This window comes from Pseudopodoces humilis, chromosome 12, assembly GCF_049639895.1.
Source record: "Pseudopodoces humilis isolate 2021_Gansu_Grassland_sample_001 chromosome 12, ASM4963989v1, whole genome shotgun sequence".
NCBI lineage: Eukaryota > Metazoa > Chordata > Aves > Passeriformes > Paridae > Pseudopodoces > Pseudopodoces humilis.
Window position 1 is genome coordinate 11251442 of NC_142211.1, and position 288358 is coordinate 11539799.

The 288358-nt window shown below is 43.7% G+C and overlaps 1 protein-coding gene, 3 long non-coding RNA genes and 1 pseudogene across 10 annotated transcripts; 4 read left to right on the forward strand and 1 right to left on the reverse strand.

Moving 5' to 3' along the window:
* Nucleotides 1-28778: 28778 nt before the first annotated feature.
* LOC148183369 (spindlin-Z-like) lies at nucleotides 28779-191127 on the reverse strand. Of its 7 annotated transcripts, XM_088061541.1 has the most exons (7): nucleotides 190344-191124; nucleotides 91106-91206; nucleotides 72760-72985; nucleotides 57823-57871; nucleotides 35801-36054; nucleotides 34561-34794; nucleotides 28779-32442 (listed from the first exon to the last, which is right to left on the reverse strand). In XM_088061541.1, exons 3-7 carry the CDS (start codon nucleotides 72809-72811, stop codon nucleotides 32243-32245), a joined length of 789 nt encoding a protein of 262 aa, XP_087917667.1. In that variant the 5' UTR covers nucleotides 72812-72985; nucleotides 91106-91206; nucleotides 190344-191124; the 3' UTR covers nucleotides 28779-32242. The 7 variants fall into 7 exon arrangements, with proteins under 7 accessions (XP_087917667.1, XP_087917671.1, XP_087917669.1 ...); XM_088061545.1 differs by lacking the exon at nucleotides 91106-91206 and having other exon boundaries at nucleotides 72722-72985; nucleotides 190344-191127; XM_088061543.1 differs by lacking the exon at nucleotides 91106-91206 and having other exon boundaries at nucleotides 190768-191124.
* Nucleotides 89972-96424, forward strand: LOC148183370 (uncharacterized). Its single transcript, XR_015773615.1, has 3 exons — nucleotides 89972-90273; nucleotides 92864-94594; nucleotides 95713-96424. It is a non-coding gene; the product is annotated as an uncharacterized LOC148183370 (long non-coding RNA).
* LOC148183371 (uncharacterized) lies at nucleotides 141386-142664 on the forward strand (annotated as a pseudogene).
* On the forward strand, nucleotides 191024-196913 carry LOC148183372 (uncharacterized). Its single transcript, XR_015773614.1, has 3 exons — nucleotides 191024-191163; nucleotides 193418-193600; nucleotides 195616-196913. It is a non-coding gene; the product is annotated as an uncharacterized LOC148183372 (long non-coding RNA).
* Nucleotides 196914-221444: 24531 nt separating this feature from the next.
* LOC148183373 (uncharacterized) lies at nucleotides 221445-224417 on the forward strand. Its single transcript, XR_015773612.1, has 2 exons — nucleotides 221445-222178; nucleotides 223876-224417. It is a non-coding gene; the product is annotated as an uncharacterized LOC148183373 (long non-coding RNA).
* The last annotated feature ends 63941 nt before the right edge of the window (nucleotides 224418-288358 follow it).

Genomic DNA, 288358 nt, shown 5'->3' on the forward strand with positions numbered 1-288358 from the left:
AGGGTTTCTTTCAAAGATCTTAGATCCAGTCAGTCGAGGTTGGCCTACGTGTTTACAAGCAATTGTAGCAGTAGCTCTGTTAGTAGGAGAAGCAAAGAAAATAACTTTTGGGGCTCCTCTGGTAGTCTACACTCCCCATGATGTGATAAACATATTGCAACAAAAAGCAGAGAAGTGGCTGACTGATTCCAGGCTCCTGAAATATGAAGCCATCTTAATCAGTTCACCCGGTTTAGAATTAAAAACTACTTCTGCACAAAATCCTGCTCAGTTTTTATTCGGTGAACCTTTAGAGAAATTAGTTCATAACTGTTCTGAGATCGTGGAGCTGCAGACCAGAATAAGACCGGACTTAGAGGATCAGGAGTTAGAAGGGGGAGAGAAGTGGTTTGTAGATGGATCCTCGAGAATTATTGAGGGAAAAAGAAAATCGGGATATGCGATAATAAATGGTGCATCTGGGGAAGTTGTGGAATCTGGACCTTTGAAAGCAAGTTGGTCTGCACAAGCTTGCGAGCTCTATGCTCTCCTAAGAGCCCTCCGGAGGTTGAAAGGAAGGAGAGGGACCATATACACAGACTCACGGTATGCTTTCGGTGTGGTACACACTTTTGGAAAAATTTGGGAAAAGAGGGGTCTAATAAATACCAAAGGAAAAGATCTAATTCATGGGGAAATAATCAGACAGATTCTAGAGGCAGTCCGGGGACCAAGAGAAATATCAATTGTCCATGTAAAAGGACACCAGACAGGGTTGCAGTTTCAAACCCGAGGTAACAACTTAGCCGATAAAGAGGCAAAACGAGCAGCCCTGCTTACCGTAAGTATTCCCGAGGTGACTCCGGAGGAATCACCGGAAATTCCCATGCTCCCTTCAGAGAAAGAGATTGAAGAATTCAAAAAAATAGGGGGAGTCATGAAACAGGGAAAATGGTGGTTACCTGATGGGAGGGAGCTGATCCCGAGGGGAGTGGCAAGGAGAGTGTTACAAAGACTACACAAACAGACCCATTGGGGAAACTCGGGCGCTGGCAGATCAGTTCCTGAAATTTTTCGGATGCAAGGGGATTTTTGAAATTGCCAAACAAGAGGTACAGGGGTGTGTGGTTTGCCAAAAAGTAAATAAATCCAACTCCAAACAAACTGTTTGGGGAGGGCGGCCTCTCTCATACAGACCATTTGAGAGGATCCAGGTGGACTTCACCGAATTACCAAAAATCGGGAGATATAAATTCTTATTAGTAATAGTTGATAAACTTACGCATTGGGTAGAAGCCTTTCCCAGGGCAAGGGCTACGGCCCAAACAGTATCAAAAATTTTATTAGAAGAAATCATCCCTAGGTATGGGATAGTAGACTGTATTGATTCGGATCAAGGAACTCATTTCACTTCAAAAATTATAAAACAAACTTCAGAAGCTCTGGGTATCAGATGGCAATACCACACTCCCTGGCATCCTCAGAGTTCAGGGCAAGTGGAAAGAATGAATCAGACACTTAAATCCCAATTGTCTAAACTCATGATAGAGACAAAAATGTCATGGATTAAGTGCCTCCCTCTTGCTTTACTAAATATAAGAACAATGCCCCATTCTGAAACGGGTCTGTCCCCTTTTGAAATGTTGTACGGAATGCCATACAAACATGGAATGCCGGTGGGACACCCCCAAGTGGAGGATGTACAAATACAACCATATCTCATTGCTATCAACAAAAATTTACAGGAACTACGAAAACGAGGACTGATTCCCCAAAGCACCACTCTGGGATTCGCAATACACCAGATACAGCCTGGGGATAAAGTCCTCGTCAAAGCGTGGAAGGAGCTTCCCCTCAACCCCCATTGGGAAGGACCTTTCCTGGTTCTCCTGACCACAGACACAGCTGTCCGGACCGCAGAAAAAGGTTAGACGCACTCATCTCGGGTAAAAAAAGTAAAGGAATACGACACCTCCAAGTGGAAAGTCACCACCCCTCCGGGAGAACTAAAGATCAGACTACAGCGTAACCACAAATGAACAGTAACGATCAGATAAGTTGTATTCACCCTGAGTGTAATTGTTTTCCGTTTATACATTTTAAGTGCGCCTATTGTAACCAGATTTGGGTAACCCACTGTTTGGGAGGGTACAAACCTAAAGGATTGTGCACAAAGTGTCTAGAAAAGGAACAGGATTTGACTAGCCGTCTCTTAATACTTGCCACCAGGGCGGGGTTGTTGGAACTCGACTCTCCTGAGTGGTTCCTACTTTTTCAAAAGGGGATAAGAGGGAAACTAGACTCCAAGGCAGAGGCTTTGGAAATCGAGTGCCGAAAGACAGTAAAAGTACCGTGCAGGACAGACACGATTAAGTCGTCTCGGTGGGCTACCTTTAAAAGAAGATACGCCATAAGAACTACAAGGGCCCCTGAAGAATATCCTTGCTGCCGGGAAGATGGTAATCCCCGCCGTATATTTTTATACGGGCGAAGGGCAAGGCAGAGGGATACACCGGTGGGGAATCCTGATGTTCCTGAATCTAGCCATGTGCTTGACCAAGGGAATGAGCCCCGAGGTGCCTCTGGGGGATCCTCCCCTAGAGAAGTGTGAGCGGTGCCAGACCGCCACAAATGCCGGACGAATAATCGACTGTCCTCCAGAACAACAAAGGGGGTTTTGTATATCCAATGGCACTCAGTATAATCTATGTGAACTAAAGGGGGAGGTCTGGTGTTATCACCCAGCGGCGAGTCTTAAGGACGGGCAGTCTAAAACTCCTATGAAAAGAAAGACTGAAACTTCCCATTTCAGGTATAGGAGAGAAGTGGGAATGATTCCCCCAATTCCAATCTGCAGTCAATGTAACAAAACTGTCTGGATAGGGGGGAAAAGACAATCCACCTTTTTGGCATATTATGCGGTTAACCCTTTATGTTACAATAAAGCGAATTTGAAAATGTGTACCATGGGAAGGAAAGTATATTGAGAAGGTAGAAATTTAAAACATGAAGAAAAAACTTTTTTTAATAATGAACCGATAATCCTTGATTTGTTAAAAAGTAGTGATGACCGGGTATGTTTGCAATTCAACCAAGTATTCTGCTTCTCCAGGGATGAGGAAGGGGTGGACCCTGAAAACAAAATAAAACAACTAACCCTAGAGTTAAAGAGGCGAGAAGCGGAAGCTCGGAAAAAGAGGCTAGAACAGGAGAGGCTTAACTCTCTTAGTGAGCATTATGAGCAATTAGAGAAACAATACAGCAATTGGGGGTTGCCAAACCCCAACCAGAATCTTTTCATAGATCTAATGCAAGAAATAGCCACAGAATTAGGTCTATCTAACTGTTGGATCTGTGGCGGGTTAAAATCAGCTGAAAGATGGCCTTGGAAGGGAGAGGGACTAACCCCAGAGCAACTTCTAAAATGGGAAGGCTCTAAAATATCAAAAACAAAACAAAGACCAGAGGGATGGGTTATAGACCAAAGAATAATCGGTACTGTCTGCATTAGCAGAGAAGGAAAAGAATTCACTGATTTAGTAGGCTATACCCCGTGTGTAAGCACACTCACGGTGAATTCGGAAAGCAAAACTAAAACCTGGCAACCTGAACCACCCGCGGGCTATTGGAGTCGCTCCCGGGGGAATAACTGTGAATGGATGGAAATAATTGGACTTTGCTGGTACAAAAACTCTGGGGCCAATCCCTTCCATGAGCTAATAGGATTGAAAGAATATTGGGATGATCCGGCAAAGTTGAACAAGGGTTGGGAAGCTCCTGATGGTATATATTGGATATGTGGAAAAAAGGCATACAGCGAGCTACCCAGAAAATGGAAAGGATCCTGCACACTTGGAATAATTCGGCCCTTTTTCTTTACTCTACCTAAAACAGAGAGTAAATCATTGGGAGCCCCTCTCTTTGAGACATTAAACAGACAAAGGAGGGAATTAAAACGGGAACTACCAATGGCGGGAGGCAACCAGAAGTGGAACGAGGAAGAATGGCCTGCCGAAAGGATCATTCAATATTACGGGCCCGCTACTTCGGCAAACGATAGCAGCTGGGGTTACAGAACCCCCATTTATCTCCTCAACAGACTTATCAGATTGCAAGCGGTGGTAGAGATAGTTTCCAACCACACTTCAGAAGCCCTAGAACTCCTAGCCAAACAACATTCACAAATGAGAGCTTTTGTGTACCAAAACAGACTAGCTCTCGATTATTTGCTAGCCGAGGAAGGAGGAGTGTGTGGCAGATACAACGAATCCGAGTGTTGTATGGAAATAGACGATTACGGAGAAACAATAAAAGGATTGGCTGCTGAAATTAAAAAAGTAGCTCATGTGCCAGTCCAAAAATGGAATTCAATCCTACAAGCCTCCTGGTGGGACCAGATATTCAGGCAAGGGGCTTGGTGGAAGAAGCTAGTATTTTTCATCACTTGTTCAGTTGCCGGAATCATTTTCCTTCCCTGCTTAATTCCTTGCTTCATCAGACTAATTCACTCTGTTGTGCAAGGAATGCAGATTGCCACACTTCCAATCGATCCTGAGAAAGCACAAGGGAGACCTACTCCTCTCTCTAAACTAATGAAATTAGAGGAGGAAAAAGAAAACGAAAACGTGATTAAAGCCTTAAAGAATTTTGAAAATAAATATAACCTGGCACAAACATATAGTGAGAATTCGTTAACGGACTGGGAAGAAAATGAATGTGAGTAAAAAAATTATAGTCCTCCCCTGCAGAATTGGATGAAATAACACGAATTTTTAATGTAATGGATTATTAGGCGGGAGACTGTGAGAAATGAACTTGTAAAAATTCGTAGAAATCTAAATAAATGTATATAACAATAATGATATAAAATATAAAGTACAGTATGGCACACAAGCCCTTCCCAGATCTAGCCACGAATTCCCACTCAAAGGATAACGATCCTAGCCGGCGCCCATCAACGAAAAAGAATAGACAGGACAAAGCTCATCAAGCTGACAGGGACAGGCTCGGTGCCCATCAACGGGAAAGAATAGACAGGACACGAAACATCAAGCCATCAAGGAGAGGCTCCGACGAGATACTCATCACCAGACCTGAACACCCCGCCTTGCAGGCTACCGTTAGGGGAAGCCATCAGGTAGACAAAAGGAAAAAGTCCAGCCGAGATATCCATCAGCTCCAACCCGGATCCAACCATCCCATCCAGATGGCCTGAACCACAATGAAATCAAGAAACACCCAGAACTTCTTTACATATGAGGAGACTCTGTCCGGACGTCCATTTGACTCTATTCTCCAACGCCAGGAAATCAATTCATACAACAATCAAAGACCGTTGGTGAATGGTGCCTGCCTGGAATTTAGCCTCAAGGCTAAAAATCCCTATAAAAACCCCGGACAGTCTACCCTCCTTCGTGGATTTGGGAACACCTATACCTTTGGGTATAGACCCCTATCCACCCAGCGCTGCGCTGTTTGTTTTATTGTGGTTTTTCCTCATTGTTTATTTTTTATAGAAATTGTTTTATAATAAATTGTTTTTATTTAACCCAAATCTGCCTTTGCATTTATAACAGAAGTAAATTAATTGTATGCACACCCCATGCTGTCCGAAATGTGCTAAATCAAAAAGCTGAAAAATGGTTAACAGACTCCAGGATGTTAAAATAGGAAGCAATCTTAATTGACAATAATGATTTGACAATAGAAACAAGCAGGAGTCTCAATCCGGCCCAATTTCTGTATGGGGAGCCAAAAGATGATTTGGCACATAATTGTCTGGAAATCATACAATGCCAAACTAAAGTTCGGGAAGATTTAGCAGAACAAGCCCTTTTGGAGGGAAAAAATTGAGGAGTTCAAGATTGTTCCTTCCATGTCTTTACCAGTACCCATTCTCCTGGATGAATATTATGAATTTTGAACTCCAAAGGGGTGGTTTTACCTAGGAAATTCTTTTAAGCTTAAGACTTGTTAGCAAGAAAAAAAGTACATACATAGCTAAAAAGTATTTAACATATAATATTCATCTGCGAAAGCCAATATCACAATACAAATTTATAACATCTTCCAGCTGAGATGTCCAAACCTCTGGGGCCTCAGAGACCTTGACTCATGTTCAGCTCTCTTGACGGCTGTTTCTGTGGTCAGCAACACCTGGAAAGGTCCACGCCACTTAGCTACCAGTGGTGCTTCTTTCCACTCCTTAACTAGGACTCAGACTCTTGGTTTTCACTTGTCTAAAGGCAGGGTCTGTGCCAGCTGACTTTCCTGTTGAATAAATTTCACAAGAGACAGTATCCAGGCCACAAATTGTTCTAAATATTCATCACTTAACTCTACTCTTGCCCCAGGCCGAGAATTACAAGGATAAGGAATTCTAAAAATCAGTTCAAAGGGAGATAGTTGAATATCTCTCTTGGGTATGGCCCTTACTCTTGCTAAAGCTAGTGTCAAGAGCCGCACCCATGGCATATCAGTTTCCATCACCAGCTTCAGAAGATGCTTCTTTATTTCCCTATTAATCTTTTCAACTCGACCTGATCTTGTTCTAAAAAAAGACTTTAATAACTGACCCTGTAGTTGCGGAAACACCTGGGAACACTTCTGGCTACTCATAACTGACATACTATTACTAAAAGATATTTAAATCTCTTCACCCGGGGCATCTCAGTAAAATCTACTTGGTATCTCTGGAAGGGACGTACAGCCCAAGGCATTCCCCCCCTGGCAAGTTTCTTTGTAACTTTTTTATTTGTCTTAGCACAAATCAAACAACCATTAACAGCTCATTTTGCCAGAGCAAAAAGACCCACAGCAGCATACATTTTGAGGAAGGCTTCTGTCATCCCTCGGGAGCCTCGGCACCTCCCACTTCTCTCATGAAGCTGCTTAAACAACTGCAAGGCCAGAACTCTTGGCATCCACCACTTGCCATTCCCTGCAAACTAACCGCCTCCCTTTCCCTCTGCCCCACTCTCCACAACTATCTCAAGGTCTTCTAGTGGAAAAGACAACCTTTCTGGCAAGGGGGCAGCCACTGGGAGCAAGGGAAGTATCTCAGAAACTTCCGGCAACAATGCGGCTTTTCGCTTCTCCATCAGCTAGTCTGCTTCTCTTTGCCTCTTCCGAGCACCCTGCCTGGTGCCTTCTAATGTGCATCACTGCTACCTCTTTTGGCAAATTCACCACTTCCAATAGGCGGGAGATTAAATTCTCATGAGCCAACGTCTTTCTTTTGCAGGTTAATAAACCTCTTTCTTCTCACAGTTTCTCAAATGCATGTACTACCTCATATGCATATTTAGAATCAGTAAAAGCATTTACTTGCTTTTCTCGGTATAATTCACAGGCTCTCACAAGCACATACAGCTCGGCTGTCTGAGTTGACCAGGTGGGTGGTAACCTCCCCCCTTCCTTTAATTGTTTTCCATTCACGACAGAGTATCTTGTAAATCGTCTTCCTTCTGTCACCCTTGAAGACTCATCAATAAACACGTTTTCCCCCTCAGGCCATGGGATGTCTCGCAAATCATTCCTTGCCCTAGTTTGTAGATCTATTACTTGAATACAATCGTGGAATTTGCCTTGGCTCCCCTTCTCAAGGCCATTCAAACAGGAGGCTGGGTTAAAACCTTCCCTGCTTTTAAATTCTAAATCCTCCTGTTCTAATAAACAAGACTCATATTGCAACAACCGAGAGCTGGTCATCCACTTAGAGGCTCTCTCAGTTAACAAAGCTTTAATCTGGTGTGAAACTTTAATAATCAGATAACCCTCCCTTGTCAGCTTTTTGGCCTCAGCCACCATCAGAGCTGTGGCTGCACAGTTCCGCAGACAATGGGGCCAGCCTCTGGACACCGGGTCTAACATTTTTGAAAAAATAGGCAACAGGTCTCTGTGTTCCCCCATGCTCCTGAACCAAAATTCCTTTTGCATGACCCTGTGTAACATCTACATATAATTCAAATTTCTTTTCTGTATCTGGAAGAGCTAGGACTGGGGCCTTAACCAATTTGTCTTTTAATTTTTTTAAAGCTTTGCTCTCCTTCTGGTGCCCATATCACAACATTAGGACTGTCTTGTGTTAAAAGCCATATAAAGGTCTGGCCACAACAGAAAAGTCTTCTATCCACACTTGGCAGTATCCCACCAACCCTAAAAACTGCCGTAATTCCCTTTTTGTTTGGGGTAATGGTACTTGTAGAATTCTTTGTATTCTTTCTGGATCAGTACACCGTAACCCTCCAGTTAAAATATGCCCCAAATATTTGACCTATTTCTCTACCAACTGTGCTTTCTTTTCAGACACTCTAAGTCCTTTTTTAGCAAGAAAATTAAGCAGTTTCACAGTAGCTCTTTCAACCATCTCCTCCTGTTCCCCTGATAACAGTAAATCATCTACATACTGCAACAACTTAACCTCTGAGCATGGAGCAAACTCTCCTAACATTTTTCTTTTGTGAAGTTTGCCCAAACAAAACAGGTGACTTTGTATAAACATGATCTAGTTCAGCAGCAAGTAATGCCACTGCTTCAAACCAATTACATTACATTTCTTTATTTTTTAGTAACTAACCACTCTCCATCTCAATTTTTGTATCAAGTCCATCTTAGGCATAGGGAGGTGACTAACAAATTAACTTCCATTAAGGAAACTCTAATGTTTATAACATTTTATAACCTTTAACATTTAAAACTTTTATTAAGGAAAGAAACAAAATACTTTTGTTATAAATGCAATGGCAAAATAGGGTTAATACAAAAAGCGATTTATTATAAAACAATTTTAATCACAAACAATGAGAGAAAAAAACCACAATAAATCAGCGCAGCGCTGGGTGGACAGGGAGACGTCTATACCTGGAGGTACAGATTTACCCAAATCCACGAAGGAGGGTAGACTGTCTGGGGTTTTTATAGGGATTTTGTGTCCTGAGGCCAAAACTCTGAGCAGTTACTGTTCAACAAAGAGTTTAGATGGCTGGTTGAATGAATTTCCTGGAACCGTGGAACTGAATCAATAGACGACTGGGCAGAGTCCGCTCGCATGTGAAAGGTTCTGAGTGCTTCTTGATTGTATCTTCGGTTGGGCTCTCAGGGTGAAGTGTCCAAGTCCGGTGCAGAGTCGACGGATATCTCGGCTGGGCTTCCACTTATTGTCCGGCCTGATTGCATCTTCAGTCGGGGTTTGCAGGAAGGGGTGCCCCTGTGCGGTGTGGAGTCGATGGGCATCTCGGCCTGGCTCCTTTCTTTGTTTAGCTTAATTGTTCGTGTCCTGCTCTTTCTTTCAGGCTGATGAACGTCGCCAAGGGTCGTTACCGCCTGAATGGGTAGTTACTGCTGGGTTTGGGGAAATTCTTCGGCCACACTATAATTTTTACATTGTTACAAATCTAGTTATATACTTATTTATTCTTTCACGAATTTTTATCCAAGGTTACATTTATCACACTTTCCTTTAAAGTTTTCCCATAACTTCCACAGAGGAAGTGCATGACAAATACCCAGGCCTTCCATAGGACACTATTTTTACAAGGTTGCAGTTACAGAATTTGCTTTAGGTCCACAACAAGCTACATACTTGTGGGCATGTTCTCCACAAGTTGCAGCATTGGCTTCATAACTGAAATTTGCCAATTCTGGCTTTTTACAACAAAACATACAAAAAACAGAGGGGTGTGGTCCCCTCTAAACTGGAGCCATTCTGCACAAAACTTCATGTAGACAAATTAATTAAATCTCCAAATTAATTTACTACAATTTTTACAATTCTTTCAGAGAAAGATGTGTTCAAACTTCTGAGCCTACAGAAGAAACCACAATTCTCACAACTCCTTTGAACGATCAAAAAAATTCTTTAGACAGTTTTCCCCCTCGGGGATAAAAATTAAGGTGAATCGAGAGGTCTTTGTTTTAACTAAGACACACACCTCTCCTCGATCCAGATGTGAAAAACGAAGTTCACTCCTGTAAGTTTTAAAAAGTTTAATAAAGACAATAAGAGACATAAAATAAAGCAAAGAGTTAAAACGGCCGGGTGCCTTGGCGCGCTGCCAAGAGCACACCTGGTATCCTATGGATACCCCTTTTATCCCATCCTTGCTGTGAGGGGTTAATGCATATTCAAGCATGTCCCCTCCCTGGTTCCGCCTTCTTAGATCATGCTTCTGCACAGTCTCAGTTTCTGCTTATCATCATTATTCTTGCTGGTCAGCATTCTTTTGGGGTCTGGTTTCCTTATCTCTGCAGATGGTCAGTTGTTGATAAGAGTCTGGGCCCCTCATCCTTCTTCTGAGGGCAGCTGAGCTTATCTTTCCCCCCTGCCCACGTCCTGGTGCCGGGTTTTTTTTCTTCTTTTTTTATAACAGTTTGCTCTCCCTTTCCTGCTGCTGATAACAGCCTGTTTTCCACAGCTTGATCCTCCCATTGTCTTGCCTTGTCCGGATGAAACATATCTTTATTATTCAGAATTCCTACCTAAGCCTATAACTTACTAAGAGAGAAAAGAATATAGTGAAAGCATATAATATATATTTATCAGAATAATTGTGAAAAGCCAATATTTACAACATGAATTCACAACAACCCCTCCTTTTATTTTTTTTATAAATCATTTGGCTTGAGCAATAATTCTTGTTTCCTAGCTTCTAGCACTCGTTCATTTTTCTCACAAATCAATTTAGCTTCTTCTAGCGGATCTTTCACATTATTTTGTTTTCTTAATACCATGATTTTTTGTGCCGTTCCAGATGTAGCCAATCTTGGGTCTGTAGGCATTGCTACTATTTGCATGCCCTGCACCACTTTGGTGATTAGTTGGATGAAACAGGGGATTAGACAAGGAAGGAATATTAAACCAGCTGTAGCACATAGGAGGAAGAAACCTAGCTTCTTCCACCATTCTGTCCCCAACAGGTTATTCCACCAATTAGTGGTCATCATTGACTCCCATTTTTGGACTGGCACATGGGCTATTTTTCTGATGTTCTTGGCGATATCTAGAACGGCATTTCCATTGTCATCAATTTGCAAACAACAATCTGATGTATTAAATTTCCCGCAAACACCCCCCTCTTCAGCCAATAGATAGTCCAAAGCCAGTCTATTCTGATATATTGCAGCTCTGGCTTGGCGTTGCTGACTGACTATTAATTCCATAGCCCCAGCTGTTTCATTGGTTATGATTTCTACTACAGCTTGGAGTCTTATAATGCGATTTAGCATGTAAATTGGGGTTCGATATCCCCAACTTCCATCTTGTGCCCAAGTAGCTGGCCCATATGTTTCTAGTATGCGTTCAGGGGGCCATTCCTCATCTCCCCATTTTTGAGGTCCTCCAAACAATTCCCTTTTATTTCTTTTTAGGTCCTCATAAACCGGCACTCCCAATTGATCTCCATCTGGTCCTGGCAAAAGGAAGAATCCTGGTTGAATGATTCCCAGAGTACAACTCCCTTTCCATTGTGAAGGGAGCTTTGGGTATGCCCTTTTCCCACATATCCAAAATAAGCCATCCGGTGCCTTCCAATAGTCATTTTTCTGTTGATTTATATTTTCCCAAAATTTAGATATTTCTGGGATTCCAGAGTAAGGATTTTTCCCTTTACCATTACATCTGAAGAGTCTGGTTCGATTATCATACACACAATTCTTTTCTTTTACTTTTCCTTGGGTCCAATATAAAGTTGGTTCCTCTGGGATCCACCATGTAGAAGTTCCATTGCTAACCTTATACCTTTTACAGGGAGTTTTCCCTATTTCTTTAATAAATTCCTTACCAGTTCGCCATAAACATTCTTTCCCTATCACTGTTGAACTTAGAATCCATCCTTCTGGTCGAGTCCCCCCTCTTATATTGGTCCGGTTCCACTTAAGGAGTTCCACCGGGCCTATGCTACTACCTTTCCATGGCCACTCCTCCATCATCAAGGCTCCTCCACAGACCCAGCAGTTCGTTATGTTAAGTTCTTTACTTATCCTCTCCCCTAAATCCACAAACAGGTTTTTCCCTAGTCTTGAGATATCTATTTCCCCTTTTAATTGCTGTTTGAGCCTTGCATACAGGTCCTGACGTGAGGTTAAGTTAGGTTTAGGTTTCTGTGTTGGTTTTATCTTTTTTCTTATCACTTGCTCTTTTATCAAATCTTGGGTCTTTCCCTTGACCGCCCCCGTGAAGCAAATCCATTTTTCCCCTTTTGGGCAAGTGCTTCCCAATCTAGTACCACTGACTCCTAAGTTTTCTGTGATCCAATATTTTTCTCCTTTATGTATACAGGTACTTAACTTGGATGGGTTATAGCAGTGACTATTGATATTGGTGTGGGTAATAAGAAAGAAACCCCGGTGTTTTTCCATGTAAAGTTTTCGATAGCATTTGTAACATGGCTTTGCTGGTGTCCCAAATGGGAAAAGGATAAGTGACAGAAGAAGGAATAATAGGGGTCCAGTATGGCTTACACCCCCACCCATCCTGCCTATGAGGTTGCAGCTCACAGCAGGTGTTTTATATTCTTCTTGGTGGCGAGTTATAGAGGCCAATCTGGTCTTGCCCCCTATTTCCTTGTCACTTCCTCTTTTGTAATTTCCAAGCAAATCTCTTCTGACACCTTTTAACAGTAGTATCCCACCGTTCTTCAGGTATTTCCCATTCAACAGGCACCAGTAATTCCCATCCACAGAACAGAGTTATTATTTCAGTTGCCTGCAATTCTGTTTGGATAGAGAATCTATTATGTGCTCGACACTCCCTACAACAAGAACGCCGATTGTGTGAGCTGCAATACCAATTTTTCCCACAACTTAAACACTTATATTTAACCCAGCTAGCATGTCCCGTATTGGGATGATTTATACAAGGTATATGGTGTGGCACTGATGGAAGTTGTGATTCTCCCCCTTCTTTATACAGATCACAGGCCAAAGCAAAAATATGAGGATTTCCTGACCGAAAACAGCCCCGATCCTCCTGTTTGGAGAGGGAGTATTCCTCCCCAAGGTGGATATCGAAGGTGTCTCAGAACTTGTCCAGGCAGGACTTGAAACCACTGATACAGGTTTGGTCTCACTTCCCAATTAGGCGTGATTCTTTGCTCATCCCTTGGATCCTGTGGATTGTCCCAGTTCATTACCACCCAGCCCCCGCTTTAGAGTCAATTTGGTATCACCCGGTTCAGAAGTTATAATCCACTCCTCAGGTCTTTTCACAGGTCCCTTGATTCTACTGGCGTGGATCCAGCCTCGCTCCCTGGTCCGGATTGCGGCCTCCGTTGTCAGCAGTACCTGAAAAGGACCTTCCCATTGAGGAGTCAAAGATTGTTCCTTCCATGTCTTTACCAGTACCTATTCTCCTGGATGAATATTATGAATTTTGAACTCCAAAAGGGTGGTTTGAGGGATCATTCCTTTTAGCCTTAGGTTTTCAAGTGTTTTAGCAATTGTGGTGACATATTTTCTGACACTTATTTCCCCTACTTCATAAGTGGCAGTTTCATGTCGGGTGGTAAGGAAGGGTAGTCCAAACATCATTTCATAGGGTGACACTCCCAGGTCTGACCTGGGTTGTGTTCGAACCCTTAATAGAGCCAGAGGTAAACATTTTACCCAGGACATCTGGGTTTCAATCATTAATTTTGTTAAGGTCTTCTTTAAAGTTTGATTCATTCTTTCCACCCGGCCTGAACTTTGTGGGTGCCAGGGGGTATGCAATTCCCATTTTATTCCCAAGGTTTGGGTTATTTGCTGTAAGACTTTAGATGTAAAATGTGTTCCTCTATCTGAGTCTATTTTATTAATCATTCCATACCTGGGAATAATCTGTTCCAAAAGAGTTTTACACACCACATAAGCTGTGGTCCTGGCAGCGGGAATAGCTTCCACCCAGTGAGTTAAGTGGTCTACTATTGCCAATAGGAACTTCCATTTTTGGACTTGGGGAAGTTCAGTGAAATCCACTTGAATACTTTGGAATGGCTGTAAGGCTAATTCACGGCCACCTAATGGTGTTTTTCTCATTATTTTTCTATTTACCTTTTGGCAAGTTATGCAGTTTTCAGTTATTTGTTTTGCTACCCCAAAAATTCCAATGCATCCAAAATCCCTTAGAAAGTGATCACACAAAGCCTGAGTACCCCAATGAGTTTTCTGATGCATATCTTCTAATATTTTTCTGGTGAGTGGCTTATTAAGTAACTGTCTCCCGTCAGGGAGTTTCCACTTTCCAGACTGATCCCGTTCTCCCCCTATCTTAAGCAATTCTTTTTCTTCTTTCTCACTAAATTTAGGGATTTCCAATTCTTCCCTGTCTGGGGTTAAAATTAACATTACTCGTTTGTCCCCATTTTCTGCCGCCTCTTTAGCCTCCTGATCTGCCAAGTTATTCCCTCTTATTTCAGGTGTCATTCCCTTTTGGTGTCCTTTGATATGTACTACAGCTATCTCCTCAGGCAGTTTTAATGCTTCTAAAACTTCTAAAATAAGTCCCTCATGTACTAGTCCCTTCCCTTTTGAGTTTAGTAACCCCCTTTCCTCCCAAATTTTCCCAAAGGTATGAATTACTCCAAAGGCATACTTTGAGTCAGTATAAATGGTCCCCTTTTTATGTGCTAAATGCTCCAGTGCTCTTTTTAGAGCATATAATTCACAAGATTGAGCAGACCAGTTTGAAGGTAGACTTCCTTTTTCGATGGTCTGCATATTTTCTCCATCAACTACAGCGTATCCCGACATTCTTTTTCCTTGCAAGCATCTGGATGAACCATCAACATATATTTTTTTTCCCTCCAAAAGGGCTTGTTCTGCTAAATCTTCCCGAACTTTAGTTTGGCATTGTATGATTTCCAGACAATTATGTGCCAAATCATCTTTTGTCTCCCCATACAGAAATTGGGCTGGATTGAGACTCCTGCTTGTTTCTATTGTCAAAACATTATTGTCAATTAAGATTGCTTCATATTTTAACATCCTGGAGTCTGTTAACCATTTTTCAGCTTTTTGATTTAGCACATTTCGGACAGCATGGGGTGTGCATACAATTAATTTACTTCCAAAGGTGAGCTTACGGCTTTCCTCCACCAAAATAGCAGTAGCTGCTATTGCCTGAATACATACTGGCCAGCCATGGCTCACTGGGTCAAATAATTTGGATAAAAAGGCTATTGGTTTCTTCACCCCCCCCCATTCTTGAACTAAAACCCCGTGAGCTACTCCGTTTTCCACATTAACGTATAAATGAAAGGGTTTTTCTAAGGAGGGTAGGCTTAGGGCTGGTACTGAGGCTAGTTTCAATTTCAATTGTTCTAATTTATCATCATCATCTTTAGTCCATCTTATATTGTCTCCCCCTGTCAATTTCTCATACAAAAATTTTACTGCTTGTGTGTATCCTTCAATCCACAATCTACAATATCCTAACAGTCCTAGCAGTTTCCTAACCTCTTTCTTTGAAGAGGGAGGAGGAAGGGATAGGATCCCTGCAATTCTTTCAGGATTTAATTTCCTGCTACCTTTGCTTATCAGGTGACCAAGATATTTTACCTCTGATTCCACAAACTGTAACTTTCCTTTTGATACTCTGAGTCCCTTTTCCCCAAGAAAGTTCAGAAGTTTTATAGTAGCTTCTCTAACTTCAGCTTCTATTTCTCCTGATATTAGGAGATCATCCACATATTGGATAATTTGTATTCCTACGGGAGTGGGGAAAGTTTGTAGTATCTCTTCTAAGGCTTGCCCGAATAGATTTGGGGACTCTGTGAATCCTTGTGGTAATTTTGTCCATCTTAATTGTTGCTTTCTCCCAGTATTTGGATCTTCCCATTCAAAGGCAAAAATATCTCGGCTTTCTTCTGCCAGTGGGCAGGCCCAGAAAGCATCTTTAAGATCCACCACACTGAACCACTGATGTTGAGGTGGGACTTTACTTAAAAGAGTATAAGGATTAGGAACCACAGGGTAACGGGCTCGTGTCCTTTTATTTACCTCCCTTAAATCTTGCACTAATCTGTAATTTCCATCAGGTTTCTTTACTGGGAGTATAGGGGTGTTATGAGGAGATTTACAAGGTTCCAATGTCCCATCCTTTATCAATTCTTCTATTACTGGCTTTAAGCCTTCTCTCCCCTCCAAAGAAATAGGATACTGACGTACACGTATGGGACGTTCTTCCCTTTCAATAGTGACCCTTATGGGGTCAATATTCAATCCACCCCTATTTCCTTTCCCAGCCCAAACTTCTTTGTTAATTTTCTCTTCATCTTTTTGACCAAGTTTTAACACTTTGGCTGTCATTTTCCCTTCTACTGGGATAACCCCAATTCCTAATTGTATCTGTAAATCCCTTCCCAATAAGTTGCTGCCAGCCCCAGGAACTAGTAAAACATCTCCTATTCCTATTTTTGTTTCTCCTTCTATGACCACATTTTTAATGACAGGAACTTTAAACCCTTCCCCTTTTGCCCCTGTTACTTTTACAGTATCATTACTTATATCACATCCCTTTGGAATATTAACAACACAAGTCCTTTCTGCCCCAGTATCAACTATAAATTCCAATGTCTCCTCTTGGGGGCCCACTTTTAAAGTTATCAAAGGCTCCAGATGGTATTTGTCCCCCAAAAAATAGAGCCAGTGACTCCCCTATTCTTCCTCTGGGGGTGTCTCTTGAAATATCTTTAGATCCCTCCTTAAGTGAGGGCATTCTCGTTTAAAATGCCCTTCCTTTTTGCAATAAAAACAGGTATTCCTGGGTTGTCCCGGGAATTTTGATTGTGCTGGATTTTTATTTCTTCCCTTCTCCCCACTTCTAGCCCCTGAGTGTTTAGGAGGAATTCCTGAGGGTTTTTGATTCAGATCTTTCTGGAAAGTGTTTTCCCTCATAGTAGCTATCATGATTTTTGCTTCCACTTTAGCTTTTTCTTCATCTCTCCGTACATAAACCCTTTGAGCTTCTCTTAATAAGTCATTTAAGGGTTTGTCGTGCCAGTCTTCCAATTTTTCTAGTTTCTTTCTAATATCTGGCCATGCCCAGGTGACAAAATTGACCCTTAGCAGGGCTTGTCCTGCTAGGGACTCAGGGTCTATTCCAGAGTATTGTTTCATATTTTTTCGGAGCCTTTCCAGCCATTCAGTTGGGGTTTCCTCTTTTCCCTGTTGTCCCTCAAAGGCTTTTCTAACATTTTGCCCTCGGGGCGCCCCCTCCTTTATCCCTTTGATTATCAAATTATGATAATCATTCATACTTCCCCTCCCAACTTCATCATTCTGGTTCCAATTAGGAGGTGCAGTTGGCAATTTCTGTTCTCCCGGTGGGCCTTGTTGGTTTTCTCTTTCCCATATTTTTATCCCAGCAGTTCTAATCATATCTCTTTCCTCTTGGGAAAATATTATTTTCATTATTGATTGCATTTTCTTCCCAAGTGAAAATATTGGGCCCTAGGAATTGATCTAATTGTTCAGCTGTACCTATAGGGTCTTCTAATAGCCCTTTAATCTCCTTTTTGAAATTCCTAACTTCTGTAGAAGTTAAAGGAGCATTCACAAATCCCATTCCCCCCTGGACCCCTCCCATAGGTACTTCTCGTAATGGGAATAAATTGATTTCTTGGTTCCACTCTCCCTGTCTATCTGTTTTTACACCCCCCTTCCCTTGTTTTGTATTAGTGTTGGTAACACAGAGGTTATCAGGCTGCTTTTGAGCTTTAATTGCTCCCCTTGTGTTCTGATATGGTGCCCCTTCATTAAGAAGAGATGTTATCTGGGCAGCAGGCGCTGAACTCTCCAAAGGAAAAGAGGCAGAAACAGAGTTCGGTAGGGAAGCTGGGATCCCTAGTGCAGAAGGAGTGAGGGCGGGGCCTGGCAGTGAAGCCAGGGCCGCCTGTGCAGAGCTGCTGGGGTCCGGCATTGAAGCCGGAGCTGCTGCAGCCGGAGTGCTGATGTCCGGCAGTGAAGCCGGGGCCGGCAGGGCGGGTGGAGCAGAAGCCAGAGTCAGGACACCCAGCGCTCTCCCCGGTTCGAAGGGGGGGGCAGGAATTCCCGGGATGGGTGGAATTCCCAGCATCAGCGGGGGTGGGGGGATTCCCAGCGCCATTGGAGGCGGAGGAATTCCCGGAGGCTGGGGAACCCCTGCGGCTGGCTGCAGCGGGAGGGCTCCCTGTGCCAGCGGTGGAGGTAAAGCATCCAGGGGGTCCCATTTTTTTTTATTTTCTGTTTGCTCAACCTCTGGAGTTTTAGATACTTTAAAAACTCTGGCTCCCAGAGGTTCTGTGTTTCCTAACCAGCAAGAGGCATATTCTCTTTCTTCTGGATTGTATGGCTCTTTTGAATTCACAAATATATTTAGAGCCTGGCAGATCCAAGCCTCCGAGGACCCGTATTTTGGCCAGTAAACATGATCAGGTCTAATTTCCTTTTTTACCCACTCCTTCATGCAGAATTGGATCATTTTTACTTTGTCTTTCCCCTTTGTATCGGGATCTGTATCCCAATTTGCTAGTTTGACCCCGAGGGGACTATCTTGAGGTATATCCTCTGGTATTTTATTAATTCTTTTTTCTCTTAAGGACAGCTTACTGGTTCTCTGTCCCATTTTTCCGAGTGTTCTCTGTTTCACCCTACTCCTTTAAGTACCACTATTTAGAACACCAATTGTACTATTTTAGAATACCAATTCCACTCCTTTAAAACACCAGTTCACTTCTTTAAAATACAACACCACCAACAAAACCAACAAACCCCAAATCCCTCTCTCAGTGTTCTTGTTACTGTCCACCTTTCCCCCCCCTCAAAATACAGTTATACACGATCTCTCATTCACACATGCATTCTCATTTCTTTAATAGACTTTCCACACTCACTTTCACTCACACCAAGACAATACAATAATAAGGTACCTTCAATGTTGTTGGCCAACCCCCCCAGATTTTCTTGGGTACTATACCCCACACTTCCCGTGGTTTGCACCCTCAACCTGGCAATATTCCCGGGGATTTATTAATTTTTATCCCCTTTTTGTCCCGTCTCCTAGTACACTGAACTTAGGAGAACTCCCGATTCCTTCCTTTCCAGGGGTCCAACCCCTCCCTGAGACCCCAGTCCCAGTAACCCCGGGGGGATTCTTTCACTCCTTTTTCATTCGCTTCGTCCAATTCCCGGCCTATTTTCTCGCGAAAGATAGGAACCGCGGTAGTATGGACTCCGCTCTCGCTCCGCAGGTCTGGGGTAACCAGCTTGCGTCTCATTCACACACATTCATCCCCCCCGTTCAGTACTTACTAATTCCTGTTCAGGTCCTGAAAGATTATGGGGTTTTGAAGGAGCGCTTTATTACTTTGATTTTTTTTTTTTTTTTTATTTTTCTTTGCTTTACTTGTCTCTCTCTTGTCCTTCGGGTGTTGCCCTGCTACCACCGATGACACCAGAAGAGCCAAAGCGGATTACCAAAGCTGGCAGGGAGGCGCCTTCCCCCGCCTGGAATCTCCTGGTTTCCCCGGGGCGAGGTGCTTCATCCGAGACGAGCCCCCAATTCCTGTGAAAAACGAAGTTCACTCCTGTAAGTTTTAAAAAGTTTAATAAAGACAATAAGAGACATAAAATAAAGCAAAGAGTTAAAACGGCCGGGTGCCTTGGCGCACTGCCAAGAGCACACCTGGTATCCTATGGATACCCCTTTTATCCCATCCTTGCTGTGAGGGGTTAATGCATATTCAAGCATGTCCCCTCCCTGGTTCCGCCTTCTTAGATCATGCTTCTGCACAGTCTCAGTTTCTGCTTGTCATCATTATTCTTGCTGGTCAGCATTCTTTTGGGGTCTGGTTTCCTTATCTCTGCAGATGGTCAGTTGTTGATAAGAGTCTGGGCCCCTCATCCTTCTTCTGAGGGCAGCTGAGCTTATCTTTCCCCCCTGCCCACGTCCTGGTGCCGGTTTTTTTTTTTTTTTATAACAGTTTGCTCTCCCTTTCCTGCTGCTGATAACAGCCTGTTTTCCACAGCTTGATCCTCCCATTGTCTTGCCTTGTCCGGATGAAACATATCTTTATTATTCAGAATTCCTACCTAAGCCTATAACTTACTAAGAGAGAAAAGAATATAGTGAAAGCATATAATATATATTTATCAGAATAATTGTGAAAAGCCAATATTTACAACATGAATTCACAACACAGACTCATTTTAAAAGTTGACAACGGCTTTAGGTTGGTGGATATAATGAGAGCTTTTGACACTCTTAACAATCTATTTCTCTTATCTTCTGGACTTTCTCGGCAGTCCAGCTGTTTTTGGCTTTTTTTGCAGACATTGCCGTTTTCAGTGTCCTACACCCTGAAGACAGCACACTGATCCTTTCCCAACCGCTGTTTGGCTTGGGTCTCCCCTGCTGGGGAGAGAAAGCCTCTGCCACTTCCTTGTGGCCGATCGCATCCCCTCTGTCCCGGGGGACCCCTTGGACCTTGCGTTTTTTTCCCTCTTTGGCCTGAAAAAGGCCATCACCTTCACCTTTCCTCCTTGTGCTCACTCTATTTACCACACACTGAATACCAGAGCCAGTCCCTGTCTTGCCACATTGTCCAAACAGCTCGTCCCTGCTCCAGTGCTCCCGGCGGGCACGGCTGGCAGCACCACAGGCAGCCAGGGCGTCCTGCAGCCTCAAAGGGCCGGCAGATGCTGCTGCCCCAGCCCGGGGCCGGTGGGGTCAGGCACTGCCCAGTGCTGAGTCCCAGCAGCCTCACAGGCCCCCCAGTCTGTGCTCCTGGTCCCGCACCTCCACTCCTGGTCCCTGCTTCAACCATATCTCTCCACACTCTCCATTAACCAATTCTGTTCCAGCACACCAACACAATCCATCCATCCCCTGCTGCCAAAGACTCTTTCTTGACTCCCCTTATTGCCCCCCCACCCCGGGCGTGGATTCTTGAGATCCCTTCTAGTTCCAGGCGGTGATATGATATGCTCTTCCCTTCCCCCTACACCACTGTTATTCTCAGGTGGAGCTGTAGGAACAGCATTTCCCTGATCCCTTTGCTCTGGAAGGTGAGGATACAGGGACCTGCAGCTGGCCTTAGGTCAGCTGGTAACACCGGAGGGCAAGACGGGGGAAGGTGCTGAAAAACATTTTCATCTTCACTGTTGTCTTCTTCCCCCCCCCCCCAACCTTTTTCCTCTTCTCCTTTTTTTTTTCTTAACACATAGATTTCTCTTGTTGTTTGTTTAAACCATATCAATCCACATTCCCTTTCAATCCATCTTTTCCCATTCTCCTCTAGATACCTTCACAGAACTCAACACAAATGAATTCTGCTTTCTAAGGTGGCCATATAAGTCCATTTGGCAACTTATACTCTGGCCGTTCATAACAATATTTTACCATCATCTCCATAGTTACCTCTGTGTGAATGCATAATCTGTCCCAAGATCTCAGCATTCTCCCCAAGGGACTCTCCAGGCCTATTATGGGATCGTCATCCCTTTTGCCAAGACCCCTTCCCGGCTGTACCCTTGCAACCCTCCATGGGTGCTCTGTTTAGCCTGTGCTACCCGCCATGGGTGCCCTCCCAGGCTTGCCTGTGCTACCCTCCCTGGGTGCCCTCCCAGGCTTCCTCCCCGAAGATCCCATTTTACTCACCGGTAAGATTTTCAGTGGTCTTTCCCTGTGGACTCTTCACGGACCCCCCTGGTCCGCCACTTGTCTGTCTCCTGGACAGTCTCGGGAACCCAATCGATCGCCCGGTGCCGGCAGCCACCAAGGGGAGCTGATCACCGAAACTGGGTGAGGCACGCCTTTAGCTCCGCTCACTGCCCGCCGCCCCGGACGGTGGAAATATCCCGGACCGAGCCCCCAAAAATTGTCAGGAAAATTAATCCACAAACACCATAGGTTTATGTCCAAAAAGGAGACAGAGGAGTCCTTTTACTTTATTCGAATAAAGGGAGAGGCCATGGGGCATTCCCCTGGGGTCTCTCAAATTTTTGGAGGGCGCAGCCTCCTTTTTATCCTAATTCCCGGCCGCTTGTCCCTTCCCTCTTTCCCCATAGGCTGAGGTACTTGAGAGGTACAGGCTTCCCGGAATGCGTGATACCTGGGATACCTTCTCCCCCCCCCACGCATAATCCCTTCTTAATTCTTAACTTTTGTGGAATTGATGGTGCTCTTTCAGTGCCTCTTTGATCTTTTAGTGGAATCCATCCCATTGTTTTTGTTGTCTCTCACTGATAGCTGCATCTTATCAGCAGACTCACAACTTGTTTGTAAAGACAAACCCATCATTCCTCTCAAGAAGAATTTTGGACGTTAGGGTTATGTCTTGTCTGTACAAAGCAAGATAACCTCCAGGGAACAGATGATGGGGCCCAGGCTGCTATCAACGCTGACTGCCTGTAGAAGAAGGAACCACAGCCCAAATAAAAAGATGATAAAAAGAAATTAAACCTCTGCGATGCATGCTCTAAAAAGGTGGACTAAAGGTGTGGCCATGCAAAATACTTCTTGGAAAAGTTTGAATATGCATTAAACCCCTACAGCAGAATGGGATAAAAGGAGTGTTCCAAAGATACCAGGTGTGCCCTTGGCAGAGAGCCAAGCACCCGGCTGTTTTAACCCTTTGCTTTATGATCTTGGTCTCTTATTGTCTTTTGTTTATATTAAGCCTTTTAAAATTTATTAGATGAGTGAACCTCGTTTTTCACAGGATCTTTCCTTTTATTTCTTTTTACTTAGGGAATTTTGTCCCTTAAGTTGCTAGGAAACAGTAATGACGGGGTGCTTAAGAGAGACAAAAGAAGTGCCCAAGCTTAGGGGAGGAGGCCATCTGGCTGCACTTCCCGGTCTTGCTTCTGCTATGGGGTGAGCCTCTGCTTGTGAGAACAGCAACTAAACTGGGACCTTATTAACACCTACCTCACTAAAAGAGGGACTTTTCGCTATCTGCTTGGGTGCCTGGGACCCTGAGCCCGCTTCAGCCTGCCCTTCTGGGAGCTGGGCTGCTGCTGCCCCGCCCCTGCCGCTTCTTTGGCACTGCTCCGAGCTTTCGCTACACTGTAGCCCTGCACCCCCTGCCTGCCGAGATGTTCTGCAGTTCCACCTACAGCCGCGGAGCTTCTGATACATCTCGTCCACTACCCTGGGATATTTTGCTCATTCCTGCCTTTCCAGCTTTCTGCTTCTGAGACTCCTGCTGGGGCACTGGGATCGACTGCCCTAGGGAGTTTGTGAAGCAAGCCTCTCTTCTATCCCTTCCCATCTTGGTCAAGCCGCCATTACCAGGTGCTCCCCGATCTCACTCTGGAGCACCTCCTCCAGTCACGGTGGAATCCTCACACCTGCCCTGCCCACTGGGAGCCACCAGCGCCCCTGCTGGCCGTGACCATCACTACACCAAAGGGGAAAGTGCCTGCAGCCAAGAAGGCTGATACTTGGGTTTCTGGTTTTATTTGTTGTAAATGCCATAGGTATTGTTGTTTGTTTGCCTTGTTATACATACTAGTAAAGAACTGTTATTCCTATCCTCATACCTTTGCCTGAAAACCCTTTAATTTCAAAATTATAGTAATTCAGAAGGAAGTGTGTTACATTTTCTATTCCAAGGGAGGTTCTTGCATTCCTTAGCAGACACCTGTCTTTCAAACCAAGACAAAAACACACTAAAGAAATAAAAAAGGTTGCTCAAACTGAGGTGCATACATGTCAGTATCCATTACAAGAGTCAGCTTTGAACAGGGTAGTCTGGTGTATGGACCTGAGTAACAGTGCAACACCAAAAAGCATGGAGATGTTCAAAAAAAGGATTTGTATTTAATGGAGTGACTTTCACAAGTAAACTTAAGGATTATTTGGGGAAAAAGGCACCAAAATATATAGGTATTTAAATTGTCAGAGTATGAAAGCCATTTACATTTTTTGCTCAACTGAAGTTATGTAAATTGTGACAATGATTAAGAGGGATGTGCAACAGAAGGCAGTAATTAACATTCAAGTGGAATAGTTAAGTGTTATGTATATACCAGCCTATTGATGCCAGTGGGACCTCAGCTACATTGTTGCACATATACTGTTGCAGCTGGGTCCTGGGGGCTGGTACGACCCCCAGTGTCTGCCAGCAACAAGCCCAGATAGTCAGGCTGTCCCAGGGGACAGAGCCACCATCTGGAGTTCTGCAGGCAGTCTCGAGCCAGGGGTAACCCTTGGAGCATGGACAAAGGCTTTGGGGTTATCAGCTCTTTTAGCAGCGATTTCTGCTCTGTGATCAGCTCTGTTCAGCCCAGCCAGCTCTGTTAAGGTGTTACCCCAGCCGACGCAGATAAGAGACAGGAAGACCATATAGGATTCCGTAAGGAGTCTTTAATGCAGGCTTCAGTGAAGGGGGGCAGTGATGGTCTAACCCCGAACTGGGTAAAAGCTGGGGGTTTTATAGGGAAGGGGAGAATAAGGAAGGGGACCAATAGTTAACAGGGAGATAACATAGGTTCCTGAAACAGGAAGAGGTCCACAGCTAAGTCACAGTGACTAGTGTGATAGATTGGCATTTAAGAAAACAAAGAGAAACACCTAAGGAAGTTAAAACCGCTGGAGGCTGATGGGAGTTTTTTCTCCTAGCCAACAGCTGGCCATTTCTAAGAATTGACAGCAGTTTTATCCATTGAAAAGTGAGATCAACCTGTGAACACCACCTTAAGACCTAAGCCTGGGAATTTCTTGGTCTCTTTGTTTCCTGGCTGTGAAAGGTAACTGAGCTTTAGCTGGCTTCCCATCCCCTGCCCGGGCCATGCGGCCCGGGCGGGGGCTGGGCTGAGCCTGACACAGCTCCTGGCTGGGAGATGGGGTCTGCGGGGCTTGCCCCAGGCTCTGGCCAGGCCAGGCCAGTCCTTGGCTCGGCTGCAGTTTTTTTTGCCGTGACTGAATTCACCAGAGACTGCCGAGTAAAGAAAGAAAAAAGCTCTTGACCTGTGGCGGGCTGAGACAGTGACCACACTCTCCAGAGCAGCCATGAAGAATCTTCTATTGCAGACAGCTCCAGCCGCTGTTCCGGCAGAGATCACAGAACCATCTACAAAGCCTGGGCAAGATTTTAACCCTTTCATTACTCAGATGAGACTTGCAGATTAATCCTTTTTTTCCAGAGAAAGAAAAAGAGAGTAATCAACATGTAAAGAGACTTTATAAACTATTAGAGACAGTAAAGAAAATAATTAAACTTCAGAAGAGGTAGAGAATAAGGAGATGCTTTATAACCTGAAATATTTTTCTGTTAAAGCTATGGAGGTGGACAATAGTGTTCTGGAAAAACTCCTTTAATTCATGACAGAGTATATTGGGAGGAATAGAGTAGTTCAAAGTGTGGATTTTGAGCAAAAGGTAGAGTAATTGTGATACAGTGAGGTGCTGGAACAGAGGGGAGAGAAGTAATAGTTGAAGATTTGGGGCCATTGTAAAAGCAAAGAGAAAACTTCTGTTTCCAGAGAAGCTCACAAAGACATGAAGAGAACTTTTTGCCTTTGAATAACTCATCCTTAAAAATGACATCCCTAGACTCATTGACCCATACACACCTCAGAGTGATGTGAAATGGGAGGAGTGAACTGATGACAGGACTTCCGGGCAGCTGGCATCAGAAAAATAGAAAGCTATAAAAGAAATAGCTTTCTTGTGAGAAACTCCATAGATTAGCAGATGAAGACTTCTGTTTCTCTACAAAGGCTGTTGAAAAGACTCTAGCAGGAATTGGGACTGTTTTAAACACCAAAGTTCCAAAGTTTTTTGTCTCTATATTGTCATGTGAACAAGGGAATGGTTGGGTAGTGGGGGATAAAGGAGTTTTCTGGAAGTTTATTCTGATTTTCTTATTCTTGTAGTTTTGTTAATAAACTTTCTTTATTCCTTTTAAGTTTTAAGCCTGTTTTGCTCTTGTTCTAGTCCATATCTCACAGCAAAAAATAAGTAAGTTTTCTAGCAATTTTTTAGTTACTGCTTTAAAACCACGACAACTAGGCAGTTTTATCTTATCTTAGGGGATTGATCTCCAGGGAGGATGCCTGTCGGAGGACTGTGCCTTCTCCACAATATACTGCTGCTATACTCCAAATCTGGAAGAGGAACTGAGGAATTCAGAGCAGTAAACTAGTAAAATGAGAAGAGTAAATCCTGAAAAGAATGCTTAGAAACTTGATAACTTTTCCCAGTCTGTCAATCCTAAAAATCAGAGAATGGTTGAGTCTGGAACCTAGTCCACACCTTCTTCCCCCATCCCCAGCAGGGTCATCTGGAGCCAATTGCTCAGGAGCCTATCCAGACAGTTCTTCAAGGAGGGAGACTCCATAATCTCTCTGGGCAAAATATTGCAGCGCTCAGTCACCTTCACAATAAAATAAAAGAGTTTTCTGATGTTGAGATGGAAACTCCTATGTTTTAGCTTGTGTTCATTGGCTTCCAACCTGTCACTAGGCACTACTGAGAAGAGCATGTTTCTTCTTCATTCCTTCCCATCAGGGATTTGTATGCATTTATTAGAACCTCTCTTTGTCTTCTCCAGGCTAAACACTCTCAGCTCTGTCAGTGTGACCACCTACACCTGACCCCTGGTAATATGGTTAACATAACTAATGCCATTAGGCAAATAGCCATTCCCTGTGACTGAACTGGACACATATCAGTCCCATTTTCCCTCATCACGCCTTGAAGGTCCTGTGCACTAGGCAGACTTCTCCCCTTTCCTATCAGTCTCCAGGTTCCCAGGTGCCAGGCTACTGTCCTCCTTACCAGCCCTGAAGGTCCCAGGCACCTGGCCAATCAGGTGCTTGTGACCCCGATACAGAACAGGGAAGCTTAGCAGCACACATAGCACTGCCTATAAAATCAAGCAGTTAAAAGTCTTAAGTGGGACTTGGACTGAAACAGCTGCTGGACAGCAAAACCTGTGATCCTCCAGTGGTTAAGGATGCCTCCAACATCATCTGCTTCTACTGAGGATTTAGTGATTCAATTTTTTTTACGTCTTTCAAGCCTAGATTATGATTGTTATATTGATATGGGAAGTCATGTATTAAGATTTGACATGGCATGAAGAGGATCCAGGTGATTAGAAGCCATAAGCTACGCTATGCCTTGAAATTCTGTGCTATGCTACTTATAAAATTATGCTACACTGATTCTGCTTATTAAAACACCTGTTCTACTCTGATCATACCATTCTATGCTGATCATAAAAGTCTGGTAAAAAATAAAACTTTCATTGTAACTACAACTTAGTTTCATCATTATTCTGCCAAGGATTTCCAAAAGAACCTGTCTGTCCCCATTAAAGCCAGGTGACAGCCTTTCCTCATGAGAGAGATGCTCCAATCCTTTAATCATCTTTGTGATTCTTCACTGGTCTCTCTCCATAATGTCCATGACTCTCGTTCTGGAGGGCCCGGAACTGGACATGGTATTTTAGATGCAGCCTCACCAGTGCTGAATAAAGGGGAAGGATCACCTTCCTTGACTTTCTGGCAACATCAGCCCAATGCAGCACAGGATGCTGTTAGCCTTCTTTGCCACAAGGACACATTGCTAGTTCATGTTTAGCTTGGTGTCCACTAGGACACTACAAACATACAGTCCTTTACTGCAAAGCTACTTTCCAGTTGGTGAGCCCCCATCATGTACTGGCACATGGGGTTGATTTTTCCCAGGTGTGGGACTTAGCACTTTCCCTTGTTGAAATTCATGAAGTTCCTGACCATTTCTCCAGCCTGTCAAGGTACCTCTCGATAGCAGCACAACCCTCTGGTGTATCATTCATTCCTACCAGTTTTGCATCATCTATGCATTTGCTGAGGGTACACTCCCACTGTCCAGCGGTGTCAGCAACTTGGTGTCAAAAATATATTTTGGGCTATTCCTATAAGATTTTTTCCCCCTATAATCAGATTTCAGTATTCAAAGTCAAGCTTGGTAATTTACCTTAAACAACATAAAATAATTAAGTGTTCATTGATTAGTATGAAATACTTAATGTGCCTCAAGGAAATTTACAGCACTGTGTTATTATTCTCTTCACTGCTCATAATGTCTAGTTTTGGATAAATTCTGCTTTTTTTTTTTTAAATTTAGTGAGTAAAATAAAATTCCAATTTTAGTTAAGCCTGTCGCCCTAAAAACTAAAGCCTTCTGATAATGTTTTCATAGTTTTAGTTACTTTCCCATGAAAGTTCTATAAACATAACTTGTTTATCACATTCCTTCTAAGAAACGTCTTTTGATGGATGTTTCACATAACCAGTGTGCTTGGGAAGGTGGTAACTGAATTATCCAATCCCTGGTCATTGTCGAGAATCTATAAATACTGGAGTCAGAGAATAAAGGTGGGTTCTTTCCTGTTCTAACACTGAGAGGTGTTCGCGTGAATAATTTTGTGTCCTTTAGCGACATTAAGCCCGTTAATTCAAAGCAGTCAAATCTATCAGCTAAACACTAACAAACACTTATACTGTTCCCTGCTGCTGAAATAATGCTTACAACGTGAGCTAGTGTGTTCCGGAAATAAGACGCTTCCTCACAGACTTGCATAAACCCCTGAGGAGGAATTTTTCTTTTTTTGGTGAAATACAATTTAAGCATTATGCTTTACTTCAGTGAAATTCCATCTTGCTGACATTCATACTTACATGGGAAAAGAAAAATTTACTTAGCAAGCAAACATTTCATAGGGGGAAGTATTATACCAGCACACATGGCCCAACTAAGCCTTTTAAAATTAAAATACTGAAGAAATTGCTTCTTTGCAGTCTGAAGTCACATCACTACATTTTGCTCATGAGAATAAAATTTAAAGTCATGAGTTGCACATAAAGGATTTATTTTAAATGCTTTAAGGATAGAGTTACATCATAATTATAAAAATTACTTACAGAATTAAGTAACAGATTTAAAGTGTTCATACTTCTAAATGCAAAGAAAATAAAAAAAATGAAACCAAGCTCTAAAGATGAAATCACTACCTAATTTTAAAATGTGAACACGAAGACCTTTGAACTATACACATACCAAGAACCATCCAAATTGCACTAATGATATAAAATACAAAATGCACAACATTTTCAAGGAACCAGAAACTGTTTTTTACCATAATTATTTTTCCCTGAAACAACTGTAATTTATTCTATTTGAAGATAAATCCTCCATTTTAAAGAATTAAAGAAGATGTATACCTATTGTAAGAAATAGGATTTCCCCCAAAGTATTTTAGTCTTTATGTAGTCCCACTTAGTTTAGGGTTTGGCATTCAAAAGAAAAAAATTAATTGTCTACTTATCAATTATTATTTTACTTATTCTTGAACAGAATACATGGTCCCTTCAAATGCTGTATGACACATACAACTGGAAAATTACCTTTCCTTGGAACTATGTTTGCCTCACTAGTGCATTTAATCCTATTAACAACCATTCAAACAGCACAATAAGGAAATTCACAAAAAAGTGAACACAAAATAAAAACAGAACAAACCCCAAACCTAAACATTAATACATGCAACTTCCGTTTGTTACATTGAATGTTCTTACCTTCTAAGCATGCAAAAAAGGATGGGCTGCATTTAAGGTGGTTTTCTTTTCCTTTTAAAAAGTTTTCCATGGCAGCTCAACATCATGCACACACAATATACAGCAATACTACAGCAGGTAAATGAGAGGCCAATAACTTTTATACAAAGATCCATGTCTTGTGTCATCACAAGACCTATGATACATTTGGAAAGTTATGTTGAACCCCTACAACAAGGGACCAACATGTAGTTACTAGGGTAATGCAAGCACTGCATGCAGATCTGAAACATGAGCCTAAAATAAGCCCAAAACAGATCGCAGGGAATGGAATAAGTCTCACATCTCAAAAAGGTGGTTTAAGCTATTAAAAAAACCAACCACAAAACCAAAAAAAAACCCTCCACACAAACCTTAAGAAAAAAAAGATGAAAATGAAAACATGCAACAGACAATGGGGACATCTAAAAACAACCATAAAATTTGACAGTATATACTGTATAGATTATATTCTAATTAGCAAAATATGTGGTATATTAGAGTGGCTTACATAAAACCCCACAAATGCAAGCCAAATGCTAAAAATGTTCCAGTAGAGCTAAACCTCAAATATTTCAAAACAAACCTTGTTGTTACATCCTTAGATGTACAGCCCAAAATTCATTGTACTAAGTTATTAGTGTATTTTGTGTGTAATCAATACACTCATTCATGTGCCACAAATATCACCTTGGGCTCATGGAGCCAGGCTCAGCTTTGAGATTTACATGCAGGACTCTTAAGAGTCAATAGAAAGCACATAACAGATCTGCAGGATGAAAGCACTGTGTTGCAAATCTGCTCATTTTGTTCAAAACACAATGAAAATTTACTGACTCAGATACTTGGTGCTTAAAGACTGGATTGAGAAGTTGTGAACTGAAAGACAAAAGCCTGCCTTTGGTTGCCCATGATGAAATACAGGACATAATGTGATATAGTAGCAAGGGACAAAGAATTGATACCATATTTATACAGTATTACCATTTAACAGCATAATGAGGCACAAGCCTTAAGGCTAAAGCATGAAATCAGGAAAAAAAAAAATTAACAGAAAAAGACTTAAGCCACTGAGTCTTTGATATTAAGAATACCCACAATAGAGGTCAGACCCCTGATCTCTGATTAGCAGGATCTCTCCTGCATCCTTCCACTATCATCATAAGGTTGGATATCTATGTATTTCTTCTTTCCATCAAAAGTGTTGACTGTATTCACATTCTTCACATACTGTATTTCTGTGAAGCAGTGGTTTGAAGCTTTTAAAAGTTGCTATTCTTAAAAAAAACCCAAATACCTTAACCTTGATTTACAGCTATCTTACAAGTTTAAAACTGTGAAAGGATTCTGCTGTAGTGGGCTGTTATTTACATCCACAATCTAATGCAGATGACTGAACCACTGAGACAGCCTATAGCTCCCATTAGATAGTACACCACTGGCATGCAAAACTCTAGTGTTCATAGAATGAAATTCATGTTAATGGCATACCTCAAAGCAAGTACACCACAAAAGGCAACAACAGGTTTAAACTGTAGATTTGTTTGGACACTCCTTATGTGGAAAAGCCAAAAATAGAATACATTGAAATGATGCCTTCTTGAGCCAAAATGGTTAAAAACAATAGCAAACCCCAACACAAAACAAAGGAATACAACAGACTGAGGAGAAGGCAACAAATGCTTCTCCTTCTCTAAAGGAGGTCCTCAGTGTAAAAGCACCCCTCTCCCATAAACTTGTATTTACCATGTAAAAGATTAACTAATACTAGATTTCTAAGTCCACACACAAACATCCAGGTTGCTAGGTTCTGATATTAAATGAGAGACTACTGATTGCCAATGTGTAGTCCAAAGTCTGCTTAAGTAGCATTATATACTGTTAAACTTGTGGCACCCAAGCACTTGTATTCTGCTACGAAATGTGTATAACAAAACAGAGCACAACATTTAGGATTAAAGGCAGCTTTGTTGTGTGTATTTTACTGGTTCCTACAACTTGTAAGCACAGGCTCTTAACCTTCATTTTCTAATTAACTGGATATACAGATTAAATATATTTTTATAGTTTAAAGCCTTTTCACTGAAAGGTGCATAAGTCAAACACTTGATATCCAACTGCCCTGTGACTAGTAAAAACACACAAGTATTTCCATGTACTGCAAGTTCTTAAAAAATTTAATTTGAAACAAAGAGTAGAAACACAGTAAATTTGTTACTTGGGTTAGACACTCTTTACTGCTGCACACTGTTTAAACCTTTCAGAAAAGTCACCTCTGTCCCAACCCAGAAAACAAGGACTGCCAGTAGCCAAGAAATTAAATTTAATGTTGAAAAAGAAGGCATATGGAAAATAGCAAACTACACTTGCATGTGGCAGTTGAACAGGTGATGCAAGGTTAAAGAAAAATTTAATCTAAGAAAAGATCTAGATTACAATACTAGATTGACTTCACACAGCTTGAATTTGCAACTGTTCTTTGCTTTTAACTCCCTACCACCCAAACATATTGATTTCCTTCAAGAAAAGGAGCTCTCTTACACAAGATGTGTCATGTTCACATAAATTTGTATTATTCAGAACAAAACAGATTTGCTGGCAGAGATTGTGGGTTCGCAGGGACATTTAAGCTTTCATTCAACTGAAAAACAGTCAAGTCTGTGTCTACAAATTTTACATTTAATAGTTCCACAAATTTGGCAGAAGATCATGATGATGTCTAGGATGTCTTCACCAAATCATAGACATAAATATGGAAATCATCATCAAACTTGATGAAATAGACAGATGGTTTGGCTTCAACTTGATGAATGACCATGCCAGTCCGTTTTGAGCCATCTTCTTTGGCATATTCCACTTGTTTGCCTACCAGGCTGTCTACAACTTCACCTGGTTCTCGTTCTGCAGGAGGTGAATCATCTGTAATATGAAAATACAATATACTTTGGTAGACATTTATGGATTTTTTCCAATATACAAAACTGCAGACTTCTTTATAAGTTAAGAAACAGTCACAAGTTCAAAATGCAAAGTATGTCTAAAACAAGTTGTTTAGACAAGCACCTATTGCCATGATTATAGAGTAGTCAGAGATTTTATTAAGTAATACCATCTATGTCGCCCTGAAAACTCAGCTTCTGAGCTTGCTAACAGTTTTCTAAGGACTTTCCCAGGAGAGTAACTGTAAACATAGATATGTGTACATTCTTTCTGTTACACGTCTTGTGATGGGCATCTCTCATGGCCAGTGCAGTGAGAAAGTGTTATCCTGACCATCCAATCCCTAGCTGTGGTCAGAAGCCTATAAATCCTGGGAGGAAAAATAAACTCTTCTTCTTTTCACCACACCTCGACCTGTGTCCGTGTGATCTATTCATCTTCAGCGGCAACAATCTTCACTTTTATGAATTAAAAATTAGCACTTGGATTGGTTAGAAATGTAAATTTTTTGACATGAAAGCTTACACATCAATTACAAAAAATGTTTGTAGATAATTGAATTTGAGTCCCCAGCAGAACAAGGCACTGAGTATATTTAACAGAAAGGCAGGTGTACTAGAACTCACTATCCAAAATGTCAATGCAAATATGTAATTGCAACAAAACCACATCTTCCAAGCTAAGTGTAACCTCCTTAATCAATAATGTTGTAAAAAGGAGCTTTCAACTTTAGACTAGAATGGATACTGTTGAGAAGTTTAATCTTATTATTTGCTTTTCTAGCAAAATCTACCCAGAAGTATCCTTAAAGACACAATTCACATTGTCTGTAAAGGACCAAAATTCAGGGAAGGTAGCTCATAGTTTGAAGTGTCTTAGAAACAGAGATAAGGAATCATAGAATATCCTGAGCTGGAAGGGACCCACAATAGATAGGAAAAAAGAACACATTAAAAACTTAATTCTTAAATATGAAAAGCGTTAGTCTTTTAACTTATTTTTCTAAGAAAGAAGAAAGCAAAGCAGAATTTAAAAAGTAATTGCAAGGTATTTCAGGGTGCCAACTCTGGAAGAGATTGCTTTGGTTTTTTACGATGAAAGTCAGTTTTTCCATTAACATTTGTGGTTCTCTCTCAGGCCACAGATAAGTTGCTTTTTGTTAGGCTGGGAAAAAATCTAAAATCATAGGATTACTACAGAGGTTATGCAAATAAGTGACACTTGTTTACTCAGCCAGTGTTAAATCTGAAGGAAGACAGTCTCAGAAACTCAATGAATTAATTTTAAATAATATTTATGTAGTGAACTGCATAATTACTTTTTTACTATCAAATTAATGATTTACTTTAAATCCAGAATTACATTTCTGTCAGAGAAGCACTTTTGAGACACAAGACAGAAGGGAGAGTACAATATTATTAACAAACGTTTTTCTTTTTTTTATATTAGCTAAAATCTCTTGAACAACACTGATTCTGCAAAAAATATTTATAGGAAAAAAGCCAATAACTTTCACTTTTAAAAAGGGAAGAAAAAATATTCCTCCTAACCTATTGATTTCTTTTCCTCTTTATATGTTTAAATATGTGAGAGAAAATGAGTTTTCAAAAGATTAGTGCTTCTTTCCTCCAATAAACTATTCAAAAGCTTTACAAACTGATGATGCTTACCCAAACTAAATTAACCTATTTTAGTTAGCCCCAAAACATTCTTTTTATAACAATTGCTCCAAAAATACAACTCCTTGATTTGTGACATTTTTATAAGAAAATAACAATGGAAATATTCTAGTTCATCTGTGTGAAAAACATCTAAGTGTAATCTCTTCATAACAGTATGTATATCTTTATCAGAATTAGGAATTATAACAGAAAAGGATTTTCCAGTATTTATTGCATATTTCACCACTGACTCAAGGAAAGTATTTCAGAAATTGTTTAATACAGATGTATATTCAGTTGTGCTGTAACCTTTGCTGGTTTTGATACTTAACAAGATAGTTGTTTGTCAACTCTTTTCCATACATAACCCATTAGTTGTATAATAATACAGAGAGATTCCATTTTTCAGAAAAAAATAAGTAACCAGTCTACTTACTGGAATCGGGCATAATGCGAAGGTCACCTTCTTTATAGTCATCTAAGAGTTGGTACATATACAACACAGGATCTTTCTCATAGGTAATATAAAACCATGTGTTCATAATAGGAGCTCGAGCCAAGACCATCCCCCTCCATTCATCTTTTGAGCCATCCTCTGTCTCAAACATATGTTCCACAGCTTTGCCAATCATTGTGTCTGCCAGGTGGGCATCACTAATTCGAGATGAAGCTGAAATGGTAGCAGTTCATAAGTACGTCCATTCAAAAAGTACAGAAATAAATCTTTACAAAAAAGAATCTTTATCCAAATTCATGAATAAATTAATTTGAAAGCAAATTCACATAAAAAACAAATAATGCCCATTTCAGAGAGTTAAAGACCAAAGAACAGCAGAACTTAAGGAATTATTTTAACATGTTAGCACTCTTTATTGACATTTTCCATCATTGTACCCCACCAATCAAACTATCATAATGCAAGGTAAAGGGAGACCAATATAAGCCACAGCAAGGAATAGCATCTGTGTTTTAAATATTTATACTGAAAGGGGGAGGAGGGGAGGAAGACAGGCTAAATCACAGAGCAGCTCTATCAAGTTGTTAATGAAAGTGTTAGGTTTGGTTCTCCCTAACCCCATTCTAGAAACTGCTACTGATTTTTTTGCCGTCAGGAAACCCAAAAATTGATTCCATTCAGTAAAAAACATTATTAGGTCAAACTTTGAACTTTAAAGTTTGGAAACACCCGCAGATTAACAATTTTGTGCTAATTATAAAAAACAATAAAGCCTTGTTACTAGTTAAGTTACTAGCTATTAAGTTATGTCACTTAGAAAATGCTTTTTTCCCCCCACTTGTATTAATACCTAGTGAAAGCACATGAAAAAAAACCCAAAAAACAACCAAACACGTAATTAATGTCAAACACACACAAGACAGCAAAACCAGGACATTTCTCAGCTGTCTCAGAGTTTAAATTTTAATAGAAATATTGATACTACATGTACATAAGCTTGTTAGGGATAAGACTCTCAAAAAGAAAACCCACAAAATTTTTCACATACCATTTAAAGAAAAAAGACAGAACTAATCTCTTTGCTATCATAAAAACTTTGTGAACTAAAAAAAATAAAAATTGAACAGAGCATTTAGATTATCTGCCATGTACTGAAAAGTAATTTAATAAAATTTAAATGTTCTGACAACATATGCACATATAGGAAAAAACCTCTTACCAACTCTGTCTGGAAGGACTTCAAGTGCTGAAACTCTTTCGTCTTTGTGCAGTTCTAGTCCATACACACAATCAAATCCATCATACTTTATAAGATAGAGGGAGGGATTTACAGGAACTTGATCAAGAACTGTGCCCTTCCATTGTGTTACAGGTCCACTCCCTTCTCTCCAGCCATGCTGTATTCTGCAGCCTACAATGTTTCTTCGTGGCTGAGAAATAGGTTTGCTTGGTCCAACATTGTTTCTATGCTTTCTGTACACAGACATAAACATAACATTAAACAAGTACATACTCAAAATTCCACTCTGGACAAGAGCTGCATGCTTTAACAAGGCAATATATTATTATTATATCTTAATATAAGATAAATTAATTTATACAGCTTAGTGCTCCTTATTCAAAATATGGTATAAAGGATACTACATTGCCCTAGAAAAAGAAAAAAACCCACACTGATAAGTAGTGGAATACTTACAATATTTTGTATAAGGTTCCTTTCATAATAGTAGTTTCTAAAATTAGTTTGCTTAAGCCAAAATAACTATTGTAAACATTGCTACACAGAACATCAAAAGTAAAATTTGCTTGTTAAAACCCTAAATGAGCTCCGAAAGAGCAATTTCACCTAATAGTATATACTTTTGCTACCTTGTTGCTCTTCACAGAATGGTAAACATAATTCCTTCACCCCAGTAGGAAGAATTCAGTGGAAACATTAGTGGTGGTTGATTAAAATTCTTCAGAGCATTTGTTTTCCCTAACTTATCACCTGAAGGAAATTTCACTTCCCTCTGCACATACAGGTATCTTTGACTTCAAATGTTTTTAAAGACACATGGTAGCAACAACATTTTTCTAACATTCCTTTTTAGTACAACACAAGAAAAATTATATGCAAAGCTCACAGTAAGAGAAGTGACACTCTTTAAAGCAGATAATAGATTAAATATACTTTTTACCCTTCCTCATTTTTGTAATCTAACTTGCACGAGAAGATTACTTCTGCTGAGTGCCAGTTGCTCTGATAAACAGGCATTGTAAGCTATTTGGCAGTTTCAACCCACTAAAACAGTGTTACACAAGTTTTATTCTATTGAGTTAAATAAACCCAAACAGTAACTTGACATTTGTGAATACAACATATGAAGAAACATGAACATTACAACATTACATTGGTATTTGTCCTGGTTTAGGGCAAAATTTGGGAGAAAACCTCCAGTGGGGCTCCCCCCGGGAAGCAAACCCACGTGGCCCTTTTTTTCCCACCCCCCAACCGGTTCGGGAAGAGATTTCTCTGAGAGAAGTGGAAAAAACCTGTTTATTTCACAGGCACAGCACTACCCAGCACAAAAATGAACGATATCAAATTACAAAACCTCTTGCCCTTCAGAAGAGATGACAAACTTCAGAGGGTCTCTTTCCTGTAGGTGTTCGCTCTGTTATCAGTCCCTCTGGCGCTGGAAAATGCCGCTGCCCAGGCTGGGCTCCCGGTAGTCCACGGGTGCAAGCTCCCGGTGCTCCCCCGAGTCCCCAGTCCAGAGCAGGTTCGATTCGTTTCAAAAAAGGGAAAGAAAACAGTCCAGGAAGACCTCTCTGCTCCGGCTAGTTGGAAAGCCAAGGCGATCTGTGTCTTGTTGTCTGTCTGTGCTGTAGTCAAAACTCCCGATGCGGGGGGGAGCAAGTACAGTCTCTGATAACAGACTCGGTGCTTCTTTTCCACTCACTTTTACTCTGAGATGGAATTTTAAGAATACAAAACCTGTGTCTGGGTTAGGTGGACGAATGGGGATACAATTTAACATCATAATCAACCCAGGACAATCATAATCAACCCAGGATAAAATGTATATTATCATCTTTATTTTAGCATGTTATAGTATGCATATTCATTCCTAGACTGATACTTAGTGGGTTGCCTGATTAAAATTCTCACGAATGTTAGCTAATTCCAAAATAAATTTTTGGATTAATTACTTGTTATAGTACTCTTCATTTAAATGGCAATATACACATTAGAAGCATGCTTAAACGCAACATCTAAAAAAAAAGAAAAATCAGTTGCAAAAAACAACATCCATCCTTAGATTAGTGACAGTGACCAAAGAAAAATGTCTCTAGGAACAATGGAAGCTCAAAGAACAGTCTATGTATGATAGAGATCCAAATGACACAAATAGCAATCTTATCAATGAAGTCTCATAATGAGTCTTAAAAACCAATAAAAACAGTATATAAAATTACTAATGCTGAAGATGTAATCATAATAATTAAAAACAAGAGGTATAATTCCTTCAACAGCTTGTCCCATCTCAAGACTTTCATTCTCCATGAAAGTCTTAGCAGAGTTCCACAGTATCTTCTGTCAAATTTAACTTCTGTGATGATTTACCCTGATTAAGGAGGTCAGTCTGCATTCACAATATTATCTTGTCAAAGTTAGCAGTATTACAGAAATGGTAATCTCTTCTGGTTAACAGGAACTCCTCTGCAGAGTTGGTTCTAATTTTCCACAGAAACTTGAACATATGTTCAAATACTCATTCTTGCTCAAGTCTTACTTTAAAAAAAAATATAATAGTCTCTGAAAAATTTTATTCTGAATAAATGCAATGACAGATCTGGTTCATGGGCACAATGAAAATTACTTTATTTTGCATGAAATTAATCTATTTCATTTAAATGAATTGCAATCCCATTTTAAGGCACCCTCACAGAATAAAACCAACTGCTACTGAAGCTAAAAAGTTAAAGTTGAAAAAGGCAAAATAATACTGTTCATGTTTAACCACACAGTTAATTTCACTTTCTGCTTATAAATCATAACATTTAAATTTGCACAATTAAGTGAAAAGCTTCAGTCACTTAAAAAAATATGACAAAAAAAAGCTACACAGTACAGTTCAATTTGTTCACTACCTTTTAAAACACCTTAGAGAGAGCAAAAAGCATCATAAATGCACTTACAAATGAAGGAGGAGTTAGGTATACTTGCAGTTCAAGTTTCCCTTTGTTTGAAGGCTGGTACTACTAGACAGGCACTCATTGTCATTTGTATTGCTATTTGTTATAGGAGAAAATATGATTTTCAAACAAATAAATTGCCAAAGAATAACTATTTTTGCTTGCTACTGAACATGTCATAAGAAAGAAAACAGATTTCTAACTGCCTACAAACAACAATCATAGAATGATCAGCCTTTAAAGACCATTTAGATCCAATTCTTCTACCCCCTTCTATGGACATCTTTCATTAAATCAGGTTGCTCAAAGCCCCATCCAAACTGACCATGAACACTTTTCAATGATGGGGAATCCACAGCTTCTCTGGGCAACCTGTTCCAGTGCCTCACAACCCTCATCATAGGAAATTTCTTCCTTATGTCAAATCTAAACCTACCCTCTTTTCAGTTTAAAACCATTGCCCTTAGTCCAGTCAATACAGACCCTGGTAAAAAGTCCCTTTGTCTTTTCATATAAGACCCTTTTATATATTGAAAGCAGCAATAAGGTCTCCCCAGAGCCTTCTCTTCTCCAGGCTGAACAACCCCAACTCTCTCAGCTTGTCATCACAGGAGAGGTGTTCCAGTCCTCTGATTTCATTTTCATGGCCCTCCTCTGGACCTACTTCAACAAGTATATATCTTTCTTGTACTGGGGACCTCAGAGCTGGATGCAGTACTCCAGATGGGGTCTCATTAGAGCAGAAGGGCAGAATCACCTCTCCTGACCTGCTGGCCACACTTCTTTGATTCAGCCCAGGATACAATTCGCTTTCTGGGCTGCAAGCTCACATTGCCAGCTCATATTCAATTTTTCATCCAACAGTACCCCCAAGTCCTTCTCTGCAGGGCTGCTCTCAATCCATTCATCCCTCAGTCTGTATTGATACTGGGGATTGCCCTGACCCAGGTGCAGGACCTTGTACTTGGTTTTGTTGAACTTTATGAGGCTCACATGGACTGAGCCTTTCAAGGTCCCTCTGGATGGCATCCCTTCCCACAAGTGAATAAACTGTTCTGCTCAGCTTGGTATCATCTGTAAACTTGTTTCAGGTGCACTCAATCCCACTGTCTATCATAGACTTGTTTGAGTTGGAAGGAGACCTTGAAGATCATCTAGTTCCAACCCCCCTGCCACAGGCAGCGACACCTTCAACTAGACCATGTTGTACATAGCCCCATCCAACCTGGCCTTGAACACCTCCAGGGATGGGGCATCCACAACTTATCTGGAAAAACTGTTCCGGTTCCTCACCACCCTCTCAGTAAAGAATTTATCCCTAATATCTAATCTAAACCTACTCTCAGTTTAACCCATTCCCTCTTGTCCTGTCACTGCATGCTCTTGTAAATAGTCCAGTATGGACACTTAAGGGACACCACTCATTACTGGTATCTACTTGGACATTGAGCTGTTGACTTTGAATGCATCCATTAGCCAATTCCTTATCCATCTAACAGTCCATATATCAAACCCATGTCTCCAATTTAGAGGCAAGTATAAGTCCACAATAGATAACATCAGTTGCTCTTCCCTTGCCCACTGATGCAGTCACCCCATCATAGAAGGCCATTAGATTAGTCAGGCATGATTTGCCCTTGCTGAAGCCATGTTGGCTGTCTCTAATCATGTCTCTGCTTTCCATATGTTTAAATATGTCTTCCAAGCAGATAATTCTCATGATCTTACTAGGCATAGAGGTAAGACTGACTGGTCAGTAGTTACCAGGGAACTCTATGCAACCCTTTTCAAAAATAGGTGTGTAATAACTGTGACCAGTATACTTCCATATAAGATAATAGTCAACTTTCTCAAACATCTTTTTATATCAGTAGTATGTTGTTTCTGTGATAAGCACAGGAACGCATAAGTATGTAAATTTTGAGATGGTATAATGAGAAAATCCAAAATGTTTCCCTTCTGTTTTATTATAATTAACCTTAAAATTTCACAAAGTTTTGTTCCTAAAGACTGAAATAACATTTCAAAGCCCTAGACATTGAAAATTTAAGTCATCATACATACATAAAACACACAGAGCTATGGATGCTAAATATGAGCAAAAGCAGGGAGCACAGTGCCTGTGGAAAAGCAGGCCGCATAACTTTCTCAGTCTCGCCTGAGAAAGTGGCCTGGAAAATCATAAGGAGGAATTAAAACAATCCTCAGAGATAGAAGACAGCCTTGCAGGTGTTGTTTGTCAGTTTCTTGTTTTCTTGCAAGAGAAGGTCGAGGGGTGGTGTACCCCACTGACCAATGATGGTAATGTGTTAGTTCACTAACCAATAAGAGTTTTACCTTTCTGTACTGTGGTGGTGCATATTTCTGGGAGTTACCTAGTTTCTTTGTGGACCTTCTAGGCAGCTGTGACGTGTTTTTCCCCTCCCCTCCCTGTCCCTGAAATGTTATCCCATTGGTTGGTGTTATATGTCTCCCCGCCCCTCTCCCGAGGTTTGAAAAAGTCCAGGAAGGAGAAACCCAGTCTCTTCTCCCCTGGAAGCCAGCCAGAATAAACATCCTCCGTTACCCCGGAGGGAGAAACAGCACTTTTTGGTCTTTTCTTGGTCGTGAAGAATCTCCCTGACCCCTCCATCGACAGAGCTAGCCTGGATTACTTCGGGGGGCTAAGGGAAGATTGCTTCACTGTACTTTCGTGCATCAGTCTATAAAAGAAGATCTGAGGTAATAAACCTCGCTCTCCTGATCAACTCCCAAGAGAGTCTGTGTCATGCTTTTCGCCGTTCCCAATAGAGCGACACAGAGCCAGGAAAAGCAAATAAAGCCAAGTCCTGAAAACAATTCCTGGTACTTCAGTTATACACTCATTGTAAAAGGCCTTTCAATTCCACTAAGTTTTAGATCCTCTTATTTCAAAGAAATTATAGAATCATTGAGGTTGGAAAAGACCTTTAAGATCATTGAGTTCACCTGCAAACCTAACACTGCCAAGTCTACCACTAAACCACATCCCTAAGTAACACATCTACACATCTTTTCAATACCTCCAAGGATGCTGACTCCAGCACTTCCTTGGGCATTCTGTTCCAGTGCTTGAAAACCCCTTCACTGAAGATATTTTTTCCTAATATCCATTTTAAATCTCCTCTGGCTCAACTATTGATTGTTATTTTGGAGAAAAGACCAACACCCACATCACTACAACCTCTTTTCAGGTAGCTGTAGAGAGCTATAAGATCCCTCTGAGCCTCCTTTTCTCCAGGCTAAACACCCCCATTTGCCTCAGCTGCTCCTCATAAGACTTGTGCTCTAGACACTTCCCCAGCTTTTTTTGCCCTTCCCTGGACACACTCCAACACTTCAATGTGTTTTTTGTAGAGGTGCCCAAAACTGAAAATAGTGCTCGAGGTGCGGCCTTACCAGTGCAGAGTACAAGGGAACAATCACTTCCCTAGTCCTGTTGGCCACACTATTGCTGATATAAGCCAGGATGCCATTGGCTTTCTTGGCCACCTGGGCACACACTGGCTCATGTTCAGCTGGCTGTCAACCAACACTCCCACATTTTTTTCTGCCAGGCATTTTTTCACTCTTCCCCTAACCTGTAGCATTGCATGGAGTTTGTTGGAACCTAAGTGCAGGACCTAACACTCAGCCTTGTTGAACCTCAAACAATTGGCCACAACCCATTGATCCAATCTGTCCAGATTCCACTGTAGAGTCTTTCTACCATCCAGCAGATCAACACTCCCAGCCAACTTGGTGAAACCTGCAAACTTGGTGAGCATACACTTGATGCTCTCATCCAGATCATTGATAAAGATATTAAACTGGACTGGACCCAATACTGAGCCCTGTGGATCATGCCAAATTTATTTTTTCCCTTTTTTCTTTTATATATTTTCTATATTATTTATATGTATATTTATAGTTCTGTAGCCTATCATAGTATTTGTATCTAGCATTTTACCTACTCTATTAGACAGAAAGACAAAATAAATTCCCCAGCTGCTCCAAGCTGGGGGTCCAAGGTTAGATTGTCTGGGAAGCCAAGGTTGAAACTAGCTCTCTGAGACACATTTTCATAAACAAAGTTTAGTTCCTATCGAAAAGAGGGGGAATTCAAAGGGAAGTTGAACCGGGGGAGAATTACCTCACCACTTATGTCTGTAATTGTGGATTTTTGTCATATACGGGTATGATTGTTTGGCATTTAAGAAAAAAAAGTAGAAAACACGGAAGTGAAGGCTTTGAGAGAGGCTGCTGGGAGTTTCTTCTCTGCTTGAGACCTGGCCAATAGCTGGCCATTTCTGAGAACTGACAGTATTGTTCACCACTGAAAAAGTGAGATCAACTCTGTGAATACCACCTTTTAAACGTAAGCCCGAGAACTTCTAGCTCTCTTTGTTTCTGGCTTTGAAAAGTAACAGAACTCCGGCTGGCTCCCGTCCCCCCCAGGCCCATGTGGCCCGACGGGGGCTGGGCTCGGCCTCCCATGACTCCCGGGCGGGGGATAGAGCCTGCAGGGATTTCCCCCAGTCCTAGGCTAGGGCCGGGCTCTGCTGTGGCCCTCCGGGGAAGCCTTCCGGGTCCTATTCCAATGGGGTGGCTGAAGCCTTTCCCAGGGGGTGCCTGGTCCTAGGCTGGGCTGGGCCATGGCTGATGACATCTTGCCGGTATGCTCACCCCCACTGCTCGCACAGACGGCCCCAGGCCGAAAAAGCGTTGGGGAGCTGAAATCCGACACCATGAATACCTGCCGCAGCTTGAGCCAGATTTTAACCCTTTCACTACCCAGATGAGACCTGCAGATTTAATCCTTTTTCCAGAGAGAGGAAAGTGAGAGTGATCAACATGTAAAGAGACAACATAAACCATCAAAGTCAGTAAAAGAAAGAATCAAGCCTCAGATGGGAAGAGAATGAAGAGATGCTTTAATAAACTGAAATATTCTTTTGGTAAGGCCATAGAAATGGACAATAATCTTCTGAAAAACTCCTTTAATTCATGAAAGAGTATTTGAGGAGAATGAAGTATTTCAAAGTGTAGATCTGAGCAAAGGTATCCACTGATGAAGATGAGCAGATGGTAGAGTAGTTGTGATCCCATGAAATACTGGAACAGAAAGAGAGAAGTGAGAGTTGATGAAGACCCTCGGCCCTCAGGGAGAAAAAGAGAAAACCTCTGTTCCTAGAGATGATCACAGAGACAGATGAAGAGAACCTTTGCCTTTGAATAACTCATCCTTAAAATAATACCCCTTGAGTTCGTGGCCCATGAACACACCTCAGAGTGGTGTGAAAATGGGAGGAGGGCATGATGGTAGAGGTTTTTTCCGGGCGACTGCCATCATGGGAATGAAAAGCCATGAGAAAATTCTTTTCTTGTGGAGAACTCCATAGGATGACAAAAGAAAACTCCTTTCTCTACAAAGACTGATGATAAGACTATTGTATAGTTGGTACTGTTTTAACCACCAAGTTTTGTCTCTGTTGTCAGTTAGACAAGGGAATGGTTGGGTGGTGAATAAGAAGGGTTTCTAGAGGTTTTATTATGGTTTCTTATTCTTGTAGTTTTGTTAATAAACTTTATTCCTTTTAAGTTTTAAGCCTGTTTTGCCCTTCTCCTAATCCATATCTCACAGCAAGAATGAGTAAGTTTTCTGGTGATTTTTAGCTAGTGCTTTTAAACCACCACATTATTTGTTGCATTGGCTGAGAAATGCGAATTAGCTAATCTAAACTACTACAATGGTAATTTGCTAAACATATAAAAATTGTATACACATTATGCTACATGTGCATCTTTGGCATTTTCCACCTGGTGAATTGTGCATCTGAGGATCCTTATCAAGGTAACCCTTTTTTATCACCTGTGTCTGGGTCATGATCTTAGGACCAGCGAAAAGGCATCAGGGAACTCCACTAGTGACCGACCACCAAGTGGATTTAATGCCATTCACCACCACTCTTTGGGCCTGGCCGTTCAACTGGTTTTCCACTTAGTGAAGAGCAAACCTGTCCAAGTCATAACAAGCTGATTTCTCCAGGAGAATGCTGTGGGAAAGTGTCAAAAGCTTTACTGAAGTTCAGGTAAACAACATCCACAGCCTTTCCCTTGTCTGCTAAGTGGGTAACCTTGTCATAGAAGGAGATAAGGTCAGTCAAACAGGACCTGCCTTTCATAAACCCAAGCTGACTGGATGTGATCAACTGGTTGTCCTGTATGTGCTGCATGATGGTACTCAAGATCATCTGTTCCATAGCATTCCCAAGGATCTAGGTCAGACTGACAGTTCTGTAGTTCCCTGGATCCTTGTTCCAGCCCTTCTTGTAGATGGACATTCCATTTGCGAACTGTCATGGGGTGGCTTTACCTTTAAGATAGCTTTGGGAGCTAAGGAAGTTGAAACTGCTGGTGGCTGATGGGAGTCTTTCCTCCTGACCAATTATCAGTAATTTCTAAGAATTGACAGCAGTTTTGACCATTAAAAAGTGAATTCAACCTGTGAACACCCCCTTAAGATGTACAGTCAGGGCTCTCTTGTCCTCTTTTGTTTCTGGCTTTTGAGAAGGTAACAAGGCTCTATCGTGGCCTCCTCCTTCCCCACCCCCCCCCCTCTTCCAGGCCGGACAAGGCCGGAGAAGACGAAGGGGGGGGGAGGAAAAGAAAGCAGAGCCGGCCAGCCTGGTTTAGTTTTCAGTTTCTGCTGCTGGACTGAAACCTGACACCATGAACTCTTGCAGCTTTTCTAAAGCTTTTAATTCTTTTACTACCTGGATAAAACGTACAGATGACTCCTTTTTCTCAGAGAGACAGAGAAAGAAAGAGACAATCAACATAAAGAAGACATCATTAAAACCACCAAAAACAGTGAGAAAAAAGTTAAGTTTTAGATGGGGGAGAGAATAAGGAGATGCTTTATAAGCTGAAAATATCTTTCTGTTAAAGCTATGGAAATGGACAATAGTAGTTTAAAAAGACTCCTTTAATTCATGACAAAGTATATTGGGAGGAATGGAGTGTTCAAAGTGTGAATTTTGAGCAAAAGAAAGAGTAATTGTGATACAGTGAGTTGCTGGAACAAAGTTGAACTAAGATTTGAAGCCTTGGGGGCAATGAGAAAACTGTTTTCCAGGGAAGCTCACAGAGACAGATGAAGAAGACTTTTGCCTTTGAATAACTCATCCTTAAAATGCCATCCCTAGACTCATGGCCCATACACACCTCAGAGTGATGTGAAATGGGAGGAGAAAATCTGATGACAGATTCCGGGCAGCTGGCATCAGGGCAATGGAAAACTATAACAGAAATAATTTTCTTGTGAGAAACTCCATAGATTAGCAGAAGGAGACTTCTGTTTCTCTACAAAGACTGATGAATAGACTGTAGCAAGAATTGGGACTGTTTTTTAACCACCAAAGTTCTAAAGTTTTTTTGTCTCTATGTTGTCACGTGTACAAAGGAATGGTCAAGTAGTGAGAGATAAAAGGGTTTTCTGGAAGTTTATTCTAGTATTTTTATTCTTGTAGTTTTGTTAATAAACTGTCTTTATTTCTTTTAAGTTTTAAGCCTGTTTTGCTCTTGTTCTAATCCATATCTCACAGCAAGAAATAAGTAAGTTTTTTTAGTTACTGGTTTAAAACCACGACACGAACTTCCAGTCAACTGAGACCTCTCCAGTATGGGGAATAAAACAGAGAGTACAATAGAACTGATAAAGGAGCCAATAGATCCAGATGCTGAGACTGACTTATTCCCTCCTGACCCTCATGATAACTGGGTGCAATGAAAGAAAATGGTTCTTAAGGAGGGGGATTTCAATACTGCAGCGAAAATAGTCGTGCCAGTTGTTTTGCAGCGCTGGGGGAAACAACCCGCGGTGAGAACCCCTCACTTATTTGGAAATTAAGGAACTATGTCACATGGCTACAGAACACAGGCTTGGGTATCTCTATTTTGCTAATCTTTTACAGTCCACATTGTCAATTCATCTTATGACCCCCTCATGGTTTAAAGGGACTGGTGAACTTATTAGTAAGCCAAACTCAGTATGCCATTTTTGATGCTCAGTGGAAAAAGGTGGGAGGCAAGTTCCAAAGCTCCCAGTATTTGCCCTCGGTGCTGCAAAGGGAGGCATTATGCTAATCTGTGTTGTTCCAAGTATGATTTTGAAGGGCGTCCGATATTGGGAAACCGGAGCTGAAGCGCAGGGCAGCACCACACGCAGACACAAATGATTCAGCCAATGCCCCAAAAAGGACCACAATAAGCCTCAGCCCAGCTGCCACAAGCAGCCTTTCCCAGACCACAGATGATTTACAACCTGCCACACCAGGGAGTGCTGGACTGGACCTGGCAACCTCCATCACAGTAACATTACTTGATTGATCTGTTCATTTGCTTCCCACAGGAGTTTTCAGACCAGCAGGGCAGCATATGCATGGATTGCTTTTAGTTTGGTGTCCTGGGGTGGCTTTATGATGCTTGTATCCCCAATCATCTGTTCTGTTTATGCTGGATATTAAGTTCTGCATCTTTAAGACTGGTTTCAAGAGCAAAGGGGGTGTGTTAGGGAGGATGAAACAGGGAAACCTTATGAATATGATTGTTTGACAAAAGATTCTGAAGGTATAAAGCCTAGAATCGAAATAGAAATGAAAGCTTACTTTGAGTCATAAGATGCTGAGTACTAGTTACTATATAACCAAAGAACAATAGCCTAGCCAGCTGAAGGAGAATCCCTGATGATGAAACGATGTCCTTCTGCAGATAGAAAGTCCAAAGGGCAAGAAGCAAGGGAAGAATTTGTAAAGCTTTTAGAGTTTGAAATGCAACACTGTATGTTAATGTAGTAGTTCTTATAGGCTGTATGTAAAATCTTTAGTGGGTGTATCTCGTAGTGATTAGTTACTGGGAATTAGAATATTCACTATAGAAAGACATGTATTGTAACAGGAACTTCTCTCTCTTAGTTTTCCCCTGCTCTTACCCCGCTCTTGTTTTCCCTGCTCTCTTGCCTCTTGTTTTTCCCTCTCTCCCTCTCTTACTCTTACCCTCTTGGTTTTTCCCCCTCTTACCCCTCTTTTGTCCTCCCCCTCTCCTAAGCCTCCCTAGTTCTCCCCGCTCTCCCTCTGTTGCTCTTGTTTCTTCCCTCCCCATCTTTAACCTCTCCTCTCGTATTCTCCCTGCACTCCCTCCCCTCCCCCCGACCACGTGGATGCCGAGGCTGGCGGCGGACACGGGTCTCTCCCTCTCTTTACCCATGTAATGAACTGCTTATACCTGAACAGCTTGACTCTGGAGAAGTCTCTCACCGCGAGCGAGTGTTTTGTACATCAATAGGGGGGAAAGAAGAAGTGTGCAGTTTGTTTTCAGAAACCGCATTCACTCCCCACATGCTTCTCCAGACTGTGTTGTCTGCAGCATGGACAAACAGCGGGACAGAGCTCTCCTTTGCTTTTAGTTAGTTTTTAGCTAGCTGAGGCAGAGAAGTTCCCTAGACTGTTTTTTCTTTTTCCTGGGATCTCTTCAAACCTGCTCTGGACTGAAAACCCAGACAAACCCCAGGAGCTCATGCCTGTGGCCCACCGGGGCCTGGGTCTCAACACTTTCCAGCACCGGAGGGACTGATAAGAGACTGAGCGAGCCAAGCTACACCTCATGGCAAGGACTTTCTAGATTTGCCATCTCTTCGAACAGCGAGAGGTTTTATTGTTTAATATTATTAAATTTCTGTTAAATAAACAGTTTTTTCCACTTTTCTCCAAGGAAATATTTTTCCTGAACCAGTTGGGGGAGGGGCCGCTTAAATTTGCTTTCTGTAGGGACCCCATTTGGAGGTTTTCTCCCAGATTTGCCCTAAACCAGGACAGTCAGTCATCCACCTCTTTGATGAGACTGTTTGCTCTCCCTGGGGTTATAGACTCTGACTGAGATAATGATCATGGCTTGGACACCTCAACCACCTTGCGCCATGCCCCAGGGAACTCAAATAGCTCAATTGATTTTACTTCCCCAAACCATGTGTGTACCTTTCACAGATGTATTGTGAACAGGAAGATTTGGGTCCACTGGAACACCCCAAGTATGATGGGTACAACCTATATTAGAACAACACCCCACATGCCAGTGTACCCTTGGTTGCCCTGAGAATCAGGCCGTTCGATATTGTTTTCATAATTTATAGCCACTTTCCCAGGAAAGTAACTATAAACATAGGTGTTTATACATTCCATTAAAGATATGCCTTTTGATGGACATCTCTCATGGCCAATGTGGTTGGGAAGGTGGTAACCTGACGATACAATCCCTGGTCATTGTCGAAAACCTATAAATACTGAAAGAACAAATAAACCGGCTTCTTCTTTCATCACACTTCGAGCTGTGTCTGTGTGAATCATTTCTTGTCCAGTGACATGCCTTGACATTAAAAGGACAAAAGATAACACTTGTTGGTCTAATAGACACAGGGGCTGACGTTACAGTTATCTCTCAAGCTAAATGGCCCCCACAATGGTCCCTTGTTGAAGTGCCCCAGGCACATTCTGGCATTGGGAGAAGCAGCCATAGCTATTAAAGCTGCCACTTGATACAGATCAAAGGTCCGGAGGGATACCTCGCCTCAGTCAAACAGTTTATATTACCGGTGCCAATGGTACTATGGGAAGGGATGTTCTCTCTCAATGGGGTTTTAGGATTCAATCAGATTTTTAATGGGGGCCATTGAAGCATGTGACACTTTAAAGGTAACCTGGAAAACAGAAAAAACAGTTTGGGTGGATCAGTGGCCCCTACCTTTGCAAAAACTTCGTGTATTAAATTAATGAAGTTGGTCCAACAACAACTCTGGAAAGGGCATGTTGTCTCTTCTACCAGTCCTTGGAATTCTCCTTTGTTTGTTATCAAAAAACAAACTGGCAAGTGAGATTTGCTCCAAGACCTCAGTAAAATTAATTCTGTAATGGAGGAAATGGGAGCCCTGCAACCTGGACTCACCTCTCCTACCATGATCCCTTGAAATCGGCATTTGACAGTCATTGATTTAAAGGATTGCTTTTTCTACATTCCTTTGCATTCTGATGACTCTCCCAAGTTTGCCTTTTCAGTTCCAAGCACAAACATGCAGGCACTCTTACAGCAATATCACGGGATTGTTTTACCTCAGGGCATGAAAAACTCCTATTTGCCAGTGTTATGTTGCCAAAATCCTCAGTCCAGTTCGTCAACAAATGCCTAATATTCTTTTGTACCATTATATGGATGATATTCTAATAGCAGCTGAACAACAAGAAGTCATGGAGAAAGCCTTAGCCCTTGTCACTAACGTGGTAAATTAGGCAGGGCTTTGCATAGCTCCTGAAAAGGTACAGAGACGCCCTCCCTGGAGGTATTTGGAGTGGCACATTGGAGTCCATTCAATTTCTCCTCAAGCTCTGCAAATTCAGACAAACATTTGTATCTTACATGATGTGCAAAATCGTTTGGGAACAATCAACTGGGTGCCTCCTTGTTATAGACTTCAAATGCAGAGCTAAATCCTTTGTTTGAAACTGCTAAAAGGAGACTCAGACATTTTATCACCCAAACAACTTACTTTACAAGCTCAGCAGGTACTGCAATGCGTAACTGATGCCTTAGTAAACATACAATCTGCACACTGGGCACCTGAGCTGCCCTTCTTTTTAATAATTTTGTGTCCAGCAAAACAGCCTCAAGCTTTGATATTTCAGGGGGATTCCAAGGCACCAGATCCTTTGCTTATCATTGAATGGATTTTTTTTTTATTTTTTTTTTACTACTCACAGTCAATTCATGAAAGCATTCAAGGCCTAAAAGAAGGTGTAAATAAACTGCAAGTAAATGACAGACATAACTGACTAGGTCGACTTTTGGGGGACTGGGGACTTGGTGGATGGATAAGAAATTTAGTCAAAATAGGCCTATATGTATTAGGCATTATATTATGTATTGTTATAGTTATTCCCTGTATTTTACAGTGTGTGCAAAAATTAATAGACAAGTCATGTAAAAGTGTATTTCTAGTTGAACAGGGAGGGGGAAGTATGGGGAATAAAACAGAGTACAATAGAACTGATAAAGGAGCCTAATATCTTAAGCCTGATCAAGCAGAAATCGTGGGACAGACAGACACAAATAACTACTCCCTGGGCAATAAGTGACTAAGAAACATGTTGTGAAACTTTGTTATAAGATAATGTTACCATGTGATGTCATGAAAAAGGTGTAGCCAATGGGAGACTGTTACCAAAAATAGAACCCTATATAGGTGCCATACAAATAAAGCCCTATATAAATGCCTTGTATACTCAATAAAATTTGCTTCTGATCTCAACTCAGATGTCTCTGTCTCTCAATTGCTGATACCCCAGTTAACTGGGACTGATGGTAAATGATTGAAAGTGGCTTAATGAGTACTTTCACCAGCTCCCTCAGTACCCTTGGATGGATCCCGTCCTTCTCCATAGACTAGTGCATGTCTAAGAGGTGTAGCAGGTCGCTGACCATTTCCCCTTTGATTATGGGGCCCTCCTGCTCCTCTCTGTCTTCCAGGTCAGTGGGCTGGGTACCCTGAAAACAACTGCTTTTGTGATTAAAGACTGAGGCAAAGAAGACATTCAGTATCTTGGCCTTTTCCTCATCTTTTGTCATTATGTTTCCCTCCATTTCCAATAAAGGATGGAGATTCTCCTTAGCCCTCCTTTTGTTGATAATGTGTTTATAGAAACAGTTTTTATTGTCTTTTACAGCAATAGTCAGATTAAGTTCTAGTTGCACTTCGGCCCTTCTAATTTTCTCCCTGTACAACCTCTCAGCATCCTTGTAGTCCTCCTGAATTGATTGCCTCTTCTTCCAAAGGTCATAAGCTCTCTTTTTCCCCCTGAATTCAAGCCAAAGCTCTCTGTTCAGCCAGGCTGGTCTTCTTCCCTGTCAGCTTATCTTTCAGCACACTGGGATGGCCTGAGCCTTTAAGATTTCCTTCTTTAAGAATGTTCAGCCTTCCTGGACTCCTTTGCCCTTCAGGACTGCCTCTCAAGGGACTCTTTCAACCAGGCCCCTAAACAGGCTGAAGTGTGCCCTCCACAAGTCCAAGGTGGCAGTTCTGCTGACTCCCCTCCTTACTTCTGCTACACCAAGCAGGAGCTTGACACCATTGTCCCCCATTATTCATGTCATGAATAAAATCTCTCAAGAAATCCACCCCAGTTAAAATACTGTGTTTAGTTATGTACAGTTAATATTCTTATCCCCTTTGTAAACCTTGTACCCCTTGTTTACTCCGATGGTTATTAGTAATGTTAATTACTTACCAGTTTCTGAAGTGTTTTAAAGGTTCTTATGAGACATTCCTGTACCCTTTCCCTTACTTGCTACTATGTAACAAAGCTGCTCCCATGGGGGTTGGGTCACACTAACAAAAGCAACCCATTAGAAAGGTATGCCACAGAAGGAAGCAACTCCCATGGACTAGAACAAAGCAGTCCCATGGAAGCTGTGCCACACTAGAACAAAGTCCCATGAAGCTGTGCAACCGAGTAATATACAAACTAAGGCATGCAAGACACCAAAACAACGAGCTAACAGAGAAATAAAAGGACAAGGAAACATATTCTAGCAAGCTATGATGAAAGATCATCTCCCTGCATCACCTAAGCCTGCTTAGAAGCCATCTTCCTGCATCACCATGATCTAAAGAGGACTGGAAAGAACTGACCCCCCCCCTAGACAACAAGTCAGAAAACAGGCCTCCTGGCTACTCTCATGAGGATGGAAGCCCCAGCTCTGCAGTGTGTGCTGCAAAGCTGAATTGTGCCTCCTCCTTGGAGCTGCCAGTGTGGGAACAGCCGTGGTGCAAGTAACCCCTCGGGCCCCCCTGCCCCAAGAGCTGAATCCTAATAAAGGCATCAAACAGGAGTCTTGTCTCCTGACCAATTTCTTTCAGTTTAAGTCACCATATTCTGCCAAGCAGAGACAGGATAGAAAATCTTCCCTATCATATGTCCTGTCTGCCTGACAGCCCTACCTCAGGGAAGTTAGGGGGCAATTCCAGTAGTCTCTCTTTCATTCTCCCTGATACTCCTTAACGACCTACTCAACATATCCTAGAGCTCTGTTGCTAAGTGGAGGAGTTCTTCTACCTGGGTGCACCTCCCCCAGTTGTGCTCACTTCTGCTGTCCAGAACTGGCATAAGAGTAGGATATGTCCTGCATCCCCACACTTGGGTAGTAGCATATTCCCACCAGAGTTCTGTCTGGAAAGCTGTGTCATTCATTGTGGGTGCAGAGTTTAGAGTGTTCATAGTCTTCCACCAGCTGGATACCATTGGTCCCTGGTTGTGTTGGCAGAGCTACAGTACCTTTTTTGCATGCCCTTCCCTGCAAACTGCCCTGTTGGCATGCCTTGGTCACTAGCACACCCTAGGGGCTTCTTTCATACAGAAGTGGGGGGATTGACCACCATTGCTCCTGGCCCCACTCAGGTCTTGTCAGCAGCTGTAGCACAAGTGTGGCCTCCTGGCGGCTCTTGTGACTCCCCCAGGTTCAGGAATCTCCCCTATGCTCTGGATTGTGGTGGCACCGGAGGTGCTCATCTCAGGGACTAAGTATTTGTCTTGAAGACACTAAGCTGATAAGTAAAGTCTTGTTACGAGAAAAAGTTTTATTAGCAGAACCAGATCATGGAAAGTTCAAAGAAATTTAGAAAGGAGTAGAAATGAAGCAGAATAGCAATGGTTAGTACAATTTCTATATTTCATGGAACCATGTAGAAAAATTATTAAAAATAATGTCTGAATTAGAATTTTGATATTATTACAGACTGTCACTAATGGGGGATCATGTGATCAGAGATTTGTAATAAACTATTTTTCCTTAATATTCAGACTGTGAGGCACATTACTTAAAGACAGAAGTTTTAAAGTACTTTCAGTACTCCTTCAAAAGCCATCATTCAGTTATGAAATTAATTTTCTTAGGATTATAGGTGTGTTGGGCATAACCTGTGGCAAGGTTTTGGTAATGGACACACATTCACATACAGACATGACAACACCTGCAGGAGTAGCCTCTATGAGAAAAAGTCAGGCTACCCTGTGCCAGACACAGCTGGTTCCAGATGGTTTGGGAATGGTCCCACTGATGGCTAAAGTGGAGACAACCAGCAAAGTTTATGGTGCCTTTGTGAAAACATATTTAGCAAAGAGAAAAAAAAAGCACCACTGGACAGGCAGAGAAGGAGAGGAAGAAAAGGACCCATGCTGGAACAGTTGGGTATTTAATGAAGGAACTGTAGCCCATAGAGAACCCACAGAGAACCCATGCCAGAGCAGAGTTTAACTGACAGGACTGTCTCCCCTAGAAGAGAACATGCTGAAGCAGACTTTCCTGACAGGAACTGTGACCTGTAGAGAACCTATGCCAGAGCAGGAGGAAATTAAGTACAAGAGGAAAGGAATGGCAGAGAGCAACAATTATGTACAGACTGCAAACTTCCCTCCTTCATTTCCCCTGCACCCTGGAGGTGGTGCTGAGTCTGGAGTGAAGGAATGAATTGAAACATGGGAAAGGAGGAAAAAAGGTGTTGTTTTAATGTTTGTCTTCCTGTTTGTTACTACCTGAATCTATTTAAATTTGCAATAAATTAATTTTCCAAAAGTCAAGTCTGTTTTGCCTGTGATAGTGCCTGGTAAGTGTAGCAGGGCATTTCCCCCACCACAAGACCTTATCTGTTGCTTGTTAGCTGGTGAAATAACTCAGGGCATCTTGCCCCTCACATGAGCTTCACATGAGCTTTGGTGAAATAACTCAATCAGGACAGCTTGTCTTGTAGCGAGTTATTTCAGTGCCATGGCAGTAAGGCTTTCAGCTGACAATAAACATCTTGATGTGGAAGCGAGATGTGGAAAGATAAGCTGGAATTTCTGACTGACAGAGACTTCACTTTATAAACTATAAAAGCTACACAAAACTTTCACAAAGCAGAAATCTTCTGCACACTCCTTGGAAATGTGTGTGGCTTCCTTCCCAAAGTTGGGACACCTGCTTTGTGGTTACTCTCCCAGGAGTTGAGGGAAGGGAACCTGTGTACACTATTGTCATTTTGGTGGCAATTTATGTTGACTCCTAATCTGTACTATTTCTTTGCTAGTTTTAATATAGGTACCTTAATGTTGTGCACTGATTTATGTAATCTACTAGTAGTTCCTTTTGTTTTATACTGTGCAATAAGTAACTGTTTAAGGCCTTTTGTTTGTTACTTCCTGTTTATTCAATAAATAACTCATTTTATAATAGACCTGATCTGCCATTCTTAGAGCTTGCAGACCAGAGCGATTTTAGTTGCAGGACAGCTAAATTTAGGCTGCTGCCGAAAAATCTGAGGCTAAAGCAGGGCTTGTCTGAAGCTCCCATTTGATCGGTAACAGTAAGTAATCTTCCTGTCTTTATCTTAACTCGTGAACTTCCTCATTCTATTTTCTCCCCCTGCCTCACTGAGGAAGGGGAGTAAGCAGGTGGGTGGGAGTTTGGCTCATAGTCAGGTATAATCCACCACAAGTTAGTTTAAACTGTGATCAAAAATTCACAAGGGATAAGTATAGTGAGAGTTAAGTGGCAGATAGAACCTCCACCTCAAAGTCCTTGAACCGCCAACTATGAGAAACTGGTAAGACGCTATACTCACACTGTGCACTATTTCTTTATGCACCAAGGGTGGAAAGGATAAGAGCCAAGGGACTATTGACTGATCTGACATAAATAGAGTCAACTTTTTATTCACAAAGATCATCACTACCCACTGACACTGACAGAACATTCAGAAGTGTGGGAAATGGAAAAATAGAAACTTCCACAGATGCTGAAGGGTTCGATCTGCAGTCTTGGAAAGAGCTCGGGTTAATGTAATGATAAAGGCACACAAACATTAGGTAGAAAAATCATAAACTTATGTTCCTATAGTTATAAGTAAGAATATGCCTAGAGTAGGTAAGAAATTATATTAGGTAAAATAGTTTGAGGTTTAAACTGTAATAGTGTGTTATAGAGTAGGTTAGAGATCCAGAAACTGTAATAAAGGGGTGTGTATGAGTATGTGACCTGTCAGCTTAGTGGCTAAGACACAGATGCAGTGCAGCAAAATTAAGCAAAGATGATAGGTTAATAAGTGAAAACAAGTTTTGTGTCAACTGTCTATTGGACCAAAAGGTTATATATTGCTGTGTGAAGAAGAAACCCGTGTCTACCTTGAGCTATGGCTGACTTGTTGCTCCTCTAAATCTCACACCTTCAGACTGACATCTTATCTGGCTACTTGAGTAATAAATCATCTCAAGGCAAGGTGGTCCCATCCCTCATTTTTCATCTTGACAAGAAGAACTTCCCTTTTGTAGCTGACCATGGGACCCCCTTCTAAAAAAGATTGATGGTTTACTAACATTTTAGTTAAGAAGAATTTAGAAGACTAATCCATACAGCTCATTTTATCCCTTCCTCAGTTACTGGACTATGTCCTGTTCTATCCTGTTGGATCTTCCCTCCCCTATGAACTTATGAACTGAGTTTAGAATCTACCCTATGACCTTCAAGTTCTAGTTACTTGTTCCTCTTTTAATGAGGAATGTAAAAGTCATCATAACTAAATCAATGACAAAGTATGCATTATTAATTCATGGTCTGCTGTAACAGCTCATAGTAGTAACAGCATACATTTTTAAACAGTTATTCATAACTCACTTGTTTACTATAAACATGTCTACAGTGCTGCTTACTGTTAATTTTAAAAATATAAGCAATGAATATCAAATAAAAACAACTCTATACTAGTGTCTGTCATTTGCAGAGAAGTCATTGAGCAGCACACAAAGTCATCTTGGTTTGGTACAAAATAAAACCTTTACCAAACAATTCTTAAACAATTAAACTAGGCTAAATCAATACAAAACTCAGTTGGGCACTTAAGTTAAATGCCTCAAAATCACGTGACTTAGGATCATGACTCAATATGCCACATAAAAGCCTTTATGCTAAAAAATATACAACCTATTTAGGTATTTAAATAAGTGTATATCAAAACAACAATAAAGACAAATCTATCCACCCTCAAGTACAAAAGGCAACCCACCTCTGATAGTCTTCCCATCATACACTCCTTTTTCTGAGCGGTTGAAAAAGAACAAGAGAAATTAAATTTTAACTCTACCTGTCTCTAGACAAATAAATGTTTATCTCTGCCTTGTAAGGAGATAGACAAGATTGAATAGTGAAGAGTTGGTAGAAGGAATTAAGAGCAGTTTTTTATCAGGTGTTGTGTCTGGGAAATAGTTAATGCTAATTCAAATGTTAATCATGGAAGATATTTCTGCCAGACAAATTGTTTTGGATTGATGCCTGTTGTATATAAGCATTATAGGACTTCATACTCAAAATATAACTAATAGCATTTTAATAAATTTCACCTTTTTCCAGCTTATTTTAGAGTTCACCCACCAGAGATGCAGCCAGATACAACATCTAGCTGTTAGAAATGAAGGTAAATTTTGTCTAAGCTACTACCTATATCTTCTCACATTTACTCATAGTAGCATTTAGCTACTACTATCTCAAATTCTAGTAGTGAATAATAAATGTGGTGAATGTATAGAATAAGCAAGTAGCCTTCACACAAATAGTAGCCATACTACAGTGTATTGATTATTTTTTAAAAAAGGTAAAAAAATCCTTTCCAAAACCAAAACTGTAATGAATCCTAGAGTACATATGCCAAATTTCTGGCTTTCAATCTCTTGTTTCTGAATTATAAGTTACAGAACTTTATTGACAGAATAATTTCTCTCAGAATAAGATTCAAAATGATGTTTAGAACTGTACCAATGGTGCATTCTTTCCCATTGTCCTCCCAAAAGAATTAGTCGGATTCTACACATATACACTGTTTGAATACTGCTCCACATTTTTTTTCCAAATGATTGGGACAATACAGATACATTTTTAGACTGGTACTGCCAATTACTGAGAACTACACTTGTGGAAGTGTTAGGAACTTACTTGTGGGAAGTTCTTTTCTTCATCATGTTCGCAGAGACTCCTGCATGACCTAAAATATAAATGATGAAATTATTGAACAATAAAATGTGTTTCTACACAATATCGAAAAAGTATCATAGAAAAGTTCTCCTTTTCAAGTAAAAAAAGCTTAAACACATCATGATGTGATTTTTCAATGAGTTTCTACAATGGAAGAAGGCTGAGGAGACAGGCAAGGACTATGTACTCATGAAGCTAAATGAAGAATTAGGGAGTTACTGATGACAACTGTTACAAAAAGCTGAACTTAACACAAAGGAGACTGAAGGTAGTCTTTGTTATAAATAAATGGCTACAACAGTTAAGGGATTAAAATGGCTGTGTATCTGCCCTTGAGTTGATAATATCAACAAATACATATATTCCTGCGTTAGTGAGGCTGGAATGGGTGGGTGCATGCATGGCTCAGCTAAACTCATTATAAAAACTTAGCATAGACCAAAAAACAAGTATAAAAACTACATTGCAATTGCTATACTCTGCTAAATGTAACTTGTACTTGCCCTGTGATTTAAGTAAATTGCTGTATCGTTCTTCTAAATCAAAGTTCCATGTAATGTCAAATAAATAAATTAATGTATTGGGTTTGCATGGCCTGGTTTTCGCAGTGGGTGGGGACTACAGAGGTGGCTTCCATGAGAAGCTGCTAGAAGCTTCCCCCCATGTCTGACAGAGACAATGCCAGCCAGCTCCAGGATGTATTTGTTGCTGGCTAAGGCTGAACCAATCAGAAATGGTAGTAACGCCTCCATGATAACATATTTAAGAAGGAAAAAGAAAATTATTTTGCAGATATAATTGCAGTGAGAGAAGAGTGAGAATGTGTGAGACGAACAACTCTGCTGACACCCAGGTCAGTGCAGAAGGAGGGGCAGGAGGTGCTTGCTCCAGATGCCGGAGCTGAGATTTCCCTGCAGCCCATAGTGCAGACCATGGTGAAACAGGATGTCCCCCTGCAGCCCATGAAGGACCCTGGGGGTTCAGAGATCCACCTGCAGCCTATGGAGGAGACTCACACCAGAGTAGGCAAATGCCTGAAAGAAGGCTGTGAATCTGTTGGAAACCTGTGCTGAAGCAGGGTCCTGGAAGGGACCTGCCGACCCATAGAGAGGAGTCCATGCTAGAGCAAGTTTCCTGGTAGTACTTGTGACCCCATAGGGGACCCATTCTGGAGCAGCCTGTTCCCAAAGGATTGCACCCCAAGGAAGGGACCCATGATGAAGCAGTTCATGAAGAACTGCAGCCCATGGGAAGTACTACCACTGGAGAAGTGTGTGGAGAATTGTCTCCTATGGGCGGGACCACATGCTGGCACAGGTAAAGGACTCCTCTGTCTGAACAATGGCAGAAGCAACCTGTGATGAACTGACTGTAACCCTCCTTCCTCGTCTGTCTGCACCACTAGCAGGGAGGAGATAGAGCTCAGGAAGGAGGGAGGGATAGGGGGAAGGTGTTTTTAAGATGTATTTTACTTCTCACAGTTCTACTGTGATTTTATTGGCAATAAATTCAATTAATATCACTAAGTTGAGTCTGTTTTGCCCATGATGGTAATCAGTGAGTGAACTCTCCTGATCCTTTACCCATGAGCCTTTCACTATATTTTCTCTCTCATGTCCAGATGCGGAAGAGAGTGACAGAGCATCTTTGGTGGGTACCTGGCATCCAGCCAGGGTCAACCCATCACACTTCAAAAAAATAACATTGGCATTAAAGCATTAAACCCTCTACACATGGAATAGCTAAAATAACACAGTCGGAGAGTGTTGGATACATGCATGTTATCAATAAAAAAACCCCTCATATACCTGTAGAAATGTTCAGAATTTCATCTGTGGACATTTAAATTCACACCTACAGAGAACTACTTAATTGAGGTTTCTCTACAGATCCAAACAAATTCTTAAACATTATGTGCATGTTCTAAGCATAGCTTTGGCATATGTATTTGGAAAATTAATTTTTATAATAGCAAGACTGTCACACAAGAGTTAAGCACTGAAAGTGCAATTGACCTTAACAGTTTTCATAAATATTTTAATATTTGGATTTTCCTATGGAGAAATAAAAGGACATATATCACGTGACAGAAGTGGCAGAATTAAAATAATACTACATACATTTTGTTTCCAATACTCAAGTTTGTACTGAATTCCTGGAAAGATGTGTCTCCAGTTTTAACAACAGCTGGAATTTGAAGTTTTCAAAAATTAAGCCCTCCATGCAAATAGCTTCAGTAAAGATGATATTTGCACTAAAGACCAAGTAAATAGAACTTCCCTTGAACATGTTTATAAGAACTAACAGCTAGAAATTAAAAGATATCTCAAAAAGTATGAATATAAACCCAAAATACTTTTGAGACTTGACTGAACCAACTGAACAAGCATTTTCACCCTGCCATTAGCCACCCCTTACTTATATGAGGAAACAAGTTTAAAAACACACTTATTAAAAAAAAAAAAATCTGTTCTCACAAAGTAAAAACCCACAAACACACAGATTTAATGTTTTCAGTTACTGGCTGATGAGAAAAAAGTAAGATTTAACTAAATCAGCTCAAGTAGTTAAAACACTATAATTTAAAACACATATTTAGCAGGATGGTTTAGCACAAAACTTGTTTTCTGTCCTCTGCTCAGAGACTCTGAATCTTACTATACAATGCAACACATTTAGCCTCTTGTCCCAGTTTAGGGCAAATTTGGGAGAAAAAACTCCAAATGGAGAGTTTCCTTGGAGAGAAGTGGAAAAAGCTGTTCATTAAACAGAAATTGAATAATATTAAATAATAAAACCTCTTGCTGTTCGATGGGATAGCAAATCCCGAAAGAAAAGTCCTTTTCATGTGGTGTAGCTCGGCTCGCTCAGGTTCTTATCAGTCCCTCTGGCGCTGGATAGTGCCGAGGCCCAGGCCCCGGTGGGCCACCAGGCGTGAGCTCCCGGGGTTTGGCTGGGTGTTTTTCAGTCCAAAGCAGGTTTGCAAAGATCCAGGAAAAAAAGAAAAAAAAGGTCCAGGGAACTTCTCTGCCTCAGCTAGCTAAAACTAACTAAAAGTCAAAGAGAAGCTCTCTCCAGCTGTCTGTCCGTTCTGCAGACACCACAGTCCAGGATCAGGATGCGGGGGAGTGATGTTTTCTTTCAACACAAACTGCGTGCTTCTTCTTCCCCCCCCTTCCCTCTCTTAATATATAACATAAACCAGACAATTAGGGATACCAGTATCATAAAGTCACCCCAGGACACCTTCCAAAACAAAAGTAGCCCTAAAGATACATAGAAGGAAGTTCTATTACATAAGCTGCGAAAAATACAAAGGAGAAGCTATGCAGTCTACTCAGAATGAGTGTTTGCCCTGTTCAGTAACTGTTCACCTTAGGCACCTCTTATTCTTGATAAAACTCAAGTTCTACAGCCAGATGACTTTTTTTCTCTCAAATTCACTTACGTGCAAAATTTCTTGACTATTCATACACAGTCTTCATGAATGAAATTACATGTACCAAACTAAAAAATATTTACAACACTGAACTGAGAGTTTGAGAGTAGACTACCCTATTTTGCTGTCAGATAAAAATGAGCTTGACAGGTCCTGACTGATTTCAAGAACTTGTTTGTTTGTATACCTAGCTCTAGAGAAAAACTAAGCAAACTGAGTACTGCTCAGTTTCTTGTGTTGGTAGCTTAAGGTAGTGCCCAGTTTAATAAAAAGTTATGGCATTTAGATAAAGAATGTGAATATAGCCTACTTAAAAGAAGAGATGGTAACAAGGTACATGAAGAACTGAGCACAAGAAAAACATGAACCTGTTAGAGTGAACCCAGAGGAAGGCCACAAAAGCAATGTCCAAATGCCTCTTAAACATTGACAGACTTGGGGCATCGACTGCCTCTCTAGGAAGCCTGTTCCAGAGTTTGACCACCCTCTTGGTAAAGAAATACTTCCTAATGTCAAGTCTTAACCTCCCCTGATGCATCTTTGAACCATTCCCACATGTCCTGTCACTGGATAAGAGAGAGAAGAGCTCATCACCTCCCTTTCCAGTTCCCCTACTCAGGAAGCTGTAGAGATCAATGAGATCACAGTTTAGCCTTTTTTCTTCCAAGCTAGATAAGCCCAAAGTCTTTTGCCATTCCTCATAGGACATTCCTTCCAGTCATGTCAACAGCATTGTTGCCCTCCTCTGGGGGGCAATTCAAGGACCTTCACATCCTTTTTTAATTGGGGGGCCAAGAACTGCACACAGTACTCAAGGTAAGGCTGCACCAATGCTAAATACCGAGAGATAAGCCCCTGCTTCCAGGCTGCAGCAGACTGTACTTGGAGGACTGCACCCCGTGCAAGAGTGACCCATGCTGCAGCAGTTTTGGGAGAACTGTTTGCCCATGGGGGGAATTCACATTGCAGTAGTTTTGGGAGGACTGCTGCTTGTGAGATTGAAACCACATTGGAGAAGTTCACAGAGAACCATCTCCTGTGGGAAAGACCCCACAGTGTAGCAAGGGAAGGACTTCTGTCCCTGAGCAGTGGAAGATCTCAGGTGACAAACTGACCAAAACCCCCATGCTCTGTCTCCCAGCACTGTCGATGGGAAGGAGGGAGAAGTTGGGGAAAAAAAAAAGTGCTTTTAAGGGCTTATTTTACTTCTCATTATCCTCCTCTGACTTTGTTAGTAATAAATTCACTTTGTACTTCTAAGTTGAGCCTGTTTTACCCTTGGAATGTTTTCTCCTGGTCCTTAATTCATGAACCATTCATTAATTTTTTTTTTTCTTTCTTCTGCCCAGCTGTAGCAGGGGAGGGTGAGTGAGTGACTATTGTGGGTGCCTGGGGTTTGGCCAGTATCAAACCACGACAAGTGGTAAAGCACATTAGAACAAATTTCTAATTTCACAAATTTCTAATTTATTATTTCACAATAGAAATGTGTTTCTGCTTTTGTTTTTCCTACAGGAATAGAAATACTAAACTTCTGGTGTTTTAGGATATCTTTCATTCTGTATATTTTACTTTTTCCCCCCAGGTATTAAAGGGAGAAAAAAACTCTCACAGCAAAAGGTAGACATAAACCTTATCTTACACTAAGGCAACAAATCAGCTGTGCAGAAGACTTAAAATTCCAAACAGCTTGTACAGTTTCTTTACAAAAATATTTATTTGTTAATGCATGATGTTGTAAGTATTACTGTCTTAATGGCTTAAAACATTTGAGAGCAAATAAAAATATTTTTAATACATTAATGTTTAACATATATAATAAAATCATAGAATGATTTGGGTTGGAAGGGACCTTTAATATCATCTAGTTCCAACCCCCCTGCCATGGGCAGACACCTTCACGTCCAGTGTGGCCCTGAACACTTCCAGGGATGGGGCATCCACAACTTCTCTGGGCAACCTGCTCTGGTGTCTCATCGCCCTCTCAGTAAAGAATTACTTCTTAATATCCAATCTAAACCTACCATCTTTCAGTTTAAATCCATTCCTTCTTGTCCTATCACTCCATGCCCTTGTGAAAAGTCCCTCTCTGGCTTGCTTGTAGGCCCCCTTTAGGTACTGGAAGGCTGCTATAAGGTCTCCCTTAAGTCTTGTCTTCTTCATGTTGTACAACCCCAACTCTCAGCCTGTCATCCTAGGAGAGGTTCCATCCCTCTGATCCCCTTTGTGGCCCTCCTCTGGAGTCGCTCTAGTTGATCCATGTCCTTCTTATGTTCAGGGTCTAAGATCTGAAAGTAGTACTCCAGGTAGGGTCTCACCAGAATGGAGTAGAGGGGGCTAATCACCTCCATCAACTTACTGGCTACAGTTCTTTTGATGCAGCCTAGAATACAATTTACTTTCTGGGCTGCAAGCACACACTGATGGCTCATATCAAGCTCCTTATCCATTAACACCTCCATGTCCTTCTCCTCAGGGCTGCCCTCAATCCATTTTCCATGTAGCAAGTATTTGTGCTTGGGATTGCCCTGACCCAGGTGCAGAACCTTGCACTTGGCCTTGCTGAACTTCACAGAGACCCACATCTCAAACCTGTCAAGGTCCCTCTAGATAGCATCCCTTCACTCCAGTGTCGACCACACCACACAGCTTGATGTTGTTGGCAAACTTGCTAAGGGTGAACTCAATCCCACTGTCCATGTCACTGAAAAAGATGGTAAACAGTGCTGGTCCCAATACCGACCCCTGAAGAACACCACTTGTCATGAATCTCCACTTGGACATTGAGCTGTTGACCACAAGTCTGAGAGGGACCATCCAGCCAATACCTTATCCACTGACTGGTCCACCCATCAAATCCATGTCTCTCCAATTTAGAGACCAGATGCCAAATGCTTTGTACAAATCCAGGTAGGTGATGTCAGTCACTCTTACCTCATCCACCACCTCTGTAATCCTGTCATCAAAGGCCACCAAATGCATCAGGCACAATTAGCTGATGATGTTGATAGTCACCTTTAGTAGAGAATGCCAAACATAACAAGCAAAGCAGAAACTTTGCTTACACAAATCATCCTGAAATGTCTAGAACCACCTAAATGGCTTCTGACAGAAGCATAATTGGCATTATTCATTCATTGTCAAGTGTCCAATTCAAAGGAAGACATTTAAAAATTTGCCAACAATTTCAAGGGCAATTGTGGTTTGACCTTGGCTAAATGTCAGATGGTCACCAAAGCCGTTTTCTCACTTCCCTCCTCAGTTGGACAGGGGAGAGAAAATACAATGAAAGGTTCATAAGGTGAGATAAAGACAGGGAGAGTTTATTCACCGATTGCCATCACAGGCAAAAAAGACTCAACTTAGGGATATTGAGTTTATTACCAACCATATCAGAGAAAGATAATGAGAAGTAAAACCAAATCTTAGAAACATTTTCCCCCCACTCTGCCCTCCTTCCCAGGCTTAACTTTATTCCTGATTATCTACCTCCATCCCCTCAGCAGTGCAGGGAAACAGGGAATGTGGGTTAGAGTCAGTTCATCACACATCGTTTCTGCTGCTGCTTCCCCCTCAGGGAGAAGAGTCCTTCCCCTTCTTCAGTGTGGGGTCCCTCCCACAGGAGCCAGTCCTCCACAAACTTCTCCAACATGAGTCCCTCCCACAGGTTATAGTTTTTCATGAACTGCTCCAGCATGGATCCCTTCCATGGGGTGCAGTCCTTCAGGAAGAGGCTGCTCCAGCATGGGCTTCCCACAGGTTCACAGCCTTCTTTTAGGCATCTGCCTGCTCCAGAGTGGCTCTCCTCCACAGGCTGCAGGTGGATCTCTTCACCCCCTGGGGCCTCAATGGGCTCCAGGGGGATAGTGACAACACTATAAGCTTCACCATAGGATGCAGAGGAATCTCAGCTCTGGCACCTGGAATACATCCTCCCCCTCCTTCTGCATTGACCTGGGTGTCTGCAGAGTTGTTCCTTTCTCATATTCTCCTCTCTGGCCACAATTAGTTCTGTGCAATAACTTTTTTTTTCCTTTCTTAAATATATTGCTCCAGATGTGTTGCTACCATTGCTGATTGGCTCAGCATTGGCCAGTGGTGGGTCTGTCTTGGAGCCGCCTGGCATTGCTTCTGCTAGACATAAGGTGAAGCTTCCAGCAGCATCTCACAGAAGCCACCCCTGTAGCTCCCTGCTACCAAAACCTTGCCACGCAAACCCAGTACAGCAATACATTCAGATAAATATTTAAAGTCAAAAATTAGTGTATCAGGTATTTTGGGGTAAAGTTTGGTCTGGTCTCAAGAAATAATGTGACTTCAAAAATGTTAACAGTAATTAGAAAACAATAATGGAGAGTTATCAGATTCTATATACCATGAATGTCATTGAATGTATTTAAGTTCATATCCTTTACCTTGTCCTGACTATGGAATGACAAGTGCTACTGTTTCAACTTGCACATTCCATGAAATTCCATGTTTTAGACATCATTCAAAATAAACAGTGTTGATATAATTTGCCATAAATATAAAACCAGAAGTTAATACTGAATATCAGCAAAAAAAATCAAAACAACAACAACAAAAAAAAACCAAAAAAAAAAATAACCAAAACCCTGTCGTGGTTTTAAAACAGTAACTAAAAAATTACTAGAAAACTTGCTTATTTCTTGCTGTGAGATATGAATTAGAACAAGAGCAAAACAGGCTTAAAATTTAAAAGGAATAAAGAAAGTTTATTAACAAAAACTACAAGAATAAGAAACCAGAATAAAACTTCCAGAAACCCTTTTTTCCCCCAACTATCCAACCATTCCCGTGTTCACATGACAACATACATACAAAAAAAAACACAACTTCAGTGGTTAAAACAGTCCCAATTTTTGAAATAGTCCTTTCATCAGTCTTTTTAGAGAAAAAGAAGTCCTCTTCTGCTAATCTATGGAGTTTTTTTCACAAGAAAACCATTTTCTTCATGGCTTTCTATTTCTCTGATGCCAGCTGCCCGGAAATTCTGCCATCAGTTCTCTCCTCCCATTTCACATCACTCTGAAGTGTGTTATGGGTCAATGAGTGTAGGGATGTCATTTTTAAGGATGAGTTATTCAAAGGCAAAAGATCTCTTCATCTGTTTTGGTGACCCTCTCTGGAAACAGAAGTTTTCTCGTTGCATCTTAAAGGCCACAAATCTTCAACTATTACCTCTCTTTTTCTGTTCCAGCATCTCATAGGATTACAACTACTTCACCATTTGCTTAAAATCCACACTTTGAAATACTCCATTCCTCCCAATATACTCTGTCATTAATTAAAGGAGTTTTTTTCAGAACACTATTGTCCATCTCCATAGCTTTAACAGAAAAATATTTCAGCTTATTAAAGCATCTCCTTATTTCTCTTCCCCCTCTGAAGCTTAATTCCTTTCTTCACTGTCTTTGATAGTTTATGGTGTCTCTTTACATGTTGATCACTCTCTCTCTTTTCCCCTCTCACTGGAAAAAAAAATTAATCTGCAAGTCTCATCTGGGTAGTAAAAGAGTTAAAGTCTTGCTCAAGCTGCAGGTGTTCATGGTGTCAGGTTTCAGTTCAGCGGCAGAAACTGCAGCCGAGCCGGGGAACCGGCTTGGCTCCGGCCTGGGCGCACTCCCCTGTGGGTACGGAGGAGCCCGCTGGGCCCGAGATCCTGGCTCTTCCCTGGAGATAAGATACGTCTCTGTAAGAGAGACACAATGTATCGCTCCCAGGGGTCTTTGAGTTAGTTATGCTAAACTGTTGTGTTTCATTGGTGTTCCCCCCTGCCGTCCCACCCCGATACAGGTATCTCGGGCTTCCCCCTGCCCTTCTCCTCTCCGATAAATACCCCGGGTTTTCCCCTGTTCGAGAGATTCTCTGTTGCCGGCACCCTTCGCCAAAGCTCTGCCTAAATAAAGGTTTGTGCCTTGGTGGAACGCTGGACCAGCTTTCTCGTCCCTGCTTCCTGTGTTGCCTGCCCGCCGCCACCGCTGAGCTGAGCTGAAATCACTCTACTGTTGCTGAGCTGAGCTGGAATCACTCGACTGCTCGAAGCTGCTCACGCGCTTCGGCCCAGCCCTTCTCAGGGCTGTGTCTCTAGAGAAGTCGCGGTGTTCCTGGCTTTCCGTCGCCTCGGCACTCCCCCCCCCCTCACTCCGCGCCCTTGTCCTGCCTGTGGGGGGGAAGAGGCTGAGCCAGAGCCTGTTACCTCTTCAGAAGCCAGAAACCAAAAAGAGCAAGAAATTCCCAGACTTACATCTTAAGGTGGTGTTCACAGGTTGATCTCACTTTTCAATGGTCAAAACCACTGTCAGTTCTCAGAAATGGCTAGTTATTGGCCAGGAGAAAAAACTCCCATCAGCCTCCAGCAGTTTCAACTTCCCTAGCTCTCAAAGCTAATCTTAAAGGTGTAGAACTTAATATATAACATAAACCAGGCGATTTGGGATACCAGTATCATAAAGTCACCCCAGGACAAACCCCAAAAAAACCCAAAAGACAAACACACAAAGTGATTTGATTTGTTTTACGCTTCTCTATAATAAGCATCAGAGAGTCAAACTTGGATAGATCTGAGGAAGAAGAAAATATATATGGCTCAATCTCTCATGACTAAAAACCTAAGTATTTCCAATAATAAAAAGTCAATAACAAAAGAATTAAGCATTTAATTGCCAATTGGCTTTTGCTTTTCAAGCCTGGATTAATTCCGCCTAATGTATCCTTAAAATACTGTTAAATTCAGTAGGAAAACTAGGAGCCATGTTTCTGAATGCTTCTACCTTACAGAGAAATAAAAAGGGTGAGACAACACTGAAATAAAATAAACATTCTTTGACGGTATGGACTGTAAAAGAAGTACACACATTTCAACTGAGGCATGTAGAAGGAGAGAAAAAGGAAGAGGGATAGTAGAAAGCTACTAGCAAAGTTTTTAATTGTCATATCAGATGGTTCCTTCCATTCAGTCTATCACAATTAGATGGACTCTTCAAAACACACCACAGCTGCTTATTTCTCAGAATATCCCATCTTTATGACAGGCAGCAAAAGCTGGACATTTTAAAATTATATTTCAGTATCTGCTGTGGAAACACCATACAGACACATGAGAATTAATCTTGACACCTTTCAGAATTACTTTGAGGGACCTGAAAATTTCAGAGATGTGTTTATTCACACCTAATATTGCCTGCCCAATGTCAACTCTAAGAGTTTGGGAAACTGGACCAGAAGTGGTAAAATTAATTCCTGACTCCCCCAAAATATTTTGTTGTATCTTAAAGTAGTTGAATCTGGGAGTGGGATCTCTTCATAATTCCCAAGGAGAGTACTGGTAACAGTTAGGAAGGACTGTAAAGGACCATGTATTACATTTGTACAGCATAAAACAAGTGATCACTAGGCTCAAAAAGTTGAAATATAAATGTAAACACAAGATGTCATGGTTTAGAAATGATGTTCCCCAATTTAGTGTTCTCACCAAAAACACCCCAGACCATGTGCCACTGGCTCACTTCCCTCCCCCCCCCCATGGCAAGGATGGAGAAAATGGGAGGCACAAAACAGTAAAGATTACGGCTTGAGATAAGAACAATTTACTGTAACCTGCAATGAAATAAGAAAAACTAACAGCAATGACAATACTAATAAGCAGGACACCAGGGTAATCACAACTTACCTCAGAGTCAATTAAACTGGATTATGTTAATAAAAAAAAAATCAGGATTCACCTATATTGAGGAGAAACATGCTCTAATTAGAAGCACAAGCACAATGCCAAGCACTAAGGAACTGATTGATCTACTGAAACTATATCCTGGGAGGCTGCTCTATATTTTAATAAAATTACTGAGACTGAAGACACATGCTTTACTGTTGAGAAAAAATAAGAAACAAATTTGGCTTTCCTTTTATGGATGCTAAATGCAAGCAGCAAGCAGGGAGCCTAGTGTCTGTGGAAAAGCAAGTCACATAACTTTTTCAGACTAGCTTGAGAAAGTGGCCTGGGAAATCATAAGGAGGAATCAAAATAATCCTTAGAGATAGAAGACAGCCTTGCAGGTGTTGTTTGTCAGTTTCTTGTTTTTTTGCAAAAGAAGGTTGAGGAGTGGTGTACCCCACTGACCAATGATGGTGATGTGTTAATTCACTGATCAATAAGGGTTTTACCTTTCCAGACCTTCACGTATCTGTCTATAAAAGAAGATCTGGGGTAATAAACCTTGCTCTCCTGTTCAACTCACAAGAGAGTCTGTGTCATTACTACCTCATCGTTCCCAATATAGTGTGACATCCTTTGTTTCTCAGTTTTGGGTGTTATCCTCTATTTCTTAAGATGGAACTATTAATTCTGTTTTCCAGTAGAGGTAAACTTTAAAAACCTGGATACTTCATTCAAATACGTTTTTCTCCTCTTTAAACCTACTTTACAGCGAATAAAAGCCTTTTGTTTTGGTAAGATCTGTTTAGTGAGAGATGCCTCTGATCGAGTAGCAAATGAGACCATATGCAATACGGATTTTATTTTACAATAAATGTGAGGTAGAGAGATAGAAAGAAATAGAAAAGAGTAAAGGGTGGAGAGGGAGAGAGATACATCAAGCAGAAGACAGTCACCACAAATGAATACAGCGGCATCCCATTGGTCCTTCTTCACCCCAAGCTTCTCAGTGGTGGGGGTCCTGGAGTCATTCTTCTGAGGGTACCACCTTTAAACAGTCCAAGTTCCAAGTATCACAAAGTGGTCACAGATGCCGTTCCCATAACTTGGGGTGATATGTATGTGTATGAGTAGTTGCTCCCTTTTCCACAGTGGGAATTATTGTCCGGATGCATTAACCAGGATGTGTTAACCAGATCTTGCCTCACCAGGCCTGGAATTAGTGTCTTCCTGTTGCAAATTCCTCCCTTCTGTGCCTATCTCAAGTTCCCGCTGTGGTGGCTTATCTTATGTCAAGTTCCTTCTGTGGCCTTGTATCGTGGTTTAGGAATGGTGCTCCCCAATTCAGTGCCCCCACTGACTCTCCAAACCACACACTGTTTTTTCTTGCTCCCCTGTTTTCACCTCCTCCTCCCCACTGTGGATGGCTGGAGAGTTGGAGGCACAAAAGGCAAAGTTCACGGGTTGAGATAAGAAGAATTTACTGGAAAGAGCAATAAGAAAATTAACAGTAACAGAAACAATATTAATAACAGAGTGTACAAGAAAATAAATTATTCACATGGAAAAATTCCACAATAACAGACAATACTGGAAGGCTCCCTCTGACATATTTTTTCTTCTGGAAGGAGCCCCTTCTCCCTGTAAATGAGCCCTTTCCCCTGACCCCAGCAATGACATGAGGTGATATAGAATAACCTCCAGACCCGAGTCATGCCCCCTCCTGGCTACTGAAAAAAATTAACTCTGTCCTGGCTGGAACCAGGACACCTTGACAGTGTTTGAGACAGGCAACTGTGCTCCTTGCACCTTTGTAGGCAGACAGGCAGGACAGAGGAAAACTAGCTTTCTTAAAGAAGCTACCACTTCTAAGTCTTTACTAGTGATTTGGATTTCTAATTCCAGCTTCTTGTTACTTGACCTAGTTGTGCATCTGATAGCTTTTTTCCTCCCAGTTGTTTTTTTTTTAAATTTATTTTAATAAAATACAACAAACTCACTATAACTTTATATCACATTGCAAGGTCTTTCATCAAGAAAAGAGCAAGACAGCCCCTGTCTCGTTCTGACTCACAAGAAGCAGCATTTCAGCAGCATTGGAGCCACTCTGCATGATTTTCAAGCCACTGAGGGGGATGTGGGTCTGCAACTACCAGGAAGTTTCTTCCAGTGTTTCGGCAGCATTGGAGTCTTTTGAACAAAAATATTTTTTTCCAGATTTTCTTTTTCTCTGCTCCTGTTTGGGGGTGGGGTGGTAGTTCTGGAACCACAGAGGCTTGGTTGCTGTGTTGTTTTGCTTTAATTTCTCTTTTGGCTGCCTCATCTGGAGAAAAGGGCTTCTCTGCCATCTTATCTTTGTCTTCTGGGCCACATGGGCTGCCATGGCAGCTGCCATCTTTGGAAAAGGGAACTTCTCAACTGTCTTGTCTTTGTCTTCTAGGCCACTAGGCTGTCCAGGTGGTGGCCATATTGTTTTCTTTGTTCTCGAGGAGAGGGCCATGTAGCTCAGCACCTTTATATCTAATGGCTATTGCTGTTTTCTTGGCTATTGATGCTTTTTTTTAGTAAACTTATTTCTTCACTTATCTCTTCATATTTGTCTCTCCTTATTGTTGAAAGGGGAGTGGTTACAACTAGGGGGAGATAACATTTCTAAGTCTGCACCCCATAAAATTGTCTTAAACTAAGACAGGTTGGTTTTGCAGTCTCCTAATAATGACTACCTGGTACACTTTCCTAATCTACACCTGAAATTAGGAAACATGCAGCAAATAATTCCATCACCACCTATGTTTGTCTTTCCCTTGCAGCATGAGAAAGAGAGAAGGCCTTGAAAATGTGTAAGCACTGTTCAGCAGTAACATGAGTGTGTCATAAACACTGTTTTCATCACAAATCCAAAACATAGCACCATGCCAGCTACTACAAAGAAATTTAACTCAATCCCAGTCAAAACCAGTACAACTTCTGAAACAGAGAAATTAAGATTTAGGAATCAAGCATCAAGAAATGCTTTGACTAAAAGAGGGGGGCTGACAAAACCGTATGAAATGCTTACTGCTCCCACAAGAGCAGGAAGAGAGCAAGACTACAAGATAAGATAAAGAGCTAGAATGTGCAAACAGGGTGCAAGGACAGAGGCACCACAGGATAAGGGGATTCTTTAGAGCCCTAAGCTGGGAAAAATGGTATCAAACCCTGAAAGATGGTCAAAGGACTAAAAGGAGCATGCTCAAGGAGACAAGGTGAAAAGTTCAACTGAGAGGAAAATTGCTGACTTCATCCCAAATACACCCAGACAACCACCAGTGACCAACAAGGAGTAGTGTGCAGTCACAAAGAGGCGTGGAGCTAATTTTAATATGAAGCGGGGACAGGCAGGGTTAGGAAATGAATATGTATTAGGCATATTGTGTAACCCTAGTTTGTAGAGAATAAAAAGAGGGGGTAAGTCTCTAAGGTGTGCATGTTTTTGGAGGAACTATCTCCCATGCACCTCAGTGCTGAATAAATACATACCTACTCTTATAACTACTCTGTGGGTTATAGAGTTTTCTTTCTGCATATCACTTCATAAGTGTAATTCTGTACATCTTAATTTTATGTATATCCTTTCAATTCCACAGTTCCAATAATTCTTATCTTAAAAAAACCCCAACAACCATCAACCCGACCAATCAAAACCAAACAGTAACAGTTTCATAAAGCCATGAGTACATAAGAAAAATTTATAAGGATACTCTTACCCACTAAAAAACAATCCTCAAATTCAGTGGCACCTCACCTGCATCAGCTCTGGACCGCTGACCTGGTGATTTTCCAAATGGGGTCTTCATTCATCTGTGTTTAAGTGAGCAGCAAAGCTGCTAGACTAGGGTGAAAATCCAGTTCTTCCCAACTCCCCAAATATCTTCTTATTCTTGTAATACAACAGCTACTTATTAATGTACCATCCAATCATCAATTTGTTCTTCCTCAAATATAGGAGAAGCACTTTCAGTTATATCACTCTGAAAAACAAATCAGAAAATATAGTCTGATTTGAGACTTGGTTAAAATAAACAATGAAGTGAAACAAAATATTTTTTCTTTCATGTTCAATTACAAGTCTCTTCATATTCTGTTATTCTGGATGCATTCAGTAAACAGAGGATAGTTAGGTAAGAAGACAGCCAAATATTAAGGCTCATACTTTTCCTCATATTCTCAGTGCAAGTTCTGCATCAGATCAATCATCCACAGATACTCATTGAAAAGACTTAATAAAAAACCCCAATACCCCACCAGTTAGTATAGGAAAGAATGCCTAGTACTTTAAAAACCCTGCCTGAAAGCATAACAAACTGTACTACATTCACCCAACATAAAGCAAAATCCAACTACTTCCATTTGTTTGAAAATAAAACAAAATGCTTCACACTCACATATCAGAATTCCTTCTCTACAGATACATTTAAAAATGTAGGTAAAAATCTTAACACATAAAAGGTAAAACCCCCCACAGAGCCTATCGCAATATGTAAACTACAAATTTGTGAAGTCGTTAGTTTATAGAAGATTTGCAAAATTCATTGCTGATTCACTACACCTAAATTCAGATTCCTGAAACATTTAGTAATCACATTTCTCTAGATTAGGGAGATTTGGGAGTGCAATGCTTTAAAGTATTTTCCAAGATTTAAATTAGATACCTGTTATCACCTAAAATTTTGAAGCATTACAGATCAATTATTTCAGACTAATGTTTCTGGACAGCAAACATTTCTTCTAATTAATCCATTTATTTCAATGTTGCACACAGCTAAAACAGCAGGTCAGCTCATCCTTTTAGCCTGGTTTCCTTAAGAAATGTGATTGCTGTAATCATATCCTCTACAATTTGTCAATCATCAGTGGCCTTATCCCTTTCCCTTTTTTCCTTCCCAACAGCAGCTTTGGAACCTGCTGTTAATTTTGACAAAAGGGTAAAAACCAGAGGAATGCCTCTAAACCAGCAGTGGAAAAAAGTGTACCTTATGTTTGTGCCTTACTGAACAACTGAATATACAAGCATATGCTTTGAGGTATAGTACAAGTACTCTGCTCAAACTTTCATTTCCATCTACTAACACTGCCACTTTTTCCATGAATCACATTTGCTAACTACTAAGAATATTAGAACAATGCAGAGGAATATTCCTAGAAATAAAAAGTAGTAGAGAGACAAACAAAATTAAACACTAGTTTCTGGTATTTCTAGTTTAAACAACTATTTGGCAATTTGTAGGTTTTTGAAAGATCTGTGCTATATTTGGAAGAACTAACTTTTTAGACATTCAGTCTGAAAGTGTGGGAGCTCTCAGGACCTCTGGCCAAAGAATCAATGTGATTTCGCAGAAAGCCATTTATTGTTTACATTATACAGTTATTTATCCATTCTAAAACTACTGTTCACTTGAACATGCATCTTTTCATTGGTGCCCCTATCTTGTCCACATGCTCTGCACACACTCCTCAGGGCACAGGATTGGTTACAGTCCAGGTGTTCAACCACCCTCTGTTTTCTGTCTCTTGTGGTCTTGTTTTCTTGCTTTTCAGCCTCTTCTTTCTTATTTTTAGAACACCATATGTCTCACCAACCTTGAGAAATTCCAGAGGGTCTGATAAAAAACTCTACAGACAGTTTGGCTGGTGCACACTATGGCCCAAGCTATTCAGATGCATTGCTACAGAAAGCAATAAGAATTTGTGAAAATAAATTTAAATATCCATTTAGAGAAACTTAGCTTTTCCATATTTCACCTCTTTCTGAAATCTAGCCATTATATACACAGTAATGGTGTACAGTACCAGAGGAACAATAGTCAAGGTTTAAAACTCATTTGAAGAAACAATAGGAAGCAATTAGCTTGCAAATTATTTGTTCAGAAATGTACAGAAACAAGAAGTACTGGTATACAAACCGTGCATGGGTGTGTGCATACATATTTAAAACATATATATTTTATATTTCTATATAAAATAAAAATTGCTAATTAGATTTAATCTAAAATTATATATTGATGTAACTAGATTATTTAACTGAAGATTGAAATAATCTGAAATGTGTATAAACCATCCCTTGTTGGGTGTCTATACAAGTGGCTGTTGTAGACAATGGAGCTATAAATGCTGTACCATTACTGTTAAAAGGAAAAAAAAAGTGTTATTTAAAGTTCACCTGATTTTCTTTCCCTTTTTAATATCAGAATATCTAGAAAAACAATGCACTATATACAGATATTTTCAGTAAAAGCTAGTATAATAAAATACATTCTAATACCACCAATACAGCTAATACACCTTAAAAAGTGAAGCAAAACAGATCAGATTAAATTTGGATAAATACAGGTTTTAATCTTCAGTACCTGCATATACTCAATGAATTCTAGGATCAGATTACAATATTTTATAATGAACCTGGAACTGAATGAAAATACTTTTAATCTTTTTGTGAACTTTTCTCTTTCAACTTTGTTTCAACAACATCAAACAGAAGAGAAAGCACGTTGCAGTTTATTTTTAATAACAATTTCAGCATAAGCAAATGGATAAATTAGATGAGGATTTTACCATATTATAGAGCAGAAAAAAGTTTTCTAAGAAGGTCTAGAGAAATGAACTCCCTATTATAGCATAAAACTATGAGTCAATATAATTTAGGAGTTCTAAAAAATTTTAAAAATACATTGGAAGAAGAGTTATTAAGAGCAATATTCAGTTGAGTAATAATCCAAATATTTCCTACTCCTTAGGCAACACTCCAAATGTTTGGAACTATATAGGTAGCTTTACAAAGGATTTTAATCTTTCAGAAGCTTTCTGAGCCAATTGTTTGAACAAGTTTTGTCTAAACCACCTTTCAGCACATCTTTAGCTTAGCAACACTGAATTTAGGCATAGTATTTCAGGTGAAACATGAGGTTCGTGAAATTGAAGCATTAGTGCAGTTTAATGAGAGCAGAAACACTGCATTTAAAGTTCCTTGAAAAAAAAAAAGACAGAGACAGAAATCCTGAAAGTACCATTTCTGATGTTTCCTGCCATACTTGTTCTTCCCCTTGAATTAGCAAGATTAGAAAGGTTAGTGAGACAAGCAGTATAGTTTGCTCTCTCTTTCCTCTGGATTGTTCTCATGATGTACATTGTTAAAGCACTATGTCTCTCTCAATTCAATTTAGCATTTAAGGGGTCTTATTTTTGCAATAGATATTTTGAAATAATCACAGAGTGCATACTTAACTCAGCATTAAAGGCAGAAGTAAGAACTTCTTTAGAGTTTATATTATAAAATAATCTAACTGAGGTTCTTGTTAATAGATCCCTTGGGGCAGATTAGAGGGACACTGAATAACTGATGTATATATATGAGTTTTCCACCTGAGCCTTATCGAGAGGGAGGACATTGGCATGATAAAAAGCATTATCCCACCACATAACATCTGCTTCTTATGGGCCTTTTCCCTTATCTGGCTTAAACCCCAGCTTGTTAACAACATTAGTCACAGGTTATCCAGTACACAATCACAGAGCTCAACAAGTTTATCTAAACAAAGGTCAGTTTGTAGTGGTCATCCTCCAGTGGTAAATGTACACCCCCTCTGCACCTGGGCTGTTTTTTGTAGATCAGAGGCTTTACCACCATATACCCAAAAACTCTCGTCCTTCCCTTTGGTTGGGGGGTGCAAACCTGCCCTCAGCAAAGCACCCTGCTGCTTTTGCAAATGGTGGATTGAGTCATTAACCTTTACCATTTCAGTCTCTCACATGATGGTAGTTATAGAGTTGAGTGTGTATCGGTAAGTGTACTGGGTTTTTATGGCCACGTTTTGGTAGCTCCTGGCAGGGACCTGCAGACCCATGGAGGGAGGAGCCCACACTGGCACAGATTTCCTGGTAGGACTTGTGACCCTGTGGGGGATCCACACCAAAGATGTGCCTGAATGACTGCACCCTGTGGAAGAGTGACCCACATTGCAGCAATTTGGGAAGGACTGATGCCTGTGGGATGGACCCACACTGGAAAAGTTCACGGAGAACTGTTTCCTATGGGAGAGACCCCACACTGGAGCAAGAGAAGGACTCCTCTCCCTGAGCAGCAGCAGAAACAACTTGTGATGAACTGAGTATAATCTTCATTCCCTGTCTCCCTGTGCTGCTTGGGGGGAGGAGGTAGAGCTTGGGAAGCAGGGAGGGGTGTGGGGAAGGTGTTTTTAAGGTCTTATTTTACTTCTCATTGTCTTGCTCTGATTTTGTTAGTTATAAATTTAATTAATACCTTAAATTTGAGTCTGTTTTGCATGTGACAGTATTTGGTGAGCAATCTCCCCCAGACCTTTTCTCAACCAATGAATCCTTTTGTTATATTTTGTGTCTCCTGTCTGGTTATAGAGGGGAGTGATAGAGTGGCTTTTGTGGGTGTCTGGCATCCAGCCAGGGTCAACCCACTACAGTAAGAATCAGGGAGAAGGCAAACAAGGCAGATATCTTGGTGGGAGTGTTACAGACCATCCAACTAGGATGAAGAGGCAGATGAAATATTCTATAAGCAGCTGGGGGAAATCTTGTGATTGCTGGACCTTATTCTCATGGGAGACTTCAACTTACCAGATGTCAACTGGAAATACAACAGAGCAGAGAGGAAACAGTCCAGGAGGTTTTTGGAGTGCATGGAAGAGAACTTCCTGACAGAGCTGGTGAATGAGACAACCAGGGAAGACGCCCTGCTGGACCTGCTGTTTGTAAATAGAGAAGGACTGCTCAGAGTGAAAGTCAGAGGCTGTCTTGGGCAAAGCAACCAAGAAAGTATAGTTTTCAATTTTCAGAGAAATAAGGAAAGAGGTCAGCCTAACTGCCACCTTAGACTTCTGGAGGGCAGACTTTGGCCTATTTAGGAGACTGGTTGAGAGAGTTCCTTGGGAGACAGTCCTGAAGGGCAAAACAATCCAGGAAGGCTGGATGTGCTTTAAGAAGGAAATCTTAAAGGAGCAGAAGCAGGCCGTTCCCATGCTGAAAGATGAGCCAGCACAGAAGACAACTGGTATGGCAGAACAGAGAGCTTTGTCTCTGGCCACTGTTGCTAAAGGACACTAAATTATTCACACAAACGCCTCTCAGTGTTAGAACAGGAAAGAACAAACTTTATTCTCTAACTCCAGTATTTATAGATTCTCGACAATGACCAAGGATTGTATAATTAAGTTACCACCTTCCCAAGCACACTGGTCATGCGAAACGTCTATCAAAAGACGTTTCTTAGAAGGAATGTGATAAACAACTTATGTTTATAGAACTTTCATGGGAAAGTAACTAAAACTATGAAAACATTATCAGAAGGCTTTAAGTTTCAGGGCGACAGGCCACTGCTGTAAAAGACAACAAAAAGTGTTTCTACAAATACATCAGCAACAAAAGCAGGGACAAGGAGAATCACCATCCTTCTTTGAATGTGGGGGGAAACATAGTAACAAAGGATGAGGAAAAGGCCAAGATACTGAATGTCTTCTTTGCCTCAATCTTTAGTAAGACCAGTTGTCCTCAGGGTACCCAGCTTCCTGAGCTGGAAGACAGAGCATAATAAAGGGGAGCAGAATAAAGGCCCCATAATCCAGGAGGGAATGGTCAGAGACCTGCAGTGCCACTTAGACCTCTACAAGTTGATAGGGGTAGATGGAATTCACCCAAGGGTACTGAGGGAGCTGGCTGAAGTGCTTACCAAGCCACTTTCAATCATTTACCATCAGTCCTGGTCAACCAGGGAGGTCCCAGGTGACTGGAAATTAGCAAATGTGACACCTATCTATAAGAAGGGTCGAAAGGGGGATCTGGTGAACAACAGGCCTGTCAGCCTGACCTCAGTGCCAGGGAAGGGCATGGAGCAGATCATCTTGAGTGCTGTCATGTGACACATACAGGACAAACAGGGGATCAGGCCCAGCCAGCATGGGTTTATGAAAGGCAGGACCTGCTTGACAAACTTGATCTCCTTCTATGACAAAGTGACCTGCTTAGTAGATGTCAGAAAAGCTGTAGATATTGTCTACCTAGACTTCAGTAAAGCCTTTGCCACCATTTCCCACAACATTCTCCTGGAGAAATTTGCTTCCCATGGCTTGGACAGGTGAACTCTTCACTGGGTAAAAAACTGGGTGGATGGCCGGGCCCAGAGAGTGGTGGTGAATGGAGTTACAACAGGCTGGCAGTCAGTCATGACTGGTATTCCCCAATGCTCAATATTGGGGACAGTTCTGTTTAACATGTTCACTGACGACCTGGATGAGGGGATCAAGTGCACCCTAAGCAAGTTCACAGATGACACAAAGTTGGGCAAGAGTGTTGATTTGCTGGTGAATAGGAAGACTGTTCAGAGGGATCTGGCTTTTGCTCATACACTTGCTGATGTTTTTTTAAGCGATCCCAAACACTCTTTTTAGTAACAATTGGCTAGATCGATGAGCTGAGGCTGACCATATGGAGTTCAATAAGGTGAAGTGCCGAGTCCTGCACTTGGGTCATGACAACCCAATGTAGTGCTACAGGCTTGGGGAAGAGTGTCTGGAAAGCTGTCCAGCAGAAAAGGATGTGGGATTGTTGGTTGACAGCTGGCTGAACATGACCCAGCAGTGTGCCAAGGTGGCCAAGAAGGCAAATGACATCCTGACTTGTATCGAAAATCGAGAGGCCAGCAGGACTAGGAAAGTGATTGTTCCCTTGTAGTTGGCACTGGTGGGGCCACACCCCGATTACTGTATTCAGTTCTGAACCCCTCACTTCAAAAAGGTCACTGAGCTGCTGAAGCATGTCCAGAGAAGAGCAACAAAGCTGGTGAAGTGTCTGGAGCACATCTTGGTCTTGAGGGGAAGCCATAAGAGGAACAGCCGAGATCACTTGGTCTGTTCAGCCTGGAGAAGAGGAGACTGAGGGGAGACCTTATTGCAGTCTACAACTTCCTCATGAGGAGAAGAGGAAGGGCAGACACTGATCTCTTCTCTCTGGTGACCAGTGACAATACCCAGTGGAATGGCCTCAAGTGGTGTCAGGGGAGGTTTAGGTTGGATATTAGAAAAAGGTTCTTCATCCAGAGGGTGGTTGAACACTGGAAAAAGCTCCCCAGGGAAGTGGTCACAGTACCAAGCCAGCTAGATTTCAAGAAGCTTTTGGACAATACTCTCAGGCACATGGTGTGACTCTTTGGGATGGTCCTGTGCAGGGCCAAGTATTGGACTCGATGATTCTTGTGGGTCCCTTCCAACTCAGCATATTCTGTGATTCTGTTGTTTAGCCTGGAGAAAAGGAAGCTCAGGGGAAACCTTATTGCTCTCTACAACTACCCGAAAGGTGGTGGTATGAGGTGGATGTTGGTCTCTTCCAGGTAACAAGTGACAAGAGGAAATTGCCTCAAGTTGCACCAGGGGAAGTTTAGATTAGTTATGAGAAAAAAACCCAAAACACTGAAAGGGTTGTCAAGCATTGGAATAGGCTGCCCAGGGAGTGTTTGAGTCGCCATCCCTGAAAGTGTTGAAAAAAACATGTGGATATGGCACTTGAGGACATGGTTTAATGGTGAACATGGTGCTAGTGCTAGGTTGGAGGTTGGACTTGTGGTATTAGAGGTCTTTTCCAACCTTAATGATTCTATGATTCTAAAGAAAAAAAACCAAATACAGAATTATTACATTTGACACTGTGATCCTGGACTAATGGTCTAAATTATAGGAATATCACACTATATCCAATTCAAGGACCCAGAGTTTGGAGATATTTCACTATCACTTGCATCTTCAAAAGCTTTGTATTACTGGGAGAGAGATCAGTTTTGAAGTTAACTCTATGCACCCTACAATGAAGGGTAATCTTTGTCTCAAATATTCACAGAAGTATACGAGGTATTCTTAGAATAAATAAAATCCACATATGAAAACAACCATAAAATGTGAAATTTCCTAAAGGTTTAAAAGCTCAAGAACACTAGTGCCATACCACTGAAATTGACTATCTAAGTTCAGCTGTTTGGAAATTAATCACTGAAGGGGGTAATTTTTTCCCAGATATCAATGTAATACATAGCATAAATACATTTGTGCTAAAGTTATAATCTTGTCTGATAAGAATCCTAGCATATTTCCAGAAAACCTTCCCTGACATTATAGTGATATGCAGCAAGGCCAACATGAATATGCGTCTGCAAGGAGCATATTTCCAAGAAACCTCCATTCAATAAGATTGCAACTCATGAATATTTGTCTGCAAGAAGCGTATTTCCAAGAAACCTGACCAGATTACAACATATACACCCAAAACAGCATAAATATTTGTCTGCAAGAAGTGTATTCCAAGAGACTCGCAAAAAACCTGAAAACATATAAAAAGCACCCTGGGACAGTTGCAGTTTGTGAAGCATAGTGAAGCGGTGCTAATAAGCCCCTCCCTGCCTCACCCAACGCTGTTCGCCTGGTACAGCGTCGAACTGAATTTTGCTTGTGGCTTTTCACGATTGTATTTTTTTAATAAATTCTTTTTATTAATCAAATTGGCTACTCATTTATAACAGATTGGTGACCCCGACGTGATGCAACTTTGGGTTTTGTGACTCTCCCTCTCCAATCGGGGGGCGCCCCGCTATTTAAGCTGTCTGATGGTGTGGGAGACCAACAACCCTGTTGCACTCGAATATTGAATTAAAGTAAAAGCCATGAGCAAAAGAGAAAAACGAGCTAGGTGCTCCCAGGGGCCCACAGAGGATCCAAAGAGGGGCCCTCGGATCCACAGTATATTCTACTTGTAATTCTACGTGCATAGAGACCCATGCGGGAAATTGACCGTAAGTACTGCTGGTTGAGTAGGTGTGACTGAGTGTATGAATGAGACGTGACATAGTCATGGAGCAAAAGTGGACCCCAGACGAGCCGCAGTTCCTACATCCCGTGAGGGGTTAGGTCGGTGAAAGGGGGAAGCGATTTTTGAAGAGGCTTATTGCGTACATAAAATCCGAACTTTGGGAGGAGTTGGGACATTGGTCACGGAGGGGTTAAAAAGGAAAGATACGCTCCCAGGAACTCAGGAGGCAGGTAAGCCCTTTTTAGCCTAGGACCAGGGGGTCCAGGGGAGAGAGAAAGAGAGAAAATAAAAAAAAGGGAGCATATTACCAATCAGAAACTGCATGGGACGGTCCCCACTGGCAGAAGAGATTGGTAAAAACAGAAGCAGAACTGACCAAGTACAGTGAGTCCCAGCTAATTAAAAATCAGTACGTATGACTGAATAAGACCTGGACACTGAGGGGAGAAGTAATTAAGAAATCAAACTGAAACATTTAGTAAAATAAGGTAGAGAAAAAGTAAAACCCAGACAAGAGTCTGGGAAGCTGTTCCCTGAGGGTAGAACATTAGCAAAGTATTTAGAGAATGTCAGAAGAAAAATGAGATTAGCTCGAGAGATTACAGAAAAGCCTGCAGATGTATTCAGGAGTAGACTCTAATTCTCCAATACGATAAGCATTGTTAAAAACACTATTTGTAACAAAATCATAGGGAAACATATGAAAGAAACTCGAAAAGTTAGAAAATTGGCAAGAGAGGATTACAAAAACTGTTGAGAGAAGCTCAGAAAGTTTATGTGAAGAGTGTGGAGAGATGTAGTTGAAGCGACGAGGTGCGGAGGTGCGGGACAGGGAGCACCAGCTGGAGTCCTGTGGGGCTGCCGAGACTCAGCGCCGGTCAGGGGCAGCAGTGGCCGCCGGCCCCGCGAGGCTGCAGGACGCCCCGGCTGCCTGTGGTGCTGCCGGCCGTGCCTAACGGAAGCGCCGGAGGTGGGAGGAGCTGCTTGGACAATGTGGCAAGACAGAGATTGAATCTGGTATACAATGTGTGGTAAATAGAGTGAGCACAAAGAGGAAAGGTGAAGGTAGTGGCAGAATTCTTCTGGCCCAAGAGGGAAAAACCGCAGGGCCCAAGGGGTCCCCCGGGACAGAGGAGACGGGGTCAGGCACAAGGAAGTGGCAAAGGTGTTCTCTCCCCAACAGGGGAGACCCGAGACAGTGTGCTGTCTGCGGGGCAGAGACACTGAAAATGGCAATGTCTGCCAAAATGACTCTCAAGAAGAGGAATCCAGAAAATAGAAATAGATTGTTAAAGGTGTCAAAAACTCTCATTGTACCAGAGACCCACCAACCTGGAGCCTTTCTTAACTTTTAAAGTGGGTCTGGATCGAGAGGAGGTGTCCTAGGAAAAAACAAGGACCTCTTGATCCACCTTAATTTTTATCCCTGAGGGAGAAAAATTGTCAAAATAATTTTTTTGATTGTTCAAAAGAGTTGTGAAAATTGTAGTTTCTTCTGTAAGCTTAGAAGTTTGAACACATCTTTCTCTGAGAAAATTGTAGAAAATGTAGTAAAAGAATTTGGGGATTTAATTCATTTGTCTACATAAGATTTTGTGCAGAGCTGAAAGGCTCCTGTTTGGAGGGGACCACACCTCCCTGTCTTTTTGTGTGTTTTGTTGTAAAAAGCCAGAATTAGCAATGTCTAATCCTGAAGCTGATTTTGCAACTGCTGCCTTGTAAAGATGGTGGTGTCCCTATGCAAAATATTTATCATGCATCTTCCTCTGTGGAGGCTATAAGAAAACCTTGAGAAATATTTTATTATCTTTCCTTGATTAATTTGTTAATCACCTCCCTAACCCTAGGGTGGGCTCGATGCAAAAACGGGAGAACACAGAGTCCCCATTATCTGCAGAGCTGTGCAGTCACAGTTCTGATGGTGGCTGAGACCGAGGACTGGCAAGAGCCTTCCTCACAATGTATGATGCTGTGAATCTTTTTACTCTGGCAAAGTAAGCTATTGATGACTGGTTAATTTGTGATAAACCAGTAATAGAATTACAAAACACTTGCCAAGGAAAAAGCCTTGAGCTGTATGTCCCTTACAGAGATGCAAGGTGGATATTACTGAAATGCCCTGAGTGGCAAAATTAAAATTTTTCTAGTAATAGTATATCAGTTAACAGAGTGGCCAGAAGCATTTCCAGGCATTTCAGCAACTACAAGACCAGTTATTAAAGCATTTTTAAAACAAATAATTCCAAGATATAAGATTGTGGAAACAATAGATTCAGGAGAACTCATTTTACAAGAAAAATTCTTAAAGGAGTTGTTATAAATCTGTATTGTGATATTGGCTTTTGCAAGTATTAGGATGAATATTATATGTTAAATATTTTTTGGCTATGTATGTACTTTTTCTCTTGCTAACAAGTTTTAAGCTTAAAGGAATTTCGTGGTACAAAGCAAGGAAACCCCAGAAGGCAAAGACAGTGGGGCCCAAGCTGTTATCAGCAGAAGGACAATGGAGACCAGGCTGTTATCAGCAGCCAGGACCAGGCCGTTGGCAGCGGAAGGACATGAAGCCCAGCTGTCACCAGTGGCAGGACGAGGGGCCCAGACTGTTATCAGCACTGACCCCTTGCAAAGAAAGGAAATAAAATTCAAATAAAATGATGATCAGCAAAAATAAAAACCATACAAAGCATGCTCTGAAGAGGCGGGTTCAGGGCGTAACCATGCAAAATGCTTCTTAGAAAAGTTTGAATATGCATTAAACCCTCACAGCAGGAGGAGATAAAAAGGGTGTTCCTGGCAACGCGCCAGGGCACCCGGCCATTTTAACCCTTTACTTTATTTCCTTTGTCTCCTAATTGTCTTTTTGTTTATATTAAACTTTTTTTTATAATTTATTAAGAAAAGTGAATCTCATTTTTCACAGAGTTATGACTGTTTTAAGGATAGAATGGAACCTCCACACCCCCTGGCACCCCCAAAGTTCAGGCTAAGTTGAAAGAATGAATGAGAAATGAGAAAACACCTTCTTAAAGCTAGTGATAAAAAGTAAGATACCATCAGTATGGCTCTTGCCACAAGCTTTGGCAAGAATAAAAGCCAAACCCAGAGGAGATACTTATCTCCCTTTGAAGTGATGTTTAGAATTACTTATCCTTGTAATTCTCAGCCTAGTTGGGGGGGAAGGGAGTAAAGATAAGTGATGCATATTTGAAACAATATGTGGCTTGGATACTGTCTCTTGTGAGATCTCTTCAACAGAAAACTCAGCCTGGCACAGACCCTGCCTTTGGACTTTGCTGTTCACAAAATCCAATAAGAAATTGAGTACTGGTAAAAAGTGGAATGAAGAAAACCCCTAAATGGGAAAGGCCATATTTATCTCTTTTAACTACAGAAACAGCTGTGTAGACTGCTGAAAAAAGACACATGCCTCTCAAGTTAAAAGACCAATACAACCTCCACCTGAACCTATATGAAAAATTGCTTCCACCCCAAGAGACCTCCAGTAAAAACTCCAGAGACAAACTTGATAAAGTTGGCTTATCATGACAACTGGTTAAATATCTTTTAAGATATTCCAGAAAAGTAATTTGTCAATCTCCTAACTGTAATTGTGAACCTTGAGTGTGTTTTTGCTGTCTTAAATGTGAAAATTTGTGGTATAGACATTGTACATGGGCTAAGAAACCAAGGAACCTCCTCTGTTGTGAATGTGTGGAACAGAAAGAAAGCAGACCAAGCAAACACTTGAGAGTGCAGTTCAGATGAGGCATCTTTTACTAGAAAGTGAAAAATAGTAAGGATTTTTTCATTTCGAGATAAACAATTTTTCTCAACAACTGGTAAAAATTGAAAAAATAGAGTGTGATTTAAACAATTGGGTACATGAATATTTTTATATTAAAGCTAAAACTTGAGACAAGGTTAAAACCTGGTGAGAAAAGCAACAACAGAAAAAGTAAAAGCACATGATAAATTACAAGAGGGCAAGGTCAGATTGATCTCTATTCTTGCTACCGAGAAGATGCATTACCCAGCTGCTGGTAGCAACCCAGTAGGTTGGAGAGGTATAGGAATAAATCATACTGGACCTCTTAAATAGTAGATACTAATGTGCTTCATACCTCTACAAGCTAATGGAGACTGTTCGAAATGCTACCAGCTTGTACATATTGGCTGCCACACCAAATATGCATTTGCAGCTGCCACTCAAGTGAATTCTCTATGTTATGACCAATATAAATTAGCTTCATGTGACATGGCTAGATGATCAATTTGAGTAGCCTGAAATCTTTCACCAGGAGGAACGCAGCTGGGTTTGCCTTGTCCCAAGAGAAAAAAATATATGTGCTTTTCTAAAAAAGTGATGTGGGGCCTTACAAACAAAATTGAGAGTGTAAAACGAACTTCAAAACCAATTAGTAAACACAATTGTGAGTTATAAATGCATTGCTAGAAAAGGGGAAATCAAGATATTTTAAAAGAGTAAGTAAAACCCCATGCAAAAGAGTATGTTCCACAAATTCAAGCACTACCTGGTCGTGGCTGCAAAGCCCAAATGAATATTGGAGCATGCAAAACAATACTAATTGTACCTTTAATGAAATAGAGAAATTATTTTAGTGTAAAGAGAATGATGCTAACCCTTTTAAAAGAACAGAAGCATTAAAAGGGTTCCGGGAAAACCCACAAGATATTAAAGGATTAGAAACCCCCAGATGGAATGTTTTAAATTTGTAAAGAAAGAGCATATAGTCCGTTGCCCTAAAATTCAAAAAGCAGCTGTACCATAAAAATTATTCAACCTAAATTCTTTCTCTTACCGAAAAAAGGAAGAAACACCTCCGAGAAACCTTTGAATGAGCAGCTAGAAGTACGCTCAAAAGGAAAGTCTCATCGGGAAAACCCAAAATAAAAAAATGATAAGTGGCCCCCAGAACAGATAAGTTTATAAACCTGCTACTTGAACACAAAAAAGCAGTTGGAGATATAAAACTCCCATTTATATGTTTAAATTAATATCTAGACAAATGTCTCAAACCCAAGCAGCAGTGCACCAAAATCACATGACATTAAATTATTTGTAAATATTACGTTCAATAATGAGGCTATTATTTCTGCCTTGTCTCATACCATGTTCTGTTGTCCAAAGCAGGCAAATAGCAGCAATGCCCATTGATCCTGAGTGAACTACAATGAAAACTGGTCAATCCAAGAGGAGATCCAAAATATCTAAAATAATGAAATTGAATAAAAAAAATAGAAAGAGCAGAGCTGCTGAAGCTCTGGCCAGATTTGAAGCTCATACACAATTAATATTAATTTTAGCAGATAACATGAAGAAGCATGAGAAAAGTATTTTACAAGTAACATTAAGCTACTAAGCAGTCAAAATATAACTCAGGATACAATAGGCACTTGCACTGATATATAATTGAGCATCCAAATAAAAGGAATCAAATATTAGAATAACCAATCTTATGATAATTTATTAATTTTATACACTGATTAGCAGTATAAAAAGTAGTTGTTAAGTCCTGTAGATACTGATTATGAAATTAAAGAATAAGTGAACTGTATCAAAATCTGTCCTAAAAAGCACAAATTAATGAATTAATAAAGAAAGGGGGGGACTGTAATACATAGCATAAATGAATTTGTGCTAAAGTTATAATCTTGTCTGATAAGAAACGTAGCATATTTCCAGAAAACCTTCTCTGACATTATAATGATATGCAGCAAGGCCAACATGAATATGCGTCTGCAAGGAACATATTTCCAAGAAACCTCCATCCGATAAGATTGTAACTCATTAATATTTGTCTGCAAGAAGTGTATTTCCAAGAGACCCCCCAAAAACCTGAAAACATATAAAAAGCACCCTGGGACAGTCACAATTTGTGAAGCATAGTGAAGCGGTGTTAATAAGCCCCTCCCTGCCTCACCCGACACTGTTCGCCTGGTACAGCGTCGAACTGAATTTTGCTTGTGGCTTTTCACGATTGTATTTTTTTAATAAATTCTTTTTATTAATCAAATTGACTACTCATTTATAACATCAAGAACTACTTTTTTTCATATCTAGAATTGAACCTCTACTTCTTGGAAGTATGCAAAGAAGGAACTTTTTCAGCCACTTATAAATCCTACTGTAATCAAAAGATTATTCCAGATATTCTAGTAGCCTACAAATTATGGCCATGACACTTAATCTCCATCTGACTGGCTTAATATTTTGTTAGCCTTAAGAATACAGTGGAAATTCCATACCCAACATGTATGTGGGATTTTGTCCTTAAAGAGTGGCAGCCTCCATAAGTAGCATATGACATGCAATTCCAAGGGATGACTACAAACAGCACTGCATTTACAAGTATCAGACTTCAATCAGTGGGTCACTAGTAAAAACACAGAGAATAAACAGTAAACTGTTGTACTGGGTTTTGGGAGGGGGGTACTGCAGGGATGGTTTTTGTAAGAAGATACCAGAAGCTGCTCATATGTCTGACAGAAGGGGAAAAATTGCTGCACAGCAACAGCTGAAAGAGAGTGAGAATATATGAGAGAAACAGCCCTGCAGAGACCAAGGTCAGTGAAGAAGGAGGGGGAGGAAGACTTCTGGGTGCTAGAGCAGATATATCCTCCATGTATACACAACTGTTTACAGCAAAAGAAAAAGAACTATACCAGTAATTCAGGTGGGCATTTTATCTTATAAATCTAAAAGGTGAAACACATTTTATAATCACCAAGAACTTTATCTAGTATAGCTGAAAGCAAGTTAAAATATTAGTAACAAATATGACACATAAGCTTTTACATACATTAAACAATTGAGAATTTCAAGGTATACAGATTGAATAGAAACACCAATATTTGTAGAAAACACAAACAAGTTTACCTATTTTATATTTAAGCTAGTAAATTAGACTGTCAGTTATAGATAGCCAGAAAGAAAATCCATTCCTATTCCAAGTACACATTGATTTTTGAATAAGAAAGGAAGATAGACACCATTTCCCTTCTATGGGGAGGCAACCATATAATATCCTTCTTTCAGATCTTCTTACCACTTATTGCTTAGTTGAAATAGCATATATGTAAGCATATGGCTACTAACTACACATTACTCTCTTCCCTGTTCTCTGCAGCTGAAGTTTTCAGAGAAGAATTTGTTCCTTTAGTATTTTCTCATTTCCAATAGTACTTTTCTTCAAGTTTGAGACATGACTTTTTTCCTCTACCTAGAGGGCAACCTGCAACAACAAGAACTACTGGTATTAAAAATGCTTCAGATATTTTCAATACCCTTCCAGAGGCAGAATGTTCTAGCTGCAAAGAATACACTGAACATCTGCACAGATTTTCCAGAAACTAAGCATCTGCCTCTCATGCTGTTGTTGTTTTATAGGACCTAAACATTTAAAAACTATTCTCTGGTTTCTCTACAAGCATAGCTATTTCTATAAGACCTTTAGAAGCAACACAAGCAGCTAACATCTCTAACAATGCATTGCTTTTTTCTTTTTGGAAAAATGAAAAATTATTGTAATTCAGCTTTGTGCATGATAGTTGCACCTCCTAAAGTAATCAGTCATAAGGTTTAATCTTGCCTGTCTTCTAAAACAAGTTAACTTTTCCTCCTATTATTGTCCAAGTTGAAAAGGCCCCTGGACCATTTGTTTTAATACCTTGTGGATTCATATTCAAGAACTAAAACTTGTTGTTTCTATCACATGTAAGATCTGTCCATCTGATGAACTTGATTCAAATTCCATAACCAATGCAAATACTGTCTGAGTTTTCCTATTAATCCAGTATAATTTTTAAGGAGGAAAAGATAACACTGGGATTTAATGCAATGTTGTTTCTGTGAGAGGTGTTAGAGGGATGGGTTTTTGTGGAGGAAGGCCAGTCCTCCAAAAGGCTTCCTCCTTGGATATCTGTCCCCTAAGATAAGACAAAACTACTTAGTCATGGTGACTAAGCTGTAGACCCCTTCCTGCTTTGGGACGCCCATGTTATCTCCTTGTAAACTATTGGTCATTTTACCCCGGTCTTAAACCATTGGTCCTTTTCCCAATTCTCCCCTTTCATATAAAAACCCCAGCTTTTACCCAGTTCAGTGGATGTGACCGTCACTAGCCCTCTTTGCTGAAGCCTGCCAATAAAGGACTCTGGAATTCTACACGGCCTCCCGTCTCTCGTCCATGCTCCGGCTGGGGTAACCCATGAGCGAACTGAGCTGAGCTGATCACTACAGAGCTGAAATCACATCTAAAAGAGCTAATCACTCGAAGCCTCAGAGGGAGCTCATAGGAGTTACCCCCAGCTGGAAACTGCCTGAAGACCCCTGGACAGCCTTTCCTCACGGGATCCCTATCCGGGATAGTCTGAGGCAGCAGCTGGGGGTTGGACAGACCCCCGGACCAGCCACCAACAGGTTTTTTTCTGTATTTATAAAGTTATGGACTAACTCAGTACATGTGTCTCCTGCAGTGACATAAAAAAAGGTGAACAAGATTTGGTAGAAAAGAAACCTTTCCTTTCTATTACTTTAATTGCCCAGGACATCAGCAATTAAGTTACAACTTCACTGACAAGTTGGTGAATTTTATTTCTTCCACTGGGAGCCTTAACAATTAATTCTGCTACGATGCAGATAGTCCAATCCCCTAATGAAGTATGCTAACCATAGCCCTCAGAAGCAAGAAGAATTTATCACACTGTTCAATTCTCTTCACACATTTTAAGAAAAATATTATTCTAGCTTCTTTAGGAGAATAACAGGAGATGTTACTCAGCAGTAAACATTATCCATACAATCCCACATCATTATTTTAAATGGTTATTCAAAACTATGCTTTAACTAAACTCTCAAGCATATTTGAGTTTTTTCCAGCATTTTATTTTACTAACATTTCTGGGAAAAAAGTTACTAACTCATAAAAAAAGAAAGCAACAGTTTGCATAAAAATGTCCATATTGTCAATCTACAGGTTTTCCAATTATTCCTGAACTATTCTGTTATAGATACATATTACATTGTTGGCTTTTTGCAAATATTAAAATTAATGTTATGTGTATAAGAATGAGAAATTTTGTTGTATTAATATAGTTTCCTTTATTTCTGTTATTGACGAAACTTAGAAATAGTAGTATAATACATATATGTTAGGCTATGGCATAGTATTAAAATAAAAACTGCTTTTGTTTGTATAACCCAAAGACCGAAAAATAAAAATAGCTAGAGAACCCCTGCATTCGTAAACTACCTTATCCAGATGAAGACTGCCTGACCAGAGTTCCGGGGGAGGAATTTATTGCATTTCTGTTATCAGGGAATGTAAATCTCGATGGCTCCAAGAAGATTGATCTATTGGGAAAGAGGCAAGAGAAAACTAAACAGAAGAACACCAAAGATCCTAAAAAGAATGTATGAATATGTATGAGAATTTATGAATATGTTGTAGGGTTCTGTTTTTAAGAGACAATCCTTTGTTAGTAAGGTGTCCTCACTTGGCTGAATGCAGACACCTGGTTGTATCTGTATACTTTACTTTATCTCCTAATTGTCTTTTTATTAAACTTTTAAATTCTATAAAAATATGTGAATCTTGTTTTTCACAATTCTATATGCTGAAGGCATCAAAGAAAGATGTAAAATGCATTCCCCCTCTCTGTAATATGTATAATGAAATAGCACCATAAATAAGTAGGCCTGGAAAAGTCCTCAAAATTAACATCTACTTTAAATGGTTTTCTTGACAGAAGGATAAGCTCATTATAGTTGTCACATTCTGTTTTCTGTTTATTATATTTCTGTACTTTCCAATTATTTTTGAAAAAGTATGCAGCCCAAAATGCTTTCAAATATTGTAAGCATACTTATATTTTATCTTTCAAATCACTAATTGTCACAGTATTGGCATAATGCAGCTGGCCTGGACTGGACAAAGTAAATCTGACCATAACACAAATCCAATTCAGCTACCCTAGTTCATGTCTGAACATGTCCCTGGATAAGTTATAAGGGATCTTTGGCCAGCCCCATTCAAGCTGAGAAGAAAGCACACGACTGGCCAGGAAGCTGGGCAGGGACAGAGATCTCAGCCAATGGCTGTCTAGCCCAGGAAATTTGAATTGGGCATTTAAGTGAGTTCTGAATAATAAACAAGGCTGTTTGTCTCATGGACACCTGGATCATGAGTTGTGGATTTTTGTCTCTCCACCCACGACCGGCATGTTACAAGTGGCGACCCCACGTGTGAAGACACAGACTTTCCTGAGTAGAATGGAGGGGAAGACAGGGACAGAACTTAAAAAGCCTGTTCAAAACAGCAAAAAGGTGGGAGATACAGTGAAAAGCTGGGAAAAACCAGGCAGGAAGAGCCTGATGTTGTGAATTCATATTGTAAATTTTGGCTTTTCGCAAGTATTATGATAAGTGTTATATGCAATATGCTTTTTGCTATATTCTTCTCTCAGCAAGTTATAGGCTTAGAAAGAAATTCTGAATGGTAGGAATATGTTTCATCTGGACAAGGCAAGATAACTCCAACAGGCAAGACAATGGGAGGACCAAGCTGTTTTCAGCGGAAGGACAGTGGACACCAGGCTGTTATCAGCAGCAGGACATGGAGACCAAGCTGTTATCAGCAGCCAGGACCAGACCGTTGGCAGCAGAAAGATATGAAGCCCAGCTGCCCTCAGCCGAAGGGTGAGGGGCCCGGACTATTATCAACACTGACCATTTGCAGAAGAAAGGAAACCAAACTCAAAAATAATGATGATCAGCAAAAATAAAAACCATACAGAGCATGCTCTAAGAAGGCGGAACAGGGAGGGGACATGCTAAATACTTCTTGAAAAAGTTTGAATATGCATTAAACCCTCACAGCAGAATGGGATAAAAAGGGTGTTCCCAAGATACCAGGTGTGCTCTTGGCAGCATGCCAAGACACCTGGCCGTAACTCTTTGCTTTATTTTATGTCTTTTATTGTGTTTATTTAACCTTTTTAAAATTTTACAGGAGTGAACTTCGTTTTTCACACTGAGATACAGCAAAAAGCTGGGAAAGACAGAGGTGAGAAGAGTCCAAAACTACAGAGAAAAGCTGAAGAGGCAAAAAAGCCATCCAAAAAATTACGGGGATGGGAGCTGTCTACGGTGAAAAATCACTAAAAATCCGGATTATTTTCTGCTATTATCCCTACAAATAGAAGAAAATACTCATCAGAGCCATGGGAGGCTGGATATCAACTCAACCACCTCCAGTTTTGAAGGTGTGGTCGTGGTCGTTTTTTTTACAGGAATTGGGATTACGCTATGACAAAAAAGCATTATTAGCTTTAATAACGTGGGCAAAGAACCACGGTTTAGACACAACCAAAGAGGCTGCCTTTGATACAAATATATGGGAACGAACTGGACATTTTATTCTCAAAGCAGCCTCAAAGGGGGATGAAAATGCTATAAAAGTTGTAAAGCCTTGGAGATTTATTTTTGACATAATGAAACAGATAAATGCTGAGCTAGGGAGCGAGAACAGGACTCCAGAGGGGACAGAGAGCTTGGAACACCTTTCCAAGCCCACGGGGGGAGCGGCACAGCCAAACAGCTGACCCGCGTGGTCAGGCTGCTTTGAATGCTCCCCCCACACCGGAATCACTTTATTGTGAGAAGTTTCCCACAACTCCGCTGAGCCGGAGAGCCTGGGCGGCCAGCTGTGTCCCAGTGGGTAGAGAAACTGCAGCATGGGATACCCAGCTGGATTGCAAAATTCTTCCTCGTGGTTGGAGCACAGGGGAGCAGCGGGACCCCGAGCCGCATCGGCACCGCCGTGGCCAAAAGGAACACAGCAGGCGGCGGAGCTGCGGCGGTACCGAAGACGTGGTTCAGCTCGATTCCAAAGTGCCTGCGGACCAGCCATCCCGGATCGGAAAATCCCACCACTTCGGCCCTGGAGTTCGTGGCCATCCTGCGGCCCCACGCTGCCCCCAGGACCGCCCCTCAGCCTCCGGCACCATGGAAATGCCCGGACCGCCCCTGCCCAGAGCTGATTGGCTCGGCCCAGCAGCTGCGCCTACATTCCCGCCTCCACTGGCCAGGCCTGCCTGCCGCTACTGTGGGTGGGGGGGCAGAGGTGACGTCGTCACGTTGTTGCTATGTTTTATATATTAGTAAAGGCCTGTCTGCACAAACCAGTCTTTGAAATAAGTCGTGATATTAAAGGCTAAAGTCCTTGAAACCTTCCTGCAGAAGAGAGAGTAAAGCAAAACAATATCCTTGTGTATAAGAGAAAAAATGTAAACCTGTGTGTATTAGCCAATAGTAACTTGCTTAGCCCGCGGACCCTGTAGAACCCTATAAAAGGTGTGCTAAAGATAGAAATAAACGGCTTTCACGTTTACTTCTGTGAAGGGTTGTGAATAGCTGGCGGTCTCTCAATATTACGTGGAATGCCCAGATCCATTCCCAGAAGCGTGCCAGAAGCAAGAAACAGCATCCCAGTGCCGGACCCCGGCCTCAGCCCCGCACCCAACACAGTTCCAGATTCACCACAGCTACAACCAGAGTATTCACAGCCACAAGCAGCCACACAACAGAAGGAAACACAGGATCTCCACAGAGAGAACCAGAGTCTTCACCTGACGCCAGCTCCAGCTCCAGCACCACTCCTATCAAACACCATCCCAACACATGTGAGCTTCAGACTACAAACCCTGATGAAAAATGCAAACTTGTCTATTTTAACTCACAGGTATTCGAACTTGAAACAAAACCTTTTATATATATATATGCACAAGAGCTTCTAATCTGCATTACAGTGTTTATTATCAATGTTAATTTGCATCCTACAAGAATTATTAGGCAGAGGGTACCACAGTGGTCCCTCAAAAAGGAGAAATTGGCTACCATCACCTGGGTCAGACCTTACTTAAGATTGACCAACTCACAATTAGTACCTTTATTTGACCTCCTAAAAGGTGATCCAGAATTAACTTCCCCTAGAAAATGAACCCCAGAAGCAAAAGCTGCTCTTGAAACAGTGGAGCAAGCTATCTCAGACAAGTCCACCAGATATACCCAGAGGTATGTGCCACTGTATTTGTTCTCATTGTAAATCTTCACCCTACTGGTATTTTAAGGCAATGGAACACTCACTGGCCTGACCCTATACACATCCTAGAGTGGGTGTTTTTACCTCATCAACCAAAAAAGACAGCACCACAGCCAAACACGCTGGCACAAACAAAGGCATCACACGATTTCTTCCATCAAGGTGTTCAGGCCCTACAATGACAATTCCAGCTGACAAACATAGAGGCTCATAATATTGTTAGCACTTGTGCTGACTGCCAAGGCCACACTGCACCACTGCAGACAGGGGTAAAGCCTCGTGGGCTGCGTGCTGTAAAATTCTGGCAAACTAATGTCACACACATCCCTGAATTTGGACATTTAAAATATGTACACTTATCCATTGATACCTTCTCATCAGTAATATGGGCTACAGTGCACACAGGAGAAAAGGGTCAGGATGCCATTGCACATTGGCGGTCAGTCTTTGCCGTTTTGGGCATCCCTCACACCATCAAAACAGACAATGTCCCTGCATACATCTCACAGAAAACAAGACATTTCCTACAGCTCTGGGGTGTAGCACACCACATGGGTATTCCTTGAATAGCAACGGGACAAGCCATTGTGGAAAGAGCACATGGCACTTTAAAACGTATTATTGAAAAACAAAAGGCAGGAATATCTGGTGGGACCCCACAGAGAAAGGTAGCTAAGGCTATTCATATACTAAATCATTTGGCAATATCAGAAGGGTCCCAGAACCCTGTCATTTTAAATCACTTTCTATCATTACAGTCTCCTGGAGATAAACTGTTGCCCAAGCCCAAGGTAATGGTGAAAGATCTTCTCACTAATAAGTGGGGAGGCCTGTGGAGCCCCATTACCTGAGGAAGGGGATATGCTTTTGTTTCCACGGACACTGGAACGCAATGGGTACCTGCCAGATGTGTCTGTCTTGCTCTATGTCCTGCCCGGGACCACAAACAACACCCTCCTGACAGTACCTCAATGGATGTGATGGAACAAAATGAAGAAGAGTAACCAGAACAACCCATTCACCCACCTCATGAAAATAAGACTCTTGAAAAGACAGTTCATTTAAAAACTGTTTGTTTACAAATTGTTTTTCTGCTAAGTAGGTTTTTTCTCACGGTTCTAAATGTTGAATGTTTTCTGTTTCTTGCTTATAGAGTTAAGGTATAATCTCAGTTCTAAATAGTTTCTTGATTTTTAATGTTAAGTTGTAACTTCTAACTATGAGTAGTTAACCTGTGGCATGTTAGCTTGAAGGATTGTGATCTTGCCTGCCAGCTCCTGGAAGTGAGTGTTTCAAACTCAATTTAGTATGCAAAGCACATTGCTAGACGAGGCGAATTAGGTTTGTCAAATTAATTGGAAAACTTAATTCAAATTAAACCCATGCTGTCCCTGTTCTCTTGTCTGCAAAGGGCCCTTGCAGATAAAATAACAGAGACCATTTTATATTTTTTAATTTAACTGAAAAGGGTGAATAGTCACAGTACAGCTGGCCTGGACTGGACAAAGTAAATGTGACCATATCACAAATCAATTCAGCTAGCCTAGTTCATGTCTGAACATGTCCCTGGATAAATTATAGGGGATCCTAGGCCAGCCCCATTCAAGCTGAGAAGAAAGCACACGACTGGCCAGGAAGCTGGGCAGGGAGAGAGATCTCAGTCAATGGCTGTCTAGCTCGGGAAATTTGAATTGGGTATTTAAGTGAGTTCTGAGTAATAAACGAGGCTGTTTGTCTCATGAACACCTGGATCACGAGTTATGTATTTTCATATCCTGACCCACGACCAGCAAGTCACAACTAATGGGATTTGAGTGAAAACTAATCCAAGGACATGCCAGGTCAGGTTTATCAGAACTCCCAAGTAGACCATGTAAGCTGTAGATTATTCTTCTAGGTAGAAGAAAGTAATCTTTCTAATGAAAACTACCTCTCAAGTATGCACCCATAATTTGCTTGTTTTTATATTACAGCTTCCATAAATGTTTAAGTAAGCAATGTTTCTGACATGAATAAGGGTAGCTGACCAAAGAAACAAAGCAAACTTACTCCTTTTTAGATCAACCCAAGAGATGCATTGCTATTTGTAGTGGTTTAGATTTGCTAATTTCATTTCCCGGCCAACGCACCAAATAAATGTTTAGGTTTTAAAGCAGTAACTAAAAATTACTAGAAAACTTACTTATTTCTTGCTGTGAGATATGGATTAGAACAAGAGCAAAACAGGCTTAAAACTTAAAAGGAACAAAGAAAGTTTATTAACAAAAACCTACAAGAATAAGAAAACCAGAATAAAACCTCCAGAAAACCCCTTTTCCCCCCACTACCCAACCATTCCCTTCTTTACATGACAACATAGAGACAAAAAACTTTTGGAACTTTGGTGTTTAAAACAGTCCCAATTCCTACTTGAGTCTTTTCATCAGTCTTTGTAGAGAAACAGAAGTCTTCTTCTGCTAATCTATGGAGTTTCTCACAGGAAAACTATTTTCTGTTATAGCTTTCTATTTCTCTGATGCCAGCTGCCCAGAAATCTGCCATCAGTCCACTCCTCCCATTTCACATCACTCTGAGGTTTGTATGGGTCAATGAGTCTAGGGATGTCATTTTTAAGGATGAGTTATTCAAAGGCAAAAGTTCTCTTCATCTGTCTCTGTGAGCCTCCCTGGAAACAGAAGTTTTTTCTTTGCCTCTCAAGGCCGTAAATCTTCAACTATTACTTCTCTCCTTCTGTTCCAGCACCTCACTGTATCACAATTACTCCACCTTTTGCTCAAAATCCACACTTTGAACACTCCATTCCTCCCAATATACTCTGTCATGAATTAAAGGAGCTTTTTTTTCAGAACACTATTGTCCATCTCCATAGCTTTAACAGAAAAATATTTCAGCTTAATTAAAGCATCTTCTTATTCTCTCTTCCCCATCTAAAACTTAACTCTTTTCTTCACTGTCTTTGATGGTTTTCTGATGTCTTCTTCATGTTGATTATCCCTCTCTCTCTCTTCCTTCTCTCTCTCTGGGAAAAAGCAGTAATCTGTAAGTCTCATCCAGGTAGTAAAAGAGTTAAAGTCTTGGAAAAGCTGCAGATGTTCATGGTGTCAGGTTTCAGTTCAGCAGCAGAAACTGCAAATCAAGCCATGCCGGCCGGCTCCCCCCCCCCCCCACCCTCTGCAGTTTTGTCCGGCCTGGAGGGGGCGGGGAGGAGGCCGAGACAGAGCCCTGTTACCTCGTCAGAAGCCGGAAACCAAAGAGAACAAGAGAGCCCTGGCTTTACATCTTAAGGTGGTGTTCACAAGTTGATCTCACTTCTCAATGGTTAAAACCGCCGACAATTCTCAGAAATGACCAATAATTGGTCAAAAGAAAAAACTCCCATCATCCTCCAGCAGCTTCAACTTCCCTAGCTCCCAAAGCTATCTTAAAGGTAAAGTCACCCCATGACACTATTTAATTTATATATAGCACAAGATAACCAAAAAAGTCTTCCTTCCTGATAATATTGTGAGAAATTGACTCACAGCATCTTCCTATTTATTCAGCACCTACCATCCACCAAATGCAATCAATACAGGTAGATATTTTACTGGCCTTTCCCAAATCTCCTAGTATGTTAAAAGCTTTATTTTTGCAACCATAGAATCACTCGGGTTATAAAAGACCTTTAAGATCATTGAGTCCAAGTGGAAACATAACACTGCCAAGGCAACCACTAAACCATGTCCTAAGTACCACATCTACACATCTTTTCAATGCCTCCAGGGGTAGTGACTCAACCACTTCCCGGGACAGCCTGTTCCAATGTTTTATAACCCTTCATATGAAAAATTTCTTTCTAATATCCAATCTAAACCTCCCCTGGCAAAATTTGAGACCATTTACTTCTGTCATATCACTTCTTACCTCAGAAAAGAGACTGACACTCACCTTGCTACAACCTCCTTTCAGGTCCTTGTAGAGTCCTGTAAGGTCCTCTGAGCTCCCTGCTCTTTCAGACTAAATAACCTTCGTTCCCTCAGCCACTCTTCATAAGACTTGTGCTCTAGACACTTCACCAGCCTCATTGCCCTTCTTTGGACAGACCCTAGAGTATCTCAGTGTCTTTCTTGTACTTAGAGGCCCAAAACTGCAAAGAGTATTGGAGGTGAAGTACCACCAATACTGAGTACAAAGGGACAATTACTTCCCTAGTCCTGCAGGTCACATTATTTCTGATACAAGCTGGTAGGCTGTTAGCCTTCTTGCCTACTTGGACACATGCTGGCTTATATCCAGCCACTATCAACCAACACTCCCACATCCTTTTCTGCCAGGAAGCTTTCCAGACACCCTTCCTCATGCCTGTAGTATTGCATGGGGTTGTTGTGACCCAAGTGCAAGACCTGGCACTTTGCCTTATTGAACCTCATACAAATGGCCTTGCCTCAATGATCCAGTCTGTCCAGATTAACCCTGCAGAGCCTTCCTACCCTCAAGCACATCAACACTCCTGTCCAACTTGATGTCACCTGTAAACTTACTGAGGATGCACTTGATCCCATCATCTAGATCATCGATGAACAAATTAAATAAATTTGGTCCCAATACTGAGCCCTGGGGTGTTGTAATGCAGTTAGGAAAAATGGTATGACCCAAAGAATGTACCCCTGAAAATGTAGACTTGTAAGTTCTTTCCCTTATCTTGTTCTCCCAGTTGCCCTTACTGGATGTGAATTGTCACATGGATGATGTGTTAGTATCTTGTACCAATAACAACATGCTGCAAGACACCCTTGACCTGGTGGTTACAGTTTTAACCTCTGCTGGATTCCAATTGCAGGAAGACAAAGTTCAAATGATGCCACCTTGGAAATACTTGGGCTTAGAGATAAATAAATGGACTGTTGTTCCACAGAAATTAGAAATTATTGGCAATCCTAAAATTCTAGCAGATCTCCATTCCCTATGCGGGTCACTAAACTGGGTCCGACCCTGGCTAGGTCTCACTAATGAAGACCTGAGCCCCTTGCTCAATTTATTGAAAGGGGATAGAGAGCTGCTGTCACCCAGGGAACTGATTCCAGAAGCAGAAACTGCAATTGAAAAGGCACAAAAGGCCTTGACAGAAAGACAGGCACATCGCTTCAAACCGGAGCTGCCTTTCAAATTTATTGTCCTGGGGAAATTATCACACTTACATGGGTTAATATTCCAGTGGGCCGAGGGGCAGAGAGATCCACTCTTCATAATAGAATGGGTCTTCTTCTCCCATCAACGACCCCAAACTATCACCAAGCCACAAGAGCTGATGGCTCAGCTGATTCAAAAAGCCAGGGTAAGGCTGCGAGAACTGGCAGGGTGTGACTTTATGTGTATTCACCTTCTGGTCAGACTCTCTGGAGAAGGCAAACACTCCCCTGAGAGACTGACCAAAGAGATGCTGAGCACCTGCTGCAGAGCAATGCTAACCTCCAGTTTGCTCTGGACAGCTATAGTGGGCAAATTTCAGTTCATGCGCCAGCACACAAATTGTTTCATGAGGAATTCCACCTCATTCCTTGTGAGAAAAGGAGCCAACGGCCACTCAAAGCTCTTACAGTGTTCACTGATGCATCTGGGACATCCCACAAGTCACTGATGCCTTGGAGAAATCCACAGACTCAGCTTTGGGAAGCTGATGTTGAGTTTGTAGAAGGATCACCCCAGATAGCTGAACTGGCTGTGGCCGTAAGCGCCTTTGAGAAGTTTTGGGAACCGATTAATTTGGTTACTGACTCAGCCTACGTAGCAGGAGTGGTGTCCAGAGCGGTGCAGGCAGTTCTCAAAGACATTGAGAACGAACATCTCTTTAGATTGCTTTCAAAACTGATTTATTTGATTTCAAATAGAGAACATCCTTTCTATGTGATGCATATAAGATCGCATTCCGATTTGCCAGGTGAAATCGCTGAGGGGAACCGGAAGGTGGATTCCCTTGCTGCCCCAGCTGAAAAGGTACATCTCCCAGATGTGTTTCAACAGGCAAAGATAAGTCACCAGCAATACCATCAAAATGTGCCAGGACTGATGCGTCAGTTCCAGCTGACACGGGATCAGGCTAAATCCATTGTGGCCACCTGTCCCAATTGCCAGCTCCAGGCAGTGCCATCATTAGGCATCGGGGTTAATCCCCAAGGCCTTAGGAGCTGTGAGGTGTGGCAAACAGATATCACTCACATTCCCAGTTTTGGTTGCCTTAAGTATGTACACGTGAGTATTGACACATACTCAGGAGCAGTGTATGCCTCTGCTCATGCAGGAGAAAAATCTGTACATGCCAAACAACACTTAGTACAAGCCTCTTCAGTGCTGGGGATCCCTAAAGAAATTAAAACAGATAATGGCCCAGCATATAAATCCAAGGAGTTCCTGGAATTTGTCCAGCAGTGGGGAGTGGAACATAAAACTGGCATCCCCCACTCCCCCACAGGTCAAGCTGTGATTGAGCGTACACACGAGATGCTCAAACAAGTCCTAGCCAGGCAAAGTAGTGGAACAGTCTGGATGTCTTCACAGCAAAAGCTTTGTAAAGCTGTTTACTATCAATTTCCTGAACTGTTCTTTTGAAAACATGAATCCTCCAGTGACTCGGCATTTTAACAGCGGTGATCAGTTTAAATTGTCGCAGCGTCCACCGGTTTTAATCAGGGACCCTGAAACTTGGCAAACCAAAGGGCCCTATGAACTTGTCACCTGGGGGCGTGGTTACACGTATGTATCTTATTGATACCTCTTCCTCTTTCCCTCCTGCCATCTCACTCCGAAAGATCCCAAGAAATAAAGCTGCACCTGCCTTCTCAGCAAAAGGGAAAGAGCCTCATTTTTAGGGTCTCTTCTGGCAAGCTAAACTACCTCCCCAGCCTCCCTGGCTGCTGCGGGGTGGACAGTGGTAACAGAGAGGCTGGGGACAAAGTAATTATAGCACTGGGGAACCCCACTTGCAACCAGAAGCCAACTGGATGTAACGCCATTCACCACCACTCTCTGGGTCTGGATATTCAGATGCTTTTCTACCCAGTGAAGAGGACACCCGTCCAAGCCATGAACAATTTCTCCAGAAGAATGCTGTGGGAAATGGTGTCAAAGGCTTTAATGAAGCTCAGGTAGGCATCCACAGCCTTTCCCTTGTCCCCTAAGTGGGTCACCTTGTCATAGAAGGAGATAAGGTCAGTCAAGTAGGACCTGCCTTTCATAAACCCATACTGACTGGACATGATCAACTGGTGGCCTGTACATGTCACATAATGGCACTCAAGATGACCTGTTCCATAACATTCCCTGGCACTGAGATCAGGCTGATATGCCTAGAGATCCTTGGATCCTCCTTCCAGTCCTTCTTCTAGATAGGCATCATGTTTGTTAACCTTCAGTCAACTGTGACCTCCCTGGTTAGTCATGACTGTTGATAAATGTCTGGAATTGGCTTGGTGAGCACTTTGGCCAGCTCCCTCAGTACCCTTGTGTGAATGCCATCCTGTCCCATAGACTAGTGCATGTCGAAGTAGTGTAGCAGGTCTCTAACCATTTTCCCTTGGATTATGGGGGCCCGACTCTGCTCCCCGTCTCTGTCTTCCTGGTCAATGGGCTGGGTAGCCTGAGAACAGCTGGTCTTATTCAAGATTGAGGAAAAAGCAGCATTAAGCACCTCAACCTTTTTCTCATCTTTTGCCACCGTTTCCCTTCATATCCAATAAAGGATGGAGATTCTCCTTAGCCCTCCTTTTGTTGCTAATGTATTTATAGAAACAGATTTTATTGTCTTTTATAGCAGTATTCAGATTAAGCTCTAGTTTGGCTTAGGCCCTTTTAATTTTCTCCCTGCACAAGCTCCCAATATCATTGTAGTCTTCCTGAACTGACTTCCCTTTTTCCCAGAGGTGATAAACTCTTTTTCTCCCTGGGTTCCAGACAAAGTTCTCTGTTTAGCATGGCCAGTCATCTTCCATACAAGCTCATCTTTCAGCACATGGGGACAGTCTGCTTCTGCTCTTTTAAGATTTCTTTCTTATAGCACATCCAGCCTTCCTGGACACCTTTGCCCTTCAGTACTGACTCCCAAAGGAATTTCTCAAAGTCTCCTAAACTGGCCATTGAATTCTTAGACAGCAGTGTTGCTATATTTTATATATTAGTAAAGGCCTGTCTGCACAAACCAGCCTTTGAAATAAGTCGTGATATTAAAGGCTAAAGTCCTTGAAACCTTCCAGCAGAAGAGAGAGTAAAGCAAAACAATATCCTTGTGTACAGGAGAAAAAATGTAAACCTATGTGCATTAGCCAGTGGTAACTTGCTTAGCCCGCGGACCCTGTAAAACCCTATATAAGTGTGCTAAAGATAGTTTAAATAAACAGCATTCATTTTTATTTCTGTGAAGAGTGGTGAAAAAGCTGGCGGTCTCTCAATATCTGGTGCTCGAAGAATATCTGGTACCCTGCGGGCAGGGGGCTTCGACGGGTCCATGCATGGTGGACGAAGCCTTGGATCGAGGTTGGTGGAGCAGATCTGAGAGCAGATAGACGCTGCCTTGGATCGGTACCGGATAGGCAACCTGAGCGCGGTGAGACGCGGTGTGGTTAGACTTGGAAATTCCAGTTGCTGAAGGAGACTGAGGTGCGGAGGAGTAAGTGAGGGGTTGCGACCCTGCCCCCGCCATCTGCCGCCAGCATGGAAGTGGAATTTGCAACGGCGAAAAAACTGCTTCTGAGTATTCTCGTTAAACGAGGCGAAGCAGCCAGGGATAAGGACCTGGATATGCTCATTATATGGGCTAATTATCACGGGCATTTAGTAGTGCCCCCACTGCTCTTTGCGGTAGAGGAATGGACTGATATAAGGGATCTGATCTGGCAAACGGCAATCACGGAAAACAGCAAGGACACTCTGTCTCTCGGTCCAACTTGGCAGATTGTAATTAATACCTTAAAAAACAGAAAAGTAAGATATGCTGAGGCTGTGAGCCCCATAATTCTACCTGCATCACAGCAGCAGACGCCTTTACCTCCCACTGCTGGGCAAGCACTCCTATCTATGCTGCCCATGGAAAGAGGGAGGGAGAGTCAAAGAGAAGAAAATAATGAGAAAGAAATTCCACAGCGAACGCTGAAACAACAAATAGAATCTGTTCAGCAACGGCAGGATGTGATACGTTCTGAACTCTTTGCTTCACTTTTGGAGACACTCTTAACACTACAATCTTACTTAAGTTCCATCTTTACTACCCTGGAAGAAAAGAAGCCAAATTTAGATTGGTTTCCACCCGAACCAGGGGGACATGGGGGAGCACTGAGGTGTGCGCAGAGAACAGAAGCAGTTGAGCAAAAACAAGTGGCTCAGACAGCTTCAAAGAGAGACAAAATAGCCAAACAATCACAAACTATATGGTATCTAGTTCAAACTTCATCACTGTAATTAGAAGTTGATAAACTGCAATGGTCATTGTGAGAGACTTTTTGTGTAACATCGCCTGCTTTTGTAAAAATCGTGCCCTTTTTCCTCTATCTGCAAACAGTGAGAGAGAAATTGAGAGAAAAAACTGCATTTGTTAAAGTTAACTTTGTGAGGTTTTTTCTTTCTATCAGTTTTTCCGCTCTGAGAGTATGTGGAGGACGTGAAGAAAGATAGCAGCAGAGAGCAGCAACAGAGTGGGCAGTCCACACCCCCGCTCCCTCTTTAAGAAAAAGCACCGGGATAGTACCCAGTTTGTTAAAAATGTCATGATTTATTGTTTTTTTAAACTGTTTTTATATACCCTTTTAGAGTTAATTTTGTTTTTTAAGTAATTATGAGTTGATGCAGTTGCAGTTTTTAGAGTTTCACTAGAGAAATTATTGTGATTCTTTGAAAGTTTCAAAAGGCCCCTTTTCAAAAAAAGGTGTTTAAGGTGAATATTAACAGAAGTTACCTTGCAATAATCAGCCTTAAAACCTAAGGTTAAAATCTGGTATGATTTACACCTTCTAAGAAAACCTTCCAATTAATGTTATCTACAGAAGAGATTTGTGGTTTAAAAAATAATTAGTTAAGAGAACTTTACTGTACAAGACAAAGTTAAGTTAAAGTATATATTATCTATTTGCTTGTTTTGTCCACAATTTTAATAAGGCAATTTCAACGTGAGTCCTTTTGTTATATAAAACACATATAACTGCATATATACCAGTTTGGATTTTGGATTTCAATTAAGAATTGGACTTACTGTTTCTGAAAAGTGCTACAAAAGCTGAATGGCAACTTGCCAAATCCTGTGTTGTTGTGGTTTTTCTCTAGAAAAACTACACTTTAAAATCCTAACCAATTTAAACATATACTAGGCAAATTCCTGTTATGAATAAGTATTTTTGGTAACATTTGCAGTTATTATGGGTTATTCTCAAAGCTAGATGACATAGAATTGTGATGTATTTGTTATATTTTTATAATCTTTAAAGTGAATCCATGTTATTGTTATATTGTGTTTAAAAGGTATGTATCAAACTTTTAGTTGCCTTTTTGTAGTCACAGAATAAGATTGTTATGTTTTTATTTAATAGACATTAAGTGTTAATAGAATTAAGAATAGTCAAGTTTTATTATGTTTAGGCTTGAATGTTTTTAAGTTAAGTTTTATAACTTGGATATTCTTTTAAGGTTAAGTTTTGTTATTTCCTTTTGTTATAATTAATTTTATTAGGTTTAAATATTGTTTAATTTAAATTGTTTTATGTTTTATTGGAGACACTTGTCTAAACTGCAAAGTATAGTTATTTTCCTAGAGAAATGAAGATAGCTACAACTGAAACAGCTGTGATAGAACACTGATGAACACCTGCTTGTGGATAAAAGTGAATGCAGTCTGTGACACCCTTGACTTCATCGGGAGCTCTATTGTTTGTTGCAAACTCTGCAGTTTTTGTTTGTTATAGCTTTCTTATTTTTCAGTGTTTCCAGAATTCTAAGAATATGCATCATTGCTGAGGATCAGCTGCCATGGAAGAGGCTTCAGATTAAACCAACTGCTGAATGGTTTAATTGGTCTGGTACCTAATGCTTCTGATCATTTGCTTTGCACAAATGCATTTCAACAGTTTACTGTGCTGTAAGCATCTCATAGCTTCTACTATTGAGAACCTTGTTTTAGAAATATGTTAAGAGGCGTCTTTCCAGTTTAAAGCCTAGGCCCTGGCCAAGCCTTGACTTTACCTGGACAGAATGTTTGCCAACAGATCCAGATGTTTTCTGCTCCAAATCAGTATTTGAGTCACTTTTTGACTCAGCAACTTGACCCTATTAATATGACAGCTGGATCAATTTTGAAGTGGGCTTGGTGAATCATTTCCGGAGATGATTATCCAATCCTTCACTGATTTTTTTTGTTTCTGTTTGTTTGCAAACTATGGGATGCTGGTGCAGTGTTTTAGTAATTAATAGTAGTTTTATATTATATATACTATTAATAATGTTTATACTTTGATTGATTTTTAACTGCTATAGGTTCTTATTCATTGTGTATACGGATTTGTGTTGATGTTGATGTGTATGACAGAAGTACATCTCATTTTTTTTTTTTTTTTACGAAAACGGGGGAAATTGATGCCCTAAAAGCATTTGTATGAATGTAATTCATTAACTTGAAGGAGAGAAGTGCCTGTGTTTTGTTGGCAGGTTCAAAAAGGTCACCTGTCCATCTGACCAGACTGTCTGCCTCTGAACACATGAGATCCAGTGAACAGAGAAGTCACCACACAACCTTAGTACTCCAGACATGGATCAGAAGTGGACCTGTCAGGACACAGTTGTGTCTGAACACTACACGGACAGTTGCCAACAGAAATTTTATGTTGTTATTATGATGTCGTGTCTCTACCAATTTTTTTCAGTTATCTTCTGTTTTAAGATTTAAAAGGATGTGAAGAACAACCTAAACATCAATGCCCTCAGTCACCAATCAGCTGCCAGCTGACATCACGGGAGCAGTGAACGTTCCAAGACTGAATCGTGTTAAATCATAGTCTGTTTGTGAGAGAAATTCTGTAGAAGATCTAAGAAAAGTGTAGAGACTCCATCTAACTGTATATAAAGCAAATTGTAGTTGTGTGTTTACCCTTTCAGCAAATTGCTTTCACGCTTAGACTACATATATATACCAGAGCACGTGTGTTAAAAGTAGCTGGATAATAGTTTAAGATAAAGAGTTTAGCCTGTGTAGTAATTGTTATGTTAGTATAAAATATAAGTATTCCCCCTTCAAGAGCTAGTGTAAGCATCTTTGGAAGTTCATTTAACATTAAAGTTTTAGCTGTGAGTTTGCAAGTATGGTGTCATTTACATGGAACAAACTACTTATGGTAATTGTGCTGTGTGTGGTCCCAGTCAACTGTCTGCTGACTAACATCCAAGAGCGACAGAACGTGTGGGTCACTTTGGCACACTTGACAGGTCAGGAATCAATGTGTTTGAGCCTAGCCACACCTGGAGATCCTTTTTGCACCTGTCTCATTGGAGTCCCTGAATGGGATCCTCAAGCATTTAAAGGTTTAATTAGTATTGAGACTCGACTGAATCGATTGGCAATGTTGCAAGAGTGCAATCGCACTGTTGGCTTCACATCTAGACAACTTGAAGCCTGTTGGCAAGCAAAAATTATCAAAGTTCTTAATGTTACTATAGGGCCCCCACAAGAATTAGATTTGTTAGGTTCCACCAATACCTCAGGTGGATGGATAATGTTTGAACACCCAACAAAAGCCATTCTAACAAAGTAATGCAGCACTGGGCTGCAGTCAACCCTATAGTTGATCTTGTTACTCACACTGAAAGTAAAGCCTTTTATTTGCGGTGCAATCTCACAGGACAATAACCAAAGCAATTACCTAGTTCCATATTCCTAATCTGTGGAGATAGAGCATGGAATGGGATTCCTGCTTGTCCACATAAAAGACCCTGTTATCTTGGGAAACTTACTTTGTTTCCATCCAAGCTTACACCAATTGCTGAATGTAGCTGATAAAATAAAAAACATCAAACAGTCAAAGCGAAGCCTGAATGAATTAAGGCTTAGCAACTCTAAAAAGGCTCGCTTGTTAGACTAAGACAGAATTGAAGTTAACATCCACGATGTTAAGTGAACTTTCAGCTGATGCGAATAGTGTATGTCATGCAGTATTACAAAATCGAGCTGCAATTGACCTTTTGCTCTTAGGACAAGGACATGGTTGTGAGGAGTTTGAAGACACGTGCTGTTTGAATCTTACTGATCATTCAGTTTCCATCCATGAGCAACTACAACAGCTACAGGATGGGTTACATGCCCTGAAAGAAGATAGTGACCCCATTGGAAGTTGGTTCGCCAGCTGGGGTATCACTGGATGGTTGAGGTCTCTTGTGCTAGAAGGGGGACGGACTTTACTTATAATGTTAATTGGGATGACAGTCTAAGTTGTATGTTATCTTGTCTTCATAAAAGTATAGAATGAGTCACATCCAAAGCCTGGTTTGTGCAAAAAGGGAAAGGGGGAATTGTTGCTATATTTTATATATTAGTAAAGGCCTGTCTGCACAAATTAGTCTTTGAAATAAGTCGTGATTTTAAAGGGTAAAGTCCTTGAAACCTTCCTGCAGGAGAGAGAAATAAGGCAAAACAATATCCTTGTGTACAGGAGAAAAAATGTAAACCTATGTGCATTAGCCAATGGTAACTTGCTTAGACTGCGGACCCTGTAAAACCCTATAAAAGGTGTGTTAATAATAGAAATAAACAGCGTTCACATTTACTTCTGTGAAGAGTGGTGAAAAAACTGGCGGTCTCTCAATATAGCAGTACTGCTGATCCAACTCCTGACATCTCTGAAAATTGAAAACTATAATTTCATATGATCACTTCCAACCATCACATCTCCCACAAGTCTTTCTTTGTTCACAAACAACAGATCAAGAACCTTCTGTAAGGACTTAAAGAGCACAGTTGCCAGCCTCAAACACTGTCAAGGTCACAGAAAAAACTTGCCATAAGATAAGCTACCATAGCAGGAACTTGAGATAAATAAAAAAGGGAGGAATTAAAACAGGAAGGCACTAATTCCAAGCTTGGTAGAGGTGAGATCTGGTTAGCACATCCTGGTTAACATCTTTACAAAAATTCCCAGTGTGGCAAATTGCTGTGGGAAAGAAAGCAACTGCTCATACACATTATCACCCCAAGTTATGGGAACAGCATCTGAGACTACCCTGTGACTACTCGGAACTTGGACTGTATAAAGGTGATACCTCCTGAAGAAAAACTCTGGGACCCTCACCACCAAGAAGCCCAGGGTGAAGAAGGACCAATGGGATGCTGCTGTATTCATGGATAGTGACTGTCTTCTGCTTAACCCCTCTCTTTCTCTTCCCCCCCCCCCCCCATTTCTATATCTATCTCTGTACCTCACATTTACTGTTAAATTAAGTCTGTACTATTGACTTCAGCATATGATCTTGTTTGCACCTTAATTTGGGCAGAGGCATGTCTCACTAATCAGATAACAATACCTTCCCTAGTTGGCTCAGTCATGAACTGTGTTAGGAATTTAACACACTCCCAAAACCTCCTAGACCATTTCCTGTCTGCTCTGCTGTATTTCCAGCAGACATCTGGTAGGTTGAAGTCCCCCATGAGAACAAGGGCCAGTGATCACAAGACTTCTTCAAGCTGCTTATAGAATATTTTGTCTGTCTCTTCATTCTGGTTGGGTGCTCTGTAACTGACTCCCACCAGGATATCTGTCTTGTTGGCCTTCTCCCTGATTCTTATCCATAAACACTCAACTTTTTTATCACTGTTATCAAGCTCTAGATAATCAAAACACTCTCTAATATACAGGACTACCCCACTCCCTCTCCTTCCTTACCTGTCCCTTCTGAAGAGTTTTTAGCCATCCATTGCAGTACTCCAGTTGTGGGGGTCATCCCACTATGTTTACATGATGGCAATGATGTCATAGTTTTCCTGATGCACAATGGCTTCTAGCTCCTGTTTGTTGCCTATGTTGTGTGCATTGGTGCAGATGCACTTCAGTTTGGCTGTTGATCCCACCACGTTTTTTGGGGAAGATGCCCTAATTCCTATGTGACCATTCTCAGGTGCCTCTGTGGTTTCTACCACATCAATAACCCTAGTGTCTTTGCTGTCCCCATCCCTTACCCCCACTGAGATGGCTAGGGCATTGTACTCATTAGGACTGGGGCATTTCAAATGTGCTCTAGTGTACTCAGCACATAGCGGAGTAGTCCAAAGAACCCTGCTAACACACTGTCCCTTAAATATTGAAGTGCTGCCACCAGGCTTTTCTCAAGGGATCCTGGTTTCATCCCTTTTTCCCATCAAATCTAGTTTAAAGCTCTTTTAATGAGCCCTGCTAACTGCTGCACAAAGATCCTGTTCCCCATTTGAGACAGGTTGTCATGGTTTTAAGGACAGCTGGAGCTAAAAAACCATGAAGCCACTTGCTCAATGCCCTTCTCTTTCCCCCCCATCCCCACCCAGTGGAATGGGAAGGAAAATCAAAGTAAAACTTGCACGTTGAGATACGAACAGTTTAATAATTAAAAATAAATTAAAATGCAATAATAATGGTAAATAATAATTATAATAAAAAGGGGAAAACAACTGATGTATAATGCAATTGCTCACCACCTGCTGACCAATGCCAGACCCCCCTTCCCAAACCCAGATTGGCTCCTCTTCCAGCTACCTTCCCCCAGTTTACATACTAGGCATGATGTTCTATGATGTGGAATATCCCTTTGGTCAGTTTGGATCACTTGTCCCAGCTATGCTCCCTCACAGTTTTTTTTGCAAACCTCCTCACTGGCAGAGCATGAGACAAGGAAAAAATCCTTGGGTTAGGAGAAACATGACTTAGCAAAAACACAAAACATCGTTGTATCAACATCACTCTCATTCCGGATCCAAAATAAAGCACTGTAACAGCTACTGAGAAGAAAATAACTCTCCTCTAGCTGAAACCAGGACACAGGTGTATGTTGTCTGTTGCCAACAGGCCTGGCATGGTGTAAACCAACCCATGATCAAAGAACCCAAAATGCTGTTTGTGACACCAGCCTCAGTGCCAGGTTGTCGTGGTTTAGGAATGATACCCCCCAATTCAGTGCCCCTGCCAAGACTCTCTAAACCATATGCCGCTCTGTCTTGCTCCCCTGCTTTCCCCTCCCCCTCCCAAAATGTAGATGTACTAGAAATGTAAATGTACAAAAAAATCCCAGACTAATTTCTTCCCCTCCCCAAGCAAACAAACTAATCAGAGCCAGTTAATTTTTCCATTTGTGGAATTGCTAAAAAGAGTAAACAACCCTCCCCAAAAAAAAAAAAAACCAGAAAAGGAGAAAAGGGGTGACTAGCTTCACTTTCATCAAAAGAATGGTGTGCTTTTATAATATTTTAATTATTTTTCATTCTTTGCTTTTCATAAAAATTCAAAAATAATTTATTAGGAACATAACCATTGATAATATAACATTCACACCACTATTGTGGTGTAGAAATTAGATGGTCTCTGTCCAGAGCTTTTCAAAGTGCTTAATCTTTCTTTGATGAATAGTTAGAAGTGACTGCAAAAAGGATGATCATCTTGGCTGGTCTTGTTCAATAGTTCACAAATTATGGCTTCTCCCACTGTACTGGGCTTTGAATAAGCTGGAAATACTATTGGAACATCTGATCAGTCTTCTTCATTCTATTTAATTGTATGTTGCTCTATATCTCCCTGCAATTCTTTACAGAAAGCAAGGGGAAAAAAAATACCAAGAAAGTTCTATAACCCACTACTGAAGGAACCATACTAGTCATTCCAGACTTAAAACACTAAACCTGAAGACATGCAGGCTAATTATAAAATAAATGACAATGATAACACTACATGTTCACTAAATCGGACAAACTATCAATGTCAACTGATGCTTACAATTAGCTATAGGCATAAGATCCTGCAAAAATGAATTAAAACACTGTTTATCAACAGAGAGGCAAAAATTGAAAGCATGAATACAAAACTGAAGTGATAAAAACAGTACAGAAAAATGAAGATAATAGAGATGGCAACAGGAAACTACACATGCATACCATATTCAGAGAGATATGAGGGGGAGGGAACAAAACAGATCATTTTCATTACAGGTTTTAAATTTAGTTTCATGCTAAATTAGCTTTCTGAAATTCCCTCCAGGTTTCAGGGGGAAAAAAGCCCCATGGTTGCAATTTTTAAAACTAACTAACCCTAAAACTAGAAGAAATTTGGGTTCTTCAAGATAATGTATTCAAAAAAACCTTGCAGTTTTGGTCAAGTTTGGAGGGTTCATAAATAGCAAAGCCAGCTATTAACCATTAGTCTAAAATTAAAATAATATAAATTCTGCTTATTTGATCTGCATCCCACATTAGCAACATTACAACCATATTCAATAATATCTGGCTAATGGCCTGAATGACATTTTGCCATATACTTGCCCTATGAAGAATTTTTGTTTCCATTATTATTTCAGAAGACACATACTAAAATTGAAATGAAAGTCTGAATCTGAAGTTTGGAATTAAAAACACACACTTCCTCTATTCCACTAAAAAGGAATCAGGCTATAGGAAGAATAAGAGAATTGACTAGTGCCAACCGAGCTTGCAACAACTTAATTACAAAAGTAAAATGTACTTTTATCAATATAGAATTTAAATTAAAACTCAAATTTCTAGTAATTTCCCTCCCAACACTTGTGAAGAACTAGTGAAACATCTACCTATACAAAAACCTTTAACAGTCATTAATTGCAGAATTATTTACACCTTAAGTACTAGGACACTTAAAACATATGCATAGAGTATTTTTAAATAATTCTTTCAGAGCTCTGCTCCCCCATTCAGCATGGATGCATATTTACTCTGAAATGATCTGTCTATGACAAAAGAACAAGGATTAGGAAGGCAGGAATTCAACAGTTCTATTTCAGTATTCTACCCTCTATGGAACCACAGTAAACATCAATGACAGCTTAGCCAACCAGCTTTCTAAAAGTTAATTGCATTGGAAATATAAAAGATGTGACTTAATTTCTATTCATCCTTTTCCTACAACTTTTCTTGACAGAACTCTATAAAAAATGAGTATTTAAAGCATTCACATACAGGTAATAAAAATCTGCTTGTTGAGTCAATTTTGCATATATTACACCTTAGTAACTGTTCATTTAATAAATTCAGTCATCCATATTTTAAAAAATTCTTACAAAATAATGCTTTCATCAACAACTTAAGAGTTTTACTATTTATTTAAACCCAAGAAACTACATTAATCTGCACATTTTTGCAAATATGAAGTAGCTTAGTATCACTAAAAACAGCTAACCACATTCATCTTCCTCTGAACCCAACAACATGTGCAGAAAGATAATCACTACCCAGGATATGATAGCAGCATCATATTAATACAACACTTATGTGTTTGCTACCATTCAGTTGTGCACTTGAGTCACAACAACCCCATGCAGCGCTACAGCCTTGGGGAAGAGTGACTGGAAAGATGCTCAGCAGAAAAGGACCTGAGGGATGTTGGTTGATAGCAGCTAAACATGAGCCAGTGTGTGCCCAGGTAGGCAAGAAGGCAAATGATATCCTGGCTTGTATCAGAAATAGTGTGGCCAGCAGGACCAAGGAAGTGATTGTCCCCATGTACTTGGCACTGGTGAGTGAGGCTGCACCTCAAAAACTGTGTCCAGTTCTAGGCCCTTCACTGCAAGAAGGACATTGAGGTGCTGAAGCATGTCCAGAGAAGGGCAACAAAGCTGATAAAGGGTCTGGAGCAGCTGAGGGAACTGGGGTTGTTTATTCTGGGGAAAAGAAATCTCAGGGGAGACCTTATCACTCTACAACTACCTGAAAGCAGGTTGTGGCAAGGTGGGGGTCAGACTCTTCTACCATTCAACTAGCAATAGGACAAGGGGAAATGGCCTCAAGTTGCACCAGGGGATGTTCAGGTTGGCTATTAGGAAAAATTTATTCACTGAAAGAGTGGTTACACATTGGAACAGGCTCCCCAGATAACTGGTGGAATCACCATCCCTGGAAATGTTAAAAAAACTAGTAGACGTGGCACTTTGTGATATGGTTGAGAGTGGGCATGATAGTATTTGGTTGAGGAAAGACAGACGCTAAGAAGGGGGTGTCATGGTTTGACAGTGGCCCAATGCCAGGCACCCATGAGAGTCACTCACTCACCCTCCCCTGCCACAGCTGGACAGAGGAGGGAAAAGGAAAAAAAGTTAAGAAAGGCTTCACGAGTTGAGATAAGGACCAGGAGAAAACACTTCAAGGGCAAAACAGGCTCAACTTAAAGTTGCAAAATGAAATTTATTACTAACAGAATCAGAGGAGGATAATGACAAGTAAAATAAGCCCTTAAAACATCTTCCCCCCCCTTCCCCCCAGACTCTCCCTCCTTCCCACCGACAGTGCAGGGAGACAGGGCATGGGGGTTTTGGACAGTTCATCAATGAAATTTTCTTCCGCTGCTCTGGGAGAGAAGTGTTGCCGCTGAAGATGAATAGATCACATGGACACAGGTCGAGGTGTGGTGAAAAGAAGAGCGAGTTTTATTTTTCCTACCAGGATTTATGGGCTTTTGACCACGGCCAGGGATTGGATGGTCAGGATAACACTTTCTCACTGCACTGGCCATGAGAGATGCCCATCACAAGACGTGTAACAGAAAGAATGTACACATATCTATGTTTACAGTTACTCTCCTGGGAAAGTCCTTAGAAAACCATGTCAGCAAGCTCAGAAGCTGAGTTTTCAGGGCGACAGAGAAGTCCATCCCCTGTGAGGCCGTGGGGTCCCTCCCATGGAAGACAGTTCTCTGTGAACTTCTCTGGCATGGGTCCACTCTCATGAGCAGCAGCCATACTGCACCTGCTGCAGCATGAACTCCCTCCACGGGCAGACAGTCCTCCCAAAACTGCTGTGGCATGGGTCTCTCTTTCCACAGGGTGCAGTGCTCCAAGAACAGCCTGCTCCAGCCTGGAAGCAGGGGCCCCCTTTCTCCATAGGGTCTTCCACTGGATCACAGCCTCCTCCAGGCATCTACCCACTCTGGCGTGGGCACCTTCCCCATGGGCTGCAGGTGAATCTCTGCGTCTGACTACAACAATTTGCAGATTAGCCAGCAATGCATCTTACAGTGCTTCTAATTTTTGCATTGCCTAATTAAAATGTCCTTTCTTTTTTTTTTTATTTTTTAAGGTAGATAAATCAGTATAAGATCTTCACTTGTTATTGTCGACCATTTCATTTTCACCTCAAATACGATGTGCATTATTATTTCTGTTGTTGTGAAAATTGTTTCTGAGGGACCTGTAGGGTTTGCATGACTGTGGTCAAAAGCTTTTTGGCTCTGTGTAGTCAGTGAAGTATCCAGTGAAGCCATCTGCGGTGTAGAAATTGTTGCTTCTTCAGGCTGTTGTTGTGGTTGAACTGCAACAGTTTGAACTTTGCAGGTTCTGAGCAAAGCTGACTGTTGTAGAGCTGCTGCTGCTGTTTGCTGACACTGCTGCTCAGCTGCTGTTGCTGTTGTTTGCTCCAGCGGTGGTTGCCATGGCAACAGCGTTGCAGCAGCCGGCACGGGCAGCGGATTCGCTTGTCCACTCGTCTGCCCCTCCGCGCTGGGCTGGGCACAGAGAGGACCACGCCTGCCTCCGACGTGGTGGGAGGTCCCGCTGCCGTCAGTGGGCGGTGCAGAGGCGGTGCAGAGACTGGAGGGAACGCCCCTGATGAGGGCTGGCCTGGGGGCGGTGGCACAGGCAGGGTATAGAGCTCCGGCTGTGCTTGCATCACTGCTGACGTCACTTTGACAGGCAGCTGTGTCTCAAAACACACTACTGGTAGGCAGGGCGCAAAAGCCGCCGTGCCCGGCGTCCCGAGCCATTCTGGGGCGGGCTGCACCCTCCCGTGCCCTCCCAGGGGGGACAGGGCTGTCCACTCCCCTGTCCACTCCACCCCCCTAGGGCCGGAAAGGAACTCGGCTGCTGGCACGCAGGCAAGCACTGGCACTGCTCCAAGAGGGCTCAGATTCTCTTGCAAATGGTCTGAGCCGTCAGAACCCCCTTTTTGCCGCTCGGGACATAGATAAACTGCATAAGATTGCGGCCTGTGTTTTAGAATTGCTCCCAAGTCTCTGTATAATTGTTTCTCTGGGCTTTCAACAGGTTCAGACACTTCCTTTGCTAAGAAAGCATTCAGGGAGGCTCGCAGAACCCCTGCAGCCCGCGAGAATTTCGAGAATTCCGCAGCTGAGAAGAGCCCGTCTGTTCTTCATCCGAGTTTGTATTCTCCGTTCCTCCCGTGTCTCCTGCTTCTGCCGTGTTCATAGGAGATACCGTGTCTTGTGTGGCTTTTACTGCCGTAATTCTATCCTTTGAAAGGATTTCCAACACTTTGAGTGTTGCCTTGTGAGCCAAAGGTGTATCGATCCCCATGGAATTACAGAGGGCAGGGGCAGACCCAGACTTTTCCGGCTTATCCATCAGGGTCTCCCTTCCTGTGTCTGGATCCATACTGTCCCCTGCCTGGGTTTCAGGGTCCCATTTACTGACGATGACTTCATAAACACTCTAGAAGCCAGCAAAAGTTTAGCCACTGCCTGGTCTTTAAGAGTGGCCTTTTCATATATTCTCATGTTTATCTTATCCCACAGGCTTGGGGTAAAAATTTTCAGTGGATCCATATTAGGGAATTCTGCCCATATCCAGGATAGAAGGCTTTTAAGCTCATCCACAGATATAGGGATTGGATGCTCCTTGACTGTATTTTCCAAAAGAGCCAAAACCTTCCTCTCAGGTTTGGACATAGCATTTCCCATATTTTTGCTCCCTTTTGACAGCTTACCTGACCTCAGGGTCAACCTTATCTCTCGGAATGTCTATCCATGGTCCATCTCGCAGCTCACAGACATCTGGCTCTGGCTTCTCCCACTCTCACCAGCACACAGGGATTACCGAGTTCTTCTTTCTCCCCTCTCCGAGGAGTTCTCCAGCTTTCTGCTGTCTTTTTTCAAAAAGGGGCCTTCAGTCCAAGGTGCCATGTGTTTTGGGTGCCACTTTGTCCTGATGGAACACTTGCGGTTGGGTTCTTTTTCCCCCTTGGACTGAAGATTGATGAGAGAGAGGCAGTTTTCTCTTGTTCGGACTTGGTTGTTTATTCTTCTTTTATCTACGTTACATGCATACAGGGTACAAGGAGCTACGTGCACTAAGATAGAAAGGTGCAAAATGGCTAACAAAGAACTTCTTCAAGGTCTTTTATATGTCTATTTAAGCAATTAACAAATGCCAAGTAAATTATTTTTCTTAGTGACCCAATGACCTGACACCTGTGTGCTGCACTGCGGCATTCTTTATCCAATCACTTACTACTACCCAAAAACCTCTAGAAGAAGAAGATTAAGAAGGAAGAAGGAAAAGAGACAACGCCCTAATTCCTCCATCTTGCCTCTTATTTTCTAAACTAGTTAAAACTCTAAACTTTAACTTTTTCACCCAGTGACTTAAGAAAACTCTCTAATTTACACACTTACATTTTCAGTTTCTCTACTTAACTTTAACAGTTGTCTCCATGGTGTTATGTGAAATTCAGTGCTTTCTTGGATGTCAGAGCCAGGTATCAGAGATAAGGGCACACACTCTGTGCCTCTGACTCCAACACCCATGGACCCATGAGCTGCAGGGGGACAGTCTGCTTCACCATGGTCTTCACCACAGCCTGCAGAGGAATCTTGGCTCTGGCACCTGGAGCACCTCCTCCCCCTCCTTCTTCACTAACCTTAGTGTTGTCATGTTCCTTTCCCTCACATGTACTCACCTCCCCCTCCTCTCCAACTGGAAGCAAAACCTTGTGACTTGGTTTTGATTTCCTTCTTACGTATGTCATCACAGAGACGTTACCAACCTCTCTCATTGGCCCAGTTTTGGCCATCAGCATGTCCATCTTCAGAGCCATCAGCCATTGGCTCTGTCAGACATGGTGGGAAGCTTTCAGCAGTTTCTCACAGGAACCATCTTTGTGGCCCTCTCTGCTACCAAAAACCAGGCCATGCCAAACCAATACAGGGGGCCACCCAAGAAGGCCATCAGTTTAATTGATGTTGAGACACAAGAAAGCAACTGTCAGTCTCCCACACATACAAGAAAGACTGCAATCACTTTCCTTGATTCTGGTGAGGGGACTTCTCATCTGGCAATGCAAGGATCAGACAGTGAATACTACAACCAGAAACAGAAAGAGAAGGTCCCTGTCTTCAGCCAGGAGGGAAGGGATGACTTGGTATACAGTATGTGTAGATTTGATGGCCTGAAACACGAGACCTACAAAAGTACAAGGCTTTGGTAAACATCAGTGTACAGGAGACAAGTGCAAATGCATCCTATTCTGACTGACTTGGATGCCCTGTGTATACATAATATAGACTACCCCAAGAGAGGGTACTTCAGGAACCTAAAAGGGTACCAGTGGGCTTTTGGTGTAGCCACCATTAACACACAAAGTTAAACAGCTGTCTACCCTGCCTGTCCTCTCAAGCAATCCTTCTGTTGAGGGGTTGCTGCAGGTCAAAGAACAACAGGAGTCAATTGCAACCAGGACAGTGCACTGGTGACAATATCACACAAACCAAAACTCCCTGGCTCAAATACATAAGCCAATTCATCAATTGCAGAGCCAAGAAATGATCAGCAAGACTCACTCATCCTTTAATAGTCCCATATGGCCAGTGCCAAAGTCTGATGGAGGCAAACTAGTACAACATAAATGAAGTCACACCACCAGTGAGTGCTGCCATACCAGACACACCAGAACTCCGATATGAACTGGAGTTAAAGGCAGACAGGTGATATGTTTGGGTTTTTTTCTCAACTCCTTTGGCAGCAGATTGCAGGTTACAGTTTACTTTCACATGAAGGAGTATCAAATACACCTGGAATCAACTGCCCCAGGGGTGGAAGCACACCCCTTCCATTTGTGATGGACTAATCCAAACTGCACTGCAACAGGATGATGTCCCTGAATATTTACAATACACCAACAAAATCATTGTGTGGGGCAACAAAGTAGAAGCATTTTAAGAAGAGAAAAAGAATAATTCAGATTCTTCTGTAAGTTGGTTTTGTCATAAAAAAAAAAAAAAAAAAAGCCATGTTAATGGACCTGCACAAAAAATCCATTTATTTGGAGCAAAATGGCAGGATTGACATCCTCACGTCCCTATGGATGTGAACAATAAAATAGGAATTATGTCCCCACCAGCTAACAAGGAAGAATCAAGATTTCCTAGGCCTGGTGGGATTCTGGAGAATGCATATTCCAGGTTATAGTCAGTTTTTGAGCCTTCACTATCAAGTAACCTGAAAGAACTATTTTGAGTAGGACTGTTATGGTTTAACCACAAACAGCAAGTACCACACAGCTGCCTGCTCACTCGCTCTCACCCAGTGGGATAGAAGAGAGAATCAGAAGAGTAAAAGTGAGAAAACTCATGGGTTGAGATAAAAACAGTTCAATAACTGAAATAAAATAATAATAAAAATAACAACAAAGAGAGAAAAATAAAATCCAAGAAAGACAAGTGATGCAAATGAAAACAACTGCTCCCCCCCCAACCAACTGATGGATGCACAGTCCCATAGCAGCTCCCTCCTGCCAACCTCCCCCCTAAATTTATTACTGAGCATAATGCCATATGGTATGGAATATCCTTGTGTTGCCAGATGAAGAATCATCTGCACCTGGTGGGCTAACACAATGCTTATTCTTCAAAAACCACTGGCCTATGGAACTGCACAATGCCCATTCTGTAAGAACTGGAAAGCAACAAGCCCAGTTATGCCAACTTTTACCAGTTCACTGAGCAGTCAGGTATGATTTTGAGTCCACCAACCACCAGGGACCACCGAAGAGACCCCCAGGACAGAAAAACACATGCATAAAGGGGAGGGAAAATATGTTAATAATTTTGGGGAAATGATTATCATATGTATGTTTATTCTGGGAAAATCAATAAATATGTATATAAAATATAGTCTATAAACAGGAGCTTTTCTGTATTCAGCATGCATGATATTTTGGAGGAGATATCCTCTCATGCATCCAACTGCATAAATAATGCCTACTTCTTAATACTACATGGGTGTTAAGGAGTTTTTTTTATTTTTAACAATTTTTGGAAACACCTGTGGTCAGTTGGGGTCAGCTATCCCGACTGTGTCCCCTCCCAATTTCTTGTGCACCCCCAGCCTACTCACTGGAAGGGTATTGACTCTGTGCAAGAACTGCTCAGCAATAACTAAAACATCCCTGAATTATTGTCAGTGTTTCCAGCACAAATCCAACACACAGCCACATACCAGCTACTGTGAAGAAAATTAACTCTATCCCAGCCAAAACCAGAACAGAGGCCCTGAGCAACAACAGGCCTTTGAGCAGATCAAACAGGAAATAGCTCGTGTCATAGCTCTTGGGCCTGTTCAGACAGGACTGGTCATGCAAAATATACTCTACACTGCAGCTGGGAAGCAAGGTCTCACCTAGACCCTCTGGCAAAGAGCATTAGGAGAAACAAAAAGTTGAGCTCTAGGAATTAAGGGGGTTTGATCTGTTTCAGAAGTTGTTGGGACAGAGGCACATCTCTTGGCACTGCAATTGCTTGTATTACACCGGATGTTCAAAGGAAACCATCACCATGACACATCATGCAACCAAAGTTCTACATGGAGTAAGTGGGTAGCATTGATCACACAATATACTTGATCACACAACATACTTGACTGCAGAAACCCAGTCACCCCAAAATCCTGAAAGAGATCATGGACTGGCCAGAAGGCAAAGATTTTGGAGCATTGCTTGAGGAGGTGGCTCATGCCATATAATGAGTTATCAGAAGACAAAAGTCATTATGCTCTGTTTACTGGTGGATCCTATTGTATTTTAGGAAACCATCAGAAGTGGAAAGCTGCTGTGTGGAGTCCAACATGACAAGATGCCAAAGCCACTGAAGGAGAACGTGACCATTTGCCAAAGTGAAAACCATCCAACTAACCCTAGAGATTGTTGAACAAGAAAAGTGGCCAGAATTCCATCTCTGTACTGACTCCTGGATAGTGGCTAATGCCCTGTGGGGGTGGCTGCAGCAATGAAATAAGACCAATTGGTAGCAGTGCAAAGATAAACTCATCTGGGCTGCTGTACTGAATGACTGCTCAACACCTGCTCAGATTTTGGCTATCACAGCCCATGCTAAGGCCTGATGCATGCTGAGAGAAGGAACATTAGGTCAAAGGGAGAGTATCATGTAGGCAGGACAGATGACCAGAAAGAGCTAAAAGGCCATTATACAACCATTTTTGTTTGCTGTCTCCTGCAATCATTATCTTTGCATACTGATTGTCTGACAGTTTCGTCAGTATCTGCTAGCTCATGGAAATGGTATAGACCAAGGTTCCAAGGTCAAAGGAGGTAATTGTCCCACTCTACTCTTGTCTTGAGGTGATTCATAATGATAGTGTATTCTGTAATCATCTGCATACATTGTTACTGTATCTTTAAGACCCTGCAGCCTGGGACCTTGTAGGGATGGGGTAGAGTTTGCTTTTGTGTGGGGCGTTTTTTAAAAATTCCCTGCCTGTCGCTAGAGGACACGAAGTATTGCAAGGGTTCTCGAGATAATCGTACACACAGCCACTTTTGTGAGGCGAAAAAAGCCTTTATTGCAGGGTCTTGCCAAGTTTTTTATAAGCTTTTCCGACCAGGTCACCCTGATTAGTAGAAGGAGCAACACCTCTCTCATCCCATTGGTGGGATAAGAGAGAAAACACGCTCAGAACATCTGTGTCCTGTTTTGGGAAAGTAATTCTTTATTTACACAAATAATCCTTGAGCGAGAAAAGGTTCCCAAGACTTTCCCTTGGGAACAGTCAGTCCCTGAGAGCTTGAAAATTCTCTCAGGTTCAGAAATCATGCTCACACCCGCCAGGTTTTTCAGGTGTGGTATTTGCTTGGCTGGCTTGGTCTTTGCCCAGGCAAAAAACTTCCTCTCCCGGGCTCAGAGAAGCTGCAGTAGCGATCTTTGGGCTGCCTTGAGGCGAATTCCGTAGCTGCTTGTGTGAAGCAGGAGGCATTGCACCAAGAGAAGTCAAGCAGAAATGCCCTGGTCCAGCCCAAGCCACTGCTAACCATGCCAGGCTGGGGAGAGGATGACACTGAGTGGCTCCAGTCTAGCTGCTTTGCCTGCTGTGACCACTCTGCTGTGCCTTGCCATGGGAAAGAGGTTGACGCTGGATGAGCCATCGGGCCTTTGTCTGCTGCTGGAACTGTTCCGTGAAGCTCCTACCTTCCTGAGAGGGAGCTGGCGCAGTCTCGTATCTCGTATTAAGAACAGTTATTTTCCGGCATTTCGGGTCTCTCTGTTCCAGTGGGATGGTGAGGTCTAGCAGGTTTTTTTATTTATGTTTTTCCCTGCCTGTTGGCATTCTGTTTGTTAATAAACCATTGTTTGTTTTTTTCAATTTCATCTATTAGTATTAATTTCTTATTGGTGGAAAGGGATTGTTGGAACCCTTAGAGGAGATGATTCATTCCAGAGTATTCTTTAAATTATCTCAAACCAAGAAAACTCTGTACTGCTGTGGCTTTACCTCGAATACTGTGTGCAGTTTTGGGCACCACCATATAAAAAAGGCAATAAACTATTAGAGAGCATCCAAAGGAGGGCCATGAGAATGGTGAAAGGTCTGGAGGGGAAACTATGAGGAGCAACTGAGGTCAGTCTGTTCAGCCTGGAGAAGAGGAGACTGAGGGAAGACCTCATTGCCGCTGTCAACATCCTCACGAGGGGAAGTGGAAGGGCAGGTGCCAATCTCTTCGCTCTCATGACCAGTGACAGGACTCAAGGAAATGGCATGAAGCTGAGTCAGGGAGGTTTAGGTTGGATATCAGGAAAACATTTTTTCACCCAGAGGGTAGTTGAGCACTGGAACAGGCTCCCCAAGGAAGTGGTCACAGCACCAAGCCTGACAGAGCTCAAGAAGTGTTTGGACAATGCTCTCAAGCACATGGTGTGATTCTTGAGATGACCTGTGCAGGGCCAGGAGTTGGACTTGATGATCATAATGGGTCCTTTCCAACTCAGCATATTCTATGATTCTATGAATCTTAGTTAGAAGTTATAAATACATCAGTGTATCCAAATAGATTTTGAAGTGGATTCAACAGCAGCTGGACTGCTGAGGCTTTCATGCTTTCTGGTGTGATACAGGGGATGGGGCACTGTGATGGAACAAGGATGAGCACTCCCACCATCAGCTAAATAACCATCATGCTCATAGGTGCATGAGTTAAGAATTATGGGTTATAAGTTATGAAACCTTATGATGGCAAATAAGTGAATTCACGTGATAAACTAGTCTGTGCAAAGGGGATTGAGCCCCTTTTTGTCAGGTTTGTTATATTTCTTTTATAAGATAATAAAATAAAACTTAATTTACTGAGTATGTTGTCCTGAAAATTTGACAGATCCAGAGGGACCGTGACACACTTTGACAAGACATGGCTGCTCAAATAGAAAATATTGCTGTGAAGGTACAGCATGTCAATGCTCACATGCCCAAAACCCATGCCACTGAAGAACATCAAAACAAAAAACAGGTAGAGAAGACTGTCAAAATTGAAGTGGCTCAGGTGGACCTAAACTGGAAGTAGAAGGGTGAACTATTTGTAGCTCAATAGGCCCATGAAACATTGGGAAAGCTAGGGAGAAATGCAACACAAATGGAAGAGAGGTGGTCCTGACCATTGAGGCCATCACACAGGTCACTCATGAATATGAAACATGCACCACAATCAAGCCAGCCACATGAGTAAAGTCTCCCTGGAATACAGAGCAGTGGCTGGATTTTCAACATGGTGAGGCCTGGCAAATTGACTACATCGGACCACTGCCAGAAACATGACAAGGCAACTGCTACATACTCACCATGGCGGAAGCAACTACTGGTTGAATAGAAACATACCCTGTAAACCATGCCACTGCTCGAAACACCATCTTAGGTCTTGAAAAGTAATTTATGTGTCAACGTGCCACAGAAATGAGACGGCACCCCTGAAAATCTGAAGAGGTTGACAGGCCAGCTGAAGTGCCTCTGCACCAATGCACACAGCATGGGAAACAAGTAAGAGGAGTTAGAAACCATGGTGCAATTAGAAAACTATGACCTAATTGCTATCACAGAAACATAGTAGGATGAATCACACAACTGGAGCACTGCAATTGAGGGCTACAAGCTTTTCAGAAGAAGCTGGGAAGGAGGGGTGGGCATGTTGCACTCTATGCTGAGGAATGGATAGATTGTGAAGAGCTGCCTCTGAGAAACAGCCACAAACAGGTTGAGAGCTTGTGGATAAAAATCAAGGACCAGACCAATAAAGGACATCTTGTGGTTGAGGTCTACTATACGCCACCCAATCAAGGGGAGCATGATGATGAGCTTCTTGCTCCAGCTACAGGAAATATTACACTCGTAGGCTCTTGTCCTGATAGGAGATTTCAACCACCTGGACATCTGCTGGGAAAGCAATAAAGTTGGCTGTAAGCAATCCAGGGGACTCCTGGAGTCTGTAGAGAACAACTTCCTGGCCCAGGTATTAGACAAACCAACCTGAAGTGAGGCATTACTGGACCTGGTACTCAGAAATGCAGATGAGCTCATTAAAGGAGTTAAGATTGGAGGCAGCCTGAGCTGTAACAACAGTGCCCTGGTTGAGCTTCTGATCTCAAGGAGTGTGAGGCTGGTGAAAAGCAAAGTTAGGACCCTGAACTTTGGAAGAGAAAACTTCCAAATGTTTAAGTAGTTGCTGAATGAGATCCCCTGGGAAACTGTCCTTAAGGACAGAGGGGCTGACTAGAGCTGGCAGCTCTTAAAGGACACTTGTCTCAGGGAAACAGCTCTCATTGCAGTGTGTAGGAAATCAAGCAAGGCAGGTGTAGTGGGTAGACCCTGGCTGGATGCCAGACACCCACCAAACCCTCTCTATCACTCCCTTTCTCAGCTGAGCAGGGGAGAAAAAATATAACAAAAGGTTCATGAGGTGAGACAAGGACACAGAGAGCTCAGTCATCAATTACCATCATGGGCAAAACAGACTCAAATTAGGGATATTAATTGAATTTATTATTAACCAGAACAGGATAATGAGAAGCAAAATAAGATGTTAAAAATACCTTCCCCACACCCCTCCCTGCTTTCCAAGCTCTACCTACTCCTCCCAAGTGGTGCAGAGAGATGGGGAACAGGGATTACAGTCAGTTCATCACAAGTTGTTTCTGCTGCTGCTCAGGTAGAGGAGTCCTTCCCCTGCTCCAGCATGTGGTCCCTCCCATGGGACACGGTTCACCACGAACTTCTCCAATGTAAGTCCATCCCACGGGCAAGAATTCTCCACAAACTGCTGCAACATGGGTCACTCTTCCATAGGGTGCAGTTTGCATCCCTGTGGTCCTCCATGGACAGCCTTAGAGAGCAGAATGATAATGGGGAGCTTTTGTAGTAATTCTGGTGAAGGGACAAGGGGTGGATTTTGTGTAAATTTTTCACTTTGGTTCTGCACTGTGATAATGTTTTTTTGATTTTTGTGAGGGAAATTTTTGTCTCGCTTTCTTTGGTTGGTTTTGTTGATGTGAGAGCAGGTTGTGTGATGAATGTGGATTTTAGTGATAATTCTTAAATATGTAATTCACAGAGGAGAGGGATGGAATGTATTGGGTTTGCATGGCCAGGTTTTGGTAGCAGAGGGGGCTACAGGAATGGCTTCTGTGAGGATCTGTCAGAAACTTCATTTCCAGCAGAGCCAATACCAGACAGATCCAAGACGGATGTGCTGCTGAAAAGTCTGGGCCAATTAGAAATGGTGGTAATTCCTCTCTGATAACATATTTAAGAAGAAGGGGAAAAAAGTTATTGTGTAGTTGTAATTGCAGTGAGAGAAGAGAGGAGTGAGAATGTGTGAGACAAACAGTTCTGCAGACACCCAGGTCAGTGCAGAAGGGGCAGGAGGTGCTTTCTCCAGGTGCCAGAGCTGAGATTTCCCTGCAGCCCATAGTGCAGACCATGGTGAAGCAGGCTGTCCCCCTGCAGCCCATGGAGGATCCTGGGGTTGCAGAGATCCACCTGCAGCCCATGTAGGATCCCGGGGATGCAGAGATCCACCTGCAGCCCATGGAGGAGGCCCACACCAGAGCATGCAAATGCCTGAAAGAAGGCTGTGAATCCATAGGAAACCTGTGCTGGAGCAGGGTCCTGGCAGGGACCTGCAGACCCATGAAGAGAGGAGCCCATGCTGGAGCAGGTTTCCTGGTAGGACTTGTGATCCTGTGGGGTATTCATGCTGGAGCAGCCTTTACCTGAAGGACTACAGCCCATGGAAAGGGATCCACATTGCTGCAGTTTGGGGAGGACTGTTGCCCATGGGATGGACTCAGACTGGAAATGTTCACGGAGAACTTTGTCCCATGGGAGGGATCCCATGCTGGAGCAGAGGAACAACTCCTCTCCCTGAGCAGCAGCAGAAACAACCTGTGATGAACTGACAGTAACTTCCATTCCCTGTCTCCCTGTGCCACTGGGGAGGAGGAGAAAGAGCTGGGAAGAAGAGGGGTGGGGGGAAGGTGTTTTTAAGGGTTTATTTTACATCTCATCATCTTGCTATCTGTTAGCAATAAATTTAATTAATACCTTTAATTTGAGCCTGTTGTGATGGTGATGGTGTTTGGTGAGTGATCTCCCTCTGTCCTCATCTAACCTTATGGAGGAAGCCAGTCCTCTGACAGGCATCCTCCCTGGAAATCGATCCCCAAAGATAAGACAAAACCAACTAGTCACTGTGACTAAGCTGTGGACCCCTTCCTGCCTTGGGACCCCATGTTATTTCCCTGTTAACTATTGGTCATCTTTTTCTGGTCTCAGACCATTGGTCCCTTTCCCAATTCTCCCCTTACCTATAAAAACCCCAGCTTTTGCCCAGTTCAGTGGTTAGATCATCACTGCCCCCCTTCGCTGAAGCCTGCATTAAAGACCTTCTGTGGAACGCCATATGATCTTCCCATCTCTTGTCTGTGTCGACAGGGGTAACTCCTGAAGTGAGCTAGCTGGGCTGATCAGAGCTGATCATAGAGCAGAAATCTCTTTGAAAAGAGCTGATCACCCGAAGCCTTTGCCAGTGCTCCAAAGGGTTACCCCTGGCTGGAGAGTGCCTGGAAATTCCCGGACGGCAGCTCCCCTCCAGGACATCTATCTGGTTGTTGCTGGCAGAAGCTGGGGGTCGGACAGATCCGCAACAGTGGCGCCCGAACAGGGACCTGAATTCAGCTGAAGCCCAGGGGGTCAGAGCGTCGTTCCGCAGAGCACCCTTGGGACTGCAACGCCGTTTGGATCATCACTCCTCCGAAGCTACCCTCTGTGTTCTAACAGAGTGTCTAACAGGGCAGTTCCAACACCCTCGCATTCACCATCTGGGAGAACAAGCCCTGAGGACTGGAACAAAAAGCCGACAGCCCACCCAGCAGTTTTATTTTGACACGACGAAGCTGACAGTTGTGAGTTAACCCAGCTCTTTCTGCATGCTACTTTATTTCTCTTGGGTCTTTTTGGTTGTTTTTTCTCTTTTTTCTGCTGGCCTGGGACCTGGACTTACCAGTATGGGATTAAAGCTACTAAAGTTTCAATGATCCCATACTAAGAGAGACCTATATTCCCAAATTCTACAATTCCTATCTGCTAACAGTTTCTCCTTCTCTAAAGGAAATCTCTCTAAGACTAACCTAAAACCATTTGTTCACTGGCTTTCTAAGAATTTTACTGACTTTAACAGAGACTCTATCTAACTCTTTCTGGGATAGTGTCGAGACCAAAATTTATGCCTGTCAAGCTAATGGAGATTTTTCTGTCACGTTTTATTACCCTGTTTCACATTATAGCTAAAACTGTAGAAAAACACCCCCACTTTAAAATGTCTCTCTTCAACCCCCACCGCTTTGATGTATCTTCTCTCCCCCCGTATTCAAATGCAAACGACCCTGACTGACTCAGACCTCAGAGTTGCAAAACCAGTTTTTCCATGTCAACTTCCCCCACAGTCTGTCTCCTCGTTCCCTCCGGGGCCAGTCCTAGCCCCCCCCCCCCTCCCCGCCAGGTACATTCCTCAGTGCCAACCCCCACTCTGCTCCCTGGACCAGAGAGCTGGGGATCTGCCCCACTCGTGCTTGGAGCCGCCCCCTCCTCCCCCACCCCACTCGCTGGGGCAGGGAGTGTGGGACCCGCTCCACCCCCACCCAACCCCCTTCCCCTGGCACAAGCCACCACATGTGGTTCAGACCCTTCCGACCCTTCCCTCCCACTCATGCCTGTTCCTATCCCCCCTGCCGCGCACCCCCCCCCCCGCGGCTTCTGCTCCGCAGGCACAGCTGCTGCCGCTGTTCCCTCGCAAAACCCGTCACCCGGCACTGCCGAAACCTCTGCCTGACACATAACTGGAGGCACTGCGACTGCAGCCCCGCCGAACCCCTCCCGCGGCCGGACTGTGCCCCGCTGGTCCCCCGATATCCCGCTCCACACACCCTTACAGCACTCAAACACGCATCACATAGATGCATGCCCTGCATTCTCCACTGAGAATGACAGCGATATCCACACAACTGACTCTGATTCAGATGAAACTGACGCCTGCATAAAAAATCAAATTCAAGCCACTCAGGTAGGGGAATGGGAATTACCCCAAAACATATCCGCCTTCCCAGTAACTTCTCAAAAAGGCAGGAATGTTGCAACAAACAGAACTATTTGGCAACCTATTACTAACAAAGAACTTACAGACCTTCACAAAATAGCCAAAGAACATGGACGAGGAACACATCTTTTTAGAAATTGCCTTGAAGCCATTTTCTCTGCTCATATCTTAGTACCACACAATGTCAAAAATATTGCTCAATGCCTCCTTTCCCCTGCTGAATATATGCTACGGGAAAGGCATTGGAAAAAACAATTAAAATCATTATCTGACAAATATTCTAAAGATGCAAATAGCTAAAATTTTACTGTTGAACGGTTAGCAGGAGAAAATTACTTACTAAAACCCTGAGAACAAGCTAACACTTTACCTGAGGATACACTGCAAGACATAGCTATCGCAGCAAAAACATCATTGCTCCTCACTCCAGATGACTACTCCAACACTACATTTTGCTAATATCAAACAGGGGGTGTCGCCCTGAAGACTCAGCTTCTGAGCTTGCTAACATAGTTTTCCAAGGACTTTCCCAGGAGAGTAACTGTAAACATAGATATGTGTACATTCTTTCTGTTACACGTCTTGTGATGGGCATCTCTCATGGCCAGTGCAGTGAGAAAGTGTTATCCTGACCATCCAATCCCTTGCTGTGGTAAGAAGCCTATAAATCCTGGGAGAAAAAATAAACTCTGCTCTTCCTTTCACCACACCTCGACCTGTGTCCGTGTGATCTATTCATCTTCAGCGGTAACAAGGGGGTAGATGAGAGTTTTATTAAATTTGTGGATAGATTAAAGGATGCCTTGGAAAAACAAAAAAAGTGTATAGAGGCACGAAAAGAACTTTTGAGTAAACTAGCTATAAAGAATGCTAATGAACAATGTAAAACTACTTTGAGGGCTTTACCCTTAGATACAGAACCCACCATTGAACAAATGTTGGAAAGCTGTACACACCATTTGTCCACGAAAACAGTTGCCCAAGCGGCTGCAAAAGGCATTGCTCAAGTGGTTTCTGGAGCATTTGCAGTGGTAACTTCCAGAGATAATGCTCGCTGTTTCAATTGTGGGGAATTTGGACACTTTATAAAGGACTGACCAGAGAGGTCACCCACCCGAGACCCCCGCACTGGCTACCAAAGGCCCCAGAGACCACAGCGATACCAGCAGCACTCAGGAAACTTCCAGCGCAGCGCGGTATGGCCCCGCGCGCAGACAACAAATCAAAAGCCATCTCGCTCCGTCCCAGCTGTGAGATTCGTATGGGACAGCCAGGACCAGGAAGGTGGGAAGCATCACAGCGCATCATCCCGGGAGATCCCAAACCACATGAGGAGGATCCAACACACAGAGTGGTACCGATGAGAACTAGGTGCCAGCTGGTAACTGCACTGTCCATTGACTTTACAGATGAAACTGTTTACCATATCCTCACAGGAAAGCATGGACCAGAAGATGGTCCCTGGGACATCCTAATTACAAGTGACACTTTCCATGGTCCAAAAGAAATTTTTGTTTTTCCAGAAGTACAGACAGTATTTCCTGGACAGGAGATCTTTGTCCAACTGTGCTGCATGGACACACCCTTTTATCTTTCACAAGGAACCCAAATTGCACAAGCTTTTTTACTCCCACCGACCTGTATGGAACGGCTTCTCCTCAACCCCACAATAATGTGGGCACAGACTGTGGGCCCAAAAAAGCCTACCATTGAGTGTGGCTTATTCTGCAAGGGAGACAAAATCTACCGACCAGGGATGCTAGATACAGGCACGGATGTGACCATCATTGCTCACTCGGAGTGGCCAGCAAACTGGGAACTGCAGCCTGTGGCAGGCATGATTTCAGGGATTGGTGGAGTTACAGTGTCTATGCACAGCAAGCAGAATGTCATCATTGAAGGGCCTGAAGGCAAGCTGGCAACCATCTGGCCATTTGTGGTAAGGGCCCCCATCACCCTATGGGGTAGGGACCTTCTATCCCAGTGGGGGGCTTCCTTACGCATTCTCAGACGGAATTTATGATTTGGGCCACTGATGACTGCATGCTGCCATCTACCCCTCAGCTCACCTGGAAATGTGAGGATCCAGTCTGGGTCGAGCAGTGGCCCCTCTCAAAAGTGAAATTGCGTGCATTACAAGACCTAGCTGAAGAGCAGCTTGCCAAAGGCCACATCATCAAGATCACCAGCCCCTGGAACTCCCCAGTCTTTGTGCTGAAAAAGCCTGGAAAGGACAGATGGAGACTTTTACATGATCTTCACAAGATCAACGAGGTCATTGAGGACATGGGTTCCCTTCAGCCTGGCCTGCCCTCACCATCGATGCTGCCCCGAGACTGGAGTCTTGCCATCATAGACATCAAAGACTGCTTCTTCAGCATCCCGCTGCACCCCCAAGATGCCCCCTGCTTTGCCTTCTCCATCCCCTCTCTTAACAAAGAGGCTCCACTGAAAAGATATCATTGGCTTTATCTACCCCAAGGCCTCAAGAACAATCCAACTATATGCCAGTGGTATGTCGCTCACATTCTCTCTCCCGTTTGGAAACAATTCCCAGATGCAATCATCCACCACCATATGGATGATATCTTGGTCTGTGCATCAGAAAAGACTTATTTGGACAAAGCAGTTAAAAAGTCCATTGAGACCATAGAAAAAGCTGGATTTGAAATCCGTGAGAACAAAGTGCAGTACACCAGCTCATGGACTTATCTCGGACTCCAAATTTGTGAAAAGAACATTGTACCCCAGCAGCTTGCCATCCAAGATGACCCAACAACCCTGAGAGACTTGGACAGTTTATGTGGGTCCATCAACTGGATCTGACCCCTAATTGAAATTGCAACAGAAGACCTTGCCCCCCTGTTCCATGTTCTCTGTGGCAGCAAAGACCTGGACTCTCCACGTGCCCTCACACCAGAAGTCCAAGATACTATCACCAAAATCCAAGAAGCCCTGTCTTCATGCCAAGCCCATTGCTTCGAGCCCAGCCTGCCTTTCCAGTTTGTCATTCTGGGAAAGGCCCCCCATTTCCATGGACTGATTTTCCAATGGGACCCTCAACTCCAAGACCCTCTATTGATACTTGAATGGATCTTTACAAACAACCAGCCTACAAAAACAATTACCACCTTTCAGGAAATCATGGCACATGTAATTAAAAAAGCCAGGACTCACCTCTGTTCTCTTGCAGGGTGTGAGTTCACATGCATATACCTGCCACTGACTACTGGAGACCTAGAGCATTTGCTCCAGACCAATGAAAAACTCCAGTTCGCCCTGGATAGTTATACAGGACAAATTTCCATCCACATACCAAAACATAAACTCTTTAATGCGACCTTTAATCTGACCCCAAAATTAGTCCAAAGCAGGGTACCTCTCAAAGCTCTAATTGTTTTTACAGATGGCTCAGGGTCATCCCACAAGTCTGTGATGACCTGGAAAGACCCCAAGACTCAAAAGTGGGAATCTGATGTCCAAGTAGTGGAAGGATCCTCACAGATAGCTGAGTTAGCAGCTGTCGTCAGAGCCTTTGAGAAATTCAAAGACGAACCCATTAATTTAGTCATAGATTCAGCTTATGTTGCTGGTACAGCTATGAGGGCAGAACACACTTTTCTCAAATATATTTCCAACCCAAAACTACACCAATTGATCTCTGCATTAACTCATTTAATATCCCACAGAAAGCAACTTTATCATATCATGCATGTGAGGTCACACACTGACCTGCCAGGTGCCATCATAGAAGGAAACAGGAAAGCGGACACTTTAGCCATGCCAGTAGGAACTGCTAATGTCCCTGACATCTTTGCTCAGGCAAAGTTGTTACATGCATTTTATCATCAAAATGTACCTGCCCTCATCAGAATGTTCAAGCTCTCAAAAGATCAAGCAAAAGCTATTATTTCAACGGGCCCAAACTGCCAGAATTACCAGATCCCATCTATGGGTACCAGGGTCAATCCCCAAGGCCCAAAAAACATCAAAACAGACAATGGGCTTGCCTATACCTCTCGTAGGTTAAAAGAGTTCTTCAGTGAGTGGAGAATAAAACACAATACAGTCATACCTGCAAATCCCACAGGGCAATTCATCATAGAAAGGACTCATCAAACCCTCAGAGTCTTTCATCAACAACGGAGAGAAGCAGAAATTACATCCCCTGTCGAGAGACTCTGTAAGGCCCTCTATGTCATTAACTTCCTAAATTGTACAGCATCTGAGCCTGACCCTGCAATCCTTTGTCATTTCTCAAATTCAACCCAAGCTAAGCTCACTGAGAAGCCACCAGTGCTAGTAAAGGACCCAGAGACACATCAGGTTTCTGGGCCTTTCCCATTGATTACCTGGAGAAGAGGCTATGCCTGTGTTTCGTTACCATCTGGCCCAAGACGGTTTCCAGGAAAAAACATAAAACCGTATCTAGGCACTGCAAACACTGTCCCCACAAACAATAACAAGAATTCTCCTGAGTCATATACAAGACCTCCACAAAACCAGACCAGCTCTGCATGGAGACAACAGCGTTGCCAAGTGCCCACAAACCAGAGAGACCACCCCGTCACCCGACAGCAGACAGAACAGAGAACTGAACAAGATGCTGCTGCATCAGTCAAGCCATAGGCCAGATGCAGTCTGGCCACAAATTTTCCCCTGGTTTATATGTTGTCACTCTTTTTTCCCTAAAAACCCTTGTGTCCCCCTTCCTCAACCCTTGCAAGAACCTCCCTAAACCCTATACCTACCTCCCCCATCCTCAGTTTTTAGTAAATAGAAAAAAAGGGGGGAAAGAACAGAGAAAAGGGATGAGGGAGAAAACCCTAAACCTTCCCCCCACACCAAAAAAATAACAAATTTTGCTATCAGAAGCCCCATCCGTGCCCAAAGATGAAAATTTCCTTCTCGGTCACTGGAGATTAACGGATGAGTGTCATCTTTATTTAAGGGAATTTTGTGGATTTTTATTGTAACTATTATTGTATTAGCTATGTTCTCATGCCTTCTCTGTTGCTTCAAAAGAGCTATAGGAGATGCCTTTTTACTAAATACATAACCTCATGAGCCCTTTATCATATTTTCTCCTCATTGTCCAGATCCTGAGGGGAGTGATAGAGTGGGTTTGGTGGGTGCTTGGCATCCAGACAGGGTCTACCCCGTACAGTCTTTTTTGGTGCTGAAACCTGGGCTCTGGATCTCTGAAGTCACAGGAGGATGCCAAGAGTTGTCTGTATTAGAGGCCAAGGTGAATTTAAAAGGGGACAAGTGGGAAAGCACCCCACTGTGACTGGCCCAGAGACCCCCTTTTATCCTTGGCAGTGACTACTTCAAGAGAGGGTACTTCAAGGATCCAAAAGGGCATCAATGGGCTTTTGCTGTAGCTACTGTGAATACAGACAAGATCAAACAGTTATCCACCCTGCCTGGCCTCTCAGAAGATCCCTTCATCATGGGATTGCTGCAAGTTCAAGACTAGCAAGTGACAATTGCTACCACAAAAGTGCACCAGTGGCAATATCACACCAACCGAGTCTCCGTAATTACCATCCATAAATTAATTAATTGACTGGAAAGCCAAGGAGTCATCAGCAGAACCCACTCACCCTTCAACAGCCCCATCTGGCCAGTACAAAAGTCTAATGGAGAATGGAGGCTGACAATAGACTATTGGGGCCTGAATGAAGTCACGCCACCTCTGAGTGCTGCTGTACCAGACTTGCTGGAACCCCAATATGAGCTGGAGTCAAAGGCAGCCAAATGGTGCCACAACTGATATCACTAATGCATTTTTCTCAATTCCTCTGTTAGCAGAGTGCAGGCCACAGTTTGCTTTCACTTGTAGGTGTGTCCAGCACACCTGGAATTGACTGTTCCAGAGGTGGAAACACAGCTCCACTGTGGGTACAGAGGAGCCCGCTGGGCCTGAGATCCTGGCTCTTCCCTGGAGAGGAGATACTTCTCTGTAAGAGAGACACAACGTGTCGCTCCCAGGGGTCTTTGAGTTAGATATGTTAAACTGTTGTGTTTCATTGGTGTTCTCCCCTGCTGTCCCACCCCAATACAGGTATCTCGGGCTTCCCCCCGCCCCTCTCCTTCCCCATAAATACCCCGGCTTTTCCCCTGTTCGAGAGATTCGCTGTTACCGGCACCCTTCGCCGAAGCTCTGCCTGAATAAAGGCTTGTGCCTCGGTGGAACGCTGGATCAGCTTTTTCGTCCCTGCTTCCTGTGTTGCCTGCCCGCCGCCGAGCCGAGCTGAGCTGAAATCACTGTACTATTACTGAGCTGAGCTGGAATCACTCGACCGCTCGAAGCTGCTCACACGCGCTTCGGGCCGGCCCTTCTCAGGGCTGTTTCTCTAGAGAAGTCGCGGTGCTCCGGGCTTTCCGTCGCCGCGGCAACTGGCGACCCAAACGTGGGGCCTTTGAAGAAGCCCCGAAGAAGCGTCCGCTCGCAGTTTTAGCTGCGAGGCGAGCCGCCGTTCGAGCCGCCGCCCCTCGAAGAAGCTTGCTTGCATTCTAGCAAGAGGCGATCCAAGAGGCTGCGGCCGGGACCCTCGTCTGACCATCTGGGGCAAGGAAAGCCCCTGAGGACTGGCCACCCCAGGTGACCACCCGCCCAGCAGCTTTTTTTTCGCCCGCCGGCATCTGCCGAAGAGAAATTGTAAGTGTATCCTGTGAAAGGTTTTTTTTGGGGCTTTTTTTTTTCTTTGCTGTTTTACTGCTGGGTGGGGAGTGAAAAAGGATGGGGAATGAGTCCTCTGTACAGAGACTGACCCCACCTGAGAGGGACTTTTATATCCAAGTTGTAAATACCCTAAAAGCAGGAAATTTTAAGTTTTCTAAAGGGGATTTAAAAAGATTTATTCATTGGGTTTTTAAACATTTTAAGATTAATTCGGACTCTGCTAAATCAGGAATTTTTTGGGATAATGTGGGAAGAAAGTTATATACAGTTCAAGCTAAAGGGGATTTTTCTGTTGCAAAGTTTTTTCCTGTGTTTCAAAATATTATTTTCTCATTGGAAAAAGAGGGAAAAAAAGAAGAGGGAGTTTTGGGTCCCCAGTTAAACCCCCCAACCCCGTCAGCCCCTCCAGGTGTCCCCGAACCCCTTTCCCTATCGTAGAGTCAGTTGGGGGGTGGACATTGCCCCCGGGCACAGGGCTGCTGCCGTCTCTCTGACGCCCCCCTACCGTCTCTCTGCCCGTACCAGGGCAGCAGTGGCCATGCTGCTCTGGGCCTTTCCTCTACCCTCTCCCCTATGCCCTCACACCCGGTTGTGTCCCCCCCAGTTCCTAGCGTTAGCACAGGTGGCGCCGGCAGCGTATCCAGCCCCGCCATTTTGTCCCACTCCCACCCCGGTTTTCCCGCCTTCACCCCTTCTCTTCCTGCCGCGTCCTGCTGCTCCACCCCCCCCACTGCGTCGTTGGGTGTAACCGCGTCGGGCCCCCCCCGCATCCATCGGGAAACCCCTCCCGGTCGCGGGCCCCGGTCCTGTCCCTTTGTGCCGGGGCCCCGTCCCCAGCGGCGCTCCCACTCCAGGGACCCAGTGCCCCGGAGGTCGGGACGGCTCCGGCCGGAGCGGGACCACCCCGGCTTCCCCACCCGGCCACAAAAGGGCCAGCTCTAGGCACCCGAGCCGGCCCCGCCCTGCTAGCAAGAGCGCCCTATCTCCACTAGGAGATGAGAGCAGTGAATCTTCTTATTCAGATTCTGAGTATGAAGACCACTGGGCTGAGGTGCAGAGGGAAGCCACACGGGCGGGGAACTCAGCCCTGTCCCAGTAAATACTTGCCTTTCCTGTAATAATGAGGAGAGACAGGACAGGGGCACAGTTTGCTGCATGGGAATCCCTTCATTATAGGGAACTGCAGGAACTTTGCAAAGCTGCTGAGGAACATAGCAGGGGTTCACATTTTTTTAAAATACTTGCTGGAAGCCTCCTTCTCTGCCTACGTCATGGTCCCCCATGACATCAAGAATATTATGAACTGCCTTCTCTCTCCAGCAGAGTACATGTTGTGGGAGAAGGGTGGAAGAAACATTTAAAGCAATTGGCAGATGTTTATGCAAGAGATGCTAACAGACCTAATTTTACTTTAGAGCAATTAGCAGGAGAAGATTTCCAAAAGCCCTGCGATCAGGCCCGGGACCTGCCTGAAGCAGCCTTACAGGATATAGCTAATGCTGCTAAGATATCTCTTTTTACCACCCCTGATGATAAAGTGCCAACACAGTGCTTCACCAATATTAAGCAAGGGGCAACTGAGTCTTTTATTAAGTATATTGATAAGTTAAAAGTGGCCATTGAAAAACAGATAGAGAGCCCACAGGTGCAAAAGGAATTATTAGTAAAAATAGCAATGGCCAATGCTAATCAGGAGTACAAAGCAGTTTTGCGAGCCCTCCCTCTGGACCCCGAACCAACCATAGATCAGGTGGTGGAAGCCTGCACCAAACACTCCTCTGCCTCAAGTGAAAATACAGCGGCACTTGCAGTGGCTAAAGGAGTGGCAGAGGCGATATCTGGAGCTTATGCTGCAGACCCCAATAGAAATTGTTGTTTTAATTGTGGCGAGCCTGGACATTTTTTTAAAGACTGTCCAGAGAGACATTCTATACAACCACCTGCCCACCAACGGTTACCCAGACAAAACTGGCATTCGGGAAACTTCAAGCAGAGCATGGAACGGCCCCGCGCTTCGACATCAAATCAAATGCCGCACCGCTCCACCCCTCCTGCCAAACCCACCATCCTGCCTCCACGGGGACCCCAATATTAAGCCCAGCAGGTGGAGTGCTTCAGATGGGAACCCGGTGTCAACTGGTAACTAGACTCTCTTTACATATGAAGGGTGACTGTATTTACAAAATCCCCACAGGGAAACGTGGACCACCAGGCGATCCCTCTAACATCTTAATACTTGGGGATCCTACCAACTCTCCAGGGCAAATTCATACTGTTCCTGAGGTCCTGACTATATACCCTGGAGATGAAATTTCCATCTCTCTGACCTGCATAGACCCTCCTTATTATTTAAAGGAACAGACTCCTGTGGCACAGGCCTTTTTACTTCCTAGTGACTGCCCAGATCATATTCCCCTCAACCCCAGCGCTATGTGGACTCAGGTTGTGGGCTCCTGCAAACCTATTGTGGACTGCAGCCTGTTTTGTTATGGGGAAAGGATTCAGCGCCCAGGAATGATAGACACTGGAGCAGATGTTACCATCATCGCCCGCTCCGAGTGGCCAGACAATTGGGAATTACAACCTGTGACAAGCATGATTTCAGGAATTGGAGGGATGACAGCCTCCATGAGGAGCAAACGGAATATTGTCATCGAAGGACCTGAGGGAAAAATGGCAACCATCAGGCCATTTGTGGTGAGAGCACCAATCACCCTCTGGGGACGGGATCTCCTGTCCCAATGGGGGGCTTCTCTGCGGATTCCCAGCAGGGATTTTTAGTGGGGGTCACTGAGAAGCGCGCCATGCCTACCATCCCCCAACTCATCTGGAAACAGCACCATCCAGTGTGGGTTGATCAGTGGCCCCTATCTGAGACCAAACTGCGCACTGGAAGCCCTTGTGGAAGAGCAGCTTGCCAAGGGCCACATCACTGAGTCCAATAGCCCTTGGAACTCGCCTGTCTTTGTCCTACGCAAACCAGGCAAGGACAGGTGGAGACTCCTTCATGACCTCCGGAAGATCAACGATGTCATTGAGGAAATGGGACCCCTCCAGCCTAGCATGCCCTTCCCTTCAATGCTCCCCCGGGATTGGAAGCTGGCTGTCATTGACATAAAGGACTGTTTTTTCAACATACCACTCCATCCTCGGGACGCTCCCAGATTTGCATTCTCAGTTCCCTCTCCAAGCAGACAAGCACCTTTAAAAAGATACCATTGGCTGGTCCCTCCTCAGGGGATGAAAAATTCTCCTACCATCTGCCAATGGTACGTGGCCCACATCCTGTCACCTGTGAGGACCCTGTTCCCAGATGCCGTCATCCTCCACTACATGGATGACATCCTGGTTTGTGCTGCTGCTGATGACTATCTGCACAGGACTTTACAAAAAACTATCCAGACAATTGAGGATGCTGGATTTGAGATACGTGAAGACAAGATCCAGCACACCTGCCCTTGGACCTACCTGGGACTCCAGATCCGTGAGCGGACCATCGTGCCCCAGCAGCTGACCATCAGAGACGACCCCAAGACCCTGCGGGACTTACATCAGCTCTGCGGGTCCATCAACTGGATACGCCCTCTGCTTGGGGTAACAACGGAAGTCCTTGCACCCCTCTTCAACCTGCTCCGTGGCAGTGAGGCCCTCGACTCACCACGCTCCCTCACGCCGGAGGCCCGGGAATCCATCACCAAGGTCCAGGAGGCCCTGTCTTCACGACAAGCCCACTGGTATGAGCCCAGCCTGCCCTTCCAGCTGGTTATCCTGGGTAAGGCCCCACGCTTGCACGCGCTCATTTTTCAATGGGATATGGCATTGAAGGATCCACTCCTTATCATCAAGTGGATCTTTACACATAACCAGCCCACTAAGACCATTACCACTCTGCAGGAAATCATGGCTGAACTCGTTAAAAGAGCTAGAGTCTGTCTCCGCACTCTTGCAGCCTTTGAGTTCACATGCATCTTCCTCCCATTGGCAACTGGAAGTTTGGAGCCTTTGCTCCAAACCAATGAGAGCCTTCAGTTTGCTCTTGATAGCTATTCAGGCCAAATTTCTATACACCCACCTGGCCACAGACATTTCAAAACCACATTTAATTTGGTCCCCAAATCATTACAGAGCAAAACACCGCTCCAGGCCCTGACGGTTTTCACAGATGGCTCAGGGAAATCCCACAAGTCAGTCATGACTTGGAAGGACCCCAGGACACAGAAATGGGAGTCCGATGTCCAAGTGGTCGAGGGATCACCAGAGATTGCTGAGTTAGCAGCCGTTGTCAGAGCTTTTGAGAAATTCCAAGAACCTTTCAATCTGGTGACCGATTCGGCTTTATGTGGCTGGAATAGCTATGAGAGCAGAACATGCATTTCTAAAAGAGGTCTCTAACCCAAATTTATACAAATTGCTTTCTGAATTAGTATATCTTATCTCTCACAGAAAGCAACCTTACTATGTCATGCATGTGAGGGCGCACACAGACCTCCCAGGTGCCATTGCCGAAGGAAACAGGAGGGCAGACGCCTTAGCCATGCCTGCTGGAGCAGCCAATGTCCCTGACATTTTTGCGCAAGCGAAATTGTCCCACCAGTTCTTCCACCAGAACGTGCCTGCACTGATGAGAATGTTCAGACTACCCAGAGACCAGGCTAGAGCAATAGTTGCCACCTGTCCTAATTGCCAATCGTTCCAAATACCAGTCGTTAACTCCGGGGTTAACCCCCGAGGACTGAACAGCTGCCAGATATGGCAAACCGATGTCACTCATGTCCCGTCCTGAGGGAGAGTCAAATACGTACATGTCTCCGTAGACACCTTCTCTGGTGCAGTGTTTGCCTCAGCCCATGCAGGAGAAAATGCCAAGCACACCATCTGACATTTTCTCCTTGCTTTTGCAACCCTGGGAGTCCCAGAACAAATTAAAACAGACAATAGACCTGCTTACACCTCTCACAAATTAAGAGACTTTTTCAATGAGTGGGGGGTGAAACACACCACGGGCATTCCTCATTCTCCTACAGGGCAATCAATAGTAGAGAGAACCCACCAAAACCTAAAGAGTCCTTGATCACCAGTGGGGAGGAACAGAAATCATTCCCCCCATTGAGAGGCTCTGTAAGGCTCTATATGTCATGAACTTTCTAAATTGCTCGCCTACAGAGCCTGACCCCCCTGTAATACGGCACTTCTCTAACTCGACCCATGCCAAACTCACAGAGAAGCCGCCAGTGCTGATCAAGGATCCTGAATCACAACGGACATCAGGACCCTTCCCATTGATTACCTGGGGGAGAGGGTACGCGTGTGTGTCCACACCATCAGGACCTAAGTGGCTCCCAGGGAAAAATGTAAAACCTTATTTAGGCCCTACAAACCCTGCACCAGATTCAGAACTTTCAAAGTCTCCTGAGACCCACACAGGTCCAGAAAAACAGCAGCCCACTGCAGCCTGGAAACGGAGACGTCGTCGGAGTCCACTGAACTGACCTGCCACCAGACCAACAACCAGACAGAGGCCAAACCGTCCTGCTACCAGGGCCACAACGAGACGACTGCCAACGTCACGCCTGACACCGTGATAGTACACAAGTCTTCTTAACTCCCTCCCCCTTCCCCTTCTTGCCCTTGTTGCCTAGCCCAAATTGTTAGTTTGCACCAAAGTGCACCTCTGTGCTGCTGCTGGTGTCGGGTCATGTGTCCCCAACACACAGAATAACCTCGCTTATAATTGTTTCGTTTTTTTTTGTTTTCTTGGTTTTTTTTTAAAGAGGGGGGAGACAGGAGAGGAAAGGGAGAAAGAAAATAGCTTCCCCCCCTCCAAAAATCAGAGCTAATCTTTTATGTCCTGTTGTAGAAAATGGAGAGCAAAACCATCCTTGAGTTCCTGATGTTCCTGATCATCTGGATGCTCCTGAAAACATCAGCTGTGGATGCCTGGCTAGTAGCACAGCCCCAGGAGAACGTGTGGATCACCCTCGCAAAGACGCTCCAACAAGACTACATGTGCTTGTCCATGGGCAGTGCCACCAACCCTCTGTCATCCTGCCTGGTAGGGATTCCTTTAAAGCCCCATGAATATCCTTTCACAGGGAAAGAACCCAACCCAGTAGACACTTGGGACCAGTGGACAAAGATCTTGCCCCACACACCAGAGGAACCCCAGGAATTAGAGCTTTTGGGATCCTCCAAAGCTACCTATTGCATAAATTTTAATTATCACCCAGTAGCCAATGCATGGCCTGCCTTGAAATACCAAAAGGCAATTAAATCAAGGAAAAATGTGACTCCCAACAGTAAAATTTACAGTCAGTCCAAATGGTGCAATTACACCAGCAGCACACGATCCACCTCCTCTCACTGTCCCAGAGTGCTGCCCCGGGGAGTGTTCTTGATCTGTGGGGATAGTGTGGGCAGGAATCCCTTCCCGACTCTGGGGAGGTCCTTGCACGCTTGGACAGCTTACCATCGTCACTCCAAATTCAACTCTAATACATGATTGGCTGAAAAAGAATGAATTGGCTCACCAAAAGAAAGATCTCGCCCAATTAGATGAAAATTGCAATAGCCAAATTAAAGATCGGTCCTACACAAAGAGGGTGGTGATGTCAGCATTTTTGCCGTGGATGGCTGCTGCTAAAGCCCTTGGTGAGCCTTCTCACCTGGAGTGTTGGCTTGGTAAGCAGGCCAACTGGACCTCCTCTGTCCTGAGTGACCTCCTGACAGATGAAGAGACTGTTAGGCATGCCACGCTACAAAACTGAGCTGCCATAGACTTTCTGCTCCTGGCCCATGGACACGGCTGCGAGGAATCAGATGGTTTGTGCTGCTTTAACCTCTCCAGCCCCAATGAAGGCATCCACGCCTGCATCCAGAGACTCCAACATGCAGTCCAAAAACTCCAGACTGAAAAAGAGCCCCAGTGGCTTGAAGACCTTTTTGTGAGCTGGGGACTCGAGAGATGGGTTGCCTCCATCCTCAAGAACATTTTTTGGGTTTTCTTGATTGTTATTATCTTCCAAAGTATGTTTTCATGTTTTAAGAAGCTATCAGCTAACTCTCTAGGGGATGCTTTTTTAATAAGTAAAGAAGGGGGAGTTGTGGGTATGGAGGAGCCCACTGAGCCCGAGATCCTGGCTCTTCCCTGGAGAGGAGATACTTCTCTGTAAGAGAGACACAACGTGTCGCTCCCAGGGGTCTTTGAGTTAGATATGTTAAACTGTTGTGTTTCATTGGTGTTCTCCCCTGCTGTCCCACCCCAATACAGGTATCTCGGGCTTCCCCCCGCCCCTCTCCTTCCCCATAAATACCCCGGCTTTTCCCCTGTTCGAGAGATTCGCTGTTACCGGCACCCTTCGCCGAAGCTCTGCCTGAATAAAGGCTTGTGCCTCGGTGGAACGCTGGATCAGCTTTTTTGTCCCTGCTTCCTGTGTTGCCTGCCCGCCGCCGAGCCGAGCTGAGCTGAAATCACTGTACTATTACTGAGCTGAGCTGGAATCACTCGACCGCTCGAAGCTGCTCACACGCGCTTCGGGCCGGCCCTTCTCAGGGCTGTTTCTCTAGAGAAGTCGCGGTGCTCCGGGCTTTCCGTCGCCGTGGCACTCCACTATTTGCCGTGGATTGATCGAGATTGCACTGGAACAAGGTGAAGCTCTGAAATCCCTGCAATACACTGATTACATGACTGTGTAGGGCAATACAGCAGAAGAAGGTTTTGAGAATGGGAAGAAAATAATCCAAATTCTTCTGAAAGCTGGTCTTGCCATAAAAAAAATAAGGGGACCTGCACAAGAGATCCAGTTCTTGGGAGTAAAATGTCAGGATGGACACCATCACGTGCCTATGGAGATGGTTAACAAAATAGCAGCTGTCTCCATTGGCTAACAAGGAAACAAAAGCTTTCTTAGGCCTTGTGGGGTTCTGGGAAAGGCATATTCCAGGTTATATCCAGCTTGTAAGCCCCTCTAGCAAGTGATCTGAAAGAACTACTTTGAGTGGGGCCTTGAGCAACAACAGGCCTTTGAGCAGATCAAACAGTAAATAGTTTGTGCAGTAGCTCTTGGGCCTGTTCAAACAGGCCTCGCTGTGCAAAATATACTTTACACTGCAGCTGGGGAGCAGGGCCTCACCTTGAGCCTCTGACAGAGGACTTCAGGAGAAACCCAAGGTTGATCATCAGGGTTTTGGACTGGGAGAGTCTGTTGACTTCCTCAAAGGCATAGAGGCTCTGCAGAGAGACCTCGACAAATTAGAAGACTGGGCAATCACCAACCATATGAAGTTCAACAAGGGAAAGTGTTGTAGTTTAGGGCATAAGCGGTGCGGAAGAACTCGGGATGTAACGGAAAGCTAGCAACACACCCCTCTCTCTAGGATAGTAAAACCTTTTGTAATTAGCCAATAGCACCTAACGATGACATAAGCAGAAGGGAGTAACACAATGACCCTAGGTTATAAAATGTAAAATTCCCCTGTAATAAACGCTATTTATGCCATCCATCACATTGATGCTGTGGGACATGGTCCGTGTGGCTGGAGATAGCCACCGTGCTGACGCTAGCCAGGGTGCCTGCCTTGCTTAAAAACCAGCATCTGGTGCACGAAACCTGGGAGGAAAAGTGGGAAGAAACGTGAGAAGAAATTCAAAAAGCAAGGATACCCTGGACCAGCGAGCAGCGGCCAAGATAGCTGGACTAAGTCTTGGCGAGAGAAATCCTGGGCCCAGAAGGAAGATGGAATCGTTGATAAAGGTCGTATCTGAATTATATAAGCAGTGGGGGGTAGATTGTAAATCTAAGGATTTTATGCTTGCTGTTACACAGCTTTTACAAATGGGTGTTATAGAGCAGCCAGTGGACATTCTTCACCCTGAGGTGTGGGAGAAATGTACCAGAGCTCTGGCTAATGAAACTGTAGATTCTGGTAATATGAAACATTTTAAGTCATGGGGTAAGGTCGTTAAGGCCTTGAAAAAAGCTAGACAAAAGCAAGAAACCTGGATGGCAGCAAAAGACTGTCTCTTAGTCACCCCGAAACTAGGAGTCAGTGCTACAACACAAACTTTAGAGCCTCCAGATGAGAGCAGCTCAGCTGAGCAGAAGGGGACACAGGAGTACGATATGCCCCCTAAAACCCCAAACCCTGAGCTGCCCTCAGAGGGGCAACAGAAAGCAAGAGATTTTTGGAAAAATTTAACAGAAGAAGCTAGAAATGTAGCAAAGATAGTAAAGGGAAAAACTTCCCCCGAAAGACTTAAAGATGGCGCAGAGAAAGAAGTTATAGAGCGGGAAAAATATGTCTTTAACAAAGAACAAAAGCTGGCCTTGGAGGATGAGCACGGCTGGGGGGTTGGGAAAGATAAGAAATGTGTGGAGGAAAGCGGGGGATGGGTACAGAATAATTGGAATGCGAAGGCGGTGGAAAGTGGGGGGGACAAGGGGCAGAGCAAAGCCTGTAGTGAGGGGCGGAGGGAAAGATGGAGTGAAAGGCGGAGTGGAGGGTGGAACGAAAGGCGTGGAGAACCAGGAGGGAGGGAACAGCCTGCCCACAGGGGTGGCAGGTGGGGCCGGGGCCCAAGAAAAAGGCACGGAAAACAGGAAGTAACCAGCCAGTTGAGTTCTGACTCTGATCGAGATATGAGCGGCAAAGGGTCAGAGCCTCAGAAGAAAAAACAGTAAAAATGTGAAGGGGAATGGGAGCAGAGCTACAACAGCAGAACAGGCAGTTCACCCCCCCCCACTCCCTCTCTGGGAAGAAGCGCCGGGATAATACCCAGTTTGTTACAAAGTCATGATTTATTGAGTTTTTAAAATGTGTTTATATACCCTTTTTGGAGTTAATTTTGTGTTTTAAGTAATTATGAGTTTATGCAGTTGTAGTTCTTAAAGTTTTTTCTCAAATTTAAAACCAGCCCGGCGCGGATGGGTTTAGTAAAACACACACACATGGCAGCAGACAGCAGCCAGAAATGCTGTCACCATGGCAACCACTGGTGAAACAAGTAACAGCAACTTCGATAAAACCGTGGAAAACAAAACAACAAAACAAAAGAAAAACAACAAAAAGCTGGACATTTCGGAGAGGGATAAAAAAGAGAGAGTTTTAATTAAACAATTCAAAAATTAGAAGCTTTGTAAATTGTATTGTTTATAAATCAGCAAATTGTTATAATCAAAACTGAGATTTAAAAATAAGTTTCTATTGAATCAAGTGCCTTCAAAAAATAAATTAAAAAGTTTATAGATATTTTATAGTGAGATATATATAGATGTTGTATTTTTAATAATATCTGTTGGTTTTGTTTTTATAAAATGGCATGGAAAATAATGATATTTATATATCCCAAGAAACTTAAAAGATTTTTGTTTTGTTTCAGTATTTTCAATACATGAAGGTTTTAAAAATGTTATCTTTTCTGTACATCTACTGATAATGTAATATTATATGATATAGAGTAATCATCAAGTATTATTACTGTAGTTACAGTTAATTTTTGCAAGATGCATTTCTTTAAAGTTAAGTTGAAGGATCATATGATTTACCCTACAAAAAAAAGATTTAATAACAGTGTTTCCAAAATGTTAAGATGCACCATTGCTGAAGATCAGCTGCCATAGAAAAAGCTTCAGATTAAACCAACTGCTGAATGATTTAATTAGTCTGGTACCTAAGGTTTTTAATTATTTGCTTTGTATAAATGCATTTCAACAGTTTACTGTGCTGTAAGCATCTCATAGCTGCTACTATTGAGAACCTTGTTTTAGAAATATGTTAAGAGGCATCTTTCCAGTTTAAAGTCTAAGGCCCTGGCCAAGTCTTGACTTTACCTGGACAGAATGTTTGTTAACAGATCCAGATGTTTTTTGTTCCAAATCAGTATTTGAGTCAGTTTTTGACTCAGCAATTTGACCCTATTAATATGACAGCTGGATCAATTTTGAAGTGAGCTTGGAGAATCATTTCCGGAGGTGATTATCCAATCCTTCACTGATGATTTTTGTCTTTGTTTGTTTGTTAACTATGAGATGCTAGTGCAGTGTTTTAATAATTAACAGTACTTTTATATTACATATGTTATTAATAATGTTTATTATTTAATTGATTTTCAACTGCTATAGGTTTTTACTAATTGTGTATAAAGTTTTGTGTTAATGTTGAACAGAAATACATTTCATTTTTATTTTTAAGAAAACGGGGAAAATTAATGCCCTAAAAGCATTTGATTAGTGTAATTCATTAACTTCAAGGAGAGAAGTGCCTGTGTTTTGTTGGCAGGTTCAGAAAGGTCACCTGTCCGTCTGACCAGACTGTCTGCCTCTGAACACATGAGATCCAATGAACAGAGAAGTCACCACACAGCCTTGGAACTCTAGACATGGATCAAAAGTGGACCTGTCAGGACACAGTTGTTTCTGAACACTACACAGACAGTTGCCAACAGAAATTTTATGTTGTTATTATGATGTTGTGTCTCTATCAATTTTTCAGTTATCCTTTGTTTTAAGATTTAAAAGGATGTGAAGAACAACTTGAACATCAAAGCCCTCAGTCACCGATCAGCTGCCAGCTGACATCACGGGAGCAGTGAACATTCCAAGACTGAATCGTGTGAGAGAAATTTTATAAAAGATCTAAAAAGTGTAGAGAATCCGTTTAATTGTATATAAAGCAAATTGTTTTTATGTTTAGACTACGTATATACCAAAACATGTATGTTAAAAGTAGTTAAACAATAGTTTAAGGTAAAGTGTTTAGCCTGTGTAATAATTGTTATGTTAGTATAAGGTATAAGTATTTTTCCTTTAAGAGGTAGTGTAAGCATCTTTGAAAGTTCATTTAACGCTAAAGTTTTAGCTGTGAGTTTGCAAGTATGGTGTCATTTACATGGTAAACTGCTTGTAGTAATTGTGCTGTTTATAGTTATAACACCTGAAGCAGTGGGCTAAGCCCTTGCATTTATACCCCAAGCTTTAACTCCTTTCTTGACTTTTGTGTATTAGCTGTTATTATCCCCAGGGTCCTATACCACTCCAAAGAAGAAGTGAACCAGTACCTTGAGCGAGCAGGCCGCCTTCAGAAAAGAGAGCTGTTGACAGGACTATCAATAGCAATGCTGCTCGGCTTGGGAGCAACTGGAGCAGCCACAGGTGTCTCTGCTCTGGTAACCCAGAGTCAGAGTCTCTCTCAGCTACAAATGACAGTAGATGAAGATCTACAGCGAACTGAGAAATCCATATCCTTTCTAGAAAAATCAGTCTCCTCACTCTCTGAAGTTGTTTTGCAGAACAGGCGAGATCTCGACCTTCTATTCATGCAGCAAGGAGGCCTCTGCATCGCCCTGAAAGAAGGGTGCTGCTTCTACGCAGACCACACCGGAGTAGTGAGAGACACCATGGCAGAGCTACGAGACAGGCTGTCTCAACGGAAGGCAGAGAGAGAAGCTCAGCAAAGCTGGTTCCAATCCTGGTTCGATCAGTCTCCGTGGCTAACCACCCTGGTGTCTACCCTAATTGGACCAGTTGTGATAATTTTACTTGTGCTAATCTTTGGACCATGTATTTTAAATAAGCTTGTGTCTTTTGTTAAGAACTGACTAGAAAAAGTTAACATTTTGTTTATAGAAAGGCAACAGATGCTTTAAAATATACTTAGTTATTGCATGTGTTTTATATTTACCAATGAAAACTGTAGTATCTATTTTATAAGCTTTTAGCTTTTTAGTTAAGTATAATGTATCTTATATTTTACTCAATTTTATATTATCCATTTTTAAAACTTTTTAATATAGCTAAGTTAGAGTGTTTAAAATATGTATATAGAAAATAACATTAGAATTTTTAAGATTAATACACCTTATATTTTAGCAAATTAGTTATTCATAGAGAGGGGAGAATAGGTTGTAGTTTAGGGCATAAGCGGTGCGGAAGAACTCGGGATGTAACGGAAAGCTAGCAACACACCCCTCTCTCTAGGATAGTAAAACCTTTTGTAATTAGCCAATAGCACCTAACAATGACATAAGCAGAAGGGAGTAACACAGTGACCCTAGTTTATAAAATGTAAAATTCCCCTGTAATAAACGCTATTTATGCCATCCATCACATTGATGCTGTGGGACATGGTCCGTGTGGCTGGAGATAGCCACCGTGCTGACGCTGGCCAGGGTGCCTGCCTTGCTTAAAAACCCGCAGGAAAGTGCCAGATTCTGTACCTGGGACAGGGCAACCATGGATGTACATACAGACTGTGGAATGAGATGCCGAAAAGCAGCACCCCAGAAAAAGACCTGGAGGTCCTGGTTGAAGGCAAGTTGTATATGAGTCAGCAGTGCCCTGGCAGCCAGGAGGGCCAACTGTGTCTTGGGGTGCATCAGACACAGCATCGCCAGCTGGTCAAGGGAGGTGATTGTCCTACTCTACACTGCACTGCTGCAGCCTCACCTTGAGTACTGTCTTAGGTAACCCAAAAAATGTGTATTTTATTCTCTATTTGTGCTATGCCATTTGTCCAAGATTGTTATTGTCCCTTTAAGACCCAGGGACCGTTAACAGAATCACAGAGGCAGGGGGTGCTGGGGTGCCTTTCAGAGACAAGACACTCAGGCAGAGTCTCTCTTTCATTCTCACCAGTAGTCAGAGGCTCTCTTTTGTTTCTCCTGAACCTTTAGGATACTTGGCAACACCTTTTTGCCTACAGTTGCCAGGGGCAACCCCCATCTCTGAAGCTGGAGCCATCAGAGCCGGGGGTGCTGGTTTTGGTGCCCAAGAAGACCATTTCTTTTCCCACCCTAACACACTGATGTGCCAACACAAACTGGGTCCAGCTGGCCAAAAAAGAAGCAGAGAAATTGACACCACAGGTTCGCCACTGCCCCAATTCCCAAGTTCCAGCAGGTGCCCGAATTCCAGACACCACTGATGACAGAGCTGCCACTGTCAGGAGAGACACTGTTCGGTGGCATAAAGCAAATGGCTTGAGGGGCATTTAAATGTTTTTGGACTGCAAGTTTCTTTTTGTTTTGTCCTTGTTCCCTGTTGGTTTTTGTTTAGGGGAAGAGGGAGTTTTATAATCATGGAGGTTCAGTTGCTGAGGGTTTTTTTTCTCTTTGTTCTTTCTCTCGACCATGCGATCAGGAGAAGGGGGCTTCTCTGCCATTTTGCTTTTCTCCCTTGGACAACACAGTCTTGTAGTGGTTTAGATTTGCCAATTTCATTTCCCGGCCAACGCACCAAATAAATGTTGTGGTTTTAAAGCAGCAACTAAAAAATCACTAGAAAACGTACTTATTTCTTGCTGTGAGATATGGATTAGAACAAGAGCAAAACAGGCTTAAAACTTAAAAGGAACAAAGAAAGTTTATTAACAAAAACCTACAAGAATAAGAAACCAGAATAAAACTTCCAGAATAACCCTTTTCTCCCCCACTACTCAACCATTTCCTTGTTTACATGACAACTTAGAGACAGAAAAAGTTTGGTGGTTAAAAGTCTCAATTCTTGCTATAATTCTTTCATCAGTCTTTGTAGAGAAACAGAAGTCTTCTTCTGCTAATCTATGGAGTTTTCTCACAAGAAAACTATTTCTAGCTTTCTATTTCTCCATAGTCTTTAACAGAAAAATTTTCAGCTTATTAAAGCATCTCCTTCTTTCTCTACCCCCTCTGAGGCTTAATTCCTTTCTTCACTGTCTTTGAGAGTTTATAGAGTCTCTATGTTGATCATTCTCTCTCTTTCTCTCTCTGGAAAAAAAGGATTAATCTGCAAGTCTCATCTGGGTAATGAAAGTGTTAAAATCTTGCCCAGGTCTTGTAGCTGGTTTTGTTATCTTTGCCAGAGCACCCCGCCCCCCCCCTCCCCCCGCGGCCTTGTTCAGCCTGGTGAGGGGGAGGAGGAGGCCGAGCCAGAGCCTGCTACCTCTTCAAAAGCTGGAAACCAAAGAGAACAAGAAACTCTCAGCCTTACATCTTAAGGTAGGTGTTCACAGGTTGATCTCACTTCTCAATGGTTAAAACTGCCGCCAATTCTCAGAAATGGCCAGTCATTGGTCAAGAGAAAAAACTCCCCACCAGCCTCCAGCAGTTTCAACTTCCCTAGCTCCCAAAGCTATCTTAAACGCAAAGTCACTCCAGGACAAGTCTTTTATTGAAGCTTCCATTTTGGGGGAGGGGCTTATCTGCCATGTTGCTTTTGTCCCTTGGACTATGTGTTTGTCTATAGATGGCACCATGGTGGAGGGAGGGGTTCTCTGCCATTTTGTTTTCTTTGTTTCCAGGGAGTCCACAGGACTCAACACCTTTGCATCTAGTGATTATTACTGTTATTTTGCCTGTTGCTGTTTTGTCTTTTTAGTAAACTTTTTTCACTTAGATCTTCTCAAATTCATCTCTCCTTATTGGGGAAAGGGGAGTGGTTGAAACTAAAAGGGGAGGTAACTCATTTTGGAGTGACCACCCCATAAAATGTCTTAAACCCAGATGACTACTGTGTGCAGTTTTGGGCACCACAATATAAGAAAGGAGGGTGTTGTAGTAGTAAGGCCTGGCGGCACGGAAGATATCGGGTTGTAACGGAAAGATAGAGTCACCCCCCTTCTCCACAGAGTATGGTAATGACCCCTGCAATTAGCCAATAGCACCTAGCTGTGATGAAAGCAGATGGGAGTAGCATAGTGACCCTAGGTTATAAAATGTCAAATTCTCCTGCAATAAACGCCATTTTCGCCATCCATCATATTGGTGTCTTGTGGGTAAATGGTCCGAGTGGCCAAGGGGGGCCACCGTGCTGGCTCTGAACCAGGGTGTTGCCTTGCTTGAAAGGCTACATATGGTGCCGAAACCCGGGAGGAAAAGCGGGATTCAAACCCAGAAAGCGAGGATTCCCTGGATTACAGGAGCAGCGGTCAGGATAGCTGGACTAGTCCTGGCGAGAGAGATCCTGGGCCCAGAAGGAAGATGGAATCACTGATAAAGGTCAGATTGGAATTAAGTTGTAAACCTAATTGTTTTACGCTTGTGATTGCAAGGCTTTTGTTTATTGGGGTCATAAATCAGCTTGTAAAGTTTATCCACCCTAAGGTGTGGGACAGATGTACTAAAACCCTTGCTGAAGAGACCTGGAGGATGGCAAGGAACTGTCTGCTGGCTACCCTGAAATGTGGGGTCAGAGCTTTACAGCTCCCAGACGACAGCAGCTCAGCTGAGCAGAAGGGGACACAGGGGGACGACACGTCCCCTCAATCCCCAAATCCTTGTCTGCTCCCAGAGGGACAACAGAAAGCAAGAGATTTTTGGAGAAAGTTAACAGAAAAAGCCAGGAGTGCCGTGGGAAAAGCCCGGAGAGAAACATCCTCCCTGGTGTCTAAAAATGGTGCTGAGCAAAAAGACATACAGTGAGAAAAAAATATCTTAAGTGAAAACAAAGAACAAACGTTGGCATTGAAAGAGGAACATAGTTGGGGGGATGGGAGAGAAAAGGAATGTGAAGAAGAAAGAGAAACTGAAGTGAAGGAGATAAGATGCGGGGGAAGTAGTCAGGGAGAGGGGAGAAGGAATGTAAGAAAGGCGGTAGAGGGGGAGCAGAGGGCAGAACAGAAGGTGGAGTGAAAGGTGGAGTGAAAGGTGGGGTGAAAGGTGGAGTGGAGGGCGGACCGAAAGGCAGGGAGAGCCAGGAGGGAGGGAACAGCCCACCCACAGGGGTGGTAGGCAGGGCTGGAGCCCAACAAAAAGGCACGGGAAACAGGAAATGGCCAGCCAGTTGAGTTCTGACTCCGACCGAGATACTAGTGAAGGCAAACGGTCGGAGGCTGAGTCCTTAGAGGAGGAAACAATAAAGATAAACAAAAATACCCCCCTCCACATTAAAAAAGAACTGAGAGAAGATACTGCTCTCACAGACTGGGGACAGAAAAAACTGCATATGCCAGCTGGGTCCCTTCAGCTGCGCTAGCGTTCCCAGTCCAGGTGACAGAAGGGAGACAGAGAGTTTACTCACCAATAAATCCTAAACTGCAAGGCTCCAGCCTGCAACAGCTGATAAGCACAGACGAGGCAATGATTACCCTATGCCTATTGGTTTATAATTTCAGTGTTTCTAACGATTTTTGTGTGCAAGTTGTGATTGTTCCCAGGGTCCTGTACCACCTGGATGAAGAGTTGAGCCTGCAAGCGAAGAGACTCACCCGACTTCAGAAAAGAGAACTGGTGACAGGTGTAACCATAGCGATGCTGCTTAGCCTGGGAGCAACTGGTGCTGCCACGGGTGTCTCTGCCATCGTGACCCAACAACAGAGACTGTCTCAGCTACAAATGACGATTGATGAAGACTTGCAGATAATTGAAAAACTGTGTATTTTAAATAAGCTTGTGTCCTTTGTTAAGAGCCGACTAGAAAGAGTTAATATTCTGCTTATAGAAAGGCAACAGATGCTCTAAAAATACACTTAGTCACCACATGTGCCTTTTGCTTACTAACGAAAAACTGCAGTATCCATTTTATAAGTTTTTAGCTTTTTAGTTAAGTATAGTGTATCCTATATTTTACTCAAGTTTATAATATCTACTTTTAAAACTTTTATAATATAGATAAGTTAGACAAAGTGTTTAGAGATAGATATATAGAAAATAACATTAGAACTTTCTAAGATTAATACACCTTATATTCTAGCAAATTAGTTATTCATAGAGAGAGGGGAATATGTTGTAGTAGTAAGGCCTGGCGGCACGGAAGATATCGGGTTGTAACGGAAAGATAGTCACCCCCCTTCTCCACAGAGTATGGTAATGACCCCTGCAATTAGCCAATAGCACCTAGCTGTGATGAAAGCAGATGGGAGTAGCATAGTGACCCTAGGTTATAAAATGTCAAATTCTCCTGCAATAAACGCCATTTTCGCCATCCATCATATTGGTGTCTTGTGGGTTATGGTCCGTGTGGCCAAGAGGGGCCACCATGCTGGCTTCTGAACCAGGGTGTTTGCCTTGCTTGAAAGGCCACAGGAGGGCAACAAAGATGGTGAAGGGCCTTGAGGTGAAGCTGTATGAGGAGCAGCTGAAGTCACATGGTGTGTTCAGCCTGGAGGAGACTGAGGGGAGACCTCATTGCAGTCTACCACTTCCTTGTGAGGGGAAGAGGAGGGGCAGACACTGATCTCTTCTCTGTGGTGACGTATTGGGTCTGGAGTTCATTTTCCCTTAGCAGCTGTCACAGTGCTGTGCTTTGCATTGGTAGCTAGAAAGGTGATGATAACACACCAGTGTTTTGGCTACTGCTGAGCAGTGCTGGCACAGCATCAGCACTGTCTCTCAACATTCCACCCCTCATGACTAGGCTGGGAATGGGTAAGACCCTGGGAAGGGACACAACCTGGCCAGCTGACCCAAATTAACCAAAGGGATATTCCATATCATATAACATCAGCTCAGATATAAAAGCTAAGGGAGGGAGGAGGAATGGGGGGCATTCATTTTTTTACAGTGTTTGCCATCTGGAGCAACCGCTACACATGCTGAAGCCCTGCTTCCTCGCAAGTGGCTGAACATCACTTGCCAATGTGAAGCAGAGATTAATTTTTTTCCCTTTTGGTGGGGGTTGGGCGTCCTTCCTTTTGTTCCTTCTCACCTATGGAATTTCTTGCACATTAGTTGTGGGAAATCCTAATGGATAATACTTGCTGGGTACTTGAGAAACACAGAGTTTTGGCTGGGCTCAGGGGGGAAGGGGGGCAGGGGAGGGGGAGGGCAGGGACAGCTGGAGACTGGCTGGTTTCTTGGGCTAGAGAACAAGACACTCTCTCGGAGCTGTTGCGGCTTGGAGAAGGGAATTCGCCATCACCCAGACAGAGCGGCTGCTTCTTCTTCTCCTTCTTTCTTCTTCGTTTGTAGGCCTCGCACCCCCTGTCCTGCCGGGACGTGCGGCAGTGCCAGCCACCGCCACGGAGCTGCTGATACACCTTGTCCACTGGCCCAAGATCTCTGCTCATTCCTGCCGTTCCAGATGGCTGTTCCACCGAGTCCTGCAGGAGCACTGTGACTGACTGCCTGAGAAACTTTTTAGGGCAAAGCCTCTCCTCCATCCTTTCCCGTCTCAGCTGAGAAGGCTGGCACAGGGTCCCTGGTTCTGTTTTGTTGTTAATGCTGTAGTTATTGTTGTTTGTTTGCCTTATTATACATACTAGTAAAGAACTGTTATTCCTATCCCCAGATCTCTGTGTGAGAACCCCTTGATTTCAAAATTATAGTAATTTGGAGGGAGGGGGTCTACATTTTCATTCCAAGGAAGGCTCCTGCCCTCCCTACCAGACACCTGTCTTCCAAACCAAGACACCTTTGTATATGGATGTGCAAAGTTTCACTTTTTTCTTGCTTTAGTAAACTGCCTTTTTTCAACCTACTAGTTGTGTTCCATCTTATTTTTCTCTCCCCTGTCCCACTGGGAAGGGCAATGATAGAACAGCTTGGTGGGCACCTGGCGTCTAGCCAAGGTCAACCCACTATAGGTGACCAGTGACAGGACTCAAGGGCCCCTGAAGTTGTATCAGTGGAGGTTTAGATTAGATATTAGAAAAAGGTTCTTTACCCAGAGGGTGGTTGGGCACTGGAACAGGCTCCCCAGGGAAATGGTCACAGCAGTAAGCCTGACAGAGTTCAAGAAGTGTTTGTACAACACTTTGAGACACAGTGTGTGAACCCTGGGGCTGTCCTGTGCAGGGCTGAGTTATACTCAGTGATCCTTGTGGGTCTCTTCTAACTCACCATATTCTGTAATCTAGACAAACCCAGTGTCCTTAGCTGTTCCTCATAGGAAATGCCTTCCAGCTCCTTCACCAGCTTTCTTTCCCTCCTCTGGATGCATTCAAGGACCTTAAGACACTTTTAAAATCAGAGAACCATTAAGGTTGGAAAAGACCTCTGAGATCATCAAGTCAAACTGCCAACCTAGCATCACTACCATATTCACCATTAAACCATGTCCCGAAGTACCATGTCCACAGATTTTTTGAACACTTCCAGGGATAGTAGCTGAACCACTTCCCTAGGCAGCCTGTTCCAATGCATGTAAACCCTTTCTGTGGAGAAATATTTCCTAATATACAATCGGAACCTCCCCTGGTCCAACTTGGGGGCATTTTCTCTTGTCCTGTCACTTTGTCTTGGGGATGTTTTTTATAGCATATCCATTTATTCGTTTGGTTTTGTGTCCAGAATGGTCACACACACCTCCCCCCCCCCTCGGCTCCATAAGTGTCACGATGGGTGGGAGCCAACCTGGGATCCTGCAAGGGGTGAGGGCAGGGGGCTGCTGCTCCTTTTTCCGGTGGGGCAATTGTCTCATGCGGCCATGTGGTGCAGTGCTTCTGACTAGATATTGTAAAGAGCAAAACGTGACCTCCTGAGTAGTATACAAAGATGTTTACAATTTGAACAGTAAAACGTTGTCACCATAAGGTGCACAAACCAGACTCCAAACTACGTTGAGGAGCAAGGGAGAACATTGCGCAACTGACTGATGTAGTAAAACATTTTAACAGAGTAAAAGCATGATATTTTAGTAAAAGTCTGTCTGCACAAGCCAGCCTTTGGTATAAGTGATGATATTAAAGGTAGTGTCCTTGAAACTCTCCTGAAGCAGCGAGATTGAAAGAAAAACAATAGCCTTGTGTACAGGAGAAAAAATGTAAAACAATATATATTAGCCAATAGTAACTTGCTAAGCCCGCGGACCCTGTCAGACCCTATAAAAGTGTGCTAAAGTTAGAAATAAACGGCATTCACTATACTTCTGTGAAGACTCAGTGAATAGCCTGGCGGTTTCTCAATATACTGATTTTCTGGACCTCGTCGCCATAACTAAAACAACACTTCCTATCCATGACTACCCTAGATTTACAATGAGCCAGTGTTTTCCTAGGGACTCTCGTGAGGATGGAAGCCCCAGCTCTGCCGTGTGGCAAAGCTGAACACCTCCTCTGGGTCCTCCATTGAGAACAGCAGTGGTTGAGCTCCCCCACCTAGAGCTGACCTCAATAAAGGCGTTAAAAAGGAGCTGGTCTCCTTGCCTATTCTTTTCAGATATCCTGTTTCCTTGTGGTTTTTGCCTGTTTTTTTTTTTTTTTTTCTTTTCCTTCAGTGCTGTGTCTGAGCCTTGCTGGCTTGCTTCTCTGCTCCTCTGCTTGCTTGGGAGCCCAGAGCCCACCATCTCCCACCAGGGCCGCTCCCTCTGCGCAGCCCAACCCCAGGATGAGCCATCTCCAGTGAGGTATCCAGGGGAGTGCTTCCCCACCCAGCCCGGCTGTTTTCTGCTGCTGGGTCAGGGCTTCTTGCTACACTTTAACCCGACACCCGGACACCCTGTGGCTTCTGGCACAGCCCTGGAGTCTTTGCTACACTTTGTCAACCCAGGTGCACCCGCCTCTGCTGTTCCAGCATGTTGCTCCGAGGTTTCCTGCTATAGTCCATTCAGCTTCCTGAGTGGCACTGAGACCAGCTGCCTCTCCCTGAGTTTGCAAAGGAAGCCCTTTCTCACTCTCTCCCGCCGGCTGAGCCACCATTACCCATGTGGAGAGAGGTAGCTGAGCTTATGCCACAGTGCCCCTTGCAGCCATGGGGAAATCATAGTGTCATGAATAAAATCTCTCAAGAAATCCACCCCGGTTAAAATACTGTGTTTAGTTATGTACAGTTAATGTTCTTATCCCATTTGTAAACCTTGTTTGTTGTACCCCTTGTTTATTCCGATGGTTATTAGTAATGTTAATTACTTACCAGTTTCTGAAGTGTTTTAAAGGTTCTTATGAGACATTGTTCTATCCCTTTCCCTTACTTCCCTGCTACTATGTAACAAAGCTGCTCCCATGGGGGCTGGGCCACACTAACAAAAGCTACCCATTAAAAAGGTATGCCACAGAACGAAGCAACTCCCATGGAAGCTGTGCCACACTAGAACAAAGCATCTCCCGGGAAGCTGTGCAACCAAATAATATGCAAACTAAGGCATGCAAGACACCAAAACAACGAGCTAACAGAGGAATAAAAAGACAAAGAAACATATTCTAGCAAGCTATGATGAAAGACCATCTCCCTGCATCACCTAAGCCTGCTTAGAAACCATCTTCCTGCATCACCATGACCTAAAGAGGACTGGAAAGGACTGATCACCCTAGACAACAAGCCAGAACAACAGGCCTCCTGGCTACTCTCATGAGGACGGAAGCCCCAGCTCTGCAGTGTGTGCTGCAAAGCTGAATTGTGCCTCCTCCTTGGAGCTGCCAGTGTGGGAACGGCCGTGGTGCAAGCAACTCCTCGGGCCCCCCCCCCTGCCCCAAGAGCTGAATCCTAATAAAGGCATCAAAAAGGAGTCTTGTCTCCTGGCCAATTTCTTTCAATAGCACCTGCCCTTCTGGCTGTGACCATAACTACATCAAAGGGGAAAGTGCTTGACAGGCGAGAGAATGCCATTATTGGGTTTCTGGTTTTGTTTGTTGTTGCTGTCATTGCTGTTGTTCATTTGCTTTATTTTATATATATATATATATATATATTCTAATAAAGAAATGTTATTCCTTTTCCCATATCTTTGCCTGAAAGCCCTGTAATTTCAAAGTTATAATAATTTGGAGGGAAGGGGGTCATATTTTCCATTCCAAGGGAGGTTCCCACCTTCCTTGGCAGACACCTGTCTTTCAAACCAAGACAAACTTATTACCTGAGAAGAGACTAACACCTACCGCTCTACAACCTCCTTTCAGGTACTCGTAGAGAGCAATAAGGTTTCCCCTGAGCCTCCTTTCCTCTAGGCTAAACAACCCCAGTTCCCTCAGTCACTCCTCATAAGACTTGTGCTTCAGACACTTCACCAGCCTTGTTGCCCTTCTCTGGACATGCTTCAGCCCCTCAGTGACCTCTTTGAAGTGAGGGGACCAGCACTCAACACAGTACTTGAGGTGCATCCTCACCAGTGCCGACTACAGGGGAACAATAATTTCCCTGGTCCTGCTGGCCACGCTATTGTTGATACAAGCCAGGATGCCATTGGCCTTCTTGGCCACCTGGGCCCATACTGGCTACCATTCAGCCAGCTGTCAACCAACACTCCCACATCCTTTTCTGCCAGGCAGCTTTCCAGCCACTCTTCCCCTAGTCTGTAGCCTTGTATGGGACTGTTGTGACCCAAGTGTAGGATTTGGCACTTCACCTTATTGAACCTCATACAATTGGCCTTAGTCAGCTTGTCCAGATCCCTCTGCAGAACCTTTCTACCCTCCAGCAAATCAACACTCCTGCCTAACTTTGCAACATCTGAGAACTTGCTTAGGGTGCACTTGATCCTCTTGTCCAAATGTGCTGGTTTTGGCTGGGATAGAGTTCATTTTCTTCCCAGTGGCTGGTATGGGGCTGTGTTTTGGATTTCTGCTGAACACAGGGTTGATAATATAGAGATGGTTTTGCTATTGCTGAGCAGGGCTTACAGAGCCAAGGCCTTTCCTGCTTTTCATACTGCCATGTTGGCAAGGAAGTTGGGGGTGCATGGGACACTGGGAAGAGACACAACTAGGACAGGTGACCCAAAGTGACTAAAGGGATATTCCAGACCATATGACATCATGCTTAGTATATAAAGTGGGGGGAAGAAGGAGGAAGGGGGAGGCAGGGGGGAGGGGTGTGTGTGTGTGTTTGGAGTGATGGCATTTGTCTTTCCAAATAACCATTATGTGTGATGGGGCCCTGCTCTCCTGGAGATGGCTGAACATGTGGCTGTCCATGGGAGGCAGTGAATTAATTCCTTGTTTTGCTTTGCTTGTATACATGGCTTTGATTTCCCTATTAAACTGTCTTAATCTCAACTCACGAGTTTTCCAGCTTTTACACTTCTGATTCTCTCCCCAATCCCACTGGTGGGGGAGTGAGTGAGCAGCTGCATGGTACTTAATTGCTGGCTGGGGTCAAACCACAACAGTCCTTTTTGGCACCCAATGTGGAGCTCAAAAGGTTCAAGATAACAACAGATTTGATGGGGTTGTGCTAGATTGAATTTATATCTGTTAGTGCTGTTTAGGGAGTAATGAGCAGGCTCCTGAACTTGCATTGGGACTCGTTTTCTTGATTGTATATTAAAGTCTTGTGCTCGATAGTGGTTGCTTTTTGTTTTCACTGCCTGCTGTAGTGCTTTACTGTTTATCACCTTACTGAGTTGTGCCTGGGAACATTTTGATAACAGCCTGATGTGCCTGGGCTGGCAGATGGCCAGGACAGTGCTGCTGTTTTCTGTGCTGCTGTACCAGACAGGTTGGAACTCCAGTGTGAACTTGAGTTGAAGGGACTATGACGAGTCCATGATGGAGCAGAGATCTACCAGCAGCCTGTGGAGGAGCCCACACTGTAGCAGGTGGATGCCTGAAGGAGGATGAGACCTGCTGAGAAGCCTGTGCTGGAGCAGGTTTGCTGGCAGGACTTGTGATGTCACAGGGGATACATGCTGGAGAAGTTCATCAAGAACTGCAGCCCATAGGAAAACCCCACACTGAAGAAGTTCAAGGAGGATTGTGTCTCATGGGTGGGACCCCACACTGGAGTAGGGGAAGCAAAGATTCCCTTGCAGCCCATGGTGCAGATCATGGTAAAGCAGCTGTTCCCCTGCAGTCCATGAAGGACTAGGATGTGACTATACTAATGGTGAACTATCACAGGAACCCCTTGTTGCAGCCAGGCTGGGGACAACGGGAGGAGATCACTGCAATGTCAAACCCTATAACCTGTCCCAAAAGGACCAGGGTGGAGATTGTAATGGATATGTGTCTTGGGGATGGCTTATTATCCCATATAATTTTTGGGGGTTTTGTTCTGGTTCTTTTTTGTCTTGTTTCCAGGAGCTTCCCCCACTCCCCCCCTCCCCCATTCTCCCTGCCACTGGGACTATCGCGATGAGAGCCTGGCCAGGGTTTCCAGGGAGTTGGGGACAGGAAGAGGGAAAGCTCCTTCCTTTTCAACTAGACACATGCAGTCAGTATCTCTGACCAGAGATCCTGCTGTTTCTGTGGGTTTTGCCTGCTTCTTTTTGGTTTTTTGTTGTTGCTTTTTTTTTTGGTTTTTTTTGCTTCGGTATTGTGGCTGAGCTTTCCTGCTGGGCTTCTTTTGCTGCTCTGCTGTCGGGAAGCCCACAGTCAGTGCGTGTCTCGCCAGGACCTGGGCCTGCCCTCGTTTCCCGCCGGGGGGCTGCCCCCCCACCCTCCGCACAGCCCGGATGTGAAGGACCAGCCAGTGTCCATGAGAACATCCCAAAGAGTCTTTTACTGCGTTCGGGAGCCGGACTGCTACTGCCCAACCCCCGCCGTACCTCCACCATTGCTCTGGGTTTGTGCTACACTGTATCTTTTCACCCTCTGCCTGCTGGGAGGTCCTGCTGTTGCAGATTGCTCCTCCTGAGGTTCTTGCTACAGGTCCTTTTACTATCCAGAGGGAGCACCAAGATTGGCTGCCCCTAGGGGTTAGTAAAGGAATGCCCTCCTCCATCCGTTCCTGCCAGCTGCGTCTCTCTTCCTCCATGTGGAGAAAGACCGCTGGACCTGCGCCACAGCACCACCTGCAACAGAGGCTGAGTCATCGCACCCGCCCTGCCCGGCCGGGGAGCCACCAGCGCCCCTGCCGGCTGTGACCGTAACTACACCAAAGGAGAAAGTGCTTAAATAGCAGGAAGAGACTGTTTATTGGGTTTTCTGTTCTTTCTTTGTTGTTACCATCGTTGTTGTTTGCCTCATTATACATACACACACATACAGAACTGTTATTCCTTTTCTCATATCTTTGCCTTAAGGCCCCTTAATTTCAAAATTATAATAATTCGGAGGGGAGGGGGTAATTTTTTCCATTCCAAGGGAGGCTCCTGCCTTCCTTAGCACACAGCTGTCTTTCAAACCAAGACAGTATGCCTCTAAACTGTTGCAAGCCACGATTTGAGTTGCATCTTACAGGAATTACTACAGCAGGAACCACCCAAACGAATGGAGGAGAAGCCTTACAAGAAGCAGTGCAGATGCAGCAGTGACCTGACCTGAGCCAGCTTTGGTGCCCAGTAACTCCAAGCAGCACATCACCTCTCCTGTCCCAAGTGACCACCAGAACAGAGGGAGCCCTAAGTCATGAACAAGACAAATTCAACAGACATTTTGTCGACATTTTATAGACATTTTGCAGGGGTGGTCCACAGACTAAGGCAACAATATCTGCATATAATATCAAAGAATGTGAAGGGGGGTGTTGGGTAATGATGTTGTATTGGATAGGGTGGGACCATGTGGCAGGACCTTTCACCCCTGATAAAGCAAAAGCTTATTTCCCCATAACATATGGCTAGGTTAGGCCAGAATGATTTGTCATGTGATGAATTATCTTGGCTGAGAACTTCCTTAGCCAATAATACACATCCTGTCTTGAATGGTGAGAAAGGAAAACCTACAATTAGTGACTGCAGAACATAAGCATTTGTACACCTATAAAAGACCACTATGATTTTCATGAAATCAGAAATTTCTTATACACTCTGAGTGTGTGGAGAGTTCTCCTCGATGCTAAGACATTGACATTGAGTTACTTCCCTGGGATTGAGAGAAATTAAGGAGATTCTCTCAACACTGCTGTCATTCGTTGGTGACATTGACTCCTAATCTATACTATTTCTTTGCAAGCTGTAACATAGGTACCATTATTATTATTATTGTGCACTGTATTTTTTATCCACTAGTAGCTCTTTTGTGTTATCCTGTGTAGTAAGTAATCTGTTTAAGTCTTATGTCTGTTTCCTTGGCCTATTCAAATAAATAATTCATGTTGTGATAGGCCTGATCAGTCATTATTAAGAACTTGTATGCAAGAGTGGGTTTTGGGGTGCTGGCCACCTCAATGAAGCCATTGCCTACTGCCAGAAGCCTGGAAAGGCAGGGATTTATCTAAGCTCTCCCCTCTCCATTCATAACATTTGGCACAGAGCAGAGTTATGGCAAATTATTTGGAAACACAGACAAAGAACTTGGCAGAGTACTCAAGGAAGCACAGTGTTTATATTGAAACTAATGACCCCTGGCCAGCGAGCAACTAGTTTGAATGGGAAAAAATACAAGAAAACATAAACAAAAAGCAAGGATCGCTGAAAGATAAAAAGGGAAACAGTATCATCCGTCGTGCTTTCGCGTTATGCCTGAACTCTGCCTGGCAATGGAGGAGCAAATGATAAAGAAAATGATAGATTAAAACTTGCACACACATCCTTACTATACCCATATGATAAAGTAATACAAGAGCTAAAAGAATCCAACAAAAAAACAAAAACCTTGGAAGAAAAAATAAGAGTTCATATTATTAAGTACCCATTAAACTATGGATGTTAGGAAAATTCAAAAACTAATAACATAACCTGAAGATTGAGATGGTGATATCTGGGAAAGCTCTGATGAAAATGATGATGAAAACACTGAATAGGACTCTGATGGAAACATAGAGCCCATACCTCTTAAGGAGGAAGAAATTCCAGGATTTAAAATGAACCCCATAATAAAGACTGAAACATCCAAAGCACCCCATAGCGGTCAAAGGAGGAACATAGTCAATGTTTTCCCCTGGGATCCCCTGCAATTGGGAAACCTCCAAGAAAAATACAAATGGAGGGCAGGAGAAACTGAAACGGAATATTTGTGGAGAGCTTGTCTCACGCGGGGAGACACAGTATTGCTAGATGGAACAGAGAGCTTTGGGTTCTGGGGTGCAGGTATATTTTTGCACCATGGACCACAACCCCCTACCAAACCTCACTCCATAACCAGCAGTTGCGTACTGGGCAGGTGTGGGGGCGGAGGAGCCCGCCGAGCCCAAGATCCTGGCTCTGCCCTGGAGACAAGATACTTCTCTGTAAGAGAGACACAATGTATCGCTCCCAGAGATCTTTGAGTTAGATATGTTAAACTGTTGTGCTCCATTGGTGTTCCCCCCTGCCGTCCCACCCCGATACTTGTATCCCGGTCTCCCCCCGCCCCTCTCCTCCCCTATAAATAGCCCGAGTTTTCCCCTGTTCGGCAGAATAGCTGTTGCTGGCTCCCTTCGCCAAAAGCTCTGCCTGAATAAAAGCTTGTGCTTGGCGGAACGCTGGACCAGCTTTCTCGTCCCTTCTTCCTGTGTTGCCTGCATGCCGCCGCTGAGCCGACCCGGAAGAGCTGAGCTGGAATCACTCGCCTGCCCGAAGATGCACACACGCGCTTCTGGCCAGCCCTTTTCAGGGCTGCTTCTCCAGGGAAGTTGCGGTGCTCCGGCCCCCTCCGTCGCCGCGGCAGGCAGGAGGGATGAATATTATGGAAAGGGGGGAACCAGCCTCAATTCCTATGCATTCGATCGATGACATTATTACTGCTGTCACAAAAACTGCCTGCATACAAACAATGCACAATTGTGCAGAGACATTCCAATCTCTGAAGAAGTAGATCCTAATATAATGAGACCTCTGATGAGGAGCTCCAACTGTTCTAAAAAGTTACTTAGTGGGAAAGCAAAGTTAAATCAGAAACTATATAATATATAACAGAGCTTTGCATAACCAGCAAGCCCCAAGGAGACTGATTCCCACCTGGGCGATCTCTCACATGATATAGCAACCTATGAAAAAGAAATAGGTTGGGACACCCAGGGAAAGGACCCAAGTGCCGAAACACGCAAACCCCCTGAGAGCCAGGTCAGAGTTGTTAAACACAACTTACTTGAGAAAAATGAGAGATCTAACCAAATTAACCCTCCCCAAGAGCAAAGTAATGAATTGTGGAGATCTGCTATAGCTCTGGGAATACCCTGATCTGCCTTAAGGAAACAGTCTAAGTGCAATAGCAGAGCTGATACAAGCCATGGAAAAAGCGAGGGGGGGAGAAGTGAAGGGGGAGTGAAGGATCAAACAATTCAAAAGCGTCAGAGAAAAAAAAAAAATGCAAAACCACCAACCCTTTCAGCACACAGCAAGAAAAAAAAAAAACACTCAGGCACTGGGACACCCCTAGGGCAAGTCTGACAGCAAATTCCTATTTATCAATGGATTTCCAAAGAGATAAGCCCTCATATTTATTTATTTATGGGTAGGAGCTAAAAGACAACCTTTAAAGTTCCTGATAGATACAGGAGCACAAGTTTCTTTAATTACCCTGGCAGAGGCCGAAAAATTAAACCTAAGTTTTAAAAAGCATTCATTTAACTGGCTTTAATGGGAAAAGCACCATAGGCTACACTGCAAAAGTCTGGTTATGGTTATTGGGGGAAAAGCAAATGACCTCACATACATTTGCCATTGCAGACCATGAAGAAAACATTTTAGGATATGATATCCTTCAAAGAAAATTTTGGCAATTACCAAATGGAGATGTGTGGTCCTCTGGATCTGCAAAACCCCCCCACAGTAACCTTTTTGGGAAAAATAAAAATAATTAATCTCCTAAAATTGGCCCAAATATTGCCTGCTTCCACTGTAACTAACATCAAACAATACCCTATACCTCCTGCAGCCAGACAAGGAATATGTGATTAAAAATTTGGAACAAAGAGACATTATATTTAGAACACATTCTGCATTAAATTCCCGTTTGGCCAGTGAAAAAGGCAGACAGGAGCTGGCACCTAACAGTTGATTATCAAAGGCTCAATGCTAATACAGGGACACTAACTGAGCCGTTCTGAATTTTGCAAATCTCACTGCCACCCTGCAAGCATCAGTGCACAAATGGATGGCAGTTTTAGATATAAAGGATATGTTCTTTATGGTTCCAATTTGGGAGGAAGATAAACCCAAATTTGCATTAACTTGGGAAGGAACACAATACACATTGAATTTCCTACCCTAGGGATATAAGCACTCACCTACCATTGCACATAATGTCTTAGCTGAACTTCAGCAAATAAAAACCCAAGAAGGAGTGCAAATTTACCAATACATTGATGATGGGTTAGTGGGCGGGGGGGGGGGGGAGAAAATGCAGTAAGGATTGCAGCACAAGACATATGGAATAAATTTAATGAAGAGGAAATAGAAGTACCTTCTGCCAAATGCCAGAAGCCCTCTAAAGATGTCAAATACTTAGGCACTTGGTGGGTACCAGGCCAGGTGGTAATTCCAGATGAAACCATTACAAAACTAAACACTATATCTACTCCCACTACTAAAAAGGAACTTCAAAAAATCATAGGCACTCTGGGGTACTAGAGAAATCTTCCAGGGTTTTCTATAACAGCAAGAGTCTTATACACAATAATGAGGGAAAAAAAATCAAAAGTAGGAGTGGCTTCATAGCCACAAACAGGCTTTGCAAACACTAACAGAAGAATTGAAAACATACCAATCACTCAGACCAGTCCACCGCAATGATCCTATAATAGCTGAGTGGGGCTTTGCTGAGCATGGAACTAATTTGTTTCAGAAAGGACCACATGGACCAAAACAACCATTAGGATTCAGTTCCACAGCATTAAAAGATACTGAAAAGACATGCACTGATTGGGAAAAGGGATTATTATCTCTGACTTGAGCTCTCAAGTAGAGAAAATTCAGCAGCAGCAGCCTGTAAAAATCCAAGAACCTTTCAATCTGCAAGCCAGCATTAAGAAAGATGGTGCTCCTCGAGGGCATAGCACAATGATCCACAGTTCACAAATGGTATGCATACATTTCCGGAGTCACAGACCAAATGGATGGTACTGAAGGGGCAAAAAAGCAAACAAAATTACAGACAGCTGTAACTCCAGACACATTAGCTTTACAGCAACCATACAAACAGAGCCCTATACTGGATGCCCCTGCTTTTACTTCAGACTCTGAAGTCAAAGGTGTCTGGTTTACGGATGTCTCCACAAAGCGCATTGATGGTAAATGGAAATACAGGGCAGTAGCCCTGAATGTTGAAACAGGAGAGGAAGTGGTAGAAGAAGGACTGGGAAGTGCACAGGTAGAGGAATTAAAAGCTGTATTACTGGCAGAAAAAAAAAAAAATGCAAAAACCGTATATATCGATTCATAGTCAGTTTGGGCTGGTGCCACAGTGGTTGTGTCAGTGGGAAGCATTAGACTGGCAAGTGAATGGGAAAGCAGTTTGGCAGAAAGAAGATTGGAAATGGTTATTATTACAAGCTCAAACCCGGAAAATCTGGATAAGATGGGTTAAAGCCCATGCAAATGACCAAGCCTTGCAAACCTATTGGAACAACAAGGTAGATCAGCTGACTAAAATCAAGAAAATAGAAACTGATCAATTAGAGGACCCACAACATTGGTACTGATTGGGTGAATGGTTGTACTGCAAATTAAGACACGGGACAGGAAGCCCTATTTTTTGCAGCACAAAGCAGAGGCTAGCCAAATAACCAGGAAGATGTGTAAAGATGTTCTCACAGTGTCCACAGTGCCAGCTGAGATTTGAACAAAATCCCCCAGACCTGGCACCACCTTTACACATCAAAAGTAATCAAAACACATTGGTCAACTTGGCAAGTAGATTATATTGTACCTCTGAAAGCATCTAATGGTTACAAGTACATACTAACAGGTGTAGTAGTAATATCTGGGCTATTAATGGCCACTGAGAGCAAACATGCTGATGCAAAAACTACTGTCTCAGGACTTAGCGACCAGTTTTCCAGTCTCCCGATCCCAGATTCTATACAGAGTGACGATGGATCACACTTCACCAGTGTGATGGTACAGGATTGGGCCAGAAAGGAGGGTATCAAATGGGTTTTCCACACACCTTATTATCCTCAGGAAAATGGAATTGTGGAACATGCCAATGGTTTGCTAAAGTGCTACCTTAAGCCACATAAACCTGAATGGGATAAAAGATTACCTTCTGTGATGTACCAGATGAATAACCAATATGGGCCAATGGGAAGCCCAGTTTCACAAGCCTTTCTGAGCCCTATGTCTTTCGAGATAGCTCCAGATAACAAAATTGAAACTTTTCAGAATAACTTAATGGTGGTCCAGCCAGTCATGGTAAAATTAGCCCAAATTGGAGTTGTTCCTATGACTCTGACAGACACTCGATGACCAATGGCTTGGGTGGCTATTGATTCTAATGGCCACCAACAGAGAATCAGCTCTCAATGGATATTCCCTATGTTTTAACCTATTCTTGTCCCTGTTCAACTTTGGCTTTGCTCTGAATAAAACCAAACTTTCTCAATGGAGCCTCGCAAACTGTTCCTACACTGCCCTCGTGTGGCATAGTGAGTAGAGCGCTGTGTTTGCAACTAGAGTCTAAAGGTGGGACTATTGCCGTAACCCTCTAAGGAAACATGCCTATTATCACTTAAATTCTACTGTTTTAGTTTATGTTCAAGTATATTTTCACCAGACAGAAAACTAGGTGCATATCCAGAAGTGAGACAAGAAACCACTCAAGCAACAGTGGGAAGAACTACTGACTACCTATCAACGCAGCTGTGAAACCCACTGATGAAAAACTCCTCCATTCCTATAAGCAGATAAAGCCAGTTCTGAGCACAAAGAGAAGCCATACTGGACTGCACAGTAACTAGTGAATCTATTGTAACCAAAAATTAAAATTGTGTATAATTGTTTACATTTTTATGCTTACAGGTCAATGTTTTTAGTAGTGCATAATGGCTAGTCAGCCACCCCAACCAAGCCTTGCGGTTAACAATTGTAAAAGGGAAAAAAGACAACAATATCACCTTTCCCAAGGCTCACTCCAACATAAACCACATAGAACAAATGCTACCTGACCCATGGAAAAGAAACAGAAAACTGATGCAAGCTGTGACACTAATAACAAACTGTAGTAATTGCTACATTTGCTCTCAATTTCCTACACATTCAGATGAAAGTATCCAAATTATGGGAATTCTAATGCCAAATATATTTTCCAATGGTGTCCCTCCAGTCAAAATAATGCTCCCTCTAGGTAAAAAAACAACCCAAACCTCCACAGATCAACAAATCCTGACAATAGATATAATAGCCACTGAAACCTCCTGTGTTCACAGATGCCTAGAGGGACCAGGGCAAACCTCACACTAAAAAATGAAATTACCTGAATGTAACCAAAAAATAATGGTAGGAGTTTATCCCAAATGTCATTCATATTTGGATGCAACTGGACAAAGCAGTCTTACCACATGTTGGTGGCCTATTCCAGATACTATTCCCTTTGTGGAAATCAAGCTAGAAAAGCTCTACCCCTTAAATGGCAAGGGATATGCACCATGGGAACTGCAGTACCAGAAATAGACATCATTGATAAATCAGAATTCCTCAAAGGATACCTACAAACTTTTATAACAAGACACAAACGGAATTTAAACCCCTTAGTAGAAAGACCCTCTGGATTCCACAAATTTGTAAGAGGATTCCTACCATGGTTAGGAGTCCCTGAGTTAGAAAAAACAATAGTAAACATATCTGGAGTTATTGAACAAATAGAAAATCAAACAAATTATGCAACTGTTACTATGGGGTTAAATTAGTTTCTGAAAATGTTTCTTCAAAATCTTGTAGAAGTAGGCCTCAAGAATGCTTGGTATTAGGGATGGTCTAGCAAGCTGAAATTTTTACGGTAAAGGGAGCTGGTACTTCAGGTCTCCAAGATACCCACCCAGAGATAAGATTCGTACATGTTCATACAAGGATGAGCTAACTCTCATGAAGCAATATTGATAAAGTCAATAAAGATTTATTAATGAAGCAGTATTGATAAGGTTGCTATAGTGATTACTGCTACAGCTGAAATTGTATAAATATGTGCACTTTGGACAAAGACGATGGAGCTAGATTTGGGTTGCTGATACCTCTAGTTCCTGCGCGCTTCAATAAAGCACCTACATATAATCAGTCTATGATTATGTGTGTTCCTGAACGCTAACACAATCAATACCCTACAACAAGAAATTACCAGCCTCTCAAAAGTAGTCAAACAAAATTAAATGGCTTTAGATCTACTTTTATCCTCCAAAGGTGGGGTATTGTCCTGGGGTGATTGTGATGTTAAATTGTATCCCCATTTGGCCACCTAGCCCAGAAATAGGTTTTGTATCCTTAAAACTTCATCTAAGAGTAAAAGTGAGTGGAGAAGAAGCACTCAGTCTGTTATCAGAGACTGTACTTGCTCCCCCCGCATCCCGGGACAGGGTTTTGACTACAACACACAGACAACAAGAGAGAGATCGCCTTTGCTTTTCCAGCTAGCTGAAGCAGAGAGGTCTTCCTGGACTGTTTTCTTTCCCTTTCCTTGGAACGGATCAAACCTGCTCTGGACTGGGGACTCGGGGGAGCACCGGGAGCTTGCACCCATGGACTACCGGGAGCCCAGCCTGGGCAGCGGCATTTTCCAGCGCCAGAGGGACTGATAACAGAGCGAATACTCACAGGAAAGAGACCCTCTGAATTTTGTCATCTCTTCAAAGCAGTCAAAAGTTTTGTAATTTGATATTGTTCATTCTTGTGCTGAGTAGTGCTTTGCTTGTTAAATAAACAGTTTTTTTCCACTTCTCTCAGAGAAATCTCTTCCCGAACCGGTTGGGGGGTGGGAGAAAGGGGTCACGTGGGTTTGCTTCCCAGTGGGGGCCCCACTGGAGGTTTTCTCCCAAATTTGCCCTAAACCAGGAGAGGTATTCACAGTTATAAATACCAGCTGCTGTGTATACATAGACCAAACCTTGAGAATACAAACTGACCAAGAAGAAATTAGGAAAAACACTGGAGTCTTGCATGAAATACAAAAAGACCAAGGAAAGGAACTTAAATGCAACCTTACGAAAACTGATTGGCATAATTATCACAGTTGTAACATTAATCTTTAGCACATGGATCCTATTCCAAATTTGCAAAATTTGATTTAACAAAATGTGTAATTCTAACAAGAACAACTTCCTCTAAAAAACTTGAAAGAATAGACAATTATTATACTGGAACTTGTTTACATAGTATTTCTCAATTAACACTGTTAAGATTTTAAATAATCTAATAGCTTTTAGTTGTTTTAATTAGTAATCATATGTGTTTGTAATTTTCTGCAAGAATTACCTTAGAATATTTGTCTTCACCCTGATTGTCACGGTGGATAAAAGAAAACCCTTTCCTTAAATATAACTTGAATTTACCTACCTCTTCTTATCTCCTCGGGGTAAAACATAAATAATAAGCAAGCAGAAACAATTGAGTTCCACTACATTTTGACTCCCCTGTGACAATCAGACTATTATATAATACATGTATATCAATTTAGATTATTGTAGAATTGTCTAACACTTGATATGTTAAGCAAGAATGTGCAAAGTACTGACCTTCACTGAAGATCATTGTACTAAGAAGCGTGAATGGAAGTAAAAGAGCTACTGACCACCTATCAAACTCCTCTAGTCAGTACAACCAAGAAGCTACCTCCATGAACTCTTCTTTATCCCTGATTTGCATCTCATCCACTCATGATTTTAAGACTCAGGGGGTGGGAAAAAAACCTATCCTACATCACTGATGACAACACAACTAGAATGACGGATTGTCCCCAATTACCATGAACATTCTGAACTTAAAGCTATATCTTGTGTTCTCTTGATTTATCGCTAATCATTCCTATATATATATATATGTGCGTGTGTGTATGTATTACATGATCTGATGCATAAACACACATGCTAAAGCAACAAACAGGTACATCCTATCAAAAATTGATAACATTCAACACCTTACAGGAAATAGCCCTTAGGAGATCAATGTTCACCAAAAACACTCAACAATATTGTACACATACATAGTGGATGCTTTTATACCATGGAAGCAAGAGGTGCCTGTAACCACCACTCCATGAGGTAAAAGTCAATGTGTCTGCAAAGGGTGGGACCATGTGGCAGGACCTTTCACCCCTGATAAAGCAAAAGCTTATTTCCCCATAACATATGGCTAGGTTAGGCCAGAATGATTTGTCATGTGATGAATTATCTTGGCTGAGAACTTCCTTAGCCAATAATACACATCCTGTCTTGAATGGTGAGAAAGGAAAACCTACAATTAGTGACTGCAGAACATAAGCATTTGTACACCTATAAAAGACCACTATGATTTTCATGAAATCAGAAATTTCTTATACACTCTGAGTGTGTGGAGAGTTCTCCTCGATGCTAAGACATTGACATTGAGTTACTTCCCTGGGATTGAGAGAAATTAAGGAGATTCTCTCAACACTGCTGTCATTCGTTGGTGACATTGACTCCTAATCTATACTATTTCTTTGCAAGCTGTAACATAGGTACCATTATTATTATTATTGTGCACTGTATTTTTTATCCACTAGTAGCTCTTTTGTGTTATCCTGTGTAGTAAGTAATCTGCTTAAGTCTTATGTCTGTTTCCTTGGCCTATTCAAATAAATAATTCATGTTGTGATAGGCCTGATCAGTCATTATTAAGAACTTGTATGCAAGAGTGGGTTTTGGGGTGCTGGCCACCTCAATGAAGCCATTGCCTACTGCCAGAAGCCTGGAAAGGCAGGGATTTATCTAAGCTCTCCCCTCTCCATTCACAACAGACCTGAGCATAATGTAAATGGTATGGAATAAGGGGTGGAATCCCTGTGTTCCCACGTTTTGCAGGCATGTTTTATGGGTTGGCAGTGAATTAATTTATTGTTTTGCTTTGCTTGTGTGTGCAGCTTTTGCTTTCTCTATTAAACTGTCTTTATATCAACCCACACGTTTTCTAGCTTGTAACCTTCCAGTTGTCTCCCCGATCCTGCTGGTGGGAGAGTGAGCAAGCAGCTGCATGGGGCTTGGCTGCTAGATGGGGTTAAATAGAGTCAATTAGGTTGGAAAAGACCTTTGAGATCAAGTCCAACCTATGACCTAACACCACCATATCAGCCAGACCATGGCACTAAGTGCCGCATCCAGTCTTTTTTAAACACATCCAAGGACAGTGACTCCACCACCTCCCTGGGAAGCCCATTCCAATGCCCAATCACCCTTTTTGTGAAGAATTTCTTCCTAATGTCCAACCAAAACATAGCATAGCTTAAGACTGTGTCATCTTGTCCAGTTGCTAGTTACCTGGGAGAAGAGACCAATCCTCACCTGACTAAAACCACCTTTCAGGTAGTTGTAGAGAGTGATAGGTGTGGCCTGCCCCTGCCCAAAGAGGCAGCGATTTGACTTTAGATGAGCAGTGTTAAGGTGAAGGGTATGTCTTTAAGTCCCGGGAGGAGTGGACTCTGCCCCTCTGCCTTGGGGGATATGCCCTGTGGGTCTGGGGGTAGTTGCTCTACCCCAGGTCCCTTGTAAAGTGTCAGCTAGGGATGTTCTACTCTTCTTGTGTTGCTGGTGTATGCTGCATTTATTTTGGTGGCCCCTCCTGTTGTGCCTCTACTGGTTTGTGCCCCTGTTGGACTCAGACCCTAAGCTCCACCCTAGCTCTATCCCATAAAACCCACCACCCTGCCTTTGTTCTGGGTTCTTCATCTCTGGTTTATGCTCAGTTAAATCCTGTGTTAGTGACGCCCTAATAAATCGATTCTCGAGTTTAACCAAATGGAGACCCGTCTCGTTGATTTCTCATGGCAGTCACCAGTAGCTGCACCCTCCCTGGACGTGACTGTGTTGCAACACAATGCAACAAATGGTGGAGAATAAGGGCAACAGGAGGACAGCACAACTGGCTCCACTGACACCCTGTAAGTCACCTGCTGATGGCTTGTCAGCTGGCAGGACCCCCATATTAAAAAGGAGGACTCAAGAGTACCTGGCAGGAGGGCTGTGTTGAGAGTTACCTCAAAGACATGGGGGTAACAGGCTTACGGGGGGGAAGTCCCCAGTAAGGGGACCAGGTGATGGGACTAACATTTACCATCGCCCAACGAGACATTTACGAACAGTTTAAGTTTTTCTGTTATACATGGGAAGGAGTTCTATGGACGGTATAGATGATATGGACGGTGTTGCTCCTCCCATGGACTCCTTTTTGGCTTCTGTGTAGCCCCCTTTTCTTTTAGATGTATAACTCCCCATATCTTCCCCTATCCTTTGTTCCTAGAGGCAGGACAAAGGGTGAAAAATGCCAGGACAGCACAAGGCTGCTGCTGTCTCCCTGTCACCCCATGTCCTTCTCTGCCACCCTATCCCCCCTTTTCCTGAAGGCAGGACAAGGGACGGAAACCGTCCAGAGAGACGTGGGTTTGCTACCATCTGCCTGCCATCTCGTGTCCTTCTTCGCCCCCTGTCTTTCTATATTCCCCGTTCCCTATCTGGGAAAGTGAAGATGTCAAGCCATCCCAGACTCCCCCTTCCCAAAATTGTGCTGGCCATGCCATTTGGGATCACTCTTTCCCGCCCTGCTCCTTCTTTTCCAGTCCCTAAGCCTTCCCTTTCCCCCCAGTAACTCCTCCTCCAGTTCCACCCCTTTCTCCAGATGCTCCACCTTTGGGGGTTGTGCCCTTTCCATCATGGGTCACACCCCCTCCAGGGAAGTTGAAACATCCAAAATGGCGGCACCCATAACACCAGTACTGGAGCCAAGGCCAGATACTAAGGACTGTGCCCTTCATTACGAAGAGATTAAGGACTGTGACATACTGGACATGACTCTGTTGCAGCGCGACGCAACAGATAGGATCTCCCCTGAGCGTCCTCTTCTCCAGGATAAACAACCTCAGCTTTCTCAGCCGCTCCTCATAGGATTTGTGAGGCCTTGTGTTCCAGACCCTTCACCAGCCTTGTTGCCCTAAACAATGACACAAGGTCATCAATTAAGATGTTAAATAGAACTGTCCCTAGTACTGAGCCCTGGGGAATACCACTCATGACTGACTGCCAGCCTGTTGTAACTCCATTCACCACCACTCTCTGGGCCTAGCCATCCACCCAGTTTTTTACCCAGTGAAGAGTTCACCTGTCCAAGCCAGGGGAAGCCAATTTCTCCAGGAGAATGCTGTGGGAAATGGTGGCAAAGGCTTTACTGAAGTCTAGGTAGACAATATCTACAGCTTTTCTGTCATCTACTAAGCAGGTCACTTTGCCATAGAAGGAGATCAAGTTTGTCAAGTGTTGCCCTTAGAGTAAAGCCTTCTGATATTGTTTTTCATAATTTCTAGGCACTTTCCCAGGAAAGTAACTATAAACATAGATGTTTATACATTCTATTAAAGATATGTCTTTTGATGGACATTTCTTATGACCAGTGTGGTTGGGAAGGTGGTAACCTAGCTATCCAATCCCTGGTCGTTGTCGAGAATCTATAAATACTGAAACGACAGAATAAAGTTTCTTCTTCCTCTATCCCACATCGAGCGGTGTCTGTGTGAATCATTTCGTGTCTGACAGTGACAGTCAAGCAGGTCCTGCCTTTCATAAACCCACGCTGGCTGGGCCTGATCCCCTGTTTGTCCTGTATGTGTCACATGACAGCACTCAAGATGATCTGCTCCATGCCCTTCCCTGGCACTGAGGTCAGGCTGACAGGCCTGTTGTTCCCCAGACAGATCCCCCTTTCAACCCTTCCTATAGATAGGTGTCACATTTGCTAATTTCCAGTCACCTGGGACCTCCCTGGCTGACCAGGACTGCTGGTAAATGATTGAAAGTGGCTTGGTAAGCACTTCAGCCAGCTCCCTCAGTACCCTTGGGTGAATTCCATCTACCCCTATCAACTTGTAGAGGTCTAAGTGGCACTGCAGGTCTCTGACCATTCCCTCCTGGATTATGGGGCCTTTATTCTGCTCCCCTTTATTATGCTCTGTCTTCCAGCTCAGGAAGCTGGGTACCCTGAGGACAACTGGTCTTACTAAAGATTGAGGCAAAGAAGACATTCAGTATCTTGGCCTTTTCCTCATCCTTTGTTACTATGTTTCCCCCCACATTCAAAGAAGGATGGTGATTCTCCTTGTCCCTGCTTTTGTTGCTGATGTATTTGTAGAAACACTTTTTGTTGTCTTTTACAGCAGTGGCCAGATGAAGTTCTAGCTGGGCTTTTTGGCCCTTCTAATTTTCTCCTTGCATGACCTCATGACATCCTTGTAGTCCTGAGCTGCCTGCCCCTTTTCCCAGAGGTGATAAACTCTTTTTGTCTCCCTGAGTTTGAGCTAAAGCTCTCTGTTCTGCTGTGCCAGTTGTCTTCTGTGCTGGCTTTTCTTTCAGCATGGAAATGCCCTGCTCCTGACTCCTTTGAGATTTATTTCTTAAAACACATCCACCCTTCCTGGAATCCTTTGCCCTTCAATACTGCCTCCCAAGAAACTCTCTCAACCAGTCTCCTAAACAGGACAAAGTCTGCCCTCCAGAAGTCCAGGGTGGCAGTTATGCTGACTCCAGCATTTTGTGGGGCCCAGAACTACACACAATACTCAAGATGAGGTTGCACCAATGCTAAATACAGAAGGATAACCGTTGCAATCCTCTCTTGGGGGGACCCCTTTGTCCTACCCCCCCATGGTGAGAGCCCCGCTCTTCACAGGACACAGGAGGCGGAGGGGGTCCTGGAGTGGATACAACACGGACTCAAAGTATCTAGACACAGGAGGCCCAAACTTGCACGGAATAATCCTGGGTTTATTGTCTGTCGTCCATCCGGGGCAAGAAAGAGACCAAAATGCCTTGGGTCTTATCTCTTATACTAGGGGGCGGGGGTGATCGGGGGATACAAGGAGGTCACAGCCAATGGGAAGGGGGAAGGGAAAAAGGTTCTCAGGTAGAAACTAACATTACACAAACCGGAGGTAAGTTTTACTCTTGGGAGATACCAAGATTTTTACATGCACTACAACAGATAATCACCTCTTTTGACCAGCTGGTTATGCTGTGTTTTATGCACCCTGGAACACATTTTGCCCTCTTGGCTGCCAGAGCACACTGCTGAGTTATGTTGAGCCTGTTGTCAACCAGCATCCCCAAATCCTTTCCTGCAGGGCTGTTCTCTAGCCACTCCTCTCCCAATTAATACTCGTACCTCATGCAGAATGCAGCATTTGTTCTTGCTAATTTTCATGCCATTAATGACAGCCTAATGCTCCAATTTATATATATACCTCTGCAAAGCCTCTTGACCCTCAAGAGAGTCAGCAGCCCCTCCCAGTTTGATATTCTCTGCAGATTTGCTGATGGTACATTCAACACCTGCCTCCAGATCACTGATCAAAATATTGAACAGAATTGGCTCTAGAATTGTGAGGAACACTGCTAGTGACCAGTCAGCAGCCTGATGTAGCCCCACTAACTACAATCTTTTGGGCTCTGCCCTTCAGCCAGTTCTTCACCCAGTGCACCATGAACCTGCTCATCTCACAGTTGGACAAGTTGTCCAAAAGGATGCTGTGAGGGACAGTATCAAAAGCCTTACTAAAATCCAAGAAAACCTACATCCACCACCTTCCCTTCATCCACTAGGTGGGTGACCTTATCATAGAAGGATATCAAATTAGAGAGGACTTCCTAGGAAGTTGCTGGACATCGTCTGCTGATAGAAAGTAGAAAATAAAACTTTTTGCTCCTGTGATAAATATAACATTGGATAAAAATTCGTGAAAGAGAATAAAGAATTATATGTTATATTTGTAATACTGTAAAGATGCAAAATGTAAAATAATCCAGAGATACCTTCCCGAGTTGGGCAGTAACAACCCGGCAGCATCTCTTATCAACACAAAATAAAAAGCAGGACACAAGCAATCAAACCAGACAATGAGAGTGGCTCCGTCGAGATATCCATCTCCTCCGCACCCAAACTGGCCACTCCATTCCGGGAAATGCAATCGGAGGACACTCAGAGCCTCTCACATGTGAAAAGACTCTGCTCCACCGACCATTGACTCAGCTCAACGGATACGGGAAGTCTATTCAAACTCTTTTGTTAGACGGTGCTTACTCCGGATTTTGCCCCAGGATACGAAAACCCCTATAAGAACCCCGGACTGCAGTACCTACTTCGTGGATTTGGGTAAATCTGTACCTCTGGGTATAGACGTCTCCCTGTCCACCCAGCGCTGCGCTGATTTATTTTATTGTGGTTTTTTCTCTCGTTGTTTGTGATTGAAATTGTTTTATAATAAATTGCTTTTTATATAAACCCTATTTTTGCCATTGCATTTATAACACTCCTATGCACAGCTATGGATGCTAACTATGAAGCAGGGAGCACAGTGCCTGTGGAAAAGCAGGCCACATAACTTTCTCAGTCTCGCCTGAGAAAGTGGCCTGGGAAATTATAAGGAGGAATTAAAACAATCCTCAGAGATAGAAGAAAGCCTTGCAGGTGCTGTTTGTCAGTTTCTTGTTTTCTTGCAAGAGAAGGTCGAGGGGTAGTGTACCCCACTGACCAATGATGGTGATGTGTTAGTTTACTAACCAATAAGAGTTTTACTTTTCTGTACTTTCACATATCGGTCTATAAAAAAGATCTGAGGTAATAAACCAAGAGAAATTCTCCAGTTCGACTCCCAAGAGAGTCTGTGTTGTTCTTCTTGCCGTTCCCAATAGAGCGACACACAGCCTTTGCTTTTCTTCAATAAAATGCCTTTATCTCACCCCATGAGTTTTTCATCTTATTTTCTCCCCATTCTGTTGACAAGGGGGAGTAACAGAATTGCTTAGTAGGTACCGGGCAGCCAAAGTCAACCCACCATAGGTAGATGGGAGTGAACTTCAAGTACAGAATGCAAGTGTTTTGTCCTTATTCATTGTTGTGGTGCATCCCCCACCTCCTCCAGGTCGCACTATGATCTTAGAAATGTTTGTTAGGCCTTGGGCTTGACAAACAGCACCTGAGCTCAGCTTCTCTTGAGCTTATCAGAAACACTGTCTGCTCCCAAGAACTAGTCCTGCCTTATGAACTCCTGTTCTTTTTTTAATGAACAGCTTTGGAAAATTTATTTGCCTGAATAACAAGTGGAATGATATAATTGATTTCACATTTTCAAAGTTTCTGACCTGAAGTGTGGCGAGGGTGAAACACTGTTATGACTGAAGCCCACTCTCTTTTGAGCCTATAAATAGCAGTCCAAAGTGAGACCTTCTGAGCTCTTCTGGATCACAGCAGCTGCAACGAGATGTTGAGGGTTAGGTGTCCTTGTTTTTTTTTTTTTTTGGTTTTGTCTTTCTGGCCTGCCCGTGGAATTTTTACCCATTAGTTGCGGAGACAACCTAACTGTGGGTATTTAGTGGGTGATTGATAAAGGACAAAGAGTGGCCGGGCCCAGGATGGGGAAGGGGGCAGGAAAGGAGGGTGGGGACAGTTTTTGGCTGGCTTTCTTCGGCTTCGGGAAAAGACATTCGTTTTTTGCTGGGTCGCGGAGCTGCTGCGGTGGGGAGAAGGGAATTTTCGCCATCCCCCAAACGGAGCTGCTGCTTCTTCTCCTTCTCCCCTCTTCGTCGGTGGCCTCGCACCCCCCTGTTCTGCCAGGACGTGTGGCAGTGCCAGGCACCGCCGCAGAGCTGCCGATACACCTCATCCACCAGCCCAGGATCTCAGCTCATCCCTGCTGTTCCAGCCGAGTGTTCCTCAGAGCCCTGCAGGAGCACCGGGACTGCCCGCCCGAGGGGTTTGTGAAAACAAAGCCTCTCCTCCATCCCTCTCAGCCGAGAAAGCTGTCACGGGGTCCCTGTTTCTGTTTTCTTGTTAATGCTGTAGTTATTGTTATTTGTTTGCCTGGTTATACTAGTAAAGAACTGTTATTCCTATCCCCAGATCTCTGCCTGAAAGCCCCTTGATTTCAAAATTATAATAATTCGGAGGGAGGGGGGTCTACATTCTTTCATCCCAAGGGAAGCTCCTGCTCTCCCTAGCAGACACCTGTCTTCTAGAACCGAGACAAGAGAGTATTTCACTACCTTCAAGGGGAATTTTTCACAGGTACATTGTGCAGACTCTATGTGTTCATGCAGGTGTGCATATGCTATATCAAATGTGGGAGAAATGCTGCTCTCCTAGATTCTTAAGTACTTTAGATTTCTAAGTTAGGCCTGTAAGTAAATTACTGTTGTGGTATACTAAATCCTATATGAATCCTTTGCTAAATTGTTTAAGTTATAAGTTAAGTAAAATACTGTTAAAGTGCTGTTAAGTTTAAGTGCTGGCCTTTAGGCCATATTCCTTTTTATTGTTACCCTTTCTATCCTTTTGTCTCTCCTTCTCCTCCCTCCCTCCCCCCTCCATCCCCACCTCCACATAGGTAGTTTTATTTTGGTTTGGAGTGATATGGTACCACACATCATTATGTCCAAACTGGAGAGACATGGATTTGATGTATGGACTATTCAGTGGATAAGGAATTTGCTGGATGGATACAGCCAGAGACTTGCTGTCAATGGCTCTATGTTCAGGTGGAGGCCAGTGATGAATGGTGTCCCTCAGGGCTCTGTCTTGGGACCTATGCTCTTTAATATCTTTATCAATGACATAGACAATAGGATCGAGTGCACCCTCAGCAAGTTTGCAGATGATACCAAGCTGAGCAGTGCAGCTGACAACAAAAGGAAGGGATGCCAGCCAGAGGGACCTGGTCAAATCTGAGAACTGGGCCCACGAGAACCTCATGAAGTTCAACAAATCCAAGTGCAAGGTGTTGCATCTGGGTCAGGACTTGAGCACTGACTGGGAGAAAAACTCTTTGAGAGGAGCCCTGCCAAATATTCTATATAAATTTGAAAGGTCAGTGAAAAATAGTTCTTTAAAGTTAAGTGTTGCTTGTAGAAGAGTAGCACAGCCATAGAAAAGAAATCATAGCCCTGTAATACTTATAATTTAAATATTGTAATTAACATTGAAATCATCAACAAGGGCAAATGAGAACTTAAACTGCTTACTATACTGGTGTGCTGTGAGTTTGGTTTTTACACACACACACAAAAGATTACTCCTCAGCATCATAGCACTGTATGTTATTTTCTATTTATATACAGGTCTTTCAGATTTTTCATGGAAAACAAGTAACATCCTGAATAATTAAAAAAGAAAGAAAAAAGGAATGGGGGGGGGGGGGAAATAAAGTTGTAAAACTGACAACCCTTCCCAGAAAGAGAGGAAAAAACAGAGAACAGTGATCATGATACTGCTAGTGCTTTAAGAAGTGGAGGAAAAAATGCACAAAGAACTGTCTCTGAAATGAATGCATATTTGCATATCCATGAAAATAAATGAGAACCAGAAGATCTTATAAAAATATCTAAGAAGAAGAATAAACATTTTAAGTTATTTGGTGAAAAGCTGTATATTGGGCTATGAAAAAATGTACTTTCAGAGAACACCTGCATAAGTTTGTAAGTATATGAACAGTTTTCCTTCAGAAATTAGAAAAACTGGTTTAAATTTCTTTTAATTGAGCTGTCAAAACCAACCTGTAGCTAAAGAATTCACTCTATTCTGTGCTTATCCCCTCTTGCTCGAATGTTTTTTCAGAACACAAAATACCTAGCATCTTGGGAAAACAAGACTCCCCTTATGAACCAGACCAGTATTTGGTAGCACTTACCAACACCTAGAATAATTTACAGATGCAAGAATTCAGCAGAGAAAGAAGGGAGTTTTATAACTGGAAGGACTGACTGTGAATAGATTTTGAGGAATTGCCTCTACAGACAAGCAAAATATATGCCTCAAACATTTAGTTCTTGTCCTGTATTAGCAGAGAGGTGAAAAAAATATGGCAAAAAGGAAGCCAAGACTATAAGAATGAAGACCATTTTGGAATCTTTTTTTCCCTAGCATACCTTGTTTGTCCTATAAAAAATGTGTATTAATTTCTTACTTTGATAATAATTTTTATTAAAAAATCTTGCTTTTAAATTATTTTATTTATTGTACATGTGGCACAAATGGAAAAGAAATGGGAAAGTACATTCACCAAGATAGGACCTTAGAGTGAGAACTTTTGGCAGGTACAAGAGATAGATCCTCCTCCTCATAGCTTGAAAAAAATTTGCGGAAAGCTTTATGTCTGACCTGAACTGGATTCAACAACATAAACAATTATGTCCTGGATTTCCTGAGATTTTGCATAAATATATATATTGGCAGTAACAAACAAAAAAAACTCACAGAAAGGGAAAAAGGCTCTCAGAAATCAGGGTATCCATCCCCTTATATACAGGTAAGGCTTTCTGGAAGTCTACCCTATGGATAAATAGAGCACACACAAGAACAGGCACCTCCCTCTGCCTTTCATATTCCATTGGGTGTATGTGGCAAGAACTTAGGGACTACCCTGCACCTGCCACAGCCAGTTCCAGCCTGCTCATCAACAAATCCACCACAGGCCAAAGCTGAACCAATCAGCAAAGCTGGCAACACCTCTGCAGAAACATTTTAAAATGGAAGAAGGGAACAAAAAGAAGTGAAAAACAACAGAGGAAACACCAAGGTCAGAACAGAAAGAGTTTCATAGCAGAGCAAACATTCCTAAAGGAACTGCAGTCTGCAGAGAACCCATGCCAGAGCAGATATTCCTGAAAGGACTACAGTCTGTAGAGAACCCATGCCAGAACAGAAAAAAAGTGACAAGGAATGAGCAGCAGAGAAGCTGCTATATGCTGACCATAACAACTTACACATACACACACTGCATCACTGAAGGGACTAAATGTAACCTGCAGACATAAGGAGCAACGGGAAGAGTTTGGAGTAAAGCAGAGGCCGGGAAACGGGGAAGGAAAAGTGTTTTCCTAAGTGTGTTCTCCATAAGGTTTTTAATGTTTGTTTTTATTCTGTTTCCCAATATTTGAATTAGCAATTATATATATAAATAAAAATAAATAAATAAATAAATGACTTGGCAATAAATTAAGCTTTTTAAAAACCTCACTCCTCTGGTAATTAAATTCCCCAAGTTGTCTGTTTTGCTCATGGCAGTTAATTGGCAAGCGATCTCCCTGTCTTTGTTTTGACCCACAAAACTTCTTCCTGTTCTTCCTATTTTCTCCCACCATCCCTGCTTCATATTTAAACTTGCTCTACCCCCATCCAAACATACAGTCTCCCAGAATTGTGGTTAGAGGCCTCAGCATGACTGACAACTAGGATGTTTATTCACAGCAAAGAATCCTGTCCCTAGTCATTACCATTTAAAAATATACTTTTCATCCAACATTGACAGCTACATCTCTAGTCATATGAGTTAAATTTGCCCCATCATCCTCTCTATACAAGCCAACACTGCTATAACTGAGGGTACGAGTCAGTCAATCCCTCCCTTCCCCCCAACTTTTAACAAGTGAATTGTTAGTGATAAATAACATAGAGAATAGAAATTTTCAGTTTCCCTGAAGTTGCTGAACAGAGCTTAAAGACTAACTGTCAAAAAAAGATAAAAGGATGTAAAGGTATGCACACGGGATGATAAACATATCTGGAACCAGTGGAGAACCAGATAAAGAGGCCTACAGTAGGTTTTTTCACATTACGTAACAAGAAGCAACAGCACATGCCCAAAGAAAAAGTTCAAGGAAAGGTCACCTTTAATATTGAAGCATTCAGTGAATACAACCACCAGAGACCCCTTTTGAAGACCCTCCAGGACCATAAAAGGACTTCCAGTAGGAGGCAGATGCATGCAAATTAGTTCTAGGAAAGTGATGCTTACGTATCAGATAGGAGGTACACTGTAATGAATATGTATGATGATGGATAAATACCTTGTTGTAAAGTCTCATCGTACACACAGATTAAGGAGAGATCCTCTGTGTGTTCAATGCAGATAAAAAATGCCAGCTTTCTAATGCTTAAAATTGTGTTAGAAAGTTTATTCTGGCTGATTTCAGTGTCATTAGGACAGCACATAAACCAGAAGAGAAGTTGCTTGTTCTGTCTTATGGTTGACACCTAACAGTAAAGTATGTTTATCCTTATAAAATGAGGGGGACAGAGGACACACACAGAAGATCAAAAGAGATTTCATTCGCAAATACTAGCAATAAAAATAAGCCAGTAGTCACCTGAGGTGCCCTCAGCAGTCAGTGGACCAAGAGAGATTTCTATCTTGAGTCCCTTCTAGAAAAAACATTTTCCTTAGTAGAGATGACTCTATGGGACCTGAGGGTAGCTTTTGTGAATGCTCCCCCTACTCACAAAATGTCAAGCAATAAGTACTTAATTTCCAAACATGTCAAACACCTGTGTATTCCCTAACTCCAAAAGCATTTAAGAGTCAGATTTTTAAAAAGTATTTGTACCATGCAAAAGACAATTTTCTCTTAGGCTGTTTTTTGAAGACACTCCTGTCAGTGGATATTTTGACAGATCAGATATCCTATAACTGCAGTTCCACTGATGGCAAATCAACCATTAATGAAACCTTGTGTCTTCTTTCAACATTAAGACAGAGATCTTATGACTGCCCAATATACAGGAGATTAAGGAACAGGATAGGCAAACAACCATCCCAAATCATACAGATGTAGCTGTCTTTTGAGTACAAGATGTGTTAGACAACCTACATTTCCCAAGCCTTATTTTCATTATTTGTATAATTCCTAGAAAATTTAAAGACAGTTTACTCTCCAAACATTTTACAATTCAAGTTGAAGACCAGATAAGTTACAGATATACAGAAGAACTAAAAAAAAAAAAGTTCATTGGTATGATGTGGTCCATTATCTAAGCATACCAGAAACCTAAGAACTGTACTGAATTTTAGTTATGTTTGACACAGTATTTGAAAAAGGATAACAGGAAAACAACATAAATGTGTTATGAGCAAAAAAGTTTACTGATTTTTGGGGAATTTCAATCAATTTAATTTGCTGTCAATTAAAATCTTTTTATTACCAATTCTGTTACTGAAACAAACAAAAAGCCATGCTTATTCTCCCTCAGAAATCACAAAATAACAGAATGGTTGAGGTTGGAAGGGACATCTGGAGGTCATCTGGTTCAACTCACCTGCTCAAGCATGGCCACCTAGAGCCAGTTGTCCAGTACTATGTCCAGACAGATTTTGAATATTTCCAAGGACAGAGACTCCACCATCTCTCTGGGCACCCTGTCCCAGTGCTTGGTCACCCTCACAGTAGTGTTTTCTAATGCTCAGATGGGATCTTCTATGTTTCACTGTGTGCCCATTCCCTCTGGTCCTGTCCCTGTGTACCACTGAAAAGAGTCTGGCTCCATCTTCATTACATATTTCAGGTATTTATAGATAAGATTCTACCCAAGCCTTATTTTCTTCAGGTTAACATTCCCAGCTCTCTTGATCTTTCCTCAGATGTGAGATGCTGTAGTCCCTTAATCATCTTAGTCACCCTTCACTGGGGTTTGTCCAGTATGTCCATATGTCTCCTGTACTCTGGAGCCCAGAACTGGACACAGTACACTGTGTGAGACCTCACCAGTGCTTAATATAAGGGAAGGATCACCTCCCTTGACCTGCTGGCAATACTTTGCCTAATGCAGTCAAGCATAACAGCAGGCTTCTTTGCCACAAGGGCACATTGCTGGCTCATGTTCAACCTGGTGTTCACCAGGATCTCCAGGTCCTTTTCTGCAAGGCTGCTTTCCAGATGGGTGGCTCCCCACACGTACTTGTACATGAAGTTGTTTCTCAGGGGCAGAACTTGACACTTCCCTTTGGTGATTTTCATGAGGTTTTTGTCAGCCCATTTCTCCAGCCTGCCCAGGTCCCTCTGGGTGGCAGCACAACTCTCTGGTATATCAGTCACTCCCTCCCTTGCTGAAGGTACGCTCTGCCCCATCCATCCAGGCCATTAATGAAGATGTTGAAAAAGACTGAATACAGTATTAACCCCTGGGCTACACTACTATCTACTGGCCTCCAACTAGACTTTGTACTACTGATCACCACTCTCTGCGTCCAGCCATTCAAACAGCTTTCAATCCACTTTATCATCCCTTGCCTCTGCAAAATCTCTCCTTCCCTCTGTTCTTTCTCCAATCCCATCATCAAACAAAAGTCTCTTTGATGGGGCAAGAGGCAGCTCAGGAAATTTGGGTCAGTGTGTGGTGGTTCCTGTACTGGTAGCAGTCCCTTTAGAGTCAGGCCTCCTACCTCCTGCTCAGACTAACACTTCAGCTCCTGCTCTCTTCCTGTTCCAGCATGGTCTTCTGTCTTCTCTTTCTTCTGCTCTGCTGTTATTTCTTTTCTTCCTTTTTTTCAGCATTTACCACCCTCCCTTGCTTTATTTTCACAGAGGCACCACAAAGTTTACTGATTGGCTTATCTTTGACTTGCAATGGGGTTGATGATGAGCTGCCTAGAACCAACTCTAACCAGTACAAGGCAGTCAACAAGTTTCTCTCACATAGGTCACTTGTGAAGCCACACTATTCTCCCCCTACACCCCAACCTTGCCAATTATACCCAATAAAAAAAAATATCAAGAGAACTATTCTAGAACACGCTTTCTTCTATGCTGCTGGAAAATTCCAGATTTAAAAATCTCAACAGCAAGTTTGAAATTATACAGTGCAGTTACCTTTTTTGAACATACTAGGGAAGAATTTTTAATAAAGAAAATACATACTAAACTAGGAAACTGTTTGTGTTCTGAAAATTATTATTTGATCTTAACACATAGCAGACCAGAAGTCTGATGTTTGATATGTCTTTCAGTTGTGCTTCTTGGAGTAAGAGGTCATGATCTAGTAAAGCTCATTTTTACATTTAAATGTGATTAATACAGGTTCTGAAAAAAAGAAAAAATTAATTTATATTTTTGAAAGGGGGGTCAACTTAAGGTGTAGATAGGTGAAGGTTTTTTTCAGAAATTAGCATAATCACAGCTTAGTATGCTTTAGATCAAATAGATATTTACTGTTAGATATTTACTGTTGGAGTGGCTACCTAGAACAAAGGCTAGACAGAGTTAAAAGAATAAAGTAGGTATTTATTAAAGGCCTTCAACAGATACACCTTGGGCAGTGCAAAAGCTTCGCAGAGACTACACCTAAGATGGACGATGGTCACGAGTTTCTCAGACAGATATAAGTTTGCTCTATTTGCATATCAGAGGTTGATTGTCCAATTATAGCTTCAGGTAATGAAGTAATTTCTCCCCCCCCCCCCCCCCCCCATTTGCTTCCCCCCATTCACTTCTATTTATACTTTTCGGGGCCTGAGGCAGATGGTGTCCTTGGTTCTCAGGCCTGGAAGGATTGTTTTGTCTGACCAAAACGTGAAGAGAGCTTACTAACACTATATGGAGTTCAGAGTTATACACTAATGCAGTACAGGATCTGAAAAATATAAAAAGCTAAAACTTAAGGCATCATTCCCCCCCCCCTTTAGAGATTTGACAAGGCCTCTACCTTGTTGAGTCTCTATACTAAATATCCACTAGTAGTATGCATTTAACAACAGTATATATCTAACAACAGTAAATATCTAACAACAGTAAACCCTATCTCGGGTGTAGTCTCTGTGAGGCTTTTGCGCTGCTTAAGGTGTATCTATTGAAGGCCTTTAATAAATACCTACTTTATTCTTTTAACTCTGTCTAGCCTCTGTTCTAGGCAGCCACTCCAAGGAATCAAGTGAACACTACTGAAAATGCCAAGCTTACTTCTTCATTTTAGAAGTGACTGGCCACATCTGGGCAAAGCAATATCACCTTAAGAAGCAGCACCAGTAGTAGACATCAGTTTACTAAGTAAGGTTATACTTTATAACCTAGTCATTGCAGTAATCTTAGAATAGTTACCCATGTTCCCTATATTCATTACTTGTTCTGACCTAATAGTAATGTGGGGAAAACAAAAAAAAACAACCCACCAAGCAATACAGTGGATAGAATTAAAAAGCCTTTGAGGTACACATTCAGAGGGAAATATCATCTTAATAGGCTATACCCAGTTACATAGGGAACTTGGTATTCAGGACTACCCCTGAACCACTAGGAAGACTCTGAAAACAGAAGGATGAGAGATCAACCAGTGACCTTAAACATTAATAATATATTTTACTGGAGCACTTTTATCCTAAAGCATTTCCAAAATTGAAGATACAAGCAGTCTTAAACTTGAGCAAACAGATAGGATCCCCAGAAATCTGACAAAAAATCAAACAAGCCAAAACCTCCAGAAAGGAACATTAAGACTAGCCAGGTTACCACACACCACTGATCACTCCCAGAAAATGGAACTGCAGGGACTGAATCCAAAGCACTTCAATTAAAGTAGCTGGCACTGTTAATACAAGGGGACTATCAGCTACAACATGGTCAAAGAATAGGAAAACATTCTCCTCAACCTCTCAAATAGTCAAATCAATTCACCTCCTACATTTCTGCATGTCATCACCAAATTCACATTTTAGATTAAAAGAGAAGGTTAAATCCAACCACTGTCACATGAAAAAAAGTAATAAGTAGTGTATATTAGTCAATTAAATAATTTCACCATTACTTGAAAATTATTTTAGCAATGCCAGGCCCATTGTACACTGTTCATGGATAAAATACAAATTAGTTAACTAATGTTTTGATTAGTTAATGATAGCTAGAGTAACTGAGTGCTGCACAAATTCACTGACATATCAAGTTACAGACTTTTGCTCAGATTTTTCCATCTAGAAATATTACAATTGGCTTGGGAGCCATGACATGAATACATATTTCAAAATGCAACTTGGATTACTCCACTCAAGTTTTACATTGTGGTAAACTTGATCCTATAATTTATTGTCTTCTCCAGTTAATCAACACTTGCTAACAGGGAAGGAAAAAGCAGAAGGGAAAAAATTTAAAAAGTATTAATATATGATACTTAATTCTAGCATTAAAATGCAGTAATTACTTCTAACTCAATAAGAACTATGACTATGCTATGCCAGTGCTCCTCCACTAGAAGCTTCTAAAGCAAAATAGCAAAAACAAACAAAAAGAAAAGTTAGGACATTACTTTAGGGCACTGCTCTGATAGAAGCCATGGCTATCAATGTGGTTATACTTTGAATAAAGATTGTGTTTTTAAATATAAACTTTGAAACTGAAAGATTGACTATGATTTACAGTAACACATATTTAGAAAGCAATAGAAAGCATTACATCCTTTGCACCTTGGGTACTCATATCCTTACAACCTAGATAGGCTGTTCTCCAGCATTTTAGGTATGCCCAGTAAATTAAAATGCTATTTTGGTTTTATGTCATTAAAAAACCCCAACCACCCAATAAAATATCTGTTATTTTCTTTGAAGTCAGAAGAGGGTACTTTAAATAAATGAGGATGGTAGGTGCTGAACTGAACATTTTTCTTGTGTTAGAAGTCAGAAATATGTTGTGTAGTTCAGTATCGCACTTCAGTTCATAATGCCATGCCTTTTTCCTTTTTAAGAAAAAATGCTCCTATTAACAACAAAAACAACACACTTCTGTTTATACTATTGTCATCACAAGGGCAAATAATTCTGTGACAGAAAGCTAGCAACACAAAGAGACCTGGAAATTGTTAATTTCAGTTTTATATCCAGTGATCAGTGAGCTATTTAAGATACTGACAAGGAGATAGAGAAAGCTAAGAAAACCTATGCTATGTTTTTTCACTACACAATGCCTATTCTAACATAAGTAGCTCAGTTTTTTTTAATAAGACTGTGCCAAGTTGATACCTTATACTGAGCTACATCCCAAAATTAAAGAAATTACTAGATCATTTTGCAAGCATAATACAGTATTTCATATATACCAGCACTTTAGTGCACCAGCCCCCTCTCCCCAAAGAGATATGCGCATTCCAACCGAGCCTCTCTCAGCAGGGCTCAGCCAATTCTAGCCCTCCCTCCAGGCCTTGCTAGGTTCCCAAACCCCCTCTGATTTTAGGTTTGGATTTTGTTGTAAACGGCAAAACAAAAGGAGAAAGCTTCCAAAGTGACGATCCTTACCCTTGAAATCCCGCCATGGGCGCAATAAGGAGGGTGAATTCTTTTTTTTTTTTAATGGGAGATGAATGAGAAGAAACAAAAGAATAAATGGAGAAGAGGCTAAGCAGTGGAGACAGAGCGAGAAAGAGGAGACCCCGTTGAAGGAGCAGGGCGAACGTCAGCCATATTGTGCGTGTTAGTCCAGTATTTACAAATCTGCAGCTGCAGCAGCGTTTTGAGTCCGGAAGAGAGGGGAAAGAAGGGAGGGGGAAAGAAAAGAGAGGAGGGAGGAGAGAGGGAATCGAGGGAGGAGGGGAAAGCGGCGACAGCAGCAGACAAAGAAACCCAGAAAACCGCGAGCAAAACGCACGCATACGTCCACACACTCTTGAGTGTCCCGGACAGCCAGCGGTGGCGTGTGCAACTCCAGTGCTGCCAACCCGACGCGTTAGCAACTTTCATAGCTCCAGCCTTTGGCTACTAAGGCACGGTCGAGCCCGGCCACCACCCTCACGTCCCCTTCACCACATTTTCTCATGAGGGGAGCCAATAGATGACAGGTCAGAGACATACCTATCTCCCTTAACGTGCACTATCGACAGAGAGGCTTATCTGCTGGGAGGCCCTTAGTGGGCCCCAGCCCACAGTACAACAGATCCACAGAGAGGAAGGGGGAACGTGCAGCTGCAACCCCTTCCTCTCCAACGGACGCGATGTGGGCGGGGTTGATACCGGGAGGGGCCCATGCCAAACGAGAGTAGCAGTCCCCCAGAGCCTAAAAGAGTGGTGGTTGCCAAAGAGTCGGGGCGCTACGTGGGAAGGGAGTCCGAGGGCCCCCACTCTCGCCCGCCTCCCGCGCCTTTTAGGTGGGCTGCTGAGGCAGACGCTGAAGAAAGAAGGGTTAACAGAGACGGAACACCGCAAGTATATAAATAACGTCAGCCGCAGGGAAGGAGGAGGGGAGGGAAAGCTACGAACAGCGACTCCCTCCGGTTCTACCCGGTCCTAGGCTGCGCTTTCCTTTCCCTTCCCCCGCATTCACTACTCACCTGCTGGGCGAAAGGGCGCCTGGGAGTGCCAAGAGGATAGTCTAGAAGCGTTAGGACTGCAGCCGCAACAGCCCTCCTGTCTCACTAGGCCACTCGGATTCTCTGCGGCAGCAGTATGGGGAGCTGCGCCCCTTGTTTCGTTTGTCCCACTCTGCAGTCACCACTGCTGCCTCCAATTCGCCTCTGCTACATCTGGATCCTCCTCTCCGTTCGCGAACTCTACCACCAGGATAGAGGCCTCCTCACCTTCCTGCCAAATAGTGAGCTGCCCGCATCGAGACGTTCAAAACACGGGACCGGACACCGCCCTCTTCCCCTCCACCAACACGCAGGCGTACTGCAAATTCCGAACTGCGACAGGAGTGCAGGAAGCAATCCTCTACTTAGTCCACCGCTACTCGTTATTGCGCAGGCGCTCCTTTACCTCCACTGCTGTCTCGGCGCTCCGTTGAGGAGAGTGGCGTCGTAGAGGAGAGTGGTGTGCGCTTGTCTCCACTTCGCTGTCTGTTAGCCCTTCTCCAAATTCAGGCCACTAGGCTCTGGGGCGGTGAATGTCCGTCTTTCCCCTCCCATCTACCCACCCACCGCGGTGGATCTAGTGCTGCCTCGTGAAATGGCCACAGTGCTTTCTGGTAGCGGTACCGCTTCCTTAAACAGGCCTTGGGAGCCAGTGGCTGTACACTGCTCTCTCGCCATCATAGGAAAGAAAATGTGTAAGCCATCATAAGAAAGGAAAATCAGCTATGGATACCCTGTGTTACAAATTTGGCCAGTGACGACTGAGGAGAGAGGCTAGGACGCAAAGTATAGAATTACAAAGGTATGTATTAATTCAAGTGCATGAGATGTTTCAGCCAAACAAGGGATTTTAGGGGGTTTATACCTTATGCTACAAGGGTATGATATGAATCATCCATCTACTAATGCAGATTTCTAATTGCCTAATCATAAACTTGGTACAGCATAGTAACATATGTTACAGAAATGTATTTTGTAGGTAGTGCAGTATAACTATCTGTCAGCATCCTTGTGATTTATCTGTTAATCTAAATGTTTCCATCATTAACTTCTGCAAATTTATTAGGCATCGGCAATTCATGTTTCTCTTAGATATGGATCCTTCATATAAGAAACCTCTGTTCTTGCAAAAATTAATTTAGTTGATCACTTGCCCTTAGTAGGGGTCTTGGGTCTCCAGATAATGATTCAGCAATTATACATTAATAATGTTCTTAGCTCCTATTGACTGTGTGGTCTCAATAATTTATATCATGCCTACCAGAAATGAAAATAAAGATTTGACCAGGTGCCTCAGAACCTTTAAAGCCAGTAAGGCAGGGAGAAGTCAGCATGGTGCCCAAAAATCTGGAGGCGAATAAGGAAAGGGAGAAGTCTGCATAGTGTGAAGGACCTTCAAGACCTTGAGGAGGCAAAAAGGGACCGATATGTGATCAGGTCAGTCACAGAGAATGGCCATTTACCTTACAAAATGGCATTAGTTATGCTAACCATATTACCAGAGATCAGGAGCAGGAGGTACTGGCCGCAGCTGTACATAAACTTCCTAGCCTTTTTGGATGCTTTGAAGTACCACCGAGTTTGGTTAGAAATAAAATGGCTGAACTCTTACAGAAGCTTTGAATGCTATTGAGTAGCTTTGTGTGAAAACCAGGTTCCCTCTGGTCCCAGAAAATTTTGCTTTCTTGATATCCTTGCAAATTTAAGAGAAACAGCTTTAACTGATGAAAAAAAACCTCAGCCCTCTTGATTTGATGGTAGAATCAAGAACCCTTGGAAATCAACTGGCTAGATGTTTGCTTGATCTGAATTTGAGGGAGGAATGATGTCCTGATTCTGATCTTGATCTTCAATTAATATATTTAAATGCAAATACCACTTTTGCTTTAATGTAACTTTAAAGAAGCAATTATCTGTTTGAGATAACTATCTGGCTACCTGTCTATGGATGCTAAATATGAGCAAAAGCAGGGAGCACAGTGCCTGTGGAAAAGTAGGCCACATAACTTTCTCAGTCTCACCTGAGAAAGTGGCCTGGGAAATTATAAGGAGGAATTAAAACAATCCTCAGAGATAGAAGACAGCCTTGCAGGTGTTGTTTGTCAGTTTCTTGTTTTCTTGTGAGAGAAGGTCAAGGGGTGGTGTACCCCACTGACCAATGATGGTAATGTGTTAGTTCACTAACCAATAAGAGTTTTACCTTTCTGTACTTTCGCGCATCAGTCTATAAAAGAAGATCTGAGGTAATAAACCTTAGGCTCTCCTGTTCAACTCACAAGAGAGTCCATGTCATGCTTCTCGCCATTCCCAATAGTGCGACACCTGTCTAATTTCTCTTTTTCAAGCAAGCTACTACAGAGCTATCACAGGAATTATTTAAAGTCAACAGAAACAGAAGCCTTTTTCCAATGTGTTTCCTTTCTGACGTGGTTACAACTGATTAAATTTATTATGCCAGCAGGAACCAACCTATCTTTTAGCAATTTGAATAAAACATAAATAAGTTTCAAATTCAGGTGATGTAAATTAAATAAATAAAATAGTTCCAGTTGGAAGTGAAAGGAATGAGAAGGAGGTGTCTTCACAAACAAACTGTGCGCCTGATGGTAGATAAGGCCAGATATGGAGACATGAAAGAAGCAATGGGGGGAAACCATAAATTCCATAGGAATTCCACTAATTGACACAGACTGTTATTCACTCAAGACTGTACTAAATCTCTATATTTAGAGAAAAAGAACAGAGACAAGGAAAAAGAAAAAGGGGGGAGTACACATTAGAAAGGAAGTCTATTTGTTGATTCGGGAAGTCTGTACCTCTCAAGTACCACAGCCAATGGGGAAAGAGAGAAATATGGCCAGGAAATTAGGATAAAAAGGAAGCTGTGTCCTCTAACAGTTTGAGAGACTCCATGGGAAATGCCCATGACCTCTCCCTTTATTCTAATAAAGTTACAGGGCTGCTCTGTCTCCTTTATGGACATAAACCTCTGGTGTTTGTGGATTAATTTTCCTAACAATTTGGGGGCTCTTTTCTGGGATATTTCCACCGTCCAGAAGCGGCAGGCAGCGACCAGAGCTGAAGGCACACCTCACCCAGTTTCAGTGATCAGCTCCCCTTGGTGGTGGCTGGCACCGGGCAATTGATTGGGTTCTTGAGACAGTCCAGGAGACAGACGAGTGGCGGAACAGGGGGATCCGTGAAGAGTCCACAGGGAAGGACCACTGAAAATCTCACTGGTGAGTAAAATGGGATCTTCAAGGAGTAAACCTGGGAGGGCACCCATGGAGGATAGCAAAGGTAAAGCTGGGAAGGGGCCCCGTCAAAAGGGATGACAATCCCAAAATATCTCTGAAGAATACATTGGAAGAATGTGGAGTTGGTTTACAGATTCTTCCAGAAGTAATTAAAGACATGGATGCCTAAAGGGGGCAATAAAGGAAAGTTGAGAAAGGATCTTGACAATCCATGCCCAGGGGGGCAATAAGGGGAGTTGACAAGGAGTCTTGAGAACAGGAGATGGACAAATAGTGTTGATATGTTGAGAAAAGATTAGTTGAAGGGGAATGTAGAGAGATATGGTTGAGGCAAGGAGCAGCAGGACCAGACGCATAAGTGTGGGACCAGGAGCACGGGCTGGGGGCCTGTGGGGGCTGTGGGGCTGCCAAGGCTCAGCTTCAGGTAGTGCCTGACCCCACCACCCCCGGGCAGGAGTAACAGTGGCAGCTGGCCCCCATGAGGCTGCAGGACGCCCCGGCCGCCTGTGGTGCTGTCGGCTGTGCCTGCCAGAAGTGCCAGGGGGGAGGAGCCATTTGGACACTGTGGCAGGACAGGGACTGGATCTGGTATACAGTGTGTGATAAAGAGAGTGAGCACAAAGAGAAGGAGGAAGACCTATCTGGGAAATGCGGATTGTACATGAAAGGATTAGGATTTTCTTTTAAGGATTTTGTTTGGCTCACTGGAAAAATGAGTGGTTTTGAGCTGTGGGAAAATGAGTACCCACAGGCAGTAGCAAGGGGACTAGAGAAAGAACAGAATAAGTCCCTGGATGAACTGGTTAGAAAGATACAGCAAGCGTATGTAAGAAGGGATGAGGAAAAAGCAAAGGCAAAGATGATAGCAGAGTTTTCACGGCCCCAGACAGATAAACCACAGGACCCAAGAGGTCCCCTGGGATAGAAGGGATGGGGTTGGCCACAAGGAAGTGGCAGAAGCATTCCCTCCTCAGCAGGGGAGAGCAAACCCAAACAGCAGCTGGGAAAGAATCAGTCTGTTATCTGTAGGGCAGAGGGACATTGGAAGCAGGAATGTCTGTAGAGAGCTGGATCTTCAGGAGGAGGAAGTCCAGAGGATAATGGAGACAGATTGTTAACGGTGTCAGGGCCTCCCATTATACCAGCGACCCACCACACTGGAGCCCTTGCTAACTTTTAAGGTGGGTCAGAATTGAGAGGAGCTGTTTCCTGATAGACACAGGGGCCTTTCAACCCACCTTGAATTTTACCCCTAAGGGGGGAAAATTGTCAAAAAGTGACACAGATGGGTGTAGTAGTTAGGTGCTGCAACTATCTGAGGGATGCATGCCAAGAAGAGGACGTCCTGGAAACCCAGGAACCTCTGCAGCCACTTCTGTGATTCCACCTCTGAGCCCTTAGAAGGGCTTTTGAGTGAAATAAAACTCTTCAAGGCAACACAGAAGAAAGAGACTGAGCTATCATAATAGATCTCTCAGGAGGTTTTTAATCAGCTCTTTCTTCCAAGAAATCACAGAACAAATAGCTAAGGATTCAGAGAAAACAGAGATTTATATCCCGGAGGGACGGGGGCAGGGCAAAGGGGGAGAACCAATGAGATACCTAGAATCTACATGGGCTGCAAGCATGCTGGGAGGTGACTTCTTTTGCTCACCACTACTTTGAGGGCTATTAACCAGGGTTTCTTTCCCGGGGGAGAGTGGCAAGCTGAATCCTAAGGGCTTCCCCTCCAGGGGAGAGCGGCCACACCACTGGTCGGCTCACCGCCCTCCACAACTACCTATTTTATTAATTAAAAAGGCTTCTCCAACAGCTTTCTTAAAAGAACGTAGAAAACATGAAAACATAATCAACACAATACCAATAACCAAAAGAATCTACAACACACTATTAAGGAAGGAGGCAGCCCAGCCTCTTAGTCCCAAGTGTCAAAAAAAATTCATAAACCATCTGGGGTTTTTCTTGGTCTGAAACACTTTGATATCTTCTTTGAGCAGCTGGATGCTCCTGGAGATGGACTGGCTATGATCTGACAAGTTAAAGCAGCAGAGACCATCAAAGTCCTGGCAGCCGTGTCCATGGACTAACAGGAGAAAGTCAATTGCTACACGATCTTGCAAGGTGGCATGCCTGCTTGTCTCTTCATCTTTGAGGAGGGTGCTGAGTGCTTTAGAGGTTCTGTTGGCCTGTTTAGTAAGCCAACATGCCAAATGTGAAATCTCATCCAGGCTTTTTGACGCGGCCACCCACTGAAGGAAGTTGGACACTGCGACCCATTGATTATTTGGCCAGTCAGTAAATTTAGAATCACAATTTTCATCGGATCCTATGAGAGTAAGTTTTTGGCGTGCCAATTTGTTTTTCTGTCTGCACTCTTGCAATAGGGTGATGTTTGGGGTGAGGGTACTAAGCTGTCCAAAAGTGCAGGGACCTCCCCTGAGACATGAGGGAACTCCACCCCAGGCCCAGTTTCCACAGAGAAAAACACACTTGGGGGGAGCACTCTGAGAAAGATAGAACTGGAGGAGTCAAATGATGTCTCAACTGTGTAGTTGCACTAATTTACCAAAATATCAATATTGATCTGTTGAGAAACCACTCAGACTATTCAGCCGAGTCTTCACAGAAGTATGGCGAACATCGTTTATTTCTATCTTTAGCACACTATTATAGGGTCAGATAGGGTCCGCGGGCTTAGCAAGCTACTATTGGTTAATACATATGGTTTACATTCTTTCCCCAATACACAAGACTATTGTTTTTCTTGCATTCTCGCTGCTTCAGGAGAGTTTCAAGGACACTACTTTTAATATCATCGCTTATACCAAAGGCTGGCTTGTGCAGAAAGGCTTTTACTAAAATATCATGCTTTTACTCTGTTAAAGTGTTTTACTACAATTCCCCGTTTCTCTTTTTGCACAAGCCAGGCTTTAGACACGATTCGTTTTACATTTTTACAGAGACAAGAGAACATACAACTGAAAACTATCCTTATTAATACTATAAGTAAAATTTGTCCTCCTTTCAGCACAAGAGACTTCAACCATCTAGTGATGCCCCAGCTGGCGAACCAACTTCCAATGGGGTCACTATCCTCTTTCAGGGCATGTAACCCATTCTGTAGCTGTCTTAGTTGTTTGTGGATTGAAACTGAATGATCAGTAAGGTTTAAACAGCACATACCTTTAAACTCTTCATAACCATGTCCTTGTGCTAAGAGCAAGAAATCAATTGCATCTTGATTTTGCAATATGGCGTGACATACACCCCTCACATCAGCTGAAAGTTCACTTAACACTGTTGATGTGAAGTTCAGTTCTTTCCTGGTCTAACAAGCTAGCTCTTTTAGTGTTGACAAGCTTTTAGCAGCAGCTGCTCTTGGAGTAAAAGGGAGGCTAGCTATATTATACCATGACCCCAAAAATCTGGGTCTCTAACCTCATCACATTGTAATTCATTTAGGTTTCACTTTGACCATTTGATGTTTTTTATTTTACCAGCTATATTTAAAAGTTGGTGTAAATTTGGATGGAACAAAGTAAGTTTCTCAAGGTAACAGGGTCCTCCATATGGGCTAGCAGGAATCTCATTCCATCCTCTATCTCTACAGATTAAGAATATTGCACTAGGTAATTGTTTTAGTAACCGTCTTGTGAGATTGCATCATGAATAAAAAGCTTTACTTTCAGAGGTAGTAATGAGATCAACTATAGGGTTAACTGTAGCCCAGTGTTGCATCATTTTGTTGGAGTGGCTTTTTGTCAGGGGCTCAAACATTATCCATCCACCTGAGGTATTGGTGGAGCCTAAAAAATCCAGTTCTTCTGGGGGCCCTATGGTAACATTGAGAACTTAGATAATTTTTGTTTGTCAGCAGGCTTCTTGACGTGAAGCAAGCAGTGCGATTGCACTCTCGTAACATTGCCAATTGATTCAATCGAGTTCCATTGCTAACTTAACTTGTAAATGCTTGAGGATCCCATTCAGGGACTCCTATGAGATAGGTGCAAAAGAGATCTCCAGGTGTGGCTAGGCTTAAACACATTGATTTTTGGCCTGTCAAATGTGTCAGAGTGACCCATATGTTCTGTCACTTTTGGATGTTAATTAGCAGACAGTTGGGACTATACACATTACAATTACTATAAGCAGTTTGTTCCATGCAAATGACACCATGCTTTCAGAATTACAGCTAATCAGGCTTTTGTAATTTGTTGAATGAATTCCTTTAAGGTTTAAAGTTAAATGAACTTTCAAATATGCTCACCTTAACTCTTGAAGGGGGAATACTTATACTTTATACAAATATCTTTTCTAAACTTATCAATAACCTACAAATAACAATTATCACACAAGCTAAACTTTTTATCTTAAACTATTATCTAACTACTTTTAACACATGTGCTCTGGTATTCATGCAATCTAAGCATGAAAGCAATTTGCTTAAAGGGTAAAAATACAGTTAAAGTTTGCTTTTATATACAGTTAGATTGAGTTTCTATACTCTTCTAGATCTTCTATAAAAATCTTCTCACAAACAATGATTTAATGCGATTCAGTCTTGGAACATCCGCTGCTCCTGTGATGTCAACTGGAAGCTGATCGGTGACTGACTGAGTGCATCAATGTTCAGGTTGTTCTTCACATCCTTCCAAATCTTAAAACAGAGAATAACTGAAGAAAATTGGTAGAGACACAACATCATGATAACAACATAAAATTTCTGTTGGCAAACTGTCTGTGTAATTTTCAGACACAACTGTGTCCTGGCAGCTCCACTTCTGATCCATGTCTGCAGTACCAAGGTTGTGTGGTGGCGTCTCTGTTCACTGGATCTCATGTTTTCAGAGGCAGACAGTCTGGTCAGATGAACAGGTGACCTTTTTGAACCTGTCAACAAAACATAGGCACTTCTCCCCTTGAAGTTAATGAATCATTTTGACTTTGCTGTGGTATACTTAATTGTAAATTCAGCTTATATGATCTTTCTAAATTTTGATGTAAATATTTCATTCTTGCAGTCCAAATTTTTAATACACATATTGCACTAATCAAATGCTTTTAGGGCAGCAATTCCGCCCGTTTGTTCTTTTTTTTTAAAATAAAATGAGATGTACTTCTGTCATACGCATCAATATCAACACAAAACTACATACACAATGAATAAAAACCTTATAACAGTTAAAAATCAATTAAATCATAAACATTATTAATAACATTTGTAATATAGAACTGCCACTAACCACTAAAACACTGCACCAGCATCTCATAGTCCGCAAACAAACAAAAAAAATCAGTGAAGGATTGGATAACCACCTTCGGAAATGATTCTCCAAGCCCACATCAAAATTGATCCAGCTGTCATATTAATAGGGTCAAATTGCTAAGTCAAAAAGTGACTCAAATTCTGATTTGGTGCAAAAACATCTGGATCTGTTGGCAAACATTCTGTCCAGGTAAAGTCAAGGCTTGGCCAGGGCCTTAGGCTTTAAACTGGAAAGATGTCTCTTAACTCATTTCTAAAACACGTCTCTCCATAGTAGCAGCTATGAGATGCTTACAGCACAGCAAACTGTTGAAATGCATTTGTACAAAGCAAATTATCAGAAGCCTTAGTTAACAGACCAATTAAACCATTAAGCAGTTGGTTTAATCTGAAGCCTCTCCCATGTCAGCCAGCCCTCAGCAATGATACATTTTCTTGGAATTTTGGGAACACTGAAAAATAATAAAGCTATAAAAAAAAAAAACTGCATAGATTGCAACAAGCAACAGAACTCCCAATGAAATCATGGGTGTCACAGACTGCATTCACTTTTATCCACAAGCAGGTTCATCAGTGTTCTATCACAGCTGTTTCAGTTGTAGTCATCTTCATCTCCCTAAAAAAATAACTATACTTTACAGTTTAAACAAATATCTTTAACAAAACATAAAACAGTTCAAATTAAACAATATTTAAGCCTGATAAAAATTAATTATAACAAGAGGAAGTAACAAAATCTTAAAAGAAAATCAAAATTATAAAACTTAACTTAAAATCATTCAAACTTAAACATAATGAAACTTGACTTTGCTTAATTCTATTAACACTTATCTATATGAAATAAAATCATAACTTAATCTTACTCTATTATTACAAAAAGGCAACTGAAAGTTTGGCATATACTTTTTAAACACAATATAACAGTAACATGGATTCACTATAAAAATTATAAAAATGTAACAAATGCATGACAATTCTATGGCATTTGGCTTTAAAAATACCTCACAATAATTGCAAACATTACTAAAAAGACTTATTCATAACAGAAATTTGCCTAGTATATGCTTAAGTTGGTTAAGATTTTAAAGTGCAGTTTTACTAGAGGAAAACCACAACACAGGATTTGGCAAGTTGCCACTCAGCTTTTGTAGTATTTTCAAAAACATCAAGTCTAACTTTTAATTAAAATCTGAAGTTCAGATCGGTATATATGCTGTTATACGTGTTTTTTATAACAAAAGGACTCACATTGAAATTACCTTATTAAAATTTTGGAAAAAACAAGCAAATGGGTAATATATGCTTTAACTTAACTTTGTCTTGTGCAGTGAAGTTCTTCTAGCTAATTATTTTTAAACCATAAATATCTTCTGTAGATAACATTAATTGGAAGGTTGTTTTACTAACAACTGTAAATCATTCAATATTTTAACATTAGGTTTTAAAACTAATTATTGCAAGGTAACTTTTACTTCTGTTAATATTCACCTTAAACACCTTATTTTTAAAAAGGGGCTTTTTGAACTTTCAAAGAATCACAATAAATTCTCTAGTAAAACTCTAAAAAACTGCAACTACATAAATTCATAATTACTTAAAACACAAAATTAACTCTATAAGGGTATATAAAGACATTTTTAAAAAACAATAGATCATGACTTTATACAAGCTGGATACTGTCCCGGTGCTTTTTCTTTGAGAGGAAGCGGGGGGGGGGGGGGGGTAGTCAACTGCCCGGCTCTTCTGCTTCTCTCTGCTGCTGTTATCTCTAGAAAGATTGAGTAATGTTTCTGTCACCCACCACATGCTCTCACAGAGAGGAAAAATTGAGAGAAAGAAAGAAAGGGAAAATGTTGCGATCCTTCTCCCCGATGGGACCCCTCTGTCCCACCCCCCGTGGTGAGAGCCTGCTCGTCTCAAGGCACAGGCGGCGGAGGGGGTCCTGGAGTGGATACAACACGGACTCAAAGTATCTAGACACAGGAGGCTCAAACTTGCTGGAGTAATCCCAGGTTTATTGTCTGTCGTCCATCCGGGGCAAGAGAGAGAGCGAAATGCTCTGGGTCTCATCTCTTATACCAGGGGGCAGGGGTGATTAGGGGATGCAGGGAGGTTACAGCCAATGGGAAGGGGGAAGGGAAAGAAGGTTTTCAGGTAGGAACTCACATTACACAAACCAGAGGTGAGTTTTACCCTTGGGAGGTACCAAGATTTTTAGATGCACTACAACACCTCACCCTTTTCTGTTATACAAAAATGAGAAACATGGATTTGAGTAAGAGGTAGGTTATTTCTAAAAAAAGGAAACAAATTTTTTAAAAACATATTCACAGTTACAGTATGCAGGTCAGAGGCTAGAGAGGTTTCTTCTTGCTCTCTTCAGCGGCGTCTTCTCTTGGAAGCAACAGCCACTTGCTTCTCTTTTCTTATTGCTGGTGCTGGATTCTTTGGAACAAAAGGTTTTACCCATTTCTGAGGAATCCATCGGGGGCCTGTGGGGGTGGATACACACGTGTAGCCACGCCCCCAGGTGACAAGTTCATAGGGACCCTTGGTTTGCCAAGTTTCAGGGTCCCTGATTAAAACCGGTGGATGCTGTGGTAATTTAAACTGATCACCACTGTTAAAATGCCGAGTCACAGGAGGATTCATGTTTTCAAATGAGCAGTTTAGGAAGTTAATGGTAAACAGAGCTTTACAGAGTTTCTGTTGTGGAGACATCCACACTGCTTCGCTACCTTGCCGGGCTAGGACTTGTTTGAGCGTCTGGTGTGTACGCTCAATTACAGCCTGACCTGTGGGGGAGTGGGGGATGCCAGTTTTATGTTCCACTCCCCACTGCTGGACAAATTCCAGGAACTCCTTGGATTTATACACTGGGCCATTATCTGTTTTAATTTCTTTAGGGATTACCAATACGGAAAAGACCTGTACTAAATGTCGTTTAGCATGCACAGACTTTTCTCCTGCATGAGCAGAGGCATACACCACTCCTGAGTATGTATCAATACTCACATGTACATACTTAAGGCGACCAAAACTGGGGATGTGAGTGATATCTGTTTGCCACACCTCACAGCTCTTAAGGCCTCGGGGATTAACCCCGATGCCTAATGATGGCACTGCCTGGAGCTGACAATTGGGACAGGTAGCCACGATGGCTTTAGCCTGATCCCGTGTCAGCTGGAACTGACGAATCAGTCCTGGCACATTTTGATGGTATTGCTGGTGACTTATCTTTGCCTGCTGAAACACATCTGGGAGACATACCTTTTCAGCTGGGGCAGCAAGGGAATCTGCCTTCCGGTTCCCCTCAGCGATTTCACCTGGCAACGGGGTGTGCGATCTTATGTGCATCACATAGAAAGGTTGTTCTCTATTTGAAACCAAATAAATCAGTTTTGAAAGCAATCTAAAGAGATGCTCGTTCTCAATGTCCTTGAGAACTGCCTGTTCCTCTCTGGACACCACTCCTGCTACGTAGGCTGAGTCAGTTACCAAATTAATTGGTTCTGAAAATTTCTCAAAGGCTCTCACGACCGCAGCTAGTTCAGCTATCTGGGGTGACCCCTCCACAAACTCAACATCAGCTTCCCAAAGCTGAGTCTGTGGATTTCTCCAAGTCATCACCGACTTGTGGGATGTCCCAGATGCATCAGTGAACACTGTGAGAGCTTTGAGTGGCCTTCGGCTCCTTTTCTCACGAGGAATGAGATGGAATTCCTCATGAAACAATTTGTGTGATGGTGCATGAACTGAAATTTGCCCACTATAGCTATCCAGAGCTAACTGGAGGTTAGCATTGCTCTGCAGCAGATGCTCAAACATCTCTTTGGTCAGTCTCTCAGGGGAGTTTTTGCCTTCTCCAGAGAGCCTGACGGGGAGGTGAATACACATAAAGTCAGAACCTGCCAGTTCCCGCAGCCTTACCCTGGCCTTTTGAATCAGCTGAGCCATCAGCTCTTGTGGCTTGGTGATAGTTTTGGGTCTTTGATGGGAGAGGAAGACCCACTCTATGATTAAGAGTGCATCTCTCTGCCCCTCGGCCCATTGGAATATTAACCCATGCAGGTGTGGCAATTTCCCCAGGACAATAAATTTGAAAGTCAGCTCAGGTTTGAAGCGGTGTGCCTGTCTTTCTGTCAAGGCCTTTTGTGCTTTTTCTATTACAGTTTTTGCTTCTGGAGTCAGCTCCCTAGGAGACAGTAACTCTCTCTCCCCTTTTAATAAATTGAGTAGGGGACTCAGGTCCTCATTTGTGAGGCCTAGCCATGGTCTGACCCAGTTTACTGACCCGCATAGAGAATGAAGATCTGCTAGAGTTTTAGGATTACCAATAATTTCCAATTTTTGTGGAACAACAGTCCGTGCAGTAATTTCCAGGCCCAGGTATTTCCAAGGTGGCATCCTTTGAACTTTGTCTTCCTGCAATTGGAATCCAGCAGAGGTTAAAACTTTAACCACTAGGTCAAGGGTGTCTTTCAGTATGTTGTTATTGGGACAGCATATTAAAATATCGTCCATATAATGCAAAATTATAGCCTCTCTCTTTTCAGCACGCACTGAGGACAGCAATGACCCCACATTCCACTGGCAGATGAAGGGGCTGGCTTTCATCCCCTGTGGTAATACTGTCCAGTGGTATCGTTTCATTGGAGCTTCCCTGTTAATGGTAGGGATGGAAAAGGCAAACCTTGGTGCATCAGCTGGATGCAGGGGAATTTGAAAAAAGCAATCTTTAATATCTACTACTGCTAGTAGCCAATCTTGTGGTAGCATGGTTGGAGATGGCATTCCTGTTTGGAGAGATCCCATGTCCTGTATTTTTTTGTTTATTTCTCTTAAATCTTGAAGGAGACGCCATTTATCTTTCCCTGGCTTTTTTATTACAAACACCGGGGAATTCCAAGGGCTGGTTGTTTCTACTATGTGTCCTTTAGCCAATTCTTCTTCCACTAATTTTTCTAGCGCCCCAAGTTTTTGTTTGCTGAGAGGCCACTGGTTCACCCAAATTGGATCATTATCTAGCCAAGATAATTTTTGGACAGGACGTTCTACAGTGGCCTCTATCAAAAATCCTGAGGTGTCTCAGGGATTGTTAGTTTTACCCCCCACTGCGACATGGTATCTCTCCCCCACAAGGGGCACTTGTAGTCAATAACAAAAGGTCGGACACTAGCTATCCTACCGTCCGGACCTTCGATCTGGACAATATCTTTAGCAATTTTAGCCAGTTTCATCCCTCCAACACCCTGTATTTTCCCTGCCACTGGTTGTAGGTCCCAATGTGAGGGCCACACCTTTTCCGGTATGATGGTCACGTCTGCCCCAGTGTCAATTAACCCTTCTACATGGAGATGTTCTGATTTATGTGTTAAATTGCATCCCATAATGGCTTTGTTTTCACCCACTACTTCTGCCCAGTAGACTCACGGTGCTTTGTCATCTACTGGGACTTCTGTTGGAACAGGGATTACCTGGGCTATTACCTGCCCTTTATCTATATAGAAAAGTGGTTGGGGGCACCTAGCTAAGAGAATGAGGTGTGTTAGGTCTCCCGTGATTGTCATGGGAGCCACCTCAATCTCTATTGGTGTGTGTGCTGTGTCTCCAATAACAAAACACCTACTATCCAGTCCAGCCAGGTCTTGTGAATTATCCTGCAAATCTACTCTCACGACAGTCCAGCGGTCAGATCTGAAACAAAAAGCTTTAGAAGTTACAAGTCTGAATCGCTTTTGCGGTTGCCAGACCTTATTAGGCAAACGTTTTTCACAATTATAGTTTTGCAGTTTCCCACCCCGCTCCCTTTCCTCCCCTTTTCCCATTAAAACAGAGTCTTTTTTCTGCTGTTTCCCTTGTTGCTGGGTTTGAGGACAGTTCCTTGCAAAATGTCCTGGCCTCTTGCACTGGAAACAGACAATGTGCTGCAGCTGTCCTGGTGACATCTGTGGCTTGTTCATTCTTGGTGTCACTGCTGCTACTGTCCTTGGGTTGTCTGGTTTCTTGTCGTGTACACTGTACAAGTCTGCTTTCTGGGCACACGCTTCAATCATATCTGCTATGGTGGGTGGAGGGTTGATAGGAAGACTCAGAATTACTCTACAACAAGCCTCGTTGGCATTTCTTTGGGCCATTTCTTTAAGCAGTTCTGTCTGGGTCACTGGTTCTTTAACTTATCTCTGTATCTGTGGTCTCAGACGATCTACAAACTGTAAGAAACTCTCACATGGGAGCTGGTTAATATTAACATAACTGACTTGAATATCAACTGTTGGTAATTGGTTAAAAATGTTTTCAGCCACATCACAAACTTTATCTGCAACAAACTTTGTTAATATTTTCACTTGATTGGCAGGATTAATCCGATTTCCCTCCCCACATAAATGTTCTAAAGTGATTTCATTGTTCTCTGTATCATGTGCATTTTGATCACTTTGTTTGAGTTCAGCTAGGAGTTTTGTTAACGATCTTTTCCATAAGCTTTCCCAAAGATCATATTCAGAGGGAGTTAGCAAACACCGAAATAAATCTTTAATATCTGCAGGAATTAAATCCTGTGATTTCAATGTAGTTCTTATTATTCCCCTTAAGACTTCACTATCACGACCAAAATAATTTTTAATTTTACAAATATCTTTGATTACTTGATAATTGAAAGGCTGATGTTATAATCGTATTGCTCCTCTGCTGTTACTGTATACTACAGGGGCTGCTGTTAGCATAACTTCATCTTCTCCAGGGCTGGCATTCCCTGGGCTCCTCAGCCTGCCCCCACCCATGCTGGGCTCCGGGGTTCCGCACACCCCCACGCCGGGCTCTGGGGTCCCGCACACCCCCACGCCGGGCTCCAGGGTCCCGCACACCCCCACGCCGGGCTCCGGGGTCCCGCACACCCCCACGCCGGGCTCCGGGGTGCCTGTTCCCCCGCAGTAGCTGGGCAGGGGGCGGCCCCCCCCTCACGCCGGTCCCCGGGGGTCCCATTCCCTCATCGGGCTTGTGGAGAGACTCAGCCCCACCCCCGCAGGAGCCGGGAGAGAGCCCGTGCCCCACCACTCCAGGCCCGGTAGGCAGGCACCCCCCCATCGGGGTGCAGGGCCGGGACACCCCTCCCCCTGCCCCTCTGCAGGAGCAAGGGGTGTAACTCTCTCTCCCCACAGGACAGGGGCCGGAGGGATAGGGGATAGGGTTACAGCCTCGGGGGACAGGGTCATAGGGTGGGGTCAAGCAGGGCTGGGGGGTGGAGAAGGGTGGAATGTCAGGGGAAACAAAGGGGTTGTGATAAGGGTTGGGGGCGGGAACCGGTGGGTGGGAGGGATCATGGGTAGGAGAAAGGGAATACACAGGGGGATTCGCCATGTGGCCAGGTAACACGTGGCCAGTGCCATTTTGGCTCTCAGCCATGTGGGGATAGGAAGATAGATTTTCTTTAACACTGCAGGGGTATAGGGAGGGAACCTTTATGGCTTTTGAGGCAGGACTGGGTGACTGAAACAGACACACCGGACTAGAACTTGTATTGTTTGTCTCGGGTATCTTTTTCATTGGGGGAACAGAGGTTTTGGGGGAAAAGTTAGGAAAGTTAGGTGGATACTGTGGTGCTTGTTTGTCTTCCATTTTTATTTCTCTGTTAACTAATTCTTTTCAAATTAAAAGAAAAACCGGGAGGAATTTCAGGGCCGATTTGTCTCCTCCTTCTATTTTTAAGGTTAATAAATTTCCAATTTCATCCCAGGCAGTTACTGAATCTAATTTCAACAATTCGATCTGTTTACTTTGCTGAGTCAAATATGATACAAACTGTTTTATCTTATGTTTTGAAATTTTTACGTTTGTGGTTTTTAAAAAATTCTGTATTTTTTGTGCATGACTCCTTTCTTGTGTGCAGAGCCAGGCTCCCATTTTGGAGGTCACAGCAGCTCTGCACACAATCTGTCTATTTTCCCTACCACAGAAAACAAAGTTGCACCAAAAGGATTACAATTAAACTCACACTCTACAGGCAGCAGGAAGAATTCCCTCTCCCCCCCCACCCCGTCTCTGCCCACGGCTGGGGGAACCTCACACACTCAGGGCTGCTGCCGCTGGGAAGGAGTTACACAGAACACAGTTCCCCCCGGGGCCTGTTTCACTCTCCACCCCTCCCAGCCCGGTGTCGGAGTTCAATCTTACCTTTTTCTGTCGTTTTCTGGCGGTGGAAAGATACTTGTTGCCCTGGAATCGGTCCTCTGGTGCTGGAGGATTTTCGACTCCTTTTCAGAAACTTTTTTTGCTGTATTTTTTAAACTGCATCCAAAGTCTCCAAAGAACGGCTGGCCCTGGCTCAAATAAGCCTTTAAATGTGGGCTTGTTCAGCCCCTACGGTCGGGCGCCACTCTGTTGCGATCCTTCTCCCTGATGGGACCCCTCTGTCCCACCCCCCGTGGTGAGAGCCTGCTCGTCTCAAGGCACAGGCGGCGGAGGGGGTCCTGGAGTGGATACAACATGGACTCAAAGTATCTAGACACAGGAGGCTCAAACTTGCTGGAGTAATCCCAGGTTTATTGTCTGTCGTCCATCCGGGGCAAGAAAGAGACCGAAATGCCCTGGGTCTTATCTCTTATACCAGGGGGCAGGGGTGATTAGGGGATGCAGGGAGGTCACAGCCAATGGGAAGGGGGAAGGGAAAGAAGGTTTTCAGGTAGGAACTCACATTACTCAAACCAGAGGTGAGTTTTACCCTTGGGAGGTACCAAGATTTTTAGATACACTACAACAGGAAAAAACCTCACAAAGTTACCTTTAACTAATACAGTTCTTTCTCTCAATATCTCTCTCGTTGTTCGCAGATAGAGGGAAAAGAGCACGATTTTACAAAAACAGACAATTTTACACGAAAAGCCTCTCAGGGCCAGGTGGTAACAACGGTGACCATTGCAACTTATCAACTTCTAATTACAGTGATGAATTTCAAACTAGATACCATATAGTTAGTGATTGTTTGGCTATTTTGTCTCTCTTTGAAGCTGTCTGAGCCACCTGTTTCTGCTCAACTCTTTCTGTAATTGCTGATATTTATCCTGCGTGTTTTTGGAGCTTTTTCTGCAGTGCCTCTGCCCTGGGGGTGCCTTTGTTCTCTGTGCACACTTCAGTCCTTTCCCCCTATGCCTCCCTGGTTTTGGTGGAAACCAATCTAAATCTGGCTTCTCTTCTTCCAGGGTAGTAAAGTTGGAACTTAGATAAGATTGTAGTGTTAAAAGTGTCTCCAAAGGTGAGGCAAATAGTTCAGGATGTATCACATCCTACAGTTGCTGAACAGATTCTGTTCGTTGTTTCAGCGTTTGCTGGGGAGTTTCTCATTATTTTCTTCTCTCTGACTCTCCCTCCCTCTCTCCAAGTGCAGCATAGACAGGAATGCTCACCCAGCAGTGGGAGGTAAAGACGGCTGCTGCTGGCTGAGAATTATGATGCTCGCAGCCTGAGCATATCTCACGTTCCTGTTTTTTAAGGTATTAATTACAATCTGCCAAGTCGGACTGAGAGACAGTGTCCTTGCTTTTCCCTGTAATCGTTCTCTTCCACAACAAATCTCCTATGTCTTTCCATTTTTCCGGGCGCCTGCGCCTATTATCTCTAGCCCATAGAACGAGCTTTCCAGGGTCCATATCCTTGACTGCTTCGCTTTGTTTAACGATAGATAATGTTTAGAAGCAATTTGTGCTGCTGCAAACCCATCCATTCTTGGTGGCCACGGGCGGCGGGAGGGGAGCGACTCCTCCTCAACTCCTCCGCCCTCGCTCTCCCCCAGCGGCCCTCCTCCGTTCCACATCTCCCCGTGCGCAGACTCACCTACCCGGTACTGATCTGCTTCCCTGTCTCCCCGCGCACGGATCGGCTCCACCAGCTTCACCACCAAATCCTCTCAGCCTGCAAGAGGTCCCTGTTCGGGCGCCAGATATTGAGAAACCACCTGACTATTCACTGAGTTATCACAGAAGTATGGCGAACGCCGTTTATTTCTATCTTTAGCACACTTTTACAGGGTCCGACAGGGTCCGCAGGCTTAGCAAGTTACTATTGGCTAATACATATTTGTTTACATTTTTTCTCCCATACACAAGGATTTTATTTTTCTTTCATTCTCTCTGCTTCAGGAGAGTTTCAAGGACACTACCTTTAATATTGTCACTTATACCAAAGGCTGGCTTGTGCATGTTATAAATTTGTATTGTGATATTGGCTTTTGCAGATGAATATTATATATTAAATACTTTTTAGCTATGTATGTACTTTTTTTCTTGCTAACAAGTCTTAAGTTTAAAAGAATTTCCTAGGTACAAGGCAAGGAAACCCCAGAGGGCAAGGACAGTGGGGCCCAAGCTGTTATCAAGAGAACAATAGAGGCCAAACTGTTATCAGCGGAAGATATGAAACCCAGCTGTCCTCAGGGGAAGGATGACGGGCCCGGATGGTTATCAGCAAGTGACCATTTACAAAAGAAAGGAAACCAAACTCCAAAATAATGCTCATCAGCAAGAATAATGATGACCAGCAAAAATAGTGCTGACCAGCAGAAAATAAAAATGTTCTAAATAGGTGGAACCAAGGAGGGGACATGTTAAATACTTCTTGAAAAAGTTTGAATATGCATCAAATCCTCACAGTAGGAGGGGATAAAAGGAGTGTTCCCGAGCTACCAGGGGTGTTCCTGGCAAGGCGCCAGGGCACCCGGCCGTTTTAACCCTTTGCTTTATTTCTTTTGTCTCCTAATTGTCTTTTTATTTATATTAAATTATTTTTATAATTTATTAAGTGAATCTCGTTTTTAAGATGCAGACAGGTTTTTACTAAAATATCATGCTTTTACTCTGTTAAAATGTTTTACTACATTCTCCTTCCATTTGAGGCTTGACTTCTTTCTTCTTACTGACCTTCATGTTTCGTGTTCTCTTTACATGTTGATAACTCTTGCTTTTCTCTCTCTGGAAAGGGATTAAATCTGCAGGTCTCATCTGTTGTAATGCAGTTAGGAAAAATGGTATGACCCAAAGACTATACCCCCGAAAATGTAAAATTGTAAGTTTCTTTCCCTTATCTCTTTCTCCCCAGTTCCCCTTATTGGTTGTGTGAATGTAAGCCACCCTCTTCCCCCGCCTTCAAAAAGGGGTGCTTATCGATACCTCTTCCCTTTCCCTCCTGCTCTTCTCCACGGGACCCCAAGAAATAAAGCTGCACTCCCATCTCAGCTAAGGGAAAGGGCTTCGTTTTTAAGTTCTTTGCTAAGCTATACTATCTCCCGTTTCCCTGGCTGCTGCTGGGCGGACAGTGGTAACAGGGAAGCAGGGGACGTAGAAATTATAGCACTCATCTGGGTAGTGAAAGGGTTAAAATCTGGCCCAAGTAGCGGCAGTATTCATGGTGTCGGATTTTAGCTCATCAGCTCTAGAAAGCAGTGGACAGCTTTCGGCTGCTTTTTGGCCTAGAGCCGTCTGTGCGGGCCATGGAAGGGGGGAGGTCGGCGACTATCAACAGCCGTCTGGGGGACCCCTGGGAAGAGCTTCGTCCACCCCGCTGGTACAGGACTGGGAGGGCTTCCCAGGAGAAAACAGTGCTGCAGCACAACCTGGCCTGGCCTGGGACCAATCCCCGCAGCCTTCATCCCCCACCCGGGAGCCACTAGGCTCCAGCCCAACCTGCCCCCCCCACCCCAGGCCGGACAGGCCACGGGGGCAGCAGGGGCCAGCTGCCCTACAGCTTCGATACTTTTCAAAGCCGGCAACAAAGAGAGAGAGAAGCTCCCAGGCTAAGGTTTAAAAGGTGGTCTTCACAAAGGTGATCTCACTTTTCAGTGGTGAAAAATACTGTCAATTCTCAGCACTGGCCAGCTATTGGCCAGGTCTCAGGCAGAGAAGAAACTCCCAGCAGCCTCTCTCAGAGCCATCACATCTGTGGATGTTTTTCACTTTTTTCCCTAAATGCCAAACCATCACATCTCAACAAGTTGGCCCTTGGAGAGTTGCTCCTCCACGAGGGCTTCTAAGGCGTGCAATTTTTGGTTAGACAGGGGCCACTGATCAACCCACACTGGATGATCTTGTTTTCAGGTGAGTCTTAGGATGGTAGGTGTTGTGTGCTCAACAGCAGCCCTGACTAAAAATCCCTACTGGGGATTGATAGAGAGGCCTGCCCCATTGGGACATTAGGTCCCTGCCTCAAAGGGTAATTGGTGCCCTCACCACAAATGTTTGAATGGTTGCCCCTTTTCCTTTGGGACCTTCTACAACAATATTTCTCTTGCTTCTATATGACACTGCCACACCTCCAATCCCTGAGATCATGCCTGCCACAGGCTGCAGTTCCCATTTGTTTGGCCACTCAGAATGAGCTATGATGTTGACATCCGCTCCAATGTCCAGCATGCCAGGATGGCAGATCTTTTCCCCTCTGCTGAATGAGGCTATACTCTACAATGGGTTTATTTGAGCCTACAATTTCGACCCACATGGTGGTGGGGTTGAGGGGAACCTCTTCCGAATAGTCAGGTGGCAGTAAAAATGCCTATGCAATGGGAGTCTGTTGGGATAGATAATATGGAGGGTCTATGCATGCCAGCGAGACAAAAATTTTGTCCCCTGGGTGTCACTGTTGGACACGAAATGATTCACACAGACGCAGCTCGAGGTGTGGTGAAAGAAGAATTCTCGTTTATTTGTTCTTTCAGTATTTATAGGTTTCCAACCACGACCAGGGATCGGATCGTCAGGTTAACACCTTCCCAACCGCACTGGCCGTGAGAGACATCCATCAAAAGGCATATCTTTAACGGAATGTATAAACACCTATGTTTATAGTTACTTTCCTGGGAAAGTGGCTAGAACTTGTGAAAAACAATATCGAAAGGCCTGATTCTCAGGGTGACATCTCACCCTGTCTGTCTTTTTTAAAAATAAAAAAAGAAAAAAAAATGAACAGAGAAAATGAACAATATCTTAAACACTCAAAGAAAATTAACAGAGAAAGACAAACAATGTTCCAAACAATATCAGAAGGCTTTTAGATTCAGGGTGATATCTCACCCCTCTCATTAAAAGAAAATGAAAACGTGTTCGGCATCAATGTCTGCTCATGGACGGGCCATCTGGGTGATCACTTGTTACCGCTGAAGATCAATTGATGACGCGGACACAGGTCGAGGTGTGGTGAAGGAAAGAGCAGAGTTTATTTTTCCTCCCAGGATTTATAGGCTTCTTACCATGGCCAGGGATTGGATGGTCAGAATAACACTTTCTCACTGCACTGGCCATGAGAAATGCCCATCACAAGACGTGTAACAGAAAGAATGTACACATATCTATGTTTATAGTTACTGTCCTGGGAAAGTCCTTAGAAAACTATGTTAGCAAGCTCAGAAGCTGAGTTTTCAGGGCGACAATCACTCACGTCATCTGCATCTGAGTCATTATCTGATGGCCCATCTATTGGATGGCTTTCAATCTGGTCACGGTCTCCAACCCGCTCATTGGCCGGATGCTGCCTTTGCGGTCGCAGGTCAGGGCGAACGCATTTTGCAGGTACCCAGCGTACCCCAGTATCTGTGGATACCCATGCATACCTGCGCCCCAAAGCGATAAGGTCAAAAGGACCTTCCCACTGCTTGGTGACCAAATTCCTCACTCGAACCTTCGCTCGAGGCTGATGCGGCTCATCCGAAGCCTGCAATGAAAGGTGATGGTTCAACATGACCGGGTTATCAGAGTTCTGTGGCACCGTGAGGTGATTGAGGGTATACAAAGATTTTTCCAACTGACTGTGCAGGGTCTCACCCTGCATTCCCCGTTTCTGGTTCTGTAGAACTCGCTTTAGTGTACCATGAGCACATTCCACAATAGCCTGACCTGTTGGAGAATGAGGGATACCAAACTTGTGCGACACACCCCACAACTGCAGGAACTGCTGCACCTTCTGAGAGGCATAAGCAGGACCATTACTGGTGTTCACAGCAGAAGATATGCCTAAAACAGCAAAAGCCTGCCTCCAATGGGCAATGACATTGCGGGTCTTTTCTCCTGTGTGAGCAGAAGCCCACATTGCAGAGGAGAAAGTGTCCACACTGACGTGCACATACCGGAGCCGACCGAACTCAGCAACTTGGGTGACATCTGTCTGCCAAAGCTCCAAGGCCCTAAGACCCCTAAAGTTTACCCCTGCCAGCAAAGGCGCAGCAAGCGCATGACAGTCATCACAAGACTCAACAATGTCATGGGCCTCAGCAGATGTCAACTGGAACTTCTTCTGCAAAGTATGTGCGTTCTGGTGGAAAAAAACATGCCATGCTTTAGCCTGCTGGAGCGTGTCAGATGAGGTGCAACCCACACTGAGTTAGCTAACTTGTCAGCCCTCGCGTTACCTTCTGCAATGAACCTTGGCAAATTGGTATGAATCCTCACATGCAGAACATAGTACGGATGCACCCGGGCCTGAATGGCACACCACAGGGTCTTCAGTAAATGAAACAAGGCAAGATTACTGACTTCTTTCAAAACCAAATGACCCAACCACTGGCCTATGTCGGCCACATAGGCGGAATCTGTGACCAGATTGAAAGGTTCCTGGGAAACCTTCTGAAACGCCGTGACTGCAGCTCATAATTCCACCAATTGGGCCGACTCATCCTTACAACTCTCCAGAAACTGCCACTCAGATCTATCCTTCCAGGTAGGAATGGCCTTCCCAGTCCTCCCCAAACTGTCAGTAAAGACAGTGGGGCCTTGCACAGGCTCCTGACTATTCTTGGGTCGCAAAGAAATTTCAGTGAATTTCATCACCTGCAGCAGCTGATGGCTGGGCAGATGATAAGTGATCTGCCTGGAAAAGTTCTCCAGAGCACTCTGCAGAGAAATACTGTTCACAGAGTGCCAGTCAAAGTCCTCCCGCGGTACTTGGAACACAATCTTTGCAGGATCCGCACCCATCAATTGCAAACACCGTTGCTGGCATTTGACAATCAAGCGAGCTATCAGCTCAAACAATGCAGTTGCCATTTTCTGCGGCTGATGAGGCAGGCAGACCCATTCCAGGACATGCTCGGACCATTCATCATTCCATTGGCCAATGATACTTGTGGGATGCAAATCTGGAGTGGTAATGAAAACAGCGACATCAATGGAAGGATCAATACAATAAAGCTGATGAGCAGAAAGTGCCAGCTGAATCTCCTCCAGCACCTGCTGTGCCTCTGGGGTCAGCGTCCGAGGCAACTTCAAATCAGAGTCTCCCTTCAACAGATCAAACAAGGGAGACAGCTGTGCTGTGGTCAGTTCCAAATAGGGATGCAACCAAGTGACGACACCCACCAGCTTTTGGACTTCATTCAGTGTCCTCACCAAATGCACAAACTGCAGTTCTTGATGTTGGACTGTCCGCTCCAAAATTTTGACCCCCAAAGACTTCCAAGGAGGCTGTCATTGAACCTTTTCTGGAGCTACTTGCAGCCCATGAGAATGCAGGTCACTGAGCAGCCGAGGCTGAATCTCCAGCAGTTCATCCTGGGTGGGCACAGCCATCAAGATGTCATCCATATAATGATAGAGATGAGCATCAGGAAACTGCCAGCGAACTCCAGACAGGGCTCGAGCCACATACCATTGGCAAATGGCAGGCGAATTCCGCATGCCCTGTGGCTAAAGCTTCCATTGATATCTGTGCGGGCTCAGCATTGTTGGCAGCTGGCACCGAGAAGGCAAATTTCAGTCTGTCATCGGGATGCAAAGGAATTGTAAAGAAACAATCTTTCAGATCCACAATGAGGACTGGCTAACCAGAGGGAAGCATGGTGGGTGATGGCATGCCAACCTGCAACATCCCCATGCTTTCCATCACAGCATTAACCTTCCCGAGGTCTTGCAGCAACCTCCACTTCCCGGACTTCTTGATACAGAAAACAGGAGTGGTCCAGGGACTGGTCGAAGGCTCCAGATGACGCTGGTCCACCAATTCACGGAGGGCAACTAGTTTATCATTAGGGAGGAGCCACTGATTCTCCCAAACGGGTTTTTTCACTAGACAGCATATGGGAGACATAGGACAGTCTGCACCCTCCAACACAGTGGACCCTATCAAAAATCTGTCCCAATATGCACACCCCATGCAGCCAGAACATCCCTCCCTCAGAGAGTTATCCGTGAGTCCTTCATAATGTACTGCCAAACCATGGCAGTGTCTCCCTCTGGGTTCGTGATGAACACAGGCCTTTGGCTCACATACCATTGCGCTGCTCCTGCCTACCCTGCGACAGACATCCACACCAGTTCCAAGGGCCACTCCGGGGGCCAGTCGGCAAACCTGACAATCGTGATGTCTGTGCCAGTGTCAAGAAGCCCACAGAGGCTAACCTCTGATCGTGTCTCACCAGGGATGGACAGGGTGCAGACCCGTTCAGGACGTTCCTTGGCCGTCAGGACAGTGGTCCAGTGAACCTGAGGCAGCCCAATGGACTCGAAGCCGCCATCTCCCCGCAGTCAGTCCTCCGCTTTAGGAACACAAGACTTAAAAGGCATAAGTTGAGCAAGTCTGGTTCCCGCAGGGATAGTAACAGGGGGGTGAGCGTGGAAACCGTGGTGTAAATCCTCCCCGTGAAGTCTGAATCAATGATTCCTAGGTGCACAATGATGCCCTAAGCAGTGGTACTAGACCTCCTCACAAGAAGAGCACTCATGCCCTCACCCACCAGACCAAAAACATCCAAAGGAACCCTGTACATCCTGCAAGAGTCCAAGACAACTGTGTCCGCTGTGCAGACATCAAGGCCTGCTGAGCTGGAGGTGCTGGCTATGAGCTGGCCGAGCAGACCTCTGCTATATAACTGTGTCCCCAACCTCTCTGTTACCAGTCCACCCCGCAGCAGCCAGGGAGGCTGGGGAGGTAGTTTTAGCTTGCCAGACGAGGCTCTTTCCCTTTGCTGAGATGGCATTTGCAGCTTTATTCCTTGTGATCCTTTGGGGTGAGATGGCAGGAGGGAAAGAGGGAGAGGTATCGATAAGCAGCTCTTTTTCAAGGCAGGGGAGAGGGGTGTGTGGGAATTTACACAACCAATAAGGGGAACTGGGAGAACAAGATAAGGGAAAGAACTTACAATTCTACATTTTCGGGGGTACATTCTTTGGGTCATACCATTTTTCCTAACTGCATTACAACAGACCTCCATCGGCTCTGGGGTGTGAAGAGAGGCTTGTGTCTGAGCGCGTCTCCCCGTCGCGCTCGGCTTCCCGTTTCCTGAGCCCGACAGAGGCTGACTATTGGCATGGACTGTTGCTTTGCACACATTCGCCGCATGATTCAGCTTACCACACCGGGCACAGTAAAACAGAGGAGCCGAGGTCCCCTGTCCCTCTTTTTCTGCTTCTTGCTGGCCTGAGCAGTCCCCTGTTGCTGCTGCCCACCCTCCGGCTTTACCCAAGTTGGCCGCAGAGCAGCAGCCACAGTAGGGGTCTCCTCAGCAGCGACACCTGCCTCTACACAAGCCCGTGCCATCTGCGTCAGTGAGGCATCACCAGGGAGCATCCCAATGATCCTGTGACACACGGCATTACAATTAGACCTTACGATACTCTTGAGCAGAAGCTGCCTCGCCACACTATCTTGCACCTGCCTCTCCTCAGAAGCAGTCAGCTGATTCACAAAAGGCAGAAAAGACTCCTCAGCCCGCTGGACAACAGTCGCAAAAGGCTCCTTCAGGGCGGCCAGTTCTATGGCCTACACCAATGCCGCCATGCCTGTCTCCTTTCATTGCTCAAGCACAATAGGGTCAAGGCAAACCTGCCTACCAATATCAGCAAAGCCGTCCTTACACGGCAGAGCATCAGAACCGATCACCCGCCTGGGATCCCGCTCACCCAAGGCAGTATTCTGCTGCACCACTAGACAGGCTATCTGAGCCCATTCCACCTAAAAAATGCCATACTCCACTGGCTGAAAAAGAACACGGGCCATACTCCGGATATCATAAGGTACCAGGACACCACTCACAAGGCCCCGAAGAGCCTGCATAACCTCATTTGACCCTAACCCATGTTTCTCAGCCGTCTCCCAGAGATTTGCCAAGGCCTTCCAGGAAAACGGCTAATGAGTCCTCTGAGTCGCATCCTGAAGCACAGGGAACGCCTGATACCTATCTGGAGGAATGGCCTCACTTGCTACGTTCTGTCCCACAGAGTCCCCCAAGAGAGGGCCAGGCACCTGGCCGGAAGACACCACAACAGTGTCCGGTGCCACAGCCATCGTAACACCAGCAGAACCCGAGGAGCCATCCCCTCTGTCTAGGGGGCTGTGCTCAGAATCACAGCCAGCTACCTCATCAACCTTAGCCCTCACAGCGCCCCAAAATCATGCCTGATCCCATGGCCGCAGAGTCATCTGGCAGGGGGGCAAAGTCCACAGGCTAGCCGAAGAAGCTCCAGCAGGCCGGGACCCCTTGCCCGTGGGGACCACCAGCTTTGCCCCTGCGGCATCACTACCCGAGCCAATAATAAACAGCGCAGGACCCTGATTCGCCGTGGCCGTAGGAGACGGCAGGGGCGTCCCCTCTCCAGCCGCAGGCTCTGGCGACGCCCAGGAACCTGAGGCGGGGCACGGTGAAGCCAGCTCAACTTGGCCAGCCCCCAGCGCATGGGGGGACCGAAGCGCAGGTAGAGGCACGGCCCGTGGAGCCGCGGCACGGTCCCGCTCTGCTGCCAGGGGGCGTCCCAGGCTCGCAGGACGGGAAACTCGCACCAAGGAGCTGTCAGAAGCCGGCCTGGCGTCCGCATCACTCGCAGCACCCGTCCCCATGACCCACAAATCTGGCGCAGGAGGAGCAGAGCTCGGAATCGCCCCTAACAGCGTCTCCTCGGGGGCACAAAACCCAAGAATCAGCGCCGGCCGCTCCGCGTGGAGCGGCGCCGGGCCCTCTTCCATTGGAACAGGGTGCGCATGCGCCGCCACCGGCACGGAGCCTGGGCCCGTCTCGTCCCCCACCGCGGGATAGGGCACAGCCCAGCCACAATGGGGACATGGGACCGTCCCCAACACCACCCCCAGGGGAGGTGCTGCTCCCTGTTCAGGCAGCTCCCCGTCGGCCTGCGCCGGGAAGGCACACAAAGGAGGTGACCCCGCCCCAGGCTTACGCCACCGGGGCGCCGGGCGAGGCGGGGTCATGCCCACCAGCTCCGTAGCACCCACGACGGCCCGCTGGCCAGGACCCAACTCGCTGGGGGCCCCAACAACCCCAGGGGAGCCAACCTAGGAACCCGAGTCACAGCTGTCCCCCAGCTCCGCATCACAGGGGGAAAGGAAGAGCTCTGCCCCACTCCCACAACTGGAGTCAGAGCCGTCCCTCTCATCCAGGTCAAAGAAAGTGGCTACCGACTGGAAGAAGAGGACGCGCTGCTGTTCAGAGCACAGTCACACTGCCGCCAGATCAGCAGAAGCTGGGCCAGGTGGCAATCGTATGCTATAGACATCGCCCGGATCAGGGAATTGCCTATTGCGTCCCAATCTGGCTTTGAAAAAACCGTCTCAACCACAGGAAAAAACGCTTCAGCTCTCCCATAAGCATACAACCGCTGAAAGTCAGCATCCGAAACATCAATCCGTTTCTGATAAAAAACAGCTCGCCAAACCCCCACAACGAGGGCTTCCATAGGAGAAAACCCAAAGGCATCCATGGCCCCAGGGCAAGACAGTACCCTGCAACCGTCACCTGCAATATACGTCGGCATCACCAGATGTCACTGTTGGACACGAAATGATTCACACGGACGCAGCTCGAGGTGTGGTGAAAGAAGAATTCTCGTTTATTTGTTCTTTCATTATTTATAGGTTTCCAACCACGACCAGGGATCGGATAGTCAGGTTAACACCTTCCCAACCGCACTGGCCGTGAGAGACATCCATCAAAAGGCATATCTTTAATGGAATGTATAAACACCTATGTTTATAGTTACTTTCCTGGGAAAGTGGCTAGAACTTGTGAAAAACAATATCGAAAGGCCTGATTCTCAGGGCAACCCCTGGGTATATAATCTGAACCTCAGGAATCATGTGAATTTGCTTATGTGAATTGAGCTGGTCACCAATAATTAAAATGTCCCAAGGACCATCCCCTGGTTTATATTTCCCATCTGGTATCTTCTGAATGCACTCATCAGTCAAGTTTATTGACAGTTTGCTTCCCAACTGGCACTGGGTTCCCACCTGAAACACTCCATATGCGAGATCTGCTCCAGCCGTGCTGGCAATGGTGGAGCACTCAGAGCTGGTGTCTGGTCTCTCATCCTCTCTGGAAGGGTAGAAAGAGCAGAGCAGCATGGCTTCTGATTTTATGTCATCATGTGGGGCCAGTCTCTGCTCCGTTGGTAGTTTTTTGGGTGCCGGGGGTAAGGCAGGCATGGTTGTGGCCATGCATGGTGTTTGCAAGAATCCATTGGTGCACCCTGCCAGGGACAGTCCTTAAAGAAATGTCCAATCTCCCCACAATTAAAACATTTTTGATTGTCCTTTGCTACTGCTGCAAAAGCTCCAGTCACTCCTTCCACAATCCCTTTTGTCACAGCCTGTGCTACAGTATATTCTGATGATGTATGTCTGGTGCATGCTTCAACCATTTGTTCAATGAAGGGTTCAGGATCAAGGGGGAGGGCCCTTAAAATGCCATTGCACTGGGCATTGGCATTAACTATAGACATCATATTTAATACTTCTGAAACAGAGAAATTAAGAATTAAGAGTTAAGCATAAAAGAAATGCTTTGACTAGAAGAGGGGGCTGCCAAACCTATATGGGATGCTTACTGCTCCCACAAGAGCAGTAAGAGAGCAAGACTACAAGGTAAGATATAGAGCTAGAATACACAAACAAGATGCAAGGACAAAGGCACCACAGGATAAGGGGATTCTTTGGACCCCTAAGCTGGAAGGAATGGTATCAAAGTCCGAAAGATGGTCAAAGGACTAAAAGGAGAATGTGCAAGAAGACGAGGTGAAAAGTTCAACTAAGGAGAAAATCACTGATTTCATCCTAAAGACCCCCGGACGACCACCAAAGTGACCAACAGTGAGCAGTGAGCAGCTGCAAAGGGGCGTGGAGCTAATTTTAATATGAAGCGGAGACAGGCGGGGTTAGGAAATGAATATGTATTAGGTGCATTGTGTAACCCTAGTTTGTAAAGAATAAAAGGAGAAAGCCAAGTCTCCCAAGTGTGCATGTCTTTGGAGGAGCTATCCCCCATGCACCTCAGCGCTGAATAAATACATGCCTACTCTTATAACTACTCTGTGAGTTATAGAGTTTTCTTTCCGCTTGTCAACTTCTTTTGGTCCTTCTGTATGGACATGATTTTCTGAACCTGAGAGAATTTCAAGCTCTCAGGGGCTGATTGTTCCCAAGGGAAAGTCTTTTGAGAACTTTTTCTCTCTCAAGGACTGTGTGTAGATAAGGTTTTACTTTCCCAAAACAAGACACAGATGTTCTGAGAGTGTTTTCTCTCTTGTCCCACCAATGGGATGAGGGAGGTGTTGTTCCTTCTACCAATCAGGATAACCTGTATCGGAACACTTATAAAAGTGTTGAAAAACCCCGAAATAAAGGCTTTTTTGCCTCATGAAAACCTCTGGCTGCTTGTGATTCTCGGAACCCTCGCTCTATACTTCGTGTTCTCTAGTGACACTTCTTGACTTTCAATTTGTTTTTCTAATGCAGTTTTTAGTCTGTCAACAAATTTGATGAAGCTCTCATCAAACCCTTTATAATGGTAAAGCTTTGAGTGGGGTTAGAATCATCAGGAGTGAGGAACAGTGCTGCTTTTGCAGCAGTAGCAACGTCTTTCAGAACTGGTTCTGCTAAGTCCTTTACCTGTTCATTTTGTTTTAAGAGGTTACCTTCTCCAGCTAACTGGTCAATGGTAAAGTGAGGCCAGTTTGCATCTTTGGCATAATTGTCAGCTAATGTTTTTAAATGTCTCTTCCAATGCCTTTCCCACAGCATATACTCTGCTGGGAAAAGGAGGCAATTTATGATATTTTTAATATCATGGGGAACCAATGTATGAATAGAGAAGGTAGCCTCAACGAAGTTTTTGAAAAAATGTGAACTCCGCCCATGTTCCTTAGCTGCCGTGCATAGCTCTTTTAGCTCCCCATATGGGAGTGGCTCCCAGGTATTGTGGGTTCCAGCCCTTCTCCCCCATTTGAAAACAACTGGGAAGGCAGAGATTTTATTTGCCAGCTCCCAGTCCCCTTCTCGGGTGGCTTCCCTTTGGGTCTTAGCCCAGTGATCCTCAAAATCAGAACTGGAGTCTGAAAAGTCACTGCTGTCATCCTCCAAGAAGGATGGGGATGGCCGGCTGGCCGTGCAGGGCCGCCCTTGGCGGCCCAGGGCTGCCACGCAGCGCGCTGCGGGGAGGCGGGGGGGGGTGTGGCGAAAACGACTTCGGCTGCCGCTGCCCCTGACTTCGGCCCTGGTGGCGCAGGAACTGGGAGGGGGAGCAGCGAGGTCTGCGGCGGCGGGGAGAGCAGGTTCCGCGACAGCTGGGGGACTCCTGAAGGGGAGGGAAGTCCCGGCGAGGTTACACCGATTGACTTAGAGGGGAGAGCGGGACGCAGGCTTGCCCGGGAGACGTAGGAACGAGCGGGGGAGGGGCGGGGAAATTTGGACAAGAAGGAGAGAGAATGGCGTGGCTGCTCACGTAGCCGGCGCCATTTTTTGGGGGGGAGCAAAATCGGACAGAGGAGAAAGCTGGAACGAAGGCTGAAAAAAAAACGGTCAAGGAGACCTTCTTCTCCTTTTTATAAAGCCTTTATTGATCAGCCTGGGTGGGGGGCCTGAGGGGTTGCGCTCACCGCCACTGCTCCCTGTGGACAACGAGAAGGAGGAGGAGGTGCAAGCAGCTTTGCCCAAAGGCAGAGCTGGGGTCTCCAACCTCACAGGAGCCCTATGGGAGACCTTTCTTATTGTGGCTCGCTGAAAGTCCAGGGGAATGACTATAAGAGGGTCCTGTCTCTGTCATGGTAACAACCAAATGGATTTGCAAGGTAGCTTGGTGTCCTGTCAGTCCTCCGGTGTGGTCCGGTGAGTTGTCCGTACGACGGCTCGCTGGCTCTAGGGATCTACATGTGGTGGTCTTACTTCCTGTTGTTGCTCAGACTCCTGGGAGTTGGCATGGTTAGCATACCAGGTGGAGCCATTTGTTGCCATGTGGAAGTATAGGGGAAGAGTGGGGGCGGGGCCCGACTGAATGAGGAACAAGAAACACAGGGTACAGCAACTTGGGACAGGGGTACAAGGTAAGTGGTTTCTATTAATTTACAAACAGTAACTGTCCAACAAGAAACATGGCTAACAATCTTTTAATTGTTCTTAACAATATCCCCCCTCTTATATTTTGATCGGGCTTTAGTCTGCATCAACCTTTAGTTTCTGGCTCTTGGGAACATATATCTCTTAATTTTTGATATTGGTCATATATTTCTCTGGCAGTTTTGTGCTCTTGGTCCTGACTTTGAGTTTCCATTAACATGATCCTGGCCTGCTTCTTATTGGTTATTTCAGGGATCTGAATGCTAGCTTGTACTGTGGTAGTCACTGTCCTGATTATACAGGGGAGTAAATAGGGTAGAAACAAAAAGCTTGCAAATGCACAGACTGCAATAAAGACTACTTTTTTCCACCACCCTCCCTTGAAGGACCAAAGGTCATTCCACCAGTCCGAGTTCACCAGAGGAGTCCATTCCTGGGTGCCCACATAAGCTACTTTTCGTATTTCTTTTGAGATGTTTTTAATTACCTCACTTATCATCTATCTCCAGGCAACACTCGGAGGAATTAAACTTTCCACAAATGCCTCCTTCATCTGCCAATAGGTAGTCCACCGCCAGCCGAATCTGGTAGACTACAGCCCTGGTTTGTGCCAATTGTGTACTGATGTGGTCTAAAGCAAGGGCAGTTCTGTTTGACACCACTTCCAGTACTGCCTGGAGACGGATGATTCGATTTAACATATAGACCGGGGTACGATACCCCCAGGATCCATCCTGGGCCCAGGTGGCCAGTCCATGTCTTGATTATTTCTTCGGGGGTCCGGATCTTCCCCTTCCATTTCTGATTACTTCCTAGGTCCATTACATACCTCCTCTTTCAATTGCCCTTTTTTAAGTTATCATACAAGGGGACTCCCAGGTATGACTCTGATTCCTTAGGTAGGAGAAAAAAATCAGGCTTTATTATCCCAATTGTGCAACTTCCTGCCCAATCCCCTGGGAGGTGGGTATAGACGGTGCTCCCACAAATCCAAAATAAATACTCAGGGGCTTTCCAAAAAGTGTCCAATGTGTCTGTAGGATATTCCAAATATTTTGAGAGTTCTTTTAACCCCCAAAAAGGGTTTATTCCTCTGTCTGCGCACTCATGCAGTTTGTACCCCTCATGATAAATACACCCCCTATCCTTTTTCCCAGTGACCCAATACCTGTTTGGTTCTTGGGGGATCCACCTGCTACCTGAGTCTTTCACAATTAGTTATCTCTTGGAGGCCATTTTTCCCACAGGGGTTTTGTATCTTCTCCCTGTCCTTTTAATGCATTCTTCCCCGATCACTCTTGCTTTCAGGTCCCATTGTTCTCGTCCCCTGTTCCCTGTCTGGGGTTTCTGCTCAGTTAATTTCCACCTTAAAATGTCTAAAGGTGCCAGACTGATCCCTTCCCAGGGCCAAATATCCAACATCTGGGTGTTCCCACATACCCAACAATTGGTTAAGTTTAACTCTTTGCTGATTTTCTCCATCAGGTCAATGAATAGATTCTTACCCAGTGTTTCATCCAGATTGCCTTTCTTTATCCTCAATTGTTTTTCCTTTATTACATCATTCAGTCCTTCACGTTCAAAGCAGAACCAGGCTTCTCCTACAGGGCATTCTTCAAGCAGGCGCTGCCTAAATGAGGCAGTATTTCTAGTAAACCAATATGTCTTTCCTTCTTCCTGGCAGGTTTCCAATTGTGTATGATCAAAACAGGTGGGATTGATGTTCGTGTGGACCCTCATTAGTGATCCTAGATCCTCTCCATCATAAAGGGGGTAGTAGCTGTAATAAATAGAGACCCTTTTGTTCGCCTAAACATGTAAGATACGATGCTTTGCAAAACTATGCTTTGTGTAATAGGGATGAGGTTGAAGGCTGCTGCTGACGTCTGTATAATTATGAGAACAGCCTTGCAAGCTCTCTTGAATTCCAGAAAGTTAAGCCACTCAGATAAGCCTTAAAAGGAGAACAGTGAGGAAAGGTCAAAAGAGGAAGACTCCTGATCTTCATCCTACGACCACCAGAAGGCAAAAAGCGACCACCAGTGACCAGAGGCACATGCGCAGAGACACCCGAGAAAGGACACGTAACCCGGAAGTCGGACCACTTAAAAGGGAAGACACGGAAATCGGACGTGCGGCAGCCGAAGGAGTAGAGACTCCCCTGCCGCCCAGCGCTGATTTTTTGCTTATTGCTTGCTTGCTGTAATTAATAAAATTTTTACCATATCACTCTCTTGAGTGCGTTCATAACAGTAGCACTTCGTACATGCTTCTCCACAGCCCCCTATCCCAAGGCTCACCAGCTGGACCAACATCAGTCCACCTAAGAGTCCGGTATGAGCTAGTTTTGTTTTAGGGAGCTTCATGGCCCACCTTCTTCTTTAGTCTCATCCAGTCTTGCCTCTTAGGTTTTGGAGGGATCAGGAGAGATGGTATGGTCCTTCTCTTCCCACCTTTTTCTTAATTTAGCTGCCTTTTTGGAGAATGGTCTGTGGGAGAAGTTAATGGGGGGGGGTTTCCTATCCAACCAACTTTATTAACATCAAAACACTTAACAGCAACAACCACAACAATTTAACCAATGTATATTAACTTCAATAACACTCCTGCTCAAACAAGCCCGCTCAGCAGAGTTCTGCAGTCTTTGTCTATTTTTTCAGTCTATTTCTGGCTGCCTCTTAAGAGTCACTTTTAGACTGGTAGGATCCATAATTGCAGTCCACTTGGGAAAACTCGTGGGGGATTTTTCTGGGCCTTGTCCACAGTCAGGAGGAGGTGGTACCGGTCCTTTTACATGGGAGATGTGAGTCCACCCCTTTTCTTGGGTCCGAATGGCAGCGTGGGTCACCAGCAGGACCTGGAAGGGACCTTCAAATTTTGGGGTTAAGGGGGTGTCTTTCCAGGATTTGATCAACACCCAATCCCCCAGATTGATCTGGTGGATATATGTGTCAAGTGGGAAGGTTTGGGAGAGGTATCCTGTCTTTCTTAAATTGTTTAGGGTCCTCCCAATTGTCTCTAGGTAATTTTTAGCCATTTCTTCCCCTTCTATATCATCTCCAGTGCTGTAAGGGGTCATTAGAAAGGGGAGCCCAAACATCATTTCGTATGGGGAGGCCCCAAGGTCAGATTGTGGCCTGGTTCTGATCCTCAGGAGGGTGAGGGGCAAGCACTTTAACCAGTTCATCTGGGTCTTAGCTATTAGTTTTGTTAACACATTTTTCAGTGTCTTGTTTATACGTTCCACCTGGCCCTAACTCTGGGGGTGCCATGGAGTGTGCAGTCTCCACTTTATTCCCAGAGCATTTACAATGGCCTGTAAGGCTTGGGAGGTGAAATGGGATCCCCTATCTGAGTCAACGGTATTAACTAACCCATATCTGGGGATAATTCTTTCCAGTATTACCCGGGTGACCTCTTCTGCTGTTTCTCTTTTTGTGGGGAATGCTTCTACCCAATGGGTCAGATGATCAACTATCACCAATAGGTGTTTATATCCTTGTATGGGAGGCATTTCTGTGAAGTCTACTTGCACACTCTGAAATGGTCTCATGGCTAACTCTCTTTCCCCAGGTTCAGCTTTTCTCATTACTTTCTGGTTTACCTTTTGACATATTACACACCCCTTTGTTATGGCCCTTGCTAGATCATAAACTCCCAAGCATAGGTTTTCCCTCAGGAAATGATCACACAACCCTTGGGTTCCCCAATGAGTCAGTTCATGTATCTCATTTAGTATTTTTCAGGCTAAGGCCTTGTTTAAAAACTTTCTCCCATCCGAGGTTAACCGTTCCCCTTGTTCCCCTTGAGATAATTCTAGTTTCTTTATTACTTCCCACTCTTTCTTACTAAATATTGGTCTCTTCCTTCCATCCTCTTCAGTCATTACCTCGTCCAGTGTAAAAATTTTCACTGGTTCTTCTGGATCCAAGGCCACTTCTTTAGCCGCTTGATCAGCAAGTCGGTTCTCTCTGCTTTCTAAGGAGTCTCTCTTCTGATGCCCCTTTGTGTGGACCACTGCAATCTCTGTGGGTTTGGCCAGGGACTCTAATACTGATCTAATCAGCCCTTCATATGCTACGTTCTTCCCTTTGGAGTTCAGGTAGCCCCTCTCTTCCCAGATCTTACCAAAGGTATGGACTACCCCAAAGGCATACTTTGAATCTATATAGATTGTCCCTTTTTCTTTCTCTAACAAGTCCAGACCCCTCTTTAGAGCATGAACCTCACAGCACTGAGCTGATCAACTGGGGGGTAGTCTCCCTTTTTCTAGAACCTCTAGTTTTCCTTCTCCTGCTTCTATGACCACTGCATACCCTGAATATCTTTTCCCCTCCACCATCTTGGAGGAACCATCAGTGAATAGTATCTTCCCATAGGGCAGGGGTACATCTCCCAGATCTTCCCTCACTTTAATTTGGAGATTTACCAATTCCAAGCAGTCATGTTCTAATTCTGGTAGAGGCTCTCCCGATAAAAATTGTGCTGGGTTCAAGCTCTTGGAGGTTACTAGCTCCAAATTGCTGGTATCCATTAGGATGACCTCATATTTCAATATCCTGGCATCTGTCAGCCACTGTTGAGCCTTCCAGCTCAAGATTGTTTTTAAATCATGTGGCGTGTGGACTCTGATTTTACCTTGTAGGGTTAGCTTTTGGGCCTCTTCTATTAGAATGGCAGCAGCAGCTATTGATTGCATGCAGGTGGGCCACCCACGAGCTACCAGGTCCAGCAATTTAGATAAATAGGCTATGGGCTTACGACATCCTCCCCACTCCTGGGTTAGAACCCCATATGCAGTCCCTTCCTCAGAACTGACAAACAAATCAAATTCCTTCTTTAAATCAGGCAAGCTTAAAACTGGTGCTGAGGAGAGCTTACCCTTCAACTGATTTAGTTGCTCTTCATCTTCAGCTGTCCACCTTATAGGTTCACAATCAACCAGTTTTTCATAGAGAAATTTAATGCTCTGGGTATACTGTTCTATCCACAGTTTGCAATATCCGAAAAGACACGAGTTTTTTTATGTCCCTCTTTGTTTTTGGCACAGGTATGGTTAGGATGCCTGATATTTTCTCTGGGCTCAGTTCTTTACGGCCCTGTCCTATTATGTGTCCCAAATAAATGACTTTGGGCTCTACAAACTGTAATTTATTTTGGGACACCCTTAATCCCTTGGTCCCCAAGAAATTTAACAGCCGCACACTGGTTTGTCTTACCCTCTCTTGATCTTCCCCTGATATCAAGAGATCGTCTACATACTGTAGAATTTGGATGTCACCTTCGGGATCAAATTGGCTCAGTAATTCTTCTAACGCTTGCCCAAAAAGGTTTGGGGACTCTGTAAAGCCTTGGGGCAAGCGAGTCCACCTTAGCTGTTGTTTTCTTTTCTTTTCAGGATATTCCCACTCAAAGGCAAACCAATCACGGCATTCTGCTAGGGGACATGCCCAGAATGCATCCTTTAAATCAATAACTGTGAACCAAGCATGTTCATTAGGTACTTGACTCAGGAGGGTGTATGGATTTGACACCACTGGGTGCCTGGTGACAATCCTCTTATTTACCTCTCTGAGGTCCTGGACTAACAGGTATTTCCCTTCCGCCTTTTTGACAGCCAAAATCGGGGTGTTATGGGGGGACATGCATGGCTCTAAGATGCCTTCTGCCAACAGGTGATCGATGATGAGGGCCAGTCCTTTTCTGCTCTCTAGGGACATTGGGTACTACCTGATTCTGATAGGAGGGGTTCCCTTCTGGATTTCAATCTTTATTGGGGAAATGTCTAAATACCTGTCCTGGGGTGACTTTATGATACTGGTATCCCCAATCGTCTGGTTTATGTTATATATTAAGTTCTGCACCTTTAAGACTGGCTTTGAGAGCAAGAGAGGGAGAAGAAGAAGCGCGCAGTTTGTGTTAAGGAAAAACATCACTCCCCCACATCTCGCTGGCTGAACTGTGGTGTCTGCAGCACGGACAGACAGCGGGACAGAGCTTCTCTCTGGCTTTTAGTTAGTTCTAGCTAGCTGAGGCAGAGGAGTTCCCTGGACCTTTGTTTGTTTTTTTTTCCCAATTTTCTTGGATCTGTGCAAGCCTGCTCTGGACTGAACACCCAGCCAAACCCCGGGAGCTCACGCCTGTGGCCCACCGGGGCCTGGGCCTCGGCACTTTCCAGCGCCGGAGGGACTGATAAGAACCTGAGCGAGCTGAGCTACACCACATGAAAAGGACTTTTTTTCTTCCTAGATTTGCCATCCCATCGAACAGCAAGAGGTTTTATTATTTAATATTACTCAATTTCTGTTAAATAAACAGCTTTTTCCACTTCTCTCCAAGGAATTTTTTTTTTTTCTTTTCCCGGACCAGTTGGTGGGGAGGGGCATTTCCCTGGGGAAATCCCCATTTGGAGTTTTCCTTCTTAATTTGCCCTAAACTAAGACAAATACAGCTTTTGGCGCCCAACGTGGGGCAAGAGAAAGTAGAAAAACCTGTACTGATTGTTGGTTGTATTTATTCTGTATTGGGATAAAGCAGTCAGTAGCCATGTTGTTTGGATACATAATGTCTCTCGGGGTGGAGGCCTTCATGTGGACCTGGTCCCTAAAAGTTTTTGAGGTTTTAATACCTGTCTTTGCCCTCTTTCACAGTAGAGGGGCACGGATTAGAATGGTTATTGTGCTGGGCTTGGTGATAATGATTTATAAGAAGTTTATAGAACTACTGAAGTTTCTGTCAGGTATGTTTAGCTTATGGTTTCTTCGCCCGACCCTGCCTCCCAGTCCCAGTAGCACATTTTGGGAGTTTATTGGTAATTGCACCCAGTTTGTTAGAGGAAGACCAGGGGATGAGGCTTTTCAGCCTTTTCTTTCCTTCTTCTCCTTTGAATCTGTTATGTCCCTCTTTGAGAATATCCAGTTTCCCCTGAGTGTTAAGGATACCACATTCCTAGTCACTTCCCTGGTAGTTCAGCTGTTGAGCTTCCTCTATATGGTCTGCAACTTCTCTAGAATGAGAAGTCTAGCACTAGACGCTCCTGGGACCTTCCCCTGTCCCTGTCTCAGTGCCGTCCACAAGGTTTGGTCAGCAGGGCTCACTCTGGAGCCCCCTGCCCCTCTGCTCCTTGACTATCCCCCTTCCCCAGTGAGAATAGCTTCTGCGCAAGGGCTGAGTGTAAGTGAGTGGTGGGAGAATTCCCCCTTGCCTCCTAGCCACTTCTCCCACCAGGAGATGGCTTCAGCGAAGGGATGCGTGAGTGTGTTACTCTAGCTGCTTTGCCCACTGTCTTGGTTTAGGGCAAATTTGTGAGAAAACCTCCAATGGGCTCTCCTCCAGGAAGCAAACTCATGTGGCCTCTTTCTCCCACCCCCCAACTGGTTCGGGAAGAGATTTCTCTGAGAGAAGTGGAAAAAACTTGTTTATTTCACAGGCACAGCACTACTCAGCACAAGAATGAACAATATCAAATTACAAAACTTTTTGCTGCTTTGAAGAGATGACAAAATTCAGAGGGTCTCTTTCTTGTGAGTGTTCACACTTTTATCAGTCCTTCTGGAGCTGGAAAATGCCGCTGCTCAGACTAGGCTTACGGTAGTCTACGGGTGCAAGCTCCCGGTGCTCCCCTGAGTCCCCAGTCCAGACCAGGTTTGATCCATTTCAAAGAAAAGGGAAAGAAAACAGTCCAGGAAGACCTCTCTGCTTCGGCTAGTTGGAAAGCCAAGGCGATCTGTGTTTTGTTGTCTGTCTGTGCTGTAGTCAAAACCCCGTCCTGGGGGGGGGGGGGGGGAGCAAGTACAGTCTCTGATAATAGACTCGGTTTTTCTTTTCCACTCACTTTTACTCTTAAATGAAATTTTAAGAATACAAAATCTGTGTCTGGGTTAGGTGGACGAATGGGGATACAATTTAACATCATAATCAACCCAGGACATTCCACCCCTTATCCCCATATTGTCGACTTACTGCCAAAAGTAACATATTCTAACTCTGCACACACATACATACTTAAAAACTTCCCCCCGTTCCACCTAAAAAAATGCAAGCAATATATTTATCATGCCTCTGTCACATCTCACACTAAGCTACTGAATCCAGGCCTCACGCTGGAAAGCTGCAGGATTCCTCACTCTCATTTTACTCATTCAAAACACCATCTTTCACTTGCTCATACCTTCAACACTTACACATTTCCTTCTATTTCATGTTTGCGTGGTTTAATGTACAGACAATGGCAGTAACTTTTTACTTAATGATCAGGTCTCCTTGAGGTACACATTGTGTTGTTCCATCTCTCTGCATTATCTACCATGTACAACTTGGTCTTTGAGCAAAGACACCTCCATGAATGGGTTTGCCTGTACTCGAGGTAGAATTGACTTAAACTGTCTTCCTTAACAGACTTCTGACATGTACTACTGTGACTTTGTCTCCATCTACTACATGCAAAGACTCTGACTGGGCAGGACTTTTTCGGTTGGTGGAACTTTTGGTGTTGACTAACCAGGTGGCTTTTGCTAGATGTTGCTCTCAGTTTTTAAAAGATCCTTCACCCAGTGCTTTTATGGTGGTTTTTAACAGTCTATTGTACTTCTCCACTTTCTCAGCACCAGGTGTATGGTAGGGGATATGGTACACTCACTCAATGCCATGTTCTCTAGCCCAGGTGTTTATAAGGTGTTTTCAAGTCTCAGGATGGTGTTCCGGGCAGTGGCATGAGGCACAGGGTAGGTTTCTAACTATCTCGTGGTGCCTTCTACTATTGTGAGCACGTAGCGCTTCCCTTGGAGGGTTTGGGGCAGTGTGATGTAGTCAATTTGTCAGGCCTCCTCATACCTGTATCTGGACTACTGCTCACCGTACCAGAGTGGCTTCAACCGCTTGGTCTGTTTGATCGCAGCACACATCTCACAGTCACGAATAACTTGAGAAATGTTGTCTATGGTTAAATCCACTCCTTGGTCTTGTGCTCACTTATAGGTGGCATCTCTACTCTGATGACTTGAGGCATCATGAGCCCATCGGGCTAGGAACAACTCTCCCTTATGTTCCCAATCTAAATCTATCTTTGACACTTGTATCTTTGCAGCCTGATCTACCTGCTTATTATTTTGGTGTTCCTCATTAGCTCTACTCTTGGGGACATGGGCATCTACGTGGCGGACTTTCACTGGTAGTCTCCCTACCCTGGTAGCAATATCTTTCCACTCTTTAGCAGCCCAAATTGGTTTTTCTCTATGCTGCCAATTAGCCTCTTTCCACCTCTCCAACTATCTCCACAGAGCATTGGCCACCATCCATGAATCCGTGTAGAGGTAGAGCTTTGGCCACCTCTCTCTTTCAGCAGTATCTAAAGCCAGTTGAACAGCTTTGAGTTCTGCAAGTTGACTTGATCTACCTTTTCTTTCAGTGGCCTCTACGACCTGTCGTGTGGGGCTCCATATGGCTGCTTTCCACTTCCGGTTCATCTCTACGATGCGACAGGAACCATCAGTGAAAAGAGCGTAGCGTGTTTTTTCTGCTGGCAGTTGGTTATATGGTGGAGCTTCTTCAGCTCATGACACTTCCTCTTGTTCTTCATCTATGAAACTAAAATTTTCACCTTCAGGCTAGTTTGTAATTATTTCCAAAATTCCAGGGCGATTCAGTTTACTAATACGGGCACGCTGCATGATAAGAGCAATCCACTTGCTCCATGTGGCACTGGTTCCATGATGGGTGGAAGGAAACTTTCCTTTGAACATCCACCCCAGCACTGGTAGTCAGGGTGCCAGGAGGAGTTGTACTTCAGTGCCAATCACCTCTGAGGTAGCTTGGACTCCTTCATAGGCTGCTAAAATTTCTTTTTCTGTTGGGGTGTAATTGGCTTCAGATCCTCTGTAGCTTTGACTCCAAAATCCTAATGGTCGGTCTCGAGTCTCCCCAGGCACCTTCTGCCAAAGGTTCCAGGACAGACCATGGCTCCTGGCTGCAGAGTAGAGCATGTTCTTCACATCTGGTCTTGTTCTGACTGGGCCAAGGGCTACTGCATGAACGATCTCCTGCTTGATCTGAGCAAAGGCTTGTTGCTGCTCAGGGCCCCAGTGGAAATTATTCTTCTTTCGGGTGACCAGGTAAAGAGGGCTCACAATCTGACTGTATTCAGGAATATGCATTCTCTAAAACCTTATGGCACTTAAGAAAGCTTGTGTTTCTTTCTTATTAGTTGGTGGAGATATTGCTGTGATCTTGTTGATGATATCAGTAGGAATCTGATGCCATCCATCTTGCCACTTTACCCCCAGGAATTGAATCTCACGAGCTGGTCTCTTAATTTTGCTCTTCTTGATGGCAAAACCAGCTTCCAGGAGGATCTGGATGATTTTCTCTCCTTTCTCAAACACTTCTGCTGCTGTGTTCCCCCACACAATGATGTCATTTATGTACTGTAGATGTTCTGGAGCCTCACCCTTTTCCAGGGCAGCCTGGATCAGTCCATGGGAGATGGTGGGGCTGTGCTTCCACCCCTGAGGCGGTCGGTTCCAGGTGTACTGCACTCGCCTCCAAGTGAAGGAAAACTGAGGCCTGCATTCTGCTGCCAGGGGAATGGAGAAAAATGCATTGGCAATATCAATAGTGGCATACCACTTGGCTGCCTTGGACTCCAGCTCGTACTGGAGCTCCAGCATGTCCGGCACGGCAGCGCTCAGAGGTGGAGTCACTTCATTCAATGCACGATAGTCCACAGTCAATCTCCATTCTCCTTCAGATTTACGCACAGGCCAGATGGGGCTGTTGAAGGGTGAGTGGGTTTTGCTGACCACCCCTTGGCTCTCCAGCTCTCGGATCATCTTATGGATGCAGATCACAGCATCTCAAGTTGTTCTATACTGTAGGTGGTGCACCGTCGAGGTGGCAATTGGTACTTGCTGTTCTTTCACCTTCAGAAGTCCTACTGTAGGTGGATTCTCGGACAGTCCAGGCAAGGTGTTCAGTTGCTGGACACCCTCTGTCTCCACAGCTGCTATCCCAAATGCCCACCTGAGTCCTTTTGGGTCTTTGAAATACCCACTTCGGAGGTAGTCTATGCCCAAAATGCATAGGGCCTCTGGACCTGTCACAATAGGGTGTTTCTTCCACTCATTTCCAGTCAGGTTCACATCTGCTTCCACCAAGGAAAAATCCTGCGATCCCCCTGTCACGCCAGCAATAGAAACAGATTCTGCCCCCACATGTCTTGATGGGATTAGCGTGCACTGCGCACCAGTGTCAACCAAGGCCTCATATTTTTGTGGTTCTGATGTGCCAGGCCAACGAATCCACACAGTCCAAAAAACACGATTTTCCCTAGCCTCTACCTGGCTAGAGGCAGGGCCCCTCTAAGCCTGGTTATCCTTCTTTCCTTTGGTATATGTCTTGGATCTTCCTTCAAGGGGATCGAACGTGTCATCATCATCATCATACCTGGCAGTTCAACTACGGGCAACTGGAGCTGCTTCCCTTTTGGTGGAACTTCCTTTGTGACTCTTCTCTTCCTTCAATTCACACACCCGTTGTGCCAGAGCTGCAGTAGATTTCCCATCCCATCTCCTCATGTTTTCTCGGCAATCACGCAGGAAGAACCACAGCTCAGCTCGTGGGGTATACCTTCTCTCCCCATCTGGGGAACGTCTGCGTTGAGTGCCAGGACCTCTGTTCTGTACTGCTGAGATTTGGAGAAGGTCCTCTTTAATCTCCTCTCTAAGTTTCTTGTGATTCTCCTCTATCTTCTAGTTTCTGCAGACGTGTTTCCACAGCTGTGATTCTTGCATGTATGGGGCCTTTCATGGCATCTGCATATGCTCGGAGCTTCTTTGCCCTATCCAGCACGGTCTCATCCCTGTCATCTCGCTTCATCATTGCTAAAGCAGAAGGGTATTCTTGTGGCCCAAGTCATACCAGTTTTTGCCACATCACAGATGTACATGGCACCAAGTCTGGATTCCTAGTTAGTATGTCATCTGAAAAGACAATCTCTGCCACTGCCATTTCTCTCAGGTGTTGGATCCCTTGTTCGACGGTTTTCCACTGTGTTTGCTGCATGTAGAGATTGTCTACGGACAGATATCTTTGTGCTACACTTTCCAGGACCCGTGCCCAGAGATTGTGAGGGTTATCCCCCCTCATCATCCCCTGGTCGATAACTGGATCATGTGACAGGGATCCCTAATGCCACTCTTCAGTACCATCCAAAACTGTAGCCTCACCTGCAGCGTCCCACAGATGAACTAACCAACTAATTATAGATTCATCAGGTCATTGAGTGTAGTCCTTCCTTAGGCCACGAAGGTCTTTCAGGGAAAAGGACTCAATATTAGCCTCTGATCTTGTGCCAGTTGCTTTGACTCTTGATTTTATGTCAGGAGGCGTTGAGGGTCTTTCTCCTGCATCATCATCATCCTCATCATCCACTGGTCGATCGGTTTTGTCTGTGCACTTTCCGCTTCTCATGCTAGTAGCAACAGCCATTGGTTGAAGCTTGCTGTCCGGTTTAGCTACCAGCTTTGTAACTGGGGTGTTGGCTGCAGCCTGAGTAATTGGGGTAGCTGTTGATTTACCTCCCTGTCCCCTTCCTTCTGTTTGCTGCCCTACAGTATCTAGCAGTGTACAATAAGCATATGCTAGGGCCCAGTTTACTGCAATGATTTTTTTTTCCTTGGAATCATCATGACACTTCTCTTTCAGGTATTTCCCCACCTCAGCTGGATTCTGAATTTGTTCATGTGGAAAGTCCCAAACTATAGGGTCAGAAAATTCCTTCAGAATTTGGCTCATATACTCCCATTCTCCAAACCACTCAGGATTTTCCATGCCTGGTTCAGGGGTCTCATCAGTCCCTCTAGAAATCTCAGCCCTCATTCTAGAGAGACTGAAGACTGTATAGAGGAAACTTGCCAGATTAAATGCCAGAAAGATGGTCTCTTTAACATTCAGGGAAAACTGAACATTCTCCAGTAGTGATGTAAGAGATTCAGAGGAGAAGAAGGAAAGGTTGAAAAGCCTCATTCCCTGCTCCTCCTCTAACAAACTGGGTGCATAACCATACCCATAAATCCTTTATACTTGGAACAGACTCCAGCACCTGAATAAACTTCTTAGAAATCATAATCACTAAGCCCAGCCCAATAGCTATTCTAATCCGTGCCCCTCTACTGTAAAAGCTATGTGTTAGGGACAATACCGGGGCTAGTTGTGGATAAGAAAATAAACCAAGGGACCATAAAGGTATTAAAACCTCAAAAAAACCTATGGACCAGAGACACATGAAGGCCTGCACCCCAAAAGACATTATTAACTCAAACAGCATGGCTGGATGGCTAGGGACTGCTTTATCTTATCCCAATACAGAGTAATTGCCACTTCAGTACAATCAGTACAGGGTTTTTCCACTTTCTTGTGCTGCACGTTGGGTGCCAATGAATGTATTTGTCCTGGTTTAGGGAAAATTTGGGAGAAAACCTCCAATGGGGCCCCCCCCGGGAAGCAAACCCACGTGGCCCCTTTCTCCCATCCCCCAACCAGTTTGGGAAGAGTTTTCTCTGAGACAAGTGGAAAAAACCTGTTTATTTCACAGGCACAGCACTACCCAGCACAAAAATGAACGATATCAAATTACAAAACCTCTCACCGTTCCAAAGAGATGACAAACTTCAGAGGGTCTCTTTCCTGTGGGTGTTCGCTCTGTTATCAGTCCCTCTGGTGCTGGAAAATGCCGCTGCCCAGGCTAGGCTCCCGGTAGTTCACAGGTGCAAGCTCCTGGTGCTCCCCCGAGTCCCCAGTTCAGAGCAGGTTCGATTCGTTTCAAAAAAGGGAAAGAAAACAGTCCAGGAAGACCTCTCGGCTCTGGCTAGCTGGAAAGCCAAGGCAATCTGTCTCTTGTTGTCTGTCTGTGCTGTAGTCAAAACTCCCGATGCAGGGGGAGCAAGTACAGTCTCTGATAACAGACTCAGTGCTTCTTTTCCACTCACTTTTACTCTTAGATGAAATTTTAAGAATACAAAATCTGTGTCTGGGTTAGGTGGACGAATGGGGATACAATTTAACATCATAATCAACCCAGGACAACCATATAATTGAATGCCCTCCCCTAACACCTCCAAAGAAAAGGGGTGAGTCATTGATAAACTATGTGCTTGTCTTTGCTGAAGAGTTTCAGTGATCTTTTTGAGGGCATCTCGAGCTTCAGGTGTGAGAGTTCTAGGAGATCTAATATTACTGTCTCCTTTCAATAGATTGAAAAGCAATGCAAGTTCATCATTTGTGATTTCCAAACTTGATCTGATCCAGTTGATTTCACCCGAGAGTCGCTGTAAGTCCTGCAAATTCTTGATCTGAGTCTTCATTTCTATTTTCTGTGGCCTTATGGCTTGTGCTGTGATCTTCCATCCCAAGTAACTCAATGGTGAGGTTTCCTGAATTTTTGAAGTGGAAATTTCCAATCCTGCTTTCTGAATTTCTGTAAACATGCTGCTGCGAGTCTCCTCTAGTTCTTGCTGTGTCGAAGCTGCAATGAGCAGACCATCCATATAATGAATGATCAATGCCTTTGGATGTTTTTTCTTCATTGGAGACAAGACTCACGCTACGAATCATTGGCAAATTGTTGGCGAATTGCGGAGTCCTTGGGGTAGTACCACCCAATGGTATCTCTGCAGAGGTTTCATTCTGTTGATGCTTGGAACAGAGAAGGCAAATTGAGGACCATCTTCCGGATGAAGCGGAATGTTGAAGAAACAGTCCTTGAGATCAAAGATCATGATTGGCCAATGTCTCGAAATCATCAAAAGAGACAGAAGTCCAAGCTGAAGGGGTCCCATCTCTTCAATGATCTCATTGATTTTCCGGAGATCATGAATCAATCTCCATGACCCTGAAGATTTTTTACGAATCATGAAACCTGGAGAATTCCAGGGACTGGTCATTGGCTTAATGCGGCCTTTCTGCAACTGTTCTTTGACCAGCTTTTTGAGGGCACTCGATTTTCCTCTTCCCAGGGGCCACTGATCCACCCAAATAGGGTTGTCTGTTTTCCAAGTCAGTTTCAAGGTGGCAAGTGCCCCAGTGACCCCTATTAAAAATCCATTTCTATTCTCATTCCCTATTGGGATAAAATGTCTCTTCCCCATACTGTGAAAGGTCTCTGCACCACAAAAGTATAAGCAATGGCCGTCTTCTCTCTTGGCCCTGTAGTGATGATGGGGTGTTTGCTTTGCAGGCAAAAAGTGTTCCCTCCAATGCCTGAAAGTGTACTCAAGGGAGTCTTTAAGCTCCATTCCTGGGGCCAGAGGAGATGTGAGATAACTGTGACATCAGCACCTGTGTCCATCGTCCCTTGGATTGAGACTGTCTTGCCATTATATGTCAAGTTGCAGGTGATTACAGGTCTATCATGACTTATCTGCTTCACCCAGGTGGCATGAACTTCCGTATACTCATTAATAGATAAAACTCGCCCACTGATCAATAGCTTAATTGGATATTTTGCATACAGAGGCAAGGCAATGGCTTTGGCTATTAAAGTATTTGCTGGAAGGATCAATGGAGGATGCAAAGCTTGAGCTAAAACTGTCAATTCTTCATTCTGGTTGAGAGGAATGATGGGTTTGTCTTTACAAACAAGCTGTGGGTCTGCTGATAAGATGCAGCTATCAGTGAGAGACAACAGAAACAATGGGATAGATTCCACTGAAAGATGAAAGAGGCACTGAAAGAGCACCATGAATTCCACAAGAGTTAAGAATTAAGAAGGGATTATGCATGGGTGGGGGTGGGGGGGGGGGGAAGGTATCCCAGGTATCAGGCACTCCAGGAAGCCTGTACCTCTCAAGTACCTCAGCCTATGGGGAAAGAGAGAAGGGACAAGCGGCTGAGAATTAGGATAAAAAGGAGGCTGCACCCTCCAAAAATTTGAGAGAGCCCAGGGGAATGCCCCATAGCCTCTCCCTTTATTCGAATAAAGTAAAAGGACTCCTCTGTCTCCTTTTTGGACATAAACCTCTGGCGTTTGTGGATTAATTTTCCTGACATGGTCTGCAGAAACAACATATGGATAAATAACAAGTCCCAAAATACTGCATCTGTCTTTGACTATAGTTAGGAAATCTTGCCTCTTTTGCGATGTTTCGGTGACTCCTGTATGGAGTACCGCATGATCCTTATTAAAAAAACACACCAACTTGGATGTTGCCAATTCGCATTGTGCACCTGGTGGCAATAAGTCTGGATCACTGGGAAACTGACAAATGGTCTTGCTGAGGGAATCTGATTGGTGTTCCCTGATGATTGCTCTCTGACTGGAGGCCTTTAATGGGATTCACCTTGAGGCTGTTGCTCTGCCACCACTTGTGTCATCATGCGGTGACACTTCACGCTCTCTTTGAAGTTTCCCAGCAGAGTTAGAGGTTTTCCCTCTACATCTGTTTTTGAATAGCATTGGCTGGGATGATGTTTTCCTCTTCGGCACCTGGGACAAAGGCTTTGTACTTTTTTCTGCAATGGGCAGTTCTTTTTAATGTGTCCCAGTTTCCCACATCAAAGCCATGCTCCCTCATGAAGCAATGCTTCCATCACATCTGCACAGCAGAGTCGCTGAAAACCTGACTCCATGCTCCTTACGATTTTTATAAATCCTTCGTGTTGTTCTTCGAGCATTCTCTCTAGCTCTTCTGTCGAAACACTCGCAACATGTGGAGTGCCTGTCTTGCTACATGCCTCTATCATTTCTTTGATGGTTGGATATCCAGGCAACTCACTGATGGTACATCTGGACTATGCATTAGCATTTGCGAAGGTAAGGCCTTGAAGCATGTATGGCTTCACCTTTTCATCCATCACCTGTTGGTCAATTGCCTGTGTAAGGTGGTCAACGAAGGTAGTGAAAGGCTCTGAAGGGCCTTGCTTCACTTCTGTATAGATGCCTTCTGAGGTTCCAGTAGATTGAATTTGCAGCAGTGTCTTTTCAGTTGCTTCTAAAATATCTCGAAGCATTTCTGGAGGCAAGTCTGCTATTTGAATTTCTAGCTTATGATATGGTACATCTCCTGCCATCTGAGCCACTGTGATGCTTGCATATGGTCCTCTTGCATATTTGTTCCTCAATTCAAGGAGAGCTTTTCTCCATCTTGAATTCCATAGTATATATTGCGAATCTGTGAAAGTTGAGGCTATATATTTGCAGTCATATAATAACATTTCATGACTGCAGAAAAGACCTTTTAATAACTGTTTGAAATATGGACAACCAAGTCCTTTTCTTTCCACAGCATCCAATAAATCCTTTAAAAGCAAATGGTCCACAGACTCCCATCTAGGAACATCATCTCTTCTTCCAAGCCTCACTGGCAGCACAGTAATGTGCTCAATTTTTCTGAAAGCATCAGCTCCTTTCTTGAGAGGTACCTGCATATAAGGTCCTCCCCCTTCTCTTTGAGGGAGAATCAATATAGATTGTAGCTTTGGTTGTTGAGGAGCTGTAGGTATTGTAGAAAAATCCAGTGGTTGTGGATTTTGGATGTACACAGCACCCACCAAATTTTGAAGAACTGGAGAAAATTGTAATCTTTTCGAAGAAGAGATGTGCTGTCCTGAGAACCAGTCCTTTGGAGCAGTCTTTTGAAAAACTGAAATATCAGCTTGAAGCAGAAAATCTGGTATTTGAACCGATGACAGAGGAATTCCTTCCTTCACTAGCAGTGATAGATATTATGTTTTCCTCTGATACATGCTGGCTTACAAATGTAGAAAAAGTTGAATGCTGCTGTGATGCTGTTTGTCCACAAGGTGGTGCTGCTGCTGCTCCACCAATTGGCTCTGGCTCAGATTTTATAAGTAGCTGTAATTCGGTCTGGTTTTGAACCTGAGAAAAAAGTTCTAAAATCCTATATTTAGGGAGAAACTCCATTTTAGGAGATAAATCCCTTTTAAGTTGAATGCTGCTTGTACCAGAAACTGTTCTCTGAACAGGAATCACAATTCTTTTCCCCATTTTCGGGTAGTTTTCACGCATGGATTGGGTAACACCAGCATCAGCGAGTGAAGGCACATGCGCGGCTTGGCGGGGGGTGATGCCAGCCTCTGCCTCGGTGGGCTGGGCCCTCCATGTCTTGGATCGCGTCATGGGTCCAGCAGCGGGATGTGGCTTAGCGACTTTGGACAGCCCCTTAGTTGCTTTCGCTGAGCGGCGAGGGCGGCTCTTTGGCACTGCCTTTTACTCCCCCCTTTGGGCAGAGTTTGCAATGCTTCACGGTCCAGCTGTCCCGCCATATCCCGCTGCATTTTGTGGCTCCACCTCTTGGGCAGCCTCTGGCGCTGCCTCTTGGGGAGCTTCTGGGTCTGCCTGCTGGGCAGACCTCGCTGTACTAGTCTTTTCTGACATCACCTGTAGGTGGTCAGTTTCATCAGAAGGTGGGGTCGGCTCGCTTTGAATTCTGGGTCCTGCTGTCCCTCTCTCTCTCCTCTGACGTAGGGGAAGGCGGGGGAAGGGGTTTCTCTGAGGGTGTAGTTTCAGAAACAGCACAGTTTTTTTCTAGCCTTTTCTCCGCCCCCCACCCCCCCCAGGGGGTTGCGTGGACCATAAAAATTCCAGAAAGTCTCTGTCCACCTCATTATGTTTCCCCATGAGACCTTTTATTCTTAAATACTCTTGCAAAATGCACACTTTGCTTTCCGTAGTAATCGCTATACCCTCTGCCTTTTCAGTTTTCCCCCGCGCCCCTCCCTCCTCCCCCATGTCATCTGAAAGATTGGGGTCAGGGAATTCCGCGCTGCTGAGGGATTCTGGGGTTTCTCACACTTCTGGTAAGGGCAGTTGGGGTCTGGGTGGCTGGGTTTCCTCTCCTCCCATCCCATCCTCTTGAGAAGGCAATTTTGGAAAATGATAGTGATTGATACATTACATTAAAGAGACTATTACTTGTCTCTATCATATTTCCATGCACCCACATTCCTGGGGTTTTTAACTCTTTTAACCTCATATTTGCATTTGCCCATATACAGGGCTCAAACAATTGCTCCTTGCTTATGGTGGGGTAATTTTCTTTTATACAGAGCAGCAGAAATTCCAACTCTTTCCTCAGAATTTTATATAAGGACTGGTCTATTATTTTTTCTAATTTTTGTAAAATTGCTTGTTCTTTTTTAGAGATATTTGACTCCATCTCTTAGGTTGGACAGACCTTATCAGACCTGTTGGCTATCTCTGTGGATTTTTGACCAATGGAATCTGATGTTTTTGAGTCCTGGGCCCTTGGATCACTGGAATTTGAAAGCAGGTGTTGGTCTGGATGTATTTCTTTCAGAAACCAGCTGCTCTGGTCCAGGCAGGTGTTGATCGAGTCTTCTTTGAGCTGTTACTGACACACACACATGGGGCACCACTTGCGCAATCTCGGTCTTTTCAGAGCCGAGTTCTTTTGGGATACTCCCACATGGGGAGTTTTGCTTATCTTAGTTCTGTGTCAGGAAGGATACTCCAAAGGCTTGTTAGGCTCTTGTTTCTTGTGTTTATTAATATATTATCAAAAGACTTGGCAGGTCTTGCCCAGACTTTCTGCTCAAGTTCAACCCACCATCGCCTGGCTCAAATTGGCTCGAATGGTGCAAAGTGGCCCCGAAATACGCAACTCTTTTATCTTTATACTCATTTTCACCCAGTTAACAATAGACATGTAAATTATTTTTCTTAGTGATCCAATGACCCAACACCTGTGCGCTGCACTGCGCTATTCTCTATCCAATCACTTACTACTACCCAAAAATCTCTAGAAGAAGAAGATGAAGAAGAAAGAAAAAGGACAAGAGACAACACCCTAAATCCTCCATCTTGACTTCTGTTCTCTAAACTAGTTTAAACTCTAAACTTTAACTTTTTTGCAAAGTGAATTAAGAAAACTCTAATTTACACACTCACACTTCTTGTTTTTCTATTTAACTTTAACAGTTGTTTTCATGGTGTTATATGAAATTCAGTGTTTTCTTAGATGTCAGAGATAAGAGCACACACTTTGTGCCTCAGACTCCAACACATTCTTAATCAGAGTGGGTCTTCCTCTCCCATCAATGAACCAAAACCATCACCAAGCCACAAGAGCTGATGGCTCAGCTGATCCAAAAGGCCAGGGTGAGGCTGCGGGAACTGCCTGGTTGTGACTGTGTGTATTACCTCCCGGTCAAACTTTCTGAGGAGGGAAAGCACCCTTCTGAGAAACTGACCAAGGAGATGTTTGAACATCTGCTGCAGAGCAATGCTACCCTCCAGTTAGCTCTGGACAGCTACAGTGTACAAATATCAATCCATGCACCATTGCACAAATTGTTTCATGAGGAATTCCACCTCATTCTTCATGAGAAAAGGAGCCGTAGGCCGCTCAAAGCTTTTACAGTGTTTATTGAGAGACCGCCAGCTATTCACAACCCTTCACAGAAGAAACAGTGAACGCCGTTTATTTCTATTATTAACACACCTTTTATAGGGTTCTACAGGGTCCGTGGGCTAAGCAAGTTACTATTGGCTAATACACACAAGTTTACATTTTTTCCCTTGTACACAAGAATATTGTTTGGCTTTACTCTCTCTTCTGCAGGAAATTTCAAGGACTTTAGCCTTTAATATCACGACTTATTCCAGAGGCTGGTTTGTGCAGACAGGCTTTTACTAATGTATCGTGTCCACCTTCTGCTAAAAAACTCACTACAATTCCCCCTTTCTCTTTTTGCACAAACCAGGCTTTGGATGTGGCTCGTTCTATACTTCTACGAAGACAAGATAACATAAAACTTAAAAGTATTATCTCAATTAACACCATAAGTAGAATCCGTCCCCCCTCTAGCACAAGAGACCTCAACCATCCAGTGATACCCTGTGGGTGCGGAGGAGCCTGCCGAGCCCGAGATCCTGGCTCTCTCCTGGAGGCAAGACACCTTTCACTCAGAGAAAGACAATGTATCGCTCCCAGGGCTCTTTGAGTTAGATATGTTAAACTGTTGTGCCCCATTGGTGTTCCCCCCTGCTGTCCCACCCCGATACATGTAACTCAGGCTCCCCCCGCCCCTCTCCTCCCCTATAAATATCCCGGGTTTTCCCCTGTTCGGGAGATTAGCTGTTGCTGGCACCCTTCACCCAAGCTCTGCCTGAATAAAGGTTTGTGCTTAGCAGAACGCTGGACCAGCTTTCTCGTCCCTGCTTCCTGTGTCACCTGCCTGCCACCGCTGAGCTGAGCTGGAATCACTCGACTGCCCAAAGTCGCACACACGCGCTTCGGCCCAGCCCTTTTCAGGGCTGTTTCTCTAGAGAAGTCGCAGTGGTCCGGGCTTTCCGTCACCGCGGCAATACCCCAGCTGGCAAACCAACTTCCAATGGGGTCGCTATCTTCTTTCAGGGCATGTAACTCCTCTTGTAGCTGATGTAGTTGCTTATGGATGGAAACTGAATGATCAGTAAGATTCAAACAGCACATGCCTTCAAATTCCTCACAACCATGTCCTTGTGCTAAGAGCAAAAAGTCGATTGCAGCTCGATTTTGTAGTACTGCATGACGTACACTGCTTACATCGTCTGAAAGTTCACTTAAAATTGTTGTTTAATTCTTTTCTAGTCCAGCAAGCGAGCCTTTTTAGAGTTGCTAAGCTTTTAGCGGCAGCTGCTCCTGGAATGAAGGAGGTTGTCCATATTAGACCACGATTCCAAAAGTCTGGGTTCCTAACATCATCATATTGTAATTCATTTAGGCTTCGCTTTGACTGTTTGATATTTTTTATTTTGCTAGCTACATTTAGCAATTGATGTAAGCTTGGGTGGAAACAAAGTAAGTTTCCCAAGATAACAGGGTCCTCCATGTGGACTAGCAGGAATTCCATTCCATGCCCTATCCCCACAGATTAGGAATATGGAACTAGGTAATCGCTTTGGTAACTGTCCGGTGAGATTGCACTGTGAGTAAAAGGCTTTACTTTCAGTATTAGTAAGGAGGTCAACTATAGGGTTGACTGTAGCCCAGTGCTGCATTACTTTGTCAGAATGACTTTTTGTCAGGGGTTCAAACATTATCCATCCACCTGAGGTATTGGTGGAACCTAACAAATCTAATTCTTCTGGGGGCTCTATGGTAACATTGAGAATTTAGATAATTTTTACTTGCCAGCAAGCTTCAAGTTGTTCTAATGTGAAGCCAACAGTGCGATTGCACTCTTGAAACATTACCAATCGATTTAGTCGAGTCTCGTTACTAATTAAACCTTTAAATGCTTGAGGATCCCATTCAGGGACTCTTATGAGACAGGTGCGAAAAGGATCTCCAGGTGTGGCTAGGTTCAAGCACATTGATTTTTGACCTGTCAGGTGTGCTAAAGTGACCCATATGTTTTGTCGCTTTTGGATGTTAGTTAGCAGACAGTTGATTGGGACTACACACAGCACAATTACCATAAGTAGTTTGTTCCATGTAAATGACACCATAGTTGCAAACTCACAGCTAAAACTTTAACGTTAAATGAACTTTCAAAGATGCTTACACTACCTCTTGAAGGGGGGAATGCTTATACTTTATACTAACATAACAATTACTACACAAGCTAAACTCTTTATCTTAAACTATTATCTAACTACTTTTAACACACGTGCTGTAGTATATATGTAGTCTAAGCGTGAAAGCAATTTGCTGAAAGGGTAAACACACAAGTACAATATGTTTTGTATACAATCAGATAGTCTCTGCACTCTTCTCAGATCTTTTACAGAATTTTCTCACAAACATGTTGCAGTCAGCAACCTCAGGATCTCGTCCAGGGAAGCAGCAGGATTCTGGGGACCAGCATGAAACACCAACCGAGAAGGGCTCCCGTTCATGAAACCATTTATTCAGCATGGGAACAAAGTCAGGTCCAGAACAGAGAGCCCTGAACAGAGGCACAGCAGGGGTTTTTGAGGGACAGAACTCTTAAGGGTTTCCACCTTTGAGGGTGGAGTTCAGGGTCAGGAACCAGTAGAAGCACACCAAGGGAGAACCCCCCAGGGACTCAAACCCAATCAGAACACCTGGGCCGCCCTTCACAAGGGGTTTGGAATGGGACAATGTAACTCTTTGTCTCCCCTGAGGCCTCTGCCACACAAACAGACTATGACTTGACACGATTGAGTCTTGAAACATCTGTTGCTCTCGTGATGTCAGCTGGCAGCCGATCAGAGACTAAGGGCATCAACGTTCTGATTGTTCTTCAGATCTTTCGTGGCTGGTTTGGTCCATCGGCTAGGCACCCGTAGTGGTCCAGCATCTGCGGAAACACAAATGTAACCATGCCAGTTAAATACCAATGGACTTGGTCCCTCCCAGATACCTGTCTTTGGGTTCTTACAATTTAACTTCTGGGGTAGCTTGCATCTTCACTTGACTATTATGAATTACCACCGGGGGTTGCTCTAAATCTCCAACTAAACTGAGGAAATTTAGAGTGAATAACACTTGCTGCAATCGAATGGTAGGGTCTAATTGTTCAGGTGTTTTTTGTTTACTTAAATACTCTTTTAGGGTCTTATGGGCTCTTTCTACAATGGCTTGTCCAGTTGACACATGGGGAATTCCAGTTACATGTTTGACTCCCCATTTTTTTTAAGAACCGAGAAACTCGTGTTCCTACATATGCAGGCCCATTGTCTGTTTTAAATTCTTTTGGAACTCCCATTACAGCAAAACAAGCTACTAAATGTCTAATTACATGTATGCTTTTTTCTTCTACTTGTGCAGTGGCCCAAATAATTTTTGAAAAGGTATTTACTGTGACATGTACGTATTTGAGGCGACCAAATTCAGGCACATATGTTACATCCATTTTCCAGATTTCACAGGCTTGAAGACCTCTAGGGTTAACACCTAAGCCTAGAGTGGTTCCATATTGACTGCATTGTGGACAGGATTTTACAATGCCTTGTGCATCTATTGAGCTGATGTTGAATTGTCTCTGTAAGGCTTTTGCGGCTTGATGAAAGACAGCGTGACTGTCTCTTGCAGCTGCGAAAGAATCTCTTGGTGCTGCAACAACAGGACTGACAAGCATATCAGCTTTTGCATTGCCTTCTCCGAGACCCAATTCTGTTTGATGACTGCGAATGTGAATGATGCAACAAGACTCATTTCTGTCCTCAATAGCTCTCTTGATTTGAAAAAATAGTTGACACAGTTGCTTATTAGCTGGTGGCTTGATGAGAGCATCTTCAATACGTTGTACCACTCCTACCACATACAGCGAATCTGATACGATGTTCAGCTTTCTGTCTCGCCAATGAGACAGTGCCCATGAGATGGCTGTAAGTTATAATGTCTGCAGTGAGTCATGTGCATCTCCATCTATGGTTTTGCTTCTCCAGCTCAAGCCTTCTCGCCAGGTACAGGCTACCTTTTTCTGTCCACTTCCTGCGTCAGTATATACTGTAAGGCCTTTTACCGGCTGCTTCACGACTTTGGGCTTTGCAACCACTGCTGCTTTAAGATGATCTGCAGGCGTGGATCTTTAGGTTGCCTGTTGTGTACACTTCCTGGATAACTGAGCAGCGCTAATTGAATTGGTTCTGAGTGTCTCAGCATCCACTCAAAGTTTCCTACCTTTATCGGTAGACTGATATTTTCTGGCTCAGCACCACTAATTTACACAATTCGCATTCTTACTTTTTTGATGAGATAAGCAATTGCTTCCGTCCTCTGCCAAATACTCATTGGTGGCGTATGCGGCGTAAAAATCCATTCAAGGATTGCCAAAGGCTCTGCTCATTTCCTTGTTAATTTCACTGACTGTACCTTCTTGTCAGGCTGCTTGGCATCTTGGCAGCTCTCAGGTGGGTCTTCTCCCCCTTTCTCTTTTTGCCAAGCAGGCCACTGAAATATGATACCACATGAGGCAATAGGGTGGTTACAAATCAGAAGTCCTAAAGGCACATCTGGCAATCTTTTGTCTGCTAGTGTTGAAAGCAGTTTCTTCCCTAGGTACTGGAGACATTTCCTCTGTCTAGCAGAAAGGGTAATTGGAGCTTGCAGGTCTGTACCTTTTAAAAGGTTCATTAAAGTTGCCATCTCATCATTTCGGATACCAGCAATGGGTCGTACCCATTGCAGATCTCCAATAAGTCTTTGTGCATCATTAAGGGTGCTGATCTCAGTGGTTAATTTTAATTTTTGTGGGTGGACTGACAAAGATGTCAGAATCCACCCTAGATACTTCCATGGAGCTTGTTTTTGATTTTTTTCTGGGGCAACCACCAAGCCTTTTGCTGCGAGCTGGGCGGTGATAAATGTGAGATCTTCATCTTGGAATGGATCACGTTGACAAAACAAGATGTCATCCATGTAGTGATAAATAATTGTCTGAGAGAGTTTGGCACGCACAGGTGTCAGTACCCAGTGCACAAACAGTTGGCACATTGTTGGAGAATTTTTCATCCCTTGTGGAAGGACCACCCACTCAAATCTCTGAGATGGACTTTCTTTGTTGATTGATGGTAAGGTGAAGGCAAATCGCACTGTGTCTTCTTTTTGCAGGGGTATTGTGAAGAAACAGTCTTTCAAATCTATAAATAGAAGATGCCATTCTTGTGGCAGCATTGTGGGCAAGGTCATCCCTGGTTGCACGCTCCCATTGCCCACATCTGGTCATTTACCTTGTGCAGATCATGCAGCAATAGCCATTTCCTGAATTTCTTTGGGATGACAAAGATTGGAGTATTCCATGGGCTGAGCGATGGTTGGATGTGCTTTGCTTGTAGTTGTTCTTTGACAAGTTCATGTGCAATTGCCAGCCACTCCTGAGAGAGAGGCCACTGCTCAGCCCACACAGGCTCATTAGATTTCCGCTGAATCTTTGGGGTTGGCAGCCTGTCAGCAGTGGCAACTACTGAAAAAGCGATTGATTAGGAAGAGTTAGTGTTGCCCTGAGCTGGCTGAGAACATCTCAACCAACGAGCCCTCCAAGGCTTCCAGGCAAAGGCATGACATATGGACATAAGGTGGTAGTCTGTCCTTCAGGAAATAGAAACTGAATTGGATGTACGCTTCTCAGCGGTGTGGAGTATCCTCCTACACCTTGTACTGAGCTTAAGGCTCTGTGGAGAGGCCACTCTTTTGGCCACCAAACTTGGCTGACGATGGTAACATCAGCTCCTGTGTCTAACATCATCTTAATTCTTTGCTGTTTCGATCTTTGGCACAGGGTGATCTCAACTACTGGTCGATGGTTCATTTGTTGGACGAGATTCACCACTGTGTCTCCTGTTGACCCAAATCCTTTGGCTCCACATCTAGGAGCACTTAGAAAAATGTCTTTCTCAGTTGCCACCTTTTGAAGTAACACCAATTGAGCAATTCTTGTTCCTTTTCTGATCGTAAGTGGAGGAGCTAAGGTGTAGGCACAAATTTGGATTTCACCAGTATAATCAAAATCAATGTCTCCTGGGAGAACAATAAGTCCTGCAATTCCAGCAGATGATCTCCCAATCAACAAAGCACCAAGTGCACTGGTGACAGAATAAATGGGTCCTGTAACTCCAGTTGGGATCTTATGGATGGTGCTGTCGATGAGAGTGATATCTACTGATGCTGCCAAATCGATTCCCAGGCTTCCTCTGGTTGCTGGTGGGTTGAGCTGCTGAATAGAGTTGGGCTGGCAACTTGTGTCCCCGCGCGGCGGCTCCTCAGGCTCTTGTACATGTTTTTTGTGAACTGGCAGGCAGCAGTGGCATGATTGTCCATTTGGCATTGGTCACACCACACAGGAACTCAACAGAATTTTCGAAAGTGTTCTTTGTCGCCACATCGGTAACAGATGATTGAAGGTGTGGTGGAAGGTTTGCGTCCACTTCCCAGTTTACTGACTGCAGCAGCAAGCAGGCTTGTAGTTGGCTTGATGGCTTCTGCAACTGCATTGGCTACTAGTTGTCCTTGTTGCATCTGATTAACTCTCAGGGCAATATCTAGCATGTCTCCCACATCTGCTTGTTTTGGGAGTGTGGCAAGGATAGGCTTTATTTTTGAATTAGCATTCTCAAAAGCTAATAGCTTAAACATACTCTGTTTTGCCTCTTCAGTCATGTCATTCTGAGCTTTCAGGGCTGCTGACAGACGGTCGATGAAATGAGGATACGGTTCCGTAATGCCTTGCCGTACTGTTGTGAAGGAAGGATGAGGTTTTGAATCAGGCACAGCATTGAAGGCTTGACGAGCGAGGTGTGCAGACAAATGATGCATTGCAAGAGGGTAGTTTAACTGTACAGCCATATGACTGTAAATTCCTGAACCGGTGAGCATGTCAGGATTAAGTCCATACAGTACATCATTTTGATCTCAAGGTCGATTGGCTTCCAAAACTGCTAATCTTTTCCATTCCTTCTCCCACACCATAAGCTGTGATGGAGTTAAAAGCAGACGTGCGAGATTCTGGCTGTCTATGGGACTATTAACATCAGAGGTGAACAGCCAATCCAATGCAGTGTTTGCAGCTTCAGATTTAATGCCATGCTCAGTAACTGTCTTTTTAGCTTGCTGCAAGATTTTCCAGTGGTGTTGTTCATAGCGTGGATTTTGCTGATCATATAAAATGGGACAAGCGACTGCCCCTGCTGCTTGCCATTCTCCTTCAAGGATTGCATCTTGAATGATGCCGGACCACCTTTGCTGTGCTCTGTGTTTTCTGTTCTCTTCCTCCAGGGTGGTAGAGCTAGAACAAGGTTGTGGTGTTAACAGCATTTCCAAAGGTGGAGCAGATGGTTCAGGACGCAGCATATCCTGCAGTTGTTGAACTGACTCTGCCCGCTGCCTTGGTGTTTGCTGCAGAGCTGTTTTCTCTTGTTGAGGCTGTGCTCTGTTTGCATGTAGGGTTTGTTCAATCTGAGCTTGCAGCTGCTGGGCAAGCTGCTCTATTTGTTGTTGCCATTCCAGTAGGTCTTTCTTTGATGTATCGTTGTCATTAATTGGCTCTGCTCCTGCTGAAGACTGTCCATCATTGGAGTGCATAAAGATATCGTCATCTGGAGGGAGTGGAACGTCCTGCGGTTTTCCCCAGTGAACAGTAGATGGCATCGAAGGATAGATCTCTGGTTTGCACTCCGTGGCTCTCGTTTCTCCTGACGTATCAGGCTCCGCCTGGCTGGAGCTGGCGCCCGCTCCTTCCGGGGGAACCATCATTTCTACATCCGCGTTCGGCAGGGTAACTTACGGCTTAGGCTCCGCCGGTGCGGCCGGAGCCTGAGAGGGCTCCGCTGATGTGGATGCAGCCACGTCGGAGCACCCCTGAGATTTTAAAAGTTCCAACATGGTGCTACACTGCCTCCCTGTGAGTCCCTTCGCTGGCTGAAAGTGTCTAACCCCGAAAAATGCACCAAGACGGCTAATGGATGTGGCAGAAGGTGACTGCGGCACGTCCGTCTCGGGCCGAGCCATGGCTTCTAAATCAGCATCTGTGACCGAGGACTCTGCCTTCATATCCCTTAAGGTATTTAACACAATTTTCCATATTGAACTGAGTGCTACTACATCTTTACTCTTTCCTGTGATTGCCATTTCCCACATCAGATTCCCGATATCTGTCCATTCCTCAACTGCAAAGAGCAGAGGGGGCACTGCTAAATGCCCGTGATTTTTAGCCCATATCATAAGCTTATCCAGGTCCTTTTCCCTGGCTGCTTCGCCTTGTTTAACGATAATACTAAGAAGCAGTTTTTTAGCTGCCGCGAACTCCATTTCCATTTTTCGTGCGGCCACAGTGGGGGGAGGGTCGCGACCCCTCACTTACTCCTTCTCCTTCGGACTCCCCCAGCGACCTGCCCCCTTTTTCCGCGGGTTGCCTATCCAGGACCGATCCAAGGCAGCGTCTACCTGCTCTCAGATTCACTCCACCAACCTCAGTCCAAGGCTTTGTCCCACCGTGCGTGGACCCGTCAAAGCCCCCCTGCCCATAGGGTCCCGTTCGAAGCGCCAGATCTTGAGAGACCACCAGCTATTCACAACCCTTCACAGAAGTAAACGTGAACGCCGTTTATTTCTATTATTAACACACCTTTTATAGGGTTCTACAGGGTCCATGGGCTAAGCAAGTTACTATTGTCTAATACACATAGGTTTACATTTTTTCCCTTGTACACAAGAATATTGTTTGGCTTTACTCTCTCTTCTGCAGGAAAGTTTCAAGGACTTTAGCCTTTAATATCACAACTTATTCCAGAGGCTGGTTTGTGCAGACAGGCTTTTACTAATATATCGTGTCCACCTTCTGCTAAAAAACTATCTACAAGTGTTCACTGATGAATCCAGGGCGTCCCACAAGTCAGTGATGACTTGGGGACATCCCCAGACTCAGCACTGGGAAGGTGATGTTGAGTTTGTGGAGGGGTCACCCCAGGTAGCTGAACTGGCTGCGGCAGTGAGAGCCTTTGAGAAGTTTTCAGAGACAATCAATTTGGTTACCAACTTGGCCTACATAGCAGGGGTGGTTTCCCAAACAGCAGGCAGTTCTCAAAGACATCGAGAATGAACATCTCTTTAGGTTGCTCTCAGAACTAATTTATTTAGTTTCAACTAGAGAGCATCCTTTCTACGTGATGCATGTGAGGTCACATACTGATTTGCCATGTGAAATCACTGAAGGGAACAGCAAACCAGACTCACTAGCTGCCCCAGCTGAAAGGGTACATTATCTCGACATATTCCAGCAGGCTAAGATGAGCCACCAGCAATATCATCAGAATGTGCCAGGACTGATCCGTCAGTTCCAGCTGACACGAGGTTAAACTAAGGCCACTGTGGACACCTGTCCCAGCTGCCAGCTCCAGGCTGTGCCATCACTGGGTATCGGGGTTAGCCCCCAAGACCTTGGGAGCTGCAAAGCATGGCAGATAGATATCACACACATTCCCAGTTTTGATCGCCTTAAATAAGTACATGTAAGCATTGACACATACTCAGGGGCAGTGTATGCACCTGTGCATGCCAGAGAATAGGCTGTGCATGCCAAACAACACTTGGTGCAGGTCTTTTCAGTGCTGGGGATCCCTAGGGAAATTAAATCAGATAATGGCCCAGCGTATAAATCCAAGGAGTTCCTAGAATTTGTCCAGCAGTGGGGGTTGGAACACAAAACTGGCATCCCCCATTCCCCCACAGGTCAAGCTGTGATTGAATGTACCCACCAGATGCTCAAACAAGTCCTAGCCAGGCAGAGCAGTAGGACAGTATGGATGTCGCCACAGCAAAAGCTCTGCAAAACCATGTTTACCATCAATTTTCTGAACTGTTCTTTTGAAAAATGAGTCCCCCCCGGTGGCACGGCATTTTAACAGCAGGGATCAATTTAAGTTGTCACAGTGTCCACCGGTCTTAACCAGGGACCCAGAAACCTGGCAGAGCAAGGGCCCCTATGAGCTTGTCAACTGGCGGTGCAGCTATGCGTATGCATCCACCCCTGCGGGCCCACGATGGACACCTCAGAAGTGGGTAAAGCCTTTTGTTCCCAAGAGCCCAGCCCCAGCAGAAGGAGATGGAAAACAAGTGACTGTTGCTTCCAAAAGAAGATGCCACCAGAAAGAGCAAGAGTAAACTTTCCTGGCCTCTGGTTACTCTCTGACCTGCACACCCTGACTGTGAACATGCTTTAAAAATGTTTGTTTCTTTTTTTTTTAGAGAAAACCTACCTCCCACTCAAACCCATGATGACCCCTACCCCAGCTGTCATCCTGCTCATGCTGAGCAATCTGACAGCTGCCTGGATCATCCCTCAGCCACACCAGAACATCTGGGTAACCCTGGCACAGACACTCCATCAAGAAAATATCTGCTTGTCCACTGCAGCAGCAAAAGACCCTACCCTTGGTGGGAATCCCACTGCAGGCTGGAGAATTTCCAGCCAGCTTTGACACTCCCAGGCCTAACAGTGCTCCCAAATCACACAGTGCCCTAACATGTGAAATTCGTAGGCGGTGGGCTGTAGTGATTAAGAACCCTGTGGAGGAGTGGTTACCTAAACTGCCCAAAGCAGATAAGGAACCCCAAGAATTAGAGCTATTGGGTTCCTCCCCAGCACCTTATTGTGTTCACTTCACTTACAACTCGCTGTCAGATACTAAACTCTTTAACAACATATTACAGTATCGAGAAGAATTCACAGCCAAAAAATGGTGTAGCATTCTAAGTCACGTTACAGCAGACGAACCTCTCCGCTCACACCCAAAAAACCTCCCAAAGGGTTTATTTCTGATTTGCGGAGACAGAGCGTGGGCAAGGATCCCATCTTGGCTTTGAGGAGGGCCATGTACCATAGGGCGGTTGTCCCTGTTAGCACCCAACCAAACCCAAATTACCAAATGGATTCGGAAAGACAATTCTATCAGCAAAGTCCACAAAAGAAGTGCTGATATTTTGGACCCAAACTGTGATCCTGAAATTTTTCATTGGGCAAAATCAAAAAGAATTGCTGCATCCATATTTCTTCCATGGGTTGCAGCTGCCAAAGCACTGGGTGAGTTAGGACACCAAGAGTGCTGGGTGGTCAAATAGGTAAACTTAACATCCACCACTCCCAGCTCCCTCCTAGAAGATGAGGAGATCACCAGGCAGGCTATGCTCCAAAACATAGATTTCCTTCTGCTGCTGCATGGACACGAATGCCAGGAATTTGAAGGACTTTGCTGCCTAAACCTAACCTCGAAAGCTCCCAACGTCCACGTAGCCCTCTGAGAGATGAAGAATTTGATTGGACAATTGAAGCAAGAATCCGAGGACTGCTTTAGTGAACTGTTCAAAGGCTGGGGACTCACGGGGTGGTGGACTTAGATAGTTAAAACAATCCTGTTGTTTTTTGTTGTTCTGTTCCTGATAGTACTAGCATTCGGGATTATTCGTTGCTTAATTTTAAAAACCCTCAGCAGTTTAATCCCTACTACCTCAGAAGTCAACCACATAGAACTGGCAGACTGAAAACAACCTAACAGGCCTGCCAATCACAAGTGGTGGACAAACTCATGTTTTGTACCAGGATAAGCCCAAAGCCCTTCTTTTAATTTTATATAGTTAAAAAGGGTGAGGTGTTGTATTGCATTAAGATAAATGGTATATCCTTGAGACTTACCATCTGATCTGTAGTGTGTTAGTTCCTTCCCAGTCACTCCCCTGTCACCCTGAAAACTCAGCTTCTGAGCTTGCTGACATAGTTTTCTAAGACTTTCCCAGGACAGTAACTGTAAACATAGAGATATGTATGCATTCCTTCTGTTACACGTCTTGTGATGGACATCTCTCATGGCCAGTGCAGTGAGAAAGTGTTATCCTGACCATCCAATCCCTGGCTGTGGTCAGAAACCTATAAATCCTGGGAGAAGAAATAAACTCTCTCTTTCTTTCACCACACCTCAAGCTGTGTCCCTGTGATCTATTCATCGCCAGCGGCAACACTCCCCTTTGGTTTTTTCCGATTGGTTGTAACCTGTTTTCCCTATCCCCTCTCCCTCTGCTCAAAAAACTACGTAGGACAAGATTCTTGTTCTTTTCTGCCCTGGATGACTTCTGATTAAAAGCTGAGACCCTGTCTCAGCAGGAGGGAGTCTCCTTGTCTGTATCTCTAGTCCTCGCTATAAACCTCCCCCCCCCCCCTTGGACTGCGGCCAAGGTGTGCAGCTTGGGGGGGCCCTGGGCGATTCTCCTGATGTCCTGGACTGGAGAGAAGCTGAACAGTCTCAGAAGAAGAAGGCACAGTCCAGGGAAAACCTTTCTTGTCATAGCTAATGAGGAAAACCAGTGAAAAAAGCAAAGAAAAACTCCCTGTCTGTCTCTCTCTGCAAAAGCCAAGAACTCTGAGAGCACCGAGAGCCTTCTCTCTCTCTCTTGCTGTCTGGCCTAGGCAGCATAGTCCATGAGACAGAGGAATTCTGGGGCAGTAAAGTGAAGCTTCTGCAGACAAACTGCAGGCTGCTTCTCCCCCCTTTTCATCCTCTCTGTCTCTCTGGGACTAGCTTAAAACTACAGGACCCATTTCTGAGCAGAAAGACAGACGATGGGGATACCAGCATCATAAAGTCACCCCATTACATTAATCCCTGCTGCAGCAGATACCCCAGTAATTCAAGCTGCAGCTAAACCAGGCAGTAAACCTAAGCCAGCAGATAAACTAGGCAGTGAGCCTCAGCCACTGGCAGTCACTACCGTGGGAAAGAAGCACAAAACCAAAACCGATCATCCACTGGATGATGATGATCCGGGGGAAGGACCTTCAAAGACAGCTCCAGCAACTGACTCAAAATCAGAAGTCACTACTGAGTCCTTTTCCTTGAAGGACCTTTGTGGCCTAAGAAAGGATTACACTCGACGACCTGATGAATCTGTAATTAGTTGGTTAGTCCGTCTTTGGGACACTGCAGGCCAGGCTACAGTTCTGGACGGTACTGAAGTGAGGCATTTGAGATCCCTGTCAAATAATCCAGTTATCAATCAAAGAATGATATGGGGGGCTGACCCTCACAGTCTCTGTGAACAGATCTTGGGAAATGTGGGACAAACATCTCTGTGTGCAGACAATCTCTCTATGCAGCAAACCCAGTGGAAGACCATAGAGCAAGGCATTCAACGCTTGAGAGAAATGGCGGTAGCAGAGATTGTTTTCTCAGTAGACCCAACAATGCCTAAGAATCCAGACTTGGTAATATGTACACCCATAATGTGGTGAAAACTTGTACGACTTGGGCCACAAGAATACACTTGTGCTTTAGCAATGATGAAGTGGGATGAAAGAAATGAGACCGTGCTTGATATGGCGAAGATGCTCTGAGCATATGCAGATGCCACGCATGGCCAAATACATGCAAGAATTGCAGCTGTGGAAACACGTTTGCAAAAATTAGAAGATAAGATAGAGGAGAATCACAAGAAACTCAAAGAGGAGATTAAGAAGGACCTTCTCCAAATCTGAGCAGTACAGATCAGAAGTACTGGTACCAAAGGCAGACATTCCCCAGATAGGGAGAGAAGGTACATCCTACGAGGTGAGTTGTAGTTCTTCCTTGCGTGATTGTGGGAAAAACATAAAGAGGTGGGATGGGAAACTTACTGCTGCTCTGGCGCAACAGGTGAGTAAATTAAAGGAAAACAAGACTCCGAGAGGAAGTTCCAACAAAAAGGAAGCAGCTCCAGTTGCCCATAGCTGAACTGCCAGGTATGATTATGATGATGACATGTCCGATCCCCTTGAAGGAACCTCTAAAACATACACCCAGGGAAAGAAGGATAACCAGGCTTAGAGGGGCCCTGCCTCTAGCCAGGTAGAGGCTACAGAAAACTGTGTCTTTTGGACTGTGTGGATTCATTGGCCTGTGCCTTGGTTTTGGAAGACAGGTGTCTGCTAGGGAGAGCAGGAGCCTCCCTTGGAATGAAAATGTAGACCCTCTCCCTCCGAATTATTATAATTTTGAAATCAAGGGCTCTCAGGCAGAGATCTGGGGATAGGAATAACAGTTTTTTACTAGTATGTATAAAAGAGGCACACAGACAACAATAACTACAGTGTTAACAACAAAACAGAACCAGGCACCCCGTGACAGCCTTCTCGGCCGAGACGGGAGAGGATACAGAAGAGACTTTGCTTCACAAACCCCCGCGGTCGGGCTGTCCCGGTGCTCCTGCAGGGCTCTGAGGAACAGTCGGCTGGAACAGCAGGGATGAGCTGAGATCCCGGCCTGGTGGATGAGGTGTATTAGCAGCTCCGCAGCGGTGCCTGGCACTGCCACGTCCCGGCAGGACAGGGGGGTACGAGTCCCACCAACAAAGAGGGGAGAAGGAGTAAAAGAAGCAGCAGCTCCCTCTGGGTGATGGCAAATTCCCTTCTCCCCAAAGCAACAGCTCTCAGTGTCCTTCTCTGAAGCTGAGGAAGTGTCCTTCTCTGAAGCTGAGGAAGTCAGCTGAACTGTCCCCGCCCTCCCCTTTTCCTGCCCCCTTCCTCCCCTGGGTCCCACCGAACTCTGTCTTTTCTCAAGCACCCACTAAGTACCCGCAGTTAGGTTTTCCCCCCCGCAACTAATGGGTAAAAATTCCACAGGCAAGCCAGAACTAAAAAAAAAAAGACACCTAACCCCCAACACCCAGAGTGCCAGATACTGGGGTGACTGGTATGAGTGAATTTGGTGATAGTTACTGAAATCAGACTGGGAATGTAAGCACCCCTGGCCTGTGGTGCCATCTATTGGAGCAAGTGGTATCTAACCTTTAGCAACTGGGGTGGGAATAGTGTCCCGAAAACCAGCTACTGGGGGAACTGGCATGACTATGGTGTGTGTGCACACACATGTATGTGATCTGAAAAGACCAGGTGCTAGCTACTGGGAGGACCAGAGTAAATTAATTTGGTGCCATCTACTGGAGTCAAACCGGGAATGTAGGAGACCCTGGCCTGTGGTGTCAGCTACTGGAGCAAGTAGTGGCATTCTCAGTGCCGGCTACCAATGAGACTTGTGAGTGTGCTGATGCCTTAAGTTTTAGCTTTGATATTTTTCAGATTCTGTGCTGCCTAGGTGTGTAGTTCTGAGCTTCATATTAAGTGTTACTAAACTCTGCAGAGTAGGTAGACAAAACAATTACTTTTCCAGCTTGAGGCCAAGAACAACTGTTAAAAGTTTCAGGCCCAAAAGCATAAACAACAATGGATTGAAGAGAGAAAACAAGAAGGATGGGACTTCATAATCTGAAGCTGTAATTGGACAATTAACCCCAATATGCAAATGGACCAAAACTTATAAAAGTGTGAAACCTTGTGACTGGTCGTCCATTTTGTGACCATTTTGAGTCCATCTTGGGTGTAGCCCTGGCCAGGCTCTTGTACTGCCCAAGGTGTATCCTTTAAGGCCTTTTAATAAATACCTACTTTATCCTTTAACTGTCTAGTTTCTGTTGTAGGTCAGCCTTCTCAAGGCATCGGTGCAACTGAAATTTGTTGTTGGCTACTAGAGTCAGACTAGGGGTATAGGCGTTGCACAGCCAGTAGTGTCAGTTACTGGAGTGGGGAGGGGGGGTCAGCATTGGCTACTGGAATGAGTGGGGGTCTTTTATCTTCAGCCACTGGGTGGGGAACAGAATGTGTTCTGACAGCCAGATATTGAGGGGAATCAGCATCAGTGAGGTTAGTGAGAGGCTCAGTGTCAATGGCTGGAGCAGGACTGCAGGTCACAGCTTGCATACCTAGATCTTGCTGCTGAGGGGCAGGGAGAAGTTTGGTGTCTGTATCTAAACCAGCTGTGTGGGTATGCATATGAAAGCATCTTCACTAGTAAACTTCAAGCTGTGCTTGCCAGCAAGTAGCGGAAGGGTCTTGGGTCTGGGCTGGGGCATTGGGCAGGAAAGGGTTAATGCTGGTATGCTCATGGGGACTTGTGAATGTAGTCCCTGGGGGATGAACTTCTGAGTGTATTCATGTTTGCTATCCAGCATCAAGCTCAATTAGCTGTGAGTAGGCACCCATGAAGCAAGTAAGAAGGTCTCGGATTGGGGCAAGACTACCAGGTAGACAGAGGGTCCATGACAGTACTTGAGGGATCCTCAAAAGTGTGTGTGCACTTTCAGTAGTGACTTTGTATCTCTACCAGCCAAAGGAGAAAGGGGGCTTGGCTGTCTATTTTTGTTATATGCAGGTCCTGTATATTAAGTGCTGAAAAAAATTGAATAAATGCTAGATATTGGAATTGTGGAACCTTACCCAATCCTCCCCAGAAACCCAATAACAGCCTTCTCTTGTCTGCAAGCACCTTCTCCTTTGGTGTAGTTACGGTCGCAGCCGGCAGGGGCGCTGGTGGATACCCAGCCGGGCAGGGCGGGTGCAATGATTCATCTGCGGCTGCAGGGGGCGCTGTGGCCCAAGTCCAGCCATATCTCACGTGGGCAACGGTGGATGCAGCCCGCGGGACAGGATGGGGAAGGGGCTTCCTTTACAAATTCACAGGGGGAGCCAATCCTGGTGCCCCCTTCTGGACAGCAAAAGGAGCTGTAGCAGTAACCTCAGGAGAAGCAAACTGGAACTGCAGGACCTCCCGGCAGGCAGAGGGTGAAAAGCTACAGTGCAGCACAAACCCGGAGCAATGGCAGAGGTACGGCGGGGGTTGGGCAGCAGCAGTCCAGCTCCCGAACGCAGTAGGGTAAAGGGTCCCCGGGATTTCTCACTGGCGCTGGCTGGTTCTTCGGGTCCGGGCTGTACGGAGGGTGGGGGAGTAGCCCCGGGCGGGAAAAACAAGGGTGTTCCCAGGTCCTGGTGGGGAACACACTGGTTCTGGGCTTCCCGACAGCAGAGCAGCAAAAGAAGCCAAGCCGGCAATCTTAGCCACAGTGTTGAAGAAAAAAATAAAAACAAAAAGCAAAACAAAAGAAGCAGGCAAAACCCACAGAAACAGCAGGATCCCTGGTCAGAGATACCGGCCGCGTGTGTCCAGTCGAACAGCCTGTGCCGAAAAGGAAGGGCTGCCTCTCGTCCCACTCCCAACTCCCTCTGGAAACCCTGGCTTGGCTCCCATTCGTCATGATAGTCCCAGAACCAGGGAGGATATAGGTTGGGGTGGGGGTAGCAGCCACCCCAGGCACAAACAAAACATAACTGATCAAAATGCCCCAAAATGCTATGGGATAATAAAGCATCCCCAAGACAAGGAGGTTGCTAGACTCCTAACATCTCTTAACAGTATTTGCAAATTAAGATGCTCATCAAGCATTTTATGCTTCAAAGTCCATATAAAAAAAATAAAGATTAAATAAGAGATATAGTTTGGACTTCTTTGACTACCATAGAAATTTTTTCTACCTAAATATAATTATTTAGAGAAAAAATGCTATACATTGTCTACCAAAAGCCTGAGAAGTACTGCATCTGTGTAATGGAGAACTGAAGACACAAGTGAGGAGTGGGAGAATGATTTAAATTTCTGAAATAGTAGTGTTAGCGTTCAGGAACACACATAATCACAGAATGATTATATGCAGGTGCTTTATTGAAGAGCTCTGGGTATCAGGGGTACACATACCCAAATCTGACCCCATTTGGTTTTGAGTTAAACATGTTTTATACTCTATCGTTATACAACTTACATATTAATTATTAAACTTACATTGTTCTATTGTAAGCATTGTTTTTACCCAAGCATGGATTTCTCGTGATCCCCCCTAGCCCCCTGACATTGTTCCTCATGTTCTTTAAACTATAATTATATCTAATCACATCTAACAATTGTATCATTTATCATATACTGACTACACAGGTGCAGTTTGACCTGATCTTTAGCAAGCACAAGGCCTAATATTTCTCAGGGCCTACTTTTCCCAGGGCTTTCCAAACCTAACTTTCTTTCTAAGTCTTTGAATTTTCTAAGATTTTAGAACCTTTTACTATCATTCCCCCCTTTGAAAGCATTTTCACTTCACTATAAGTGCAAATGTTTTCACTTGATACAGTCCTTTGTTTCTGAGTTTATACTTGGTGTTCTTTGAATCCTTGATTGATGTAAACATTGTCCTGGATGTTGTCACGAACTGGAGAACCAGAAGATGGTGGGTGTGGATCTTGCATCAGTGCCTTTATTATTTTCTGGTTCTAGGATGTTTTCTTCTGTATTTCTCCTTTTAAGATGCTGCAAACTAACCAAATTGCTAAAAATACAATTAGTAAGATTATCACACTCTCAATGATAGATTTAATCCATGAACTCACATTCCACCCTAACCCTTTGAAGATTTTGCCTAACCAATTTATAGTCAAATCCTTTTGCTCTTCCTGTGCTCCATGCTCTATTTGTTGCAACTGATTGATGTCATATTCTACATCTGCAGTCACATTTGGGATGTGGATGCAGCAATGATCAATCTGTCCCCTTTAAAAAAATTCACACACTCCATGTTCTTTCAGGAGTAATAAATTGTAATTGTACGTTTAGTTCTTTAAATCTTTCCCGGGTGACTCTTGCTAGTCTATCTACCTGACCTGTTTCTCTATTCTGACAGCTTGCTATCTGCTCTAGGGCCCACCCAAATTTCACTCTACTAGAAGGTTCTTGCCAAGTGTTACCTTGATTCTATTCCTATCTTAATCCTTCCTAGCTGTGCCTGTGTCTAGCCACTGAGTTGATTTTGCCATTGTTAGCATCCGTACCGAGATTAATTTTTGCTTTAGCAATTTTACTAATGCCTCTGCACCCCAATGACATTTGTTATGTTTAATTTGTAGAACTTCTCTCATTATCAAGGGGGTTAACACTGTTTGTCTTTGTGCAGTTACATACCACTCTTCTGAAATCTTTTGTGCATTTAGCAAATGTTCCAATTTCTCATCTTCTACTGAATATTTCAGTTTTGGAGGCAAATTAAATTGAGATACATTAGTCTTTAAAGGTATCAATGTCATTGTTGTTTGCACTTCTCAAGCAATCTGTCGGTCTTTCCAGTCTGCTTTTCAATTTCCCTTTACTCAATTCTAGTGTTCTGGTTAAGGCAACCAGTTCTGCCCTCTGGGGAGATGTATTTGGTGATAATGCTTTTGCCTCCACTATTGTACTGACTGTTGTTACCGCATATCCAGCGTATCTGGTCCCGTTCTCCACAAAACTGCTTCCATCTGTGAATAGCTCCCATCCTGGTTGCTCTAGTGGGATGTCTTTCAGGTCTTCTCTTGCCAAAAAGGTGTACTCTATTACTTCTACACAGTCATTCTTTAATGGGCCTTCTTCAGTTGTGGTACCTAGGAACAAAGCCAGATTCAAGAGGTTAGTTGTCTTTAGTTTGACATCATCCTGCTCAGTCAGGATTACCTGGAATTTTATCGTCTTGCTTGGAGATAGCCAATGGCCCTCCTTTTGTTCTAAAACAGTGGTTACTATATGTGGCATGTAGACATTTATGTGTCTACTCATCGTGAGTTTCCTAGCTTCTTGTATCAGCATCACGGTGGCTGCAACTGCCCACAGGCATGAAGGCCATCCAGCACTCACGTTGTCAAGTTGTTTGGAAAAGCAGCCTACCAGCCTTTTCCAGCTTCCCAAACGTTGGGTCAGCACTCCCAGTGCTAGGTATAGTCTTTCATGCACAAACAGGTGAAAATCCTTGGATGAATCAGGCAGTCTTAACGCCGGAGCAGTTGTCAATGCCTCCTTTAGTTTGAGGAAGGCCTCCTTTTGTGGTTTGCCCCAGGTAAATGGCTGCGTCTTTTGGGCTTCATACAGGGGTTTTGCAATTAGTCCATAGTCCATGATCCACAGCACCACTCTGTCATCTCAAGGAAAACTTGTACCTCATGTAGGTTCTGGGGTTCTGGAATGGAACAAATAGCTTGAATACGATTAATACCCAGCTTACATTGCCCTTGTGAGATTTCACATCTCAGGTAAATCATAGTTTGCCAGGCAATTTGTACCTTTTCTTTAGACACCTTATATCCTCCCATTCCCAGCTGATTTAAAATTTCAAGTGTTACCTTTATGCAGGTTGTTTTCTCTTCTGTAGCTGTCAGTGTATCATCAACATACTGTAACAGCAGGTATTGTTCTCGCGGTACTTGCCCATTCTCAGTCCAAATTTCCAGCTTCTTAGCCAGCTGGCTTCCAAATAGGGTTGGACAGTTCTTGTGTCCTTGTGGGAGTCGTGTTCAAGTGAGCTGAGTTTTCCTTCCATCTTCTGGACTTTCCCATTCAAAGGCAAACAGTTTCCTACTTTCTTTGTCAAGGGGTTTGCAGAGAAAGGCATCTTTTATATCAAGTACAGTAAACCATTTATATTTCTCTTTTACAGATGTTAACAGTGTGCAAGGATTAGCTACCACTGGGTAAATATCTTTAGTTATTCTATTTATTGCTCTCAAATCCTGTACTAGTCCGTATTGGTCAACACAGAAATTTGGGCTCTAGTGTTAACTACACAAGTAATAGGTGCACGTTTAGGACCTGGTATTGCTGTAATCAGTATGTCTCTAGTTTTGTTATTTCTAGTGAGCATTTTAAATACAACCACCATCTACCTCTCTGCTTACCCATGAGAGGCAGTTACCAGTTTCCCTGATTCTGAGGCTGTTTGGGCTCCACTCCCAGAAGATGAGAAGGAGACTGCTTTGGCTCACAGCCCAGAGCCTGTGGAGGTGTGCTGGGTTGTACAGTGGGGGCATTCGATACAGTGATCTTGGGACAGTGCCAATTAGAAACAACTTTACTCAACTTTTAAGTGGTAAGCCATCCATTACGTTTCTGGGGACCCCTTTCTTTATTTCTAGTGACCATCAATATTGGCGGTTAGAGATTTGTTTTCCCTTTTCTGGGTTTTTGTTAGGAGAACCAATGTATCTAACACCCTCTGCTTTCTCTGATTTTTCTTCTGGGATTTACAGGTCCATAATTTCTACTGTAATTAATTAGCTCTTCTGCAACTTTGCTCCATGTCCAAATTTTATGGTACCTAGCAGGAGAATGCAATTGTGAACCTGTTGGCTGAGAGGGGGTGGTGAACGGAGTAAACCCAGGATTAGTGGAACCCAGTCGATCAGCCGGGTTTCCCAAGAAATCTATCTAGTCTGTCCACAGGGGTTATAGCTGCTATGGTTTTTTTGGAGGAAAATTGCTGTAGGTTTAAGTGATTCTGGAAGGCCTTGAATTAAAGGGGTCATAATTTCAGTTTTCACAGATAACATTGGTGATTTATAACCAGCAATTAATTTTCTTTTGTGTATCATTTGCAAGCAGGCAGCATTGTGAATGTTTTCTAGTAGATGGTTGGGGGTACTCACTATAGCTATAGGGTCCCCCCTTTCCAAGGGGTTAAGCTCCTCTCTGCCCAATAAGCTGCGTGCTGAGTTAGGGACCATGGCTTATGTCTGTCTCCTGTTGTTAAGAAGACTCCATGTCCCCAGTACCCACTGGATTCCCATTCTCTCAATCGAATTTGATCTCCTCCAGTGAGAGACACTCGGAATACATATTCTGTCTCTGACTCGTGAGGGAGATACCCATAGTCCTTTTTCTTTTTTTTTTTTTTTTGTTTGTTTGTTTTTTCCTCTTTTCTCTTTTTCTTTTTTATTTTTAGTGATTATATGTGGATCAAGATCCTTATCATTATTGATATAATTATATTCTGTTTTAATTAGAGGTTTCAAACTAGGACAGCAGTGTTCCCCACAATTTAATTCAAGTTACCTCCTTTTGAGGGTAAATTTGATTAATGAGAGAGGTTTCCCTCTCTTGTTTCTTTTAGCAAGTCAGCATTTTTGAATTTTTATCATGGAGGGCTGCTTGCAACAGAATGATCTTACACCTTTCTTCCTCCAATTGTTTTTGCAAAATTTTAACTAGGTTTTGGAGGGAGTGTATTATAGTTCTTTCCTCACTTCTTCACTTTAAGTGAGTTTCTATAGCTGCTATAAGACAAGCTCCCAAAACTGAGCAGAGTATAGTTTAGTTTTGCCCAGTTTAAATTTTGTTTCATGTTGTAAAGAACATACTCTGTCAATCACATTTTCCAAATTAAACCAATCATTAAGTACCAACTTTTCCCCTCCTGGAGAAGGTCTGGCATTGTGTTTTGCTAACAGAGCATAACATGCATAAAATGCAGCTTTAACTTCTGCACTGCCATTTTCAGTCATTTTTACAAAGGGTAAACCACTACAGGGAGGTATAAACTTAAATTATACAGACACACACACACACACAACTTTTTGCTTCCCTGTATGGGAAAAAAAGACCAAATCTGCTTGGGAGGCATTCCTTCAGTTTAAAATTCTGGTTGTCTCTTTGCTACACCAAGCAGTCAAAATTCATACACACAACAACAAAAACAGTCCCACCCTTTTGCACTAAGAGATCTTCTGCGAAATTCTGCAGACAGAGCCCTCAAGTGAGTGTGGGGTGCTTTTCACCTCAGTGTGTGCAGTTTGCGGGAAATTCGAGTCGCCCCCCTTGCTTTCTAGACACCGCTCACTCTTTTGGGAGTGTCGGGCTAGGTGCGGCTGGAGCAAAACGTCTTTCCCCTAATACAGACTGCACAACAAACCTGCAGCCCCTTCTGTCTGTCAGAAATCCTGTCCATGATTCCAGTTTAAATGTCACAATTCACTAACACGAGTGGGAGTCATGAGAGGTTTGTTTGATCTCAGAGTGCAAAAAGGACACCAAGGGATTTCAGTTTAAATCACAGCAGCAATAATGTACCTTTATTTTAGTGCCAACAACAAGGGTTATGTGATAGAGGAGAGAGGGAGAGATAAAGAAAACAAAGTAAAGAAAGACAGAAGAGGTTATAGCTACCAACAGACGAGACGGGGTCGCTGGGGTCTTTTTCCGTGGGGAGATCTCGCCAAAATTAACTTAGCCTTATTTAATTCTTCCCCAAAGTTACCTTGTTTCCAATATGCTAATAAGCACCCTGAAGGAGAAGTACCCAGTATGGGAGCATTGCAGCCCAAAACCCTTCTCCATGTTACAACTACAATATACCACAAATGCCGAACCTGCGACGCTTTCGCAGTCATCTGACGGACGGTGCCTAGGCAATACCGACAGGAATTCCTTTAGCCCAGCCACGTGCAGCTTTCGCTGTGTCTTACTGGCAGGCACCCAGACCAGGTAAAGCACCTTACCTTTCTCTCCTGGGGACGTTGTGAGCAGCGGAGACGGTTGCAGACAGATGGGCTCCCCAAGAATCCCTCAGTGCCGACTGGAGCATGATCGGGTTGCGAGTTCACTCAGCAGCACTCACAAGGTCCCATCTGGGGTAGCCAAAATGTTAGCGTTCAGGAACACACATAATCATGGAATGATTATATGCAGGTGCTTTATTGAAGAGCTCTGGGTATCAGGGGTACACATACCCAAATCTGACCCGAGTTGGTTTTGAGTTGAACATGTTTTTATACTCTATCGTTATATAACTTACATATTAATTATTAAACTTACATTGTTCTACTGTAAGCATTGTTTTTACCCAAGCTTGGATTTCTCATGATCCCCCTCAACCCCCTAACATTGTTCCTCATGTTCTTTAAACAATAATTATATCTAATCATATCTAACAATTGTATCATTATCATCTACTGATTACCCAGGTGCAGTTTGACATGATCTTTAGCAAGTAAAAGGTCTAACATTTCCTAGGGCCTACTTTTCCTGGGCTTGGCAAACCTAACTTTCTTTCTAAGTCCCCGAATTTTCTAAGATTTTAAAACCTTTTACTATCACCTCTGTGCCTGGAAAAGGCCAATAGCTGGCTAGTTCTGAGAACTGACAACATTTTGAACCATTTGGAAATTAGATCCACCTCTGTGAATTCCACATTTTAAAAACAGGCAAGCCCAGGAAAGCTCTCTTTGCTTTCAGCCTTGAAAGGTAACTGAGCTCTGGTGGGGCCGGCCCAGCTCTCCCACGGCCTGTGCAGCCTGGGAGGGGGCAGGCTGGACCCCAGAAGGTCCTAGGCAGGGGACAGGAGGCTGGGGGCCCCTGCCCCAGGTTGGGCCAGGCCATGTCTGCTAACATTTTGCTCACACTAAGCCCCCCCCTCCCCCCTTGGCCCATGATGATCTGGGGTCCACTGGGCCCCAGGCTGAGCCAGGACCTCCCCCCCACTCCCAGTGGCTGCCAGGTAGAAGGAGGAGCCCATCATTGTCTGAAATCCAACACCGTGGCTGTTTGGCCACTGCCCACGACCATCTCCAGGCCTGGGCGAGGTATTAACCCTTTTACTACACAGATGAGACCTGCAGACCCTAATCCTCTCTTCAGGGAGAGACAAAGTGACGACACGTAGAATGACAACATGAAGACACCAAGGTCAGTAGAGTCAAGTCTCAGATGGAAAGAGAATGAGGAGATGCCCTAAAGCGGCTAAAAGCTCTTTTGGTAGGCCATGGAGATAGACAATGATACATTGAAATATCTCTTTTAATTCATGAGAGAGTATGGAGGGATGAAGTATTCAATCTGTAGATGTAAGCAGAGGCATCCGTTGAAGCCAAGGAGGTGTTGGAGTAGCTGTGATCACATGAGAAGCTTGAACAGAGAGATGAGAGTGATGAAGACCCTTTGCCCCCAGGGAGAGAAGAAGAAACCTTCTGTTCCCAGAATGAAGATGATCATGGAGAAGTCTCCATGGGATGGCAAGAGAAAACTCCTCTCCCTACAAGAACTGATGAAAGACTATTGTATAGTTGGTAACTGATTTAATATCCCAGGTTTTGTCTCTACGTTGTCAGCTGGGAAAGGAAAGAAATTGGGAAGGGGGAGGAAAATGTTCTGAAGGGTTTATTCTGATTGTCCTTATTCTTTTAGTTCTATTAATAAAGTTTCTTTATACCTTTTAAGGTTTGAGCCTGTTTTGACCTCTTCCTAATCCATATCTCACAGCAAGAAATTAATAAGTACACTGTCGCCCTGAAAACTCAGCTTCTGAGCTTGCTGGCATGGTTTTCTAAAGACTCTCCCAGGACAGTAACTGTAAACATAGATATGTGTACATTCTTTCTGTTACACGTCTTGTGATGGGCATCTCTCATGGCCAGTGCAGTGAGAAAGTGTTATCCTGACCATCCAATTCCTGGCCGTGGTCAGAAGCCTATAGATCTTGGGAGGAAAAATAAACGTTTCTCTTCTTTTCACCACACCTCGACTTGTGTCCGTGTGATCTATTCATCTTCAGCGGCAACAGTACACTGGTGATTTTTGGCCAGTGCTGAAATCTACCACATTATTTGGTGCGTTAGCCGGGAAATGAAAAATTGGCAAATCTAAACCAGTACACCTGTGAATGTAGAGAGGTGGTCAGAGTAAGTAGAAATGAGACTAGAAAGGCTAAGGCACATCTAAAATCTTAAACTATTCCTACTTCTCTCTTTGTAGCTTATTCTCCCTTTCTTGCCTCCTCATATGCTGTGTTGACACAGCTGTTTGTAAATAACATCAGGACTGCTGTAAATTCATACATTTATAAAGGAGGAGTTTTAAAGAAAATTGCTGTGTGAACTGGCACTTCTGCTGAATAGTTTTGACAGATAACACACTTGATTTAGCTAGGTGTAAACAACTGTAATAGAAAGATTTTAATAGATGTTAATGAAAATAATTGATTTGGAAGCACCAGGGGAACAAATAGCAGCAGCAGAAGAGATACAGGCATGAAATGTAGTGATAACACTTAGATTAGCATATCTACCCCTTTCTCCTCAGGACAGCCAGATTGGAAGACAAAGTACAATCAGTAAATTCACAGAGGTGGAACAGGATTGAAGGCTTAAACACTATCAGCTTGTCAAAGACACAAAAAAGTTTACATTCAATGCCAGCAAATCACCAGCAGCCTAAAAAGGATCTAGGAGAAATACTGAAGACTCGTATCCTGCTTACCTTGCCCTTTGCATCATCTAGAGGAAACATGATGTCATTGTTATGTCAGATGAAGTTAAAAAAATTCACAAAAAGTTCACAGTAACTATAAGTTAGTCTTGAACCATGACAAAGGGGTGTTGGAGCAATGAGGAATCTCCAGGAACAGAATACTATAAATCCTTATTTCATTGACAACCAGTTGTTTAAATAGATTCCAACAGAAATTGTAATAAAGTTAAATAAAAACTTGGTTGTAGCTCATAGGATGAAAATATGCATTCAAGTTACCCTAGATGATTATAATGCTACAAAACATACCCCTGGGGAAATTTCTGTATGTAAATGATAGTATAATGAACTGGACCAAGACTGCCACATGCACATTAAGAATCTTTTTTATATAACCATGATTGACCAATCACCTGTTTCTGTATCATTCTTTCTTTGCTACCTTTTTATATAAAAGACTGTGCTTCTTTCCTAGAAGGTATGCCAGTTGTGTTAGATGCCTGGCACCCTATTCTGCAGAATGGTAATAAAATCAAATAACTCTGTTGTCTCTTGCACACTGGGTAAAAGAGTCTTGTTTTAGGGACAACAGTGAGTTGACCTTGGCTGGCCTCCAGGTGCCCACCTGTGGTGGTGCATCCCCTCCCCCTGCCTCTTTCCCAGGCCACACTGCGATCTGAGAAATGCTCATTAGGCCTCTGCCTTGAAAAAACAGCACCTGGGATGAGCTCTTCTTGAGCTTATCAGAAACAGTCTGCTCCCAGGAACTGCTGATGTCTAGCGAGCTCCTGTTTCCTTTATGAACAGCCTTAGATGTCTCATTAAGAACTTTTGGGTTTGGGTTCTTTTTCCCTTTGAACTGAAGATTGACAAGAGGGAGGCTATTTTCTCTTGTTCGGTCTCAGTAGTTTATTCTTTTCTTATCAGCATTACAAGGTACAAGGAGCTATGTGCACTATGATAGAAAAGGGGTAAAATGGCTAACTAAGATCTTCTTCAAGGTCTTTTATATGTCCATTTACCCAATTAACAGATGCCAACTAAATTATTTTTCTTAGTGACCCAATGACCCAACACCTGTGTGCTGCACTATGGTATTTTTTATCCAATTACTTACTATTACCCAAAAACCCCTAGGAGAAGAACATGAAGAAGAAAGGACAAGAGACAACACCCTAAACCCTCCATCTTGTCTCTTGTTCTCTAAGCTACTTTTTCACCCAGTGATTTAAGAAACTTTCTAATCTACACACACTTTTTCTATCTAACTTTAACATTTGTTCTCATGTATCACCATGAAAACATGCTCATGAATTTCAGATTATATGAAATTCAGTGTTTCTTTGGATCCTAGAACTAAGTATTAGAAACAAGGGCACACACTATATATCAGACTCCAACACTTAGAGACTGTTTTTCTTGCCTGAATGGTATAACATCCCTATTCTCACACTTTCAAAGAAAGTGCTGACCCAAACTGTGGCCAGGATGAAACATTGTTATGACTAAAGCTCACTTTTTTGCGACTGTATAAACAGCGGTCCAAAATGAGACCCTTTGAGCTCTTCTGGACTGCAGGGGGCTGCAACCAGCAACCTCCTTCTGAGTGGAATGCCTCTCAGAGCCAGAAAACTCACAAGTTTTCTTTACTCAGAGGATCATTGAATGACAACAAATCCTAGGCTGATAATCTCACTCCTCAAGGCCCAACCCTTCACCTGTTGGGGAGATACAAAGGCATCCAAAGTGAGAATTTCACTTACCTTCAAGGGGAATTTTTCACAGGTACCTTGCTTGCACTGAGTCTTTATGTCTGTGTGCATACATGTGTGCATATGTGTCCTGGGGTGACTTTATGATGCTTATATCCCAAATCACCTTGTTTATGTTACATATTAAGTTCTGCACCTTTAAGACTGGCTCAGAGAGCGAAGGGGAGGAAGAAGAAGCTCGAAGTTTGTGCTGAGGAAAAATACTCCCCCGCATCCTGCTCCTGGATGGTGTTGTCTGAAGCACAGACAGCGGGACAGAGCTTCTCTTTTACTGTTAGTTAGTTTTTAGCTAGCTGAGGCAGAGGAGTTCCCTGGACCTTTTTTTCCCTTTTTCTTGGATCTGTTCAAACCTGCTCTGGACTAAAGAAACCAGCCAAACCCCTGTGAGCTCACACGTGGCCCACCGGGGCCTGGGCCTTGGCACTTTCCAGCACCGGAGGGACTGATAAGAACCTAAGCAAGCTGAGCTACACCACATGAAAAGGAAATTTTTTTCTGGATTTGCCATTTCATCAAACAGTGAGAGGTTTTATTGTTTAATATTATTAATGTTGTGAATTCATGTTGTAAATATTGGCTTTTCACAATTATTCTGATAAATATATATTATATGCTTTCACTATATTCTTTTCTCTCTTAGTAAGTTATAGGCTTAGATAGGAATTCTGAATAATAAAGATATGTTTCATCCGGACAAGGCAAGACAATGGGAGGATCAAGCTGTGGAAAACAGGCTGTTATCAGCAGCAGGAAAGGGAGAGCAAACTGTTATCAAAAAACCGGTACCAGGACGTGGGAAGGGGGGAAAGATAAGCTCAGCTGCCCTCAGAAGAAGGATGAGGGGCCCAGACTCTTATCAACAACTGACCATCTGCAGAGAAAAGGAAACCAGACTCCAAAAGAATGCTGACCAGCAAGAATAATGATGACCAGCAAAAAAATTATGATGACCAGCAGAAACAGACTGTGCAAAAGCATGATCTAAGAAGGCGGAACCAGGGAGGGGACATGTTTGAATATGCATTAACCCCTCACAGCAAGGAGGGGATAAAAGGGGTATCCATAGGATACCAGGTGTGCTCTTGGCAGCGCGCCAAGGCACCCGGCCATTTTAACCCTTTGCTTTATTTCTTATGTCTCCTAATTGTCTTTTAATTTATATTAAATTCTTTTTATAAATTATTAAGTGAATCTCGTTTTTAAGAATTTTGGGGGCTCTTTCTGGGATAAGCACCTCACCTCTAGGACCACCGGAGATCCAGAACGGGGAAACAGGCGCGCCCCCGCTGAGTTCAGCAGACCCCGCTCCGTTTCTCCTAGCGTGGGCCAAGCGGCTGCAGGTCAAAACCCCGAGGACAAGAAGGAGAGGAATAAAGCAAAGGAAAGGGGAAAAGGCTCCCTAAAAAAAAAAACCACGGTATTTTTGCTCCATAATTCTTGTGCACGAAGACCCAAAGAAGAAGACGGATTGTAAGTAATCTTTGGGGGAGCGGGAAGCGGGGGTTGCAAGATACCCCCGGGGTTACTGGGACTGGGTCTCAGGGGAGGGGTTAGCCCCTCGGGAAAGGGAGCCCAAGGTTTTCCTGGCACAATCCACTGGGAAAACGGGAGTAAAATGTGGATTCTCTAAAACTTTGTCAAGTTGAGGATTAAATCCAAGAAATTTGGACTTAAAACTGCCAAATTGAGGAATAATCCAAGAAACTTGAGATATTTGACATATTACAGTGCCCATGGGCGTATATTAACAAGTAACTGGGAAGTAGAGCACCTTATTGTCTTGCTGTGACTGGGTGGAGTTGAATGAACAGATGTGAGAATACGTAAATAGGTGTGATTGTTGCGTTAAAGTTTGTTTGGTTTTTTTTTTTTTTTTGGAACTGTGTTGCTAAAGAGGAAAGGTATCCTGTGCTGTGCTGGAGTAAGAGTGAACACGGGTCGATGTTTCCACAGGGACTAGATCACGGTGGGGACACATGGAGTAATTCGCTTCCTCCCTGCGAGCTCCTGTCATGGAGCCCCGGGGGTTGGCAAACCAGAACTGGGGCTTGTAGCCCAGGAGCCGCAGGGGTGCTGTAACAAATCTGTTCTCAGCGGGTCTGGTCTCAGAATAAAGCCAAGGTTATCTTTAGTGGAGATCTTCCCTCCGCGCCTTTCCTCCCCCCCCCCACCCCCGGCAACAAGAGCTGTTTGCGGGGGAGGGATCGCTTTGGTGAGCTGGTATGTGGTTCAGCGTTTGAAGTTGTTTGTTTTTTTGGTTTTTTTTTAGAAGTTTTTTTTTTTTTTGCCCCTCTGTGGCGGTGGTGAAAGGTTTTCCTGGGAGATGGTGCTCCCAGGGCTACTCCCTGCAGAGCTATTGGGACGGAGGGGCGGGTCAGCCTCAGGAGTGCAAGGGAACTCCTGGAGCTCCGGCCAGCGGTGAGTCGGGCCGAACCCTGATAAGATCAGGCACAGAGGATGCCCTGAGGGGATGAGTTCAGCTCATCCCTTTTGAGTAAAGTGAGGGCAGGGGGCCGTCTAAGTCTTGGTGCCCCTGGATTGTTTAAACTTATTTTAGAGCTCTCAAGCCGCAGAGCTGTGTTTAGGTGGCTGCCGGCAGGCTGGATTGAACCACAGATGCTGGTTCGGGTTCCCTGCTCCAGGCACAGGGGGATCAGAGGAGCTCTCAGTGACTCCTGGAACCTCCTTGTGAGAAATGAACTTGTAAAAATTCGTAGAAATCTAAATAAATGTATATAACAATAATGATATAAAATATAAAGTACAGTGTGGCCCACAAGCCCTTCCCAGATCTAGTCGCGAATTCCCACTCAAAGGATAACGATCCTAGCCGGCGCCCATCAACGAAAAAGAATAGACAGGACAAGGATCATCAGGCTGACAGGGACAGGCTCGGCGCCCATCAACGGAAAAGAATAGACAGGACAAGGATCATCAGGCTGACAGGGACAGGTTCGGCGCCCATCAACGGAAAAGAATAGACAGGACATGAATCATCAGGCTAACAGGGAAAGGCTCCGACAAGATACTCATCACCGGACCTGAACACCCCGCCTTGCAGGCCACCGTTGGGGGAAGCCATCAGGTAGACAAAGGGAAAAAGTCCAGCCGAGATATCCATCAGCTCCAACCCGGATCCAACCATCCCATCCAGATGGCCTGAACCACAATGAAATCAAGAAACACCCAGAACTTCTTTACATATGAGGAGACTCTGTCCGGACGTCCATTTGACTCTATTCTCCAACGCCAGGAAATCAATTCATACAACAATCAAGGACCGTTGGTGAATGGTGCCTGCCTGGAATTTGGCCTCAAGGCACAAAATCCCTATAAAAACCCCGGACAGTCTACCCTCCTTCGTGGATTTGGGAACACCTATACCTTTGGGTATAGACCCCTGTCCACCCAGCGCTGCGCTGTTTGTTTTATTGTGGTTTTTCCTCATTGTTTATTTTTTTATATAAATTGTTTTATAATAAATTGTTTTTTATTTAACCCAAATCTGCCTTTGCATTTATAACATCCTGAAGCTGTGAAACAGGCCGGGAACATGCCCAATGGTGAGAGAGCCAGGTGAGTCCCTCTGGGACCCAGGTTTTCTATGCCGGGGTCTTATGAGACCTTAGGCACATTAAGTTCTGTGATTCCGAGAGTAAGGACTGGTGTCAAACTGTCTCAGAGAGCTTTTTCTTAGCCAGATGTGTGAGTGAGATATGGAGCAGTCCTGGCGTATGGTATCAGCTCCAAACCAAGGGAGCTGCAAGTTGCAAGCCTTTGTTTTACCTGGTTCTGAGAGAATTCCGTGTATGATGGTGCTGTAGGCTTCTGCAGCAGTAAGCTGTGTCGGTAATTAAAATTTGAGATTTCAGGAAGAGCAGAGAAGCTTTAGAGAGAAGCTTAGAAAAATTCCAAGAAATGCATCCTGGGAGAAAGTGGAAAAAGAAGTAAGCTCTGTTTGTTTTTTTTTTCTTGAGTGACTGCAATATTTATTTTGTAGAGAAACAAACCCATTTCTTAGTATGCCTTCTAATTTCTTTACTTTAGTGAATATCGTAAAATTTTGTAGTTGATTTTAATTTTAAAGGCAAGTTACAGTAATTTGCATAGTAGTCACTTCTTAAGGTGAAAACTTATCAGGTTGTCAATGTGTGAGAGCTGTTAGCCCTAATGTTGTTTGTGTCCCGTGCTCATGGGCACAGCCCATGGTTCTTAACAGCAGAACCTGGTACCAGCCTAAAAGCAAAATCCTATGGATTGTTGTAAATCTTTTTACTGCTGCTGAAAATTATTTTATCTCTCTTTTCACAATATGAAATGCTGATCATCTCTCTGATGATTTCTAAAAAGAGTTATTGTGATGGTGTGTTTAAGTGAAGATCAGGCTCAGAACTGCCATGATTTCTTGTTCTTTTGAATTTGCCAAGAAAGTGCACATGTCTCTAGGAGTGCTTGTGTTGTTTTGCAGCTGTGCTTATTACAGAAGCAGAAGTGGACCCAGTTAAAAGATTAGAATTAAGATTGTTAGTGTTTCGAATTGAGAAGAGAATTGTGGAGACTCTAAACTTGGTCTATTTTAATAAGTACATGTGTTTTTAGAGATGAGTCTTATTTTGTGAAAGAAGAGTTTGAAAACAATTGTAAGACTGGTTCTTGCTATAGATTGTTCATAATATATAAGCTGCAAGTACTGTTGAAACATAAAGGTATTGTCAGAAACTTGTCAATGTATCTAAATTCCTGTAAAAATAAAAGACCTGATCATATCTTGTCATAAAAAGGTTACACTAGAGATTATTCACATTAAGCAGCTGTGTGAGGATAGACCCCTTTGTACTTGTAGAAGAAAATTTAGAGAAGAATGATGTCTGTGTCTTCATTTCTAGCTTGACTGAAGATCTGTTCAAGGCAGTAGAAATAGTAATTGCAGGTTTGTTTTAGTTGGTAAAAGTAGCTGGCTAGCTGACTGGTCTCTGTGTCTAGCGCCTTTGGGGTTTTGGGGAGGATCCCCAAAAAGGAGGTGTTAGGATTTTGTAGTTGATTCTAAAGCAAAGTAATTTGTGTAGTGGAGATTCTGGAGGGATGTGGTGTAACGAGTGCGAGATGATAGTGGCAGAGAGAGAGAGAGAGGTTTGCGATGCCTTTCATTAGAGTTGTAAAGATTTTTAGAAAGAGAGGTGAGAATTGTGCCCGAAATAGGAGATGTTAGGAGTATCTGGAGCGCTGGGTTAGGAGTTGCTAGGTTTAGGTGTTGTTTTATTGCTTTTATGTAAAGCGGCTGCAGCAGGACCCGGTCCCTGTGAGTGGTGAACAGCGGGGCCCGGTGTGGCGGCTCCCGGTCCTCTCGCACCCGATGTGAAGGGTGCAGAGCGCGGTTCGTGAGTGGTGCTGCTGGAGCGGGACCCGCCGTGTCTGTGCCGGGGTCTCGAGGGGTGCGAGGTGCCGGCAGCGATCGCCGGCCTGGCAGCGGTGCTGGGTGAGGTTTGGTGCTGAGGAGCGAGCTGGCCCAGCAGAGGAGCCCCAGACCAGAGCACTGTGGACTCCGGGCTCTGCCCCTCGGCTGTGGTGGGAGCTGAGTGTGTTTGAACATGCCAGTCCTGTGTGTGAAGGGACAGCACAGCAGGGAAAGAGGGGACACGAGCTTTGCCCCAGGGTCAGCACGCAAGTGACAGCCCCTTCCTGCAGAGCGAGCTGCTGAAACAGCCTGCTCGGCCCAGAGCTGCGGCAGCAGGAGGGGGAGAGAGAAATAGCCTGAAAAACTGCTGTGAATGGGAAAGAAGGAACGGAACAAAGGACGAAGAAACAGACCGGTGTATGATGAGACCAAAGCAAAAGTAGTCTAGCTCGTTAGGTTCTGAAAACCTAATCAAAGTGTTTAATTTCTTGAAATAAGATCTCTTTTTCTCTTATTTTTTTTCCTTTCTTTCTTTTACTCTTGTTGTTAAAAGGAAGGGGTTTGTTCTAAGAAACCGATAAAAGAAGTTTGTGAAGCTAAACAAGTAAATATTAACCAAAGGGTAAAGGTAATGAATGTAATTTATTTGAAGTCAAAACTAACCTAGCCTTTCTTGTTTAACTAATTTGAACGCGCAGAAAGAGATTGGCTCCTATGTTAACTGTTAAATTTCGCTTAACCCAAGAATTTTAAAGAATACTGATGGAAAATTTTGATGTGATGTTTTCATTCTCCCTGTGTTATTAAGAAATTGTTTTCAGGTACTACTGATAATTAAGGCAGAGAAGCTGCAATCTGGACCAAAGAGTGAAGTTTGATTCACACCAATAAGATCAAAAGATCTGAGGACTGGACTGTAACACCCAAACAGAGTGATACAAACTGGACTCTTGGATAGAGGCCGGCGGTAATGAACTGAAACAATCCAAATGACCCAAGGAATGAGCTAAGAATCACGCCTAACTGAGAAGTAAGACCAAGCCTGTATCAGTAGTTTCAAGTCCTGCCTGGACAAGTTCTGGGACACTTTCAATATCCACCTTGGGGAGGAAAAATCCCACTCCAAACAGGAGGACTGGGGCTGTTTTGGTCGGGAAATCCTCGTATATTTTTGCTTTTGCCTGTGATTTGTATAAAGGAGGGGGGGAGAACCACAACTTCCATCAGTGCCACATCATATACCTTGTCTAAATCATCCCAATATGGGACATGCTATCTGGATTAAATATAAGTGTTTAAATTAGAGAATAATAGGTATTATGGTTCACAAAGTTAAGCCTCTCGTTGCAGGAAGTGTTGGGTGCCAAATCTATTAAGAATAACTTAAATGATAACTTTTTTTTACAGATGGGAAATTACTAGTGCGTGTTGAGTGGGAAGTACCTGAGGAACGGTGGGAAACTGCTGCTAAAAGGTGTCAAAAGAAATTTGCTTGGAAATTACAAAAGAGGAAGTGACAAGGAAATAGGGGGCAAGACCTGACTGACCACTACAACTCGCCACCGAGAAGAATATAAAACACCTGCTGTGAGCTGCAACCTCATAGGCAGGATTGGTGGGGGTGTAAGTCATACTGGACCCCTATTATTCCTTCTTCTGTCACTTATCCTTTTCCCTTTTGGGACACCAGCAAAGCCATGTTACAAATGCTATCAAAAGCTCTACATGGAATGACACCGGGTTTTCTTTCTTATTACCCACACCAATATCAATAGTCACTGCTATAACCCATCCAAGTTAAGTGCCTGTATACATAAATGGGAAAAATATTGGATCACAGAAAACTTAAGAGTCAGTGGTACTAGATTGGGAAGCATTTGCCCAAAAGGGGAAAAATGGATTTGCTTCACGGGGGCGGTCAAGGGAAAGACCCAAGAATTGATAAAAGAGCAAGTGATAAGAAAAAAGATAAAACCAACACAGAAACCTAAATCTAACTTAACCTCACGTCAGGACCTGTATGCAAGGCTCAAACAGCAATTAAAAGGGGAAATAGATATCTCAAGACTAGGGAAAAAACCTGTTTGTGGATTTAGGGGAGAGGATAAGTAAAGAACTTAACATAACAAACTGCTGGGTCTGTGGAGGAGCCTTGATGACGGAGGAATGGCCATGGAAAGGTAGTAGCATAGGCCCGGTGGAACTCCTTAAGTGGAACTGGACCAATATAAGAGGGGGGACTCGACCAGAAAGATGGATTCTAAGTTCAACAGTGATAGGGGAAGAATGTTTATGGCGAACTGGTAAGGAATTTATTAAAGAAATAGGGAAAACTCCCTGTAAAAGGTTTAAGGTTAGTAATGGAACTTCTACATGGTGGATCCCAGAGGAGCCAACTCTGTATTGGACTCAAGGAAAAGTAAAAGAAAAGAATTGTGTGTATGATAATCGAACCAGACTCTTCAGATGTAATGGTAAAGGGAAAAATCCTTACTCTGGAATCCCAGAAATATCTAAATTTGGGGAAAATATAAATCAACAGAAAAATGACTATTAGAAGGCACCAGATGGCTTATTTTGGATATGTGAGAAAAGTGCATACCCAAAGCTCCCTTCGCAATGGAAGGGGAGTTGTACTCTGACGAGACAGAAATCAGTTGGGGGTGTTAGTTTTGGAAGTCCTAAAAAGAAATAAAAGAGAATGGTTTTGAGCACCTCAAAAATGGGGAGATGAGAAATGGCCCCTGAACGCATATTGGAAACATTCTTGGGCACAAGATGGAAGATGGGGATATCGAACCCCAATTTTTGCATTATGAAACTCCAAGCTGTTGTAGAAATCATAACCAATAAAACAGCTGGGGCTATGGAACTAATAGCCAGTCAGAAATGAAAAGCCAGAGCTGCAATATATCAGAGTAAAGTGGCTTTAGACTATTTATTAGCTAAAAGAAGGGGTGTTCTGTAAAAAAAAAATTAATACATAAGATTGTTGTTTTCAATGACAATAAAAATGCCATTCTAGATATCGCCAAAGATATCAGAAAAATGGCCCATGTGCCGGTTCAAAAATGAAAATCAGTAATGACCACTAATTCATGGGATAATGTATTGGGGATAGAGTAGTAGAAGAAGCTAAGCTTCTTCCCCTTGTAGCAGTGCTACAGCTGGTTTAATAGTTCTTCTTTGTTTAATCCCCTGTTTAATTTGGCTGATCACCAATATAGTTCAAAGCATAGCAAATGCCTATAGACCTGAAATTAGCTACATCTAGAATGGCAAAAACAAAAAAAAACAAAAAAAAAATCATAGTATTAAGAAAACAAAATAATGTGAAAAATCTGTTGGAAGAAGCTAAATTGATTTGTGAATAAATGAACGAGTGCTAGAAGCTAGAAAACAAGAATTATTGCTCAAGCCAAATGATTTATAAAAAAAATAAAAGGAGGGGTTGTTGTGAATTCATGTTGTAAATATTGGCTTTTCACAATTATTCTGATAAATATATATTATATGCTTTCACTATATTCTTTTCTCTCTTAGTAAGTTATAGGCTTAGATAGGAATTCTGAATAATAAAGATATGTTTCATCCGGACAAGGCAAGACAGTGGGAGGATCAAGCTGTAGAAAACAGGCTGTTATCAGCAGCAGGAAAGGGAGAGCAAACTGTTATCAAAAAACCGGTACCAGGACGTGGGAAGGGGGGAAAGATAAGCTCAGCTGCCCTCAGAAGAAGGATGAGGGGCCCAGACTCTTATCAACAACTGACCATCTGCAGAGAAAAGGAAACCAGACTCCAAAAGAATGCTGACCAGCAAGAATAATGATGACCAGCAAAAAAATTATGATGACCAGCAGAAACTGAGACTGTGCAAAAGCATGATTTAAGAAGGCGGAACCAGGGAGGGGACATGCTTGAATATGCATTAACCCCTCACAGCAAGGAGGGGATAAAAGGGGTATCCATAGGATACCAGGTGTGCTCTTGGCAGCGCGCCAAGGCACCCTGCCGTTTTAACCCTTTGCTTTATTTCTTATGTTTCCTAATTGTCTTTTAATTTATATTAAATTCTTTTTATAAATTATTAAGTGAATCTCGTTTTTAAGATTAAATTTTTTCTTCTTGTTTTGTCTTTGAGATTTCTGATATTTCTAGAATTTTTACTCTCTCAGAGTTTGTGTCCCCCATCCAGCATTCTGCATATTCTTTTTCCTCTGCATTAAACGGTTCTTTTGAATTTACAAACACGTTTAAAGCCTGACAAATCCAAGTTTCAAAAGAACCATATCTAGGCCAACAAACGTGGTCAGATCTTACTTCCTTGTTTGCCCATTCGATCATGCAAAAATTAATCATCTTTACTCTATCCTTTTTCCTTGTACTTGGGGTAATATCCCAATTAGCTAACATAACTCCCAAAGGGCTATCTTGGGGTATTTCTTCTAGCAATTTCTTTTTGCCTTTGTTTTTCCCCAAACCCGACTTACTGGTTTTCTGCCCTTTTTTTTTTTTTTAATCAATTTATTTCTACCAACCTAAACACTACCTTCTTCCCCACCTCTTCCCAGGCACCGAAAACCCTTTTTCTTAACAATACAATATTATACAGTACCATACAACACAATAAACTTTCCCCCCCAAAAAAATAAAATTAAACATAGATTCAACAACATTTTCCTTCCTCCATTTCCACCCGCTCTTTTTATTTCTTTGTCTTTTCTCTGCTCTTCCTGAAATCTTAAACTTTAAACCAGAAAAAAAACCAAAACAGCTCACTATCACAAATGCTTACTCACAATCTCAAAAAAAATTGTCTTGGGGCTTAACAAAACAAAAGCTATACCTACAGGGTGCCCCCCCCCATTCCTCCTTAACTGCGACTAACACCAGCACCACTCTGCATTCTGCTTACACATCTGGCTTTAGAAAGAGCTCCCTGATAGTCTCACACCAGTCCTTAATCCCTCACCACAACACAAACAACCTAATACAGTCCACTTCCTTCCAAACAAACCAAAATCAACTATTTAAAATAACAATTACACATTTATTTACTCACATTCACTCACATCTATTTTACTCACTCTCACTCAGTTTTACTCAAAGCTAAACAACAATAAAGTACTTTTTATTTTCAAGTTACTGATATCTTCCCATGGGTATTATAAGGCCTTGGATGTTTTAGGTTTCTCTGCTGTACCCCTCAATCCAGCACTATTAACCCCGGATGCTCTTGGGTGTACCCCTCAATCCAGCACTGTTAACCCTGGATGCTCTTGGGTGTACCTCTTAATCCAGCAAAGTGTTGGGGATCCCCGCTTTTATCCCGTTTTCCCAGTGGATTGTGCCAGGAAAACCCTCGGCTCCCTTTCCCGAGGGGCTAACCCCTCCCCTGAGACCCAGTCCCAGTAACCCCGGGGGTATTTTGCAACCCCCGCTTCCCGCTCCCCCCAAAGATTACTTACAATCCGTTTTCTTCTTTGGGTCTTCGTGCACAAGAATTATGGAGCAAATACCGCGGTTTAGGGAGCCTTTTCCCTTTTCTTTGCTTTATTTCTTCTCCTTCTTGTCTTCGGGGTATTTACCTGCAGCCACTGCTGACTCACACCAGGGGAAATGGAGCGGGGTCCGCTGAACTCAGCAGGGTGCGCGCTTTTTCCCACTCAGGATCCCTCGGTGGTCCCCAGAGGCGAGGTATTTATCCCGGCAACGAGCCCCCAATTGTGAAAAACGAGGTTCACATAATTTTTATAGAATTTAAAAGTTTAATAAAAAAACAATTAGGAGAGAAAAATAAAGTAAAGTATACAGATACGGCCGGGTGTCTCTGCATTCAGCTAAGAGAGCACCCCTTACTAACAAAGGATTGTCCCTTAAAAACAGAATCCTACTACATATCCATAAATTCTCATACATATTCATACATTCTTCTTAGGATCTTTGGTGTTCTTCTGTTTAGTTTTCTCTTGCCCCCTTCCCAATAGATCAATCTTCTTGGCGCCATTGAGATTTACATTCTCTGATACCAGGAACGCAATAAATTCCTCCCCCAGAGCTCTGGTCACTGCTGTCTTCATCTGGATAAGATAGTTTACAAATGCAGGAGTTCTCTAGCTATTTTTTTTTTCCTCAGTCTTTGGGTTATACAAACAAAGACAGTTTTTATTTTAATACTATGCCATAACCTAACATATATGTATTATACTACTATTTCTAAATTTCATCAATAACAGAAATAAAGAAAACTATATTAATACAACAAAATTTCTCATTCTTATACACATAACTGTTATAAATGCAATGGCAAAATAGGGTTAATACAAAAAGCGATTTATTATAAAACAATTTTAATCACAAACAACGAGGGAAAAATAAACCACAATAAATCAGCGCAGCGCTGGGTGGACAGGGAGACGTCTATACCCGGAGGTACAGATTTACCCAAATCCACAAAGGAGGGTAGACTGTCTGGGATTTTTATAGGGATTTTGTGTCCTGAGGCCAAAACTCTGAGCAGTTACTGTTCAACAAAGAGTTTAGATGGCTGGTTGAATGAATTTCCTGGAACCGTGGAACTGAATCAATAGACGACTGGGCAGAGTCCGCTCGCATGTGAAAGGTTCTGAGTGCTTCTTGATTGTATCTTCGGTTGGGCTCTCAGGGTGAAGTGTCCAAGTCCGGTGCAGAGTCGACGGATATCTCGGCTGGGCTTCCACTTATTGTCTGGCCTGATTGCATCTTCAGTCGGGGCTTGCAGGAAGGGGTGCCCCGGTGCGGTGTGGAGTCGATGGGCATCTCGGCCTGGCTCCTTTCTTTGTTTAGCTTAATTGTTCGTGTCCTGCTTTTTCTTTCAGGCTGATGAACGTCGCCTGGGGTTGTTACTACCTGAATGGGTAGTTACTGCTGGGTTTGGGGAAATTCTTCGGCCACACTATATTTTATATAACTTTTACATTGTTACAGATCCAGTTATATACTTATTTATTCTTTCACGAATTTTTATCCAAGGTTACATTTATCACATAACATTCATCTTAATATTTGCGAAAAGCCAATAACATAAAATGTATCTATAACAACAATTACTTCTGTGAAGACTGCTGAATAGCTTGGGGGTCTTTCAACACCGATCCAAACCCTCAAAACCGCCAGTACATCCTGCCCCCAGAGGTTAGCAATAGCCATGGTAACATAAACCCAAACCATTGCAGATTGTCCCTCTGAGTTCATGATCTGCACCAGCCGCTGGCTGATGAAGCATTTGGCCATTCCACCCAACCCTGGAACAGGCGACTCCACAGTATTCAGAGGCTGTTGGAGTCTGGAATACAGAGTGTGTGCCCTTGTTTCTGATACTTAGTTATAAGATCCATAAAAACACTGTGTTGAGGGTTAGGTGTCCTTTTTTTTTTTTTGGTTTTGTCGTTCTGGCCTGCCCGTGGAATTTTTACCCATTAGCTTCGGAGACAACCTAACTGTGGGTATTTAGTGGGTGATTGATAAAGGACAAAGAGTGGCCTGGCCCAGGATGGGGAAGGGGGCAGGAAAGGAGGGTGGGGACAGTTTTTGGCTGGCTTTCTTCGGCTTCGGGAAAAGACATTCATTTTTTTGCTGGGTCGCGGAGCTGCTGCGGTGGGGAGAAGGGAATTTTCGCCATCCCCCAAACGGAGCTGCTGCTTCTTCTCCTTCTTCCCTCTTCGTCGGTGGCCTCGCACCCCCCTGTTCTGCCAGGACGTGTGGCAGTGCCAGGCACCGCCGTGGAACTGCCGATACACCTCATCCACCAGCCCAGGATCTCAGCTCATCCCTGCTGTTCCAGCCAAGTGTTCCTCGGAGCCCTGCAGGAGCACCGGGACTGCCCGCCCGAGGGGTTTGTGAAAACAAAGCCTCTCCTCCATCCCTCTCAGCCGAGAAAGCTGTCACGGGGTCCCTGTTTCTGTTTTCTTGTTAATGCTGTAGTTATTGTTATTTGTTTGCCTGGTTATACTAGTAAAGAACTGTTATTCCTATCCCCAGATCTCTGCCTGAAAGCCCTGTGATTTCAAAATTATATTAATTCGGAGGGAGGGGGGTCTACATTCTTTCATCCCAAGGGAAGCTCCTGCTCTCCCTAGCAGACACCTGTCTTCTAGAACCGAGAGAGATTTTAGCCACCCAACGTGGGGCACTGAGAGGAAAAGGGCAAAAAAGGAATAACAGTTCTTAAATAACCTAACTTTTGTGTGCTGGATTTAGAAACCTTGTTAGGTAGAACCATGCTGCTTAGCTTACCCAGGTTCGCGGGGCATGTGGTCACAGCTATATTTCTCCCATTTGCTGTACCTTACCTAAATATGGGTCCTATAACTAAGGCTACTGTGGCTATTATCCAGCTTGTTTTGTGGATTGATAAGGTGAGGAATTCATGGATGTTTAACGTCCTCTGGACGGCGGGCTCATGGATTCAGAGCTGTCACACACTAACTGGATGGTTTTTGGGTTACTTTAATAATGGTACCTACTGGGAGAAAAAGACAGCTGGGGAAATTTTCTCCCAACCTTTCACCCAGTTCCTTGGGCCTACCCCGCCAGTTTTCGAAGGGTTAAAATCTTCTCTGAATGCTAATGACATCTTACAGTGGCTGGTGGTACTGATAGGCCTGTTCTACTTAGCATTCAGAGACAAAGGGAAAGAGACCGGAGATGCTACTCCAGAGCCTGGCACAGCCCCAGAGACAGGGTGTGCTGCCCCAGAGCCTGGCACAGCCCCAGAGACAGGGGGTGCTGCCCCAGAGCCTGGCACAGCCCCAGAGACAGGGGGTGCTGCTCTAGAGCCTGCCCCTGCCCCACAGCCCACGTCAGAAATGAACCACCCACAGTGGGTGGGGGTTCTGGTGAAGGAGATACGTGAGATGAGCCAGAAGATAGAATGCATTTCCTCAGCTGTTGGGAAACCCTCCCCCTGCCCCAAAGAGGGAGAGTCTGATGGTGCTGCAGTGGAACCCACAGATGTTACAACCATCCAGGTTCCAGCTGAACCACAAAGGCAGTCACAGCCAGCAGCTGTTGCCCCTGTGGAAACCAGGAAGTCTAAGATGAAATCACAGCACCCTGTTGATAAAGATAAGAAAGGAGGGCCCTCACAACCAACAGGGGAACCAGAAGTTGAAATCATTTCTGAGTCTCTGACATATGACAGTCTCCGTAGCTTGCAAAAAGACATTGGGAGGCGGGGGCGTGAGCCTTATACAACCTGGTTACTTCGGGTCTGGGACCTTATGGGTACAGGCGTGCAGCTGGATGGTGGTGAGGCAAGGAATGTGGGACCCTTGACCCAGGACTCAGGTGTGAATCAGGTATTCGTCAGGGAGCCAGGGCCCCTTTCCCTCTGGGAGCAGCTTTTGATGAGTGTAAGAGAGAGGTTTGTCCACAGAGAGAGAATGGAAGAGCACTATCGTAGAAGGGACTGGAAAACCATTGAGGAAGGGATCCAACAGCTGAGAGAAGTGGCAATATTAGAAGTCCTTTTTGGGAGGGGTGGACAGCATGATAATGACCCCGACAAAGTCAGGTGCACTGGGCAGATGTTGTGGAGTCTGGCAAATCTAGAGCCACGTGAATACACCACCTATATTGCAACGATTAATGCCGATAACAGCCGAGAGACGGTGGGTTCTGTTGCCACCAGGCTTAGACATTTCGACAGTATGGTCCATGGCCCACAGCAGGCTAAGATTTCCGCTGTGATTAAGGAACTCAAAGAGGAGATGAGGGAATTGAGGGAAGAGATGAGGAAGAGCAGTTCCCATATGGCACCAGTGCGGGTTACAAGCCCAAAACTCCAAGCCCAGTGTCCCCCAGCTAGAGAGAGAGGGTACACTTCACGAACTGAGCTGTGGTTCTTTCTACGTGACCATGGGGAAGACATGGGAAAGTGGGATGGGAAACCCACTTCTGCCCTGGCAGCACGAGTGCGTCAACACGGGGAGGGAACCATTAACCAGAAAGGTTCCACTAAAGTGAAGGTAGCCTCAACCTCCCGTGACCAAACTGCCAGACATTACAGAAAAGAGATCCCCTAGAAGGATCCTCTAGCATGTATGCCCAGGGAGGAGAGGATGACCAGTGCTAGAGGGGCCCTGCCTCTAGCCAGGAAGAGGCATGGGAAAACCGGGTCTTTTGGACGGTGTGGATCCGATGGCCTGGCACATCAGAGCCACAAAAATACGAAGCTTTAGTTGATACTGGTGCACAGTGTACCCTAATGCCATCAGGACATGTGGGGGCAGAACCTATTTCCATTGCTGGGGTGACGGGGGATTGCAGCAATTGACTCTGTTGGAAGCCGAGGTGAGCCTGACTGGGAAGGAGTGGCAGAAACATCCCATTGTGACTGGCCCAGAGGCCCCGTGTATTCTGGGCATAGACTTCCTTCGGAATGGCTATTACAAAGACCCAAAGGGACTCAGGTGGGCTTTTGGAATAGCTGCTGTGGAGGCAGAGGACATTAAGCAATTGAACAGCTTGGCTGGACTATCAGAGAACCCATCTGCAGTAGGACTCCTGAAAGTGGAAGAACAGCGAGTACCAATTGCCACCTCGACAGCGCACCGCCGGCTGTACAGGACAAATCGAGATGCTGTGATCCCCATCCACAAGATGATCCGAGAGCTGGAGAGCCAAGGGGTGGTCAGCAAAACCCACTCACCCTTCAACAGCCCCATCTGGCCTGTGTGCAAGTCTGACAGAGAATGGAGATTGACTGTGGACTATCGTGCATTGAATGAAGTGACTCCACCTCTGAGCGCTGCCGTGCCGGACATGCTGGAGCTCCAGTACGAGCTGGAGTCCAAGGCAGCGAAGTGGTATGCCACTATTGACATTGCTAATGCATTTTTCTCCATTCCCCTGGCAGCAGAATGCAGGCCTCAGTTTGCCTTCACGTGGAGGGGAGTGCAGTACACCTGGAACCGACTGCCCCAGGGGTGGAAGCACAGCCCCACCATCTGCCATGGACTGATCCAGGCTGCCCTGGAAAAGGGTGAGGCTCCAGAACATCTGCAGTACATTGATGACATCATTGTGTGGGGGAACACAGCAGTGGAAGTATTTGAGAAAGGAGAAAAGATCATCCAGATTCTGCTAGAAGCCGGCTTTGCCATCAAGAAGAACAAAGTCAAAGGACCTGCTCGAGAGATCCAGTTCCTGGGAGTAAAGTGGCAAGATGGACGGCGTCAAATTCCCACTGAGGTCGTCAATAAGATCACTGCAATGTCTCCGCCCACCAGCAAGAAGGAAACGCAAGCTTTCCTAGGTGCCATAGGTTTTTGGAGGATGCACATTCCTGAGTACAGCCAGATCGTGAGCCCTCTCTACCTGGTTACCCGAAAAAAGAATGTTTTCCACTGGGGCCCTGAACAGCAGCAAGCCTTTGCTCAGATCAAACAGGAGATTGCTCATGCAGTAGCTCTTGGCCCAGTCAGAACAGGACCAGATGTGAAGAACGTGCTCTACTCTGCAGCTGGGAACAATGGCTTGTCCTGGAGCCTTTGGCAGAAAGTGCCTGGGGAGACTCGAGGCCGACCACTGGGATTCTGGAGCCGAAGCTACAGAGGGTCCGAAGCCAACTACACTCCCACAGAGAAAGAAATTTTAGCTGCCTATGAAGGAGTTCAAGCTGCCTCAGAAGTGATTGGCACAGAAGCACAACTCCTCCTGGCACCCCGACTACCAGTGCTGGGGTGGATGTTTAAAGGAAAGGTTCCTGTTACCCACCATGCCACCGACGCTACATGGAGCAAATGGATCACCCTCATCACGCAGCACGCCCGTATTGGAAACCCAAATCGCCCTGGGATTTTGGAGATAATTACAAACTGGCCAGAAGGTGAAAACTTTGGTCTCACTGATGAAGAGGAGCAGGAACAAGTGACACGGGCTGAAGAAGCTCCACCGTACAACCAACTGCCAGCAGAAGAAGCACGCTATGCTCTGTTCACTGATGGTTCCTGTCGCGTCGTAGGGATGAACCGGAAGTGGAAAGCAGCCGTATGGAGCCCCACACAACAGGTCGCAGAGGCCACTGAAGGAGAAGGTGGATCAAGCCAACTTGCTGAACTCAAAGCTGTTCAGCTGGCCCTGGACATTGCTGAAAGAGAGAAGTGGCCAAAGCTCTACCTCTACACTGATTCATGGATGGTAGCCAATGCTCTGTGGGGATGGCTGGAAAGGTGGAAAAGGGCCAACTGGCAACGCAGAGGAAAGCCAATCTGGGCTGCTGATGAGTGGAAAGACATCGCCACCAGGGTAGAGAAACTGTCTGTGAGGGTCCGTCATATAGATGCCCATGTCCCCAAGAGTAGGGCTAATGAAGAGCACCGAAACAATGAGCAGGTGGATCAGGCTGCAAAGATAGAGGTGTCAAAGACAGATTGGCAACACAAGGGAGAGTTGTTCCTAGCTTGATGGGCCCATGACGCCTCAGGTCATCAGGGGAGAGATGCCACCTATAAGTGGGCACGAGACTGAGGGGTGGACCTATCCATGGACAGTATTTCCCAGGTTATCCAGGGCTGTGAGACGTGTGCCACGATCAAGCAGGCCAAGCGGTTGAAGCCCCTCTGGTACGGTGGGCGGTGGTCCAGATACAAGTATGGGGAGGCCT

Coding starts and splice junctions, on each gene's coding strand:
- LOC148183369 (XM_088061543.1), bottom strand. CDS start 72,811: ATGAAGACCCCATTTGGAAAATCACCAGGTCAGCGGTCCAGAGCTGAT. Junction 57,872..72,759: donor GCGGTCCAGAGCTGATGCAG/GTGAGGTGCCAC, acceptor TTTATATTTTAG/GTCATGCAGGAGTCTCTGCG. Junction 36,055..57,822: donor AAGAAAAGAACTTCCCACAA/GTAAGTTCCTAA, acceptor GTCTGTGTACAG/AAAGCATAGAAACAATGTTG.